This window comes from Megalobrama amblycephala, linkage group LG1 (genome assembly GCF_018812025.1).
Source record: "Megalobrama amblycephala isolate DHTTF-2021 linkage group LG1, ASM1881202v1, whole genome shotgun sequence".
Classification (NCBI taxonomy): domain Eukaryota; kingdom Metazoa; phylum Chordata; class Actinopteri; order Cypriniformes; family Xenocyprididae; genus Megalobrama; species Megalobrama amblycephala.
Genome location: NC_063044.1, coordinates 58,754,326 through 59,042,683, shown reverse-complemented (window position 1 = coordinate 59,042,683; position 288,358 = coordinate 58,754,326). Strand labels below are relative to the sequence as shown.

Below are 288,358 nucleotides of genomic sequence, written 5' to 3'. Positions count from 1 at the left end.
TTCTCTCCTAATGGGTATGTTGCCCACTAGATCAGCGTACAGGTAAATTGACAGTTGTAATTTTAATTGAGGGTTTGTCTTGTCAGTTGGGTGTCAGCAGATGATTCTGACCAGGTGTGTGGCTGCTGTGACTCCACTTGTGGCATCAGAAGTGCAAGTGATCAGCTGCTTACAGGTATGGACTAACACTGATAACTTGTTGTCATACACCACTTTGGTTCTCACTACTCATTTGTTCCTCAGGTCTACAATGGGAAAAGGCATCTGTTGGCCCCATCAATGTTAAGAAATATGGCTATGACCAAAAATAACTGGAAATGCCATGTGACTTTTGGTGACTTAATAAAAAAATGGCCTTAATAGGCTTGTTTGAATTGTCTTTATTTGCACACTACACATTTCCATCTTTGATTTCACTGTTCAGATGTACCACCACAAAAAGACTTACTGTTGGTGTAGGGGTGGGGACATTTTGGGGAAGACTTTGAGCACTGCATCTATGTACAGAGGCTTTTTTCTTTCTGTATACAAAATTTGTTCTAGAAAGTACCCCCTCCCCCAAATTGGTTACAATTAACTGCAAGGCAGTGGATCAAGAAGTCTAGATCCAGTGATCATGTTGACACTTGCAAGGCTCATTTCTAGAAATGACTCTAGTAAGCCATAACTTTTTTTTTTTTTTTTTTTTTTTTTTTTTTTTTTTCCCCTCTGAGATGGAGGCATACAGGTTTTATCAGTCTGCCTAGGAAGTTATGCTTCAAAGTTACATCTTTGAAGAATTGGTAGTTCACCCAAAAATGAAGTTCCCATCACTGAGTTTTGGACTGATGCTGACACTAGCCAAGATTTTCACACGTTTTGTTTTCTGTAAAACCATGTGTAGAATCTATTGCAGTATTTTATATGCTGTTCTGTTGGCTTGTGTGCACTTAAACTTATAATTAAAGGATAGCTGTTAAATTAATGTTGCAAATTTCTTTTTGTGCCCTCTGTAGTCCCTTGTTCACTTAATGCATTTTACAAACTCAAAGGATGAGGTTTTTTTTTTAAGCTGGTAATGAGAACAGCTGTTCCTGCAGCCTCCTTAGCCATTAGTTTGGACACAACCAGCTCATGGGCCGTTTCTCAATATGCGTATGTGTCTGTACTTGTGTTCTTGTGGACTTGTGAAACGTCATCAGTCGCTGTCCAAGTACTGTTCCAATTCAAAGTTCGCATCTAGCCAAGTTCATTTCAAATTCCCGGATGTGTTCTTGATCCACCCCTTTTATCGAGGATGCATCGAGAGGTGACTTGTGCAGACTTGAGACAGCCAGGTATCCCAGAATGCATCTCGCACTAACCAGCAAGCGTCAATAGTAAAGGAGAAACCCAGCATAATTTAAACATATTACTGTTTTTATGTCATGATATGTAGTTTTAAGAGTTTTTCAGGCGAGAATGTGTTGGTTTAGAGCTCATTTGTGGTTTATTGATACAGATTGCGCCTTTCTGACAATTTGATCTGACGTTGTCGGAGTTGTGAGATCCAGGCGATCACCGGACGCTCAGCGCTCATGTGCCCAGCCGAGAGCAGCCTTACCTCGACTAGTCCTTCTGACGTTTGCCGCTGGCTCCGTTTTGGCTGAGGGCAACGTGACGTTTCATAACTTTATATATGGCTATTTAACTTTTGTATCCTACTAAAGCGCTGATTTTGTACGCTTGACTGAATTGTTTGCTTTATTTCTTATTGTATATTCTTACCTTTTATAATGGCTATTATTGATCATTAAAACTGACATAAAACAAATAGAGACATGGTTTTGTTTTATGTTATAGCCTATTTCATTTTATTACAGTGAAGTTAATCAGAGTATGCACAAATAGTATTACATTTAATATTTTTGAAATATATACGAAAAGAGGCAGGGTTGTTTTATATTTCGTTTTGTTATAAATATATGCACATTGCAGATAATCAATCACTCGTTGCCTGAGACTATTAATATGTTTTTGTTTGTTTTTAAAAAAAAAAAACGAAAAGAGGCAGAGTGGTGTTTTATAACAAATTTCGTTTTATTGTTGGCTAAAATATACATAAAGAGATAACCGGAGAAGCCAGAGCGAGCTGAGTGACGTTATCAAGAACGCTGCTGTTCCATTTGCAGAATCACCGGACTTGTGTTCTCCCGTCCACGGGAGTTCATTCTCCTGAGTCGAACTTGCCAAGTCCTAACTACCAAGGATGCGAGTCCGAAGTTTGCAAACTTGGTTTTGAGAAACGGCCATGGAGTAGTCCACTAATCAGACTGATAAAACTGATAAGTTAATTCAGCTGGGTTAAATAAAAAGAATCCCCTATAATTAATGTGGTGATTCAAAAATTCTTTAGCCATGGGACTAAGGCAAGTTTTTGGGCTATTGTTGGCATTTTTGGGTGGTTTGTCTGAAGCATAATGGCAAGGTAGATCAATACAAAACCCTGTAATGTTTAAGCTTCAACAGCCAGCACAAGGTCCACTGGAACCTGAATTCAGGATGTCTCGGAGTCCCCCAAAATATTCTCAAGGTCTTATGGGTGTTTAGTCAAAAGAGCTGTTGCAGGGTCCATTGGTGAAACTTGTTGTGTTAGGATGGCTATTTAATCGTTATTGTGTGCTGAAGTAAGCCAGGTCAAAACCGACGTGATACCTTTTTTTATTCTCCTCCCCACTCATCCACTAGGGCGTGATATTCAACCATATCACTACATCCCCCTTTCTGAGATTTGTGCTTTACATCACATCAGACATACATGAGAATGTAAATATAGAATCCTTTTACAATTTACTACAATATCACAAAATCTGTTATCTCTATAACCATTATTTATAACAATTTAACAAATTCTCTCTTTTCCTGTTCCCCCCACAATTACCATACATAACAAATTTGCAGAAATAGAACACAGATTATTACTTTTTTTTTTTTTTTTTTTTTACCCTAAGAAGGGTGGAGTAGACTGCCCACACCTGCTACTGAGTGTGGGGGTTTATTCTGCCCCGTAGCAAATCACTCAGTTCTCCTAGTACCTGCTAACAATGCACAAAGTCCTCCAGGTACTTTGGAGGTCTCCTGTCTCTGGAAGGATATCTTGTCTCAGGACTGCTGAGAAGCACTGGAGCATTTGCTGAATCCACAGTGTCTGGCACAACACTAGAATATTTGTTTACCAGTACAGGTGTTCTATTAGGACTCAATGTTTCTACTGGCAGTTCTACTGGGGTTGACACTAGGTGACTTCGATTCCGACGAAGAATACCTTTAGGTGAATCCACCAGGTAGGATCTTGGAGTCTCCGCTTTCAAAATCACAGTCCCTTTATCTTTAGTGTCACTAATCCACACTGGCTCACCTGGATGTAACTGTGGTAAGTCATGTGCTCTGTGTCTATTATTAAACTGTTTAACTTGTTTCTTTCTCTTTAACTTTTCCTCTGCTTTCAGACGATCCAAGTCCATCCAGCCAGGATTCAACATTGATGGAACAACTGGGATTGTCGTGCGAAGCTTTCGGCCCATCAGCAGTTCTGCTGGACTATATCCATTAGCTAATGGTGTTGCCCGATACTCCATAAGAGCAAGATATGGATCTGCGGCTTTAGCAAGTAAATCTTTCACCGTTCTTACCGCCCTTTCAGCTTCCCCATTGGCTTGTGGATATCTGGGACTGGATGTCGTATGAGAGAAACCCCACTCTTTAGCAAATTTCTTGAAACATTCTGCACTGAACTGTGGTCCATTGTCTGACATCACTTCAGTAGGAATTCCGTGACGAGCAAACATACTTTTGAGATGGGTTACCACACTTGCAGCAGTTGTTGAAGACAGTTTTGCTATTTCCACAAACCGGGAAAAATAGTCGATAACCAGCAAGTATTGATCCTCTTTCCACTGAAACAGATCTGCGGCGACTTTTGTCCAAGGCCTTTCAGGGAATTCAGTGGGAATCAATGTCTCTTTAAAGTGTTTTCTTTGGCTTGCACATACGTCACATTTTTCCACCTTTGATTGCAGCTGTGCGCTCAGACCTGGTCACCAAACCGATTGCTTAGCACGTTCTCGGCATTTAGCAATGCCCGGTTGTGCACCATGCAGTTTCTCCAGGATATCACTCTGTAGTGACTTTGGAATTACCAGACGACAGCCTTTTAGCAACAGTCCATTCTCTACTGTTAACTCCCCAGCAAACTGGAAATACGGCTGCACCATGGCTTCCACTCTGTTTTTAGATGGCCAGCCTTCAAGAGAGTACTCCTTCACCAGCTGTAAAACTGGATCAGCTTCCTGATGTTACTGAATTTCGTGACGTCTCTTTTCAGTAGCAGGTAAGCTGGTGACAACTGAGGTCACATACAGGTTCATCTCTTCTTCATTTTGCTGTCTGTCATGTTCTCCTTCTTCACTAGGTGCTCTAGAGAGGACATCAGCAGTCGCAATGTTTTTCCCTGGGACATGTGAAATGTAAGTGAATTTCATGAGTCTCATGCGCAATCTTTGGATACGCGGTGGTAGTTCGTCTAGGTTCTTTGAACTCAAAAGGGGTACCAAAGGTTTGTGGTCTGTTTCTACTTGAAAAGAAAGGCCCACGAGAAAGTCTGAGAAGCGCTCACAAGCCCAGGTGACAGCTAAGGCCTCCTTTTCAATTTGCGCATATCTCCTTTCCGTGTTTGTGAGTGCTCTTGATGCGTAGGCTACAGGTTTAAGCTGCTTGTCCCCTTGCATCTGTGGCCATACAGCTCCAATCCCTTAAGATGATGCATCAGCTGAAAAAACTGTGGTTGCTTTTGGATCATAAAGAGTCAGTCCAGGTGGTGTGCTTAGATCTCTTTTAATGTTCTCAAAAGCTCTCTTTTGTTGCTCTCCCCATACCCACATATTCTTTTTCTGCAGTAGATCTCTTAAAGGCTGTGTTTTCTCTACTAGGTTAGGTAAAAACTTCCCAAGGTGATTTATCATGCCCATGAATCTCCTCACTTCACTTACATTTGTTGGTTCACTCATATGAGTGACTGCACGCACTTTTTCAGGATCTGCGTGAACTCCTGACTCATCCAATATCTGCCCCAGGAACTTCAAACTCTTCTTTGAGAATTCACATTTATCATTGAGAGTCACACCTTCCTTTTGCAGTTTTTATGTGGCAAAAAACCCCATCTAGACCTTCCAGCATCTGTGACATCCTTTTATGAAAATGTTCTGGAGCAGAAGATATCCCAAAACAAAGTCGGCTGAAGCAAAACCTTCCAAAAGGAGTAATAAAGGTGGTGAGGAGGGCTGAATTCTCTGACAAAGGAATCTGCCAAAATCCTGAGTTGGCATCGAGTTTTGAGAAGACCTTGGCTCCTTCAAGTTGACTCAGAGAATGTTCTACAGAAGGAAGAATGTATCTTTCCCTGTTTACTGCGCTTTGTAAGGTCCACACATATGCGCACTGCACCATTTGGTTTCGGAACAACGACCATGTCTGCGCACCAATCAGTCGGTTGTTCAACTCTGGAAATCACACCTTGATTCTCCATGCGTTCCAATTCCTGTTTCATTTTTGTCATGAGGGGCAATGGAATACGACGGGGTGTTGACAGCGAAAAGGGCTTGGCGTCAGGCTTCAGAGATATCTCATACTCTCCCTGCAGTTTTCCCAGACCCTTGAATAATCCAGGAAACTGTCTTTTCACTGACTCCATACTATCAAGGTTCACTGTATTGATTCTCGCTACGATACCTAAAGCATGGATTGCTGGCCGCCCGAGTAGCGCCATTTTCAATCCTGAAATCACATATATGTCTTGGGTTGTGGTTTTATTTTTCGTGCTAAGTTTAGCTGTGCACCTACCCTTGACCTGCAGAGAATCTTGGCCTGGTCCCAGCAGTAACTTCGAGGTTTTCTGCAGTTTACCGAAGTTTTCCTGCTTGAACAAATCTTCGGAAACCACTGTGACGTCTGCTCCCGTGTCCACTTTAAACAGCACCTCTGAATCATTCACTTTTAGTTTTATCAGCCAGGGGGCATCATTCTGCTCTGTACTGACAGTACCTAAGAAAGCCATGTCATCCTCTTGTTCATCACCAGTCATGTTTACTTCACTAATTCCTCTGGACCTGCAAACCTTTGCATAATGACCTTTTTTCTTACAAAGATTGCAGTAAGCCTGTCTTGCTGGGCACTGAAATTTGCTGTGAGAAGGAATTTTCCCACACCTCTTACATGGGATGGACTTTTCCAACACAGTTTGCTTCTCTGCCATCCTAGCAGGCTTCTTACTCTGCATCATGCTTCGTCCTTTATTGTAAGGTCGTTGCTGTGCATGAACGATATCAACATTGGTTGCTAAATCACTTTTAAAGTTGGCTTTCAGCTCTTCTTGCTGTATCTTTACCAGCTCACTTTGGCGTACACGTGTGACAGCCTTCTCTAAAGTGAGTTCAGGATCCATCTGAAGTTGCTCTGACAATCTTTTATCTCTCAGTCCAACCACTAATCTGTCCCGAATCATTTCACTATATAATTCTCCATAGCCGCAATGCTCAGCTAGGCAATGTAGTGCTGTGATGAAATTATCTGCAGACTCTCCTGCTTCCTGTTGTCTCATATTAAATTTTGCACGTTCTAATATTACATTTCTTCATACTACAAAGTGTTCATTCAGATGCTCCATGACAGTATTATACTCACTGAGCTGTTCTGAAGTGAGACGCAATGATGTGAGGATGTCCTCCGCCTCATCACCCATTGTATACACTAGGGCATTAACTTGGTTCTCTTCTGGTTGTAATTCAAGTCCAGATGCAACTCTAAATCTTTCAAACCTTTTATTCCATTTTGGCCATTCCTCTGGTTTTGAGAAGTCAAACTTTTGCGGTGGCGGTACCTGAAACCGATCCATTTTCTCCTGCGTAGTTCTTCACTCCTCTGCACGCGTCGAGCGATCACTTGTCCAACGAGTTTTCACATCAAAAGGCATGAATTCTTATGTTACAACTCTTGGCAAAAGGGCTCTCTCAGTCCTCCTATGCCGTTCTCGTGCAAACTTCTGACACCATGTTGTGTTAGGATGGCTATTTTATCGTTATTGTGTGCTGAAGTAAGCCAGGTCAAAACCGACGTGATGTGATACCTTTTTTAATTCTCCTCCCCACTCATCCACTATGGGGCGATATTCAACCATATCACTACAAAACTGACGTGGAGCTTTTCAAGTCTACCAGAGGAACCACAGCAGCCAGACATTCCCTTCGAGCTGCCGCATCCTATCCCTCCCAACAGTGTAGCGGCTCAGTGTGGAGAGAATTCAGTATATGTGGAAGTGAAGGAGGACTTCTTTGGGACGGGGCACCCACTGTTGTCTTCTGCTTTTACACTGGGAGGCTGTGCTGCAACTGGAGAGGATCCTTCTGCTCAAGTGCTCATTTTTGAGTCTGAACTGCATGGATGTGGCAGCACATCAATGGTAATATGTTGTGTGTTTTTGTTGTTGTGGTAGTGGGTTTTGTAGGTTTCCGTGAGAAACGTTTACAATGCTAATCCTTTAGGTGACTAAAAATGAGCTGGTCTACATGTTTTCCCTCATCTACACCCCACAAGAGTCTTCCTATGGTGTTCCAATTGTCAGGAGCAGTGGTGCGGTGGTTTTTATTGAGTGTCACTATCGAAGGTGAGGACTAAATCAAGGATTGTTCTATGTCCTGATGCCATTAACATTAAGGTTTTATTGTTTTGTTTTTCTCCATCTTGTGGTGACTGCCACTTTCTTCCTCATCTACAGAGTACAAGATGTGAGCAGCAATGCCTCAATGCCTCAATGCCTACTTGGATACCTTATGCTTTCACCAACTTTGCAGAGGAACTTTTGGTCTTCTCCCTCAAGCTCATGACTGGTTGGTAGAGTGCAACTTTCTCTAGCGTCAACTTTGTGTGAACTTAACAATATGATTTTCCAACAGATGACTGGAGATTTGAGAGGCCTTCTAATCAGTACTTCTTGGGTGATATCATAAATTTTGAAGCCTCTGTGAGGACATACAACCATGTTCCTCTGTCTATTTGTGGATGGATTTGTGGCTACAGCAGTCCTTGATGTCATTGCTGTCCCTAGATACCCCTTTATTGAGAACAATGGGTAAGAAGTCCTTTTGTGTAATGTGAGTAAAGCAGAGGTCTGACTAGATTCTACATTACGTGCATGGTCGATGCCAAGCTCACAGGCTCCAGGTCTCACTTTATGCCCCAGACTCAAGGTGACAAGCTCCAGTTTCAGCTGGACACATTCAGGTTCCAGCAATCCGATAGTGGACTGGTATGTATGTTGTAGTTGTGCAACTTTGTATGAAATGTTGTCATGGTGTACAAACAAATGTCTTTGCAGGTCTATGTCACATGGCTTCATCATCCATTCCCACAAGTCCTGAGCAGAAAGCTTGTTCATTCTCTGCTAATGGGTGTGTTGACTGAAAATAAAGATGCAAGGGTAAATTAGGCTGTGCAAGGAATTAATGTTTGTTTGGCAGGTGGGTGTCTGCAGATGAATCTGATCAGGTGTGTGGCTGCTGTGAAACAACCTATAGCATCAGGAGTGCAAGCGATCAGCTTCTTGGAGGTATGAACTAAGCTACCTTCACGTTCTATTGGAAATTTGTTAATTCCCCACTTCTGAAGTAATGATATTGAGCTCATCGCATTCAAGTTTCAAAATGGGATGGTGTTCATGTGTAATTTTTACCAAAGAAACTAGTGTGTATATACGATAATTCCAAGAGTATGTGAAGGCAGCATTACTCCCAAATATTTGGTTGTTGTAACGCCTGGATGGATCCGTTCAGAGTCAATAAACTTTGGAGTTTTCAGAACGCTTTTAACCTGGTGAACTTTGTTTATAAATCACTAAATCGGCGCCGGACGGCTGTGACTTTCGGCAGGTTTGTGGGCCTGCAATGGTAAACAGAAAAGTCCAACTTCCTCACTTTGGTGACTTCAAAAGGAGCACCCCCCCCAGAGACTGACCAGATCCACATTCCAACACTCCACACACACAGGGACACACAAAAACACACACACAGACACATACAGAAACACACAATCATACATTTTTAACTGTATATGTGAACTACCACTATGCTGGAATATATATATGATATATTTTAGAGCCTATGCATGTTTCCTAGTGTTTAAATGAGTGTATTTGTGCTAGTGTGCATTTTAATAGGGGAATCCTGTCTGTAAACCATAACTTCTTCCCTATGCCTTTCCGACCTATCGAGTTTGATCTCGTTTTAAAGCTCCGGACTTGAGCTATTCATTGAGACATGTCACAAAACGGACAAATGCATTTTTCTATGTGTTTAATGATCCTGTGAAGAACGTACTCCATCTCGAAATCCGATCGGATAATCATTAAGTATGCAAACTCAGCTAGGAGACCAAACAAAGCAACTTTGCCCGCCAAATAGTGCTGCGCCTCTATTGGCTGCTACAATTCAGGAGGTGTGTTAGCTTGGGTTTCCATAAAGACAACGACACACACCTTCGCTGGTTCTTGTCTCTTCGCGCTCTCTTCTTCTTCTCCTTTGTCTCCCGACTGACTCACGAGCACCTCGTGCACGGACGCCTCAGGTGACCGCGCTTCCCAACCACGCGCGCAGTTCGGGAGGACCACTTCCTTAGACTCTCTCTCTCTTCGGCTAAGTTACTTAAGCTTAAACCTCTTTTGAAAACCCCGCCGGAGAAACCCTCTCTGAAAGGACCAACCCAGCCAGGCGCATTGAAACTGCTACACACGGACTTGAACCAATAAGCAAGTATTATCATTTATCTGAATTTGTCTAAACTGATTTCTGTGCTGGCTCTCTCTCGAAAAGGTTTAACAAAGAATTTGCCATCCTTTGATCATCTTTCTTTCCATGTCTTTTCTTCATTCTCACTCTTGTGTATATATATGTGTATACCTTCTGTATATATTTTAGACGTATAATCTCAGTCATAGTTGCATATATTAAACACTTTAATTCATGCTCGATTGTTCTGTTCGTTCTTTCAACTGAAGACCAAGTCACTTTAACGTTTTTCGATCGCTTTTTGCTTTGAGGCTATAATAGCAAGTTATTTTCATGGCCAGAAAATAACTCTGTTTATGATATTCTGTGAGGGACTTAGTTTGCTGGACAAACGAACAGTTTCTCTAGATAATTATTAAACCAGAACTAATCATATATGTAATTGATTATAATTCGTTGTAATTGATTCACAATATATGTTTAATTCCCCGTTGGGTTGATATATGAATCATAATTTATTCATAACCTTATGAATTATTATATTCATATTTCATCCATAAATGGATTAATAACTGTACGAACCGCTACATTCGTTATATATTACTTTATTTGGTGGAGGATGCGGGCAACGTTTTAAACTTGGTTTTCGGTAAAAGAGCAATGTAGAATAGTTTTGTATGACTTAATGTACATGCGAGCTTCAGTGAGAAGACGCACGGGTCCTCACTACGCACCGTTAACAAGCTGCTGTTTGTGTCTAAAAACACTGCAGGCCTAGCCTTGGTTGACTGTGAAATACACTGCAGTCCATTAATATTTCAAGCTCGTATCTGTGAAGGACGACAATCTTTGCAGTAAGTTACAGTTTTGAATATTAATTTCCGCTTGAATAAACGAATTGAGTCGTATTCAGCGCTTTGAAAGATTTGTGGGACGAGTTTCTCCCACCTATCTCTAAAAAGGCCTTATTATTATCTGCCACTATTAAATCTGAATTAATTGTGTCGTCCAAATAATTCACAATAGTTGGCGCTCCTGGGTTATGTCGTTCGGCCTAGCTAACCAAACCACGTGATCCCCCTTACAAATCTAATCGGAGAGCAGTCATCTGCTTTAACGATTGATGTGTGAGAGTTTGGAGCTATATCAGCATCCTGATCCAATGTTGATTTGTATCCCGCGGCGAAGGAATCCCGCAAAAGTTACATATTCGCGTGCACTAAAGTTTGCACCAAAGGGACTGATTCCCAGAGTTGTGTACCCGTGAGTAAAACGGTACACATATATTTATGAAAGTATAGTGTAATCGTGATCGTGCAGTTAAAACAGCGTAAGGGTCAGAACCCCACGAGCGCGTTGGTTTTTATATCACGAATTAAAGAAAGGGGATGCAGTAACTCTGACCCGACGCCAGAGGGCAGTCTGCTCAGGTGTGGCACCCCTCCCTACTTATTGGTTGTGTGGACTCATTGACGCCACCGCGTGGACGTTCTGAGTTAAAGCCGCTCCCTACTTTGAACTGAAATTATCTCCAAATTATCTTTTGCTTCTCTATACTGCGGGGAGTTGTAAAAGTAATTTGCTTTTGGTGGTTATGCTTTCCAATCATTGTTGGAATGTGGTTTACTGATTTAAATTTAATTTAAACACGTTTAAATTTTTAATTTAAATTAATTAATTTCCTTTCCAACAAGGGAATTCACTTTCTGAGAGTGCGCCCCCTGGTGGACCCTGCCAGATAAGTCAATTCTCTTTTCCTCGCATTCTTGTCCTGTGTTCACAGATCTACTCTATTTTATTCTATTTTAGTTTATTTTAGTTTATGTATTTTATTTTTATTCTACTTTGTTTTATTTCATCTATTCCCTTTTTGTCTGTTCTCTCTCTTCCTCTCAAGTTATTTCTTTATTTTTACTTTGGAAATTCATCCCCTTTTATTACTTAATGTTTTATTTTATTCACTCTTAGCCCTGTGTCCTGTTTGTTATAGTAATAACATTCACACACACCCAAGCCTCCCTTATTTCATACACTTATTTTAAATTTAATTAAATAACATTTAATTGAATTTTAAAATTAAGTAGTGTCAATCAGTTGGCATTTTGCTCATAAAAGAAGCAATTCTCTTCAAGGAAACTTACAAATAGGGAAGGCTTTCTCCTTTCTTTTTCCCGTTCTGTTATTCTATGCACTCATTTAAATTTGACTGAAAAAGATTTCATTCAAATTTGAATCAAATGCATCTGAATTATCCTCGTTGCTTTCTCTTTTCCCATTCTGCTATTCGGCGCACTCGTTTAATGCAAATTTGAATCAAGTGCATCTGAACTATTTTGTTTTTTGTTTTACCCCCTCTGCTCATTTCAGTTCTAGTTTAACTAGTTCATTCTGACTGTCATTGTAGGCTCATTTTCTTTTGTCATACACACTTAATTATTTAAATTTGGTTTAAACAAGAGTTAAACTGAGATTTAAATTTACAATTAAGCTGTGTTTGTGTGACCACTTGTGTATTTGCAGATAAGGCCCTTTAGTGCCCTGTGGTGAGCTGACGGTTGCTCCAGTGAGTTCCAGTGAGTGGAACTGCCTAGCCTAGCGTGTCTTACACTAACCGTGTGTGAATCGTGGACATTCTGACCTCGTATCACGGGCAACACGCAAGGACATCGGCGAGTTGTGTATCAGGTACAGGCAGGCAACGAGACCCGGGGTGACAACAAACGGCAATTTTGTTTAATTTCCCTGCTCAGGCTTCTGCACGACAGAACCGCCCGTTTGGAGTAACTGCCCGTAAAGGGGACAGACTCTGAGTTCAGGGAAAACTCAATTTTGACTGGTCACTCGGGCCGTTGGCGCAAATACCTTACCGAAGTGCGCAATTGTGCTGATGTTCCCTGTTTGAGAGGTTGCACCGTGTTACAAAGGGGACAGGTGACCACGGACACCGCAGTGGAGTGTTTGAACGTCGAGGAAAGGTTGCCTGCCATTGAGTTCTTGTCTGAGCACCCACAATTCACCCAGGCCTAAATTAGTGACATACAGTCACTTCACCTAATTGAAAGCCACAGAATATTACATATTCTTTGATTATTCAGGTGCGGGCCAACCCTTATACTCTTGAGCCATACCCTCCCTCTAGGTTTTATGACACAACAGTGCACTCGCCTGGCCCCGTCATAAACCCAGCTGTGATAGGAAGTTTAAGTTCACTTCTCCCCTCGAGCCCTTCCGTTTTATTTTATTGTTTTATCCTCTCTATTTGTTTACTGGTCTATTTCATTTAACTGCATCCATCCTGTTCTGTTCTGTTCTGTTTTGCTTTTCTACTGTGTTGTTTCTTTCAGTTCATGTAAAAGCAGAGCCTGTGAGAGCCATCACGGAAAACTGAGTAATAGATAGACGACCGAGCAGCGAAGAGTCATCAAAGGACTCTTAGGTCTACCGCCTGTCAAATTCTTTGGTTTAAATCCGGCACTCACCCACACAAATTGACCCGCGTGGTCCTTTTGGCTATTGACAATTAAGTGTCTAGCCTACATTCCACTAACTGTCTGCACCAGTTAACTGGAACCAAACCAAAGAATTATATAATCATGCATTATTATAAGTCGTTAGTTCTGCGCGTGCTTGCATTGGTTCTGTTTGTGCTGTCTTTCTCTCGCCAACAGCAAGCTAACGTGTTCAGAGCAGCCAGCCCCAGCACCCACGGGGACCGACTCAAGACCTGGTTGGGCTCCCTGACCAGCACGATCCTGCCCAACGACGCTGTGGATCCCCAGCACCCAAGCAACGAGCAGCTGGACGACAACCTGAAACGACTAATGGCCCACGATCCGACGCCGAGCTACAAAGAATGGGCGAAAGTCATCCGAGCCATCGCCCACAACCTCAAGCTCCAGGCGGAGGATGCCCGGAGGAATCAGGCCCAGATTCATCGTCACCACGATCAGCGACTCGTCGAGACCCAGGACCAGCGTTGGACAGCGGATGAATCCAAACCCGAGCTACAGGAGGAGCTGCAAAGACTTCAAAAAGCCCTTGCAGAACTCCACCTGGAGGTGGAGCGTAGAGAACTGACTGAAAACCTCCAACACAGCGAAGCTCCCCTAGCCAAAGCAGAGACTAAGCCGAAAGACAGACACACTAAAGCCCTGACCTGTGAAAATCATCTTAAACAGGCCCAGAAAGGAGTTATGGCTCCGAAACAACAAAGAGACTATGTGAATGAACTTGACACTGGTTACAGAGTACTGAAAAGTGGCATGGGAGGGGAAACACACATCACAGAGTTTCCCCTAACCAGTCAAGAAGCCCTAATTCCAAATGGGGTTAAAAGTCCACTGCCCAAAACGTCCAGCGGCCAGGAAACTTGCCAGCAGCTGTCACGTCCAACTGCCAGCACCTGCGACAGGCTCTGATCCAAAAGCTTCCTGACCCTGCATCAGATCAAGGGCTCCCTGCTGCCATGGACCTAAAACGGGGCAGACTGAAAAACCATACACTTGCTACAGCCGACTGCAAACGGCCTACTTCAGAGCACGTGGTCAGCCAGCAATGGAGGAAGATTTCATCTTCAAAACTCTGTTTCTCCGAGAACTGCACCCTGCGGTGAGTGATCATCTGGCAGCCTTGGCCTGCTCATGCAGTATGTCTACTCAGCAGCTGCAAAACTTGGTCGATGAAGCTCACTCCAAGCAGAACACTGCTCCTGAAAAGACTGTAGAAAATCAAACCAGTTACACAGTCTCTGATCACTGCCCAGAAACCTGTCCTTACCTTGTTGAAAGACTGAGAAATGAAGCTGAAAGCCAAAATCAGACTCTCAAGTCACAAAGATGTGAGCTGAATGTGCAGTCGCACAGTCCAAATGAGGTCCACCTTGAACACACAGCTCCCACGCACCACACCATTGGTCGAGTGAGCCTGGTACCTCCTGTGTGCGTAGCGCAAATGGACACGTTTCTCTGTTTTACCCACAAAGACCCGCTAGACTGTTTTGAGCCCTTATTGAACGGCAGACCGCTGAAAATCTGGGCTCAAGTGTGTGAACTTCTGCCTTCCCAGTCACCCAGGCCACCTGAGCCAGACGGTCAGGTCACAGAGGTCGCGGGAAATCTCCCAGCTAACCGCGGGAACCCCGTCTCAGAGCACAGTTCAAGTTCGCTACCCGGCGCACTTCAACTCACCATAGACTGTAACTCCCTCTGCTCCAAGGTCACGACAGACTCACAGCTGAATGATGTAATTACAACAGACATTATTCTCACACTGTGGGCAGACAACTCAGCCTTCAGCCACACGCTGTTAAGTGCTCTCAGTGAAGGAACACCGGACCTCCCATTTGTCAACAAGCAAACACACTTTCCACTAGACTTTCGTCTGCCAACCATGATGACTGTCAAGTACATCTGCGTTTTGAACTTCAAATGGAACAACCGGCATTCAACCCATCACTTCCTTCCAGACCTCCTGATGCACTCTAATGCTCACACGGACAGTGCAAATGAGTTGTTGTGGGCCCCAATGACTGTACAGCTTCCTGTTGTTCCTGTCAACACTGCCAACTTCCTGTCAGGCCAGACTATCCAACAGGTCTGCATCCTGATCAACATACAGGAACCTGTAGTACCACCTTACACCAAAGGGGGTGCTATTTGGATCAACATACAGGAAATTGTAGTACCACCTTAAACCAAAGGGGGTGCTGTTTGGCTCCACACACAGGAAACGGTAGTACCACCTTACACCAAAGGGGGTGCTGTTTGGCTCAACAAGCAATGTGGTCAAACCCTAAGCCACATGCTGGGCCCCTTCACACTTTCACCTGAAGGCGTGGAACTTGGACTTGCTCTAAAAGCCACACCTCTAACTGAAGTGTCACCCTACATAGCTCACAGCTGGCTCAACGAATGCATGGTCGCAGACATCAGCATTCCCAAAGCCTACCATCTAGAATGGATAGTGGACCACGGCCCCTATGACTTTAAACTCAGGTTAACAGTCATTAACTTAATACCAGCTGCAATGGTCCCAGAAGGAAGCTTACAGACAACGCAAGGTTCACAGCATCCTTGAAGAGCATCTCCATCACTCCCATCAAACTGGTACCCACAGCACAGGTGCGCAGAACGGAGCTGATGGAGGACAAACACCTTGCAGTACCCACAGTCTCTGACCAGCCTGCCTGTGAAACTCAAAAAGGCGCTGCACCTCTGACAGCCAACCTGACAGCTAACACCACAACAACAGAGCCATTCCCAAGGTTTGAGCCTAAAGGCCAACAGATCCAGAAAGATGCAAGTGCCCTAAAGAATGACGCAGACTGTCAAAGACTCAGAAACGTCTTGCACAAATTCAAAGTGACATTTGACAAAGACCTTTTATGCTGTGGTCTCACTAAACTTCACACAGTGCATAGTGCAACACACCCAAATGCTCCTCCCACCTTCATCAGGCAGTACGAAGGTCACATCGCCCCACATGAACCAGTGCAGGAGTTTGTTCATTCAACAGAAGGAAAAGGTGTTATCTGCCCATGCAACAGCACCTATTCAGTCCCTACCTGGTCCATTGTCAAGCCAGACAACAAGTGGCGACCCACCAGCGACTTCAGGAAGCTGAACCAGCAAGTGCCACTGCCACAACGTGCCAGAAAGCACAAGTCTGCACAGAGCAGAGATTCAGCTGCCTGCCAAAACGGCTATAACAGCACACCAGCATTGACACTTGAGATAATGGTACCCCAACAACAGCAACCAACCTGTCACAGGTACCTCAAAGAGAATGCGTGCCAAGGAATGCCCACGGCCTAGGGTGATGGACGTTTCTACATCCATAAGGGCATCCCACAGGCAAATGCAGGGGTACGATGGTTAAGAAACCAACCCTGCCAACCACAGAACAGCAGGTGGGGTCCCCAGTCATGTCAGTATGGTGAAGCAGCAGCTACCCTCAAAACCCTTCACATCTCCTCAGCTCATAACATCAGAGAACGCATGTGCACAGACTCACACTTTGCCAGACACATGCCATCTTCCGAGCTGGAAACAGACTGGTTCCAAAACTAAACACAACATGCCGGTGAAACATCAACACATGTTCCAGACAAGTGATCACCTCACCCAAGCACACGACCTGATCGTTTACTGGGAAAAGGTGAAAAGATGCTTAAAGCAACCAGGGCGTGACAAAGGCGTGAACGACCAAACTAATGCCCTTGCCAAGACTGGCACCCTGCATAACAAACTATGGTCACACCCCACCCCAGTCACCCACCCTTAGTGTGGCAACAACTACCCGCAGCCAGCGGACTGTTCCCGCAACATTTCCCGCCTTACTGCCACTGCCACTGACAACCAAACTTGCCAACACTTCCATGCGAAATGCTTTGCACCACCACTCATACCCCTCCAACCTCCCGTTCACGGCATCTGGTCCCACGACGGCCCCTGGCCACAAACAACTACATGAGACCAACCACATGCTGCGTGTGGGAGTGAACTTTCTAAAATATGTCCCTGATGCCCTCACAGTGCCAAAGCTTATACTGCCACAGGGCCAAAAGGGGGGTGAACGGATATACACCCACAGCACACCATGTGCCAAACACCATGGCACCAGAACTGTTTATGAGACTTTGAAACAAGTGGTGTACTGGCCCAGCATGCAGAAAGATGTGGCAGAGTATGTCAGAGAATGTCAGGTTTGCTGTCAAGTCCAAACTGCAAACGCAAGTCACAGAGCTCCACTGCAAAACCGAGGAGTCACGTTTCCACGGTCAGTCGACCAGAAAGACTGGACTGTAAAACCTCCTCTGATGCTCATGGCCATCACAGACACCATACAGGAGTCAACTCAGGTGTTCCCCACAGAACTACTGATGGCACGGCAGGTGCCACTGCCGCTGCACCTGTACCAACCAGGAGGCTCGGGTCTCATCCCAGCCTTCACCACTCATCAGCATCGCAACAAGCTCCGCCTACAGCTGAGAGAACCACTCGCAACACAGAGCCAAACCCTGCAAATCACCTGCAAATCCCGGAAAGGTATTGTGATGGTTCTCTGTAATCACAGCTTCCTGCTGATCCAAACGGCGAACTCAATGAAGCAACTGTTTACAGCCTTCCCAAATGACTTTGCCCAAAAGCAGCTGGTCATAGCTCTGATGACAGACCTGCTGCGAGAAGTTAGCTTCTCTATGGACAGAGTGGCTATGAATAGGATCCCTCAGTATCCTACACAAAGTGTGCTGGACTTTGCTACTGGCAGACCCACCAAGACTGTTCCAGCCCACCTCACTGACTCCCTGGATGCTGCCATCCTACTGCACGTCGACCCTGAGCAGAATGAGTTGGCTGTCCTTCTCAATCTACCCAGCGGTGAACGAGATAACATCTCCAGACCCAAAGACAAGGTCAATATCAGGTGGTGGCAATGTAACACCCATGCCAAGAAACAAACCTCAGATGTGGTAGCCCACCACAACAGCAACCCACGGCAGTGCCTGGCTCCCCACTTTAGCAGGTGTAGTTTCACCAAAGACTTTCAGTACTTCTGCCCAAACCAGCTCTTCCTCAGAAACCATACTGAAGGAATGGGCCGGTTGCAGCCTATGACCAGCGACACACGCTGCCCGGCCAAACCTCACACCCCAGTCATCGGAACACAAGCCGAGATGGTGGGTGATCAACTGCTCATCCACACCCCCACTCATGCTGCCACCCTAACCTACAATCAGCACAGCACCGCCACTCGTGTCAACCTGCCCAATCCAAGTAAGTGGATCCAGGTACCCCTGGGTTCCATCCTTCATCGCAGCCATCTGGCAGTGTACTGTCTCTCAAGCAAAGAGGACCAGTCAGAACTGGAAATCCCATCCTCCTCCAGGAATCACCATAACGCCTTAGATCCAGGACTGGAACTGAGGATTGACAAAAGGGGGTCCCAGCTAAGTGACAGTACTCCCATCGATGCAACCCTCCAAGCACTCTCACGACTGCCTGTCCTGACCAGCTCACCTAGAGCCCGAGCTTGGACTGCTGCCAACACAGTCCGTTGCCTCCCCATGGCAATCAAGTACGCACTCGCCCTGGGCCTGGCCTTCATCCTATCCAAAGCGACCAAAGGGATGCAAGAGTCCACAGACAAGTGCCCATCCGCCCTTCCTCAAGGACCAGTAGGAACCACCTGCTGTGTGACCATCCGGATCCATGTGCCATCAAACTTGGTTAACGTCCAACGAAGTCCGCACAGGAACTTCGTTGGCCGAAAGGGGGACTGTAACGCCTGGATGGATCCGTTCAGAGTCAATAAACTTTGGAGTTTTCAGAACGCTTTTAACCTGGTGAACTTTGTTTATAAATCACTAAATCGGCGCCGGACGGCTGTGACTTTCGGCAGGTTTGTGGGCCTGCAATGGTAAACAGAAAAGTCCAACTTCCTCACTTTGGTGACTTCAAAAGGAGCACCCCCCCCAGAGACTGACCAGATCCACATTCCAACACTCCACACACACAGGGACACACAAAAACACACACACAGACACATACAGAAACACACAATCATACATTTTTAACTGTATATGTGAACTACCACTATGCTGGAATATATATATGATATATTTTAGAGCCTATGCATGTTTCCTAGTGTTTAAATGAGTGTATTTGTGCTAGTGTGCATTTTAATAGGGGAATCCTGTCTGTAAACCATAACTTCTTCCCTATGCCTTTCCGACCTATCGAGTTTGATCTCGTTTTAAAGCTCCGGACTTGAGCTATTCATTGAGACATGTCACAAAACGGACAAATGCATTTTTCTATGTGTTTAATGATCCTGTGAAGAACGTACTCCATCTCGAAATCCGATCGATAATCATTAAGTATGCAAACTCAGCTAGGAGACCAAACAAAGCAACTTTGCCCGCCAAATAGTGCTGCGCCTCTATTGGCTGCTACAATTCAGGAGGTGTGTTAGCTTGGGTTTCCATAAAGACAACGACACACACCTTCGCTGGTTCTTGTCTCTTCGCGCTCTCTTCTTCTTCTCCTTTGTCTCCCGACTGACTCACGAGCACCTCGTGCACGGACGCCTCAGGTGACCGCGCTTCCCAACCACGCGCGCAGTTCGGGAGGACCACTTCCTTAGACTCTCTCTCTCTTCGGCTAAGTTACTTAAGCTTAAACCTCTTTTGAAAACCCCGCCGGAGAAACCCTCTCTGAAAGGACCAACCCAGCCAGGCGCATTGAAACTGCTACACACGGACTTGAACCAATAAGCAAGTATTATCATTTATCTGAATTTGTCTAAACTGATTTCTGTGCTGGCTCTCTCTCGAAAAGGTTTAACAAAGAATTTGCCATCCTTTGATCATCTTTCTTTCCATGTCTTTTCTTCATTCTCACTCTTGTGTATATATATGTGTATACCTTCTGTATATATTTTAGACATATAATCTCAGTCATAGTTGCATATATTAAACACTTTAATTCATGCTCGATTGTTCTGTTTGTTCTTTCAACTGAAGACCAAGTCACTTTAACGTTTTTCGATCGCTTTTTGCTTTGAGGCTATAATAGCAAGTTATTTTCATGGCCAGAAAATAACTCTGTTTATGATATTCTGTGAGGGACTTAGTTTGCTGGACAAAGAATTATTTCTCTAGATAATTATTAAACCAGAACTAATCATATATGTAATTGATTATAATTCGTTGTAATTGATTCACAATATATGTTTAATTCCCCGTTGGGTTGATATATGAATCATAATTTATTCATAACCTTATGAATTATTATATTCATATTTCATCCATAAATGGATTAATAACTGTACGAACCGCTACATTCGTTATATATTACAGTCATGTATATGGCTTTCACATTTTATTTGTTCCTCAGATCTACGGTGGGAGAGAGCCTCTGTTGGGCCCATCAGTGTTAAGGAATATGGAAAAAGTAACTAAATGGCTGTGTGGTCATGTGGATGCTGAAAATTAAAGTTTTTAAAACCTATCTGACTTTTTTCTGAAAATTTCCCTCATCACCATGTTGCAACATGTTGTTTTTGCACACACATTAAAAGGAATTCACTTCAAAGTATTTTTTTTTTTTTAAACTTTGCAGGAAACATGCTGAAACTTAACTCTCTTTTGCAATCTAGCCCTAAGAAATGACAAACAGCGTCGTTTACTAGTTGAATGTCAGACATCTGCTTGAAGTTCCACATGAAATGACAGTTTTTAATTCTGTAAATCCAGAGGATTTATGTGGCTATATTCTGCATTTTGTTGTTTGGGTGTAGATTAATGTTTGGCTTGTAAAAACGCACTGCATTATGTTTTCATGGTTTAAAAATAAGTCTTCATTTTACAGTATGCTTTTTACAGTAGCAATGTGTCATTGGCTGATGTCCATTTTGTGTTTTGCATTAACATTGAACATTTGTGGCAGTGATGTGTGTGTGCATATAATTGCCTCCAGTGACCTTATTGACTAACATGACTGATTAATCAGAAATACCGTATGCTACACAATTTTACTGAAACATTAAATATTTGCTTTTGTTTATTGGTTTGTAGCTTTTATATACTTTTAGGGACAATTATGTGATGACAATGACTTTTTAAAAAAAAAAATATGCTATGTACAATACTACTTTGAATCTGCTGCTCTTAATCTATTCTTGCTATTCTTAATAATGTGCTTATATTTTATTAGACTTTCATTAAGTAAATGAAAGGGCACAATATCAGTTTATAACATTTCTTCAAGCTGGTTGAGTATAAAGTTTTGACTTAATTGCTTAAAGTCGTTTATAAATGTCATTTAAAACACAAAACACTCCTATTTTCCTCAACCCGATGATGACTCAATGATTTTCACCTGTGACATGATGCATAAGTAAGTTAACAAGTCCAGGGAACCATTATGCTTGATGCTAGAGAGGTGGAGCCAAGCTCACTACTGCTATAAACTCCTATAAATAAAGGAGGAAAGCCAAAGGTCAGTGTTAAGGATCTGGCAGTTTCTAAATATGGGGTTGAGGCAAGGTGGCTTTGGATTGGTGTTTATGCTTGCGTTTAGCTTGTGTGAAGCACAGTGGCAAGGAAGGTCAGTACATAATCAGTACCTATTTGGGCAAAAGCCATTAGCACAAGATTCTCAATGGGTTGAATCCAGGGTTTCTCAGAGATATGAACCCAGCCATCTTTTTTTTGCACCACATAGGTTTCCTGCTCAGTTTCCTGTCCAGACACTAGCCAAGGCTGGCTTTGGAAAGCCTTCTCAAGATCTTTTGGGTGTTCAGTCAAAAGAGCTGTTGCAGGGTCCAGTGGCAAAACTGACGTGGAGCTTTCCAAGTCTACCAGAGGAACCACAGCAGCCAGACATTCCCTTCGAGCTGCCGCATCCTATCCCTCCCAACAGTGTAGCGGCTCAGTGTGGAGAGAATTCATTATATGTGGAAGTGAAGGAGGACTTCTTTGGGACTGGGAAGCCACTGATGTTCTCAGCTTTTACACTGGGAGGCTGTGCTGCAACTGGAGAGGATCCTTCTGCTCAAGTGCTCATTTTTGAGTCTGAACTGCATGGATGTGGCAGCACATCAGCTGTAAGGTTCTGTTGTGAAAATAAACGTAGGTATTTTGAACCATCCACAAGTGTTCTTCTATAAACCTTTCTGTTTAGGTGACTGAGGATGAGCTTGTCTATATGTTCAACCTTATCTACACCCCACAAGAGGCTTCCTATGGTGTTCCTATTGTCAGGAGCAGTGGTGCGGTAGTTGGTATTGAGTGTCACTATCCAAGGTAAGGGCTAAATTCATTCAGGATTGCAGAAGAAGGATGTTAATATCATAAGCACTAAATAGTGACTGCCTCTAATTCCTTGACAGAGTGCATAATGTGAGCAGCAATGCCTTATTACCCACTTGGGTCCCATATGCCGCTATTATAGTTGCAGAGGAACTTTTGGTCTTCTCCCTCAAGCTCATGACTGGTTGGTACAATGTAAATGTGTTTGTAACATGCCAGTGCTTGTGAGACTGGGTTAAAATGCCACCTTTGCAGATGACTGGAGATTTGAGAGACCTTCTAACCAGTACTTCCTGGGTGATTTCATTAACATTGAGGCTTCAGTGAGGCCGTACAACCACGTTCCCCTCCGTGTGTTTGTGGACAGCTGTGTGGCTACTTCAATCCCTGATACCAGTGCTGTACCCAGATACTCCTTTATTGAGAATAATGGGTGAGAAAAGGGCCTTCAAGTACCATTCATCAATGAGGCATCATGGACTCAATTAATTTTTTTTTTTTTTTTTTTTTTTTTTTTTTTTTTCTCCCCTACCCCAGGTGCCTTGTTGATGCAAAGCTTACAGGCTCCAGCTCTCGCTTTATGCCCCGAACTCAAATTGACAAGCTGCAATTTCAGTTGGAGGCGTTCAGATTCCAGCAAGAGACTAGTGGATTTGTATGTATGTGGTTTAGCAGTTTGGATGCATCTTTGCTTGAAGTGTACGAATAAACTGTCCTCTTTGTAGGTCTACATCACTTGTGTTCTCAAGGTGGCTGCAGCATCCAACCCTACTAATGTTGAACAGAAAGCTTGCTCTTTGTCTGCTAATGGGTATGATTCCTTTTTTCTTTTTTTTTTTTTTTTTTTTTTTTTTTTTTTTTTTTTTTAATTACCCCAAAACTTTAGTGTGTGAGGACTTGTGGTTTGCCTGACAGGTGGGTTGCTGCTGATGAGGATGATCAGGTGTGTGGCTGCTGTGATGCAACCTGTGGCACTAGGAGTGGAAGTGATCCGCTTCTTAAAGGTATGTGAATAAGCTTATAAAAGTGAACGTATGGATTTCTGTTGCCATGTGCTTTAGTGTTCTCGCACTCTTCTGCAGATCGGCGGTGGGAGATGGCATCTGTTGGACCCATCAGAGTCAAGGACTATGGTTTTGGTCCGGTGTAGTGTAATAACTGCAGAATGACAAAATAAAGTCATGTTGGTCATACTGTTGAGTTGCTGGATTATCTAAATCTGTTAGTGTTTGTGGCTAAATCTCAGTGCTGATGACTGTAGCATCTGGATCAGACATTTATTCACTATAGTTAATGAATTATCCATAAACTATCAGTTTTGTGAACAATCCCCCTAAAACAACTAGCATCCCAAACATTGCTAACACACAGGCAGAGGGGTCCTGTTAAAGGACAACTGATAACTTTTATGGTCAAAGAATTTTGCAGAGACTAGTGACTCTAACTTCATTCTTTCAGAGAAGGACAAATAAACCTTCTTAATCCTATAAATTCTATATATAACCACTTGATGTATAAACATGCATCCAATTTTACCATCTCATGACTTTCCTTTTATAGGCTTTATTCTATGTATTCTCTTTTGAACCAGAGTTGCAAATTCGTTGTCTGAAATCCCATCGGAAGCATGTTTGGACTCTACAGACTCATTTACTATTTGGCAATTTGTTACATGTTACTCTGACACATTAGTATTATAACAATATAGAAGGTTCTTCTCTCATTAATCCAATCCAGTGTCTTATGCTAATATCCTGCCAAAAGCACAAAGACGTATTCCCTCTGAGGGGACAACTCCTTATTGGCTCAGACACCAAGAGGGTGTGACATCTTCAACCTTTTAAAATTACTGATCACAAGATCAGTCTCCTCTCTCCTGTAGTGAAAATGCTGATTTGAAGATAAGCTAGAAACTGCTAAGGAACCCCAAGCTTGTGCCAGGCTTTGGCCTAGACCTTCCATTCACTAAAGATCCTCTGAATCCAACTGGTTCTCTTTCATCAAGACAATATCAGCAGAGATTCAACGGGAGCCTCCACAAATTGCATCAGGACAGTTTTAATTCAAATGGGTGAGACATGCAAGTATCAAACTTGGTCTCATTATTTAATACGGTGAGTCTCCTTAGCCCTTTTAAAGAAGGGTCTGTTAAAACTAAACGGATGGTTTGCTCAAGGCTGTTAATCTGCTGAATTTCAGACAATGCTGTAACTTCTTGCTTTCCTGTATTCTGCTTCAGCTCTCTTTCTCTTGGTAAACTATGTATGTGTGTGTATGTTAAAGTGTTTAGTCTAGTTAATAAAGTCTTTTAAAGTTCATGTCACACATAAAGTTGTCTGTGTTTCATGCTCATATACTGGAGTCCCTATTTATGCAGATCCTGACTACATGCTCTGAGTAGTACTGTACAATAAGATTATTTCCCATAACCTGGAAATGAACATTTCTTAGGCTAGAATTAATAAACAATTAACACTGTTCATTGGACAACAGGTTCATTGATTGTAATATTAATGTTATTACATTAAGTTAATTTTATTAATTGATCCAAATATTTATAATTATAACTAGTTATGATTAATTATTCATATTTATTTTGAGCTAATTTGCTACAACTGATTTTGAGGAAACAAGAAATCAGTTTGAATAAGTGTTAGATCAAAATCTCAATAATGGGTAGAATATTTGTAGTCTCAGTCATCAGTTTAGAAACAGGCGCCTCAACCCCTGTGATATGTGGCAGCAGCAGCGCAAGATCTCGGGAGAATGACCAAGCAGACACAGATCAAGTGTGGTACAAAGCATTCTAAGATTTATTTGGGAAGAAGGGTCATATTTATAGACATAGGCCAAACAACAATCTCCAGGATGACTTGAGCATCCAATCATCACCGTGTATGGCATTTCAAGAAATATAATAATAAATAAGCAATGTATGTGCGCAAATGTGTGTGCGTGTCTTCAACTTCTGATTACATGTGAGAGTGTCAGTGTGTCCAAGGACTACTACTTCTTGTTTTGTCTAGGTTGGTACATGATGTGCACAATGGAAAAATCCCAAGACACAGAGAAAGTCAAAAAGTGAAGCCCAATAAATAAGAAATTATTTAACAATAATGAAAAAGCACCTACTGCTCCATCCTCCAGCCCAGAAATAGATCAAATATAGCTGTCTTTAAGGAAATATCAGTTCTATAATTGCACTGTGAGGAAGCTTAAAGAGGAGCTATGAGCAAAGATACACAGAAGCTGAGATGTAAGGAAAATAAACAAGGATTCACAAATTAGAAATGAGAAACACCTATTTGAGTTCTAGAAAGGACATGTAAGCTGTCTTTACAGGAGCAAGGCACCTAACCCCATGTTAGTGTAGTGGAAGTCACTTTGCGTAAGTAGGCCCTAAAAAAATACCATTTGACAAACCGTTTGATTAGACTTGCAATTTCAATAGTTGCTCCCATAATAGGTAATTTAAACAAATGTAACTTGTGCAAACAATGTGGCCTCTTGTCTCTGTTTCACTGTGTGATTATTCAATGTTTTCATAGCTCTTTACATCACATGGTGATGCTACTGCATTGTACAGGAAAAGGCACGTTGGGCTTAGAATTGCTTTAACTGCAGTTCAAACCTGGCTAGATGGAAGCATTCAAACAAAGCATCAGTGAGATCAAGTCTGTAACTTTCCTGGCCAGAGAAGATCTGAACAATTAGGTTAAGCTTGATATGCACTTATTTTTCTGAAGTTTAAATAAAATTGAACTGCAACTATGTCTGTGTTCTTATTTACATACTAAACTAGCCATACTAATGTTAACCAATCTAGCTTTTACACTGTACAAACTATGCGATTTTAAGTGTGGATTCCATACCCAATGATAATGGGAATCAAAGGTGGATTTTCCAGGCAAACAATGTGCATGTTTTCTACTACTATATATTTAAAATAAATGACTGTACCAAGGAGAGGGACATAGTTTCACTAATGATTTGTTTATTTTGCACAAATCAATAAATCGTTTTAATTATTTGCTTCTATTGGAATACTTCTTTCATGCAGTGAAAATTTTAAGATTTTGGCCTATTTTTGCTTCCATGTCTTCTTTTACTCTAATGGAAAGAAAACTTCCAAAATACACATTTAGATGGTGTTTGTTTTAAGACTACTACCATCTGTCTGTTAGATTTCTTCTAATTTAACCAAAACAAGCTAATCTGCATATTTAAACACATGAAGTGTCTTTTCCCCTGAAATGTTTTAAGTACATAATATATATTATAACAAATGCCTGCAGTGGGCGCCAAAAGCCTGCATGTTGTTGTTACACAGTACTATCAAATCCTTGTTTTCGGCCAACCAGCAAAATTTTAAATGATAATATTAGTTAAATAATAATAATAATATTCTGCCACTTCCTTATGATAAAAATGCTACAGCCACTGTAATTTCTGTAATTTCATGGAATGCTTCTCTTCCGGTATTGACACCCCTACAGATATCTTTACTATGGTTCAAAATGCACATTAAAATAATTGAAATTATAGTATGACATTAATTGCATTAGTATCAAAAAAGGCACATTCATTGCTGGTGGTCAAATTAATAATGTGGTGTTAAACGTATAATCTAAAAAAAAATTCACATGTTTGTGTTTTTTTTTTTTTTTTTTTTTTCAAATTGAGTAAATATATTTGTTTGACAGGGAAGCTGCGCGCAAATAGGAATATATATTCATTTATTTAAAAAAAGAAAAGAAAAAAAGCACCCCAGAAAAAAGGGAACTTTCTCTTGAGGAAGCAAAAAGACCATGTGCTCAAGCCCCCTTTTTTTGTCTATGTGTGCACGTGCCAGGTTGTGATAAGCAGAAGCTCAAGCATGTTGCTTGATGCGTGCGAGAACCAGAACCAATGAGGTTCATTCTCGTGTGTAACGCAGCATGTTTGAGCTTCCGCAAGACGTTTGTTCTCACGCGTCAAGCAGGTTCGGTTTCTGTTTCTGTTGCTGATCAGTGTTTATATGTGAAAAAAAATAAATCTGTTCACTATATAAAGTGATCAAGTCTCCAGAAAATTTGGACAAAACCACTCAATCCATATGGATTAGTTTTACGGTCTTTTTATTAACTTTTTGAAGCATCAAAGTGTCATTTATGTAGCTGTCTATGGAGGGACAAAAAGCTCTCATATTTCGTAAAAAAAGATCTTCATTTGTGTTCCTAAGATGAACGAAGGTCTTACGGGTTTGGAATGACATGAGTAATTAATGACAGAATTTTCATTTTTGGGTGAACTACCCTTTAAGTATCACCTTTGCTGTTTGCGATGAAAGGTGACTCTTGAACATTTTTCCAAAGAGACAGTCACCACTCACTAACAGCTTAGTGATCACTAATTCTTCATATTCTTGTCACATTACTCTAATTCGGCCTGCTATTTGTTTCTTGATTTTTTTTTTTAAATACATGTGGTATAATGATGTATCTGTAGGCCTATATACATTTTGAAGGGGTGGATTCTGGAATCCACTGCCGCTTCAATATATATCTTTTAAGTTATTAATCAACATTTATATTTCTGTTAAAATATTTGAATGACTTCTTCAATGTATGTTAAAGCATCTATTTTCCTCTGTACCTCTCACTGAGAGAAAAGAACATGTTATCAGTATGTTTTGGGAAAGTTTCCTGCTCAGAGCAGATCTCAGATCAACTTCAGCCTTGAAGAAGCTGTGAATCGTGTATGTGTGCTAAGTGTTTTGTGCAGGTCCCTTTGTACTGGACAACTGGCATTCTGCTTGAGACCAGCAGACACCATGTTATGACCCCAAAAGGACATCCGGTACCTAAATCCAGGGTCCCCCTCGTCATCACCGTGACAAAGGGAGATACTTCTTACTATCTGTCCACGTGTGGAAAATTTCTAATCTTGTCTATTTTTCTTAACCAATCAGAATCATTCAACCTGAAGTAATGACGTAGTTAGTTGACTCTGTTAGAGTATAATTGTTGTGGAAATGTGATTGTACGCAGAGCGGCCTACGAACTCCTTGGGAGACTTGAAGCTGGCTTCTGCTGATGAAACTGCAAACTATTCTTCATTAAATGTTTCTTCAATTTATTTTTTTTTAAACTTTGACTCCGGGTCTTTATTCAACATATCTGGTTTCAAGGGTCCTAAACTGTTTATCCCCAACAATTTGTAATCTTGTATATTGACATATGGATGCCAAAACCTACAGAAATTAAAAATAATGTAACAATAGGGGAAAATAGAGGAATAAATGACTTGATAAAACAAATACAATTTATTTTAATTTAGTTATGAATTTCTGTATTTTTAACTTTTTTTTAAATTTTAACTTTAATTTATTAATTTTTAGTGTTCATTTAATTTATTTCTCCATACCACATAGCACTCACACTTGAAAAGCGACACATTTAAAGAGCCGCTGCTGCAAGGAACATTAACCTAATCAGTCACTTAAATTTTGATCTGGGTCCAGTTGCAAAAATCTTCGTTAATCTTCGGAACTCAAATTAAGATATTTGTGTTGAAATCCGATGGCTCCGTGAGGCCTCCATAGGGAGCAATGACATTTCCTCTCTCAAGATCCATTAATGTACTAAAAACATATTTAAATCAGTTCATGCAAGTACAGCGGTTCAATATTAATATTATAAAGAGACAAGAATATTTTTGGTGCGGCAAAAAAAACAAAATAACGACTTATTTAGTGATGGCCGATTTCAAAACAATGCTTCAGGAAGCTTCGGAGCATAATGAATCAGTGTATCAAATCATGATTCGGATCGCGTGTCAAACTGCCAAACTGCTGAAATCACGTGACTTTGGTGCTCCGAACAGCAGATTCAACACACTGATTCATTACACTCCAAATCTTCCTGAAGCATTGTTTTGAAATCGGCCATCACTAAATAAGTCGTTATTTTGTTTTTTTGGCGCACCAAAAATATTCTCGTCGCTTTATAATATTAATATTGAACCACTGTACTCACATGAACCGATTTAAATATGTTTTTAGTACCTTTATGGATCTTGAGATAGGAAGTGTCATTGCTCCCTATGCAGGCCTCACTGAGCCATCGGATTTCAACAAAAATATCTTAATTTGTGTTCCGAAGATGAACAAAGGTCTTACGGGTGTGGAATGGCAAGAGGGTAAGTAATAAATGACAGAATTTTCATTTTTGGGTGAACAAACCCTTTAAGCTAGTCCCAGACTAAAATACATGTTTGAGCTGTTTTAACTGAAAGCAACTTGTCCTGACATATCTTTAAACATGTCAGTGCCATTGTTTTGTCTCAAAATGCACATCAGTAATGTGAATGTTTATAAAAGCTACTTAAATATACTAATAGAACTAAGGTCTAATCCTGGCTTAGTCTAAGCCCTGTCTGTGAAACCGGGCCTAATATCTTAAGACAGTTTATGCTGTGTTTATGCAACTGGCCTCTGTGTTCTCAATATTACTGAGGACTTACATTGCATGGCCTGCATGTTGTCTTCCTGCCATATTTGAAGATTGACCGTCTCTGCCATTAACTGTTATTGTACCAAAAAAAAAAAAGAGTGCACTAATTTTGTACTTAATATACTAAACATTCTTCTTTAGTACTTAAGATAATTTTAAGAACATCTAAGTGTACTCAACTGTGCTATTTTGAGACACCATGAAATATGAACTTAAATGTGCTTTTAATATACTATCTCTGTATTTAAAAATATATTTAGATACCACTTGTAGTACACTATGGGTTCAAATGTACTATAAGTGGTATCTACATAAAATTTTTAAATACAGAGATAGTATATTAAAAGCACATTTACGTTCATATTTCATGGTGTCTCAAAATAGCACAGCTGAGTACACTTAGATGTTCTTAAAATTATCTTAAGAAGATTTTTTTATCATATTAAGTACAAAATTAGTGCACGAAAATAGAGCACTTTAAGTACATTATAGAAATGTACTTCTTTTTTACTTGGGACAGTTTAGGAAAAGTAAGGTTTGGAAGGACGTGAAAATGATGACAAAAGTTTAATTTTTTTGCCTGAACTAACCCCTTCAACATTCATTTCGTTGTAGAGACCGCCAGTCAAAGCTAAATCAGTTTGCCTAGATTACGATGGCTTAAAAAGAATTAGCCCTGTTAAATTACCTCTTACATACCTCATATATTAGTCACTAACGATTTAATAAAGAACACTGGAAAGAAATAAAGGCGATAAATTAGGAATCCATTGGGTAACACGGCTATTTCGTGCAAAAAGCGTTCTTGGAAAAATACCTAAATTCTGAGGTAGGAGGAGAGCGCGAGGACTCAGCGGCACGAGCCTCGTCCAATCGCGTGCGACATCCTGCTGAATAAAAAAAGGCGTGATGAGGAGAGAGAAAAAAACGTCCGTTGAAAAGAGAGAGGTGGGGTGGGGGGAAACACGTCAAGCTCTCTAGCTAGTCGGCTCGGTCGATCACAGCTTGTGCTGGTACACTTCATTTAGATCAACCGGAGAAGAACATCATCTTAGACCGGCAGAGAAAGCGAATGAGATTGCAACCTTCTCGCGCACAGTGACATATCATCCCCTTTCTCTTCAGCAGGCTGATAAGGAGACCCAGATGGTGAGTTTTTGATTCAGCAGCAGCAGCAGCAGCCAGTGAGTGAACCCAACGACCCCCTCGTCTTCTATTGTGGTGAGGTGCAGTACGCTAGCTAGGGAGCTACCGAGAGCTAACTGTGGGATACTGGGCTGAAACTTACTGCTGTTGCAGTGATCCATCAAATCAGATGCTTTGCTTATTGTAGACACTATGCGAGCGTTTACATTGGAAACAGAAGATGCATACTAATCAGACCTTGTTGTGTAGTTGGGGATCTGTGTTTAAGGTTCCAAAGCTGTCATGTGTTTTCCTGAAGATGCGTCTTTCCAGATGGATTAAATGCTTCATGTTTTGACACCTGATTTTCGTCGACCCAGTTTAGTTCACGGAAAGGTGGACTGGTTCTTCCGTACTGATGCAATCGTAAACATGCAGGGTTTATTTGATTGTTAAAACCATGAATTCATAGTAACGTTACCCTGCTTCTCTCAGCGTTACCGTGCATTTTTACCGTTATTTGATGCTTGGTTACATAAAATTACGTAGCCCATCCTCTCTATCTAATGCATCCTTTCTCCTGTCCGTCCACATTTATTCATTTGGCGGACGCGTTTATCTAGAGTGACTTGCAATGTATTCAAGCTTCACATTTGTGTGTGTGTGTGTGTGTGTGTGTGTGTGTGACATTTGAACGCTGTAAATTGAAATGTTGACATTCATTACTCATCCCATATTGACCATAAACTGTCTGACTACTTTCATAGACCAACAAGCTTTCCTTCTGTCGTTGTATCATGGAAAACAGCAACTAGGAGTAAGCACAGGTTTAATGTGGAAATTTATGTAAATGTTTTTTGACATTGAATTTCAGCCTAATGTTGTCATAGCAACATGCTTGTTTAACTCCTAGGCTAGCCAGCATCAGCTGGCTGAAAACATGTATGCATGTGATAATAATGGGAACAAATGTATGTTGAGCAGTTTTAGAGGGTTAACCGTTTTGATTATACATGTTGTTATACTGAACATCTGTATGACTGATTTGGGTGTAGACCTAGGACTGCAGGCAGTCAGAGTCATGATGATATTCATTATTACAACATGAATGCAAGTTCCTTATAGCCTACATGATATCTAGTGTCTGTGTTGCAGGCAAAAAAATTGCCAATTATTTTGTACATTTGTTCTCCGCCAATGAAAAAAGTACCATCAAGTTTTGCATGGAACAGCATATGAGCGACTCCCACCACACTAATGAGAGAAAATGCAAAATGCTCATTTGTGAGAAATTGTGCTTCAACTTCCATTTTGCAAAACTCGGCCCACTTCTATTCCACATCCTCTGGTCAAGAGTAACCGTACAAAGAGTGAAATGCCCCAGTTTTATACTAAATATCAGTACTGAAACAAATTTGAGGAACAGGGCTAGCTAACTGTTGTATAATGATTTATGTTTAGCGATTAATCTCGACCAATAAAAGTTAAATGTGTGCATCTTTATTCTTTTTAAAGCTTCCTGTCCTCTTTGTGGTTATTGATGGTGTCACTTTGTTTAGGCAATTAGAGATCATCTGGCAGTGTATTGTCTGATCAAACATACATTCACAGTTAAATTAGGTCCATTGGGCATTCAGCAGCATAAGGAAAATGGTTTTAGCAAATTAAGTGCTCGAGAGACTGTGAATGCCCAAGCAAATGTTACAAATATATGTAACCTCTTTTAGGGTGCAATTTATTCCAGAAGCATGTGTTGCTTTTTAATGATGTCTTCTTCTTTCATTAGAGGTGTCCGTCTCTGTTGTACGTTAAATTAAGAGCAGATGGCAGAAACTAAGCCCTGAAGATTGTAGATTATTCATGTGGAAATGACAGCCTGCGGCATCAACTGTCCAGTTGTCAGAAAAGAACGTGCAGGCATGTCGTTCCAGGTGTTCCAGCAGAATGTTGTAACTTGTAGGAAGTTGAAAGGATTTAGTGTGATGTTCCAAGAAAACCTTGATAACTGAAGTTCTCATTCATATCAGATAAAGATGGAATCATGAACATCTAGGTATGTTTTGTCTTGTACAGAAAACACTGCATCAGCGACGTTCCTGCTTGAGCTGAATGTCACACACTGAGGTTCTAGTCCACGGTCTACTCTTAGTCTCTTGACTATTCTTAGAGCTCCATACTAATGAAATTATGCCAACAAGGACTCTGGGACAGCCTCTGCAGAGTGATAATGGAACCCTTTTTTTTCTTTGCAAAAAATGTGTCCTTATATGGAGAAAGAGAAGAAATTAGGCTCACTCCATAGGCCTAAATAGAACTTTCCACTGAGTGACTAGCTGTAGCGCCGCAATTGATACAGTTGTTATCTGTAGTCTCCCAGCGGCATGTCTTTGACTTGAGCATTTTTAATAAGCTCAACATGCGTGATTTTGTGGTATACTATAATTTACTGTTAATCACTTTAATGCAGGTGTTTATACTTTAGTTTAACCCAACATTTAAGACATAGTCTTCATATTTGGGGCTCTTTTGTAGCAGTTTTTTTTAAAATTGCTTTCCTGTGTGAAAATGAGTGTGTGAAGTGTCCTGTGAAAGGGCAAAAGAGAAGAGGTTTCACATGTTTGTCAAATTCCATGAAAAGGAGTAATGTCTCTTGGCAATTCTGTCGGTATGTTTCATGATTTCTGATTGCAAAATGCATTCCCTTTCTTGTGATAAGAAGATCATGGTATGGTAGATGCTGACTGCTGTGTTTTGTGAAGCACCGCAAAGGGCCTAGATCATGTTTCGTACTCTGTCTGAACATGCTCAAAAGGCTTCAAAAAAGGGATGTGTCCTGGCAGTACCGTTTAAGATCCACTGGTTTTCTTCTCATTTTGAAGTATAAACACAAAGTGTTTTCGAAGTGTTGCAAACATACCTGATCCTAAGGAAAACGGGGAGGTTCTTTGGAAAGCATGTTTGAAAACAGTCATTATTTTTTGTAGTTGTGTTCTAGTGGCGCCACTTCAGCTTTAACAGGTGAAATCTTACACCATGCACTTTCTCTTGGTCAAAGGTGTACTCTGGAGTCAAATGAAACATTAGACTGTTCCTCTTTAACCCTGCCCACACGTGTTCTCTTTAAAATGTACAATACAGGCATATCAAGGTTTTTTTTTTTTTTCTGCCTCAACACATTTAAAGTTTCACATCCGTGAGTAGACTCCATCGTCAGCTTCTGTCTGTGGCTCAACACATTAGCAAAGACTTTCACATTCTTCTTTAGAAGTGTTTGAGCCTCAGCATTTTCTCATGTACAACTGCTTTCACGCAATCACTCTCTTCTTCATTCTGACCCAGAGCTTCTGCTCTCAGCATGAATTCAGCCAGCTCAGGTTTATGAAAATGAACACTATAATGATTAGAGAAGCAAAGCCCAGGAAATAGGTGTAACGATGGTATGAAACAACCAAACTTGAAGTAGAAATTTGAATAAGCCAAACTCAAGGTTTCATTTTAAACAAACCAGTCAAGCATCTAGATGCAAGAGTAATTGACAACCAAAGTCTTTGCGTATTTCTGTCCTTTCTGTTCTATATCTAATTTGAGTTGTCTGCCTAGACTCAAAGTCAGCAGTGCACTGCAGTAGAGAAATGGACAAAATGACTGAAACTTTCAGAAAATGACTTTCCGATAGGCACCAGTGGAAAAATACTAACCTTAATGTGTCATTTTGTAATTTAATATAGCTGTATTGGTTCCCGAAGGCTCATTTTGTTTTTTTAGTTAGAGGGAGATTAAACATAACTTGACTTTTGCAAAAATGGGCCCTCTAGCATCTTTCAGTACATTGCATCTCATTCATGGAGCCCAGCCAGACTCCCTCAGGGCTGCTGTATGAACCTCATATCTGTGTTGCCAGGAATTTTGACAATAGAGTTTTGTCTTCTAAATCTGACTCATTGCTCTTGTTCTTTAAGAATTATTAGCTTGGCAGAATGTGGCAAATGGGACATCAGCCAAACCATTCACTCCATGTCTGTGGCCCTGTTTGTACCTAGTATTAACTGCAGTTTAACATGCATGTCTCTGCATGTTGGTCAGGCATACCAAAAATATTACATGCACTGCATGTAATGTGTCCTGTGCATTCCAGGTCACATCTGAAAGTTGTTTGAATGATCACAAGATGCATTAGACCCAAGGTGAACAGGGCTTGGCTGATTGTGACCACAAGATGGTTGTTGCCTCCTCAGTCCACTGAACTCCTGCTTATTCCCCTGGCTGTCTGGACCCATGGGGAGCAGCTGATGGGATTTTGTCTAGCTAATGAGATTAAAAGAGTGTCTGCAGTCTAGTACCAAAGAGGAAGAGTAATAGAGAGTGAATGTTGTGTGTACACGGTGTGTGGCTGTGGGAGAGAGTAAAATACTGACCTTTGGTAATGGCAGGGCATCACAAATCATACTAGTCTGTCAGTGTTTGAGGGGGAGCAAGGGTTCAAATATGTACACACACTGCCCCGGGTCATAGTATGGCCTGCAGCCCATCTGGTTGGCTGTCATTTTAAATTTAGGTTGGTATTTAGCTTGTTCAGTCTCGCACACTCTCTCTGCTCCGCTTTGTTTTACTCAGAACATTTGAATCTGGAACTAACACAAGGTTTTCTGTCAGGTCTCTAATGTCACTGATCAGAAAAGTTTTCATGTCATCCTTCTGAATTATTACTTAATTGGCCATCATAACAGTTAAATAAATAATCTTAAAGGGTTAGTTCACCCATAAATGAAAATTCAGTCATTTATTACTCACCCTCATGTCGTTCCACACCTGTAAGGCCTTTGTTCATTCAAAATTAAGATCTTTTTGATAAAATCCGATGGCTCATTGAGGCCTCCATTGACAGCAAGATAATTAACACTTTCAGATGCCCAGAAAGACATATTTAAAACAGTTCATGTGACTACAGTGGTTCAACCTTAATGTTATGGAAAGAAGAAAATACTTTTTGTGCGCCAAAAAAAACAAAATAACGACTTAATTCAACAATATCTAATGATGGGATTATTTCAAAACGCTGCTTCATGAAGCTTTGAAGCGTTACGGATCTTTTGTTTCTCGAATCAGTGGTTCGGAGCGCTATCAAACTGCCAAAGTCACGCCCCCCAGTGGTGAACCATTGAAATTTCAAAACACTTACGACTTAAAGGGATAGTTCACCCAAAAATGAAAATTTGATGTTTATCTGCTTACCCCCAGCGCATCCAAGATGTAGGTGACTTTGTTTCTTCAGTAGAACACAAATGATGATTTTTAACTGCAACCGCTGCCGTCTGTCAGTCTTATAATGGCAGTGGATGGGAACTTCTACTATAAGAGTAAATAAAGCTTTCTTAGACAAATCCAAATTAAACCCTGCGGCTCGTGACGACACATTGATGTCCTAAGACACGAAACGATCGGTTTGTGTGAGAAACTGAACAGTATTTATATCATTTTTTACCTCTAATACACCACTATGTCCAACTCCGTTCATGACTCCTTTAGTGATGTCTGATCGCGCTCTGACAGCGGCAGTGATGTCTGACACTCATTGAAGTATATGCGCAAGACATCACTTCCGTTGTCAGAGCGCGATCAGACATCACTAAAGGAGTCATGAACGGAGTTGGACATAGTGGTGTTTTAGAGTTAAAAAATGATATAAATACTGTTCGGTTTCTCACACAAACCGATCGTTTCGTGTCTTAGGACATTAATGTGTCGTCACGAGCCGCAGGGTTTAATTTGGATTTGTCTAAGCAAGTTTTATTTACTCTTATTGTATAAGTTCCCATCCACTCGCATTATTTGACTGACAGACGGCAGCGGTTGGAGTTAAAAATCATCATTTGTGTTCTACTGAAGAAACAAAGTCACCTACATCTTGGCTGCGCTGGGGGTAAGCAGATAAACATGAAATTTTCATTTTTGGGTGAACTATCCCTTTAAAGGTGCTCTAAGTGATGTCACGCGTTTTTAGGCCAAAACATTTTTTGTCACATACAGCAAACATCTCACTATCCGCTAGCTGCCTGTCCCCTGAACACACTGTAAAAAAACGCGGTCTCTGTAGTCGCCACAAGCTCCGAAAACGGCAATAAAAACTACCTGGTGCAGCCTGGACCACGAAACCTAATAAACATGCTCCAGCCAATAACTGACAAGAATGATTTTAAATGCGCCTTCATGACTGTTTCAGGAAGTACGGAGGGGGAGGGGGAGGAGGAGGAGGAGGGAGGGTCTAGCTAGCCTCTGTTTTGTTTGACAACACTTCGAACGTCAACAGGAAGTTACTCCACCCAGGATCACTTAGAGCACCTTTAACAAAGCCTCCTTTATTGAAATCACGTGACTTTGGCAGTTTGATAAACGCTCCGAACCACTGATTCGAAACAAAAGAATCACTAATGCACATGCTATGCAGTATGCATTACTCTTATTTGAGGTACATTTTTAAAATTAGTGGATGGCTTGAAAATGCCTTTTGGAGTCGAGTCTGAACAGGGCCTGAAAAAAAAAAAAAAAAAAAAAAAAAAAAATTTAAAACGCTGTGACATTGTTAGATTTCACACTATAATTATCACTTTATATCCAATGACCTGATTGTCATTTACTAGATGATAAATGCATTTACACACAAGGTAGTGCTTTTGAAACAAGGCTGAACTTTAGAGAGAACATGGTGTTTTTTGTGTGTGTCATTGTGAAACCCAGAGGAGCTGGTAATTTGAACTGCAGTGTATTGATCTTCAGGGTCTTATGACTGCATATGGCATACATACAGCACTAAGGCTTGATTTTGTGTGCTGGTCAGCTGATGGCTGATTTTTGAGGGCGGCTTGGACCCCATCATTGTAAAGTGCATCCGAGCAGAGCACAGGAAGAAGATGTGTCATCACTCCTTCCTGCCACAGTGCAGACAGTTGGGAGGCTGTGCTATCTGCATGTGTGTGTGGAGAGAGAGCCTGTTTTTCTCTGTCTCATGTACAAATAAGGCAAAAAGGGACAGATGGCACCAGCTGAGATAGTGCCCTGCTCCATTGGTTTTTGTGCTTCTCTTGTGTGCAAGTATTAACACTCACACATCTCTAGTCCTGTTTTTGCCACCATTTAAACTGTGACTGACCGGAGCATCTTTGTTTTGGGTTCAATAGTTTGTGACATCATTTTATTGCATATCTGCTAATCAGAAGACAGAAAATGCCCAAAACTTTTAATTTTTTTAGTTTACTTTTGTGTACTTGTTTAGTCTCCTTCACACCCTCACTGCTACTCGTGTATTTATTTTCCATCTTGACTCTTCTTTAAAATGTAAATGGTCTTTTTGGTATTTGTGTGCATTTAGCATGAATATGTAAATGACTGTGGCAATAGCTCTGAAACAAACATGTTACACAAACACTCTGAAACAGGAAGTGGGCTGAGGGTTGTCTTGCACTCAGGGTGTGTTGTGACTTTATCAGATAAAGTGTAATCATGTTGGCTTCTCGTTTTACATTTGCAAATTCATAGTGGTTCTTTATTGACCAGGGGATGAACACATTACACAGGTTGTACAATAACACTTTACAAGTCAGTGCAGACACACATTGGACTTTTTGCAGCACATGCTTTGCAAGGTCTCAACACAGATGCAGAACCCCAAATTACATGTTCCTAAGTTGAAAATTAAGATTTTACATTGTATCATATTTTTTTTGTTTCTAGAAAAAGTGTGTGTTTTTTGTAAAGACAAAATATTAAGAAATACAAACCTAATGGCCAAAACACACCAAGCTGACGGTCGGCCGTCGGGCAGTTTTTCTTCGTTGGCCGGCTAAGTTTTCTCAGTGTTTTCTGCACCGTCGGCTGAAGTTGGTCCTCGTCTGCTTTTTTTTTTCCGGCCGATTCGAAATTTTGAATCGCCGTCGGAGCTTGTCGAGCCGTCGGGCCATCTGCTCATTCTGATTGGCTATTCAGATACTGCCACCTGCTGGTACAGAAAGGCATTTCATCTCACGCAGGCGCAGAACTGACGTGTTACTTGGCCGTCGGCTGTTTAGCGTTGGTTTGGTGTGTCAGGCAAACTTTGGACACATACGCTGCCGACGTGAGCCAACCCCGCAGTCTGCTTTCGTCGCCACTTGTTCGTCGGTGTCGGCTTGGTGTGTTCTGGCCTTAAAGAATGCACTTGTTTTAGCGGCTTAATGGGAGTATTGACATAAACTTCACTATTTGATTCGATATCGATTAATTTGGATGCATATCAGGTATAGTACATGGCCAATTTTCTCAAGGAAAAAAATCTCTCGACTATAATGCTGTAAACTATACAGGGAGTCAGTTGGTTTGCCTGGCAGGGCCAGACTGATATATCTTCTACACTTTCTGTGGTCGAAACACTGAGCGATTACATGAGACATGATGTACTGTATCTTTCAACATACCTTATGATGTTCATTCTTGTTTGTTTTGTGCTGTAACTAGTAGTAAAGTGGAATTAAGTGGAAGCACATTAAAGAGCATCAAAGTGGTAATTATTGTTTGAATTTCATAATAAAATGACAGAATTTGAAATCGGAGACTTGGTTTCATATCAAAAGTAACAAAGGACAAAGCTTATGGCAGTTTATTGGATGGGAGGCGCGCTACAAAGTTTTGTTCATTCATCAACTGAACAGAACAGCACAGACTAAAAGATTGATTATTGGTATATAAGAATCAGTATCAGTTCATCAAAATGAGAATCTATTACAATTGAGAAACTATTTTTTTTTTTTTATCCAATCCTAAAGCAATTGATCAAATATGTGCCACAAAACACACACAGTGCTACAATAATAATACTAATAATAAAAAATGAAAATCTCATAGATTTGACTATTACAAGAAAGCAAGCAAGCAAACAAAAACAATAGATAAACTTGTCACCAATTGTCAATGCGTTTTCGTTTGATTAATAACTGTCCGACAACGATGCATCCGTACTTTTCGTTCTGTCGGTCTTAAATGTAAAAGCTGGCACATTTTTAACTTGTCGCTTCCAGTTATTTTAGCCATTTAAAACCCCTTTTTTTTTTATTCTGCTCCATTGTTGCACACTTGTATTTATCATATTTGAATTCATTTTCATAACCACAAACACACTGGTTATATAGTTGTACCATTTACTGCAGTTTGTAATTCTCTTAGGCGTTTACCTGTAGCGTCTAATGATTCAGAAGTCTCACACATTCACAGGAAATGGCTTGCATCTGCATTGAAAAATGAGGTGGATATTCTGAAGGAAACGATTAATGAAATTACTGAAGGGAATTTGTTGCTGTCTGATACTGATGACGTTCTTGTCTGATTCTGTTTTTAAGCAAATATTATCATGTTGAGCAGGCTGAGTGGTTGTAATCTCATTTCAAGGCTTTGTGTGTGTGAGAGCAAAGTCCCTCTCGATAATGGCTATAATTTGTGAAAAGTGGTGTTATTGTATGTCGGATGTGATATAATGGTCATCACTGATACTTGCACTGCTTTTCTGAACTGAGCAAATGAACTCTCCTTTTTTCTAAAGTACAATAACAAGTGGGCATGTGTGTGAGCTGTTATACCAGCAGATCTGTGTGTGAATCGAGCTCTAGATTTATATGAAGGAGACAAGTATAGATGCAGTAGTGGAGGTGGAGAACTGCTGGCTTTCTGACAGACCTGAGCAGTTACATAAAAACCTGTCAGTTCAGCATTTTATAAAGCAGATCGTTCTTATACCCAATTGGTTTAACATTTTACAGACTCTCTGTGGGTATTTTGTTACTGGTTCAATGTCGTGCAGGTGTGTCCCAAACCCTGACCCTGTCACTAGCATTTTGTCTGAAATCTATCATAAACACTTTGTTCTTAAATTCCCATTGTCCCTTGTGGCCTGTACAGATTGGCGGCTGTTTTGATTTTAAGAGCTACAGAATATGTTGTGCAGAGTTGACCATGGGACATGGGCCTGTGTTATGTAATGTCATATTATAACTTTAGCTTGGCTCAAACTGAAAGCATGTGTGCACAGGGTCTTTATTTCAAGGGGTGACTGCGTTAGAAACGCTCACCAGGCTTAGTCTTCGTTGATCCCTCTCCATGCATTTGTGTGTGTGTGTGGGTACACAGACAAAAGGTGCCTGTAAAAGCATGCGACCAGATGGAGGGATATAGGAGGGACTGGATGAAGTGGTTGCAAGGGAACATTTTTGGAGTTATGTCAGGTTAGGAGGGCGGCAGTAATGGTGGATGGATGATGTGCAGGATTATGCTGTGGTATTCACAAAGCAGTGCCTGAAATAGTGTTGCCATGGGTAACCTGTCTTAGGACCACTGGCTTAATTTTCGTTCTTTTTTTCTTTTTCCAGGACAACAGGAACACTTCTGATGACAAGCCCGTTCAGCGTTCTAAGGTACATCACTTTGTTCACATCCTTGTCTTTTCTCCATCTGTTTCTAGATTTAATATTGTGCAGTGAATCTCTATCCGTCTGTCTTTGAGTCATGCACTATATCTCAAGTCTATATTCTGAAGTCATGTGATGAAATTTTGATCTGTTCCTTGCAAATTCATTGAGTGAACTATTGTTTTAAATGACTGAAAAGAAATGGCCGTGCCTTTTTGTTTCCTATCAGTCTTTCAGTTTCAAGACACAGAAGGAGACCTGTGCATCATGTGAGAAGACGGTGTATCCGATGGAGAGATTGGTGGCTAACAACCTCATCTTCCACGCCACATGCTTCTGCTGCAAGCACTGCAACACCAAACTCAGGTTAGACACTTCCTCACCAGCACAGTCTGACAAAAAACGGCAAACAGCAGCAGTTAAACGGGCTGGAAACTGAAATTGTCCTTTTGAAAGAAGTCTCTTTTTCTCACCAAGGCTGCATTTATTTGATCAAAAGTACAGCAAAAACTGTGAAATATTTTTGCAACTGAAATTGCTCTTTTCAATTTGAATTCTTTTTCAAATGTAATTTATTCCTGTGATATCAAAGCAGCCATTACTCCAGTCTTCAATGTAACGAAGAAATTGCTCAAGAAACATTTCTTATTATCAATGTTGAAAGCCATTTTTGCTGCTTAATACTTTTGTGGAAACTGTGATTACATTTTTAGGATTCTTTGAATAGAAATTTCAAAAGAATAGAAATTTATTTGAAACTGAATTTTTTTTTTTTTTTTTTTTACACACGCACACGCGCACACACACGCAGCAAACCATGGACACGCACACCTGGAGCAGTGGGCAGCCTTTTTTTTCTTTTTTTTTTTTCTGTGGCACCTGGAGAGTGATTGGGGGTTAGGTGCCTTGCTCAAGGGTACCTCAGTCATTTCCTGCCGGTATTGGGACTCGAACCCGCAACCTTCGGGTTACTGTCTAACCATTAGGTCCATTACATAGATGCCTCATTCCACTGCTCCAGATACATCTGCGCGTTTTCACTCACAGTAAGAATCAATGATGACACAACATTGTGCAGCTCCTGGTTGTGAAACCGTCATGATGTAACTTCCCCAAGAAATGGAATAATGTGTTGGTTTGTGTTTTTATATGCATTAACTCAATATTACAGGTTTTATACTTTTAAAGGTCCCGTTCTTCGTGATCCCATGTTTCAAACTTTAGTTAGTGTGTAATGTTGTTGTTAGAGTATAAATAAAATCTGTAAAATTTTAAAGCTCAAAGTTCAATGCCAAGCAAGATATTTTATTTAACAGAAGTCGCCTACATCGAACGGCCAGTTTGGACGACATCCCTCTACTTCCTTCTTTAATGACGTCACTAAAACAGTTTTTTGACTAACCTCCGCCCACAGGAATACACAAGAGTTGCGTTTGTAGAGTGTGTTTGTCGCCATGTCGTCGAAACGCTGTTATTTTCATCCCGCAGTCCAATCACCGGGTCTGATTCCGGCTCAAATTGATAGGGTAAAATTAAAGACATGTTTACAATAACACTGAGCGCGTGCATCTCCACGTTATGGTAAGAGGCGTGACTTTTCCGGGCACGGTGCGCTCAGAGCTGTCGAATCACAACACAGGAACCGCTGGCACAATCAGAACTCGTTACGTATTTCTGAAGGAGGGACTTCATAGAACAAGGAAGTCATCAGCCCGTTTTTATGACAGTGGAAACAGCGGTATACAGATAAGTAAATTATGTGAAAAATACTGTGTTTTTTTACACGCGAAACATGAACACATGTTATATTGCACACTATAAACACAATCAAAGCTTCAAAAAAAACACGAAAAACGGGACCTTTAAAGTTGTGTCAGCTGACGCCTTCATCTTGTATTGTTCAGTTTAGAAAAATCAACTGCTGAAGTCTATTTCATATATAGATATTCGTACATGCGTCTAACTACGGTTGCAGACGCTGTCAACTTGCTCTTGAATGTTCACAAACCGCTCCAATATGGCAGACTATCAAAGTAAATTAAAGGGGCAGTCGTGGCCATAGATTATGCACATAGATGCTCATTAGCGGCAGTTTCAATGTGCTGCTATACTTAAGTCAAGCCCAAAGTATACATCAGCTGACTGCGTCCTCACACCGTCTACATTACATAATTTCCGTCATCAGGAGGGTCTTCGGACTGTCCACATACAACAGCACGTGCGAGTGACTTGAGCGCTTAAAAACAGCAGGGTTTAATAAAGGCCTTCTGAAGCGAAGCAATGCTTTTATGTAAGAAAAATATCCGTATTTAACACATTATAAAGTACTCATGAAAAAAACGTAACTGACGTTTCATTTTAAAGTGAATTAATCCTTTAACAGTGCTAATATCCTTGCTAAATAATTTTTACTGACTTGCCAAAAATATTCTTACTGACCCAATTTTTGTATGTATGCGTGCATTTATATGGATGTGATCTCTTGGCTTCTCTGCTCTGTAGTCTGGGGACCTATGCAGCGCTGCAGGGGGAGTTTTACTGCAAACCACACTTCCAGCAGCTCTTCAAGAGTAAAGGGAACTACGACGAGGGCTTCGGACGCAAGCAGCATAAGGAGCTCTGGGCCTCCAAGGATGCAGAGAGCATCACCAAGACGGCATAAATCCTCAGTGATTTCCAAAACCTACCTTTCTCCTCCACTGGCCAATGATAATGACCCTTTATATACTCTGCCCACATCCTTGACACACAATACACACATGCATCCACACTTAGACACTCTTGAACCAGGCTCTTTATGATATATCAACACAATCACAGATAGACCACCATGTGTTGTTTTCTTTATCCCCCCAATTTTAATTTCTAATTTTTATTTAGCTTTAGCAAATGTCATTTTGTGTTCATCTTTTTTTTTTTTTTTTTTTTTGTCTAGTGTTGTGGAGTTAACAGTTAGTTGATTGTGACCAAAATGTTTGTATCCCTTTAGGAGGGATGATTCACTTATTAGCATCATTACGATCCTGTTTGGCAGTACTATTACGTTTGGTTTTCTGTCGTAAGAGTGGTTTCAAGATGGTTTCGATTATACACTCAGGTAATGATTCTGGGGTGTTGCATCAAAATTATTCAGCAATCTTTTATGTACAAGGTCGACTTAAGTGTTTTTGATTGATATTTATCCCTCTAGTTACATACTTTTTTCAGACTCTATGGCCTAACAATGGTCCTTACAATAAGAAACTATCTTTTATTTTGTTTGGTTGGTGCAGGATATTTTATGTGTGAATCTACAGGGTACACTGTACTGTAAAGAACTCGCTTGAGTTTACAATCCCTCATTCCTTTACTCTTTCCTGCTTTTTCCAATTTTTATCTTCTTTTGATGTTAAGAATTAATAGTACTTTACAGATCCTGTAAGACAGGCCTCTGTGAACTCATTAAATAATAGCATATTCTTAAGCATGGGGATCTTTTATCAAATGTAATTACAAACACGACATTTCCTTTGCTGAATATCGACCAATTTCAGTTCATTTTATTATAAATTGACGTCTAGACTTGGACAGTCTTAAATTGCCTCTTTTCTGGCGCCCTCTAGTGTTTTGGATGCTTTTCCTTGTTTGACCTAGTTCTTCTCTTAGAAACTTAATGCCATCTAGTGATATCTTATGCTCATCATATCAACCATAGATATGCCTTTTTTTTTTCTTTTCTTTTTTTTGGTCATATTTTTCTGCAGACTGCACATTTTTTTTTTATATAATAAACTTTTTTTTTTTTTTTTTTTTTTTTGAATTATTGTTGCTCAGTTATTTCTTGCAGAGGCATTTGTACATAAGAACCACTAAGCAGAGTGAATGTACTGTGATGCACTGTACTGTACTTATGCCTTGCTGCATGGGACCAAGCTTGTACGACAAATTAAGATATATTCACAGGGAACTAGGTCTCAGAGGAAATGACATTTACGATGCTTCGCACCATTGCCTTTCCCCCCTTCCACCACTTCCTGTCATCACATAGTTTTTAACTTTTTCCTGTAGGCTTCTCTGTGACGGGGTTTAGTAGGACTTTGAGTTCATACGTAACCGTGTGGCTCCTAAGTATTGCTCAGGAATATAGATGGGTCACAATGATCCAACAGCATCACCTCTAGTGTTAAAAGCTGTTGTTCACTAAATAAATCATTTTTACAGTCAGAATTGTTAAGCAAGTTGGGGTTTAAGCAGGAAGGGGGGTGATGTACATCTAAACGAACACTTCCATCCCAGGTTTTATATGCAGATGTCGGCGTAAAACTGTGACTTTGCATCTTGTGAATTGTCACTGTGGCCATAAGCTGTGACCTCTCCAGTCGTTCATGTATTTGTGTACAAACCTCATTGATGCCATCATGTAGTTTCTTTTAATGAATGAAATGCCTCTGAGTTTTAATGCTATTGCTTTTTTGGTTTTATAGCGTAACAAACGGTAAAGCTATTCTGTTGTGTCTGTATATGTTAAATGCCGTAAGGAAGTGGTCTGTAGATAGTTTTGTCTTTAGTTTTAGTCCATGATAGTGGCTTGTTGTGTTTGCAAGTGTCTTGTCTGCCTTCCAGTGCAATGGCCTTTTGTCTGTACGTTTGAGGAGATGATCCATTTTAGACTTGCTAAGCCATTGAAAATCATCCAAATATTTTCAACAACTTGAATGCCACAAAAGTCCCTGTGTATGTATATATTTAAGATTACTGTGAAATTGAAATGCGCTGCGAGGTTTAGAGGAATTATCGAAAGCTCTTGGCATGAACGTGAATAATATTGTCATATTAAGCCTTATCATTTTAGTTGCGTTTTTTTTTTTTTTGTTTCAAATCCTTCATATTAAGAACACATTTTCTTTTCAGCTTCCTTTTTGAGTTTATTTCCTCAAAATCATCAGCTTTTTTAAAAAATGTCATAATCAACTTTCTCACTCTAACAAATTTCTTTTCAATGTTGTCATTTTCTTTTCTGTCCAAATGTGCTTTTATTTTTGGAACAGACTTTCCACAGACACAAATCACTGTGTTTACACCAATTGTTAGTTGTGTTTGCACGCAGTGCGCCAAGGTACAAATGACACAATATCATGCAAACACTCACTGTCTTTTATAAACTACAGAACAAACAGGAAAAAGGTACACTCTTCTTTTTGCTCTTGGATTTGTAGTTGTTGAAATGTGTGAGTGTGTCTTTGTAAATGTATGGATATTTAAGGTTGCAAAAGATTATTTTTAAATGCTGTTGACTCTGTCTGCATGCGTTGAGTGAGAGGAGATAAATGTACGCAAAGTGTATTACTCTAGATCTAAAACTTGATCAGTGGAATAAGGTGGCCTTAAAGCAGAAGGAGGTCTTGGCTCTTTACTTATTTTGTCCCCATCAGGTTTATTTTTGTCTTGGTACTTCTATCAGCCCTCCTTTGATCAGGAACTGCTACAACAATTCCTAATAAAATGTGATTCTTTCTTTAATTTCCCACAGACTTGTTTTGTTCTTTTCTCCTCGTTTTTAGTTCTCGTTTTTGTACACTCTTTTGGAGAAAATAAAAAAATGATATGCCGGTGTTGATCAACCCTTAGTATGGATGTTTTATTATATAAAATCTCACATTACATGACCCGATGTCTTATTTTTAACAGCTTTATCTATTTATTTTAAGTGTGATGGTGTTAAATTATACCATATGTTAAAACGAATATAAAAATATATTTTGAATAAAGACAGAACAACAAATAAGATAACAGCAGAGGGGAAATAATAATGAGATGGCTGTAATTAATTTTTATTCACAATAATCAGCATTTTCACTTAAAATTTCTATCTAAAAGTATCTTTTAATACTGAAAATAAATACTGTTACCAGATACAAATCCAAAAAATTAATAGCAGTAATTTTTGCTGAAAAATATGCTCAGGATGACAACAGTGTGAAGAGTTATGCATATGCTTTATGCATCATGTTATTCACCTAAACACAGCACCACCATCATCCAAGGTCTCCCCCTTTTTTTTTTTTTTTTTAATTTGAAAAATAAACAAATATATGCAAAATATAGGCATTAAACAAACAATATTAACAATTTACAATTCTCAGAGGGCAGACATGGATGCAAATTACAAAATGTAACAGCAACAAAGCCTTAAATGTAAAATCATGAAAGACAAGGATTAAAGAAAAAAGAGAAAAAGGTCATTAACCAACTAGTGTTGTGAACAATCTTTCTTAAATACACAAACTTAATTTGTTTGTACTCAAGGAGATTGACGTGACATTTTACTGTAGAATTGAGACCAAAGGTAAGATAATTCATTCTCATTTCCTTCACCTCTTTTAAATAATAATCACCTCTTTTAAAATATTTGTTGTTACATTTATGATCTCTAATAGACAATTTACCCAGACAAGGAGATGGGAGAGAGAATGTCACAGAGTAATGTGAAAGAATCCCTTTTACCAACAGTACAATGTTTTTTGTTGTTTTTTTGTTTTTTGGTATAGCATTTACAACTCTGTAAACTCTTTAGGATGACATACAAATCCATGTTTTAAACAAAAATCATTGTAATTGAGAACATTACCATATAGTTGTCCATCATGTCTAGGAGGGAAAAAAATGTTATATTGAACCTTGTGGTGCAAAATAAAATGATTGTTCCAAATGGTTTTTTGTGGACTAAAGTTGTGAGAAAATGCTAATTTCCAATAGTCTACAGGGGAACCTGTTGATGGAAGGCAGACAATTTAAGAGGTAATTTGGACAACTCAAAGTCACATTTAATCAAAAATACCAAGCCACCTACTTTCCCAAATATTGAAGAAGAGACAGTAAACCATAAGCTGTTTGTATTATGAAGAAATTATCTTAACCATTGAGTTTTTAAAACACTATTCATTATTTCTAAGTCAATAACATTTAATTTAAAACCAAAAATATGTTCAGTGGTTTCAATATCTCCAATATCAAATTTTGATTTGAGGAATTCTTTAGATGGTAAAACATTTCAGCTTGTTTAAACTTAGAAATGAAAGTTCACCTGCTGCCTTAAAAATGTGAGTTAATTCAACTAAACATAAGTTAACTCAAATTGAAGATAATCTTTGTCTTGACTACTTGTGAGTTGAAACAATGTATTACTTTAAGTTTAATTTTTAACTTAAAATAATGCATTGTCTTGACTATTCGGGAGTTGAAACAAAGGTTATTTTCAAGTTGAATTAACTCACATTTTTAAGGCAGCAGGTGAACTTTCATTTCTAAGTTTAACCAGCTGAAAATGTTTTACAGATTTATTATTTTAAAATGAAGTTCTTTCATTTTAGGGAGACTTGGAAAGGCAAGATAGTTCATTCTCATTTCCTTCACCTCTTTAGGGTTAAAATCTTTGAAAACATAATATCGTTTAATTCTATTTGGATGAAGTTTATCAATGAAGACACTTCTTATATATTTGTTGTTACATTTGTGATCCCTAATAAACAATTCACCCAGACAAGAGAGATTGTCACAGAGTAATGTGAAAGAATACCTTTTACTAATAATACCATGTTTTTTGGTATGGCATTTACAACATTGTAAAACTCTTTACATACAAATCCATGTTTTAAAAAAAAAATAATTGTAATTGAGAACATTACAATAGTTGTCCATCATGTCCAATATGGACATGAAAAATGTTATATTGAAACCAGTTTTCATGAAATAACGATTTGTTATGGTGCAAAATAAAAATACAAGTTTTCAGTGGACTAAAGTTGTGAGAAAATGCTAATTTCCAACTCGAGAACCTGTTGATGTAATGCAGACAATTTAAGAGGTAATTTGGACAAATCAAAGTCACAACTAATCAAAAATCCCAAGCCACCTACTTTCCCAAATACTGAAGAAGAGACAGTAAAGCAGTTTGTATTACAAAGAAATAATCTTAACCATTGAGTTTTTAAAACACTATTCATTATTTCTAAGTCAATAACATTTAATCCCCCTTCTTCGTAACTATGAACTAGATCACTTTTGTTAATATAGTGATGCTTATTTTTCCACATAATGCTACATTATTTTACTAAGTGAGGTGGGATAGCTAACGAGGAGGCTGGATAAACAGTAATTCCATTTCAGTTAACACAATTCTCCCAAAAATCCCTTTGTGTCCTCCAAGGTCTCCCTTTTGAAAGTTCACTTCTGACTCCTACGTCACAAATGTGTGCGCGGCAGTGATGCTGTGCGCCTCACGTCACCAAACATGAACTAAAGAGAGGAGAAGCGCGCCCCCGAGCGTACACCAAGTCCGAGCGCTTAACACAGTTGTCATCTTGAACGTGTTACGGAAATTACAAACGTTATACAATGCATTTTTCCACCGATGACGAGTAAAAAGAAAACCGTGAAAGCAATTTTCCCCGTGCACGGGCATTAACATGACGAACTTTCGGCTGGTTTTGAAGGAAGCGAGCGTATGGGTTCCGGTGACGAACTGCTTTTTCGCTGTCAGGAAACTCAGTGCGCTAAAGATTCATTCTAGCATCTGCTGTTTATCATCATCAACATCACAAGAATGCTTGGACTAATGTCGCCTAAAGATCTCATCTCACGCTTAATATCACCAAAAGCTCCTGAACGTCCCTCGGGGAGCGCATTTTCCGCACTTTCGCTGAGTTTTAACTTTCGCTGAGTTTTGACCGTCATCAACGGAAAGGGGAATTTGTTCTCGAAGTTCAAGTAGCCACTGACTGTAACGCGCACGCTCTTTTTTCCAGATCTTCGACAGTGTGCAGCTATCCTCATACGTTTTTCGCTTTTACTTCGGTAAAGTGGATACATGAATGCTGCTTTCACAGTCACATGCCTTCATTCATAATCATTTGTCGCGTAATAATGCGGAGAGTGTCCAATCATCGAGCTGAGGGCTCATTTTCTGGTTTATTTGGCTTTACAAAGTTGTTACGCACAGGATTAATGATCATATACGGACTGTTAGCGATTCACCGTTCACTAGAAAAGTGAAAACTGTACGTTCGTGCAGTGAGCTGGCCAGACACATCGACGAAGGGAAAAATATGCAAACCTAGCAGGAAAAGAAGCCATCAGAATTACGGAAATCCTTTCTTTTCCTCCAGTCTGCTAATACAAATGGATTTTATGTAAGCAACTCGCTTATATCTGCACCATTAGTGTTCATATGAGACATTCTAGCTTTAGCTTTTGGACGTGAAGCTTGTTATTAAGATTTATTTTGAACTCTCCATGCAGTAGTTATGCTGTCTTCACAACGCTGTCGCTTCATGAAACGTCCATATTTTATTCGTAGTCACTAGACTGCTACTTTCTCACAACATAAACGAGAGATTGCGTATTTTTGTGTATTTAAGAGGTTTCGTCTCTTGACTGGTCTGAGGAATAGGTTTTATGGATGATATGGGAGACCCTCAGGGGTCCGCGCGCCTGGAAGCGCGTTAGGAATGGCAGCGGCCTGGATATTTCTGGACAGTCATATTACATTAACTGAAGCTATTACGTTTGTCTTCACGATTTACATCGAGTTTCCGAAGACAGGACAGAAAGTGACTGAGTGAAGAGTCCCTCTCCAACTGCGTGCAGTTCACCCCAAGCTCAGGTGGGTATTTTAACTTGAGGTTCATAGATACTCGTTATTAATGCAGTATGTGTACAGCATAAACATGCTCGAGTGTTTGCAAGGTTTCAAGGTGTGTTAAGCTTTGCAACAGGTTTTGATATTGTGTTTTGGGTGGATGACAGTCTTGACTAATGAAACTGTCATGCCCATTATTTTTTCCTCATAAAATGTGCACTAAATATGCACAATAACTGGTATCTAAATGGCATACCTGTGACGAGTATCAGGTGTAAACTGATTCACTAGTGTTATTATTATTTGATTAGAAATCTCAACACTGTATGTATTAATTATAAATTATGTTTGTTAAAAAAAAAAAAGTCATAACTCAGTTCCCAGAAGTTTTCTCTTTTACCCTGCCTACGTGCTTTGGTATCAACGCTATCATATGCATGACATGCAGCAAACGAATGAATGTTTTTTTGATTAATAGTAGGGGGTGAGTGCTAAAGGTCAGTGTTTCCCAACCTTATTGAGTCTTATGGACCCCACAGCCCCATAAGGTTTAATGAAGGGGTCACATGCAACCAGAAATTGTTCATTATGCCTTAAATGATGCTGTATATCATTGCACTTGTTATACCATTTAGCAGTGACAATAATATTATTGAAGCCATGTCAAACAACCGATAGTGGAGGTGGAAAACACTTTCTAAGCACATTTATTTTGATTCATATCACTAAGGCTGTGTTCACACTGTCAGTTTTTGGGATTGACAACTGCATTTACTTACAGGTGTGAGTCTTGAAATGTCCCGTTCAAACAGCAACTTACAGTAGCATCTTAATACACTGTCTGTATGAACCTACAATGGGAGTCAAGCCCGTATTCTCTAACCTCTAACAATAGCGACAGTGACCAAAGTAATATCAAAGATGGCGACATCTATAAAACTAAAAAGTCTTTTGACACAACAAGAGTATAGTCGAATCGCAAGTTCATCCGTCAAGTCTTCATTAACTGACAGCAGCTTTTATATCTGGGTGGAGAGTGGAGCATTTGAGTCGTGCATAGAAACTGACAGGAGCAAATCTAGTGGAGAAATGTGCTCAGGTTTTCCAAGAATGCGGTTGTCACACCCGTAAATAACCATACTGTGTGTGAACGTAACGGTACTAAAGGGTTAGTTTACTCAAAAATAAAAATTATCCCATGATTTACTCACCCTCAAGGCATCCTAGGTATATATGACTATCTTCTTTCAGATGAACATGAAAATATGAAAATGAAAATATCCTGGCTCTTCCAGGCTTTATAATTGTTGTGAATGGAGCGCTGTATTTTACTGTATTTTAAGCGTAAAAAAGTGCGTCCTTCCATCATAAAACTAATCCACATGACTCCAGAGTGTTAATAAAGGCCTTCTGAAGTGAAGCGATGGGTTTTTGTAAAAAAAAAAAAAAATCCATATATTAAACTTTTGCGTTCATCAATACATCATGCGACGGTCAAAATTCACTCTTTCACTGGAACTCGCCTTGTATGCATTTCATATGGACGTTTTGCAGGAAATATCCCTTTAATGACTCAAATACAGGACTGACTATCATATTCTGCTGCTGTCTGAACGTGGCCCAAAACTAAATGATGAAACTGAAAAATGAAGATTAATCATGATGTTATTTTGATTTATTTTTAGTTCAATAAATAAACCATGTCCACTTTACTTGACCGATTAATGCATGTTTACTTCCCCAGTTTCAGATGTGACTGACAGCTTTAGTGAATATCCATGCACACACATTTTGTGTACATTTTTGGTTTCTCAAGCAAGTTTGCTACTATTGAATTGTATTTTATTCTAGATGTTAGCATTGTCCATTGAAAAACATGTTTCAGTTGACCGCTGGTGATTAAATCTATTTTACAGGTTTAACTAAGCAAAATTAAAATATATTTCCAATGCCGAGTATCCAGGGGAGCTGGTCAGGAATCACTGTTATAAATGAATAAACCATAATTACACACGTATATCAGTTAACATTTCAACAAGTACACTGGTCTTCAAATTTAGAAGTTTAGAAACTGCCTAATAAAGAATGGGCTCTGAGACCAAAGGAGCTTTAAATCAGACATTTGTTTATGGTAGATACAAGAAGGCAATATACAGAACTGACAGTCAGCAGAGTTTTTCCTATTTAGATGCATTTGCTAACTTTGTGAATGTGCTTTGCCTGTGTTGAGAAATTCCTTGACACATCTTCAGTGTCAATGTGCCTTTGCATCACAACTTTGACTGCATGGGCTACAACGTACACAGATGGTGTCAGATCTGTTTATGTATGATGTAACGTTGGTTTTTAGCCAGTTCATGACCTAGTGATAAAACACTGTCTTTTCCACCATCTAGAACAACTTGTCATCTCTACCCCAGAGCTGACAGGAACAGTTTTAGTCTAGCCACTCCAGAGTGTTGGGAAACCTAGAGTGGATTTGTGCTGTAAGCCTCTGAGTCTCTTGTACTGTAAGCCCCTCCATGAGCAAAAGCCAACATCCTCAGCGCCACAGCTGGGAAAACCAGCCACAGACTAAACAGCCGAAAATCAGGCGAGAGGTAGTTGGAGGCGGGAATGGTAAGAGAAATTGGTTGAGATTCTGGCTAGTACTGGAAAAGGGATACAAGCAAAACAATGCAGGCCCAGCTGACAGGGCCCATGGACGGCCTTCTCCTCTTTCCAGATTCCACACATACTTACCACAAGGTAATTAAGAGCAGGAGGGAAAATGAGACAGAGGAGATTAGAGACTCAGTAAAGATTGGGTGAGAAGGAAAAAGTTTTCAAAACCTTAATTCAAGGGTTCTCAATCATTTTTTGCTCCATTTTAGGTTTTCAACAGCAGACAAATAGACAGTTTTAGGGTGCTCGGTCAGTAGCTAATATCCATCCATGTTGCTTAAAATCGCAATATCGCACAAAAACAATTGACAAAGACAAAATTGTCACTTCTCAGGAAATTGGTGAAAAATGCGTATGGAAATGGAAGTTGTAGCCACTGGGGAAACCACTGTGATTCTTTTATTTGGTAAATGTGTGTCTCCATCATATACAAATCTTACAGAATCTATACGTTTTTGTTCATTTTAGGGATGTAATTTGTATGTTGGTGTTCCTATACAGCATTTATATTTACAATCTCAATTTGTTTAAAAAAAACATGGATGGAAACCCAGCTAGTGACAGATCCTCATTACAATGTGTTTACCTTCGCATCTGTTTTAGCCGACATTTTGCGTAGTGTCTTAACTCTCAAGCACAAGAAAAGCACATATCTAATCTACTGCAATACATGCTTAAAATGTTTATGCTTCAAAGTTTTGAAAATATACCACACACACATATATTCAAGTGGGTCCAACCACTAACATTTATTAGAATTTTATATATATATTCTAAATTAAATAAATTCTAATAAATGTAAAGCATGTTAGGGTTAAGAATTTGAATAGAAAAGAAAGTGAAATTGGTTTGATAGGAAAGGAACAAAAGACAGGTAGGAAACTGAGTTGGTGTTTTACAAACTGAGATTTCCCGTGGTGTGGCATCAACCCATATATTTTCAGACCTTTCATGAAGGAAAAAGCGTGCACTCTCTCATCAAACACTCTGTGGAGCATTCTGGTGAAGGTCTGTTTAACTTAGACTTGGATTTATATATATAGCGTAACGTCAGATGAAGCCGCATGCGCTCGCTGCTCGTCGAGTGTGTTCATAGGTGCAGTTGGTCAGGCCACCTGCGTGCCACTCAGGATATTTGACTGAAAGAGTACAAATGAATGATGTCTGACCTCTGTAATTTCTCTCGGTTCATTTGAAGCTGCATGACTGGAGGCGCTGAAACAAACGCAGGCATGCGCGCAAATGCTTCTTACCTCATCCGTTTGGTTAATCATTTCAGCGTTGACCATAAATATGGAAGGATGAGCAATTTTTAGCAATGTCCAGTTGCTCCCCTCTCCTCCCGTCTGCTGTAATTGGATCAAAAGAGTTTTGCAGGTCTGATGAAGTCTGGCAGTGAAGCACAGGCAGGTAATGTCATTAGGAATGACGCAGTCCTATCCAGAGCTTCGCTTTTAAAGGTCAGGATATGCTGACAGAAGCATTCTAATGAGACTTTGCTGACTTTCTAGTGTAACTATTGTCTGGCTTGTGCCTCAACAGCTCACCTGGTCTGAGTTCTTCAGCATGTGAAACTGATTTTCTTTTACATTGTATAGATTTGATAAGGCATTTTTGCATGTATTTAGTGCTGTTTTTAAGTAAAAGTAACTGAATGAAATAAGGTTTGAGTACTGATACAGATGTCCTGAGTGGATTCTGATTTATTTGTGTATATTTCAGTTATAATTTTACTTGCATATGAAAAAAAAATTTCTCTAGGCAAATGCAGTGTTTTCAACTGATTCGCAATGACGCCTGCCAGATAGTCAGCTCGGTACAAACACATTTTCACATAGGCACTCAAAATGGAGTAAATTATAAATCGAAAAAATAGAAAAAATTAAGCTGAAAATCATACTGCTTGGTAAATGAATACTATAGATCCCATGCATAACACAGAGATTAGCTGTGGTTAAATGGATTTCTTCAGAGAAATTAGTAACCTATTATGTGAAACTATAATTTGGACACCTTTGTGGTAAAGCAGTTTTTATCTTATAGGAATAACAGATAAAATCAATGATATTGTTATGGACCAAATTATCTATTACATTGTTTAGTCTTGAAAAATAAGAGAGAACTTAAGGTCAAATACAGAACATCCAATGTACAGCACAGCCATTTTGAGTCACATTCTTTTTCTTAATGTGAGCCACCTGTATTCATGGGCAAATGAAATTTGGAAATATTACAGTGATAGTGTTTATAGAGAGTATGGCATTGTTGAGAGGGGCTTTTATGGCTGGAATCAAGCCTGTGGAGCTGAAATCTGGCCATTTTTAAATGGTAAATATTTCCCTCTGCTTATTTCCCCTCGACTGGAAGGTTTGTGCCAGGTTCCTCAGTGCCAGCAGGGATCAGGTTACAGTCCTTCAGGTCTCGCATGCACTAACATGCGTGCACAACACATACTCTCACCATCCCTTTACAAACGTTAAACATTCCACATTTTCCTGCATTTTAGATGGGGGTTTTTGTGCATCTGGCATCAGTACATTTTAATGTGTTAAATATGCTATTAAAATATTTTTGTAGATGAAAAGCCCCGAGGTATGATGATGTAATGCGTAATTGTCATCGTTGTGGTGGTGTTGACTGATATCATTGTTTGTTGGCTCAGATTACATTTGTTTTGTTAGGGTGGTAAGTTACAGATGATGACTGATGAGTTTCTATGTAACCTGAATATTGTTCCATTTCTAGGCCATTGATGGGTGACACTAGAGGACGGGGTGTGTGAGGACCTTCAATCCTGAACTTCAATCAATAGCACTCACATTCATACCGGCAAAATGAGTAAGTCCTCATGTTTTTTTTATTTATTTATTTATTTATTTATTTATTTATTTTTTTATCGTATGTCAGGAATCGCCAAAAAGTCTTCAATTATTGCTTGAACTCAAATAATTTTTTATGAAAAATAGAGAAAATTAAAAAATATACAATAGTAGGATAATTTCATCCAAAGATAAAGTTAAAAAGCTAAAGCCTGGCTAGATGTTTAATTGTCTCTCACTCATTAAAATGTACACAACTGTTCAGAAGTTTGGGGTCAGTAAGATTTTGTAATGGTTTTGAAACAATTCTCTTATATTCTCACCAGGACTGCATTTAATTGATCAGAAATACAGTAGAAACAGTAATATTGTCAAATATTATTACAGTTTAAAATAACTTTTTTAAATGTAAATGTATTTTAAAATGTAATTTATTCCTGTGATGGCAAAACTGAATTTTCAACATCATTACTCCAGTCTTCAGTGTCACATGATCCTTCAGAAATAATTCTAATATCCTGATTTGCTGCTCAATAAACATTTATTATCAATGTTGAAAACAGTTCTGCTGTTTAATATTTTTGTGAAAACTGTGGTGCATTGTTTTTGGGACTTTTAAATGAATAGAAAGTTTTTGTAAGTAAAAGTATTAATTTTTTTGAAAAAATCTTATTGACCCCAAACTTTTAAACAATAGTGTAAAATGATTATGTACAAGTGTGTGACAAGTTTTACAAGTTGTACTTCAATCTGAAGGCGACACTGACAGTTTTTTTCATTTTTATACTGTAAAGCTGCTTGCTTTAAAGCAATCAATTGTACAGAGTGTGATATAAATAAATGTGACATGACTTGACTGGAGAGCTGAATTGGAGTGCAAACATATCCACATTGCTATGATCAGATGCTTTCTTAATTGCTGTTTTCTCACCGCTGTCATTTTTGTTGTTTATTTTGTTATTGAGAGGACAGTGTGCAGCACATATTTACATATTCATCTAATTGGATGCCGTTGAAATGTTCGCTAACGGCATACCACTGAAAAGGTTTTTCGGTGTTCTCTTTACCCCTAAGCAAAGAACGAAAAAGTATATCAGGGCCTTCATAAATGACAGACAAGCTGTTGTTGAGCTGGAAACACTGGGACGTCTGGAATTAAAAGGCTGTTGGGAGATGTTTAAAGAGAGAAAGAGGGAAACATGGAGACTGACAGTGATACTTATGGCCTCACTGGTGACATGAAACTCAGATATTCACCAGTTGAGTGGTTGAGTCTTTTGCTTGGATTTATCTGCCATGTTCTAACCCAGGTTTCCCAGTATTAGTGGGTAGACGAGGCTTCTCTGTTTCTCCCCCTCTCAGGAGGTGTGTGAAGTCCATCCAAACAACACACTGCGAATATTTTCCCTTCTTGAGTGAGCTTAGCCAAGACACGGCTCATTCTTACATCAAACATGAGAACAGAGATCTCGAAAACACGGTCATCTTCCTCTCTAAGGCTTCACTGCACTGACGCAGGTCTAGTCATCTAACTGTGTGTGTTTATTCAGAAAGGAGAGCAGAACATCCTCTCAGTTCCTCTGCACCTGTGCTGTTACTGAATAGCAAGTTTATAGTTTCTGCAACATAATCTCTGTTTAGTTTAAAAAAAAGCAATAAGCCACTCAAGGACATTCATTATAATGAGTGACCGCAGTTAAGGGTCAGCCACAAATTGATTTCACTTTCGATTTTAGTTTGTTTGATAGATACTTTGCCAAAGCATCTGGCATAAAACACAATGTTAGAGACCTTTAATGCTAAGAGGAGAGGAAAAAATATTCTCAGTTCATTATGAAGCTGTGGCGGGACAGATTAGACAGTGGCTGGCTGCTAGACTCTAGGTAATTCATGGGAAACACTGCATATCATATCATTTGGTATGAGAGATTTTTTATGAGAGATTTTTCATCTGTATTGACTGATAATTTTTTGGCAACATTTTAGTATGGGAAACAATTCTGCCTTTTAACTAGTTGCTTATTAGCTTGCATATTGGCTGTTTATTAGTACTTTTAAAGCACATATTAATGCCTTATTCTGCATGACCATATTCTACATCCCTAAATAAGGTAGCCCCTTACCTAAACTTAAACGTTACAACAACTACCTGACTAACTATTAATAAGCAGTAAATTAAAAGTTTATTGAGGCAAAAGTTGTAGTTAATAGTGAATATGTGCCCTACAGACAACAGGTATATGCCGTTATTGCTGTTTTCTGTGTTTTTGAAGTAAATATGTTTACGCGGCTTTTTAAAAATGCCGGGTACCGATGTTTGACATTTTAACATTTAAAACAAGTGATTTTAGTTTTTAGTGTTTTTGTGTAAATTATTTTATTAATTTATCTAGACAAAATGGTATAGAATTTTAATATCAAGCATTTATTGGTATCGGCCATAACCAAAGTCCCTTTCAAAAAAAAGTATTCACTCGGCGGCCATATTTGCACACCTCCAGGCAGCTATTTTGTGCATCCAAGACCTATCTACTTGCACAATCTCAAGAACTGCTTGCCGAAGTCACAATTAAATAAAATATTTTAAATCAGCAACAAAATCTGACATGAACTGTCTCATAAATGTTGTTTCTTATGCTCAAATAGTGTTAAAAAAAGCTTATTTTTCAGGCTAAATCCGCCAATGTGCATGTGCAGTCCTTAGCACGCGTCTCAGAACTGTTTCTAAAGCATCCGGAGCTTTTAACAGCAGCTGCAGTGTAATATGAGTGTGCTGTCTTTGTATATCTAAAGTCTTTGCCATAACATGATTATCTGCTAATCGGTATCTCTGTCTTTCTCCCCAGATGAGAGACAGGCTCTCCATTCAATTATGAAGGATCTGGTGGCCCTGCAGATGACCAGGCGCCAGCCGGTGTCCACTTATGACACGGCAAAACCTAAACCTGTCAACACTGCCAGCTCCTCCAACAGAATGGTAATACACATACATACAGGAGAAACCGTGACCTTGTTTCTCCTATATGACCCTGACATGACCTCCCCTTTTTTTTTTTCTCTCTCTCTCTCTTTCGCTCTTCAGGAGGATGTCAGGATTAAGTTTGAGTTCAGTGGTGAAAGAAGGTAAATTTAAGTTTCTTTTCTACTGGAATGTGCATTGTGTGTGTGTTAAAATGAAAGTAATGATCAAATAGCAATGCAAACACACATAAAACAACATGTACAGTAGCGTTTTTGATTTTGAGAGATTACATACAGTTACACACAGGCAAGCTCTCTCTCAGCTCTCAGACTGGTAACGCAGTGGAAAGGGAAAGGACTGTGGTTTGTCTTTGGCTGCCTGGACAGACCACAGCTATGCTAGGTGTGCTCGTAGGAATGTGTGCACTCTGCAGATCCGACTGTGTGTTTGACTTGACTTGCTGGCTCGGATTACACATCTAAAGAAATCTCAGCATCCTGTTTAATGTCCCCCCCTCTGTGTGCGTGGCGTGTGTGTATGTTTATATATGTTTGTATAGGATTCTGATGTTTGGGCGGCCTGTGCAGTTTGAGGAAGTCCAGCAGAAAGTCAAAACATTCTTCGGTCAGCAGTTAGACCTGCATTATATGAATAATGAGGTATTGATTCACATTCAAATGCACTCACTGACACTCACTTATGTCTGGTCACCAAAAATACTCAGTACTTTAATATCCCCTTTTTTAGTCCTATTTCTTGGGAAGATTTAATTTTGTGTATCATTTTGTAATAAAGAATTCATCAGACTGATTCACTACAGCTCCTAAAATGTATAAGTCTTTTGAACAATTCATTTAAAGCATCGGAAACTAGGGCCACGTACACACTGTTAAGTTTCAGGAGTGACAACCGCATTTAAATGCGGGAGTGTGTCCCCTAAATTATTGTTCCATGTGTGTACGGAACATGACTCACTCCCGAAACAGCGATGATTGACACCACGGTAAGGAAAGCAACATTCTGTCTTCGCGCATGTTTGGTATATAGACTAAAGTTATAATACAGTGACCAAAAACTTGCTGAGTTTTTTATCTAAAGCACAGTTGACTGAGCCCTTGTGTTTGTTTATGCTTAAAGGCTGATTCACAGAGCGGTGTTGCCATGTCCACTTATTATAAGCATTTTTGGGGTTGTTGTTTAAGCTTGGCTCAAACAGTCATCAAGTTTATGGAGTTTTTAAAGAGAGCAGGTGTGTGTCACCATTAAGCATTTACATTTATTTAGGTTTTTTATGGGCTTGTGCTTGTTCTTGTTCGCAGATTTGCTTGCAGATCTGGCAACATGAGTCAGACTCATACCGCTTCTCTGTGATTTCTTGCACCACACATACAAACGAGAGATACATCCCTGATGGACGTTAAAATACTCTCTCATATCTCTTGTTGTACGTCGTTAACAACTAGTTGCTCAGTTTGGTTCTGTACACTGCGTAAATGCAGTTGTCACTATTAATGCTGTTGTAGAATTCGGTTGTCACTCCTGTAAATTACTGAACTCTTGGTGTACATAACAGGATTGAGCAGCTGCAGTGTGTATGTGGCCTAAGAGTCATTTGCTCATGAATCGGACTACACTGCAGCGGTTGGACAGGAAACTGATATTAACATCAGTTAATATGTTTTAAACTTTTTTCCCCCCTTTTAGCATTCAGGCAGCTCTACTAAATGTATATATTAAGTATATGTTTGCACATGTGTTTGTGCACACAGCTATCCATCCCCCTGCGTGAACAGGACGACTTGGATAAAGCCATCGATCTGCTGGACCGCAGCTCAAACATGAAGAGCATCAAGATCATGCTGCTGACACAGGAACAAAGCAATGTGAGATTTACAATTAATATATGTTAATATGAACCACTTGAATTTGGAAAGAAGACAGATGCTTAATATGCACATCTGTGTGTGCAGGCCTCCTCTCCATCTCATCACACAGTCAGTAAGCAGGTTCGCATTAAAACGTCTCAGTCCACCGGTGATGTCAGCACTGCCTACCAGTCCTCAGAACCCAGAGGACGCCACCACTCCACCAGTGAGTTCACACACACACACACACACACACACACATGCAAACGCACTACTGCGCATAATGAAAAACCACTTTGCCTTTCTTATCAATCTTCTTGCCCTGGTCTTTTTCTCTCTCATACACTTTCATTCTCTCTCTCTCTCTCTCTCTCTCTCTCTCTCTCTCTCTCTCTGTTGTTTCTCTGACTTCCTCTGTGAGCAGTGGGTCCTCTTCCTTTTCCTGTCCACCATCACTGGCTGCTCCACAATGGCTTGCTGGCTTCTAGCCAATCAGATTGCGAGACACTATTAGCATGGTGGGCCAATGGCCTGTTGTAGAGATAGTGTGTATTTTAGGGGGGAGGGGAGGTTGTTACAGCTTGTAAGGGTGTCTGGAGAAAAGCGTGAACTCTTTGAGGCTCTGTGACTGGAGGAAAAAGACGTTTGTTTATACTTTCCTTCAGTCTCATGATTCAGCTGTTCTGCTTTTAGACCATGCCCTTGTCTCACAGTCTATCATGTAACATGGGACTTTTTTATTCCGTATTTTCTTTGAGCTCAACATAACCTACTGTCTGATTACATCACGCAGCCTGTATGAGCATGTAAGTCTGACAAGAAGGCCATAGCTGAAATAAAGTTATTCAGATGCTTTATTTGACAACTGCGTTAACGACAGTTTGCAAATATAATTGAAAATAATATAAAAATTAATGTGTATGAATTGTAAGGTGTCAATTTTCAAAGTAATTATGCTATTTTTTCTTTCTTGCTAAATCACTGTACTGACTGAAAGGAAACCAAAATACAACAGTGAATTGAACATTATGCGAATAAAAATAGTGTGTGCACTCTCAATCTCACATCACAACATTGACTGAGATATGTGTACAGTAAGACCAGATAAATATCTTCAATTGTTGAATTATTAGTTTTAACATTTTATGTCTTTTGTCTTGTCGTTACGTAGGTTCTCAGAACACTGGGCGAAGTTCTCCACCCCCTGGTTATGTTCCTGAGCGGCAACAGCGAATCGCACGTCAGGGATCTTACACCAGCATCAATAGCGAGGGCGAGTTCATACCTGAAACCAGCGACCAGTGTGTGAGTTCAAAGACACGTGCACAAATATGTCAGATTGTCAGAGTTGTGTCAGAGTTTGAGACGTATTCATTGTGCTGTAAAGCAGAATTATAATATATATGAATATAATATAATTATGAAATTACTACCATTCAAAAGTTTGAAGTCGTTTGGACAGAAATATTGAAAAATATTATTACAATTTAAAGTTACTTTTTTCTATTTTAACATGTAATTTATTCCTGTGAAAGGTGAATTTTCAGCATCATTACTCCAGTCTTCAGTGTCACATGATCCTTCAGAAAGCATTCTAATATGATGATTTGCTGCTCAAGAAACATTTTGTATTAATATCACATTTGAAAATACATTTTTTTTTTCATAAAATTTCTTTGATTTAATAGAAAGTTCAAAAGGACAGCATTTATTTGAAATATGTTTTTGTAACATTATAAATCCCTTTACTATCACTATTGTTTAGTTTAATGTGTCCTTGCTGAATAAAAGTATTATTATAAATAAAAAAATACAAATAAAACAATTCATGACCCCAAACTTTTGAACGGGAGTGTACTTGTATAAAAAAATATATCTATTCTATTCTATTCTATTCTATTCTGTTCTGTTCTGTTCTGTTCTGTTCTGTTCTATTGATTTACATTATACTTATTACATTATATACCCTCCATATGCCGTGTCAGTTTCTATAAGTCCTGGATATTACACTCCATCAAATCATGGAAATTTGGAATTTGGTAACATGCTAACTTGTGCAATTACTGTCATATATACATTGGTATCTTGCATATTCTTGCAGTCGGTATGTGTTGAAAAGTTGATTTCAAGTACTGTATAGAAAAGGTGTCAGGGTTACCTTGAAACGGTGAGATGTTCCCATTGAAATGCCACATTCTGCAACTGGTGTAAGAGCTCTGTGAGAGAACAACTACTCATCTAGTGTGCCATCTGAGTGCATTTAACTTATAATTCACGTGTATTTAAAGGTGCTGGATCCTTGGAGCAGTGCAGAAAACTCAGTGTCCGGCAGCTGTCAGTCACTGGACAGCAACTCTGACAGGTGAGGAGGAGGATACAGTCAGAAATGTATTTGAATGATACTGTAATTGTAAGCGCCTGCCACTGTTATTTTGCTTTTATTGGCGTCTCTTGTTTCGTAGCCCCTCACTCAGGAAACCTCGTACTCACAGGGTTAAGAGTTACCCTGACAACCGACAAGACTGTGCAGGTGTGTGTCAATATAGATGCTGCTGCAATCAGTACATCAATTGATAAAGTTCTGCAGATCTGCTATTACATTGACACAATCGTCCGTTCTCCTCTTTTAGACCGGGAAAACCATGCATATGATAAGATTGTGGGTAAGGGAGGGACGTACCCTCGCAGGTATCATGTGTCCCTCCATCATAAAGACCACAGTGAAGGTACGATACGCTCAAATTTATGAAGGATACTCACACACTCCAGGTCCTCCCATGTCATATTTTAAACAAATAATGCTGCTCCCCAGGTCGACGGACATTTCCACGGATCCGTCGTCCCCAGGGAAACTTGTTCACATTGGTTCCATCACGGCGATCACTGAACGGCAGCGAGGAGAGTTTGGGGAGCTGGCAGTTGGTGGATACTCAGTCCAGACTCCGCCCACAGGACCGCCCAGTCCCTCATAAGTGTAAGTGGGATATTGTTTGTGATGTTGTAGATTATGGTAGTGTTTATAAGCATTTTAAAACTGCTTTGATGTATTTAAATGGGTTCTATTATGCCATTTTATGAAGTCTTGATTTTGTTTTTAGGGCATACTAGAATAGTTTTTCATGCTTGATTGTTCAAAAAATTATTTTTCTCATATTTTACATTATTACAGCATCTCTTACAGTCTGTTTAGTTCCTGCTTCAATGAAGGCCCTCCATTCAAAATAAGAAATGTGCTCTGATTGGTTAGCTGGCCCAGTGTGTTGTGATTGGTGAACCGCTAAGAGCGTGTTCTGGAAATATTACGCCCTTTACCATAACTGCCAGTTTCATCTCCTCAGGTGCAAATCTTATGGATGGCATCAATTTCAAACCAATTTTTTGGTTTTTCAGGTTTTCTGAGTTTGAGAGTGGTTTGATTTTTGTTTTGTAGTTTTCTTTTACATTGTAGATAAGATGTTATACACCAATTTATCATGAAATTTGTCGGAAAACTATGGTAATACAAACAGTAATCAATCACAAAACCACTGTTAAATTTCCAAAGGGGCGGTGAAGAATCTTACAAAAGTAAGAGCTTACCAAAGCTACAGTAAACACTACATCAGCACTGTAATGTTAGCTTGCAGGCTAGCAGAGCCAAACAGCTTTGTCATTTGTTTACAACGTAGCAACAACAAAGTTGGAACTGTTAATACAAAACACAACAGCAAATATTAAAACATACTTACAGGTTGTGTTCCATAAACAAACGATTGTCCCAACAAAGTGGGAACTGCTCCGTCTTTTTGTTTGTAGTCGGCATTATACTCTTTTAGGTTCTGGAAGCTGTCCTACGTAAATTCACAGATAAACGTTGGGGTTGTAATGTTCAGGAACAATGTTATAAATTATTTTGTAAGTTTGTCCGCCTAAGAAAGGAGCTTGGGGGGGGGCGGGCGGCAACACTCTTCGTCTTCTCTAGGCCTCACCCCATTTTTTGCATATTCCATGGGTGGGGATTATTTAAATAAGTAACATTGTGACTTCACAAAACCTCGGAAAAGAGCATTGGAGTCCAAACAAGCCATTAATTGTAGTTCTTGAAAAGGGTTTTCTGTTCAATAAAATATCCTCCTTTGGAGTGATTGTAAACTTGCAGATGTTTTTCATGCTCAAACAGCATCATTACATGCTAACTAAAGTTGAAAAAGTGAAAAAGCATAATAGGACCCCTTTAAAATGTATGAATTTGTGTGAAATTGTCAATTTATTTGTTTCATTCAGCCAATCATTATTGTGTCTTCATAATGTGTCATGTGCATGTGTGCAGCCCCTACAGCTCCAGTGACATGGCGCAGGGGGAAGTTGCTGGGTCAGGGTGCTTTTGGAAGAGTTTATCTGTGCTATGATGTGGACACAGGCAGAGAACTTGCAGCGAAACAGGTTCATTTTGACCCTGCCAGTCCAGAGACCAGTAAGGTACACTGCACATAGTTATTTTATTTTATGTTGCATTTTTTCTTTCTATTTTTTCTCTTCTTTTCTCTTCATGTTTTTTCTTTTCTCTTGATTTGTCTCTCTCTTTCTTTCTCAAACTTTCCCCCCACTCTTTAAATGCTTTCCTGTCTGCCATTGCAAAAACATGCACTGTCGCTTCCTGTATCTGTGTGTGATTGTGTGTGTTGGCCAGAGGGGGGTTTTGAGGCGAGGGGAAGTGGGGTAGTCTAACAACGCATTTCTCGTTGATCATGCCCTCACTTGACACAAACACACAATTGTTCACACAATGAAAAACTAAGCGCTTCCAGTATGTTTGTGCTTTCTTAATCACTGTTGAGCTTTAGTGTGTTGTGGTTTTATATTTTTTCAGTTGATCTTCCACCTACATGCTCAGTCATCTCACTCATACTCCCTCTGGTCACAGCTCAGCTGTGGTTGTGTCATGACTCTTGCCCCCCTTTCTGCAGGAGGTGAGCGCTTTAGAGTGTGAGATACAGCTGTTGAAGAACCTGCATCATGAACGAATTGTCCAGTACTACGGTTGCCTTAGAGACCACAATGAGAAGACCCTCACCATTTTCATGGAGTATATGCCCGGGGTGAGTCTGGAAGAGCATTGGGACATCAAGTGCTCGGAAAGAAATAAGGATTAGACTTGTTTATGGAAAATTCTGTAATTCCATTTTCCTCATGTTGTTCCAAACCTGTATGCTGTTTTCCATGGGTCCCATAAAAAGAATCTTTTTCATAAATCTTTTTCATAGATCTTTACAGTTCATAGTGACCACGGGGTGTCATGCTCTAAAATGAATGAAAAAAAAAGTCCACATGACTTCTGCACTATATACTACAATTCAAAGGTTTGGGTGGTAAGATTTTTTTTTAATGTTTTGAATGTAGTCTACTGCCCACCCATGTATTTAATAATAATAAAAAAACAGTAAAAACGGTAATATTGTGAAATATGTTTACATTTTAAAATAACTGTTTTCTATTTGAATATATATATATATATATATATATATATATATATATATATATATATATATATATATATATATATATATATATATATATATATATATATATATATATATATATATATATATATATATATATATATATATATATATATATATATATATATATATATATATATATATATATATATATATATATATATATATATATATATATATATATATATGTGTATATATATATATATATATATATATATATATATATATATATATATATATATATATATATATATATATATATATATATGTGTTTTCTATTTGAATATTTCAAAATGTAATGCTGAATAAAAGCATTAATTTCTTTAAAAAAAAAATCTTACTGACCCTGAACTTAACTGGTTGTGTATATTTATATTTACACTGTTTTTATATATGCGTTTATACATTTTTATATTATCTATATACATTTTCGGAAGCCATATGATGGCTTTTTGTGAGAAATGAACCAAAAGTATTATTCATTGATCTGAGGCTTATGCACCTCTGCTGCAACTCTCGAATCAAATATCATATGAGAAGAGAACTATGTAAACAACTACTTTTGTGTTCCAGTAAAACAAATAAAAAATGAACAGCGAACAGTGTTGGAATGACATGAGGGTGAGTAATCGATGACCTTTTCATTTCAATTTTTATTATCGCTCTAATGGTATTTTTTTTATTGTAAAGGTTGTAATGTGTCATCACACACCGCAGTCATGATGTAGAGTTCAGTGTGACTCACTGGTGCTGTGGTTTTTGCCCCTTTAGGGTTCAGTCAAAGACCAGCTAAAGGCCTATGGGGCTTTGACGGAGAATGTGACGCGCAAGTATACGAGACAGATTCTGGAGGGCATGTCCTACCTGCACAGCAACATGATCGTCCACAGGGACATCAAAGGTACAGCCTCACATATTAGAGCGCACATAGTCAAAAACTAATACTTTTTTTTGTAACAATCAGCTATGTGAAACAAGTGTATTATGTAAAAGTTCAATTTGTTGGTAAATTTACACTGCTGACCATTGGGGAAATTTATTCTGCAGGAAATGTGTCAAATGTGACCCTAGACCACAAAACCAGTCATAAGGGTCAATTTTTTGAAAGCTGATGAGTAAATAAGCTTTCCATTGATGTATGGTTTGTTAGGACAGGACAATATTTGGCTGAGATACAACTATTTGAAAATCTGGAATCTGAGGGTGCAAAAAAATCAAAATATAGAGAAAATCTCCTTTTAAAATTGTCCAAATAAATTTTTGATATATTTATGGTAGGAAATTTACAAAATATCTTCTGGGAACATGATCTTTACTTACTATCCTAATGATTTTTGGCATAAAAGAAAAATCATTAATTTTGACCCATACAATGTATTGTTGGCTATTGCTACAAATATACCTGTGCTACTTATGACTGGTTTTGTGGTCCAGGGTCACATATTTGAATAGTAATACATAGCAAATCTAAAAAATAGCCATATAACAAGAGCAACAAGAGCTTTCGGTCCATTGCATGTTATCTGCTCTCCCTGGTCACTTTCCTCCGGTGCATTCAGGTGCAAACATCCTGCGAGATTCAGCCGGCAATGTGAAGCTGGGAGATTTTGGTGCCAGTAAGCGGCTTCAGACCATCTGCATGTCCAGCACTGGGGTCCGTTCTGTTACCGGTACACCGTACTGGATGAGCCCAGAGGTCATCAGTGGAGAGGGGTATGGCCGGAAGGCAGACGTTTGGTGAGAGCTGTTTTTTTTATTATTATTATTGATTGTTTATAAATAAAAACTTATTCTTTATGAGGTGAAATTTTAAGACATAGTCCCCGGACAAGGCTTAAGCTAGTCCCAGACTAAAATTCATGTTTGAGCTGTTTTAACTGAAAGAAACTTCCACTGACATATCTTAAAATGTCAGTGCCGTTGTTTTGTCTCAAGATGCACAACAGTAATGCTTTTTTTCCTAATGCACGTTTATAAAAGATACTTGACCTAATTGAACTGAATTCTAATCCAGGCTTAATCTAATCTCTGTCTATGAAACCGGGCCAGAGAGTATAAGATTCTGGCATTTTGCTTTAGAGAAAAATGTGCATGCTTTGGAAAAGCATTTTCCATCTTCAATCATGGGAACCTAAAAGCTGCATATTTTCAAAATCTCATCTTACTAGAGTGAGAAAAGCAGCTGGAATTTATGGAAGAGAATGTTGCTTGCAGTTATATAAATGGCAACAAATTTGCACCGTTTAGATGAGCTTATCTAGTTCAAGTCGCTTTTTTACTGTAAATTGTTTATTAAGCAGACATGATTGTGATCTGTGTTGTGGAGAGTTTAAAAAAAGCAACATTCTGTAAATATTAAGAACCTGTTTTTAACATGCCAAAGAAAAACTAATTAAAATGGGGAAAAAAAAGAACAGGCCTATTTTAAATCCTTAAGAATTGCACATATTTTCATTCAGTGGGAGTGGCTCAGGGATTCCCCGACATAAACTGATTGGAAGGTCTCCTGTCAGGTCAGGGGAGCATTATGATTGGCTGAAAGTCAGCTCAGAAGGTTTGTGGTTGTCTGGGTCTCTAGATAGTCCACTCTAGCATATAATACTGCAAAAGAAAACAAGAAAAGAAAACATTCTTGATAAGTATTTTCATCTTATTTTACAATTAAAAATGTCTTTAAATATCCATAAAACTTATTAGGTTTAATAAAATTACTTGAAGCTAAAATATAAAGATTTAAATTATAATAATATTCTAAAAAATAACTCTTAATTTAACAATCAATCAAAATGTATGAGATAAATTTAACATATATACTCTGAAACACCTGGAATCTATAACTTTACTGAACAATTAACAAACAGTACTTGACAACATGTGGCATGTTAAATAAACAATATCATGTGACCTCACGGGGGTCATTAATCTTAAACTGTATGTTGTGTGAACAGGAGTCTTGGCTGCACTGTGGTGGAGATGTTGACAGAAAAGCCCCCTTGGGCTGAATACGAGGCCATGGCGGCCATATTTAAGATCGCCACTCAGCCCACCAACCCCCAGCTGCCCTCTCACATCTCCGAGCACACGCGGGACTTCCTCCGCTGCATCTTCGTGGAGGCCAAATACCGGCCGAGTGCGGAGGAGCTGCTCAGACATCCCTTCTCTCAGATCTTGTGCTGAGGAGGCCCATCGAGCTGCTTCAACTGGTTAAAACCCCCCAGAGGAACCAGGTTCCCTTTTCAAAAAACATTTACGAGTGCGATAAGCTCAGTTACAAAGGCAATCTAGGTTTCCAGAGCATGTGACCTGCCAGCACCCAATCAGCTGTTGCCTGGATTAGGTCATAAAACTGGTTAATTCTCTATCAGTTTAAAATGTGATGTCTCTGTGACAGCAGGGGGCGCTACAGGACTTTCATGCTGCACACACTCTTTACTTCAGGAATAAACAGGTTGACGGTGTCACAGGATGAGCAGATGCAACAAACATGATACTGTTTGAGCTGCTTCAGACTGGACTTTTTATTACAACAACTGCCAAATGTGCCTTCTGAAGCCAACAGGGTCTGAATCTCCTTGAATGAGGTTTTCAGACATCAAGAATGTCTCCTAGTAATGAATGTTTCATACAGTCCACAGCAGAGTTGAGAAGTCAGTGTTTTACAAGCCATTTTCCTGGGATCTCCATGTGCGCCTATTGTCTCTGACTACAGGCACTTAGTCAGTGTTGAAGGAAACATAATAATTGTCTCATTTTGTTCCTGCCTCAGATGAATGAGGGTCTTGCGCACGTCAGTCTCGAACGCTTTGAATTTGTGGTTAATCTTATATTTTGATTAATCTTTATAGAATTGCACTTCCTTGATTTGTCGTTTGTAAGAAGCGTTTTAGTCTGTTACAGAAAGCTGTTACTCTCTTTTTTTGTCTTGAGGGTCAGGGCATGAGGTTATAGTGTTATATGCTCTTTGGACAAAGCGTAATACGTAGTTTTGTACCGCCGTAGTGCCTTATGGTGTCCTGTAGAGAGCAGCAGTACAGTACTTAAGATGCAGCTAATCTCACCAGTAGTCTTCCCATAGTGATGAGATGTTAAATTGGGAATCTCGTAAGGTGTTTTATCGGTTATTTTGGGTATGGCGAGATATTGAGAGCACATTAAGATGTATATTAGTTTTCTCTCCAGCCCAGCCAAAGAAAACGAATCAAGAAAGTGTTGTGCCTTAAGTGTCGTATGGCAGTATATCGGACTCATTTGGATCAGATGCACTTTTATTAAATGAATGTTGAATTTACCAAATTGTTCATTTGTTACACAGAATGTGAAGCCTTTTTCACTTTTATTTATATCCCATTGTTCTGCCATTTTATATACGAGTATATATATATGTATATGTATAAATCTATTTTTATATAGTGACTCTGAACTGAGTTATGCTTTTAGGAACAGAAGATGAGTTAGAAACAAGAATTGTAAAAGCAGCTGGTTTTGCAGAGACTACAACATGATTTTACATGTGTTTATTTCTGGCTGGAAATTGAGCTCTGGCGAATTTATGCCGCGCCTGATCTGTGCAAGTCACAAGTCCTCTGTACTCACGTTTTTTAAAGTGTTTATTGTGTGTGTGTGTGACTATTTCTGTTTATCCGTCTGCTTTTTCCCCTAAGGATATTGGAGAGAATCTCATGCAGACAGGATTTTAATGCAGGTTGTTACAGGAAGTGACCAGTGCCATGAATCATTCTCAGAAATACATGTACACACAGATATTCACATTTGCTGCCACTTAGGAATGACTTGCACAGATATGTATTTACCTTTATGTATTCAGAGTTGCCGTGTTAAAGGTGTAAAAGAAAGATTTTAGAAAGAAAGAAAGTAAGAATGGTTTAAAGGTTGATGTACACTACCGTTCAAAGTTTGGGGTCAGTTAGTGTTTTGTAAAATAAGTTAATATTCAGCAAGGATGCATTACATTGATCAAAAGTGACAGTAAGACATTAATAATGTTACGAATGGTTTCTATTTCAAATAAATGCAGAAAAAAATGTAACAGTTTCCATAAAAAAAAAATATTAAGCAGCTGTTTTCAACATTGATAATGACAAGAAATGCTTCTTGAGCAGCAAATCATCATATTAGAATGATTTCTGAAGGATCATGTGACACTGAAGACTGGAGTAATGATGTTAAAAATATATTATAATATATTAAAATAGAAAACCATTACTTTAAATTGCAATAATATTATGTTTTTTTTACTGTTTTTTGATCATATAAATGCAGCCTTGGTGAGCATAAGAGACTTCTTTTATATATATACATACATATAATATCACAGACTAGTAGTGTATTTCAGAATTTGTTCGAAATGCAGGAAAGTGTTATTGTACTTGGAAAGTAAGAACATGGGACTTGGCATGTTTGTGAAGAACTGAGAAAAGAGTATGAAAAGGCACCAAGCTTTCTTTGGAAATGTATTAGGGGGTGTTGCTTAAAAAAAAAAAAAAAAAGGTAGGTCAATGCCAGGGGCAAAATTCCACTCAGCTTGACGACTTTGTTTAGCTCAGGGTTTGAGTGACAGGTGTCCATCATACAGGCACACTAACACTGACCACAGGACCAATTGTCCTCCTTTTGTATTGTTTTGAAAGTATTTTGGCCTCCTCAAAAGAGTTGAACGGCTCAAATATGATCTCAAACAGCTGCTAGTTTTTGTTTAGGCAGCTAAGAATCAGTATTGTACCAAAGAATCAGATATTGTACCAAATGTCACACAGTAAGTCTAGTTGAGAACCCTGGGATAAGCAAAAGAATACAAACCAATAGGTTAGATACACAGTATATGATTATGGTTATGTATCTTGACGTGAGACTTGCAGTGCAAAGTCCATTGTATCAAATATTTTCCAATAAAATAATATGCACAAATCAAACTTGTATTTAATCTTGAATATATATATATATATAGTATCATTTTCAGTGTTCTCTAATACCTATTATGTGTGTTTGTCCATGATTCTTGCTAACAGTGTTTCTCAGCATCTGTCTTTGTCTATTTGGAGTCAGTCTAAGCCAGTCACAGTACTAACTGCTTTTCTCTGTGAATACACGCCATTGTGGCATCAAGGAAAGGAGTGATTGAATTTATAGCGCTTCCTCCCCCTCTTCTCTCTGTTCAGTGAAATATAGTGCAAAGAGAAACATTATGTTCAGGCAGCAATGAGGCCCACGTAAAGAAGTGACTTATGTGAAGTCTATTTTTTCACTGCATTTTTTTTTTTTTTCTGCATTCACTGCCTTTTTTTAAGCCTTCATGTGTCAGTCATGGTTTTCCTCTGGTCTTTTGACAGTGAGAGAATTGTAGGTGTTTATCTTGTACATGTTGTTAGACCAGTTGTGTCCAAGAAAGAATGCATTTCTTTGGAATTAATCTGACAAATGTCTACTTTTAAATGTTATACTTCATATTTCTTCATGAATTATTTTCATACCCTTCTTAAGATTAACATATTAGTTGTGTTGTGCATGCGTATTTGTTTTATTTTTTATATTTAATTTGTCCTTTCAGTAACATGGTTTAGTTTTCCAATTCAGTAACATGGTTTAGTTTTCCAATATATGCAATTTCAGTATTTTAGGGCTGCCAAAGTTGATGTGTAATGATACTGAAATCATTCAAAATTTTCAGGATTTTCTCTTTATCTTGATATCTACTGGCATTTACATGCATAATGAAGGCAGGCTAGACAGTTTACAATAAAAAAAATAAAATAAATTAAGATAATTTTTATTTTAGTTTAGTTTCATTTTTTAAATAAAATTTTATTTAATAAAATAAAAACATAAAATATCTAAAAATACTTATGCATATATTGTATTTTAGTTATTATTTTTGTAAGTGAATTGAGTAGTAGTAATTTAGTTTTCATTTCATTTAACCTAAACTAAGTTGTTAAAAACACTGCAGCGTTTAAAACACAACAAATGTCCCTTGTCTTTTTCTAAGTGGAGCACACTGGCTGGATTTTTTGGCAAAATTTTCACTGTGCCCTGGACTTGCTATTTGTTGTATTATGTATGATTGCCACATAATTTAAATTTGTATTCCTCAGATTCTTCTACACTCAGTACGATTCACAATCGAAATGAACACACATAAACAAACATAAATGCACACAGACAGAGTCTGGCAGTCTCAGAGTCTGGTTGTGGCTTTGTCTTGGCTGAAGATCAGACAGTGAAAAAATCATTAGGATTCTGCTGTTCGCTCCTGCCTCATTACGCAGGAGAAATGAATCAGCTGTTTGACGCTCACAGACCCAAGAGACCAAAAAACCAAGCCGCAACGATAAAAAGAAGAGATTGACTAACAAAAAATGAGACGGAATTGAAGACTTAACAACTGGACATTTCTATGGAAATGCTTTTCGTACAGTAAATGACTTTCCTCTTTGAACTTTTCACCTCGCATGAATGTTTCGTCTCAGACAGACATTCCCCCAGTTACCGGGGCTGAGGCAACCACAGTCACCCCCACAGATATTTATTAGGAGATCGTAATGACGGACCCTCCATGTTAGTCCTGACACTAAACACACCAAGCAGCATAAATTACAGCTGGCCTTGTAGTGGAAACACTCTTTCATGCGATTAAAAGGGTCATTCGTATTCTAGTCGCTCTGTAAAGTCCAACCAACAACTTTGTCGATAATTTAAGTGAGGATTCAATACCTAGTTCATTCCCAGTTAAAGGATTAGTTCACTTTCAAATGAAAATTAGCCAAAGCTTTACTCACACTCAAGTCATCCTAGGTGTATATGACTTTCTTCTTTCTGATGAACACGATCTGAGAAATATTAATAAATATCCTGATGCATCCGAGCTTTATAATGGTAGTGAACAGGGTTCACGAGTATGAGCTGAAGAAAGTGAATCCATCCATCATAAACGTACTCCACATGACTCCGGGGGGTTAATAAAGGCCTTCTGAAGCGAAGCGATACGTTTGTGTAAAAAAATATACATATTTAACAAGTTATGAAGTAAAATATCTAGCTTCCGCCAGACTGCCTTCTGTATTCAAGTTACGAAGAAAGTGTAAACTGGCGTTGCGTCAGTTACACTTTTTCCGTAAGTTGAATAGGGAAGGTGTAGGACGACGCGTAAGAATTTTGAACTGCAAGAGTTTTACATTTTCTTCATAAGTTGAATACGGAAGCTGGGCTGGCGGAAGCTAGATATTTTACTTCATAACTTATTAAATATGGATTTTTTTTTTTTACACAAACGCATCGCTTCACTTCAGAAGGCCTTTATTAACCCTCCGGAGTCGTGTGGAATAAGTTTATGATGGATGGATGTAGATGCAGACACTTTGTTCAGCTCATACTCGTTGGTCCCGTTCACTACCATTATATGCGTCAGGATATTTATTAATATATCTACGATTGTGTTCATCGGAAAGAAGAAAGTCATATACACCTGGGATGGCTTGAGGGTGAGTAAAGCTTGGGGTAATTTTCATTTGAAAGTGAACTAATCCTTGAATATAAAAACTTTCTAGTCTGAATTTTTCTATGTATTTTTTTTCATTGCTGATTTTTTTGTTTGTTTCACACCCCTGCAGCAATACAGACAATAAGCAACACATTAAGTGGAAATCATTTATACAGACACATATTCAAAGAGGCTTTATTGAATTTTTACACTGCTCATGCTCATTACATTTTGGTTATAATGGTGAATGATCTCATTTTAAATCGGATGATTAGTAATCAATAAATGATACGTCATGCAAAGCAAGGCTTTTCGTAAACTGGATCGAGACGTTCAGCCGCACAAGTCTTGGTCGCAGCAGTAGACATTGTCCCCAGGTGTGCAGGACTCCTCACATGTACGGGACAAAAAAGTAACTGAAAAAAAAGACATATTTTAAATAAACTGCGTAAATTATATAATGTACAGCTGTTGTGATAAGCAGCATTTTCAAAAATGCCATATACTGCAATCTAATGTAGCCAGGGTGACTCTGCCACATTAAATACTATATTTAATACTTTAAGCACATTTTTTTTTTTTAGATTACTTGACCATGAGTTCATATGTGACCTTTTCTTTTTTTCTTTTTTTTTTTTTTACAATCTACCTCTATATCTGCATCTTAAAGGGATAGTTCACCCAAAAATGACAATTTCATCATTTACAGTTGTTCCAAGCCTGTATGTTCCAAACCTGTATTTAAGGAAGATATCTGGAAGAATGTTTGTAGCCAAGCAGGTTTCACTCCCCATTTACTACCATAGTAGGAAAAAAAATACTATGGAAGCCAATGGGAGTGAGATATGCTTGGTTACTACCATTCTTCCAATTATCTTCTTTTGTGTTCAGCAAAACAAAGAAACTCATACAGGTTTGGAACAACTTTAGAGGGAGTAAATGATGCCAGAATTTTCATTTTTGGGTGAACTAACCCTTTAACAAACCTCCCTTATTTTACAGAGGCACAGAGCTGTAGTTTTGCCTAGCAGTGCAAAGGTGACAGGGTGAGAAAGACATGTCTCGGCACGTACCGTTGACCTCGGTCCTGCAGAACTTGGCAGATGGAGGGCATTCGGTTATGGCCTTGCAGTTGTCACCCACACAGTTGAAGCACTGCAGGGAGTGCACTGCACACAGAAACATGACGACAAACAGATCATGAGCTACTGTGGAACTGTATGTATAAAGACCAGAAACAAGCAAGATATACATAATTAATGTTGGTTTCCTAACTATTTCAGTATAATTACACTATGTTAAGCACAATCATTATACTTCATAATACTGAATTCTAATCCAATCACCAGTACAGTGATAAATCTCAGATAGACCTATTCAGTATCTGTTATTCAGCAGTTATAGAAGATAAACTCACCAGTAGTGTTGCACACAAGCATCAGAACAAGAGCGCAAACCAGAGCCTTCATGGTTTCAGCTTTAGCATACTCCTTTTGAAGCAAAAATATACGTGCTGTCAGTGTGTCTGGTAAACTGCAAGTGTGTGTCTGCTTTCTAAATTGAAACCGGTTTTGCTGAGATAGGTATGCTGCAATACAGGATTATTAGGAATCTTGGGGCTAAAATATTGCTATTGGCTAAATAGCAAAAACTTGTTTTTAATTGATATCTGAAACACTCTTTAAAAACAGTCACCTCAAATAATTAAATAGTTGCCATATGCAACTTTTTACTGCCACAACAAGGAAGTGTTGTTTTTTGTGTGAAAATGCAATAGACCTGAAAACTGTTGGTTTTAATAAAGGGACCTGTCACTGAGTTGGCTCTGAACCACGTCTGTCAGATGATAGATACTGAGAATACTGTATGTATTTTCCTGGTGAAGAATTACAAAGTTGATGTGTGTTAAACCCTGCAGAAATGCATGACATTTAAACCATTAGAAAATGTGAATTTTGTTTGTAATTTCTTCTGAAGTTTGAGGAGGAAATGCTTCCAATCCAACCGCAGTGATATCTGAACATCTGCTATTAGCAAAAGTCACTTCAATTCAAATATCTAAAATTGAATTGAACTCGAATTTTAACCTAGTTGATAAAAACTTGGCATCTACATTATTTAACATTCAGTATTATAATGTTCTTACAGTATTAACCTTAACTAGCAGCAGAAAATAAATCTGTGAAAAAATGTAAGCTTTCAAGTTGACGTGTTGATGAATTCAAGTTTTTCCAGGTAAACAGGTTTGAAGAAATGAATATTTTACCTTATATTCCTATTCATCTAAAAATTCTGTTTTCATAATAATAATAATAATCACAACTGTTTTCAACATTGATAATAATAAGAAATGTTTAATCAAATCATCATATTACAATCATTTCTGAAGGATCATGTGACACTGATGACTGGAGTAATGATGCTGAAAATTCAGCTTTACCATCACGGTAATAAACTACATTTTCAAATATATTCAAGTAGAAAACAGTTATTTTAAAATGTAATCATTTTTCACAATATAAATGTTTTTTACTGTATTTTTTGATCAAATAAATGCAGCCTTGGTGGCCAGAAGAAAAAACGGCATACTTCGTCTCACATCACAGACTGTTAGATATAACAGGTGATTTCTACATGGTCACATGACAAAAATTGTGCACAGTTCCTTAGATTAAGGGGACACACAATTTCCCCACTGACACATGTTACTCCACTTTTCTTTGTGTTGTTAGAGTACAGAAACTTTACCTTCCTAATCAACCAACACCCACACATACCCAACACTCACTAGACCTGACCGTCCACCCATAACAATCCTGCAGTCTGCAGGTCATCAGTGTTGGCTGCTGATGAGCTCATCCCCTAGAAATCTGTTTTGGTGGATGTGTTGTTTTCTGTCTGGCTGTGAGTCTAGTGCCCCAGTGTCTCTCTGCCACTGTAACACTCCAATACTGTTTTGTAGACTGCTGATGAGGGCATAAGCCAAACCATTTTTGTTCTATATCTTTTACATACATTCATTTACAATAAGGCTACATTCATATTTATATAGTCGTGCTCAAAATTATTCATACCCTTGGTAAATATGACCAGAGAAGGCTGTGAAAATAAATCGGCATCGTTAATACTTTTGATCTTTTATTTAAAAAATCTACAAAAATCCAACATTCATTGGAGAATAATAATTTTAAATGGGGGGGAAATCTCACTATGAGAGAAATGTTTTTCTCTAATACACATTGCTCACAATTAATCACACACTTTTATTCAATACTTTTTGCAACCTCCTTTTGCCAGGATAACAGCTCTGAGTCTTCTTCTATAATGCCTGATGAGTTTGGAGAACACCTGAGACCATTCCTTCATGCAGAATCTCTCCAGATCCTTCAGATTCCAGCTCCATGTTGGTGCTTCTTCTCTTCAGTTCACTCCACTCATTTTCTTTAGGGTTCAGGTCAGGGGACTAGGATGGCCATGGCAGAAGCTTGGTTTTGTGTTCAGTGACCCATTTTTGTGTTGGTTTTGATGTTTGTTTTGGATCATTGTCCTGATGGACGATCCAACCACGACCCATTATATGACTTCTAACAGGGACAGTCAGGTTTTGATTTTTTATCTGTTAGTATTTGATAGAGTAAATGATACCATGTATCATGAGCAAGATGTCCAGGATCTCCAGCAGAAAAATAGGCCCACAACATTAAAGATACAGCCGTATATTTCATTTACACATGGGGTACTTTTTACCCCTTTGTGCACCAAACCCATCTTGAGTGTTTGCTGCTAAAAAAGCTAATTTTTTGTTTCATCTGACCATATAACCCATCCTGTTTGAAGTTCCAGTAGTGTCAGTTACTTTTCAAATGTTCTATGGTCAGATGAAGCAAAAAAAAAAATTGCTTCAAGTACAAGATATACTGCTGGATCTTTAATGTTGTGGGTTTATTTTTCTGCTGGAGGTCCTGGACATCTTGATCAGATACATGGCATCATGGATTCTATCAAATACCAACAGATAAAAAATCAAAACTGACTGTCCCTGTTAGAAGTCTTATAATGGGCTGTGGTTGGATCTTCCATCAGGACAATGATCCAAAACCAACACAAAAATGGGTCACTGGGCACAAAACCAAGCTTCTGCCATGGCCATCCTAGTCCCCTGACCTGAACCCTAAAGAAAATGAGTGGAGTGAACTGAAGAGAAGAAGCACCAACATGGATCTGTGAATCTGAAGGATCTGGAGAGATTCTGCATGAAGGAATTGTCTCTGATCTCTTGTCAGGTGTTCTCCAAACTCATCAGGCATTATAGAAGAAGACTCAGAGCTGTTATCTTGGGAAAAGAAGGTTGCAAAAAGTATTGAATAAAAGTGTATGATTAATTGAGAGCAATGTGTATTAGAGAAAAACATTTCTCTCATAATGAGATTTTCCCTCTATTTAAAATTATTATTCTCCAATGAATGTTGGAATTTTTGTAGATTTTTAAAATAAAAGATCAAAAGTATTAACGATGCCGATTTATTTTCACAGACTTCTTTGGTCATTTTTACCAAGGGTATGAATAATTTAAATATATATACAGGCATAAAAAAATAAATTTATTAGCACAATGTCCAAAAAAGTGCCATATAGCAAAAGTGGTTCTTGAATCATAGGGGAACCACTTTTGGTGCTATGCAGCATCATATCTTTAAAGGTGCTCTACAACACCTTTGTCAAATGGTGCTATGAAGAACCCATAAGAGGTGCCATATCTTTTTATAATTTTATTTCTTCAACAAAAATGGTGCAAAACAGTTCTTTGGCTCATAAAGAAACTTTAAAAAGGCTTAACAGGTTATTTGCTATATAGCACCTTAACCACAGAACCACTGAAAACTACTGAAGCTTGGGCTTCACAGGTACTGTATACGGTAGTGGTGCTATTTAGTACTTCAGTCATCCCAAAGAACCAGTGAAGAACCGCTGAAGAACCACTGAAGCACCAAGATTTGGTGCTATACAGCACTTAAAGTGGTTCCCCTATGATTACGAGCCAAAGAACCATTTTTAGTACTATCTAGTACCATATTTTTTTCTAAAGTGAAGCTAAATTTTATTTAAACATTAGTTAAGTACTTTACATATTGCCTCAGATTTCTTTGCGTTATCACTGTTATTGTATGAAGATTTATAATTTTAGTACTTCAAGTTTACTTCAAAACATATTTATTTCAGTAGCTGCCAAGGAAGTAAGTTTTTATCTAATATTCTATTATATAATCTATCAAATAATCTATATTTTAATTTATTTCAGCTTTATTTCCATTTACAAAAAGGATTTTTGTTAATAGTTTTAGTTTTATTTAACAATAACAACAGTGGTTTTTGCAGTTTCCATTTACTTTCCTTGTATGGCCGAGAGCAGCTCAGGAATTTTTCAAAATATCTTTTTTCATGTTCCATAAAAGAAAAAGGTCATACAAGAACAACATGAGGGTGAAAAAATATTCACATAATGTTCATTGCTGGGTAAACAGGCCTTTCTAGTGTGGGTTTTATACTGCTGAATAGTAAAGCAAAATACTTTTTCTGGTAAACAGATATGAATCAGTGGTGCTGAGAAGTGTGTGTGTGTGTGTGTGTGTGTGTGTGTGTGTGTGTGCGTGTGTGTGTGTGTGTGTGTGTGTGTGTGTGTGTGCGTGTGTGCGTGTGTGTGTGTGTGTGTGTGTGTGTGTGTGTGTGTGTGTGTGTGATGTTCCAAGATTAGCACAAAAGAGAGTGTTAGACTCTTTTTATAATGAAGAATTACGTAATCGCCCCAGTGTTGTGTGACATCATTAAAATCCCTCTTGGAACGGCAGAAAAAAACTCTGACCAAGAAGGAACTCCAAATTAACTCAGAAGAGTTACAAAGCAGCATTTTATCATGGGGTGAGGGAGAATTGAAGTGATAGTCAAATATCAGTGCCATTAGAGTCTGTCTCTGTGTGTCTGTGTTCCAGCAGTGGCATGAATAGGATTTTCTCTGAGTGACTGTGTCCCCTCCCCACACACGGTGCACCCCACACCAGAGACACAGACAGAGTAGAGTGAAAAGAGGCAGTCAGGAGACTGGGTGGACAAGCACAAACAATTCCGGGCTCACATACACACCCCCTGGCCTTTGCCCTCCCCATTGGACCCCCTCTCTCTCCCCCGCCTTCTCTATAAAAACCCAAAGTTCACCCACACCCGATCTCATTTTCCTCTGCCATGGAATCCCAGCGTGCTTTCTCATCCTACCGAAAGCGTTTCGGGACACCGGGCGGCTCCCCGTCCGTGGGGATCAGCAGCCGCCTCAGCACGGGCCGCCTGTCCCTCCACAGCAGCCCGCGCCACCTCACCTCCAGCCCAGCCACCCTGTCCACCTCACGCTTGTCCCTGGGCGGGGAGCGGCTGGACTTCTCTGCGGACTCCCTGCTGAAGGCCCAGTACCGGGAGACGCGCACCAACGAGAAGGTGGAGATGATGGGGCTGAACGACCGCTTCGCCAGCTACATCGAGAAAGTGCGCTTCCTGGAGCAGCAGAACAAGATGCTGGTGGCAGAGCTGAACCAGCTGAGGGGGAAGGAGCCCAGCCGTCTGGGGGACATCTACCAGGAGGAGCTGAGGGAGCTCCGCAGACAGGTGGATGGCCTCAACGCTGGGAAGGCCAGAATGGAGATTGAAAGAGACAACCTGGCCTCAGACCTTGCCACTCTTAAACAGAGGTAAGGACAGATGTGTAATGCCCATTCAAGGTACTCTCCCAGACTTTTAAGCAAAGTGGATTTTGAATGCAACTTTCCAATAATAATAATAATAGTAATGATTATGAGAGGAAAAATCTAACTAATTGTATTTTAACAGTAAGAATCAAACACACACACACACACACATATATACATACATATATGCCCCCCCCCCCTCCCCAAAAGGTTGGAAATTAAAAATCAGACACATAATTACTAGAAACAACAGTAATAATCAAAATGTGAACATTTATTAATAAGCAATTTAACAAATTTAACATTTATTATTTAAAGTCCCCCTGTAGTCAATAATTTTGTCTTTTAAAACTTATCTTTAATCACCAAAATTACAAAAGTTTTTTTCCTGTGAAAAAAATTCTTAATGTCTTTGAATATCTTGAATGTAACTCTACACCCTTGCCTCATTAAATATACAATGATCTATGAATATGATAATTAGCCCCGCCTCCACTCACTGGCACGAGCTCAGACGAGATCCACTCGGTCAGCTTACGCTGAACAATGGTATCGCTTTTTACAATGTCGGACACATAACTGTAATTAATACGATTAGACTTTTGCTTGATTATGAAACAGCTAATAATGTGTTGCTAATCTTACACAAATCATGTTTACGTTTGTGAGTCAGACAGCTGCCTTCTAACATTCAGTATCCTTAGAAACGCTTTGAACACATTAAAGTCAGTGGAGAAAGGCTTATGGTTCATCATAACATCGTAATATGCGTCATACACCCGCCATATTGCTAAATCTACCCGATTTATCATATCAACAGAAAAATATAACCTTCTTTTGAGACTCTTGTCAGTTAATGATATGCTAAAGCCTGCTGACACGTTGATGTGATTGGTTACAAGGTAGTTTGTTACGTCAGAAACACCAGCGATTTCAAACCGTGGGTTGTCTTTTTCCCCTGCAGTTTCAAACATAAAATAGTCAGCAATGGTGTTGACTTATGAATTTGCACATGGGTTGTCTTAAATCATGTTAAAATCACCAGATAGACATATAAACAACATTAAAAACTAAATTTTCACCACAGGGGGACTTTAATTATTATTTATTAAAGGATTAGTTCACTTTCAAATTAAAATTTCCTGATAATTTACTCACCCCCATGTGCATATATATATATATATATATATATATATATATATATATATATATATATATATATATATATATATATATATATATATATGGAAGTTTTTTTAATCTGTGAAAGATGAACATACAGAGAGAGATTGTGAATTAATATAAAATTGAAGTAATAAAAACTTTCATTTACAAACTTTCATCTTCAAGGTAACTTCTGATTTTGGCAGTTGTCTTCTATTGACATTACCTTCACATTTATGCTACTGACAGACACTTTTAAGTGATACAATAATTCAGCTCTTTTATCAGGTCACTTTGTACTTTGATTTACTGGTGTCTTGATGAAAACAACTGACATTACAAAGTTAAAATCACTCTAACCAACTTGTCAAAGTAAAATACACCCTAAAAAGGGTGTACTTGTGTACGAGTAGATGCGTCTGGCTGGGGTGGAGGTATCACGCATTCCAGGACATACCAAGAAGAACGCTAAGCAACAGGAGAACAATGTCACAAAAAAGTTCAATAGCCATGTCAAAGAAACGCCATCTATTAACCTGCCCTTAAGAACAGCTGTCTTATGTATAGAGAATCTCTTAAGATTTAAGAACAGCAGCATCTTAAGCATTTTTCCACATCACTACACTGCCAAAACTACAATGTTACTAGTTATTAATAGCATCCAGAGTCTGTTTTCAATGAGAGGCTCTCCATTTCTTGCTCCCATTCAATCCCACACTGCCTCTCTTTTCAAGCTAAAGCCTGATACACTGAGTGCTATGGGGGCAGGGAGGGGCACAATACCTCAGCACAGCTTCCACAAAGGCTGAACACACCCAGTGCAGATGTCCTGTTGTTAGGTATGAGAGAGCACAACCACATTTTTTAAACCAAATTCCAAACCCTCAACTTTCAGCTCATTGGAATCAGTGGTGACTGGTGTGTTTCCCATAGCAGATAATCCAGAGAGCAAATTTTATTCAAGATATTAATCTTAAAAAAAGTGAAAACATTTATAGGAATCTTATCAAATAGATTATTTTTTATGTATTTATTTTTATGGTCAGACTAGACACTATTTATTTGGAATAGTTTGCATTTGTGTATATTGGATTGCTTGTGTCAGGTGTAGCAAGTATATGAAAGGGTGTGCATGTACTCCACCCCGTGGGAAAGAGCAGTTGTTGCAGTGTGTGTGTGTGAGCAGTTAATGATGCATGAGTGATCCATTGAACCCTGTCCTGCCCCCTCCTGCAGGTCTCAGCACACCATGATAGGTCACCTCCACTGGGAGCCTTTCATTACAGCTGTCATGACTGATTCATCATATATAGCTATTTAGGATACAGTTTGAGGGATGGATCATGCATCACAGATAACAAAGCATATATTTTGTTGTTAGGGGATTCTTTTAGTCAGGGCTGTAATCATTAGATATGTCCTATATATACACTACCATTCAAAAGTGTGTGTGTGTGTGTGTTTTAAATAAGTAAAAAAGCTCAGCAAGACTGCATTTATTTGATCAAAATACAACTAACTATTTTCTATTTGAATATATTTTAAAATGTAATTAATTCATGTGATGGAAAAACTGAATTTTCAGCAGATTTTCTTAAATTTATTGTAATTTTTTAAACAAATAAATATTAATATTTATTTGAAATGTACATTTTCTGTAACTATACATATAAAGTTTCATATATTTTATATTTTTCATATATTTTATAACTTTTCACTGTTTGTATCATTCCGCTTGTCCATGTCTGCACCATTCCAGACAGATTGTCATTTTTCATGTAGGAATATTCAGTCTTTCTGCAGGTTATCGTTATGTTAGTAGTTGGTGACAAGTGACTGCCTTAATAAGCGAGTCATTGGCACTGTGAGATAAATATATCCAAATTTCAGCCTCCTATGGCTTGCTATGAATGCTTCTTAAGTGAAAGCTTTAGAAAGTGAATAAACAACATGATTTTTATAACTAGAACCCAACCTTTTCTAAATATATAGAAATATAAAAGAAAAATATGGAAAGGAGGGAAAATATATAAAAAAAATACTCCATCAGTATCAATGCTTGGGTCTCTGGGGGTTATTTTGGTCACAAATCTTGAATATGCGGTTATAGTCATTTGTTGAACTTTGGATCCTTTTTAAGTTGAGAGAAAGTTCACTTTAGTAATGGTAACTGTCTTCCAGACTTCAAGATGAAACTGCCCTACGGCAAGATGCAGAAAATAACCTTAACACCTTCAGACAAGTAAGGACCACTCCATTCCCATCTCATTCATACATATCATGAAAGAGTTAGCATTGCTGTCATGCATTTCACTTTTGATTCCAGGAAGTGGATGAAGCGGCTCTGAACCGCGTACAGCTGGAGAGGAAGATTGATGCTCTGCAGGATGAGATCAATTTCCTGAAGAAGGTCCATGAAGAGGTGTGTTATCTCTCCCACTATCTCCTCATTACCACCATCTGTTCAGTTCATCCCTGTCTCTTTGATTTTACTTCAACTGGGATATCTATCTCAAATCTGCTGATTTAATCTGGCTGTTTGTAGCTATATTGGATTTTGATGACGTTGACCTAACAAACAGTTTCACAATTTCTTTGTTTGCAAAATCACAGTATGAACATTAAAGATCAGATTTGATCTGACACTGTGTTGTACCAAACCATTATATTCACCTGGAAACTCTTTCTACTCTTTTTATTCCTATGTGTAGGAGATGAGGAGCTGCAGGAGCAGCTGATGGCCCAACAGGTTCATGTGGATCTGGATGTGTCTAAACCAGACTTAACTACTGCCCTGAAGGAGATCAGAGCTCAGTTTGAGGCCATGGCCACCTCCAATATGCAGGAGACTGAGGAGTGGTATCGCTCAAAGGTTACATGAACAAACACACATGTAGTATAATATAATAATTAGAAATATACACACAATACAAATTATATTATAAAATTACCCTTCACTGTATAAAAATTAAATATCGAAATTTTTTTGAATAAAGCAGATTATTAGAGTGCGTTTTACAAGAAAATACTCTTTCAGTCCTTCTTCAAAATTTCATATTCAATTCAATGTTTTACTTGTTATTCCTTTGTAATTAATTTTGAAATTTACTAGCAATTTCTGAATGAAAACTGTTTCTACACCAAAATGTGTTATAGTACAAAACCCCTGCTCTTGACAATACACACACACACACACACACATATATAGCAGTTTGCATCGCGCTTCGGAGTTCCTCTAAAACCCTCCACCTTCCCCAGCTCCACCTGTATAGATCTGCTACAGGTTAATGATATATTTGCTATTTGTGCAGCTGCACTGTGTCTTACTCGCAGCAGCGTATCGGCGTATGTATTGGCAGTAGCAAGTTCCTGTACTATTTTGCCAAGACCAAATACATTAACATTGTCATATCCGTTACCATGCTAACAATCTTCAGAGTTGTCATGATACTTAAAAAATGTATTATGTATTTTATTAGTTTGCTGATCTGACTGATGCAGCCAATCGGAACGGAGAGGCTCTGAGGCAAGCTAAGCAGGAGGCCAATGAGTATCGTCGGCAGATTCAGGGCCTGACCTGTGACCTGGAATCTCTTCGTGGGTCTGTAAGTATTTCACTTCACCTGTCACCAAACTTAAGAACAACAATAATTTCACTGTAGACCTCAGTACTTGACTGCAGAGAAATAATGGATAAAATCCTCTCAAATCTCACACTGTCTTTAAGAACGAGTCCCTGGAGCGTCAGCTGCGAGAGCTGGAGGAACGTTTCGCCATAGAGACGGCCGGTTACCAGGACACTGTGGCTCGTCTGGAGGATGAGATCCAGATGCTGAAGGAAGAGATGGCCAGACACTTGCAGGAGTACCAGGACCTGCTCAATGTAAAACTGGCCCTGGACATTGAAATTGCCACCTACAGGAAGCTACTCGAAGGAGAAGAAAGCAGGTGAGGAAAGAAGAGAAACAGCATGAAACACACTGACTAAATTCAGATATGATTCAATTTATATTCTCCCACCTCTTCTAGAATCACTGTTCCCGTGCAGAACTTCACCAACTTACAGTTTAGAGGTGAGTAGTAATTCATCATCCAGTTGTTGATTACAGCTTGATTTAAATGTCTCTATTTAATCATGTGTGTGTGTTTTGCTAGACACCAGCATGGATACTAGGCTGACTCCTGAGGCACATGTGAAGAGGAGTATAGTTGTACGAACTGTTGAGACTCGTGACGGGGAGGTAAACGCTGTTCATCAACCTTTACAAAAACACCCATTTAAAGTTTTTGACATCCACTTCACATGAATGCACTTCTACGTAATCATCAGGAGATGGCAACATTTTCTTTTCCAGCAATCTCTCTCTCACAACAGAATAAAATCATTTATTCTTTTGTTCATTTATTGATTCATTTATTGATTCGTTCATTTGTTCTTTCATACATTGTATTAGAGCAGAGGTCCCCAAACTTTTTACAATGAAAGGCCAAAAATCCAGCCTGACTGAGGGTCATAGCCCAAAAGTAAATTTATTACATTACATCATTGCATTTACATGCAATATTCAGCATTGCATTACATGCAATATTTATGTTAAAAATGTATATTTTTGGGAACACAATAAAGTCCCTGTTAATGAACAATACATTTGTTACAGTATTCTTTAATCTTTGCTAACATTAGCTCCAATGGACAATAAAGTCCATTAAATAATATTAACAAATACAACTTTTGAAATTGTTGAAAATGTTGAAATTGACATTATGTAAAATTACTAAATGCTTTAGAAGTATTTTTAATTGTTAGTTCATGTTAAAGGATTAGTCCACTTTTAAATAAACTTTTCCTGATAATTTACTCACCCCCATGTCATCCCAGATGTTCATGTCTTTCTTTCGTCAGTCGAAAATAAATTAAGGTTTTTGATGAAAACATTCCAGGATTATTCTCCTTATAGTGGACTTCAATGACCTCCAGACGGTTGAAGGTCTAAATTACAGTTTCAGTGCAGCTTCAAAGGGCTTTAAACGATACCAGACGAGGAATAAGGGTCTTATCAAAAAAATACAACCATTTATGCTTTATAAACACAAAATATCGGCTTGAACGTACTTCCCGTTTCCGCATTCTTCAAAAAGCTTACGCTGTATGTCCTACACCTTTCTACTTACGGAAAAAAACGGAAACTGCCGCCGCGTTCGTTCCGTAAGTTGAATAGGGAAGGCGTAGGACATACTGTACAGCATAAGTTTTTTGAAGAATGCGGAAATGGGAAGTACGTTCAAGGCGATATTTTGTGTTTATAAAGCATATACAGTTGTATTTTTTCAAAAATGACCGATTGTTTCGCTAGATCAGACCCTTATTCCTCATCTGGTATCATTTAAAGCCCTTTGAAGCTGCACTGAAACTGTCATTTTGACCTTCAACCGTTTGGGCTCCATTGAAGTCCACTATAAGGAGAATAATCCTGGAATGTTTTCATTCAATCTTCATTTCTTTTCGACTGATGAAAGAAAGACATGAACATCTTGGATGACATGGGGGTGAGTAAATTATCAGGAAAAGTTTATTTAAAAGTGGACTAATCCTTTAACAAACACAGTTAACTAATGTTAACAAATGGAATCTTATTGTAAAGTGTAACTACTTATTTTTAAATCAAATTCATTAATATTCTGTATGTGTAAATGCAAAAATAATAATAATGATAATTTCCCAACTAAAACTAACCTGTGCGATCTCTCTTTCACAGATCATTAAAGAGTCCACTACGGAGAGGAAGGATCTGCCGTAATCAGTCTCAAATACTGGATCGGCTGCAACTGAAGAGCTCCTTCACTAATGCTGCGATCCAATATGATTTCTTGTCAACTTTCCTGCTTATTTTCTCCTAGTGTATATAGTTCCTGGGAACTATATTCAATTACATTAGCAACAATAAGCGATACGCAACTGTGTTTTGATCTCTGTCTCTTCCTGGGCCTCTCTCTTTATAGTATCTGTCTCTGTTGTGGCGAAGAATATTAGCATGACAGTAGAATAGTTTATCGCCAATTGTGCCATAAAAAGTCATGGTTGAAAAGATGAAAGTAGAAAGTAGAACAAAACGTTTCTAGTGGTCAGAGCGAGTACATGGGGATTGTAGTTTTTTTGTCAAGCACAAACTGTAGAGATTTAATTCTGAAATGTATTGTAGTCTGTAAGAATGAAGAAGAGCAGGTTTGGAACCGGTAGTTTTTGAATCTGAATGGTCAGCGTTAAAGTAAGGCAGAAGGGAACTATAACAGCAAGATCTTTGTGAGAGTTTTTTAATGGATGATGGATTGTGTCAGCGGTGCTATGAACATTTTTCCTCCTTCACTGTGTATGCACAATGTTTTTGCACAGTAGCTAACTCATCTCTTTGAACCCAGGATAAAATTGCTTGTTGGCTTGATTGATCTATAGAAAACATATTAATTGTACATTTTAATCAACAACAACAACAAATCTTACTGAACTCATTATAAACATCTGACATAGTGTTACTCATCATATGAACAGGTGAATTAATGGAATTTTGCTACTGATGCCTTTTCTGTTGTTTTAAGATGCAGCCATATTTACCATTACTGCAGGCAAAATCCAGTCATTCCAATAGGAATACACGTGATCGTGAGTTCCGCATGAGGGTGAAAAAGCTTCCCATGCAGATTATGTTCATGTTTGTGAATTAGCTGCTCTGACCAACAAAAAGCTGCTCGGTTTGACTTCTGTGTAACATTTTTTGATAATGGACCTTTTTTTGCATGCAAAATTTAGCAGTCTGATCGCACCTTTACTGTGAGATAATACTGCCAAGTAACACTGAGCTATGTTTTCAAACGAAGAGGACTAACTTTCACACTACTCTTGCATACTGAAATGGACGTCACTGTATTGTGGCGGCTAACATTAATAGTAATAATAATAAAAAAAATTTAAAAAAATATTTGGTGATGTCTGTTCTGTTTATAAGCTTATAGAAGAAAAACAGCATTGTCATTGCAGCTGATGCATTCTGATTGTTTAATAATGACTTAGAAGTGAACGAAATAGGAAGTGACAGTGATCTGTCACATGTGAACATGTCAAGGGGGCAGAAGGTTTGAGTGACAGGTGTGTTTGACAGGGTCACTGACAGAGTGGATTCCACGCTTGGTTAGAGGGGATTACACGTCTTTGTCAGGGTATGCTGACAGGCAACAGCTAAGTTACTGCAGAACTAGGTTTGCTCTTATTTAAGATTTTGATGTCCTGGATATCAAGATAATGAATCCTTCCCAAGAAGAGGAAGTGTAATGAAATTTAAAACCAAAGAACATTCTCTCAACCTGAAATCTTCTCACAGGTTTACAAAGTGAAATATCTCTCCTACAAGTACGTAACAGTATCTAATTTAGAGACCATATGAAGTGACATACTCATACTCTGGGTCTACAAAAGGCAGTATGATGTCAATAATATTCAGTATTCATTGGCAGAAGTAAGAATTATATTATAAACAGCACTCATTTCATTACTTGCAATATCAGTGAATAATTTGGGGTCAAATTAACAGCATTCTGAACAAAAATGGTCTTCTAACCCATTAACGTTTTAGATTTTCTTTGTTGTCAAATTGCATTGGGTAGGCTAACTTAAGAAATTTCATTGCAGTAACATACAGTAACCTACAAAAATGAGAATAAACATGTCATGAATAAAAACTGTAAGCTATACACATAAAGACATTTTGCGCATGCAAAAAAATAAAAAAAGTCGCTGTTTGGATTTTAATAGGCAAATGCTTAAGAATCTATGAATGGATCATTGTTACAGTGATTATTATGTTTCTAGCATGTTATATGTTTGGCAATGTTTGGCTTTTAACCCTTAAAGATGGAGTGTGTAGCTTTTCACTTCTTAAACAACCATGTAGGAAGACACATCATGGCCATATTCCAGGATGACAATGCCAATATTCATCAGGGTTAAAATTGTGAAAGAATGTTTTGGAGGGAGTATGGAGAATCATTTTCACACATGAATTGCCAATACAAGATCTTAACTAAAAAATGATGCACCTCTCGATGGAAATAAAAGTTGTGATGTTATTTCTATCAAGAGGTGCATACATTTTTGGACAAGATCTTGTATTGACAATGCAAGAGGTGAGCACTCTGTAAAGTCTCCTCCAGCACATCCCAAAAACTTACACTGAGGTTAAGGTCAGTGCCAATTTATGTGTGAAAATGATTCTTCATGCTCCCTCCCAACAAATCTTTCACAATTTGAGCCTGATGAATCTTGACATTGTCATCCTGGAATATGGCCATGATACATCTTAATACATGGTTGTTTAAGAAATGAAAACCTACACATCTTTTAGGGTTAAAAGAACCGTTTCCAAACATATAACATGCTAGAAAAATGTATTTTTGCTCACTTAGTGGCACAACAAGTAAAAGCAGCCTAATGGTTATATTGAGGTGAAGATGCATCAACATGAAACTTAAAGTTTAATAAGTGAGTCATTGGTATATTGATTCAGTAGCTGCTCTGATGGATTCAGACTGATTCAAAATGGTAATGTGAGTTTGTCAGTTGAACATTAAAAGTAACAACTCAAAAGAGTCATTTGTTCATTAACCAGCCTACATGGGGCGTGCTGTATCTTTGTTTTTGCATGCTGTGCATGTTTGTTTGGAAAGTCACCCTTTTTTCTATCTCTCTGTGATTTTATGTCATATTTTGTCATTGTTAAATGTTGATATTTTGGTGGTTATTCTAACTGGTATTGTTAATATTTGATAATTACTAAATCTAAAAAAAAAGAAAAAAAAAGTCTGCATTCCAAACTTGTAAACAATGCATTACAATATTGCCTTACTCCCTAAAAAAACAACAAATTGTGTTACATTACTTTTGCGTTACGTTTTCTCACCTGAACTGGGCTTGCTTGTTTGTTTTTTAAAATCAGCAAAAAAAAGTTCTATTTCTGACAAAAGTTAAGGCCCTTTCACACCAAAAGTGAATGAATAAGCAGGAAATGCATATTTACGCCTGTACAGTAGAGGGCGCAGCTCAAACAAACCTTTCAGCTGTGCTGCCATTCTGGATTAATGAAGAATAGGATACAGGAACAGGAAGTCCAACACTATAAATCTATACTTCTAAATCTAATCTAATTTAATTTTTGCCTATTAGTATGGTTGAATTAGATCACTGAAGGTCAGCAGCAAAGACATTGGTTAATAAAGTGAGATTAAGAACATGAAGTACATTTGTGTGATTTAATAGTTAATTATTACTGGTTTGTGTAAAATTCTGAAATAGCATTTCACTGTTTTTATTCATTTTGAGGAACACTGAATGTGTTTGTGCAAGTGAGATGAGTAAATGCATGTTCACATTTAGTCTAGAACTACAATAACCATCATAGAAGTACATCAATGCACACAACACCTCTGCACTTTATTCCTCTCAACATGAGGACAAGAGAGCAGTCACTCAATAAATGTGAACAAAAATTAGATATTGTGTTGTAAATTGAAATACGTAACTGTAACTCAAGTTACTTGTAAAGCGTTACCCCCAACACCACTGTTCTAACAGAATGGACAGAAACTGGATTTGATGGTCCAGACCCCATGTGTATATAGAAAACCTATGCTGAGAAATATGTCCCTGGCCCAATCGGGGAACATTTTTGCCAGCTGGGTAGATTTCCTCAAAAAACTAGTGATGGGAAGTTCGGATCATTTTACTGACTCGGACTTTTGAGTCTCGTTCAACAAAATGAACGAATCTTTTTTCGAGTCATTTCGTTCATTTCGTTCATTTTAGCAAAATGTAATTAAAATGTTACGTGTTACTTCCCCAACACATCTACTACTTATGCAAACGTTGATCCCACTACAAACAATACAAAACTACAATGCTAGATTCAGAAATGATTAATTCTTTACCTGAGTCTTATGACAAGCTGATTAAGCTCACCTCACCTCTTGTCTGACAAGTCTTCGGGTTTAAGTCATTCCTTAATGACGTGACAGGCAGTCCCATGCTAAACCAATGCAGTCTGAGCCGGTAAGAGAATTGATTAGTTCATTTCATGAGTCTTTCGGGTTTTTGAGTCGTTCCTTAAACACGTGACAGACCCATACACTAAGCCAATGCATTCTGAGCCGGAAAGAGAATTGATTAGTTCTCTTCATGAGTCTTTCAGGTTTTGAGTCGTTCCTTAATCACGTAACAGACCCATACGCTATTTCTGACATTTCTGTCACTGTTTTTGTTACTGAGGATCTGTGGTGTGTTATTATAAATAAATAAAGCCCTGTTATAAATAAAATATTGATTAATTTATCTTTTTGACTGTCTATCTGTAAATAAACACTAGGCTATATAATAATATAATAATCCAAGCCTACAATACAAAGTATTTATAGCCTAGTTTGTTCATTTTTACTCCAATTTTGAGTTTGCTGTTATAATAATTGCTTTTCCTAGGCAGACTTGACATATTGGTCTAATATAAGAAGATTGCTCAAAAAGGACATAATGACATAAATTAAAAGCAAATAACATTTTGAATTTGAATTATTAATGTTAGTTTAAAACATCAAGGTTATGATAACTTCAGCTTTAACAGTTGTAACACAAACTCAAACAAAACTGGAGAGTTAACGTTATTTACTAATAAATATAATGTGCTTGGGTCACACAGCATAGTGTATGGGTATGTCACGTGATTAAGGAACGACTCAAAACCCGAAAGACTCATGAAGAGAACTAATCAATTCTCTTTCCGGCTCAGAATGCATTGGTTTAGCATGGGACTGTCTGTCACGTGATTAAGGAAGGACTCAAAAACCCGAAAGACTCATAAAAAGAACTAATCAATTCTCTTTCCGGCTCAGAATGCATTGGCTTAGTGTATGGGTCTGTCACGTGATTAAGGAACGACTCAAAAACCCGAAAGACTCATGAAATGAACTAATCAATTGAATCATCAGGTGAACTACTTCTAGCAGTACAGAACCTGTAGAATATTGCACATGTGCGACTGAACGAATCACCCCCCGAGACGACTTGTTCTTCCCGAGTCACATTAAAGATTCGTTCAAAATGAACGAATCGTTCAAGAACGACACATCACTACAAAAAACACTGAGCCAACAAATGTCAAAATCAAAACTCATGAATTAAAATGTCATTTCAGATCAGTCAGCTTTGAGGTCACTAAAACATTTCACAGCAATGCTAGATATTCACAGAGGGGGGCATCGAGAATTTGGCTTGAGTTGAGTCTTGTGTGAAGAAATTGGGCCATATTAGATGAGTCATTTGGAGTGTGGCAACTCTGGAACAAGGGCAACTGAGAGCCATAATTACATGCTGTCCTTGCTGATGTACTTTAAAGAAGTGTTAAAGGCTAACAACATCTAAGGTATCAGAAAGGGAATACTTATGACGCATAGTCTGATAGCATCTGAATGGTTCCAAGTTAAACATTGCACTAAGAAAAAATCATTATAGGCAGCTTATTTCTGGATCTGTGGGTAATATGGGCATGAGAAACACAGAAGTAAGTCCCTGCAGTAGGAACAATATTAATATCCCAATAATATCAAAATCCCAGTGATTTAGAATAATCGTCAAAACATCTGCTCACAACTTATTTCATGCCTATTTAACTCTGATCAGTACAGAGTCACTAACGGATATGGTGACGGAAAAAAAAAAAAGATATGAAAGGGAAAATTATATTTCGAAGCTTTTGCGTTCTCTTGCAAAATTGCATTCCCCTGAGAAACTTTGCTTTAGCTCACAAAACTATTGTGTTCCTCCAAGAAACTTTGCCACTCACAAAAGCACTAAAATAGTTTTTTTCCCCTCCTACCTCATATTATTTTCATCCATGCGTGCAAGCAAACTTTCTCGGGGGAACTTAATACTTTTGTGAGAGAAAGCAAAATCATTGAAATATATTTTTTTTCCACCCATCCCACAAGCTAATCGAGGTCTTCAGGATTACTAGAACGCTACAGGCAGGTGAGCTTGATCAGGGTTGGAGCTAAACTCTGCAGGAAAGTTGATCTTGAGTTGTGAAGCCCTGCTTTAGGGGCTCCGTAGGCCTGTGATAGAGCAAAATAAATACAAATTTCCCACAATTAATAAAGAGATGTGATTTAAGATGTGTTGGAAGACAAATCTCTTTTGTGCCCAGCAGACACCAACACCACCACTGAAAGCTATGGACGGATATCAGAGAGGTTGTTCAGGCTGTAATCAAACATCTCCTCCTATTTAACCCTAGTCTGACCCCCCAGCGCCGCCACCTCTTTACTCAGGCACCCAGAGAATCTGTGCAAAGTACGTCACAATCAGCTAAACCTGTCGTACTGTGTCAGATCTCTCCACGACAACTGCATTTCTGACGGTTCATTCACACTCAGGTTAAGACTGCTTCCAGCAGTGAAGCATTTATCTCCTGTTAAAAATGAGAATCACTTAAGAGAGCTTAGTGTGGAAGGTGAGAGGGACAGGATATTACTAGACATATTTGATATCAGTATACGTGGAACAGTTTTCATGTGAGACAAGACGTAGCAGTCGTTATGATCAAACTTTCATAGGATAATACTGTATGGGAGATCAGATGTTTTTTCTCAAGAGTCTGTCCTCTCTGATGTGTTTGTATATGGTTGGGAAGCAATCAGTTCTGGGATACTGGAAATATGTGGGACAGATAAAACACTTCAGTAGTGGTGTTCTCATTTGGCTAGACACCGATGAGGGATTTTCCATTCTGGAATCTTACTGAAACCACTAGAGAGGTGACAGAGAGAGATCACACTGTTATTTAGGCTGATGAAGAGGCTATTTTCTATCATTCTTCATACAGCAATGCAGAGCAGTTTAACTTAGGGGCCATGGCATTTACACAACACCATTTTCAACTTAAAAACTGAAAACCTTTTATGCATTTGGGCCACTCATTTACACAACGGCAGCGTTTTTGGAACTGAAAACGGGTTTAATTGTGCACGTTTTTGAAAACAACCATTATTGTCAAATGCGGATTTGTGAAAACGGTGAAGTAATTTGCATGCATATTACATGTTCAGTCTGTGTCCCTGCCCACGGACATTCGGATCGTAAGAAGGTTATTAACCAAAGTCCCTTTCAAGGAAAGTCTGTTCACTCGGTGGCCATATTTGCAGCCGGCTATTTTGGGCATCCAAGTGCCAGTTGCATAAACATAGCTGTTATGTTAAGACTGTACTAGTACTAGTATGACCAACTAGCAGTTAGTCAAGGGGCAATCAGCCTTACTTTTTACATAGACTAATCTATGTTTTTATGTATCAGTCATGAACAGTGTTGGGGGTAACGCATTACAAGTAACTTGAGTTACGTAATCAGATTACTTTTTCAAGTAACTAGTAAAGTAACGCATTACTTTTTCAATTTACAACAAAATATCTAAGTTACTTTTTCAAATGAGTAACGCAAGTTACTTTTTCACATTTATTGACTGACATGTTGTCCCCATGTTGTGAGAAATAAAGTGCAGAGATATTGTGTGCGCTGTGTAAGCATGATGGTTATTGTAGTTCTAGACTAAATGTGAACATGCATTTACTCATCTCACTTGCACAAAAACATTCAGTATTCCTCAAAATGAATAAAAACAGTGAAATGCAATCTCAGAATTTTTGCAAACCTGTAATAATTCACTATATTAAATTACACAAATATACCTTATGTATTTAATCTCAATTATTAACCAATGTCTCTGCTGCTGACCTTCAATATATCTAATTCAGCCATACTAATAAGCAGAAATACTTTAGATTAGATTTAGAAATAAGAACTAGAACTTCCTTCTCCTGTATCCTATTCTTCTTAAATCCAGAACGGCAGCACATCTGAAAGGTTTGTTTGAGCTGCGCCCTCTACTGTACAGGTGTAAATATGCTTTTCCTTCAGCCTGAGGCTTATTGATTTCACTTTTGGTGTGAAAGGGCCTTTTTTGCCAAAAATAGAACTTTTTGTTGTTATTAAAAAACAAACAAACAAGCAAGCCCAGCCCCGGTGAGAAAAAGTAACGCAAAAGTAAAGTAACGCATTACTTTTCATAAAAAGTAACGAAGTAACGTAATTAGTTACTTTTTTAGGGAGTAACGCAATATTGTAATGCATTACTTTTAAAAGTAACTTTCCCCAACACTGGTCATGAACAGTATTAAAGAAAGAAAATGTGATGTCTAACTTGTAAGACTAGTCTTAGCAGTTTAAGCAACTGGCCCCAAGTCCTATCTATTTGAATTGGGGAAATCCTGAAATATCAAAAAGTGCTTGCCGAACTCATAATTAAATGACATATTTCAAATCAGCAACAAAATCTGACATGAACTGTCCAATAAATGTTGTTTCTAATGCTGCGTTCACACCGAACGCGTCTGGGGCGTCTGAGGCGTCTGATTTACATGTTAAGTCAATGTAAACGCGCGTCTAGGTGTCCTGCGGCGCGAATCAAGCGTCTAGCGCGGCGCGAATCGGCCGTTGACGCGCGAATGGCGCGGCGCGAATTGAGCGTTCACGCGGCTGACGCGCGAATTGAGCGTCTGACGCCCAAACGCCCGAGTTGAAAAATCTGAACTTTGGCGTAAATTCGCGGCGCGTTAACCAATTAGGGACTCTGCTTTGGTAGTAACGTGTTTATGACGTGATCAGCGGTGGAGACCAGAACAAAGATATATACCAGACAAAGATAATATATATATAATAGATAATAGTCGCTGTGTGAGGCCACCCTGAGCTCTATGATATATATTTTTATCGAGACAGGAATAAAAAGGACCTTGCCTGGAAGAGAATAAGCGAAATCTGGTTAGTTGTACAACTTTTTGCATGATTTTAGCCGTTGATACTAGCCCACCTTCTAGCTAGCAAAAGCCGGCCGGCATAACCGAGTTAAATTGCCGCTACAGGTTTCCAACTGACGAGATTATGTGTTTATTCAGAGGATCTGTGCAGAAAGAGATGAAAGCCCCTCCTATGACGCGAATTCGCGTCTGAACACACTTTGTTTAGACGCGCGAATTGAGCGAATTTTACGCGCGTCTGAGGCGTCTGACTTCAAAATGTTTAAGCGTCCAACTAGACGCGTCTGGCGCGAATTTGACGCCCCAGACGCGTTCGGTGTGAACGCAGCATAACGCTCCAATACCCTGCGCATGTGCAGTCCTAAGTGCTAGTCTCAGGTTTCTATGGGAACCGGAGCTTCTAAAGGCAGCTACAGTGACGCAATTAATTTAACAATCAGCGATTGGCTCTTTTACTTAGAATCAAGGTTGGGGCTAGAAGGGATACAGCTAAAGACAAATTGTCCTACTGGGCATGCGGACATCCATATTGCGTCATTTTTGTCACACTGAACAACAATTAATTACTGTATTTGCATTATTGTAAGGGTAGGATTTTAGGGTTGGGGTATAGGTGTAGACGTTAATTAAACAATCAAATTTAATTTATTGTTCTTTTATGGTCAGATTTGGCCATAGCTGTATTGCCAAGGCTGCAGTTTACCTGTGGAATTGGGATACTTTAACACCACTGCCACAGTTGTTTTTCATGTCCTCAGGCTGAAGCATCCCCAATTAACATGATATTTAACCCCTGGGATGTGAATTTTAAAAAAGTGGATTTTGCCCCCAGAAAGTGGGGGTTCCCCCCTGAAACGGTAGTTTTTTTGAGTAGCAATTGGTCGGTGTTTTTGTGAAAACCTGGCTGTATCCGTTATAGCCACAATCTAGAACGTGGGACATATTACGTCATATTGCACGTTGCAGTTTCTCCTATTCATATGTAATAGGAGTACATCGCTGAAAATTATATCATACTTTGTCTACTCTTTAAACAGCATAATTTTGAAAATATAACACAGTGTTTTGCTTCGGTGGTTGGGTGGAATTGACAGGAGAGCAGTTTCTTTTCTTTTTTCCTCTCCGTTTGGTATAAAACACTGTGTTCATAGTCATCCAGTTTGAAATGTTGACTACACAGAGGTTTTCTTTGCTGACTTTAGCCACAGCCTACAACGTGCTGGATCCTTCAAAACAAAAGTAACTCACTCCCGTTAAATGTTTACTCTTTGAATTCTTGCAACACAAGTCGACACCAGTATGACTAAAAGTTTACTAAGTAGTATTTCCTACTATTTGACCTTGGTGAGTGTATCCATAGCAGCCTGGTGTGGGAGTGGCCTTGGACGGCAACAGGCCCAGTGCATTATGGGTGTTGCAGTTTTTCTACATTGGCAAAAGGGACGAAGACAGACTTTTTCTTTGTTTTCTTGTCGGGTGGCAGCGATTTGCTTCGCCTTTCCACTACATAGGGAGCCATGTTTTATTGAAAGCCCATTTTGCCAGCAGTGAAGTACCTCTTTAAGACTGAGCGTTGCTTGGCGACAGTCAAAGCTCCACACTTTGGCTTTGTTTGGAACTATTTTGGTTGTCAGAAATAGACCTACAAACTATTTGGCCATATTTTGTCTGAAACGCAAATTACTTGATATTTTACTTGTTTGTATATAGGAACATATCAAGAAATTTGCTGTTGTTATTACATTTACAACAATTGACAACTTGACCCAACCTGACATGAAAGATTCCTAAATTTACAAAAAATTCAGTTACTAAGAGAAAACAAAAACAAACATTTTATCAAAAACATTTAAATGAGCTTCTGCTAAATGCTTTAAATGTAGCCTACGGTAAGTGAAAGGTTGTGTGCTGTTATGGTGTTTGGTGGAAATGTTGTGCTCGTTGGTGGACTGCATCCCACTAGGACATAGATAAACGCTCTCTGAGAGAGAGAGAGGGAGAAAGAGAGAGAGGAGCATGAGCGCGCATCTGCCTTCTGTCAAAAGTGACAGCTGTGTCCACTGCCTCCCCTGTGAACGCAACGTACCATTATTCCACAACGAGCTTCATCAGCCAAGCCGCGCGCTGCCTCTGAGGTGTCGGCGTCAGTTCTGCTGTCTCGCGTTGTTCTTCTATTTATGTTTCGTCTGGTTTCAGGGAGCATATCCATGCGGTGCCACTGCACGGAGCGACATTTCATGCGACGGCGAGAGAGTTTCGAGTCCCAAAACTGCAAGACATTTGCTTTCATTCAAACCGGCTTTCTTTTACTTTGCATTTAGACTCGGCGACTTTTCACTTTCGCGAGGATCCCATAGGCATTCACGTGTCCTTTTTGTTTAATGCTGGGGCTATAAACACTTGTTACCTGTACAATGTGTTCGAGTTCTAGATTATCTTCGTTCGTCTTGCTCGGTCGTCCTTGAAAGAGAGAAAGAACCAGAATAAGAGGGCTCTTGAATCTGTCCACGCGTGAAAATGCCTGTGCGCCGGGGACACGTCGCTCTTCAGAACACCTATCTGGACACCATCATCAAGAAATTCGACGGGCAAAGTGAGTTTAAAAACTTTTCATTTCCTTTCGTTGGGTTAGAAGGTATTTTAAAGGACAGAAATGTGCTATTGTAGTCTAAAATATAGATATAGCAATGCTATTGTTTATTGATCAATTGGGGTCGTATACGCACTCCGTGAGAAACTGTCAGAGAGCGAGCGGCCATTGGAAGTGTGCAGGTCAGTCATGGGTATCAGTTTGAGATTTAATTTGCATGGCAGTTTGCAACATAAGATGAGAGTAAATCAACAGACCAAGCTTATTTTATATACATTATGTAAATGCAACGGAAAAACTAATCTATGACTAATATGGAAAATTGCTAACAACCATCTGCCCCTTTGTTTTTCCATTCTTCTCTGTATATGCATGTGTTTATTTATGTTGTGCACCTGCTTTGTTCATTCAATCATGTTTCCTGATTTTAGACACATGTGTCATTACACTAGGGAATGACATTTGCATAATATAGGCTACCATTAGTTATTTAACAATTTCCAACGTCCTATTTCACCACAGTTGTCCTGTAATGTTTGATGCTTCCACTCTTTGTTTCAGTCTAAAGGAGGAAGCAGAATTTTTAACAGGTTTCCAAGTTTTATCTTTATGAAGAGCCCTTTGAAATTTGAAATCCAAATCATAACCTTAATATCTGTCCATATGCCCTAATTACCTTAAATTTATAGTCTTACCCCATGATAAACCCAAAGCTTGACCTATGCCTGCTCTGTAAGGCCCTTAATGAGGTTCTTCCCCACAAGTCAAAATAAAAAAGGTTACAGTACCTAGTAAAAGTTTTTCTTTTTGTTTTTATACAGGTGAAAATATAAGTTTCTGCTGGGTTTTCAAGCATTTCAGTAATGATACATGTTCTAGAGTTAGTCAGAGTCTGTTTTCAGGCAAACAGATGCTAACAAGTCATACATTTACGTTTAATAATTTAGCAGATAAGATTCTAGCATAACAAGGGAAAAATTATAGGCCTATATAGCTATTATTCCAATATACCTTTTAATCATCATTGCTTTGTGTACACTATTCATGGTTTACAGTAGTTGTATACTTTTGAACCCTCAAAAACATGTAAAAGAGACTTTGTTTTGAATTCTTCTGTTTCATAACTTTGGCCTGCTTTTGCTTTATGTTAGCTATTATTTTTGAGCAAATCATTCATGTTATAATTCCTTCTCCCTTTACTGGATGCATCAGTTATCCAATGTGTGCATTGATAATTCCTCATCTTTTAAGTATGCAAGCATGTATATGTGTGCCGTTGCATATAAGTTCCTCCCTTCACTATCAGTTAAGGCTAAGTGTCATTTTGCGGCTGCTAGGCAACCATCTCAGTGCGTTGTGTTCTATTCCTGAAGTAAAAAGGCGATAATGAGTTTGATGCTGAGGGGCATTAAAGTTCCTGTCACCAAACACAATTACCATTCAGAGATGGAGAAACAAGATTCAGAGAGAAAAGCAGGCAGTGTGTGACCTCAGAGGCACATGTGAAATACCCCTTAATATATAGAATTTTAATTTGCTAAAAGGAGCAAAGATATTTCCTTTCCATTCCGTCTTAAGATGAACTGTGTTGCTCTCCACCTGTTGAAGCTGATGTGTGATTCAGCTCTTGCTGCAAAAATAGCTCTGCTGTCAGCAGATTTCCTGTTCATATCAAAGCAGGCATCGGAAATACAGATAATGATCAGTAGTATAATACAGGAAGAGGAAGGCAAAGAAAAAAAGAGACATAAAACAGACAAAACAAGAATCAAACCAAAAGCATTCCCACAATCATCAAGTGTGTGGATATGTATTACATTTTTTTTTTGATAACTTTTTTTTTCTTTGATAGACTAAACAAGAAAAAAAATATAGTTATGGATTTAAAAATGTTATTAGTTAAAACTATTTTTAGGTCACTAATCATTGTAAAATTTAGAAGCATTGTCACCAATTATCTTACTTTTAAATTGATTCCAAATATTTATATCCTGTATTGAGGAGAAGAGCTAGTTAAGACACATGGAAGAAAGCTTGCAACTCTCAGTAAGAAAGTCCGGTTACACTGAAGTTATTTTAATGTTTTACATTAATAATAATAATAATATAATTATTTATAAGAATAATATAATAATAAGCTGTCCATTGTGACAACTTACCCCATAGGCCTATAATTTGACAACCACAAAATTTCAGTGTGTGTTAAAGGGATAGTTCACCCAAAAAACGAAAATTATCCCATGATTTACTCACTCTCAAGCCATCCTAGGTGTATATGACTATCTTCTTTCAGACGAACACAATCGGAGATATATTTAAAAATATCCTTCATCCTCCAAGGTTTATAATGGTTGTGAATGGGGGGCCGTGTTTTGAAGGCAAAAATGATGCATCCATCCATAAAAATAAAAAACAAGAAAAGCAATCCATATGAATCCAGGGCATTAATAAAGGCCTTCTGAAGTGAAGCGATGCTTTTTTGTAAGAAAAATATCCATATTTAAACTTTATTCAAATAACTAGCTTCCAGTGGATGACCGTACGCAGAATACGCAAGTCGACATGCGCCAAATGAGTAATCCTCTGACGCGATGTGTGACGCAGGATGTAGGAGTGTTGTAAGCTCAGTCAAAGGATACTCTTCCGCCGCCAATTGACTTGCACATTCTGCTTACGGTCGTCCCCCGGAAGCTAGTTATTTGGATTTATAAAGTTTTAAATATGGATATTTTTCTTACAAAAATGCATTGCTTCGCTTCAGAATGCCTTTATTAACCCACTAGAGTCATATGGGTTACTTTTTTTATGGAAGGATGCATTATTTTTACTTCAAAACGCGGCCCCCCATTCACAACCATTCCCTAAGGATATTTTTAAATATATCTGATTGTGTTCGTCTGAAAGAAGAAAGTCATATATACCTAGGATGGCTAGTAAATCATGGGATAATTTTCATTTTTGGGTGAACTAAACATTTAAATGCACTTTTTAAATGTCTTTTTTCCCCCTGATAATATTGAAAATGTTCATTTTAATGAATTTTTCCTTTCTTAACTCTTTCTTAACCCTTACCCGGACAGACCGTAAATTCCTGATTGCTAACGCCCAGGTGAAGAACTGTGGGATTATCTACTGCAATGAGGGCTTCTGTCAGATGTTTGGTTTCTCGCGGGCAGAGATCATGCAGCAGTCCTGCACGTGTCAGTTCCTGGTGGGGCCGGGCACTATGAAGAGCGCCCTGGCACAGCTGGCGCAGGCCCTGCTCGGGTCAGAAGAGCGCAAAGTGGAGATCCTCTACTACTCTAAGGAAGGTGGGTTTAGCGAGGATTTCACTCACACTTTCCTTTATACACCAAAATTTACATGATAGACATGAGCAGAGACAAAACTTTTCAAATTTTTTGTCCTCTCCTTTCACACTGACAGCTACTCTCATTTGTGTGTGAAAGTCTGGCATTGTGCTGATGCTCACATCATTACTATAGCAACTAATGCAGATACACCAGATACTGACAACACTGTCTGAAACAGAGGCATCACTAGGCCCTCTTTTAAAAAATTCTGTAATTTGTACTTGAATTCATGTTCTCCTCAGTCCCCTTTAAAACACATAAGAAAACAGCGGTAGGCTTTGGCTCCTTTCCGTCTTTTAGTCAGCATTATTCAGATTGTTCTTCAATTCACAGCTGGTGCAGCACCAGCGTCAGAAGCAGTGCATGTGTGTGTGTGTGTGTGTGTGTGTGTGTGTGTGTGTGTGTATATACTTTAATTATACCCTCATCAACACAGGAAAGGAAACGGTCAAATTTCCCCATGTCTTTAATATGTCCGCCTTTTCATTAAAAGAGCCAATGTCCTTTTTGATAGAGTCTTCATCTAATACTCTAGTGTGCATGTGCATTATCTGGACCAGCCTGAACCAGTTTTTAGTCTATTTTAGTTTAAAGAGCTGTACATGTCAACCCTTTACCTACACTAACTTTCAAAAGTTTAGGGTCAGTAAGGCTTTTTTTTAAAGAAATACTTTTATTCAGCAAGGAGGCAATCAAATTGATGAAAAGTGACAGTAAAGTCCCTCCTTCATCCCCAGCTCCTCCTCTCATCTACAGTCAGGACACTCATAAGACCTTCGTTCATCTTCAGAACACAAATTAAGATATTTTTGATGAAATCTGAGAGGTATATTACTTATCCATAGACAGCGATTTAACTACCACTTTCAAGGTCCAGAAAGGTACTAAGGACAGTTTATGAGAATGACACAGAAGAGAAGATATTGTTGAATAAAGTTGTTATTTTTGTTTTGTTTTTGCGCACAAAAACTATTCTCGCTGCTTCATAAAATTAAGGTTGAACCACTGCAGTCACGTCGACTGTTTTAACGCTGTCTTTAGTACCTTTCTGGACCTTGAAAGTGTTGATTATATTGCTGTCTGTGGACGAGTCATTAACCTCTCGGATTTCATCAAAAATATCTTAACATGACTTTAAAACGTAAATATAGGTCGTAATAAGGTGCTTGAAAAATGACCTATAGGGCCAGTCTCATTGCTGTCTATAGACGAGTCATTTACCTCTCAGATTTCAACAAAAATATCTTAATTTGTGTTCTGAAGATGAACGAAGGTCTTACAGGTTTGGAACAACATGAGAGAGAATAATTAATGACAGAAATTTCATTTTTGGGTGAACTAACCCTTTAAGAATGTTAATGGTATCTGTAATACATTTATGTTGGTTCTGTTTTGTTTACCTTATAAGCTGGTTATCACTGCACTACCTGCTATTATCTATGCTAGGCTGCATGGATGGGCAGGGAGTTCTTGCCCAGAACAGAACCGCCAATCCAAACTGTTTGCTAATTGTCAATCATCTTTGACAGTACTGGTCCTAAAAGAAATGTTTCTCTGTGCAGTTATCATTATAGTTGTAGTATGGATTCTGTGGATTCTGCAATTACATTGATGATTGACAATTAGCAAAAAGTTTAGATTGGCGGTATGGTTCTGTTCTGTCATAGTTATTGTCCTTGGTGTTAGAGTTATAGTTATCGTCCAGAGACGAGCTGAGGGCCTGTGTGTCTAACAGAGCCACCCATCCCACCGACTCTGTCTTTATGTCTTTAGTCTCCTCAGCCAGGAACAGATGAATGGAGTCACTGGCTCTCTGCACACCGTTACGCCAGTGTTTGTGCGTGTGTGCATTCATTGTAGCTCAGCTTGAAAGTAGACAGGTGTTCCTTTGGCCGGGAAGCAGTGCACTGATAACATTACCATGACAACAGGACTCCAGAGACTCACACCCCTATCACTAAACTAATGCACTCTGAGCTCAGATGCACGCATATGCTGACATGAACACGCTCACATGTGCCGCCGCCCCTCTGTTCTTTTTATCCATCACATATTTTAGTTGATACAGCATCTCGATCTGTGTCACAGTTGAGCTGGAGACTGAACAGCACCCACCTTTGTGTGTGTGTGTGTGTGTGTGTGTGTGTGTGTGTGTGTGAGGGCAGGGTCTATATTTAGAGTGGTTGATGGCCTGCTTTAGTCAAGAGCTGAGGGGGGTCTGGCTGACTTTAATCATGGTGTTCTTTCTCTGGTTTTTCTGTCCTCCTTCCCATCACTCCCTTCTCATTCCTGTGACTCTCCCTTTCTGCTCTGCGTTCTTATTTCTTTGATTTGCATCAAGCCCTTTTTTCACTCTATCATTTATCTCCTTTATTACCTTTCTGCTCATCGTCATGTCTGGGTTAAAAGTACAACTCATGATGCTTTGATTTCTCTCATGCTATATGAGAGTGTATATATTTTTAAAGCCTCTTAGCCAAAATGTAAGTGACCTCTCTAAATATTCGCAGTGCATCTGTGCATTGTCTGAGAGGTTTGGAGACCAGGGAGTTTAACCAATTAGAAATGATCCTCAGGGGTGAAATCACTTATACATGAACCGGATGTGGAATGACAGAACTGGTGTTCTGATTTAGCAGATTCTCTTTAATTTGAGATTCCAAACATTCTGTTTTTCAAGTTTTTCATCTACACTATTATTTAAAATTTTGGGGTCAGTAATATTTTTGAAAGAAGTCTCTGATGCCCACCAAAGCTGCATTCATTTGACTTTGAATTTATCACAATGTAAAATAACTGTTTTCTATTTTAAAGGTGCCCTAGAACTTTTTTTTAAAAAGATGTAATATAAGTCTGAAGGTGTCTTTTTTCCCTGAATGTGTGACACAAGTGTTACCTGTATTCAGCACAAACTGAATGTGAGGAACAGTTGTACATGTTTGTGTTTTGAAGGAATAAACTTTATGCGTGGTTAAAAAAACAAAAAACTAAGTTTAAGGCCAGTATATTAAATCTGTGTTCAAAATTTTGGGTAGTAGACTATTTTTTTTTATTAAAAATTATGCTGACTACCTTTCATTTATAACAATTTTATTTTTTACACTTTTGCCAAGAAACACGGTGCGAGGAGGCTATTTTGGCATTCTCACCTGGCATCATTATAGGCTTTCAGTCAGGTATGTGAAAAAAAACTTCTGATGCCAAGCTCATCATGGTATATGAAACATACAGAAAAATTTTATTACAATATAAAATAATGGCTCTGTGATGCGGTCTGATAAGGTTTTTATGAGCCGATTCATATGTTTATGCTTTAACAGAGGAGTTATTTTTATTTAATATTCATTGTTACTCTATGCCTGGTGTTTGCTTTAATTCACGTGCTCCACGCCCACGGAGCTCGCGCTTGCCTTAAACAGTGCCTTAACAAAGTTTACACTGCTAATATAATCCTCAAATGGATCTTTACAAAGTGTTCGTCATGCATGTGGCGGATTATGTGAGTATTGTATACTGTTATATTGTTTACATTTGATTCTGAATGAGTTTGATAGTGCTCCGTGGCTAAAGCTAACATTACACACTGTTGGAGAGATTTATAAAGAATGAAGTTGTGTTTATGAATTATACAGACTGCAAGTGTTTAATAATGAAAATAGCGACAGTCTTGTCTCCATGAATACAGTAAGAAACGATGGTAACTTTAACCACATTTAACAGTACATTAGCAACATGCTAACGAAACATTTATAAAGACAATTTACAAATATCACTAAAAATATCATGTAATCATGGATCTTGTCAGTTATTATTGCTCCATCTGCCATTTTTCGCTATTTTTCTTGCTTGCTTACCTAGTCTGATGATTCAGCAGTGCACAGATCCAGACGTTAATACTGGCTGCCCTTGTCTAATGCCTTGAACATGAGCTGGCATATGCAAATATTGGGGGCGTACATATTAATGATCCAGACTGTTATGTAACAGTCGGTGTTATGTTGAGATTCGCCTGTTCTTCGGAGGTCTTTTAAACAAATGAGATTTATATAAGAAGGAGGACACAATGGAGTTTGAGACTTACTGTATGTCATTTCCATGTACTGAACTCTTGTTATTTGACTATGCCAAGATAAATTAAATTTTTCATTTGAGGGCACCTTTAAGTCAAGTCAAGTCACCTTCTTTATATAGTGTTTTATATAATGCAGATTGTTTCAAGCAGCTTTACAATGATAAACAGGAAAATAATGATTCAGTGATGCGAAAAGACTTCAATTCTGCTGTAAAGCAGCTCTAAAAAGACAACAGTAAATGGTCATTATCAGTTCAGTTTTGTTCAATAAATAAGTTCATCAATGTTTACTAGAGAAACCATTGGTGTCATCATACAGTTCAGTTCTCATCCGATAGGGTCAGTGCAGTCAGATCAATAATATTGCTGAATATTTAGTCTCCCCAACTAAGAAAGCCAGAGGCGACAGTGGCAAGAAACTCCATCAGGTGACAGAATAGAGAAAAAAAACCTTGGGAGAAGCCAGGCTCAATCGAGGGACCAGTTCTCCTCTGGCCAAATGAATGAACATAGTGTGATTATGATTCCAGGCTGCATCACAAGTATGGTCTTCATAGATGGTCCTCATAGGTGGTCGGTCTGTCTCTAGTCTAGTTGTTGTGGTCTCTGGTGACATTCAGTGGTGCGTTGTGGTCGTCTCTTGGTGCAGGTCTACCATCTGGTCTGAATCCAACTGACTACGGTAACCTTGTGATAAGGATGAAACAGAGAGACTAATATAAGTGTAGATGGCAAGTACATCGGATGTTATGGGAAGTGTTCCTGGTTCTGGTTGACCTTATTTATAATAATCCTTTAAATTAGCCTATTTGAATTATAGAAGTGTGATAGTGTGTTACGTGTATGCTAGGTTTAATGTGAACGTGAAGGACTAAAATGTGATAGGAGCTCGCTCAAGTACTGAGGAGCTAAACCATTCAATGTTTTATAAGTAATCAGCAAATTTTAAAATGTATGCAGTGTTGACTGGTCATACTGATTGATTGAGTCTGTTTATTAAGCATGCAGGGCAACAACCCAGTAAGGCATTACAATAATCTAGCCTTGAGGTCGTGAATGCATGAATTTACTTCTCTGCATTTGACACTGAGAGCATGTGTAGTAATTTAGAGATATTTAAGCTGAAAAGATGTGGTTTTACAAATGCTAGAAATGTGGCTTTCAAATGAAACAATGCTATCAAATAACACATCCAGGTTCCTAACTGACGACAGTATTCTAGGTAATATCGTGCAGAGATTTTTGGTCCAATAATTAAAACCCCTTTTTTTTCCTGAATTTATTGGTAGGAAATTACTAGTCATTAAATTTTTATATCAACTATGCATTCTGTTAGTTGAATTAGCATGTTTCATCAGGCTGCAAAGAATTAATATCATCAGCGTAACAGTGAAAACTGATGCCCTATCCCAAGGAAACTAATGAGATATGCCAAGGGTAGCATATACAGGATGAAGAGCAATGGTCCTAGTATTGAGCCTTGCAGTACTCCATACTGAATTTGTGATCGATATGATACCTCTTCATTTACTGCTACAAATTGAAAACAGTCAGATAAGTACGATTTGAACCATGCTTATGCAGTTCCATTAATGCCAACTTAATTTTCAAGTCTATTTAAAAGAATAGTGTCAACTTTATAACTCTAATGAGAACAGTCTCAGTACTATGATGTGTTCTAAATCCTGACCTGAAATCTTCAAATCTTCACTCCAGGAAGGAACATAGTTGTGAGGATACTGACTTTTTAAGTGTTTTTGTCAGAAGAGGGAGATTCAAGATCGTTCTGTTGTTAATTAATTCTCTAGGATCAAGTTTTAATTTATTGTAAAATATAATTTATTCCTGATATATGTAATTATTCAATGTAAGTAAAGCTGAATTTTCAGCTCTTTAGTCTCACATGATCCTTCAGAACTCTGATTTGCTGCTCAAGAAACATTTCTTATTATTATCAATGTTATAAACATGGAATGGCATAACATTTTATTTTATTTCTATTAATGCTGCCTGTGGTGGGGTAATAACAGCACTCTTTAAACTTGAAATTAATTTGCACATTTTAGGTATGAGTTGTAGATTTATAAACTACTTTAATTAAAAGTCAACGAATATAAGAACATTATATCAAAGTTTTAAGACAGTGAAAGAATGTGTTACAGTCCTCCATGGTCTCCCCGATTTTTTTAGATTTATGTTTCCTCAAAGTCATGGACTTCAAACCCCCCGAACGGCAGCACCTGTGTGTGGGTGTCTTATTGTGTGTTTGTGTAAGTGTGAGTGTGTTTTGGACTACTCACAGCCCTCACACTGGTATTTATAACAGCTCTTCATGAAAACTAAACTACATTTCTGCTGTATTTTGTACTCAAACATCTCTGCTTGCTGACATCCCTGTTAACTACATTAATTCTCTTTCTCTCCTGTCTCTCTCTCTTGGCCTTTCAGGAGCGTGTAGGCCTTGTTTAGTTGATGTCGTTCCAGTAAAGAATGAGGAAGGAGTCGTAATCATGTTCATCCTAAACTTTCAAGAGCTTTTAGACCCATCTATGAAAAAAGGTGGCATTAAACAGCGGATGACACACAGCTGGCTACAGGCAGGTGCGTGTCCCCCCTTTCTCTGTGTGTGCAGAGATTATGCCCTTTCTGTAACAGCCTTATAAGGTAAACACATTGACTGCTGTGCTTGGTGTGACGGTTGGTGTGTAGGTGTAGCTAGAGGCAGCATTTGATGAAGATGGTGTCAGATTTTGGTGTCAGTGTTTATGTACATGAGAAGTGCGTGTGAATGCCTGGATCATCATTTCTGTTCAGTGGTGCATTTAACTTTTATATTAGACACGATGAGATATTTATTTGCCATATTATGTTAAAAATTGATTAAACTACTTTTATTTGTTTTTATATATGTAAATTATTATAAATATATTTAATTATATTATATGTTGACAAATAAAATTGCAATATTATTGATAAACATGCATATACAACAATTGATATAAAAGAAATAAAAGAATGTGAATTATTATCATTATTTAATTATATTATATGTTGACAAATAAAAGTTAAATAAAATTATTAAAAATATTTTTTCATTGTAATTATTAATATAAAAATATTTAACGTTATAGTATGTAATGTAGGATTTAAAGTATATAATATTTGAAATTATTTTATTTATGTTTTTAAATATATATATACTATTATTATTAAATAGTAATATTAAACAATAATATTTTTAGTATTAATATTAATAAAACAATTATCATTAAATCATATAAAACTAAAATAATTATATATATATATATATATATATATATATATATATATATATATATATATATATATATATATATATATATTAATAATAAATAATAATATATTGTAATATTTTATATTATATAATATAATATATAATATTATATTATATAATATATAATATAATATATTATATAATAAAATATATTATATTATAATAAATATTTAAAATATATATATATATATATATATATATATATATATATATATATATATATATATATATATAATAAAAAGAAATGATGATGATAATGATGATTATATTTAGTTATCTAACAAATTTGACATTTATCAAAGTCTTTTATCCAAAGAAACTTACACTACATTTATTTCAAGTGAGCAGTAATCTTTTAGTTACCAGCCCAGTTCCACACCATATTAATCTAGTGTATTAAATGTATTTAAATGAGAGAAAACTGGGTCTTCTCCTGCTTTACAGGTTTTAAAAGAGATCTCATCATTATCACACACTGTACTCAGATTTGTCAGATATTATTAAAAGGACCTACCAGACTTCAGAACTCATTTCTCACCAGTTATGACCTCTGATCTTTGAGCAAAAAAAAAAAAAAAGCTTGTGTTTCTTTATCAGGTCAGAGACGCAAGATGAGGCTTAGAATGCCCTCTCTCCGTGTCAAACGGCAGCCGTCCCTCCCTAAGGACCACTTTGAGGGCGTGGTGGTAGACTACCTACAGGTACATGCATGCAAATACAAAACATAAGTTCATAATCGCACAGACATGTGATTACAGCTTCCCTCTGTGTGTCCTGCAGCCCTCTCATGAGGAGGTGGCTCTGAAAGACCTCCAGATGTCTCCAGACAGCTGCTTGAAATCAGAGACCCAGGCCTTGATTCAGCAGACCCCCTCCTCATGTGGCTTCTCATCCCCACTCTCACGGCCCTCAGACCGGCTAGAGCCCAGTGGACCACCTCTCAAACACAGCCACTCCAGAGAGAGCATACACAGTCTGCGTCGGGCATCCTCGCTGCATGACATCGACGGCATTAGGGACCAGTGTAGCGGTATGAGTGTTTTTAATTGCAGTATTATTTCCACCTTATCAGACAGTATTTGAAGGTCATCAAGGCAATTTTGAATCCAATGTCGGAATAACATCCTGTCTCTGTGTGGTTTGCCGGTTGATTGAAAATATAAAGATGATATCACATATCACAGTTAAAAGAAATTTATTTAGAAATACAGTCAAACCAAAAATTATTCAGACACTAGATATATTTTTTTGATATTGAAGGATAGCAAAATAAAGTAAACTGTGACATATTATACCCAAAACTTATTCATACAGTGGACTACCAGTAAAACTGATAAAAATTTGCAATCAAAAATTATTCAGACACTTTGACATGACCAGGTTTTTCTCAAGTGTTATCTGACATAATTAAGATTATTTTTTTCTGACACAGTTTAACTCTGAGATCTTGTCATATTTTATTACCATTTTTTTAAACTATAGTGAATAAACTGTATAAATGAATGAAATGTTCAAGGTGTCTGAATAAATTTTGGTTTGACTGTAATTTTATTTCAGTTATGATTCTGTGTTTACCCAGTAATAGTCATTATAGCTATTATATTCTCTTGAATGTCTCTAAAACTCATTCGCATTTGTTCTAGATCATCAGATGTGACAAAATGGGGATATAAAATGCTTAACATGGCTTAATGTACTAAAATGACCAAGGAGAACCCAATTTCATTTAATAAACATTTACTGCAAACAAAGCCTTAATTCACAAAGAAAGGTATATTTACATTGTGTTTTTTTTTTTTTTTATGAAAAGGAACAAACACAAAATCCAATCTCTTAGTTTGTCTACAAGCAAAAGGATGATGCTATAATAAAACACAAAGCACATTTTCCCCAATAGAAATCCATTATAAAGTAAGGGCTTAACATAAAATATTGTTTGATTCTTGGCAGATGTTTATTATAAGTAAAGTGTAAATATTTAGGACATGAAGTCACTTTTTTATGCACTTTTGTTGTTTTGTTATTGATATTGAATATTGATAACAATCGGAAATGTTTCTTGAGCATCAAATCATCAAATTAGGCTGATTTCTGAAGGATCATGTGACACTGAAGACTGGAGTAATGATGCTGAAATTTAATTTTGCCATCACAGGAATTAAATTTTAAAATATATTAAAATAGAAAATTAGTTATAAATGATAAATTGTGATAATAAATAAAAATCACTATGATAGATATGTCATATTGTGAGATATAAACTTGCAATTCATTGGAAGATATGAACTTAAGAGTAAAACTAAAGTCTGATTGTGAGATTTAAAGTGAGAATTACCTTTTTTTCCCCCCACAGTGATGGAAACCAGCTTCCATAATTCCACTTTGCAGTATGGTGCAAAATGTGTAGTATTCCAAAGCCACTGTGTCAGTATGTTTACCAGTGTGAAACTGTTTCCTATAACAGGCTTTTACAGTGGAGAAAATGCCAAAGTTGAAAACATTATTGTCTTTATTCTTGGACTGCAGTTTTATTGGCAGATAGTGTATACGACAGAGGAAGTGTGAGAGAGGTTTGTTTCTTTGGTTTGACTTACTGGGCAGTGTGACTGTCTTTTTAAATCATATGTCATATGTCTGAGAATTTATATGTCAGAAATGAGCGGAGATTGAGTGGAACAGATGCTTTTCAGCTTATTACTTCATGCAGCCTTGTTTGATCAGCTCTCCCGTCTCTTAGCTGTGATTAAACTCTTCCATTAGCATTAAACAGGTGTACCATTGACTGAGTACACACAGGACATGCTTTCAATAGAAATTAATTATTATATATTTGAATGTGTTCTTGACTACATAAGTCAAAAGCAATTAGCTTAAAATAGAAGTAGCATTTGATTTGATAAAAATGAGCTAGTATGGTTTTCTAATGGAGTTTATGGAACAAATCCAAAAAGCAGCACAAAGCATAATGAGCATAACAAACCAGCCCATTCGAACATTTTAAATTGTATCGTTCAAGTCTTTGGAAGTCCAGAATAAGACCTGGTTCCCTGGTGAGATGGGCACATGTGGCGGCCTATTTCTGTAGCTGTAGTCCTAATCAATGCTTTTGTGCGACTGTGATTACCCTCAGCCACCCCTGACGCGCCTGACGCTCTGCATGTGTGTGCGCAAACTCTAAAGAGTTTATTTTGTCACTATACAGGTGTCCCAATGACTCATAAGTCTATAATAAGAGGTTTTCATCATTGCATGCTCAAACAGTGACATAACCAGCAATGTAACTGGCAGATGCATACAGGATGGAAGTGCAAGTCACATGGCATGATATTGTTTTAATCGAACCCTGTGATGTTTTTTTTTTTTTTTTTTCAATTGTTTTTGACTACTGTGATGAAAACTGACCATTGGGTGTGATATTTCTTTCTCAGATCTGAAGCCCAGTAACTTAAACTCCACCTCAGACTCTGATTTGATGCGGCACCGCACCATTGGCCGCATCCCTCAAGTGACAATATCCTTCGGCTCGGACCGCCTCAGACCTCCTTCCCCCACAGAGATCGAGATCATAGCGCCCAGCAAGATTAAAGACCGCACACAGAACGTCTCAGAAAAGGTCACTCAAGTCACGCAGGTAATATGAAAAAGTACTTGACAGCTCAGCAATGCATATTTTCATGCAAATTTATTCTTGACTGATTCAGTCATATGTTCCTCTTCTTTCTGCTTCCTTAGTGAGGCCTAGTGATTTTGCCATTTGATTTATTTATACCCTTATGGTATTGTTGCTATACACATGCTGTAATTAAAAAAAAAATAGCCAAGTAATTGTAGATTGTAGAAACCTCAGTAACATGAAAATTAGGGCTGTCAATCAAGTTACAATTATAATCAATTATAATTTATATATAATTTATTTATATAATTATAAATAATTATAATGTTATATTCTAATGAAATTGTTTGTGCAATATGTCAATTAACTAATCAAATTAATTGCAGTTATCATATATCGTATATTTGTAGCAATAGCCAACAATACATTGTATAGGTCAAAATTATTGATTTTTCTTTTATGCCAAAATCATTAGGATATTAAGTAAAGACCATGTTCCTTGAAGATATTTTGTAAATTTCCTACCGTTAATATATAAAAAAAGTATTTTTGTGAATGGATATGCATCGCTAAGGACTTCATTTGGACAACTTTAAAAGGAGATTTTCTCAATATTTTGATTTTTTATGCACCCTCAGATCCCAGATCTTCAAATAGTTGCTTATTTATTCAGCTTTCAGATGATGTATAAATCTCAATTTTTTTTTAAATTGACCCTTATGACTGGTTTTGTGGACCAGGGTCACATATATACTCCACTGTTTGAAAGTTTGCATTGGGTAAGATTTTATACTGTTTTTGAAAGTCTCTTGCTCTTTTAGCTGAATTTATTTGATCAACAATATAGTAAAACAGTAATATTGTGAAATATTATTACAATTTAGAATAACGGTTGTCTATTTGAATATGTTTTGAATATATTTGAAGACTTCTGATGCAAAAGCCTCTGAGTGCCATCTGAAATTTTCTTCTAAAATGAGCATTTTTATCAAGCTTGTATGTTTAGGTTCAGTAATTTCACTTTAATGGCAATTAATATGTCATTTTCATTGCCATTAAAGTGAAATAACGGAACATAAACATACGAGCTTGATAAAAATGCTCATTTTAGAAGAAAATTTCAGATGGCACTCAGAGGCTTTTGCATCTGAAGTCTTCATTTCTTTGATGGCAAATCTGAGGTTTCAACTTTAAAAGTTGAAAACGGTTGTTTTTAATATTTAATATTTTTTTGTTCATATTTTTGTGATCACATTTTTTTCAGGATGCTTTGATAAATAGAACGATCAAAAGAACAGCATTTGTTTAAAAAAGAAATATTTTGTAACAATGTAAATGTCTTTACAGTCACTTATGGTAAATGTAATGCATCCTTGCAGAATAAAATAATTTCTTAATTAACTTAATTATTTAATTAAATTAAGTTAATTTCTTTAACTTACTGACCCTAAACGTTTGAAAGATAGTTAATATTAGCTGGCAAAGGTTCACAAATAAAAATAAAAACATTATTATGGCAGATGAGTAAAAGTTTTAATATATGAATTTATTGAACATACTGTAACCTAATCTCTCTATCTATTTTGCATTCAAAATTCTTTCTGCACGGTTTTAAATTATTTGTCTATGTAGAGTTAATTGAATTAAAATTCTAATAATTTAATGTAACTGCAATGTAACATGTAAGTGACTAAATTGAGTGAAGTCATTTTAAACTAGAAAAAAAAATAAAAATTGTCAAGACAAACTGATGATAGCTTGACAAAACCTTATCTGAAATTTTAAGAGTCTTGACATTTGATGGATTTACAGGCCTTACAGATTTAATTTCATTCAATGTATTACATTGACTGTCATTCCAGTTAAAGTTCTGTGAAAATATACATTTAAAAAGATGCAAAGACTATATACACACCAGTCTGCACAAGTTGCACTAGTTGACATCACAAAAGCTTTCACCCATCCTCTTCAGCCAGTGAAACATTTGATGACATCATCTAGATGATTTACTATTTTGTAACATCTCCACACAAGCAGTTAGTGACCTATTTACAGGGGACCACTGAGTCCTGTGCTGATGTGGGCAGTGCTTATTGGGCTGTTGTGTAGGGAACGGACACACACTGACACACTTTTCCTACCCTTGTGTTTTATGTGTGATTATTGTACTGCGTATACTGGAATACATGCTCATGTGTTCAAGTTACTTTATGTTATGTTTCACATAATGACTGCAAAGATTGTGTGGGCTCCTCGTGCCATGGTTTATATAAAAACTTGAAAGATTGTCTTAAAAGTTTAGAGATAAAGAGTGCAAAGTACTTAAAAGGGGTGCAGTACAGCAGAGAAAGAAGAAGAATCAAGGAAAGACAGTGAAAATGACAGAGAGAAAGAGATTGTATTGGTGACGTCTCTCCCTAGGACACATGTGGGAGACTTTGTGTTGCCCTACCAGTGGAAAAATCAATCATGCTGACAAATCTACTGCCAGCTTGCACATTCCAATCATAAAGTCTGTGTGAGTGTCTGTATTAGTTTTTAATACAGCATATGACACATTCCAACAGGTGAACTGAACGTTTTCCCCCCTTCTTCCTAATTGTCTAATAATACAGTTCTTTATTGCATTTTTCATTAAGCCTCCACTTGTAACTATCTTGATAAATTTGAGTTTCACTATTATTTAGTGTCAGTAATTCTGTCATCATTTACTCATTCCAAACTCTTTTGGAACACAGAAGATATTTTGAAGAATGTTGGTAACCAAACAGTTTTGGTGACCATTGACTTCCATTGTATGGACAAAAAAAACAACAAAAAAAACACTGAAATATTTCTCAAAATCTCTCAATCTTTTTTGTTCCACTGAAGATAGAAAGTCATACAGGTTTGGAATGACATTTGACCTCATATATGTTGACCCTGCTGTTGTTTCAACTGTATTTTGAAAATATTAAGAGCATTTTAATTTGCGTGAGCATGACCCGTGTGTGGATGACCGTGTGTGTGTGTGTGTGTGTGTGGTTGCTCTCTGCTGGTGACCTTGGCTTCTAGGGCTAATGGAAGTAGAGGGCAGTGACAGCAGGGGCCAAAGAGACACTGACTGTCTGTTTCTCTACTCGCACACACACATCTGTCAAAAGTGTGCATGCAAACATACTGTCTTTCTCTGGCCCTCTCTACCTACTCTCTCACTCTCTCTTTCTGTCTCACTGTTGCTCACTCTTTCTCTTTCTGTGTCATTTTCTTTTTAATATTCACATCATTTTTTTATAACACAACTTCTATTGTTTGCATGTTTAGCTCATTTCTATCCCCTATTCCTAAACCTAACCCTGACATGAACCTTTTTTGCATTTTGCCATTCTTTTAATACATTGTGTGCATGTTCACTAATGCCAATGTATGTAAATAGTGTGAAGCTTGTGTATGACCAGCTGAGCATTTGCTTGATATTATGGTATTAAGGCATATGTGCGTACTGTGTTTGGCATTACGTCCTGAGGTAGAACTGTAACAGGCAATTCCTGGCTTGATAATTGGACTTCGATTTGACACTGAGCAAGAAGGGAAATGATCATCTGCATTGATCTTTGTTGCTATTGATTTGTCTATATAACATGACGTACCTAGTTATGTGACCAGCTCTGCTGTTTTTAGTTGACTGGTCCGCATGTGAGGAGCATTAACCTTTGAATGAAATATGATCATGAATTTCGTAAGGTCCGACAATCACAGAAAAAATATATATATATATATTAGAGAGGTCATGGAAAAGTTCTGTACTCAGCTGGAGTCATAGACTTGTGGGCAGCTCTGACATATGGCACAGCCTTGGGCAATCTAAGTTCAAGTCCTGGCTTAAAGGGATAGTTCACCCAAAAATGAAAATTATCCCATAATATACTCATCCTCAAGCCATCCTAGGTGTGTATGACTTTCTTCTTTCAACCAAAAACAGTCAGAGTTACAGTGGGTACGGAAAGTATTCAGACCCCCTTAAATTTTTCACTCTTTGTTATATTGCAGCCATTTGCTAAAATCATTTAAGTTCATTTTTTTTCCTCATTAATGTACACACAGCACCCCATATTGACAGAAAAACACAGAATTGTTGACATTTTTGCAGATTTATTAAAAAAGTATTCAGACCCTTTGCTCAGTATTTAGTAGAAGCACCCTTTTGATCTAATACAGCCATGAGTCTTTTTGGGAAAGATGCAACAAGTTTTTCACACCTGGATTTGGGGATCCTCTGCCATTCCTCCTTGCAGATCCTCTCCAGTTCTGTCAGGTTGGATGGTAAACGTTGGTGGACAGCCATTTTTAGGTCTCTCCAGAGATGCTCAATTGGGTTTAAGTCAGGGCTCTGGCTGGGCCATTCAAGAACAGTCACAGAGTTGTTGTGAAGCCACTCCTTCGTTATTTTAGCTGTGTGCTTAGGGTCATTGTCTGCCACTCTGCCATAAAGCCTGACTGGTGGAGGGCTACAGTGATGGTTGACTTTCTACAACTTTCTCCCATCTCCCGACTGCATCTCTGGAGCTCAGCCACAGTGATCTTTGGGTTCTTCTTTACCTCTCTCACCAAGGCTCTTCTCCCCCGATAGTTCAGTTTGGCCAGACGGCCAGCTCTAGGAAGGGTTCTGGTCGTCCCAAACATCTTCATTTAAGGATTATGGAGGCCACTGTGCTCTTAGGAACCTTAAGTGCAGCAGAAATTTTTTTTGTAACCTTGGCCAGATCTGTGCCTTGCCACAAATCTGTCTCTGAGCTCTTCAGGCAGTTCCTTTGACCTCATGATTCTCATTTGCTCTGACATGCACTGTGAGCTGTAAGGTCTTATATAGACAGGTGTGTGGCTTTCCTAATCAAGTCCAATCAGTATAATCAAACACAGCTGGACTCAAATGAAGGTGTAGAACCATCTCAAGGATGATCAGAAGAAATGGACAGCACCTGAGTTAAATATATGAGTGTCACAGCAAAGGGTCTGAATACTTAGGACCATGTGATATTTTTCTTTTTTAATACATCTGCAAAAATGTCAACAATTGTGTTTTTCTGTCAATATGGGGTGCTGTGTGTACATTAATGAGGAATAAAAATGAACTTAAATGATTTTAGCAAATGGCTGCAATATAACAAAGAGTGAAAAATTTAAGGGGGTCTGAATACTTTCCGTACCCACTGTATATTAAAAAATATCCTGCCTCTTCCAAGCTTTATAATGGGAGTGAATGGTAACCAATATTTTAATGCCCAAAAAAGTGCATCCATCCATCATAAAAGTAATCCATAAGGCTCCAGGGGGTTAATAAAGGCCTGAAGCGAAGCAATGCATTTTTTTAAGAAAAATATCCATAATTATAACTTTATAAATGTAATCACTGTCTTTCATTAAAGTCCGTCCACATGTTCACGAGAGAGTCGAGTTCCAGCGCATGATGTAGGATTTTAGCATAAGCTTAGGTGAGAGTAGACGCCTCTTTAGGTTTGAACAAATAGGACTGGGCAACAAACTCAAGCTCCTTTCAACATTTCTCTTTAAAAATTCTTTTTTAGACTTCTAAATTGTGAAAGGTGTTTTGTTGCTCTATCCTCTGCACTTGGGTGTTTGTCAATACGTCATGTGTCAGAGGTCACTCTTCCGCCGGAACTAAACTTACGGTTGTGGTCGGAAGCCAGTTATTATAGTTATTAAAGTTATAAATATGGATATTTTTCTCACAAATAGCACCTCTTCGCTTCAGAGGGCCTTTATTAAGCCCCTGGAGCCATGTAGATTACTTTTACAATGGATGGATGCGCTTTTTTTGGGCTTCACTCTCATTATTATAAAGCTTGGAAGAGCCAGGATATTTATTAATATAACTCCGACAGTTTTTGGCTGAAAGAAGAAAGACCTATACACCTATGATGACTTGAGGGTGAGTAAATTATAGGAAAATTTACATTTTTAAGTGAACTATCCCTTTAAGGTCTTTTCTCGGTCCTGCTTCCTTCTCTCCATTCCCGTTCTTTCCTGTCTATCCTCCCAATGTAAGGTTTTTCTTTTATATGTTTTTGAAAGAAGTCTCAAAAGTATGCTCATCAAGGCTGCATTTATTTGATCAAAAATACAATCAAAAACAGTGAAATATTATTTTCTGTTTCACTATATTTTAAAATTATTATTTTTTCTCTGATGCAAAGCTGAATTTTCATCATCATTACTCCAGTCTGAAGTGTCACATGATCATTCGGAAATCATTGCAATGTGCTGATTTGGTGTTTAAACACTTGTTATTATTATCAATGTTAAAAACAGTAAAAACTGCTTAATATTTTAATGGAAACGGTGATAGTTTTTTTTTTTACTTCAATGTTAAAAACAGCTGCTTAATTTGTTTATGGAAACCATGATTCTTTTTTAGGATTCTATGATGAATAGAAGATAACAGCATTTATTTGAAATGGAAATCTTTTTTACGGCCACTTTTGATCAAGTTAATGTTTCCTTGCCGAATAAAAGTGTTCACTTCTTTTTTTACAAAAAAAAAAGTCTTACTGACCCCAAAATTTTAAATGCTAGTGTATGAAAAAAATCTGGAAAGACCGGAAAAATCAGGTTCCAGTTTTCCTGAAATCAAGAAGCAATGCAGCATAATTGCTCTAATAATTGCTCTAATATTACTTGTAAGGGTTAATATGCATGTGACATAAGCACGCCACAGGGCAAATACATTGACATTGTGCCTCTCAGAATATCAGTGCCAAACATATAAAGTGTAGTTACAGTGTCACAGTTCAATACATGAACATCATGTAAACCCATTTCAACCAATTCACTTTCTTTACAAAATTACAAGTTCTACATTAAAATTGAGATTTCCATTATATTACTCTTACTTTTTACACTAGAACATGCTTTAATAATAAAATTATTAAAAAAAGGGAAAAAACTAATACAAAATGAGTTTCAGAGCACAAAATAAAGCAAAATAAAGTCTGTGTGTGAAATGTATCTTTTGTAATGCCTGTGTCACATCCATATTTTGTCTACGCAGTCTAATCTTTATGCAAATAGGATGACTGTCCTCCATTCCACACCTTTATCAGTATGTGTGTGTGTGTTTGTGTCCATGAGGAAAAAGCGAGTGAGCGTGGAAGGGCGGTGTTTCCCTGTGTCAGTGCTCTGTGTGTCTGTCTCAGAGAATGCCACCATGAGCTTGAAACAGAAACTTAAGCCTGTAAGTACCAGACTTGCCTTGACCTTTATTTATCTCCTCTTCATCCACTCTCTCTTTTCTTACCTTCGCTGCTTCATGTTTTTCTTTCACCCTGCTTGATTTTCACCTCCCACACCTGGTTGGCAAAAAAAAAAAAAAAAAAAGGTCAGGACCTGGATGGATTTGACTGACAGCTGATGCCACACTCATAGATCACTGTTAATGGTGTTGTTTCAGTGTCAGGCTCTGTTGACTTTTTGTGACTTGTGAGACATATGCAAACTGAGACATGTTTTTGCCTGAGGACATGTTTTTGAGATTGTTTTGTCTTCGTGCCGATCACCGTATGTTCATTTTATCTGTATTGGTGGCCCTTTATTTTGCCTTAGTTCGTCTTTATTTCTTTGTTTTGTCTTCATGCCGTTCACCATATGTTCATTTTCTTTGTAGTAGTGGCTTGTAGTTACATCTCTGTATTTTACTTTTGTTTGTTTTTCTGTTTTTTTGTTTTCTCTTGTTGCCCTGCCTTGTTGTTTTTGTTTAGTCTGTTGTGGTAGATTGTGAACACATCCTTTCATTTTGCTTTACTTTGTTTTTCCTTCTTTCTCTCCATTCATCATGTTTTTGTTTTGCATGTTGAAGCGCAATGTTGTGTGTTAACATCTTTTCTTCAGGGCACTGATTTTTTTAAAACATTTTATAGTGAATATTAATATAGTGATAAATAGTAAAAAAAAAACATGTCATAGAAATGTTACACTGACCTTAGCTACAAGATAAATCTGTTAGTTAAGTTTTGCACAGAGTATGTTTTACATTTGAGTATCTTTGTGTGTGTGTGTCAACGAGTTTTGGCTGTGGTCAGCATGCAGACAGTGGCAATGGATTTGCCTGCTTCCATCATTATGAAACAGAGTGTTAGATTATATCAATAAGCACAGATATCTCGCTCCAGTGAATTCGTGTATGTGCATGTGAGCACCTTCTGTCATTAGGATCTCACCAGCACATGGATTTGAATGTGCACTCACACAGTGTGTTTGTGTGTCCACTGACATTTGCAAACTGATAAGAGAGGACTGTGACTCCACATTATGAGTATATATATATATATATATATATATATATATATATATATATATATATATATATACATTAGATTGATCGTCAGATTGAGGATGGACATATTTCTGTTGTGATGACAGCATAGTGTAAAAATTAGCACTATTTATCCCTCACTTAAAACTGATGCTGTAGTGTGTGTTAGTTGTTCATAACCACTTTTCAGGATTGCTGGGTTTTTATAAGAAATTGAGCAATAAGAATGTCTGGGCTCGTGTGTGTGGGAAAATTTTGCCTATCATATGGAAACCCACATATTGAGCATATTTACATGCACACCAATACACTGATGATAACTACAAATTATCAGTTTATTGAAATCACCTGTTTTACCGGTTCACATGCAAAAAGCCCGGCAATGCAAGAAATCTGCATTTAAAAATATTTTTTTTTAAATTCTGGTTCTTTCCTGGTGGTGATGTCAAAATGTATTCTACTCTGAGTATTCTACTTATTATGTGAGCTGTGATGTTATAGCATTAAAAAAACAAAATGTCAGCAGGAAACTTGTACACACTCATACTCTATTTTCATGTTTGCAGTATCTATTACAGTACCACTTCCCCTTTTGGCTGCACAAGATAGGAATACATTTTGTAATTTTTTTGAGTCAAGAAAGAGACGTACTGTACGATATTTTTTCTTTCTTTCTTCTACAGTGAAATTCTCACTCTGGTTTGATCTTCTTAAAACTGTAGTATGGATGCCTTCCTGTTACATACCACAAATGTGGATTTCTATAAGCCAAACAAAATAGCGCAGGTTAAGCTGTTTACATGCTGGGGCGAAATTGGGATAATGGGCAAAAATCTAGCTGTGCCAATCAGTTAAATTCTTAAGCCATTTATAACATTCTGCCGATAATGGAAAAGGTTTAACATGCTCATTAAAGGATTAGTTCACTTTCAAATGAAAATGTGAACGCCCCCAAGCTTTACTCACCCTCGAGCCTAATATTATTAAATATCCTGACGCATCCAAGCTTTTTAATGGCAGTGAACAGGGGTCACGAGTATGAGCTGAAGAAAGTGTCTCCATCCACATCCATCCATCATAAATGATGTTTTATTAACAAAATTCGGGAGAAGCAACATTCAAGGTGGTCTGGCGGTAGCTAGATATTTTACTTCATAACCTGTAAAATATGGATTTTTTTTTTACACAAACGCATCGCTTCACTTCAGAGGGCCTTTATTAACCCCCTGGAGCCATGTGGAGTATGTTTATGATGGATGGATGTGGATGGATGCAGTTTCTTCAGCTCATACTCATGACCCCTGTTCACTGCCATTATAAAGCTCGGATGCGTCAGGATCATAGGCGTAATTTGCGGGTGGGACATGTCCCCACCACTTTTTGCCAGGGCCGATATTGTCCCCACCACTTTTTGAAACTTCTCGTGGCACGGATGTATACTAATACAAAAGAAACATCTCTAGTTGATTAGCAGTTCGTTCATTTGTGTTAAATAATAGGTGATCTGGTGATCTTGGCGCTCGTGCACATTGCGCAGTTTTCCCACGGACGAGCACTTCAATCTATCGGCTGAAGGCTCTATTCGTTCCGGTGAAATCACAAAACAAAATGCACATAAAACGTGTCCCTGCTCTTGATATACAATGAACATTTTTGGTTTTAATGAGAAAAAAAAAAAATTACGTGAGGGCGGATTAGAACCCAGAACCTCTGGGACGCTGAACAAAAATTCTGCCACTAGTCCAACAGGACAATATAACATTAAGTGCGGATCCACGTATTTATTGGCTAATTTAAATACTCTTGAGTCTAACTATATATTGTATTATCGTAGACGTAAGGGCGAAATATCATATTAAACATGAAATAAGTCAATAAATGTTGTGCATTTATTATTGTAATGATACAATTACAATACACCCCCCACCACCACACACATTCCTGTCCCACCCACTTTTAAAACATAGTTACGCCACTGGTCAGGATATTTATTAAAATATCTCTGATTATGTTCATCAGAAAGAATAAAGTCATATACACCTAGGATGGCTTGAGGGTGAGTAAATCATTTGAAAGTGAGCTAATCCTTTAATTGCAAAATTAATGGTCCAATGGTCCCTACAAGGCAAAAAGATTAATAAACATACCAAATAATCTTAATTTAAAAATAAGTCTTAATGTATATCTTGAAAGGTTTGTGCGATGTGCAGGGGTAGAATTACAGTATAGGAAACATTATTAGCTCAATATAAACAAGTATAAGGAAAGTCCCCACCATAATCAATAAACTTATGTGTAATGACAGATAAGACTTCCAAAACAAATTAAAGACTTTCTGAACAACTTGCAACTTTTGGCAATGGCTATTTACACTGTGAAAAAGGTAGATGCTGTGTGCACTGTGTGTAAATAGTGATAGATAATGTGTGCATCATAAATAGCAACACATAGTGTCTGGTTTACACGAGGTGCAAATACTGATAGATGCAATTTAGTACATAGAAGTAAAATGTTATTTGAACTAAAAGTGACCAGTGCAGGCAGAGTTAGTGAAAATCAACTTAGGCAACAAGGTTGACTATTTGCCCTTAGTGTAAATAGACTTCTATACCTTCATGGAGAAGAGCCTCTCTGGAATGCTTGATTTTGATTTGTCAGTTGTGAATAATTTCTGAATAATGACCGTTGACCATGGCAACACTGTATAACTGACCGCTTATCCGAGAAACCTTTAATTGGTCCCACTTTATCTTAGGTGTCCCTAACTACTATGTACTTACATTTAAATTAATCATTTGATACAATGCACTTATCGTGTACATACATGTTTTTACATTGTACTTATGTTTTAAAAAAAATACCTGCATGTAATTACATCTGTAATTACATTTATAATTACACTGTTGACCCTTCCCATACACCTTGACCCACCCTTAAACCTACCCACCAATCCTGTCCCTAACCTGTATCCACCTCAATAGCAGCACAATACAATACAAAATCATATTGCAATACAAAATGAACAAAATAAGTACATTTTACTTATTTTTTTTATGTAAGTACATAGTAAGGCCACCTAATATAAAGTGAGAACATTTATTTATTTATTTGATGAGTAGCCATGTAAAAAGCTGATTGTGATTGTGTACAGTCAGATAGTCTAAAAGACCAAACAGACATTTCCTCTTTGCACTAGAGTCCTGATCACTATGTTGGGATTTATCATCAGTAATGGCCATACATTATCTCTTACGTGTATCTGCTTGTTGTAAGAGACCTGCTTTGCTGTGATCTGTGCATCATCCTTGCTGTCTTTAAGAGCTAGAACACACTTTGAACCTTTTATAGAGTCAACAGCATAAATAATTTGACATTAGCCACAAGACTGTTGTTAGTGAAAAAGATGAAAAGATATAGATCTATACTCATGGGTGTGAGGGAATAAGGTTCATTTTTATTACAACTAGCAGTTGTGGCTTTTAAAGCTGTTTAAGCTATGATTTTTCAAATCAAATACCACAGCTGCTTGATATCATTGTTACATTGATCAAACCATCAGCCATGTTTTTTTGTTTTTTTCAACCTGTGGTTACTCTGGTCTTACTGCAAATAAGTTCAACTATAGATACTATATATAGTTACTTTTTATTTTCTAAACTGCTTTTCTGGTACTTCTGGAATAAATTTCTGGGAAAAGTACACAAATGATTTCATATTACTTATGCAAGATAAATGGCAGGTGCTGTCTGAAAACCATACCATGAAGTTCTATATTTATTTTTTTTTTAACTCATTGCACTCAGTATTACATTATTATTTTATATTTATTAAAGGTGCCATAGAACATGTTTTCAAAAGATGTAATATAAGTCTAAGGTGTCCCCTGAATGTGTCTGTGAAGTTTCAGTTCAAAATACCCCATAGATTTTTTTAATTCATTTTTTTAACTGCCTATTTTGGGGCATCATTAAATATGCGCCGATTCATGCTGCGCGGCCCCTTTAAATTCTCGTGCTCTCTGCCCACAGAGCTCGCGCTTGCCTTAAACATTATAAACAAAGTTCACACAGCTAATATAACCCTCAAAATGGATCTTTACAAAGTGTTCGTCATACAGCATGTCTAATCGCGTAAGTATGGTATTTATTTGGATGTTTACATTTGATTCTGAATGAGTTTGATAGTGCTCCGTGGCTAAAGCTAACATTACACACTGTTGGAGAGATTTATAAAGAATGAAGTTGTGTTTATGAATTATACAGACTGCAAGTGTTTAAAAAATGAAAATAACGACAGTCTTGTCTCCATGAATACAGTAAGAAACGATGGTAACTTTAACCACATTTAACAGTACATTAGCAACATGCTAACGAAACATTTAGAAAGACAATTTACAAATATCACTAAAAATATCATGTTATCATGGATCATGTCAGTTATTATTGCTCCATCTGCCATTTTTCGCTATTGTTCTTGCTTGCTTACCTAGTCTGATGATCCAGCTGTGCACAGATCCAGACGTTAAATACTGGCTGCCCTTGTGTAATGCCTTGAACATGAGCTGGCATATGCAAATATTGGGGGCGTACATATTAATGATCCCGACTGTTACGTAACAGTCGGTGTTATGTTGAGATTCGCCTGTTCCTCTGAGGTCTTTTAAACAAATGAGATTTATATAAGAAGGAGGAAAGCAATGGAGTTTGAGACTCACTGTATGTCATTTCCATGTACTGAACTCTTGTTATTTAACTATGCCAAGATAAATTCAATTTTTAATTCTAGGGCACCTTTAATATTTTTAATTAACCATTTAGCTTTAACATTTCTATTTCAGTATTTTAGTATTCACTCTGTTTTGTATTTTATCTTTATTTTAATTTTATTTCAACTGTAATTTTTAAGTTTTTCATCTAATATTTATTAATATAATTATTAGGTGATTTATAGAAATGAACGAAAATGGTAACAACATCAATTGCACTTTTTTCACCATGCTATTCTAAAATGAAGATAAATATATAATTTGACAGAACTTGCACTCTTTAAAATAAAGGTTCTAAAAGAGGGGTTTTGTAGCAGTGCAATAAAAGAACCATTTGGGGTTCCCTCAAAAACCTTTCATTGAACAGTTCTTAAAATAATTTTTTTTTTCCTTAGCGTGAAGAATATTTTAATTATAACCTTTTCCCACTATAAGGAACCTTTTGTGCAAGAGAAATGTTCCATGAATGTTAAAGGTTCTTCATGAAAACATCATGTCAATTAATAAACTTATTTTATTAAACTTAAAAATAAGTTCTTGCTCCACCTGTGGCTGCACTGATCTTATTTGAGTTCTTTCTGCATTACAAACTGATTTAGGCAGGCAAAAGCAGAAGCAATAACCTCTCATGCTGTACTTTGGCAATTAATCAGTGTGTGAGACTCTTTCAGTCTTTTTAGTTCTCATTTGACCTGTTGGAAATGTTCCACACCCTCCTTCACCACTCCCTTTCCTGTCGATTTTTTTCCCTTGTAAATTGGTGCATTTAGGCAGTTTAGCCTGTTTGTTCAGCAATCCATCTTTTTGTTCCCTTGGATTCAGAAAGCTGGCATCGTCCATCTATCCAGTACTGCTTTCTTTCTCTCTTTAGATCAGGTGTGTTTGTACAGTATATATGTGGTAAAGATGACGTGTCTGTTTAAAGGTGTGTGGAGTTTCTTCTCTTTCTGAAGAAATAGTTTTGCTGAGGATGTTGTGAGTCAGCATGACCCCTTGGACATCATGGACAAGGAGCCTCTCATTGTCGTACCGGTCAGTACAGACTGCAGTTTATGCAGGATGCATATAAATGTTATATTCAGAAAGATTTGATTAATGAATGTGTACATTTGCAGATGTTACAGCAGTACTTTCCCATTTAATGGTATGTGATATGGCGAATGATCTAACACATTTATCATATTAAGTTTTAGTGATTTCAGCTTGAGTAGTTGGTAAATGGTGGCAGGTAAATTACAATAAACCTCTATTCAAAGTTATTATTTGAAGCAATTCATCTGCTTAAACAAAGGCAATTCTGAGCCCTTAAGTGCTAAATAAAAGTAAAAGCCCTGAATTAGGTTCAAACAATCTGAAAACAGAAAAAGACATGCCTCTTCACATCGTTCATTACTTCCTTGACAGTGAAAATGCACAAGGAGTGTGATTTGCATTAGGCTGTCATGTGTTCTGAAATTTGTATAAAAGAAAAAGTAAGGAAAACTGAAATGCATATTAATTCATCAGAATTTTTTTTTTTTTTTTTTTGCAATACTTGGTTTCAGATTTTATTATCAGTGTTTGAACATCCATGATAATCCAGCAATACCATGACAACTGCTTTTTACTGTTTTGCTTACAAAATAGTTTTTTTTTCCCCATCCAAAAGAACCCGTTCGAATCGACCAACTTTTTCCACATGACTGATGTTCTCCGATCAACTTGTAGTTTCCATGGCAGCCAGTGGTTTCCATGGTCGTCTGTGCGAGCAGTAATCATGGGCTGCTAATGTTGTATTAAAGGAGTGATTTTCTTTTGGGGAAAAGCTCTAGCAGAAAATAGGTCTCAGTGTGACATAGTTCAGCAGTTACATATATAGCCCAGCTGCATACTTGTTCACATAAAGTGTGGGACATAAAAAAATACTTGTTGCATAATGTCTTAATTTTGGTTTTGTTTATTTTGTCATTTATTTTGGGGATTTTTGTCTCTTTATTAGATAGATGGTACATTGAGGTTCCTTGCTTTCTCTTAAAAATAAAGGTTCTTTATTGGCATATGATCCCATGAAGAACCTTTAACATCTATGGAAACTTTATAATGGAAAAAGGAACCTAAAAGTTCTTTAAATTATTAAAATGTTATTCACACTGCAAAAAAGAAATGGTTCTTTTAAGAATTGTTCACTGAAAATAACCAAAATGGCATCTCTATGAAAACCCCCTTTTAGAACCCTTTGTTTTTAAGAGCCACGGCCAGTGATTGATCTTTGATCAGAGTCGAGGGGAGGTAATGGAAAGCTGGAGTCTGTTCTGACGTGACAGAGGATGTGTATGGATGAACTGATCCAGACCACATTGCAAAGCCTATCAGTAACACAATACACTCTCTAGCTAATGTCTCAGAGTGTGAATTAATTTGACTGTGAATAGTGAAGGTTTGACGTCAATAACATCAAACATCATTGGTTTTTAAGTGTCTTTTAGCAATAGGTCATGACGTCAAACCTGTGCCATAGGCGTCATATTGTTATGTTTGATTTAAAATGGCTCTGTTTCTCACACAAAGCTATTGTGCGACTTCAAAAGCCATACAAGTCAAACAGACTTCCTATGTGATACCTTTAGGTTTATTTATTTATTTATTTTGTGAGCTTTGTCACTATGAACTGTTGTTGTGTGAAAAATATCTTTCACAAAATTGAGTTTCATGAATGAAATGACAACATACAGATTTGGAACATTATGAGAAGAATAAGGAGAATAAATAACGACAGACTCTTCAAGGTTTGGTTCTTTTTCCTGTTTATTTCTCTGTCATTTCTCCTATACCAGTACATTTACACCACTTCAAGCAGTGTGGTCGATTAGCATAACACTCGGCACAGAGACAGGCCCCCCCTGTGGCACGTTTCTTCAGTCCGTGCCCTTTAAAATTGGATCTGGTCGGTAGGACATGGCTGCTGCCCTTCTTTTTAATAATAGTACATGTCAAGAGGAAGAGGAGGCTTATATCTTGAAGAACAAAGCATGAAAGATGAACAGATGTCTGCAGATGTTTCGTGCTCTGGGTTAAAATGAGATGTGACAATACAGTTCAAAGCATTGAGTGAAATGTCTGTTTATTTAAAATGCTTTTGAACAAGATATCATCTAGTGTTCATTGTATCATCTCCTCTGTGTGTGTTTGTGACATATCAGGACACAAATGTGTATAATGACATGGGTATGACAGGTATTACAAGGAGAGGGTGATAATTATGAGGACATTACCCCATGTCCCCATTTTTCAAAAGGCTTATAAATCATACAGAATGAGTTTTTTTGAGAAAATAAAAATGTGCTCTGATGGGTAAGTTTAGGGGTAGGGTTGGTGTAGGGCGATAGAAAATATGATTTGTACAGTATAAAAACCATTACGCCTATGGAATGTCCCCACAATTCACAAAAACAAACCTGTGTGTGTGTGTGTGTGTGTGTGTGTGTGTGTGTGTGTGTGTGTGTGTGTGTGTGTGTGTGTGTGTGTGTGTGTGTGTGTGTGTGTTTGAGTCTATTGAGGTATCTTCTGACATTTTATACTGTCACTCATAGACTTCACATTGTAGCAGGCATGTTTTTCTTTGTATAATTGCATTAGTTTTGAGGACTGAATCATTCTGCTGATTCATTTTGTGTTCACAACATTATCACCAATTTCATGCTTTAAAGAACCCTTCAAATAAAATCAGCCACTTGCAAAACATATACTATAATATAATGAAACATATGCAATTTATAAATTGCCATGTCAGAATACACAGCTAATTTTTGATAAGGTGTTATTTATATGCTATTATATTTTTATTAATATTTTAATTTTGCTTTTATTTTTAGTTTCTATTTTCATTTTTAATTAAATTTTAGTAATTTTGTTATGCTTATTAATGCTTGTCATTTTTATTAGTTTTTATTACTATTTTATTTTCATTTCAATTTGTCATTTTAGCGCTTCAAATTATTTATCATTTCTAATTTTTATTTAGTTTAAGTTTTTCAACTAATATTTACATTTTATTTGAATTCAGCTTTACCTCAATTAACAAAAACATTGCAATAGTTTTAGTTTTCGTTAACAATAATAACACTAGTCAGAAGGTATAATTATGAAATCTGCTTGCAAAACTGTCCATGCTTACCCTGACCCTTTGCATCCATCGAATTTCGATTAAAATCACCCCATGACATCCTCTGATCATGTGGTTTCTTACCTTCTCTCCTTCTCTTCACAGGTACTGTCACTCGGGGCAGATGTGCTTCCTGAGTACAAGCTTCAAGCTCCACGCATCCATAAGTGGACCATCCTCCACTACAGCCCGTTCAAAGCAGTATGGGACTGGATCATCCTACTCCTGGTGCTCTACACGGCCGTCTTCACGCCCTACTCGGCTGCCTTTCTCCTCAACGAGCAGGAGGACGAGAGGAGGCGCACCTGCGGCTACACCTGCAACCCCCTCAATGTAGTGGACCTGGTGGTGGATGTCATGTTCATTATCGACATCCTAATCAATTTCAGGACCACTTACGTCAATCACAACGACGAGGTGGTCAGCAATCCCGCTCGCATCGCTCAGCATTACTTCAAGGGCTGGTTCCTCATAGACATTGTGGCTGCGATTCCCTTCGACCTGCTCATTTTCAGATCAGGTTCTGATGAGGTGAGGATTGTGATGTGCTCCTGTAACAAGGCACTTGTAACGCATTTCAAGTAATTTGAATTACGTAATCAGATTACTTTTTCAAATAACTAGTAAAGTAACGCATTACTTTTTCAATTTTACAACAAAATATCCAAGTTACTTTTTCAAATAAGTAACACAAGTTACTTTGTTTTAACATTTATTGACTGACACCTCTCCTGTGTTGAACTTCCTTCTCCTGTATCCTATTCTACATTAATCCAGAATGGCAGCACAGCTGAAAGGTTTGTTTGAGCTGCGCCCTCTACTGTACAGGCATAAATATGCATTTCCTTCAGCCTGAGGCTTATTCATTTCACTTGTTGTGTGAATGTAAAAGGGCCATAAAGCTGCTGTCCATAACTTTTTTTTGGTTAAAAATGATCCAAAATCAACTATTGAGCAAGTACATAACCAGCCAATGTTCAAAACTATCTGCTTACCTGTTTCACACCGGTAAGCTTGTAATGTTTTATAATTCGGGTGGTACTGGTGGGTTTTCGCGGGAAATTTGAGCATGTCGCCGTTTGTCTTTGTGTCATTGCGTCACGTCTGTTTACATAAAGAATGAGTCCCAGCTAACTAGGCTATATCGCGGATCAATTATAGCCTTTTCTCACAGCAGCTGCAATAATTAAACGTATAATTTGTATAGCGGATTGTATGGTATGACAAATTAATGATAGAGATTAGACTGTACAGAAATTGAAATCTACAGGTAACGCTAATACACACTAAATACACGTAGTCACACAATGCTGATGTTGTTAACATTAACAATTTGAGAACAAAGTATAACAATAATAATAATTTGCATGGTTTGACGTGATCCGAGCTAAGCGAATGTTAGATTTAATCATCATTGGCAGTGCGATTTATTGTGATGCTTTTTTTCTCAGTTGGTCAGAACAAACGTGGCAGACAAGTTACTTACTTGTTCAGATGACATTTTCTGGTGAAAATTCTTATTTTGGTCATACTTCAAGACTACATTCTGTGATTCCGAAGTACAGTATAAACACCGATGTGTTGACTGACAGCAAACATTAGATTCGTCCGCGCCGAGGCACAACCCACGTAAAAATGATAATTCCACAAATAACTGCAATTGCAGGTTTCAAACAGAGATGGCGACAAAGAGGCAAAATTATGGACTGCAGCTTTAACATTTGCCAAAAATAGAACTTTTTTGTTGTTATTAAAAAACAAACAAGCAAGCCCAGCTCAGGTGAGAAAAAGTAACGCAAAAGTAATGTATTCATTACTTTTCATAAAAAAGTAACTAACACAATTAGTTACTTTTTTAGGGAGTAACGCAATGTTGTAATTCATTACTTTTAAAAGTAACTTTCCCTAACACTGTAACTACGTGGTATATTAATCAGTGATATTTCACATGTAGAACAGAATATACAATTGTTAAACATTCTATTTTTAGTAGAACCACTCAGACTAGTCAATGAATCGTTGAGAATATTGATCGCAGTGTAATAATATTGATTGTGTTTGTTATGCTGAATGATTTATCGGCATGTAGATTCTACTATGTTGATGAAGGTCACCTTCACAGAATGATGAAACAACAGCTGTTTTAATAATTCATATGTTCATATTTTAATAATTCATACTTATTGCTTCATACAGTAATAGTTTCCAGAAGTATGTCATTTGAAATCTGCCGTTTTTGCTCATGAAAACCATAGTCTGATTATAGTGATTTTTTTTTATTTTTTAATGTAAGTATGGATTTGCATAGTTTTGGATTAGTAAGTATGGATTTGCATTAAAGTGAACATAATTGAGAAGTTAACACATTGGAAGCCTTTATGCAGTTTTTTTTTTTTTTAGATTTGAATGTTTAAATTCACATTGACTACATTGTTCTTGAAAATGATGGTCTTTTAAGTACTTACCAGCTCTCAAAGGGATATTCGGTCACTATTTCCTCACCCCCATCTCGTTGTGAGTTGCGAGCTTTATTAAAAGTCTTCTTAAGTCATATGATAGATTTGTATGAGGAAAAGTCCAAAATTTAGGTCTCAAATCCTGATATCAGCTCTAGTCAAAAGTTTTTGATAGTCTTTTTTGGAAACTTGATGGTGCATTTTTGGAAACTAGGCAGCTCAAGTCCTTGTTCACTTTCATTACATGTACAGAAGTGGCAAGGACTTCTTCAGAGATTCCACTTATGTGTGCCATGGATTCTGCCACAATCATGGAGACAAAATAAAAATAAGAGTGATTGTTATGTAATGCAAACTAATCCTCTCAAACTCCTCCTTCCAGCCTCAAACAACCACTCTGATTGGCCTTCTAAAGACTGCGCGGCTGCTGAGATTGGTGCGAGTAGCAAGGAAACTGGACCGTTATTCGGAGTATGGTGCAGCAGTGCTCTTCCTTCTCATGTGCACCTTCGCCCTCATTGCCCACTGGCTGGCATGTATCTGGTACGCCATTGGCAATGTGGAGCGCACCAGCTCTGCCCGTATCGGAGGCATGAAGATCGGCTGGCTGGACAACCTGGCCGACCAAATTGGCAAGCGCTACAATGACAATGACTCCTTCTCCGGCCCCTCCATCAAGGATAAATATGTAACTGCACTATACTTCACCTTCAGTAGCTTGACCAGTGTGGGATTCGGAAACGTCTCTCCTAACACCAACCCTGAGAAGATTTTCTCCATTTGTGTCATGCTCATTGGCTGTAAGTGCACTACATTCTTTTACAGAAATACTTTTATTTAGCAAAGACACCTTAAATTGATCAAAAATTAGAGTAAAGATATATATAATGTTTCAAAAGATTTCTATTTCAAATAAGTAAACTTCTTTTGGACTTTATGATCAGCTAAGAATCCTGAAATAAATGTATACCAGTTTCCACAAAAATATTAAGCAGCTGTTTTTAACATTTCAACAATAAGAAATATTTCTTAACATTTTTACTTTATTTTTGATCAAATAAATGCAGCCTTGGTGAGACATTTAAAAAATCTTACTGACCCCAAACGTTTGAACGGTAGTGTATATGTGATATAAATAAAAAAAAAAAGTATTGTTTGTACTAATCTCTTTGCTGATGATAGTCTTTGTTCTTCTTCCTTTCCAGCCCTGATGTATGCCAGTATCTTTGGCAACGTGTCAGCTATAATTCAGAGGTTGTATTCAGGCACAGCTCGCTACCACACTCAGATGCTACGTGTGAAAGAGTTCATCAGGTTTCATCAGATCCCAGGAGGTCTTCGGCAACGACTGGAAGAGTACTTCCAGCACGCCTGGTCCTATACTAACGGCATCGACATGAATGCTGTGAGTTACACAGACATACCCTTCAAATCAACCTGAGAATTACATAAAATTACTTGTATTCACCCTCTACAGTGTTCGAAGTATGGTGAGGGGGATTCTGGGCCCCCCCCAACCATATGTGTTATAAAGCACCTCCATAAAAAAAAAAATAAAATAAATTTTTAATTTTTAATCAAGTTTTAATTTTATGCTTTGTACTTGATATTGTAAGGCCCGCCCAATCGGCCCAACGGCGGTTTCCCACCGGGCGGGAAAGGTTACTTGCGCGTTCGGTCTTTTCAGTGTGGCAAAGTAGTTTAATTCCAAGTAAACTTTTATCTGACTCCATTTTATTATGACCTCAAATTTGGCTTAGAATGTCTACTGATTATTGGTCATTTGTATAATAATTTAGCTCTACATTTGATTATTCTGTTTAACTCTTTACTCTTATTGTACTCGTTCATTCGGATTCCTATAACACTTTGAGTCTCGCACCGGCCGGGCATACGATCTCATACGCACAATCTCGTCAGTCTTGGTCATTAGACAGAGGCGATGACTAATATTCTAGAGGCCGTACCCACTTTGCTCATTCTAGAATACGTTTATTTAGTCCCCATAGATCTGAACACACCGAATTAAGGTAAGATTACTTTTAACTAGGGGCCATGACCATTACCATAAAATCAGGCTGACCAATTTAGCTTCCTCTAGTGGTAACTTTACATAATCACGCAGTGGTTTACCCACAGACACTTAGTTAGAATAATCTCACCATAACCAGAGGTTGAGGCCCACCCTGTTTAGATTGATCTAGCAACACTCTGTTGCTCTAAAAGGAAAAACCCATTATTAGCCTACACAGTCTAAGTATACTTAACTAATTCCAATGTGCTAATCGGAGCTCTAAAATATCAGCTGGTGTGCCCCGCTGCTCCACCTAAACTGTACTTTAGTCCGTTACTAACCTGAGCGTAGATTTGTGGGGTTATGGACTTAACGTAATCTACTAGAGCCAATAATTTCAGAGTAAATCAGAATAAAGTCAAATGTAACAATTTATTAGTCAGGTAAATGTATCATGCCAATTACATAATCATCTCAAAGATGATCAATACAATCATCAAATGCTCAGAAACAGAGTAAAAGATGCATACCTGACATTAGAAAAATGCACATTGCTGAGTGTCTGAAGGACACAGGATCGAGCCCTGAGTCTCCTGCAACATCTCTTTAAATACTCAGACCAAGACAGAAACTTCTTTCAAATGGAAACATGACTTCACAATTGGAATTTGCATTAATCAGGGTCCCAGACTGTGTAGTTTACACCTTTTAGGGACAGAAGTGCATTTGCATGAAAGACCTGGTGAAGGTGGTCACACCCACTACAGGGGGCAAAATAACTCTAAAATCTTTAAACCTTTATTACCTTCTGGTTTGCTTCTGTGGGAATGAGACCTTTGTACCAGTCACACTGAGACATTTCAAATGATACCAAACATGTATAATGTTGTATGATAACTGTTCACATTAAACCATGTAGATTTTGGGTGAATTTCAGGTCATCTTTGCATGTAGAGAGAAGAGGGGGTGAAGGAAGGGAGATGTAGATTAAGGCATTGCTGAGGTGTGATTGACTCAGTGTGATTACGTCTCAAATGGGGATGCTAATTTTGCAAGAGAGAGTTCGAACGTTAAAGGTGCTAAAGAGGTGTTAAAGGTGCAACATTTTTGCAATATTACTTGAAACTGTCTTTACTAACTGATAAAAGACTATTTATTAGGTGCACTGAAAGTAATAATATTAATATACATCATCTGTGCACGAGGTAGGGCCTTAAAAACATCAGCCAATCGTTTACTCGATCATCGCGTAAACGATTGGCCCTCTGGCTTGTCAATCACTGCCGTGACGTTCCTTGTGCGAGACGTGCGCGGCTGCGCGCTCCAGTAACTTTCCACACTCCACAGGCGCCGCATGCGATGTTTTTGTCAGGAGACAGGAGTAACAACTGCAGATTATGAGTTACCTGCGGTGAGTCCGACATAATGAATCCACTAACACGACACAGCGAATGCCGGTGGTAAACACTCGTGTTCCAATACGAGTGTTTACGAGTTTTGGGAGGCGTTCCTTCGAAGGAGGGGGGTTGTTCTTACGCATGCGCTCATTTCAAAAACTCAGTAACAGTCTTTGGTTTTTCAGTCGACAAAAAGATCCTCTTTAGCACCTTTAATTTCCTTTGTTTTCTCAACGAGTAGTCCGGCATTAGTCTTACAATATGTTACTTTTTAAACCCGTTTTAATAAAAATGTGAAAAATATTGTATGTCTTCAATGTTGCATTTCTCCCGTGTCTTGCTGCAGGTGTTAAAGGGTTTTCCGGAGTGTCTGCAGGCTGACATCTGTCTGCATCTGAACCGCAGTCTGCTGCAGAACTGTAAGGCGTTCCGGGGGGCGAGCAAGGGTTGTCTGCGGGCTCTGGCCATGCGTTTTAAGACCACCCATGCCCCACCCGGTGATACTCTGGTGCACAGTGGAGACGTATTGACCGCATTGTATTTCATCTCTCGCGGCTCCATAGAGATCCTCAGAGAGGATGTGGTCGTGGCCATTTTAGGTTTGAAGACTTTCTAATTCTGTCTTTATCTTTTGCTTCATTCTTCATTTATTTCAACTCACTTCAGCTTGAAAAATAAAGTTTAATTGCTGCCTTAACTTTAGTAAACTTCACATTTATTGTTTATTATATATATTTAAGTATCTCATGCTTACCAAGACTGCATTTATTTGATCATAAATACAGTAAAAAGAAGTACTATTGTAAAATAGTATTACAATTTAAGCCAAAAAATGTCTTTTATATATTGTGCCAGCAGTGTAGGGTCCAAACATATATTAGCCACTTTAAAGTGTAGCTTTACAGGATGCTGTGGTGGGTAAAGTGCAGATACAAGATGCTGAACTGATGATCAAATAACTTTTAATAGAAAACAGGAACATAAGCACTACATACAGGAATATAACGTAATCGCAAGACAAAGAACAGAGGCAAACTGAGGGTTTAAATACGCAAGGGAGATCATTAACAGAACAGGGAACAGGTGGCTAATTAACAAGGAACTATGGAAACTAATAGGGAACACAGGCAGGCAAACACTGTGATAATAAAGCAGAACTAAAAAGAACTTTTTTTTGGATGTATTGTAGTATCATAACTCGGCATTACACAAAACCTACAGTATTTGGCACCCAACTCTGATTTTCTTCTTTCTCAGTATTACTTCTTTCTCTTCTAATTATTCCAACCTCCTGCCTCTCATTCTGTTTCCACTGAAGGTAAGAATGATATTTTCGGGGAGCCCATTAGTCTGTACGCCAGGCCAGGGAAATCAAGTGCAGACGTGAGGGCTCTGACGTACTGTGACCTGCACAAAATCCTGAGAGACGACCTGCTGGAAGTGTTGGACATGTACCCCGATTTCTCTGACAACTTCTGGAGCAACCTGGAGATCACATTCAACCTTCGAGATGTAAGCCACTCAAACACACAATACAGAGGAAATGAATGGGACGATAGCAAGTCTTTAGTCATGTTTCTGTATGTGTTCTGTAATTATGTGAGTTACTGAAGCTTGTGTGTATCAGGCAGACAGAATCATGCATCAAACCCCAAGCGAGGACTCAGACTGTGGGTACCGTCGACCCAGACACCGAAGGAACCCCCTACAGCGAAACCGGCCTGGTAATGGTGCCTATCTAGTCTACGAGGGCCACAAAAATTATTTTGCTGCAGAACTACACTATTCTGATCTTTCTCTTTTCTCTTAAATCACCCAGATGGGATGGACCGAGATGGGATGGACACGTACCCAGTTCAGTCCTGTTCCCCTGTGGGGAACCATCGGGGGGCAATACCGCTCTCACACTGGGATGAGTTATGCAGCAATGCCAGTGCTGCTTCCCTGTCCAGCGAGGAGGACTTGAAGCCCCTGGTGTCCGGCCGAGGGACAGATATGTACTCGCCAGGGACAGAGATGCAGGAATACTCCCATTCTGCAATCAGCCATCTGCCTCCGGGCAACAGCACAGCTTCTGCCATGGGAGGACCACTGGGAGGGGCACATCCGTACACAGGTAGCACGCCAGGATGCTTCCTGAATCATAGTACAGTGAACATAATATCAACACCGGCTCATGAAAATGTGAATATGTCTCGGGTGACATTTTTTGTAAAATTCATATTATGTTGCTGAAGTTTCAAAGTGAAAAATCACGTTCAGTTTTCTCCAAAACAGATAAAAGTGACTGTGCCAACATTTTATTACGCTGGTTCATGCATGTTAATGCGCAACAGTTAAAAAAATGTTTGGTGAGTGCCGCTAAGAGGCACTCTATTGTGAATGAAAATAATGTAAATAACGTAAGGTAGTGAGCCTCAAATGAGCCTGGATTGCACCAGGTTTATCTGATCATGTGATCCTATGAAGTGAAGTAAAATAAAACAGCTTTTTATTAGGCTATTGAAATGACATAATTATAAACAATTTTCAAAAGTACTATTCACTTATTTATGTACAATGTCTTTTTTTGGAAGACAAATTATAGAATATACCTTTAAGGTTGCGGTGTAATGGAAGTAGCGACAGATCTTTTGTTCCATATTGTGACACATCTGAGTGAAACGGATTATTGAAAAAGAAGATATGTAGGGCGGGAACTTAGTTCTATCCACTGGTTGTTGATTGGACGGAGGCAGATCTGATTACGAGTTTGCAGTTGATTGTAAGGAAGGGGTGGAGTTTAATCAGACTAACTGATTGGAGAAGTCCAGTATACAACACCAGAGAGAAGTCTGTCATTTTGATTAAAATCTTTGAGGTCACGAAATGTCAAAAAAGGAGAAAGGAAAATCCATATGCATGGATGAATCGTTTCTTAATAAGATCTATAACATGCATTTAGAAAAAAGGGGAATTTTCAATTCATACCAACTTTAAAAGTATATACTTTACCATAGCCATAACTTTAACTTGTCCATTATTCTGTATCTTTCTACTCATTCTTCTTCCATACAGCAGCTCCTCTGAATGTGTCAGGGTTATACGGCTATTTGTCCGACCGCAGGGCCAGTCAGTACTCTGAGAGTCAGAGACAGGCCTGCTACCACCATCACAGCCCCTGTGTTGAGGACAGACCGAACCAACTGCAAGCCCGCCTGGAGCTGCTCCAGTCGCAACTCAACAGGTCCGACATACAGAGAAAAAACAAGTTTTAAATGCAAAGTCTGCGTTTGCCATACATTTACCTTCTCTCTCTCTATCTAAAGACTGGAGACCAGGATGACAGCTGATATAAATGTGATCCTGCAGTTGCTGCAGAGGCAGATGGCACCTGTGCCCCCCGCATACAGCGCGGTATCACCTGAACCGCTGGCCCACCCCGCTCACCCCACCAGCCTATACTCTACAGCAACGCACAATACTATGCCATCTTTACAGATCACTGACAGTACATCGCCTGGTAAGGTAGGTTGTCATGCGAGCAATGAGAGACGGAGTGTGTGATATTTACAAATGGGTTTGTAAATCGCATATTACATAGATTAATTGGATTAAAGGGTTAGTTCACCCAAAAATTAAAGTTCTGTCATTAATTACTCACCCTCATGTCGTTCCACACCAGTAAGACCTTTGTTCATCTTCTGAATACAAATTAAGATATTGTTGATGAAATCTGATGGCTCAGTGAGGCCTCCATTGAGAGCAAGATAATTAACACTTTCAATGCCCATAAAGCTACTAAAGACGTATTTAAATCAGTTCATGTGACTACAGTGGTTCAGCCTTAATATTATAAAGCAACGAGAATACTTTTTGTGTGCCAAAAAAAACAAAATAACGACTTTAATCAACAATATCTAGTGATGGGAGATTTCAAAACACTGCTTCATGAAGCTTCGAAGCTTTACAAATCTTTTGTTTCGAATCAGTGGTTCGTAGCGTGTATCAAACTACCGAAGTCACGCCCCCCAGTGGTGAACCACTGAAAAACACTTATGATGTGACGAAGCCTCGTTTACTGAAATCAAGTGACTTTGCCAGTTTTATACATGCTCCGAATCACTGATTCGAAACAAAAGATTAGTAAAGCTTCGAAGCTTCATGAAGCAGTATTTTGAACTCGCCCATCACTAGATACTGTTGAATAAAGTCGTTATTTTGTTTTTTTGGCGCACAAAAAGTATTCTCGTCGCTTCATAACATTAATGGTTGAACCACTGTAGTCACATGAACTGTTTTAAATACGTCTTTAGTAGCTTTCTGGACTAGTAAAGTAACGCATTACTTTTAAATTTACAACAAAATATCTGAGATACTTTTTCAAATGATTAACGCAAGTTACTTTGTTTTCCCATTTATTGACTGACAGCTCTCCTGTCCCCGTGTTGAGAGAAATCTGGAGTGCAGAGGCGATGTGTGCACTGTGTGAATATGATGGTTATTTTAGACTAGTTCTAGACTAAATGTGAGCATACATTTACTCATTTACTTCTGTTCTTCTGTAATCCCCTCTACGCCCTCTACTGTACAGGCGTGAATTTGCATTTTTCTTCAGCCTCTTAGGCTTATTCATTTCACTTTTGGTGTGAAAGGGCCTTTACAGTTGCCAAAAAATATAAAAACAAACAAACCAACAAACAGCCCAGCCCAGATGAAAAAAAGGTATCCAAAAGTAACATAACACATTACTATCCATAAAAAGTAACTAAGTAACAGAGTTAGTTACTTTTTTAGGGAGTAGCGCAATATTGTAATGCATTACATTTAAAAGCAACTTTCCCCTGTCACCAACTGAGATATGTGTCAAATAGACCGATCTCTGTTGTTGTTACCTCTTTAATCTTTGTAGTGAGCATGTTGCACATCTGTATTGAACCGGACCTGTTTTCCACACTACACAGAGCCCTGACTTGGACAGCTTCAAAGAGAAGTCTCCAGACTCTTTGTCCAGTGGGATCCATCTGACAGTTGCCTCCAATGACACCATGTCCATGTCCCCAGAGACAGAGCTGGCTGTGCCCACAGGAGAGCCTCATCTACAGCCCCCGGGACTGCTGTGTAGAAGCCTGCGCTTTCCATCGCTCCCGGACAGTCTGGAGAATCCAAGCACACTGGAGGGATCACCAGAAATCCAGAGGCACCTGTCCGATCCAGTCTTACCTGGAAGCTAGAGGCCAAAAACAGACTACTGTCCATTCTAAGACGCATATATACCACATTTTCATGGTTTCCCTTTTTTAATCAGCTCAATATTGCACTTTTGGAATAAATGTATTCATGTTACTCATTAGTTACTCAAGGGCATCCAGTAGAGAAAATGAATCCAAAATGGTGACTGTAGATTTCTCTGAATCTCTGAGGTGTTTTGTCTCATATCCCTTCTCATTAAGAGCAGGAATGTTTCCTCTGATGCTAGAGTATTTGGTAACACCTCTCAACTTTTTTGTTATCGAATATGAAGAGAAGCACAGTGGGCAATAAAGACAAGATCAAAGAGTCAAAGAGAGATGCTACGTTATGATCACCTGCCACCATCATGTAATAATTGTACATTTTTGTCTGGTTTGAGATTTTTCTGTGCGTACTAAACTCATCTTGTCTTGCGTCAGCTGAGATTCAGAGGACAGATCCTCTGAGGCAGCAGCGTCACTGAAACCAGGACAAATGACATATACCTGGGCTTTAAAAGTATAATGAATCGCTTGTGTGTACTGATATTGCAAACATGCTCAATTGTCTTTTCAATGTACAGATTTTCTAATTATAATCTATTGTGTCAGGTTAGGTGTTTAACCCAAATCTAATGTATTACTGCATCAAATGACTGGCACAAAATTAATCTTTGTATATTTGGATTCATAGTAGCCAAATGGGCATGAATTTAAGCTTATGAAATGTTATTTCTCTCACTGAAGTGGTTATTTTAACTGCTGATGGGTGGTGTGACCGTGTGTGGGTGTGTTTAGACTTACAGTGTGTCTCTGAGGATTTTCTCTTGAATTCTTGACGTTCTGATTGGAAAGTGAAGGACTGCTTTTGTAAATCACTTTTTGAGATGAAATCAGTGTAAAGTTTATTTCACCTCTGCAATGTAAGCAGATGAATGTATGTAAAATGACTGGAAACCTTTGGTGGACTGTGAAGGTTTCCAAAAGCACACAACTGTTATTATTTTTTAGATTAAATGTTATTTATAAAGGAGTACTAATGTTGTACTGGGTTTAAGATATCAATATTCTTTGTCCTTATTTTCATTGGTCTGTTTTTCTGAATTTTTCATTTTTACTAGAGATGCACTGATATTAAAACAAATCAAGCTTATAATTATTTTCAAGTTGTAAACCGCCTTTAGTACTTTTTGTAATATACTATTATAGAATTTATTAAAGGGTTAGTTCACCCAAAAATGAAAATTCTGTCATTAATTACTCACCCTCATGTCGTTCTACACCTGTAAGATCTTCATTCATCTTCGGAACACAAATTAAGATATTTTTGATGAAATCCGATGGCTCAGTGAGGCCTCCATTGAGAGCAAAGCCATTCAAACTCTCAAGGTCCATGAAGGTACTAAAAACATATTTCATGTGAGTTCAGTGGTTCTATCTTAATATTATAAAGCGACACAAATACTTATTGTGCGCCAAAAAAAAAACTAAATAATGACTTTTAAACAATATCTATATGGGCTGATTTCAAAACACTGCTTCTTGAAGCTTCTGAGCTTTAGGAATCTTTTGTTTCAATCAAATTAGTGATTCGGATCTCCTATCAAATGGCTAAACTGCTGAAATCACGTGACTTTGGCGCTCTGATTCACTGATTTGATTCATAAAGCTCTGAAGCAGTGTTTTGAAATCGGCCCATATAGATATTGTTGAAAAGTTTTTTTGTTTTGTTTTTTTGGGTGCATTAAAAGTATTCTCGTCTCTTATAATATTAAGGTTGAACTACTGAACTCACATGAACTGTTTTAAATATGTCTTTAGTAGCTTTCTGGATCTTGAGAAAGGAAGTGTTATTGCTGGCAATGAAGGCCTCACTGAGCCATTGGATTTCATCAAAAATATCTTAATTTGTGTTCTGAAGATGAACGAAGGTCTTACAGGTGTAGAACGACATGAGGGTGAGTAATTAATGACATTATTTTCATTTTTGGATGAACTAACCCTTTAATAGTGTGAGTTAGCTTCTATTTTCATTTTTAATCCGTTTCAATAACTTTATGGTTATAAGCGATAGCTGGCTAATATTACATGTATGTATCCAACACACATTTACTATTTTATCTAAATAAAAGTTTTTAAATGCTACAAATGAATTCAGGCATTACACATTATAATGAACAGTATAAAAATTGATATTCATTTATATATTTGCGAAAGATTACATTTAACAATGTTACGAAATTATTAGTGTTTGTAATCTGAGCATTAGATGATAGCAAAATTAATCAAAATACAAAAATAGAAGAATATCTAGATCCTAAGTCAATATCCACCAATATGACACTGATATATATATATGTGCATCCCTAAATGTTAGTTGTCTGGCCTTTACACGATTAATTACTACTGAAAGCTTTATGAAAGAACAAGAGTTTATTAAGTGAGTTTATTAATATAAAAGCATTATGGCTGGACACACACAGAACTACTTACATATAAACACTCCATCTAAGAGTGAGGTGAGGATGAGGATCCCAAACAGCCTTGCAAATTCACTTTTGACTTCGGTCTCGACCGAAACGAGTGGCATTACTACTACATCATATTTGCATAAGAACAGAACAATTTCATGAACAGACCAAATAACTTGCAATGCAAAATTATTCTGGAAAAGTGACACTTTTGTCCTACCTTGTACATAATATTTATATATGTATACAGTACACATTTCACTTCAAGCACAAGCATGCTGAAAGGGGACTAATTTGAAAAAAATAACATGGGGGGGGGGGGGGGGATAACAGGAGCTTTCTCACAATTGGTGAGCAGTACTGCATCTTTATATCGTCCACTCACACAGACGTCAACAACGCAACTAACCGCTATGTGAGTCGTGAGCGTGTCTGAAGAACAATCATGAATGTTTTGCAGTGACGTCAAGCATTTTATCGCCATACTGTGGTACTGAACAGTTTCCAAGGCTACAAAAAAATGGCACCTTCCTGAAACAAAAAGCAGGATCTGAGTTCAGAGGATCTTTAAAACTGTATTAATCTTTGAAGTAATTATATCTCAATAAAAGGGTTGTATTGTATGTCCATGTTGGCAAATCCTTACAATCCAAGTAGCTTTTTTTTTTACCGGTCAAACTGAATAAACATGTATCTCTCCCTTCACAAATGGCCATAGAATCATAGTAATTACAGTTGTGTTTAAGATAATGAGGACTCTGGGACACCAGCAGGTAGGAAAACAGACCAATATAATATATTGTGCAGAAACACAGATACTCATTCACACAATCCCATTCTCCCAGACAAAAGTTGCACACACATTGTTCAGACCGTTGTTCCCATAGGCCCGTTCAAATCGTTTCCCGCTTGAAACCTCTAGACCTCAGGAACTTTAGAAAACAAGTCTCTGCTTTATTAAAGACCCTTTTCCAGCAATGCCCCCGACAGGAAGCACAGGGGTGCTTTAAGCCTCGGCTCTACACCCGCAGGATCTCCAAACAGTTGTTGTAACAAATGGCGATCCAGTCAGGTTGAGTGGAGGCCCACTGTACGTTGTTGATCTCGCCCTCGGCTGTGTAGGCCAGGATGGGGTCCTCGATGGCCCGGGGCATCTGCTGGATGTCCCAAATCAAAGCCTGGTGATCGTCCGCTACAGTGGGATTTAAAAGAAAAGGGGGGCCAGGTAAAGAAGACTTATAATGAAACAGCACTGTCATGGTTGCTACAGTCTTAAGGCATATTCACACCAAAGACAATAACTATCACAATATAGTTCTTAAAACGGCACAGAGAAAGGATATTGAAGGAATCACTTTCAGAATGATTTTTTCCAGCTGATGAATGATAAAAACACTGACAGCCAATCAGAATCCATCCTGCTTTAAAGACCTCAGGATTTAAAGTTGCAGCTGACAAAACTGCAGCAACATGCTTAGAATAAACATAGATATCGTCTACTGGTGTGGACGCTATAAAGTTAGCTTTACAGCTGTTGTTCTTGGTGTGAACAGGCCTTTATACTGACGCAACAAAAACATCTCAAAAATACGGATAACAGAACTGACACATTCCCTATCGGACCATTCGTAAATAAGAAAAGAAAAAAAAAAGTAAAAACTTGTAAACAACGCATTATTTTATTATTATTTGCACATTGGTGCCAACAGTTAATCAACAATCGATTAGCTGTTGACAATTTAATCGATAAAACGTATCGATTTTTGATTAAGCAAGGTGCGCAGATTTGTGGTGCATTTGGCTCATATGCAAAACACATTGTAGTTAGGGCTGGATCTTTTGCTCAAATAATTGTAAAAATTACGTTTTTAATGTGGTCCAAACTTTAAAAGTGCATTCAAATAGAAAATACAAAATCCTTGGACATGGAAAGCAATCTAAATTTAGTAACCAAGTCAAGTTTAATTATACTTTCCACACAAAGATAAATATTTCATCATATATTGAGAGGCTCTGCGCTTTGAGAGGACTTTGGGACACAAGCAGGACATAGTCTCTCTTGTCTCATATCTTCATGTTTTGTCCCAATATTCCAAAGCTACTGACGCTGACAGAAAAGTGAATTATATCTTCTGCATGAGCAAGACATATATATTGAATGTTGCGCTGCCGGGAAAAGCAAAACCGAATACTGGCGTGTGTGAAATGCGCTATATTATAGAGTGACATGCTGAAATAATAGATAGGCTATAAAAATATATAATAATAATTTAACTAAAATGATGGAACAAATTAATAAGTTGTGGGAACGAATTCTTAATTCATGGCCACGATCTATCTTTCCCCCGCAAAAATAGAGGGTGAGATGGTATGTATTTGGGAAAAAGAAACAACATTGCATATCCACTGGAATACCTCACGGAATATTGTTGAATTCATGGAAATTTGAGTGAGCAACCCACAAAACAGAACACAAAGCCACTTATGGCTTAATTCAGATTTATGGGCTCACATACCTCTCTCATTTAGCATGAATCCAAATGTTCAATGGTCGCGATGCAACATTTGCCTGCTTACCAATTATTTCTCTTGTAAACAAAACTTTATACTTCACTTGTGTCAAAAATATTCACATAAAGAAAGAAATAAGAAATAATATGTGCAAAAATGTGTTTTGTCATACCATAGCTGGTGGTAGCAGTTAGTCTGACCGGCACAGCCCTACGCGCCGTAGTTAAGTTTCATTGTTTCATTGCTGTTTTGAGCATTTGCAAAAATTGCCAGTGATTATGTCACTACAGTCGATTAATTGATCGTTAATTTAAACTATGATCGATCATGGGAATGATCGTAAACTGACATCCCTAGTCCAAATAGTATATACTATTTACAAAATTGTTTAAACGTATAGACATTATAAGATGTTTTAGTGTTTTTGAAAGAAGTCGTTATTTGATCAAAAATACAGTAAAAACAGTAATATTATGAAATATCATTACAATTTAAAATTACTGTTTTGTATTTTAATATATATTAAAATATAATTTATTCCTGTAATGGCAAAGCTGAATTTTCAGCATCATTACTCCAGGCTTGAGTGTCACATGGGCACGTCCTGATATTGCTGAGTTAGATGCGTTCCTGGGTCAACATATTTTGTTGATCCTGGAACAACATTCTAGTCTGAAAATTTTGTTTTAACCCTATTCCTACCCCTAAACCTAACCCTACCCTACCCATAAGTTATCCCAAAAATCAGAGGGAAATGATAGATGAATAACACTGATGTAGAAGCACCAATTCATGATTTTAAGCCTAAATTTAACATAATCTGTAAACTTGTCCCTCAAATCTGATTGGTTGATTTGAATGTCGTTCCAGGATCAACAAAAATGTTGACCCAGGAACATGCTGAACTCAGCAATATCAGGTTATGCGTCACGCGATCCTTCAGAAAACATTTTAATATGATGATTTAAGGCCTGTACACACCGGGACGAATATCGCCGATGTTTAACGCCTCGTGACTAAACAAAGGGTGCCAATGTGAGGGTGCACACCGACGTGAAAAACGGCAGGCGTAAAAGCGTAATTTTTTTAAAAAACGACTCTGGTTTGTTTTTTTGGTTTGATGCGCTGCGTTAAAAACTGTCTGACCAATGAGATTGCCGCTTTTGCTCATGTGCCTGGAGCTGTAGTAAACACAGTAAAACAGCTTGGTGTTGCTCAAGCACAAAACGATCTTGCTGAGCACACACTGATACCAAGATGAAGAGGAAGTACGTAGACGAGGAAGACCCCAAACTATGGGTGCTCTGCCAGTTCTTGGCCACACCAATAGATGTGCGCATCGCCAGTGAAAATCACTTGGGTATGAACACGAAAACCGCTGGCGAAAACCGCGTGCTATAATTGTCCCGGTGTGTACAAAGCTTTACTGCTCATATTTTTTATTATATATATATATATATATATATATATATATATATATATATATATATATATATATATATATATATATATATATATATATATATATGGTGTCAAAAAAGTGTGTGTGTATGTGAACGGGCTGGTTTCTAACCTGCTGTACATATGTGGCAGGAGGAGTGTGGCGCCCATGCGATGCCGTTCACACAGGCACGATGATTATTAAGCCGAGCCACTGGCGTGCACGGCACACGTACATCAAGAATCACCACCTGACAACAATACAACAGCAAAAAGTGAGGGACATGAGAAAAGATGAGGAAAAATGTGCTAATAAAGTAAAAGTGACTAAAAGAGAGACCTCCATGCCATCCATGGCCATAGTGGCCAAGTAGTTGGGGTCCTGTTTGTTCCAGCACAGGCGCAGCAGCGGGTGGTGTTGAGGGTCCTCATAGATGATGGTGCTGTGCTCCAGGTGCCGCAGATCAAACATGCGCACGGATCCGTCAGCTCCCACAGACGCAAACATATCCCGACCTCCACCCGCACGGCTGAATGCGATGTCATACACCTTACAGCCAATAAAAAATGCTTGATTTATTCCAATACAGCAACAAAGTACACAAAGAGAAAAAGTTTTACTTACCTCCTTGTCGTGAGCGATTAGCTGTGTTTTGACATGGCCTGACACCAGGTTAACCCTTCCCAGAACCTGTCCTGTCTCTAAACCCCAGATTGTGCAGGTGGTATCAATACTAGAGGTGCCTGAAAAAAAAAACAGAACACACACATACATGATGAAACTGATGATCTTTTGGGAGGCAAACATACAAATGTGTAAAACGTTCATTTTTCTCCCAAACAACAGTGTTATATAGTATAATTTATATACTACTACGATATTTAAGTAATTTTGTTATGTGCTTTTGTCATTTTTATTAGCTTTTAGTTTTAATTATTTTAGTATTTCAACTAAACTTCTTTGAGTTTGTGACCAGGGCATCATTTATTAATGGAAATGATTTTTAATAGTTTTACTTAAATCACAACACAGCCAAACAAACATGTTCTCTTACCCAGAAGATTGGGGTCCACTTCATTCCAGTCAAAAGAGGTCAGAGGTGCGCAGAAATCAGAGTTCTTGTTATTATTCAGGAGACACTCCAGGCGAGTCTCTGTGTCATTCACCTGACAACAAGATACAGACAGTTCACTAACTTCAAGTCATTTAATGTTCAATTTAATAAAACGTGACTATTTATTTTCTTAATACACATTCCTGGTCTTACTGTGAACAATAAATCAGTGCACATTTATTTGACATATGAGACATTCCACCAAGAAATCAATTACAGATGGATTCAACCAAGTCCCACAAAATAGAAGTAAAATGGGCAGTGAACACCATTTCATGTTCACTTTAAATTCAATAATGATCTTTAAATCAGACATTTCAGTGTCATACAAATCAATTTGTAATGTGATTTGCAACAGTAATGTGACTTATTTCAGAGTGAATACTCAGTAAAAAAAAAAAAAAGTCAGTTACATACAAGCCAGACTGAATGAAAGATTACCAGGACACAGCTTAAACAGCTAATTGGCTTTTGAACAAGTGTATCAGAGGAACGGCACATAATTAAGTCAGTACATTTTTATTAAAAAGTCACACATTATATTGTGTCTTTAACTATTGTTAATACATTACATTTAACTAGTACATTAAAAAAGTAAGGTATAATGTACTTATTGTGTTCGTGTTGCATTGCAAAACACTTTTGCTGCTACTGATGTGGGATACGGGTAAGGTTAGGGACAGATTCAGTGATAACCAAACTGTATTTACATGGAGGTATTTTTAAAATAAAAGTATCATGTAAAGACATGTATGTACACAATAAGTGCACTGTATCATATGATTAATTTAAATGTTAATACATAGTAGATAAAGACAAAATATAAAATGTGATCCTTAATGTGTTGTGCATCAGTGAATGTTCACATTAAGACCAGGCACAAGCATTAATACGTAAATAGGGTCCATTTTCATCTCATGTTGACTTGAAGTGCAGTCACTCATTGCTACTATCCTCTGCATACCCTCCATATGCGCAGATAGTCTCCACTGGTGGCCAGCAGGTCTGGATAGACGCCCTTGGTGTCGGGGATCCACATGATCTTGGTGGTGGGGTACGGATGATCGAAAGTGTTCCTGCATACAAACTCTGAGCTCTCCTCCTCAAGACCCACCAGCTGGACCTGAACATCACAAAACATACAGCTGATGTAACAATGTGCACAACATAGTCAATCTAACGTTACTGAATTCATGATGCTCGAGTTTCTGACAGCTGTCAAACCAGGACTCACAAACAAGATACAAATAACAGTTTGGTTAGTCATTTTAAATTAAGCAAGCAAAACACTTATTTATGTCCAAGTAATATATTTGTGCTCTGTGGTTGTCATCCATGTTCATCTGCATCCATCATGTTATTATTATAATATTTCCAAGCACACTACTTCTCCATATGATAGGATGTCAGCAGCCATAAGGACACAGAACAAAGTAGAGACTTAATGCAGATCTATTGATGTCAAACAGCGGTTTACCTTGTTGTTGTATTCCTCGACGAAGCTGCCGAGCGCCAGCCTAAAGCGCTTGTCGGGTCTGACGCTCCAGTTCATGGCATAGACGGTCCATGGCGCCTCGTATTTGTAAATCTCTTTTCGTTTACCGTGCAACGACATGTTTCAACCCCTTGATCAGGTCGGCCAAAACCCAGTAGGAATTAGGTCGTTAAGAATAGCTAGATTTGCACCGATCGCTGAAAGAGGCTCTTTCAGCAAGAAATATGGTCTCGGGTTTGTGCCGCGAGAGACAAAGAGAATGTCATAACAATCCCTCAACGGCCTCGACAACGAAGAGCTCCGCTCCGAGACCACACAAAACCTGCTTAGCCGAGCACAGAGATTACCACTAGATATTCAATATTGCGTGTAGCTAAAGGCCCATGTTTTTGCTTAGTCCCAACGGTTTTAATTCTAACTTTAGAAAGCCCTAAATAGGCCCGACCGCTCGACGGCGCATTTGGTTTGAGGATGTGCGTGTTTCAAAATAAAAGTCCCTCATAGAAAATGGGGGCTGAGCGCTGAGGTTATTTATAGATCTTGTTGCTAGTTGATACATTTCTGATTCTTCAGCTGTATTCCCTTCAGCCCTGAAAAGCAACACATTGCTATTGTGCTCAAGAGATAGATACAAAATAGTAAAAAAAAAAAAAATAATAATAATAATAAAAAAATAATCCACAAAAGATCCTAAATATATGAAATAAAGATACGATTCCATAAGTGACGCTAAGAAAATATAAAACAATGGTCAATAATAACTACAGATGGGCTATATATATATATATATATATATATATATATATATATATATATATATATATACTATACATACAGGGTTGGGGAGTAACGAAATACATTTAAAATACAAAATTTGAGTAACTATATTTCATTACAGTTACATTTTAAATGGGTGGTAATCAAATAACAGTTAGATCTGAAAAGTATTTTAGATGACCAAAGTGATTACTTTGAATTTTAATATCATTTATTTAATTTAATGTAAACTGTGACGGGCAATTCATGTAAACAGCAATGGTGATTCTCTGGCTCTGACCCTGCAAAAGCATCCTAAGCTACAGTTCTGCTCATAAGTTTCATACCCCTTGAAGAATATGCAATATTTTAATACATTTAATTTTTTTAATATTTTAAATTTTTAATTTAAAGATTTTTAATATTTTAATAATTTTAACAAAATAAGAGGGATCATAAAAATTGCATGTTATTTTTATTTAGTAGTCCTGAATAAGCTAATTCAACAGATGTTTACATAAGACAAAATGACTGAATTTATAAAAATTGTCCCATTCAAAAATATACATAATCCTTAAATCTTAACTGTTTGTCAACTATTTTCATGCTTTGCAGTAGTTGTTTGTGAGTCCCTTGTAACTGTAAAAAAAAAAGGTATTTGCGACTTTTTATCTCATAATTCTGACTTTTTTTTTCTAGAAAATTGAGTTTATATCTCACAATTCTGACTTCTTTCGCAATTCTGACTTTTTTTCTAGAAAATTGTGAGATTATTGCTCACTGACTTTATAACTCACAATTGCAACTTTATATCATGCAATTCTAAGGAAAAAAAGTCAGATTTGGGAGATAAAAACTCACAATTACCTTGTTTTTGTGTTACATACTTATTAGTATTCCAAAGTATTCTAAAGCAGTGTTTCTCAACCAGGGGACCATGGACCCCTAGTGGTCCTTGACATAATTCCAGGGGGTCCTTATAAAATATCTGATTATGAATTTTTGTATATTTTGACATGTTTCCATAAAAGAAGAAGATAATATGTATAATATAACTGACGATATGACTAAATACAGGACAAGTCAACTAACATAGTAGTAAATTATAGCATTTGGTCGTCACAAAGACATTAATGATACCAGTGAGCCAATTTTATTCTGGGGTCCTGAGGACGGTTCCAAATATGACGGGGGTCCATTACTCAAAAAAGTTTGAGATTCACTGTTCTAAAGTATTTAGATTAAGTTACAAAACTTGGGTAATCTAACGAAATACGTTACAAATTACTTTTTAAAGCATGTGTTTTGTAATCTGTAGTGAAATACATTTTAAAAGTAACCTACCCAGCCCTGTATATCAGTGGCGTGCAGTGGTGTTCTGAAATGAGGAGGCACATTTTTTATTTATTTATGAATCAATGTAAATTCATGCATTACTCTTAATGTTGACACATCTTCCTTGTTAAATGAACATTACTTTACATTACATCAAAAAAGAAACCAAATACAATTCTATTTTGTAATTTTACATTAACAATGTATTGTAATAAATGTTCTATTTATCAAAACCAAGTCAGTCTCATCAAGTTAGTGTTTTAAGCATTTCTACATTCATTCCAAAATAATAACTAAAGGCAATAATAATTTAAACAATATATTTTATTATGTTTTTCCTTTTAATAGTCACCTTAGGCTGTTTTGGATCATCAGTCATGTTCCGTAAACACCGTCTGTCACAGACACGAAGATATATTTTTATTTCACCAAGCTGATTGCACTGAAAAACCCCGCAGTCATCATGTTTTCAGTCCATTTCAAGTTTGATTTTGACGTGACATAAAGCAGTGATATCTAAGTGGGTGATCTGTTTACTTAATTTTCAATTAGTCTTCCCACTTGACGCCATCATTTGTTCAGTCAAACTGACACGTGGAACGTGCACATAAACAAGAGGCGGGATTTATCGCACAAACCAAACATATCCAATCATAACCAATCATAGTGCAATGGAGACATTGCCTCCTCTCACGTGACTTTCCCCCATTCATTCTCAGTTACCCCCGACAAAACCCACCGCACGCCGGGGGTCTGATGATTTTCTATGGTTTCCTATGAGAGCAAAGGGAGGCATGACTCCTGCTGTAACTTTACCTGCAGGTGTCGCTGTTTCGTCTGCTCACCAAGGGTGCATTTACTTAATTAAAAATACAGTAAAAACAGTAATATTGTGAATTATTATTACAATTTAAAATGACTGTTTTCTATTTGAAAATATTTTAAAATGTAATTTATTCTTGTGTTGGTAAAGCTGAATTTTCAACATCATTACTCCAGTCTTCAGTGTCACATGATCCTTCAGAAATCATTCTAATATGTCAATTTGCTGCTCAAGAAACATTTATTGTTTGCAATTGTACAAAATATTTGTGTACAATATTTTTTTTTCAGGATTCTTTGTTGAATAGAAAGTTCAAAAGAACAGTGTTTATCTGAAATCTAATATTTTGTAACATTATAAATGTCTTTACTGTCACTTTTGATTGATTTAATGCATCCTTGCTGAATAAAAGTATTAATTTCTTTAATTTCTTTTCAAAAAAATACAAATAAAAATTCTTACTCACCCCAAACTTTTGAACGGTAGTGTAAAATGTTACAAAAGCTTTGTATTTTAGATAAATGCTGTTCTTTTGAACTTTCTATTCATCAAGGAATCCTGAAAAAAAAGTATACAACTGTTTTTAACATTGATAATAATAGGAAATATTTCTGGAGCAGCAAATCAGCATATTAAAATGATTTCTGAATGATCATGTGACACTGAAGACTGGAGTAATGATGCTGAAAATTCAGCTTTGCCAACACGAGAATAAATTACTTTGTAAAATATATTCAAATAGAAAACAGTTATTTTAAATTGTAATAATTTTTCACAACATTACTGTTTTTACTGTATTTTTAATTAAATCAATTAAGCCTTGGTGAGCAGACAAAACTTCTTTTAAAAACATTAAAAATCTTACCGATCCCAAAATTTTGCGCGGTAGTGTATATCTCTTATATTCAAAACGCAAGTGATGTTTAAACTGTTAGCGTTTATATCGTTCTCAGTAATAATCAGTATTGTTTGTTGGGATTACTCCACCTGATAATGCATGTTTAGGGTTAATCATTTTTATCAGCGCATTTGAAACGCCCCGATCGGGCTCGCAGCGCATTGTGGGTAGAGTCTGTCAGATGACCCTCGCCTTTCCTGTGAGGGGTACAGCTGCTGTCACACACTGTTAGCCACCGACTGAGGAAAACACCGATATTTAAAGGTACGTCCACGTGTTTTTTGTCGTTATCGGTGGCTTTTCCTCTAGCCCTGTGAGCTGAAGTGATCGGCGCAGGACTGTCGCGTGTGATTTCTGAGGCTGATCGTGTCGCGGCCACAGCTAGCGAGCTAACGAGCTATCATCGGTGCGAGTGGAGCAGGGCTCATGGGGGATGGGGTAGACATAGCGCTTTCCTCATTCATTATGAGAAGATTTGTTAGATTTGCCTGCCACGATATGCACAGAAAATGTGTCCGGTACTTTTTCTAGTAGTTCAGCGATAAAGTTTAAGTTTAGCGAGGAATTGGCGCTGGCACGACGAGCTTTTCCGAGTTTAGAGCTTAAACTGGGTTAAAAATTAATAACAATCCCGTCAACTCTGACTCTGTGATTTACTATTTCGAGTAGTTGTTCCATTACTAGCCCTGTAACAGGTGGAGCAGGACTTGACACCCGGTTATGACTGACAGATCACAGACTGCTCGTAACTTGGCAGAAGCTATTAGCTACTGACCCGACAGGATTTACTCACAGATGCTGCTTATACTGTCAATTAGTCTGAATATGGACTCAAAACAGGGCAGAAATGAAGTGGAATTTAAGCTATGGGGCTCAAAAAGGCCTTGTAATGAATTCCTCAGTTTTTTTATATGTAACGTACATTTCGGTTTTCATTGGTATTTCGTCTTTACGCTTAATTTACGAATATAGCCTCAGATATGAAATATGATTAGATTTTTATTTTTGTAAATTGGGTTGTGCATAATCTCATAAAATGGTTATATTGTCCATAAAGTCTATAGGAAAAGAGCGAATCGGCTTAGCCTTAGTGTATGGCCAACCAGTCTGTGCCATGTGATTTAATAAAGACTTTCAGCCAATTAGAAGACGCTGGTTTCATCAGGCTCTCAATCCCACTCCCTGCTGGATCTTAGTTTCTGTTGTTGCTGTTTCAGTATTAAAACCATTGAACCATTTTGCATGTGTTAGTCATCCTGGGGCCCATATGAAAAGATGATTCCTTTTACAGTAAAAATGTGTGTACTGCACCATTTATCCTTCATTTATACACACTGATGGATGAATTATTACTATCGTCATGCCACACATGCAGTACTGTTAGATATTAGGTTAAAATAACATGCAATAGCTTATTCTTTTATGTGTGTGAGGAATTGCTTTAATTTGCTTTACAAGTCTGTTTTTAAGCATAAAGAAATATAACGTGTTGTAGGCTTGACTCGTTTACAGTGTAAACATTAGTTTTCTTGGTATTTTTTGAGAAAACCAAACAATCAAGTCTTGTTTGTTTGTACTACAGCTGACTATAGCATACAGTATTTATACTAGGCATCACTGAGGGGGGGAAATGTTTTTGGATATACACTCCATAATCCATAGGGCCATCTTTTCACCTATTTAATCAGCAATAGTAAATGTACTGTATGCTATTGTCATACATTTACTCTGTGTTGTTTGTTTACACCATTAACATTCATGTTAGTCTGTACCAACAAATAAGATTGGATATACACTACCCTTCAAAAGTTTTTTTTCTTTAAAGAAATTTTAAAGAAATAAACTTTTATTTTATGCCACACACATAAATATAATAATAATATTTATATATATATATATATATATATATATATATATATATATATATATATATATATGTGTGTGTGTAATATTATTATTATTATTATGTGTGTGGCAACTAATTAAGAATTGATTCTCTCATTTTAGTAAATCGTGGCCACATTGTACTAATCAATTTCCTCATTTTGATTTAACTAAAACAAGGGTACAAATTATTACAACGTGGACACGATTTAGTAAAACGAGGGAACGAATTATTATACAACCCCAATCTTTTGACCAGTAGTGTAACTGATCACACATTTTGTTGTCAACCTAACAACGTGAGTTCAGTTTATTTGTCATTTACTGTGCAGGTTTGAGCCATGAGGCACTTGGTCTTCCTCCTCCCAGCCCTGCTGCTCCTTCTGGCCCTGCCGGACACTAGGGGGCGCTACAACGATGACTTCGATGACGGGGAGGACATCGCAGAGTTTGATGACAATGACTTTGCTGAGTTTGAGGATGTCATTGAGGACCCAGCAGCCGATGTGGAGAAAGAGCCACCCCCACGAGCAGCCCCCTCATCCACACCCATAGAGGACGACGAAGACGAGGCCACGGTGGAGAACGAAGACGGCCAGGATGAGTTCGAAGATGGCGACGCACAGGTAAAGATGTGAAAAGCATTCTTAGCTCCTTTCTTCTGCACGTCTAAGTGAATGAATGATTCAATCTAATCTGATCATTGTTACAGGATCAAGACATGTACAGCAAATATGACAACGAGGAGTTTGAGGGCTACGAGAAGACTAACCCTTCATTCAAAGACACTCTTATATACAGAGAGGTACAAAAGTAATAAAAACTGAATTTGACCTTCACAGGCACTTCTAGTTTCCTCAGCTGACTGTGTGTGTGTGTGTGTGTTACAGGTCCCAGCACACCTGCAGAACAGCTGGGAGAGTTACTACATGGAGATCTTAATGGTCACTGGTCTTCTTGCTTATATTATGAACTACATAATTGGCAAAAACAAGAACAGCAGGCTTGCCCAGGCCTGGTTCAATTCCCACAGAGAACTTCTCGAGAGCAACTTTGCCCTCGTGGGTAAGTTTAACTCTCACTCCACTTTGTTTCTACTTCTTATGCCATTTTCTCTGACCCTGTTTTTCTCTGACTCTAAAATGTGTCCTTTATTTTTAGGGGATGATGGTACCAGTAAGGAGGCCACCAGTACAGGGAAGCTGAACCAGGAGAATGAGCACATCTATAACCTGTGGTGCTCAGGACGTGTTTGCTGTGAGGGGATGCTGATTCAGCTTAAGGTAGCATGTGTGTTTGAATATGAGGCCCTCTTTCCACCTGGTATTAAGATGCATTTTGGTCGATCCTATCATAAGTGGAGGACACTAAATACAGGTGTAAATGGGGTGTAAAATGTTTTGAGCTTGTCCACTTTCGACCACTTCCAGAGGTAGTCAAATGCATTCAACCAGTTTGCTTTCATGTGGTCAAATGCATCCAAACAGCCGCAAAAGACCGCCTACTGGCTTAATGCGTAAACATTATGGGAAGCGTGCTAGCCAGATGGGATTTAAACTTTGTCGGCTGAAGACCCAAGTTTGGTTTGAAGACGAAAATGTACCAAGCACAATGTTCTCTCATCATTCCTGGGGCCTGTTCTTCGTACGTTGCTAACTCAGTTAGCTGGATTTGATTGATGACGATTTGGCATTATCTTGGATTGTTCGGTTTTTCGACGCTCATCCTTAGACTTGCTGTCATAGCAACTGCTGTCATAGCAACAGATCCGTAAGCTTAAACCTGCTCGTGAGCAGGCTTATTTCATGTAAACAGGATTAGATTGCATCTTTTTAAGCGGAGGTGATGCTCAAAGTTTGTCCCAACCACTGCTACTTTCCCACAAGAGTACCCTAATGTAAACCAGGGACAATAATGATTTAAAAATAAATTTGCAAATAATATTGTAATGTTGTGTATATATATCATAATATATACACAGCCAGTTTTACTCATTGAGAGATTAATTTGTGAGAATACCTAATAATTTTATTGGAGTCTTACACACATTTTATGTCATGCGTGCATTAATTTGAACCGCGACAGCTATAATGGGAGTGGCTTGATGAAGTTCAGGAGATAACTTGATCTTGACCCTTAAGAAACTTTAATTAATGCTGTCAAATCTGCTTCAAAAGTAAATTAGTTGCTAATTACAACATTGAAATAAAAGGTGCCTGTACAAATACTAGAAATCGTGAATATAGCCTAAATAATTGGGTAATCATGTTAAAAAAAAAAAGTGCACATTTCGTTTATCTATTATAAGATTTATGTCATTCTTCTGTCATTTTATTCGCTTGGCTGTTTCCTTATAAATGTCTAGAAATTCGTCACGTTTTTCGTCAGGTGTCTTTTTTAAATATTTGATGTCATTACATTGCTGTCTTGACTCCAGCCAATTGCTGCACTGCTGATCGTGGTTTCGAGTATCGATACATCTGCCCTTTTCAGGGAATACGAGAACACGCAGTAATCTTAGACAACTTAATCCAGATATTTTAATCCAATCCGCAAATTAATTGAAGAACTAAATTAGCCAGAGTTCAGTTATCACGATTAGAAGATCTAGCATCTGTCAAATCATCTCGGATATATTAAGCGAGGTACGAAAAACGGACTCCTGATTTCTAACACGCACTCGCTGCATTCGGCATGGTTTTGCGGCTGTCGGAGAAGAAACGAAAGATGATGCTCTCTGTATGTTTTTCCGTCATCTCTTGTGCGTTCATATGTAAATTGTGCAAACTTACTTATTTTGTCCAGTAGATCAAACAATATGAAAAAAACCCATACATTTACCCACCCATAGACCCTCCCCTCGAAAAAATCAGGACAGTAAATGGGGGACCCCAGGTGTAAATGGGGTCCTGAGAGAAACACACTGTTTGATATCTGTGTATTTACTACGGTGTCATTGTTTTGTTGTTGTTCTGCAGTTTCTGAAAAGACAGGACCTGCTGAATGTGCTGGCCAGGATGATGAGACCAGCCTGTGATCAAGTGGTAGGTGCAAACAAACTCTGATGTATTAACATAGACTGATTACAAGTAGTATCTCAAATGGATGTTCAGAAGGCTGTTCCTCTTAGTCTCATTCTTCATTTTCCACAGCAAATTAAAGTGACTCTGAATGATGAGGACATGGACACGTTTGTGTTTGCCGTGGGGAGTCGGAAGGCCATGGCACGGATGCAGAAAGAGATGCAGGACCTGGTTAGTCATAAAGGATTTACATATTTTAAATGAAATAGAATATTATGTACACTAATGTTTAAAAGTTTGGGGTAAGAAATGAATAAAGAAATCAGTACCTTTTCTCTGTAAGGATGCACTGAATGGATCAAAAGTAACCGTAAAAACATTTACAGCGTTCCAAATAAATTCTTTTGAACTTTCCATTCATCAAAGAAACCTAAAAAAAAATGTATTACCGTTTCCCAAAAAATATTAAGCAGCACAACTGTTTGGTAATAATAATAAATGTTTCTTGCGCAGCACATCAGCATATTAAAGTGATTTCTGAAAGATCATGTGACACTGAAGACTGGAGTAATGATGCTGAAAATACAGCTTTGACATCACATACATTATACTGTAATAATATTTCCCATCATTGCTTTTTTACTGCATTTTTGATCAAATAAAAGCATAAGATACTTTTTTCACAAACATGGTGAGTGAGTCAGTGATGTTGATTTACTAACCATACTGATGGGATTCAGTGAGTTCATTCAGCGAAGTATTTGTCACTTGTTTTAAGTGCAGCAATAAAAAGCAATAGAAATATGTGTTATCACAGGTTTATTTTGTAATTTAATGTTGCCATGAACTGGTCTGTGCTAACTTTATTCGTTCTTGGTCTCTTTTCAGAGTGAGTTCTGTGGTGATAAGCCCAAATCAGGGGCAAAATATGGCCTCCCTGAATCTCTGTCTATTTTATCAGAGATGGGAGAGGTCACGGATGGAGTGATGGACAGCAAGGTGAGCGCTGAGTCTGTCATGAGACAAACTGGACTCTATAATAAAATCAGTATTGTTATTGTTAACTGAAACTATTTAAAATTGGTTTGTTCATTGAAATATAGCTAAAAAACATTCACATTCAAATGTTAACTTTAACTGAAATAAAATTACTAAAACAAAATGTTAAAGTTATATATATATATATATATATATATATATATATATATATATATATATATATATATATATGTATATTAAAAAAAACATAAAAATCAAGTCAAAAACACCACTAAATTACTGAAACTTAGGGTGCTTTCACACCTGCCTCATTTAGTTCGGTTGAATCGTACCAGAGTTCGTTTTTTCCTTTGTGCGGTTCGTTTGGGCAGGTGTGAAAGCAGCAATCGCACTCGGGTGCGCACTAAAAGCGGACCAAACAAGCGTACCGAGACCTGCTTGAAGAGGTGGTCTCGGTACGCTTTCAAACGAACTCTGGAGCGGTTCGCTTGAGATGTGAAAGCAATCCGACCCAGTTAAAGGACCAACGAACCAAATGACATCATAATTCATAACGGAAAATGCGATATAAAAAGCGGTAGTGTCTGATTCTGTGAGTGAGCACATTATTTACCACAGATGTAAACCAACGAGCGCCTCTGTTGTGTAATTGCACTTCTCCGTGTGAGAATGCTGTCCCGACAAAGCCTTTTTCCTGCTCTGCTTCATTATAAAATGTATATAGTCTCTCTCGACACGCTGACAACAGGTCGCTTACTACACAGCGCTGGGAAACCAGAGACAGACCGAGAGAGACAAAGAGCGCGCGTTTGAATTTGCCGCAGTATTAATATGAATGTAGTATATAATTTAACAGCTGGAAAGACGGCTACATTTATAAAGTGTTTGCGTGTGTCTCGACAGTTACAAATAAAGCCACAATAATCTCATGGAGCGAACTTGTCAATCATTATTTTGATGGATGATGCAAAGAAAACTCAAATAAGAGGACAGTTTTACTCGCATGTGACTTGCCTAAACGCATTTTGGTACGCTTTGAAATGTTGCCATGTGAAAGCGAACCGAACCAAGAAGAAAATGCAACATTGTAACAAATTTAGTCCCTGTTTCGGAACAAAACAAGCGATCCATAGGTGTGAAAACACCCTTAAACTTGCTGTAAATTAAAATGAAATTTGAGCTAATTTAAAATAATTAAAACTATAATAGTATATAAACATTACTAAAAAACACTGCTCGAAATGTACATTTATCCTTCTCCTCTCAATGTCATGGGTCAGTACTTTAACTTTTATTTTTATGGTTCTGATTTCAGATGGTACATTACCTCACCAGTCATGCTGACAAGGTTGAGTCCATCCATTTTTCGGACCAATTCTCTGGTCCAAAAGTTATGCAAGAGTAAGTATTTTTAAATAAGTTTTTCTTATTCAATTCAATTCACATTTACTTGTATAGCGCTTATTACAATATATGTTTCACTGCAACTTTACAGAAAATCCATTTGTCTACATTACAGTTTAGAGTGATCTGTTATCAGAGGTGACTGTGTCCAAGTAATGGATTTCTGAAATGTAAAATATGCAAATCACGCAATTAGCTAACAATGTATTAATTTAAACAATGTATTAATTTAAGGTAGAATCAATGAGCTCATTGAAGTTATGATTGCATGTTGTTAACAAAAACGATTAGGATATATAGAAAATGAATTAGTCCTCGCAGGACTCTCTAAAATATTCTTCTAGTAGTTTTTATGACATTCTTCGACTATGTTGGAGTTCTTACTGGTTAATAAATGTTAATGCTAATGGTTTCTAAATAACTTTTAGGGAGGGTCAGCCCTTAAAGCTGCCCGAGACCAAGAAAACACTTCTGTTTACATTTAACGGTGAGTGAAATTCAAAATCCACAAATGCCAGTTTTCTGTGCTTGCATGACACCGGAACATTCCTTGTTTGTCAGTTTTTTTTAATGTGCTGTGCTGTATTTTACAGTGCCTGGGATGGGTAACACATCTCCCAAAGATATGGACGGTCTGCTGCCTCTGATGAACATGGTGATCTACAGCGTCGACAAGGTCAAGAAGCTCCGCCTCAACAGAGAGGTGAGTGCACACGCACAATGCGCATAACAACGCGTTGAATTAGTAACAGAGGTTAATGTGAAGCTTTATCTGGGCGCTTAGGGGAAGCAGAAAGCAGACAGGAACCGTGCTCGCGTGGAGGAGAACTTCCTGAAGCAAACTCACGCTCAACGACAGGAGGCCGCTCAGACGCGCCGGGAAGAGAAGAAGAGAGCGGAGAAGGAGAGGATCATGAATGAGGAGGATCCTGATAGACAGCGCCGCCTAGAGGTATGTGTGTGTGTAGTTAAAAAGCGGATCTTTTCTCTTATTGTGCTGTTATCTGCATCAATACAAAATGTTTTTTTCCCTCTGTAATTCAGGAAGCCGCCCAACGTCGTGAGCAGAAGAAGCTGGAGAAGAAGCAGATGAAAATGAAGCAGATTAAAGTGAAAGCCATGTGAGACACACAAACACACACGTTCATAGACATTAGAGAAAGAATCTACTACTTCCACATCTGCTAAGATACACTCTTCTACATGAATGTTCATGCCATTTGATTGGCTGCTATCACACCCATAGAAACACTCTGTCCAATCAGGAGAAAGCAGATGGTTGTTAATGAGTAAATCTGATCTTTAAAAGACAACTGAATTGGAGATGGTTTGTTTATACTGTGTGAACATGTTTTACTGTAGCAGTCATTTAAAGCATGTGTTTTCTACATAATTGCATGCCAGTTTTTAATTGCAATAGGATCAAGAATGTTGCTTTTTTGTGGACTTTGCTGTAATAAACTGGACGTTTTGGACCTTATCAAACCAACATGCCACTTTAGCCAACCTTTTTCAATTCAGTTGTCTCCTGGAGTTCAGTTTGAACCCTCCAAAGCTTTGTAGAGAGGACCTGTGCTTTCATTTCTACTTCATCATGTGAAAGTTTCAGCTTTGCTTCTTTTAATAGTGAAATCAGAGAGTTTTTTTAAAAGGAACTTGGTGAGTAAGAAAGCTGCTTTTTTGTACTACAGTGCTTCCTTACCCCTATTTCTAATGATAGCAAGCATTTTATAGACGAGTAATAGGCACAGTGTCATTGTCTTTCAATCTCTTTCTTTTTTATGAGCGAAGGCCTACTGTGAATTGTCACTGCCGAGGCAGCACAAACTCCTTTATATGTATTTAACAGAGGTGAAATTTTAATTTATCATTAAGTCAATCAGAGCATCCATGAGCTTACATGTTTATGAGTGAACTTTGACTGTAACCCTTTTTTCTGTAATATTTGTTGAGACGCTAAACTAAATAAAACATTCTCTGAAAACATCTTTCTTCTCATCGTCTTGGTCCTTCAGTTGGTTTTTAGTTCTCAGGTGATTCAGATGGAAATGTATTTAAAAAGTTGACCCTACATTATAATAAACTAAGTTTCATATAAAGCTATTTTAAACATCATTTTGCTAATTTTATCTTGTCGTTTTTTTTTTTTTTTTGCACTGATGGACCAATATAAACGTGAACTAGAGAAGGCACAAAGTTGTTTAAAAATGCTGAAAAAAGGTGACTTGTTACAGCGTCTGAAAATACAAATTTAATTTCAAATATCATTTTTTATCTAAATTCTAGATGTATATTAATAAAGTCTGTGGACATGTGTGCTTCAGTCTTCCAGATATGTACACTACCACTTAATAGTTTGGGGTCAGTAATACTTTTTGATAGAAATGAATACAGTACTTTTATTCAGCAAGAATGCACTAAATTGATCAAAAGTGACAGTAAAGATGTTACAAAAGATTTCTATATGAAATTAATGCTGTTCTTTTGAACTTTCTATTCATGAAAGAATCACGGATTTTTTTATCACCATTTCTGCAAAAATATTAAGCGTCACAACTTTTCAACATTGATAATAAAAAAAAAGTTTTTTGAGCATAAAATCATCATATTAGAATGATTTCTGAAAGATCATGTGACACTGAAGACGAGTAATGATGCTGAAAATTCCATCGCAGAAATAAATTACATTTTAAAATGTATTCAAATAGAAAACAGTTATTTTAATTTGTAATAATATTCACAATTGTGCTGTTTTTGCTGTATTGTAGATGAAATGGTGAGCCTTGGTAAGCATACAGACTTCTTTTAAAAACAAAAAAAATCTTACCGACCCCAAACCTTTGAACGGTTGTGTAATTCAGATATCTTTGTGTAAACTATCAAGTTCTATGTGTTCACAAGATGCCTTTTTCAAAGTCAGGTTTATTTTTTATTTTTCACATATATAGAGATGTGAAAAAAATGACTCCTCTGATATTTAACAAACCTTTATCACATGCTGTGCAGTATATGCATGACAAGAAATATACCCAAACAATGAATGTGTGTGAGTAAATGAGAAGTGTAAGTGCACAGTGTTCATGTTGAAAAGTTCCTCTGTTCAAACACAGCCAGTTTTCACTCACTGGATTCATTTATAAATTCATCAAGTTACATTTGATGTAAATCTACACATTTTCCTTTGTCTATTACTGTGGATGGAGGGATATAAGAGTTACGACTCGAAGAAAGTGGATCCAACTTTTACAGTTCTACTTCAACTGCCGACATTGCGACATATTGTTAAACAATGTTTAGCTATCACACCCAGTTTTCCTGTGTTATGAAAGAAGATCAGAGGCGTCACAAACTCAGAAATCTGGACTGTCAGCATCAGAGGTAGAACCTGACATGGCAGATGAAGCCAGTCGGCCTTCTTTACTGATAAATAGATCAATACGCAGATGTGAGGCAGAAAGTAAATTGATAATATAATCAAGCTGTTCAAAATGAACCGAATAGCGGTCTGTTTGATTTTGTCAGGTCTTGATGTCTGACTGCCCTTCCCTGATCCAGCAGGGTGCAAGATAAACAGTATAACCGCACAAAAGATGAAACTCACAGGGACTGCTGCACAAAAAGAAGCCATAGTCAACGAATTGTACATTGTCATATTAAAAATGACCGTGACTATTCCTATGGTGACAGAGTACATCCAAACAAATGTACAGTATATATGTGCATGAATTTGCTTTGTTGAAGCTTTTTGATTCACATACGCTACAGGATGAGCCACAGCTACATACAAGTCTATTGACATGCCCGCAAAGAACAAAGATCCTCCAATCAAACTGCAGCTGTGGAAGGCTGTGATGTATTCCTGTCCGATTCCAGTCACTCCACCCAGGTTCTGGATGATGTTCAGCAGAACTCGGATGTAATAGATGAAATGAGAGCAGGCTAGATGAAGAAAGAGGAGTTCGTTCTGGGAAGAGGAAGGCGAGTTTCCTGGACTTGAAGGTGTCGCACATTGTTTCAGAAATAGTTCCACTACCACATAGAGGGTTATTGGAAGATTGACAACAAGCATTAGGATATCAAGGATCGTGCTGTACGATCCTATGCAGAGCTGGTCGTGGGATGAAATGTTGGAGAAATTCCCGTCTACACTCTGGGAAGATGAAGTGTTTGTTGTCCACATCTCTGTTCTTTGTCAGCGTGAGAGAAGGAGAGTCTGGTGTTCCTTGATGGGGGGCAGATTTTTATAGTACATTGTCTGCTTGTGATTGACGTTTCTGTCATCCATTATCTGTGATATATTTGCATTAAGAAGGTCAGATGACCATTTGCAAAACCAGCTTATTTCCCTGTTTCAAGCAAAATCATTTCAGAGCTGGGTAGATTACTAATGAATTGTAATCAGTTACTGATTATAAATTACATGACAAAATTTGTAATCAGTAATATAATCTCTTAGATTACACATTTTTGTTAATGTAATCTGACTACTTTTGGATTACATTTGGATTACTTTTGTGCTAACCCTTATTTGATGTCACATATATTGTAGGATAATCTTGTACTATTGTGACACATACAAAGAAAAAATACATTCCAAAAAATATATTCTTCACCAACAAGAGCCTCAACAGATTCTTTTTAAACTGCAATGTATGGACAGTTAACACTTCAAAATACTAACACTAATGTACCTGTTAGTGTTTGCTGATAGTAACACTGAATAAAACAAAATCACATCTTATGATTTTAAAACATATTTACTTAAAATTAAGTACATTTAGAAAACAGCAACACTACAAAAACAAATTTTCTTGTTGCTGATTTCTGTGCACGATTCCACACCCCTCACACTTACTGCTGGAAAAACTCGAAGAATCACGAACATATATAAGCTGCAGGTTTATTATGAAAAAAATATAAACGTTAAAAAAAAAAAATAGGAGAATCAATGAATTGTTAACAACTTACTGCCATTGTGTAAATAATATGTAATCATGTAATCCATAAAAAAGTAACTGTAGTCTGATTACGAGTATTTTAAAAAGTAGTTTATACAAGTACTTGATTTTTGGAATCTGATTACGTAATCCAGATTATATGTAATCCGTTACTAGCTCTGCTGGCAGGGTAGAAATTGTTGTTATTTTTGTTTTGTTTCTGCACACAAAAAGTATTCTTGTTGCTTCATAACATTAAGGTTGAACCACTGTAGTCACGTTGACAATTTTAACGATGTCTTCACTACTTCTCTGGATCTTGAATGTGGTAATTTTGTTGCTTTCTATGGGAGATAAAAAACCTCTCGGATTTCATCAAAAATATTGTAATTTGTATTCTGAAGATGAACAAAGGTCTTTCGGGTGTGGAACAACATGAGTGTGAGTAATTAATGACAGAAATTCAATTTTTGGGTGAACTAACCCTTCAATTAAAACAAGGGAACAAAATAATACATTAAAGCTGCAGTAGGTAACTTTTGTAAAAATTTATTTTTTACATATTTGTTAAACCTGTCATTATGTCCTGACAGTAGAATATAAGACAGATAATCTGTGAAAAAATCAAGCTCCTCTGGCTCCTCCCAGTGGTCCTATTGCCATTTGCAGAAATACACCGCTCCAAACAACCAATCAGAGCCAGGAGGAGTGTCTTAGCAGTGTCAATCAAGCTCGCGTGCGCGCTGATCACACTCCTCTCATGCACAGCGCATACAGGCGTTCAAATTCAAGATTACCGGTGTGCCGCAGCTTTGCTTATGCCGGACGAACAATCCAAACTGCCAATTCCTCAAGTGGCTCCTGCTCATAAAATAAAGACGGGTAAACGGAAAAAGACAGATGACGATGATAAAAAAGCCAAAAAGAAAGAATTAGATAGAGCCTGAAATAAAATGAGGGTAAATATCGGAGCGGCTTTTCCGAGGTGAAGGGAGCTACGTGTCCTGAAAGGATTAAAAACCGATGCAGAGTCAGCCACATTTCTGCTTGACAAGTAAGTATCCCTGCTTGATTACACAACTAAGATAATTTCAAAACAGGCCTGCCCGTCCCCTGCCTGATGCTCCGCGCACACCACGGCTTCCTCTTCTCCCCGCCCGTTGACTCCTCGAAGTCGCTGTGGGTGTGAATTCCTCGTAGGAGCCCATTGACTCGGTGTCAAAACTCTAGCCGCATAACATACAGATAAAATGTCACGCACTCTGCAAAGCAACTATTGAAACCTACTAATTCACTGGCTTGTCATGTTGCTGAAACAATGTACTGGCAAACCTTATTTAGCATTACATATCAATAGAATAATTACTTGCATACTGTAACGTTAGTTACCGTTATATTATCTTACTAGCTATTTATTACTTATAGAAATAGTGCAACGTCATATAGTTACATTACATGTATTGCAAAATACGTAATGTTTTGAGAACCAAGTTTGTATTCAAAGTATGGGCAGGCCATAGTGTAAATCATATTGTTGATGTTTCGTCCGTACCAGTGAATGTGCCATAACTGTTTATCCGCCGTCATCGGTGGTCCTGCTTGCTTACTAGCCTGCGCGTTCACGGCAGGCTCCGTTGTGATGGGGGAGGAGCTGTGGAGGGAGGGCTGTAGCGCAGCATAGAGCAAGGGGGAGTGACCTGTGAGTTGTGCTTGTTCAAATTTTCAGGTTAAGTCAACGTTTTCTAAAATCTCCCTACTGCAGCTTTAAGTGGTAGGAATGAATTCTTAATTTGTGGCCACAATCTCATGTCCCCAACCCCCCGCCCCATGTCATGTACTCCGTACAAACCTGCTGAAAAGACCAGCACGAATAATGTTTATGCTGGTTTTCGTGTATTAGCATGGCCTTGCTTGTTGATCTAGTCAAAAAGCCAGCAACTTTAACACAACATAAAATTTTTTGGCAGATTGATTTTTACTACCATGGTTTTACAACAAATTACTATAATAAAGTACTATAATAAACTTCAGATGCAAAAGCCTCTAAGTGCCATCTGAAATTTTATTCTAAAATAAGCATTTTTATCAAGCTCCTATGTTTAGGTTCAGTAATTTAACTTTAATGGCAATTTTTAAAGTCCTTTTCATTGCCATTAAAGTGAAATAACTGAACATAAACATAGGAGTCTGATAAAAAAATTATAATTTTAGAAGAAAATTTCAGATGGCACTTGGAGGTTTTTGCAATGGAACTCTTCAACTGGAGTAGTATAGTAATTGTAGTTTAAGATAACATAGCTACAAGTCACCATTGTTTGAAAGATGTTCAGAAAAAGGCAGAAAGCACATCTTTTGGTTATATTGACCTTCTTCTTGTGCTGTTGGCCTTTGTTAAGAACATGGGCCTTCACACTGGGATGTAAAAGAACAATATACAGCATTGACAGACTTTCTTCTGTCTTGTTCTCATCTGCCCATCCTTTCAGGTGACCCACACATTAAGTTCAACATGAAAATATACTGTTTCATACTGTGACAGAGCATGTAGTAGACCATTTCTTTCATGTACATTGCAGATGCAAATTGTAGGAAAATGACCATGACACACTAAATAAAAGGGAAAATTCTGTTTATTGCTGGATTATGTTTAGATCGTATGGAAATGTGACTAAAACAGGAACAAATTATGACATATGAAGTGTAGAAGCATTACCATATATATGTATATGAAAATATATGTTTTCATTTGTTTGTCTGATGTCTATTCAACAACCAGAATTGTCACAAAATGTGGCTTTTAAAAGCCTTGTAGATGTAATCTTTCATTTCAAGCAAATATTTTGGTCACAAGAGACTGCAACATTTAGTGTCACTGATATGGACACATCAACCTTTTGTGCAAATGGCTGGTGCCAAATGACCACAAAATGGCCTTGCTTTGTCAAAATGGCACGTACAGCATCAGGAATGTATCATCAAACCTGCAAATGTGTCTAAGGTTTCCTTTACATTGAGATCAGTGCATATACATTTGGTTACCAAATGTGTGATCAGAGCAGAGAGCAGTTTAAGGATTCCAGCAAAGTTAATAACATTAGCTGAGATTCAGATGAATGGAAAGACTATCCACAAACTGCTAAAGATGAAACAAGCACAGGCTCAAATTAGTGTGTAAGAGGATTTTAGATTACCAACAATGTTTTTTGATAAAATACAAAACTGCAATTATTATTATAAAATCTGCATTTTTATTGTCATGAGTCTCTAAACTTTGCGAACACCCTGGTTGGATATTAGTAACAGCATAATGTTAATATATTCATATATTTGACACCAAATATTGAAGTTGCAATGAAACAGAAATAGTGACAGATCTTTTTTTTTTTTTGTATTGTGATGTACATCCAAATGAAATGGATAATCGGAAAAGAAAAGAATGTAGGGCGGAAACTTGGTTCAGTCTGCAAGTTGGATTTTGAAAAGTGGGATTTGCTCTCAAAAATAGACGCAGATCTGAATGCGAACTTGCTGTTGGTTTTAAGTGGACAAAAAAAAAAATGGGATGAATCATTTGCAATAAGACCAATAACATACATTTATAAAACAGATCTGAATGTAGATAGGGTCTATTTTGAAAGGTCATATACAGTGCTAAAAATCGCTCACTGATATTAATCAGTCAATTATGTTAAGATATTGATATTAATTGGCAATGAATGATATTAAACCAAAGTCCAATAATAATCTCAAATAATCTCATAAACATAAATAATAATAAATGACAGTTACATCAAATAGATTTTAACATTGAATTGCATCAGTATATTTTAATCTATCTTGTGTATTTATGGTTGTTTTATGTGTGCTGTTATGAATCCATGTGTGTCTGTTTATTCTACAGTAAGTGTAGCAGAGCACAGCGCCTCCCCGAGTGTATTAGTGGCTTTGCAGGAATACAGGCCGCTGTGGTGGAGACAGATGTTCTCTAGGGTGAGCGTACAGCTGCCATTCTCCTCATAGTCCACCGTCACACACCCGTCCTGCAACTCCAGCAGCTCACCATCCCTCAACCACACCACCTCGGGGTCAGGGTAACCTGAAACACAAAGAGAAGAAGCCGTGACGTCATGAGAGACGGGCTTTGATGTCTATGGAGAAGGCCAGTGACATCCATCGGTGTGTCCTAACCTGTGATGAGACAGGAGAGTTGGGCGCTGGAGCCCTGCGGGACGGTCAGGTCAGATAGAGTCTTACTGAACTCAGGTTTACACTGAAGCTTCAGCTCCAGAGATTGCATTGCTTTATCTGTCTCTATAACACATATAATAGCAAGAAACTGAACTGTAAAAACATTTGTCATTTGTCAGAGATGTCACAAGTCACAAATGCTGACATTGCTCTGAAGCACATTGATTTTTTTTGTTCATGTTTGATTTCTTTCTCACCATCTACAGGGCTCAAGTTTGCAGAAGCCTCTGGTTTAGACAATAAAGCCATCCTCTTAAGAGCCAGCAAAGCTTTGCCTGTTTTCTAAAAACAGAGAAACAAAACGATAAAGAAAGAGCAGAAGGAAGTTTGTTAAACAATGCAGTGGAGTCCAGTTCACTAACTTATGACTCTTGTGAGTCAGTTGTTTAAATGAATTGGTCAAAATGACTCACAAGCACCTTGATCCGTTCTAATCATTCTAGAAAAATCTTTGTTGAACGCAAAAATTTTGTGAACACATAAGCATTGAAAAATAATTTTTCCTCCATCACCATGTCCCTTAAATGGATCATTTACCCAAAAATAAAAAATCTGTCCCCAATGACTTCGGTAGTACTTTTTTTTTCTCCATACTATGGAAGTCAATGGAGCCAATCAACTGTTTGGTTACCGACATTCTTCAATATATCTTCTTTTGTGTTCAGCAGAAGAATGAAATTCATACAAGTTTGGAACAACTTGAGGCTTCCAAACTTCAAACTTTAAAGTTCTCATTAAATCACTTACTTGACTTAGTGTTGTTCATATAACATCTGCAGTTAGCAAACTAAATCTAAACAAAAGTTAAAGGTGCTAAAGAGGATCTTTTCATCGACTGAGAAACCAAAGACTGTTAGTGAGTTTTTGAAATGAGCGCATGCGTAAGAACAACCCCCCTCCTTCACAGCTCATTTCGAGGGAACGCCTCCCAAAACTCGTGCACGAGTATTGGAACACGAGTGTTTACCACCGGCATTCTCTGTGTCGTGTTAGTGGATTCATTATGGCGGACTCACCGCAGGTAACTCATAATCTGCAGTTGTTACTCCTGTCTCCTGACAAAAACATTGCATGCGGCGCCTGTGGAGTGTGGAAAGTTACTGGAGCACGCAGCCGCGCTCGTCTCGCACAAGGAATGTCACGGCAGTGATTGACAAGCCAGAGGGCCAATCGTTTACGCGATGATCGAGTAAACGATTGGCTGATGTTTTTAAGGCCCTACCTCGTGCACAGATGATGTATATTAATATTATTACTTTAAGTGCACCTAATAAATAGTCTTTTATCAGTTAGTAAAGACAGTTTCAAGTAATATTGCAAAAATGTATAAAACAAAACATCCTCTGTAGCACCTTTAAGCTAGATAAATGTGCAGTATGTAATATTTTTGCAGTAAAATATCCAAAAACCTCTAGGCCAGTGTTATATATTTTGCTCACTTGAGTACTTACAATATCCAAAATGTTTCCAACTATTTGTAAATCGTGAGAAAATTGCAATTTTAACCAAGGTTCCGGGACGTGTGAGGAGTCGCCTGTCAATTGCGTCATACCCGCGTTACCCTCGGTTTCCGGTTTTATTTTGTAAAAACCATGGAAACACCAAAGATGCTTTAATATATTACACATTTTAATAGACAAGGGAACAACTGTTTTGATATATTTATAGACAGAAAACTAATTGTTATATAGCTCAACATGTTTAGTCTTATTGTTTAAATCTAATTTTCTTGATTTGTTTTGTGCATACCATTCTTTACCACGCCTCAGAGAAAAACACTATTTTGTGAAGTAGCTAACATAAGCATAATCAGATGCAGCTTTATTTTTAGGAACAGTAATACAGCATTTTCTCCATCATACAATACGTTTTAAAATTAATTGCATGCCATTTATCAACAAGCCATCCAGCATTTATTATGATAGGCCTATTCTAAAATCGATCTATCTTACTGCAGTGTGCAACAAGTGTCTCACAGCAGCCGTCAAGCGAACGTACAGAGTAATGTTATAACATCATTTTCAACACTCACAAATGTATCTAATATGATAAACAGAGCTGTGTTACCTCATACTCATTACCGGAAAAGCGGAAGCGGCGCCGGTGACGGTGTCATAATAAAAGTCCCGCTGCTCGTGAGGTGTGTGTTGCGCAATCGCTCCAGTGGCCTCGTTCAGTTCCCACAACACTCGGTCCTGCTCTGCTTCATACTAGCTACAGTAACATTAATAATCGCATCCATGAACATGATTTCTTCCCGAGTCCTATCCCTATTGTATTCCACCATCCGTTGAGGTGAAGACCATATGTCCCAAGATTCCGCGCTCAAACTTGGCGTCATCAAGCTACGCCTTTGTTTTGAATAGGCCTCTAGCGACCTCTAGCGTACAGAAATCTTACATACTGCACCTTTAACTCAGTGATTACCTTCCATTTCTGCCTAGTCAGGAATTTCTTCATCTTGTCTTTGGAAAGGTTTTTGGTGATGCTGCTGGTGTTGTCAACAGACGTAGATGCCAACCAGGCATGAGCCAAGCCATCTTCACATGACATCCTACGCCTGTCAGAGGGTTCAACGCACGGTTATGAATCTGTGTGGACGCATTTGTATGATGTGTGTAAGGGAAGAGAAGTATACTAAAGCACCTGACATCTTTGCTGAGCAGAGAGCTAATGAAATCCTTTGCCTGGTCGGTGATCTCTTCAAAGCTCTCCTCATCAAACTCCCACTTCGCTGCTGTCACGAGAGCCAGAGTCTCTGTGTCACTTTCACCCTGGAATGGAGATTCACCGCTCAACCTACAGGAGGACAAAATCAGATTCAGATCAAATGTAATGGCATAATTCACCACAAGGGGGCAATGAGCGCTTAAGTGGCTGGCAGTGTTGAGCTCACAGGATGTAGCAGATGACACCAATGCTCCACATGTCAGTGGCCAGACCAACAGGCTCGAAGTTGATGACCTCTGGAGCAACAAATTCTGGAGTGCCGTGCATCACCTTCAGAGGTGTGTTGGGATCTAAGGTACAGAACAAACATACGGTGTTGTTTTAGAGTTATTTATGTACTATTACAGTTTTTATTAATATTTTATTTTTAGTATTTTTTATCAGTTTTTTAAATATGGAATAAAAAATTATTTCAGTTTTAGTAATTTATTTCTAGCTATTTTATTATTTTTATAATTTCAACTTAAACTTATTTCATTTAGCCTAGTAGTCAAGGTAAAAATAATTTTAAGATTTGCATCTAATATTTCAGCTTTATTTTCAGTTAACAAAACAATAACGATATTAACCCTGCAAAGTACAAACTTTTCACTCAGAAATCCCTTGCAAAAAGTACTGTGTATCATCATACCATGGTACTTTGCTATATACCATGCATGAATTGTATTTGTATTTATGCATGTATTTAGATGGTACTACGAAGATTACCATGGTATTGCCATTGTCCCGGTCCAGATAAAACATTGTATATGTCTAAAAACCATAGTACTTATTGTTAGAAATATAAAGTCAATGTCCATTATTGCACTGTAGCTAATATTATTATACAGTATATTATTTTTTAAATTTTTACTTACATTAACAATATTTAAATATTGGTGTAATATTTTAATATGTTGTATTTATATATGTTATTTATTATATTTTTTACTTTATTTTGTTATATTTTATTATACACAATTTTATTATAACATGTTGTCGTGTATCAGCACAGTCTCTTCAGTACATTCGTACCCATCTTGCTAGCGAGTCCAAAGTCAATGATTTTGATCTGAAACCCGGTTCTGTCCACACAGACGATGTTCTCGGGTTTGAGGTCCAGGTGGATGATGTTTTGCTGGTGCATATACTGAATCCCCTCCAGAATTTGACGCATATAGCCCACACTAGATGCTTCTGTGTGCTCATAACTATCATCCACAATACGCTCAAACAGCTCTCCGCCAGCAACACTGCACATACAGACACAGGTGTTAGGTGCCAAAATACTGTAATGAACAAACTACTGTCGCTATTGAAGTTAATGCATTGAACCTGATGGCGTTTCTCATTTCTGTATATTGTTCTAAAAACATTGGACTCTTCCAAACACCAACATGCAAGATACTCACAATTCCATCACCATGACCATTTCAGCCTTGTTATCATATGCGGCGAGACATTGCACCAGTTTTGGATGGTGTAAGAAGTTCATTAGCTCTATTTCTTTCCTCGCAGCTTCTCTCTCCTTTGCCCGACGGCCTTTGTAGAACTTTCCAGCACATTCACGACCCGTCACCTTATGGGTCAACCGAAACACCTGGCCAAACTTCCCTCTGGGAAAGATTCAGAATTAGAGCATGATATCATGCTTACAAACTCAAAGTATGTGACATTTAATAAATCATTATTTCTCAATATCCTAACTTCCCATTTATCCAGTTCTTAAGAATTAAGTGAATTTGACATTTTGTTTTTGTTTAATATTTTTTGGGAAAACTTTTCCGTGATCACCTCTTAAATATCTAAATTACAGGTTATGAGGTATGATGTAATTTCCACTGAAAATGTCCCAACCTTGACTCTAACTTAACCCATCTTATTTTTCTTTTCGAGTCAGCGTCTTTGTGTAAACATGATCATTTGTCTAGCATTTTTCTGGGAATAAGGATCAAGTGTATGGGTTGTTTTCTCTTTTAGACGTAAGTATGCTTGTAGGAACATGTAGATGTTATGTTATACTTGACAGGCCCTGTGAACGAGAGCTATGAGGCCTGCTGAATGTGTGTGTGTTTGATAAGGATACTTACACTCCTAGTTTTTCCAGGACATTATAGTGATCAGAAAGATTATTCTCAGTGTTGATGGTCACATTCACATACTCCACTGGTTTCTCATCACAGGGCTCTCCTTTGAAAGACAACATGCCTTCATTCACAGTGGGACCTCAACTCTTAGATTGCATGCCCTTCGTTAATAACTTAAAATGCGTTCTTCCTGTTTACAATCTGGTTACTGAACCATGTTCCCATAAATTGTGGGAAAAGATTAGCTTAAAATTGCAAGCCAATAGTGTGCCGCATTTAAAGAGCTAATCATCCAGCATAAAATATACATTAAGACCACTAAAAGTCATCAACTTTTATATCATTTCAGAAAAAATCCTCACCTGGGTTGTCCATCTTGATTGGCTGGGACTCTTGGCTGGGCTCGCTGATGCCCACAGCGTTACAGGCCCTGACCCGGAAGCAGTATTCTCCCTGAGGCTGGAGTCCTGAGGTCACCCTGAGCGAAGTACTCTTGCACTGGGCTGTGAGCTCTTTCCAGTGGTCAGTCTCACCAGGGCTTTCACAAACCTCCACCACGTATCCCGTCACAGCGCTGCCACCGTCGTAAGACGGCCCAGACCAGGACAAAACTAGAGAGTGAGGGGAAAGAACGCGCACCACGGGGCAGGAGGCAGGAGGCTGGGGCAGGTCTGGATAAAACACAAATCAAATGTCATTCTAAATGTCAAGTGAGTTTTTAATAAGGTAAAAAATCATTTTTAGGCTTGAATATATCAGGAATATTTTAGTAGTTCCGAATCACAAGATCTCAATTTGATTCGATTCTCGATTTGATTCAATGAATTCAATGATTCAATTTTCACTAGCCCCACCACAAAAATTATAATAAATGAATAAAATAGACTTTTTTTTTTTGTTTGTTTTTGACCTATGTATCCCTGTATTGTAACAAATAAGGTTATGACACCAACATTTTAGATATTTGTGAAATTCAACAAATCTTGATTCCAATTTCAATACCACAGCTAAAACTACTAACTAATATAAATTTCAAATATTATTAAAGACAAGTAAACTATAATTAATTAATAAGAACAAATAATTAAACCTTAAGCAATAGCACAAATAAATATATCCAATAGAACAAAGATACAAATGAAATAATCAGTGCTTTTAAGGTTTTTTAGGTATCTAACAGTAGTTTTCAGGTACAGAAATTAAAAAAAGTAATCAAATGTAAAATAACTCTGCATTTAATCATCACTGTACAAATTAAATAAAGGTTAATCATTATTAAAGTTACAAAAAAGTTATTCAGTGAAGAGCAGTGAGTGATTTCTTTGTAGTTTGATTAACATTAAAAATACAGACAGCAGCAGGAATATTAGGCTGCTGTCACTTTAATAGCTGCACGAATCCAATATAATAATACACATGTTGTCTTTCTCTACTGCTTTCTTAAGCCATAACCGACTATGTTTACTAGGATACCCGGCAATGCGGGCATTTTGAGATAAATTTGTGTGAATTTGTTAGTTTAAGCACAAGGAGACTTGAAAGAGAATTCATTTTATTATTTGCACGCTGTCTGAGATGGGCAGATTTCTCTGTGCGCACAAACTTCTCACACAGTGCGCGAGTTCACTTTCACCTCTTGTGCTTGAATGCTTAAATTGGCAAGGCTTAAAAACAGGTGCAAATAATAAACTTCTTTGACCATGCGGCACTGGACCGATCGGGACAGTGACTGTTCCTTCAGCTGCCTGGAACGTCATGACAGGATCCCCACTTAGGGTTGCCAGATCTGTGCAATAGAAGTAGCCCCAAAATACCCCAGGTCAATTTTCCCTATCGGCTGCCGAATTCTCCACTGAATTTGTACATCTGGGGGGTGTTGGAGTGCCGAAATCATATGGACTGGGGTGGAAATCAATCTACGGAATTTTTTTTTTTACCTGCGGCAACAACTTAAAAGTAGCCAAATTCCATGGGAAAACAGTGGACTTGGCAACACTATCCCCACTGTGGCAAAAGGTAAATAGAGGATGATATCTAGTAAAGAAGACTAGTAATAAGATTAGATAATACTGAGCAGGCATTCTGACGTAGAAACTGGAAGTGGTGAGCGTAAACAGCATACAAGAATGACACAGAAGAGAGGATATTGTTGAATAAAGTAGTTATTTTTGTTTTTATGCATAAAGTATTCTCGTTGCTTCATAAAATTAAGATTGAACCACTGTAGTCATGTGGACTATTTTAACAATGTCTTACCTTTCTGGACCTTGAAAGTGCTGGTTATATTGCTGTCTATGAAGGATCAGAAACCTCTCAGATTTCATCAAAAATATCTTAATTTGTGTTCTGAAGATGAATGAAAGTCTTACGGGTGTGGAACGACATGAGGGTGAATAAATAATGACAGAATTTTCATTTTTGGGTGAACTAACCCTTTAACGTCAATCAGATATTATGTTCAATGTTTGCGGAAATATATACGGAAAAATGATCGATTCGTGGCTTTTGAGAATCAATATCAAATCAACCACATTTAAAAAATGATTAATCGAAAAATAAATTTTTTTGCCCAGCCCTATACATTATACCCTATACAACTTTTTTTTAATTTTATTTTAATATCTTATTATTTTCTTTTATACAGTCTCTGTACAGTTACGCCACTTAGAAATTCTTGTCTTCAAGTCCCTCAAAAATATCAAAATTAATTTAAGTTCAGATATTAAAAACATGTTAATCATAGAAAACTTAGAACTAAAAAATGAGTATCACAACCCAGTTAACAACTCAATGTGGGGGTTGTCTGACCTTACCAAGGACATTCAGGGTCACTGTGTGTTGGGCTGAACTTTTGCGATCTCGCACAAATATCGTGTAACGTCCAGAGTCCTCAGGACGAGCTTCAGAGATCACCAGAGAACTGCTTTCATCACAGGACTCTATATGAAACCTGGAGCTTTCCACCACCTTCAGAAAGACAGATCATTATACACACAAACAGGAGGACCTGCAGAATGCAACATGTCTGGATTGTGTTGTGTTAGCGTGAGTGCTTATGTACCTCTTTTTTGTTATAGACCCAGCAAGATGCAACAGGACAGCTGCCTTTGAACACACATGTCAAACGGGCCGTCTCTCCAACATGCACCTCCAGCCGATCGAATGGATCTACAAACTGCAGAGGTGCTGTAAACAAAGGAGACCTCTTTAATGTCTTATTTCTCTTAGACAACAATGAGATTAAATGGAGAGCAAAGGCAGACTTTTGCTTAAGTCTTGCTTATTATCAACTGTAATATGCTTACAATTGTCTCATTCGTGTATAGTATTATTCATCACTATATTATATTATATTATATTAGACAAATAGAATAATAGACAAATAAGACAACTGTAAACATACAGTCTCATTTGAAAAAAAATATTTATATATAATGCAATTATTTGTAATGTAATTATACATATAATTTACAAATAATTGTAGTGTACATTCAAACCATTCTGGCTGGGTGGTTTTCACACAAAACAAAAAAACAGCGACAATTTCCTCCTCTCCCATAGTTCAGATATTTGGATGAAATTTTACAGCTCACTTAACGCGTTTAGCTCTGCCATCATACTGCAATTATTCAAATCAACAGACTTAAATGAATTTGACTGGATTGATAAAAGCCTGATCTGCTAATGACCTCATGGTACCACAGATAGCAGTGTGTTTTACATGAAAGATGAAAAGACTAAAAGAAAACCATTCAGTGCTTCAGTGCCCAGCCCAGAAGTACCAAAGAAAATGCTGATAATATGTTGAAGTGATGCTTATAATCTGACAAATTCCTATTTTTATAGCTCAGTCTGTTAAGTATTTGGGCTTCTTAAACTGATTATCTGTCTGTAAGGTATAAAAACACACACAAAGGATTCAACCAGTTGATGTTAAATGGTAGGTTTTATCGAAGAATATTGCTATGGACAACAAGGATTACAGTATTTAAAAAGAATAACGTCACGATTAAGATGAACATTAGTAGCCAGGACACAAAAGACTGTATACAGCTTCCTGTTATACTGTATATACAACACTAATAGCCCCTGGAGGAGCCAGACAATCTGGAAGTTAAGATCAGCAGAGTGAAACACAGTTGCTCAGGGCAAATGACTCTTTTTTTTTTTTTTGAAGCGGGTCATGGTGGTTACACTATAACTCGCAATTCTAGACAAAAAGGCTTTAAAAGACATGGTGTGATTAGAGTATTAAGAAAAGCAAAGCAGGTGTGGGAGGCTATAGCTCTTAAGAAATAAGGAAGGAATGAAAATATCTTCACTGAAATCCAAAAGAATGTAACAACTAAAGTCTGTGATTCAACTGTTAAGTTATGGTATAAAGACAAAAAGATAAGAATAAGTAAATCTTGTGCCACGGAGCAAAAAATGTGCAAAATTAGGACTGAAAGTGGAAGACAGACATGATGATGGTCTTACCTGTTCCTGAGTTGCTTCTTCTTGTGACAAGCACCTCTGTAACAGGACACAGAGACAACAGACAAATATGTAAAGAATCAGGTGTGTGTGTGGGTGCATTTGTGTTAAAGAGCATGCAAGAGATAACATAAGCTTTGCCTATCATATAAGGGAGGAGTCAAGTGGTCAGATGTGTGTGTCTAACAAAAATATTCAATAAAGAGGAAATGCTTGATGACAAAGATGACAAAACCATTAGTATGTTAACTAGTCAGGTAAAAACTTTTCTTTTTTTTATATTTGTATGCGTTTATTTTTTATGGTAACACTACAGTAGGGTTTCACATTACATGTATATGTAATGTAATATAACATTACATTAGTTAACATGAACTAACAATGAACAATACTTCTACAGTATTTATTAATCTTAGTTAATGCTAATTTCTACATTTATTAATACATTATTAAAGTCAGACATTGTATTTGTTAACATTAGGTAATGCACTGTGAACTAACATGAACAATGAATGATTATATTCTTACTAACATTAACAAATGTAGAAGTATTGTTCATTGTTGGTTCATGTTAGCTAATGCTTTAACTATTGTTAACAAATGAGACCTTATTGTGAAGTGTTACCTTTTTGTTATTTATATTTTTATAGAAATATTGTATTATCTATATACATTATAAATAAAAATGAAATATAGAGAGCATATAATATAATATCCAGTATGAGCTATGTATATTAATTACATGGAATAATTAGATTTCTAATGTGATAAATTAAAGTGCTTTTTAAAATAGTTTTAGATGTAGGATGTGACACCAATGACAATGACATGGAAGCTTCGGAGGAACCAAAGATGTTCCATGTATTAAATGACATTTCCTACTCTTAAATGCTGGAGATTAACTCATGGGTAGGGCCATTGTTTTGTAACATACCTCTCTTGAGTGCTGGAGAGCTTGTTATAGGACTTCCTGTCTGAGGCGACTCTGGGCCTTTAAAAACACTGATGTTATCTGGGACGTTCTGAGTTGAGTTTAAGACCCCGTTTACCATGTCAGGAGTGTGAGGATGAGGGGAATTAGGTTGAGAGTGAGACTTGTGGGTCATATTGTTATGGATCCCAGCAATTGTTTCATAGTCTGCAGTTGATTTGATAGTATGAGGAGCAAAAGGGAAGTAAATAAAATAAGAGAGAGAGAGAGAGAAAGAAAGAAAGAACTGCATTAGAGAAGGTAATTAACATTGATAATCCTGTCAATACACACTTCTATATATGAAGTAAACAGAAACAACTGCACACTCACCTCTTACAGTGCTAGTAATGTAGTAAAAAGTAGTAATGTTAACTGCCCCCAATCCAGCTCAGCTAACCCATACTTTTTAATAGACATTCAATGGTCTTGTAGAAATATACACCACACAGTACACACTGTAGACTAAAGCTGATTTTGAGACATACTTGCCTCTCACACAAACTGCGGCACTGCTGGATGTTTTTCCGGCTGTGTTTTCGGCCACACAAGTGTAAGCTCCAGCATCCTCCGGGAGACATTCCTTAACTACCAAACTTGCCTCTCCTCCCACTAATGAGGACTTACCAAACAGCACAATCTCACCTGAAATGGTAATGGACAGAAAAAGAGAAACCAAGGGAGAAAAGGGGTGACTTTGTGGCATTAAGAAAAGATAGACATTTGAGTGACATTTAAAATGCTTTAATATATTAATATATAATTCTTTTTTAATTTACTGGACAATCTTAATTTACCATCTCGAGTAAGGAACAGGAACTTATGAATAAATTTATGAATTATGCATATGAAAGCAATTATATCTTCAGTCTATAGTGTACATATTCTTAGCAAAAAGCAAAAAAAACTGGACTCACCATTATGAAGCCAGGAAACGTTGATTGGCTGGCTCCCTGTGATAGTCCCTTTCAGTGTGATGTCATTTCCTTCATCCACTATACAGTCCTCGAGGGGTTTGGTGAAAAGAGGTGGATCCAGACTGCTGTGTTTACCACTCTCTAGCTTGACAGAGGAAATCAGAATGAGATTAGTTACATATATTTATTATACAACAATGAAGTACGATTCTTAAATCATTCTCACACCACCTGAATTTGCATATTCCAGTAAGTCTGTGTATTAGTGGTGGCGATTTATCAGTGACACTTTCTGTTGGTTACATCCTTACTCCAGTAGGGGGTAAGTGACTGTCTTCATGAGTGATTATATCATTATTTTAGCCGATTCATTCAAACACACTGATTCATTCAGGTACTAAACTATTTTATTAATAAATCATTGAATCGTTCACTCAACCGATTCATTCAAAAACACTGATTTATTTAGGTACTAAATGATAGGTGAGAAGCGGTTCTGAGCAGACCGATCGTTGTATGACATCAAAGTATTGTGAGAACGATTAGACGATTAGAATCGCTCTCGCTGTATTTTGATGTCATACACCGATTAGTTAGCGCAACGCTGCATGAAGTCGAACACACCAAGATGGTCCTCAATGCAGAACACGAGATCAAGGAGGTGAGGTTGGATCCAGATCCAACTCCTCCCACTTTACATAAGAGAAGCATCTCGCTGCAGCCTGCGGTGGACATCCAACCCGGCCCACATCCAAGTGTGACGTCAGAAGCCAGGCCAATGCCGCCCTGCAGCCGATTCTTAAGATTTTATTGGTCATGTCAATCACAGTACTGATTGCCTACACCAAACACTGATCCCTAAACCTACCCATCTCCACCCCTGGATCTGGATCCAATCTCACCCCCTGGATCTCGTGTACTGCTGTGAGGAGCTACTGAACACCTCATTTTATGAGCAAATCATTGAATCATTCATTCAAATGATTAGTTCAAAATCACTAATTCATTGAGGAATGCCACTGCTGTTTGTTGTTCAGAGACTCTGGCTTAATTTGGATGTATTTTGGTTGGTGGACAAAAAATAAATTAAATAGCTGCCAATATTGTGTCTAAAATGTAGGTTTCTCTGTATAACTTGTTTCTTCAAGTATTGCATAAAAAACTCGCAGTTGTGCTGTTGGTCTGATTATATCGGCACTTTTGAGTGTGATATTGCTTAAATTTAATACACTTGGACTTCTCTGCTCTTTTCCATTTCAGCTGCTCATTGTTGTCAGCATGTTTAATGCAAGTTGTCAGTTATGTTGTTAAATCTGTTGAAAAAGGTGTTTATTTAGTAAAAATTCATTTAATTTGAAGCAGCAATGTTGCAAATGTTAGTTCATGATTTTAATGCCTTATAAAGCTTGTTGTCTTATGCAACTGTACTTATGAATTTTATCTTGTTTTAAGGATGTTTTGATCAAAATGCTGATTAAGAACATTGTTTTTTTTGCAGTAATAAACGAGGTTAATATTAGACCTGTGAGTCATGTATACTATAGTGTTTAACAATAATTTCACACCGGAAGAAACAAAGCTCATAAATGAAGAGAGCAACTGAAGAGATCTGTTTCAGCAAACAGCTGCTGTATCTCTTAACATCCTTGCAATCACACCTTCTGTCTTGAAACAGTGCTTATATTACGTGCCACATAAGAATGGCAAAAGGCAACAAAAATTGTAATAAAAAATGATCTAAAAACAACAACATAACTAACAAAATTAGTCGCAACTTAAAAGAGCGAATTGAAATCAGAACAAAGGCTTGAGCTAAACTCTGACACTCCTCTACCAAACCTGTTTCTGTTTAAAATACCGCCACTTACCTTTTATACAAGGCATTGGGCGGAGCCTTGTATAGTATAATACACCTCTCAAACGTATATGCATTTAAAAATAGCTTTGCATTTAAACATAACTTTTTGCGTTTAAACATAACTTTAAAATGTGAATGGCCTCTTTTGTATTTTTGTGTGCTGGATCTACAGCAGTGTCATGTTTACCTGATTAATTGGTGTGTTTTTTTAATGTCATTTAGTCAAAGGACACATGTCATTTCGATTAAAGGAACAAGTCATTCTAGTCCTCCTGTCTTAACAATGGATCAAACACTTTTGTTCTCACTGACCTGGTAGATCACATGGTCTTTTGACCTGGCCTAAAGTAATCCTTGTTTGTTCATGCAAACAAGGATTTTTTTTTTTTTTTTTTTTACTGGCTGTTATGGCAACACACTATGTCGGAAGAATAAAATTGTGACTCCAATTCTGAGAAGAACAAACTGAAATGTTTTTAGTTTCATTCTTTGTACTCTGACTGTCATGTATCAGGTGATAAGATCTAAGAAATGAAAGGAAGGAACTGTGGTGTTGTAACCATGTTAAAATGCAGTTCAGAGGAGAGCAGTACCATCAAACATAATGTACACGTCCAACACAAACCAGTACATGAAACGCAAAACAAAAGCAAGGAAGGAATTTCCTGCCAACGGTGACCTCTTGCCTGGTCAGTAATTTGCATCCTGAGGCAGATAAGATTCAGTGGGGTTCAAGTCTAAAAAAAAGTTAAAAAAAAAAAAAAAAAAAAAATGTTTTTTTTTTTTTTTTAAACCTGAAAATACACAGAAAGATTTAGAAAGATTTTGATTAGATTTTGAAAGATTTTGAAACAGAACTAAAGCTAGGTTGTAAAATTGAGAAGAAATAAAAAAATTCATGTTGTAACTTCTAAATGAACTGGGTTTTATGTTTCTCAGAAGTATTATTTATTAAATTATGAATAAATCAACCTGACAAATTAGGTTACACCAACAAAAGTAGTTTGTATGGATTAGATCCATGGTTCTCAACCATGAATCTAATCAAACCATCTAGCAAATCTTCAACAAACCTTTATTATTTCCTTCAACAGCTACTGTTTTTGTAAAGAATGTAGTTCTTGAAACTTCTGGAAACGAATAATTGTGGTTAATAAATTCCCAGATTCTATTAATAATAAAACTTGAAAACAAAGCAGCCTTGCCATAATTACAGCAGAAAATATCATGGCTTATATATGAGGGGGGTCTTCGAATATTATTTTGCACAAATAAACCACAGGTTTAGATCAAGAGGAAATAAGATCCATGAGGTCTTTTTTTCCAGAAAGTAAAACATTTTATTAATTTAGAAAAAATGCAAAATTGTGCAAAAGCATTTCCACTTGGGGTCTCACAATTTAGGACCCCACTATATGTATCAGAAGATCACAAACACTGATTGTATAGTGACTGATGGAGTTGAGTACTCTAATAAGTAAATATGCTTATCAGAAATTAGCCTGTTAGTGAAAAAACAAAAAACAAATCCTTTCAGACAGATAGTATGATGTCCTATCTGTCCCACTTAAGAATGTAGAGGATTTCCCTGTCTAAATCTGACTGAATGCAGATTACAATCCAAATGCAGTGAAAGTGAAATCAAAGTGCCTGTCATTCTGTCATTGATGACTGCTAAATGAAATGCTAATTATTAACTCTTCAGAGGGATTGTCTTAAGGACAACACTTCCTGCAGAGATCACACATCTAACCGCAAATAAAGATCATGTTAACCTCAGCATGTTTTTAATGGCAAACATCCAACCAACTTGCCCAAACCCATATACAGAAACACAAATAGGCTCTCTGGAGTATGCAAATACTGACGGACACACTCACAAACACTTGTGTGTATTTGTACCAGATTCAAGAAGTTTCCAGACTTGCCTGTGCTGGATGTCTCTTCAGGCTTCTTCACGGCTGTGGTGATTGTAGTTCTCTTTGTGGGTTGGGACCCTTGTCCATTGGCCCCCTTTGACTGGGAGTCTGACAGTTGTATCCTGAAAGTGGACACATAACGTGTCTTCCCATCAGCGATACTCATTTCTCCTCTCAGTATAAACCCGTTTCATAAAATCCAAGTCATTTCCCAGCTTTCTTATCAGACGGCTCGTATTTTCCTGTGTCTCAGAGTGTCTCTTACACACACATGTCCTCTGACCCGTGTTGTTCTCTGCATCTCTTTAGTTTCTGACTCCTCCCCGTCACTGAAGCCTCATTCATTCGGTCTGCAGGAGATTGTCCTCTTGCTGGGTTCGACTCAGCACCTCCCACAGACCTCACCCGCAACTATCACACCATTTCACCATGTATCTTTTTGCACAGTTTCTTTTTACACACTGTGGCTATGGTGAGAGAGAGAGAGAAACAGAGAAACTTAGAGTGGGTGATAAGAGAGAACATGTTATGTGTATGTTAATTTTTTAAAGCTTTGGAAATGTAAACTATATAGTGTGTAATTTCAGTGATGTTCATTTGAATCTATTGGTGTGAAAAGGGAGACAAAGATACACAAATAACTGATTAGAAACTGAATCAAAGGTCAGGCATTCCCTGTTCCTTTTCCCTCTGGAATTACTGTCATGTTATCAGTTGAACTTTGGTTGTGTGTTTGTTTCCATTGAAAAGAAAACTGAAGCTTGATTGTTTCGAAACTGTCATTTAGCCTGCACTATATATAACATTTTTAACATTAGCCTGCACTTCAATAACATTTTAAAATGTCTCTTATTTTAAGATTTATTTGATCAAAAACAGTAATATTGTAAAATATTATTACAATTTAAAAATGGTTTTCTATTTTAAAATATGTTAAAATGTCATCTATTTCTGTGATGGCGAAGCTGAAGTTTCAGCATCATTGCTCCAGTCTTTAGTGTCACATGATCCTTCAGAAATCTTTACAATATGCTACAATATTTGGTGCTCAAGAAACTTTTCTTTCTCCCCTGAATAGAAAGTTCCAACTTTTGGAACAGCATAAATGTCTTTACTGTCCCTTTTGATCAATTTAATGCATCGTTGCTAAATGAAATAATTTATTTGAAAAAAAAAAAAAAAAAAGTATACTGAGTGCAAACATTTGAACGGTAGTGTTCCTGTAGCTACCTTTGATTATTAGACCAACATTATCTGACTGATCTGGAGCAAGTTTCGTTGATGTACAGTTGTAACACTGATGGCATGCAACTGAGAGTTCATACTGACATCTCAGCGGTCATTGGCTTTTGTTGGGTCAGTGTGAAAATGACAGTAATGTTTCCAAACAGGAACTTAAGACGGTTTGAACTTGATTGGTGTTTGTTGGGTCAATCTGAACCAGCCATTAGAATATTTAGAACATATTTTAAGGAGTGTAATGAACAAAAATCTGTGTGAAAACCAGATAGGTAAGGTGAACAAAACTCCCGCTCTCATCTTTGTGTGTGTGCAGTGGTGTGTGATGAGGAGCTGTTTGCTTTGGACATGCCAGTCCACAGAGAAACCCAAACATCCACTAAAGACCTTGAACGTGAACAGACTCATTTGGAATCAATAATGCAGAAAAACAATGTTGCTGTATGGGTATTCGAAACTAAAAAAAAATGATGAACTTTGTTTAAATTACTGTAACATGACTGAAATATGTGCTTGTCAGGAGCTACAGGAAGTTCCACAGCTTTTTTTGGGGTAGTGAGTAAATCCGCTAACTGGTAAGGGGTAGTGTACAATCAGCCCATCAAAGGTCTGGTAATGTTGTTATGGTTGGAATGCAGACAGGAAGATCCTAGAAAAAAATCCATGAATAACTGGAAACAAAAAACAAAGCAACTGACAAATAAATGTTTGACTCATATGCCACACATGGATTTCCTTTACATTTAAAAAATGTAGCAAAGACTAAATTTTACACTTTCTATTTCAAAAGTAAATGGATGAATATGTGGAATTGCTTATTTGTATTATTATTATTATTATATTATATTTATTATATAAAATGATAATTATATTATCTAATAATAATAAAAATAATCTTAACATTAAAAAAGAAAGCACGGAAACAATGTAAAAGACACAAAATTTATTATTATAAACTGATGAATGACTGTTTTGTGAAATGAACATCAAATATGTATTTTTTAAATGTATAAAACACTGGGCTTCATGTAAAATCCTGTGAATGGTGCAGATCTATCTATTGAATTTGAAAGAGTGAGAATCTTGTGCACTCTAGTGAAAAGAATGAGGAATAACACATGAAAACATCTGACTGTGTGAGCTGACTGAAAAACACTTCAAAGACCTGTAACCTTTTCAGTCTAAAGTGGGGAATATTTGCAGGAATCACCTGAATTTAAACTCTGATATGGTTCTTCATGTACAAGTCATCATGAACACCTGCTGTGTGTTCATGACAGGGCGGGGAGGTCGTGGCCTAACGGTTAGAGAGAGAGAGACTGGTAACCCGAATGCTGCGGGTTTGAGTCTCAATACCAGCAGGAAATGACTGAGGAGCCCTTGAGCAAGGCTCCTAACCCCCAATCACTCCTCGGGCGCCACAGCAGAAATGGCTGCCCACTGCTCCGGGTGTGTGTGTGTGTTCACTAACTGGATATAGGTTAAACGCAGAGGGCAAATTCCGAGCATGGGTTACCATATTTGGCCTTCACGTCACTTTCACCCGTATCGTTATGGGTGTTGTAACTTTTATTGACTTTTCAGATGTATATAGGCTGAAAACCGCTCATGCTTGGATAGGTGGGTATAGCTAATGTAAATAAATAAAGATGGTGATGTGGTGACATCTAGTCATTTTATTGAAGCACATCTGTGTAGAACTAGTCAATGATTCATTGTGGTTTATTTCATTTGTGCATTTAGTTGTATTTCACATGTTTCCTCACACAATTTGGATAAAACAGAGCACTGTAATTCTCTACAGCTGTCGACATGTGCTAAAAATGATCCGATTGAAGTTACTGTTATTCTCTCAAAGTTTCAACACATACATATTCACCACAAACAAAGCAATGCTGTATATTTACTTGTGCAGCTTCCTGCGGTATGGAATTCAGTACACAAAGATTTCCTGTTTGATCATTTTGATGTTGCTTTGATTTTCTGTAAATGGGTGGTTAAGAGATGAAATACTTCTGGGAAATTTATATGACCTGTGGTGTGAACTCCATTTAAAATGATTTCAAAACATTTTGATTTTTTTTTTTTTTTTGTGTGTGTGTTTTTCTTTTTTTATATATAGTTATTATGCATGGGGGATAATGATATTTTTTGAGAGAAAATACAGAATATTTGTACTTAATTATTTTCTCCACACTGCAGCACAATTTAACAAAGTAAAACTTAAACTAAATAATTATAAGAATAATAAGTGAACTTCCTGGGACATAATGATAGGTTTATAGTGTTATTTTTGTATTATTTACAGTCAGACCAAAATTTATTCATCTTGAACATTTCATTCATTATTACAGTTTATTCACTGTAGTTTAAAAAAAAAAAGGTAATAAAATATGACAAGATCTCAGAGTTAAACTGTGTCAGAAAAAATAATCTTAATTATGTCAGATAACACTAAAGCAACACACGGTCAGGTCAAAGTGTCTGAATAATTTTTGGTCCCAAATTTTTATCAGTTTTATTGGTAGTCCACTGTATGAAGAATTTTTGGGTATAATATGTCACAGTTTACTTTATTTTGCTATCCTCACTTACATAAATGAAGTGTAGTGTCCTGCACCCACTAGTAAAAATATATCAAAAATGTCTGAATAATTTTTGGTTTGACTGTATATACTGTAATAGTTTTAATGATATTTCAAATTTTCATGTACATTTTAATTAAATTTTTAGTAATTATGTGCTTTTGTGATTCTTAGGTTTATTTTATTTCAGTTTTATTTTTTATTTATTCCCAGTAATTAATTTTAGTGCTTAAACACATTTCACTATCCAGGGGGGAAAAAAAAAATTCATCCAATATTTATATTTTCATTTATTTCAGTTTTATTTTTTATGTATTCCCAGTAATTAATTTTAGTGCTTAAACTCATTTCACTATCCAGGGCAAAAAAAAAAAAAAAAAAAAAAATTCATCTAATATTTATATTTTCATTTATTTCAGTTTTATTCCAAATAACAAAAATGTTATAATCGCTTTAATTGCAGTTTTAGTTAAGGATAACCCTTTAGCTTTGGTGCCTCTTTGAATTAAATTAGACTTCAGAGAGATACAGATAATGACATTGACCAGCAGATGGCAGTACATCGTTGTTAACTCTACTGTAAGTACAGTAAGACTGAACTTCATATCATTTTACATGTTTGCTAGAGTTTTTTTTATGAATGTCTCGAGGTGGGTGCATAGATGTTTTTCCTGTGTTCACTTCCTTTTCCTTTATTCTTTATCTTTCTCCGTCCATTTGTAACTAAAGTATGAGCTCTCATTTAATCAAGCAGTCTGACTAAGCTAGTTTTACATTTCAGAGAGCTGAGAGTAGAGACTCATACTGTAATGCTGTGCGTGTGAGACTAACCCTCACCTCCAATCTGGGGCCTCTCTCTGGGCAGGTCCCAGATGGAAGTGATTACTCTGGGAGGGAGAAATTACAGAGCAAATGTACAGCCCATCAACTTTACACACACACATACACACACACAGACAGGCAGACGACAAAGGCAAAAAGTGCAAAAACTCCCCCTCACTCTCTCTTCTCTGAGTCGAACTTACACATGGCTCTCTTGCTGCCGTCATTTTGCCTCCAGCGGTACATTTCCGCTCAGCTCTTGTCGGGACGACTCGACTGTATGCTAGCCACCTTGTCTCTTCCACACTGTTCTCAGCGAGCAAGCAAGCGTGTGTGGGTGGGAGTGGATTGTAAATTCCTAAGGATGAGCCATGTTAAAGGCCTCTATTAAAGTCCTGATGCAAAGAGACTCGTCTGTCAGGAGCCAGAGCTGTAACTCATTACCTGAAAAGAGGGAAAGAGGGTTCGCATTACTGCTCCACCTTGAGCCCAAACCTCCGCCCCAGGTCGGCTCTCGCCAGTCTACAGGGCACATATCCACAATGCACTGCAGTCACGTCAAGCAGAAGCTCTTCCTAAAGAAACACCTACATTACACCAAACTACAGCTTTCACAGCTAACTAACACTGTTTGTTCTAGACAGTATGATTACCGCAACTTAAACAAGGAGGATGAATGAAACAAACAAACATTTCTGGTGGCACCATGCAAACTGCATTTGTGAGTGTAAGCATAGTATGCTAACTTTAAAGCTATTTTTAAATGGTTAGTTAAAAAAATTCTGGCATCATTTACTCACCCTATCGTCGTTCCGGTATGACATTTTTTCTTCTGCAGAACACAAAATAAGATCATTCGAGGAATGTTATGACTGGTTTTTTTTTTCAATGCAATGAATGTCAGTGGGGTCCAAAACCACATTGGCCCTGTTGACTTTCATTGTATGAACAAAAAGAAATGAGATTTTATGAAAAATCTTGTTCACACTTTATATTAGGTGGTCTTAAAGGGTTAGTTCACCCAAAAATGAAAATTATATCATTAATGACTCACCCTCATGTCGTTCCAAACCCGTAAGTTCATCTTCAGAACACAGTTTAAGATATTTTAGATTTAGTCCGAGAGCTTTCTGTCCCTCCATTGAAAATGTTTGTACGGTAGACTGTCCATGTCCAGAAAGGTAATAAAAACATCATCAAAGTAGTCCATGTGACATCAGTGGGTTAGTTAGAAGTTTTTGAAGCATCGAAAATACTTATTTTGGTCCAAAAATAACAAAAACTACGACTTTATTCAGCATTGTCTTCTCTTCCGGGTCTGTTGTCAATCCGCGTTCACGACTCCGCAGTGACGCTGCTGATGTAAGACGCTGCTGACGTGTTATCTGGTGCGCCCGAGCTTCATTTACAGTCTGAGGGAGATGCACGCTGTATTCAAGCTATTCTACATTGTTTGTATTTTGGTATTGCTATATTTTTTAAAATGGTGCATAAGTGTGCATGTCGCCGATGTCCTAATCGCCAAAAACAACGACGTAAAAGTGCATTACCAACGCCGACAGATGAAAGGATTCAATGGAATCAATTCAATGGAATCAATTCAATGGAAAGGATTCCGGAAGAGAAGACAATGCTGAATAAAGTCGTAGTTTTTGTTATTTTTGGACCAAAATGCATTTTCGATGCTTCAAAAACTTCTAACTAACCCACTGATGTCACATGGACTACTTTGATGATGTTTTTATTACCTTTCTGGACATGGACAGTCTACCGTACATACACTTTCAGTGGAGGGGCAGAAAGCTCTCGGGCTAAATCTAAAATATCTTAAACTGTGTTCAGAAGATGAACGAAGGTCTTACGGGTTTGGAACGACATGAGGGTGAGTCATTTCATTTTTGGGTGAACTAACCCTTTAACTATGCTATACTTTGATACAATATACTTATTACATGTTGGTGCATTGTCATTGTATTTTAAGTACTTGCATTTGATTAACATTTACACTGTTAACTTTACCCCTAACCATAACCCAAACCCTTACCCTAAAACTTTATCCCATAATCCTAACACCGTGTCTACGCCAGACGCGACCGTTGTTGCATCGTGCCACAAAATCTAAAAGCTGTCTACACTGAACGCCACAACCCAACTGTTGCAAAGCACATGGACTACGTCAGAAATAGAACGGGGAATCCGTTTACTGTCGGGAATTTGTTGTCGCGTTGTGCTGCGCCGCATCCAGTGTAGACAATATGATATCACGGATTATAATGGGTTCTATTGTCTTTTGACGCGTCGCGCTGCTCATGTCCGGTGTAGACACGGTGTAACCCTAACCCTACCCTTATACTCCGATTCCTAACCATACCTCAGACTCATTAGCAGTAAATGTGGGATTTTTCCTGAACAAAATATAGCTACACAATAAATCCATTGTAGGTATTTAATGTTAATATATAGTAGTTAAAGGGTTAGTTCACCCCAAAATGAAAATTCAGTCATTAATTACTCACCCTTATGTCGTTCCACACCCGTAAGACCTTCGTTCATCTTCAGAACACAAATTAAGATATTTTTGATGAAATCCGAGAGGTATATGACTCGTCCATAGACAGCAATATAATCAACACTTTCAAGGTCCAGAAAGGTACTAAAGACATTAAAAAAGTCGACGTGACTGCAGTGGTTCAATCTTAATGTTAGCCAGCGTTCTGATGTAGAACCTGGAATCACTGGACATAAACAGCGTATGAGACTGACACAGAAGAGAAGATATTGTTGAATAAAGTCATTATTTTTGTTACATTTTTTCGCACAAAATGTATTCTCGCCGCTTCGTAAAATTAAGGTTGAGCCACTGCAGTCACGTCGATGGTTTCACTTTCAAAGTCCAGAAAGGTACTAAAGACTGTCTTTAGTACCTTTCTGGACTTTGAAAGTGGTGGTTAAATTGCTGTCTATGGAGGAGTCAGATACCTCTCGGATTTCATCAAAAATATATTAATTTCAGTTCTGAAGGATGAACAAAGGTCTTAAGGGTGTGGAAAGACATGAGGGTGAGTAATCAATGACAGAAATTTAATTTTTGGGTGAACTAACCCTTTAAGGACACCTAATATAAAGTGTGACTAAAATATATTATTTTGTGCTTTGCAGAGGAAAAAAGTCATACAGAATTTGATTGACATGAGTGTGAGTAAATGATGAAAGAATTTTCATTTTTTGGCTAAAAGTCACCTAAATGTAGTAATTTTTGTCTTCATTTCTGATTTTAGATTGATGTATTGTGCAAAACTCACTTAAAATTTACCTGATATAAAATGTAAGATAAAAGGTAAAATGATAAAATGCAAATGATAATTATCTATATTACATAGATGTTAAATGATTTACTTGGATTCTGAAGTTGACATGGGATTCAGTGATAAATACAATAATGTAACACTTGTAACCGCTGGTTGTTTCTGCATAGTTGGCATCCAGCACTGAATCATCGACCGTAATTTCTCAATCTCTGTTTCGGTCCATCTCAATCTTTTGCCAGTACTGATCTTCAGCTCAAAGACATGCAAACTCACACAGAAGGCCATCATTATCCTCTCTGGGTGTCCTGCTCTGTAAATAGCCATCACACACAGGCACACAGTCATAACACAGCTGTCGTCACTTTTCTGAACAGCAGCTGGTAGCAGAAGTTGTTGTTGCCACACACACACACTCACACACACACAGACTCAAGACTTCCCTTTGGCAAATCCACCCAGGCTCAGGCTTACTTTAAGACAAAGATAAATATGCATGCATCCATGCATAGACACACACAGATATCATTTCTATAATTTGTGAAATGAGAACTTCATGAAAACTTTCTATTTCAGCATTTAATGTATCATTCTGAAATTTAGTATGAATTTTGGATATTTATGAAAGGCTGCATTTTTTAAAATATGTTTTAAAATGTATTTTTTTCTTATGATGACAAAGCTAAATTTTCAGCATCATTACTCCAGTCTTCAGTGTCACATGATCCTTTAGAAATCTTTCTAATATGATGATTTGCTGCTCAAGAAATATTTCTTATTATTATCAATGTTGAAAATATTTTTTGTGAAAACCATAATACAATTTTTTACAGGATTCATTGATGAATAGAAAGTTAAAAAACAGCATGTTGAAATAGAAATCTTTTGTAACATTATATGTCTTGACTGTAACTTTTTAATGCGTTCTTGCTGAATAAAAGTTAAAAAATAACTTTTAAATAAGTCTTTATAATGCTCTTTTTTTTAAATTGTCTTATATACTTATTCTTTTTTTCTAGGAGTGTCCCCACAAAAAGAGGACATCTGGACGCACTTGAATATTGATCAGTTCTGTCAGTCTCAGACACTTCAACAATCCCAGTTCTACACAGGAAGTAATTCTCGCAAAGGAAGGTGGTAGCAGGAACACAAACTTCTTCCTGTTTGTATATAAAGAGGTAAATGGAAAGATGGAGGGATGCTGATAAAAGCTGGGCCAGGCAGTCAATAGCTGGGACACAGTACTGTCTGACGACAGTGGAAGGTTGCCGATAAGCCCTCCATCATGGCAGATGAACATCTTCTGCCTGCTTTGCACTTCATGAGATCTCGGATAAATGTTGAGAACGTGATATTATTACACTAATTCAACATATGTTTTTAAGTTGAGGTGGCAAATACTCTTAAGTCAACATACAAACTAGCTGTTAAGTTGAATTAACAAATCCAGAAACTGCAAGTTGTATCAACTTAAAAAATCACAATGAAACAAACTGCAAAATCCTTCACACACATGAGGAACTGTATGAAACCACTACTTTTTTTAAAAAGAAAAAGACTCTTGAATAGACAACATGTTTTTTTGTTTGTTTGTTTGTTTGTTTTTTACAATATCATGCACAATCATGTGCTGTCCTGGTAAACCCTATTGTGTGGACCAAATGTCCCCACAAAGATAGTAATACTAGTCATTTTTGACCTTGCGGTGAGATTTTTGGCCCCCATGATTAAAACAGTGTATAAATCATACTAAATGTTTTGTTGTTGTTGTTTTTGTTTTGTTAAAAATGTAAAAAATGCAGAAGGTTTAAAAAGTATAAAAAAATCATTGTCTATGGAAAGTTTCCATAAAACATGAATACCCAATGTGTGTGTGTGTGTGTGTGTGTGTGTGTGTGTGTGTGTGTGTGTGTGTGTGTGTGTGTGTGTGTGTGTGTGTGTGTGTGTGTGTGTGTGTGCGCTAATCAGTATGTGATCTGATGGTTAGCATTCCTCTGCCCACCATTTAGCTTGTCCTTTCATGTCCTAGGGGAAGAGATAAAGGCTATTTAATTCAAGAAGCATAAAAAGAGTGAAAACACACACACACACACATCAGAAGCCCATCTAAACCCAACAGTTTTTTTATCGATAGATGTTAGTTTTGTCTAGTTTCACCTTTGCTATGTCTGCTTTCTCTAGCACAGCTTTAGTGTGCATCTTAGCATAAGCTGTTTAAAAACATCTGCATTCTCAAACCTGTTAGAGTGATATAAACAAGAAATTCTGAGAAAATGCTTTGATCTGCATGTGTCTCTAACAGAAGCTGTGAGTGAAGACAGTGAAAGTCTAGGAAGAGTGAAGATCAGCATTAACACTAAGCTAAAGCTTCTACTTTGGCAAACCATCAACATTTGTAAGGCATGCCACTGAGGCATGCCAAGAGTGTGGAGCTATTCCTCCATCTCTGTTACTACAGGAGCAACTAAAAGAAGATCGCAAGTAAAAATATTTGTCATTGCAATGATGAAATTTCAGAATTAAAGACAGTTTTGGGCCTTTTCATTTATGTCTTTTTAGCTTTGATATCATTTATATGCTAAAATATTCCTAAGCTTTGAGATATGCATATATTTAAAGTATTATTTTGAACCAAATGGTAAAATACTAAGGAAACTTTGGTAAAACAATGTTTTATTTGTTAACATTAGTTAACTACATTAGTTAATATGAACTGACAATGAAAAATACTTCTAAAGCATTTATTAATATTTTATAATTACTTCTTTTATATGGTTGAAGCTCTCTTTACATCCTAATAGCAATCAATAGAAGTGGTCTAAATATTAAAACATATACATATACAGTATCTTCTGTGGAAGTCTCAGGACCAAAAAATGGTCCGAATGCAATGATATGATGTCCTCCCTGCCTGTGAGCATATGTATTTCAATACCTCCGTGCACTCTGCTCGCGGACACATCACACATCATCGCATTGACATCACACATCATCAGTGCGTTCTGTAAGGCTATGCAGAGTCGTAGACAGAAAGTCACCAAGCACCAAAAACAAACAGTAGCCACCTTTTACAGTTCCTCCTGAACCAAAAGAACAAGCTTATGCTGCGTTCACGCCATGCCATAACCATAATTATGAGATGGCAACCCGTGACGTTCTACTCCTGATCAAGTCCTCAGACTTGGATTTATGCGTTTATGTCAACATTATCAACGCCAAAATTAATCTGCAGCAGTCAGGTGGTACAACTAAGAGCTCTGTGTTTACGTCCACTATTGTTGTAACGTTATGTGCTTTGAGACATGAGGTAATTTAACGCCGACTCTCGTTTTGTGACACTTTGCAGACTCTACTGTGTGTGTTCATTTGTTTTGGACGAGGCGTGGCTTTGGAGACGATCTGAAGGGAGGGTGGGATCATATGCTAGCCTCTCCGAAATTGCATACCCTACCTTTAATAGGCTACATTATTAAAATGTACAAACGTTGTATCAGTTATTGTTATGGGCTGAGTTGAAATGACAAAAGGAACAGTTCTATTAACTAACATTAACAAAGATAAAAAAAAAAAACACTGCTCATTGTTGGTTAATGCATGAATTAATATTAACTAATGGGACCTTATTGTAAACTGTACCTCAACTCTTATAAAGACAAACACATTTACATTAATTTATTTAGCAGATGATTTCATACAAAATGATTTAGAATATTTATATAATGTAAATGTATAAATATATAATATAAAATGTATACCTAATGCAATGTGAATTGCACGTATATATGTGATGTTTAAACTGATTAGTGCAGTTTGTTTTTAGCATTTAGTGTGCCAGTTTTGCATAGAAGAAAGTGTTTGGTAAAGTTGGCTGCAGCTCATTATTGGACTGCAGGTTAAAGGCCAAAAAGTCTGTTCAACAGTCGTCTGTTCTCATGATTTTGCTTCTTGTTTATCCTGGACAAAATATATAAGGCGGGAAAAGAGCTCATTACAGTATTGCTGAATTTTCCACATTATCGCCCCAACCAATCGCACAACAACCATCATGGAAAGCGCACTTTACCCTCCACTCCAGCACCCATATCCAACTTTTTATTACTCCATTGTTTCGTTGTTACATTCATGCTTTCCTCAACCTCCTTCTTTGGTAGGAAAGGCAAACAGGGATTGTCATCAACTTGAACCATGCTCAAAAATCAAGCCCCTAGGCAAGTCAACCATCTCACACACACACACACACACACACACACACACACACACACACACACACACACACACACACACACACACACACACACACACACACACACAGGATATAAGCTGTCACTGAGCCAGCCAAATTCATAGAGTGCAATTCTCTATACTTGGCCACTGCCTCACAGCATTCCCTACTTTCATCTGAGCAAGAGAGAGGGAATTGGGAGTGTATTGCAAGCTATATAATAATAAACACATGTAGATTCATTATTTTCTATATACAGGCCATCATATTAGCATTTACATTACCTGTGTCGTATGTCATAAGACACCCTTATATCACAGGTAACAAATCTGGTACATCTGCTCTATCTAACCTAAATCTCTCTGGTTTCCCCTGAGGGATCAAGGTATCTGCCACAAGAAGAATGAAAGTGATGACAGACTCTGCAGGAGTATCTTTAGAAAGACATGAATACCTTCTGCTCAGATCTGAAAGCACTGTTGAGCTGTCAACAGTCTTAACAACTATCTCTGAGATCTCTGAGAAGTCAGCAATAAAATTTGGTTGGCTAAAAGTGTTATTGAGGTGAGTTTTCAGCCTTATTGAATGTTCTTACTCATAGAGAGTTTTACAAAAGAGACAGATCTTTAAATAAACAAATAAAAGTACTCATTTTTAATTTAGGAGCAAAAACATTAACATTGTTTTCAGAAAATATATCCTTTTATATTTACTCTTCTTTATTGGTTTATTTTTCTTTATTCACTGACCATTTTAATTGATTGATTGATTGATAAGTAAAAATCTAAAATGATTTTGTGAAGTTACTGCTTAGCCATCTGTTGCTCCTAGGTCATTTATGGCCAAAAAGTTTTACGTTTTGTTTTTTTAGAATTTTTACTTCATCAGAATGGTATAATTTGGTAACAAAATTTAACTCACATAAATAAAACTTTTACTGAAAGCTCTGAGAGCTCTTTTTTTTTTTTTTTTTTTTTTTTTTTTTTTTTTTAGATATCAGCCTTAAATTTGAAACACAAATTGTTTAGATTCCCGGCTTTGATTTTCTCACAGTTTTAAAGTAAAACATGTTTTGGAACATATTCAAGATTCAAGATTTATGACAGTTTAAGTTGAAAATTTCATTTTCATGTCTATGCTCAAAAAAGTGAATAAATGGATTGGAACTACTGCATAAATATAATTTATAATATGTAATAATACCATAAAATCTCTTAAAATATAGTATTAATTTCAACGAGAAATGTGAAGAGTACCAAAACAATGTGCTGCACTGAAAAAGGGTAACCTAAAATGGTAACATCTACATAAAAGTGTTTAATTCAAATAAAAAAAAATTATTATTTGCATCACTGAATCAACATTAATAAGTTTTCATTTCTTAACGTTAGTTAACAATGTTAGTTAACATGAACTAACAATGAAAAATACTACTAAAGCATTTATTAATCCTAGTTAATTTATACCAACAATTTTTTAATGGGTTAAAGCTAAAATGGCTGCACAAGGTAACAATTGCAGGTTACCACATTTACAGTGTAATGTGCTAAGAAAAATAAACTTCATGTAAGATAAAATCCCTCAATACGAAAAGTCAACTTTCTTTTAAAGAATTATTTGTTGTTTTTTGATTCAATATTTTCACTGGAAAATAAGAAAACAATATGGATTTAAAAATGATGGGGCAATTTCTGTACTTGTTGAGATTTTAGGGTGGATCAGTTTTCTTCTTTGCCCTTGTGTGTAATGACATCATCTCCAGGGGAGTTGAATTACTGGTCTCTATCTTTCAGGGGATTCCAGTGTTGCACGTGTGTGCACCGTATAAGCATTTGCACTTGACTAAATGTTAGGAGAGATTATTCTGAGTTAGAGGACATATCATTTTACTGTTAACACTTACAAACACACATACCTACACACAACATTTTCCACAGTAGCCGCTGGGCTTTCTAGTTCGATATCATTGAGGTATCTGCACTCTCTATCACCTCTGCTACCAGGATTTGTGTACTTATGTGTGTATTTAAACAAATATAATGGAGAGTGGAGTGTGTATGTGTAAAGCAGCGGTTCTCAGCTGGAGGGCTGTGACCAAACATGGTTTATGCCGACTACAATGTGTTTTGTGTGGTGAATTGTTTGCTGCATTCCAGGGGGTTATATAAATAAATGTCAATGTTTGATTTTTAGGAAACTTTTGTTACTTTTGTACATTAAACAACTTTGGCTTGGTCGTCATTTGATGTATATTGTAAAGTCTGGGCCCTTAAGCAAAACCAGTTGAGAACTACATTTTGGAGCAGACAACAAGATTTTGTGAACATACAGATGAATGTTTGTTATTAAAAAAACTAAAATATAAAAATGTAAAGAAAAAGAAAAATCACCTACAATACCAGCACTATAAATGCCCTGAGCATGGACTGTATGTACAGTACAGTATCATAATGACTATTTATTCATTCAGAAAATAGATGATTACAAGATTAATGTATTTGCAGTTATTTTGGGATACTTTTGGATATTTTGAGGATTAAGCTTAGCATTATATGTGCCTTCTCAGCTGATGAAATTTACATTTAGTTGCTTTAGTAAGCAAGCATCTGCTGAGAACATGAATACATAGTTGACATGAAATACTATTAGAACTTTGACATTCTATGCTAAACAGCATTTTATATGTATATATTATATTTTGAAAGAAAGTTACTACTTTTATTCAGCTAGGATGCATTAAATTGTTCAAAAGTGGCAGTAAAGGCATTTATAGTTTTACATATGCTAAAATGATAAAAATGTATCACAGTTTCCAAAAACATATAAAGCAGAACAATGTTGTCAACACTGATAATATTAAGAAATGTTTCTTGAGCAGCAAATTATCATATGAGAATGATTTCAGAAGGATCATGTGACACTGAAGACTGGAGTTATGATGCTGAAAATTTAGCTTTGCCATCAATTACATTTTAAAACATAGTCAAAAAACTTTTTTTTTTTTTTTTACTGTATTTTGATCAAATAAATGCAGCTTTAGTGAGCATAAGAGACTTCTTTCAAAAACAAAAATCTAACTTTATTAAAAAAATCAATAAAAAGGGGCTTTTGCACCCGAGAAACACAGTTCCTAGAACTATTGGCTGAAGTATCCGGATTTTGCCGTGCTCCCACCGCAGGAACTAGGAACGATTTTAGTTCTAGGAACTCCTTTTGGGGGAACTAAATTAGCTCCTACTTCAGAGTAGGGTCTAAACCAGCTCTACAGGAACTATCAGTGACGTAAGTGTACGTGGATTGGTCAAACGCATATCAAACACCAGCACCCGGCATTTTTAAAAAGCTGTGTAAACATATTTACTTCAAGAACATGGAAAACAGCGATAATGGCATTTGCCTGTTGTTTGCAGGGTTGTTCTTTTCTCCGCGTCGATGATATGTAATACCAAAGTTGTCATAGGAGATTTCGTCTCTTAGCCTCACTTTTTGTTCTTTCAGTCATGTAGATTATGCATTTACATCCATCTCCGTTATCACGAAAACCACGACAAACAATAAACACAGCTCAGATCACGGCATCCTCCATTCACCAGTTTTTAGCATTTGTAAATGCCGTGCATAAAGACGCCGCTGTCGGCAGCTTCAAAGTTCCTATTGCCGGTGTGAATGCAACCAGGAACATGGCCCTGGGGGAGAAATTAGTTCCTGGGGAACTATCCTGGTTAGTTCCTAGAACCGAGTTCCTAGAACTATTCAGTGTGAAAGCCCTTTAAGATTGGTAGCATAAATTTAAATAAACTGTCCCTTATACATTCACATAAACGATAACATAAATGTTAATTCTCATGGGCATTTATTTTATGTATAAATTCTAAGGGGTACAAATTGGTGAAAAAGAAAAACGAGGTATGAAGTACACACATAGAAAGTGGTGCATGTTAAATGAGTAAGATTTGGCGTAAAGGGAGAAGGCAAACATTGTATGAAGTGCTGAGCATGAAATTGGCTGCCCAGGGGCATGCATTAGATTAGAAACCTGAGCTCACAAACATACACTCACAGGCTAAAGCAAAGGAGACATGAAAATCAATCAGCCTTAAATGGAGACAGAAAGTTAGTGGAATAAAAACCTACACCGTAGAAAAACTTTATATTGATCACAGACTATACTACACTCCACCATTTTGGTAAAGCAGGCTGGTTTGTGACACACACACACACACACACACACAATCATTTCATCATGTGCTTTCCATTTTTCCCCACATGCCTCAGCTCTCAGGACCATGCGAGAACCATTTGCTCCTCAACGGCTGCCTGCTTCACACCACAATCAAAAAAATACAGCACTCTCTCTCTCTGATCTCTCTCTCACCTACAACCATTCCAAACTCTGGTTTTAAGATAGTGTTCGTGGACAAAGACTCTTAAGATCTGGTAGATATATGAAGAAGAATATGAATATCAAGATATTCACATATTTTAATATCAGTTAATTAAAGCAATAACTTCTATGCCAAAACTATATGCTTAAAGGGATAGTTTATGCAAAAATTAACATTTTGTCATCATTTACTCACTCTCAGGTCATTCACAACCTGTCTTTCTTTCTTTTTTTTTAGTTTTGAAAAACTGTTTTTGTCCATACAATGAAAGGCATTGCAAAACATTAGACCACATCGCCTTACATTGTATGGACAAAATAACACACATTTTCAAACTATCTTGTGTTGTGTTCCATAGAAGAAAAAAGTCATACAGGTTTGGAACAACATGAGGGTGAGTAAATGATGACAGAAAATTCCTTTAAATCTACAGCACTCATCATGAGAATCTTTCACTTTTGGACTAAATAAGGTTTACAGAGAGAAAAGGAGGAGTATTATGTACAGCAAATTTAATTCAAAACAGAAAGACAAACATATGAGTATATAGAAGATATGAGAGAGAGACTAGTGGCTGCTAATTCTAAATACAGAAGAGTATCAAACTTTGAAAAACACACAAAAAAAGCATAATTTTGCATAAATACAATATATAATAATGTTCAAATACAGATTTTTACAAATATTATGTACAATGTTTTAATTACATTTAACCCAACTGCCGGCCGTATTAGATGACAAGCTCTCCTCCCCCCTCGGCTCTCCTTGCTCTGTCGTTTGTTGAATTCCCAGCTGGTATCTCACTTTCCAAGTTGAGTTTTTATGGCCAGCAGCTTATGAGAAAAAACAGGGGGGCAACAGAATGGGGGAGGAAAACTTTTCTGCACTTGGTATCAAATTGGCTGTGTTTGTTTGGGGAAGCCAAGTGGTTCACATCCCATTTCTCTTTCCACTTAAAAGTCTCTGACAATCTGAAAATAGACAAGTATAATTGCTTTCAAAATACTGACAAAGGCACTTTATTATTTTTTTGTATTCAAAAACTCAAATCAGTTATTGCAAGAAAACGTGGACCACAATCTCCCGTTTCATACGGTGGTCTCCCCTTGCCCGCCACTGGTCAAACGCGTGTAGAACTTCCTCCAAGAGTGCAGCGTCTTTCCCGACCAGATCCAGAATCCCGAAGTGATCCCTACAATGAGAGTCATGAGGTACTTGATCATGAAGACGGTGAAGTCGGGGGTCATGTGAGGAAAGGACTGCATGGGGCAGGGGATGGCCAGGCTCTTACAGTTCGTACTGATCCAGCTCTTCTCCCAGTGCTGCCTGAAGGCCTGCTCGTAAAAAAAGCAGGCAATGACGATGGTGGCTGGGACGGTGTAGAGAACCGAAAACACGCCTATGCGGACCATCAAGCGCTCCAGCTTCTCGGTCTTGGTGCCGTCGTGCTTCATGATGGTGCGGATGCGGAACAGCGACACGAAGCCCGCGAGCAGGAAAGAGGTGCCGATGAAGAGGTAGATGAAGAGGGGGGCCAACACGAAGCCCCTCAAGGGATCCAGATTATTCAGGCCCACAAAGCAGACGCCACTTAACACGTCTCCATCGATCTGCCCCATGGCCAGGATGCTAATAGTCTTTACGGCCGGAACGGCCCAGGCAGCCAGGTGAAAGTACTGCGAATTGGCTTCAATAGCCTCATGGCCCCATTTCATACCCGCTGCCAGGAACCAGGTGAGAGACAGGATGACCCACCAGATCGAAGAAGCCATGCTGAAAAAATAGAGCATCATGAACAGAATCGTACACCCTTCCTTTTTCGTACCTTGAACGATGGTTTTATAGCTGTCTGCAAAAAAGCTCTCATTGCACACAACTTTATCCCCAAGAAAGTACCCAGCGATGTACGCAATGGACACCATGGTATAGCAGCCAGACAGAAAGATAATAGGACGCTCAGGGTACTTAAAACGTTGCATGTCCACTAAATAAGTGGTTACGGTAAATAATGTGGATGCACAGCAAAGAGAAGACCAGATAAGGATCCAAATCCGCGCAAATTCAATCTCCTGGTCCGTGAAGAACATATAGGCCCCATGCGTTCTGGAGGACTCGCACGGAGCACCACAATCCAGCTCGCCCAGGAACTTATAACTGAGGTAGGACGGCACTTTGAGCACTGATGGGCAGCGGAACGGCTTGTCCGGGGAAGAGTACAGCTGAACGCCCGGCGTTCCTGGAACGGGCATGTGAACGGGCGCCACCGTAGCCGTGGAGTCGTTCTGGCCCACGCATATGTGTCCGTCTCCCAGCACCGGGAAATGTTCGCATCTCAGCCGCTCTGGCCACTGAAAGCCAAACTTGTTCATGAGGGCCTCGCAGCCGTGCTTTGCCCTCTCGCAAATGGAGCGGCATGGCGGGATGGCTTTCTCCAAAACTGTGCACACTGGCGCGTACATGGAGCACAGGAAGAATTTAAGTTCGGGCGAGCACTGTACCTTGACCAGCGGGTAAAACTGATGGACCTCCAGCCCGGCGTCCTCTTGGTTGTAGTGTCCGACCAAGTTTGGCATTATGGTTTGGTTATAAGCGATGTCCGTGCACAGGGGGATGGTTATGGGCTGACAGAAGCCGTGGTCCGGGACGGCTATTCCATTATCTCCGTGATACTGTCCAGACGCCACGAAACAGCACGGCAACATCAGTGCCAAAAACAGACACAAACTTCCACTCGCCTGCATTGTCCCGGAAAGTTCCGCCTAACTTTCACTGAATACAACGGGAGTCCACAAACTATGCTTTTGGTGACATATTATTTGCTAATCGAAAACAAAAAGTCTCGATAAACTCACAGCAACTGGTGTAAATCGCATACTTTGCTAGGAATATCTGTTGCGCGCAGAAGCGACTACATGACTTTTCCCCCTTTGTCCGTCAGACTGTTTCAAGCTCCCCCTGGGCTGCCTGTTGCTGACTTTGAAGGGAGTTTGAGAAGGAGGAGGGATTTCGGGGGTCTTGAAACAGATTTTTACCCTAAACCCCCATCACAAGGTCTTCAGACCAATTGAATCGCTGAAGACCGATATCATCACCATATGCCATTACAGTCATCTGAAAACCTACAACATTTATAGTTTTTTTAATGTTAGTTTTATTAGGGTAAGAAGTTAGTATAAGATTAATGAGAGAACGTGAACTTGAAAATCATATTTTTCAAAACATCTATCTATCTATCTATCTATCTATCTATCTATCTATCTATCTATCTATCTATCTATCTATCTATCTATCTATCTATCTATCTATCTATCTATCTATCTATCTATCTATCTATCTATCTATCTATCTATCTGTATATCTGTCTGTCTGTCTATCTATATCATCTTTCTGTCTGTATATCTGTCTGTCTATCTATCTGTATATCTGTCTATCTATCTGTATATCTGTCTGTCTGTCTGTCTGTCTGTCTATATATCATCTTTCTGTCTGTATATCTGTCTGTCTATCTATCTGTATATCTGTCTATCTATATATCTGTATATCTGTCTGTCTATCTATCTATCTGTATATCTGTCTGTCTGTCTATCTATATATCTATCTATCTATATCATCTTTCTGTCTGTATATCTGTCTGTATATCTGTCTGTCTGTCTGTCTATCTCTCTGTCTGTCTGTCTATCTATCTATCTATCTATCTATCTATCTATCTATCTATCTATCTATCATCTCTCTATCTGTATATCTGTCTGTCTGTCTATCTATCTATCTATCTATCTATCTATCTATGTCTGTCTGTCTGTCTGTCTATCTATCTATCTATCTATCTATCGTGTGACTGATGGGTAGTGGCGACATCTTGTGGCTTGTGTTCTCAGTAACTTTCATCGCTTTATTTCTTCTTTTTGCCGTTATTTTTTTTTTTATTACAGTTTTTCTCAGTCGCTTTGGTGCATTTCTCACATCACTATTTACATTTGCACAACAGTTAGTTCAACCTCCACAACATTTAGTCATTTGTGCACATTATAGTAGTAGTTTCTCATTCCTTCGAACAAATTGCAAATGCTTTTGGACATGCATCAATTTCTTTCATACAACTCTCTGCTGTTTTATAACATTATAATTTGATTATGTCACGTCAGTCAAAATTAACTATACTTGTGAATGCTCAATAGTCATTCCATATAAAACTAATAGTCCTCATTTCATTGCTTGAGTCATGTTGAACTAGTTGTCAAAATCTGTCAAGCAAATTTTACACATTTTTTTTTTTTTTTTTTAAATCTTTTTTTTCCCCTGAAAATGTCTCCTAAATTGAACAATTTCAATTTAGGTGAATCTCAACTTTCACTGATGAGAAGGGGTGTGTGAAGCATTAGTTGCAACCAATGATAAGCCACTTCTCTACAATCACTGTCAGAGCAGAATCCCATAAACCCCCATTTTACAAGCATATATGAACCAAGCAAGCAGGATATAGTGTGTACCATTTCTACAATACTGTGACACAGAAATGGAAGGTCGCTGTGATGTAGATGAAATTATGTGGCCAGACAGAGAGGAACATCTGGATGTGCATGAATGATTACAGTACTATGTATGTTGTATGTTCAGTTCCAATATGTACTGCAATATTGTTTACAGTTGTGCACAGCTCTACCCAAAGGGAGTTTATGTTTGTTGAAATAAGGGTGCATTTTTTCTTTTGCACAATGCTGTGAACAAATTAGAATTGAAAAGAGCATATGCAGTAAAATGTGAAACATACATATTCAGTGTCTTGTACTCAGTTACCTCACTAAATACAGTAATGTGTAACTTTACTGTATTTTTCAAATGGCTGTGCAAATAGTAGGCCTATATAGTGCTGTCTTGAGCATTTTCAGGTAGTGTCACCAAGATCTGACTTTTTTGCATTGGAAAACATTGACAGAGTAAACTGTCATAATGAAAACATGACAAAACCATTTGAATATCTTGTTCATAAACAAAGGTGTCAGGACTTTTCATCTTGATGACACTGACACTTTCATTGACATAAATACTTGCTTTTGAGGAATGACCTATCCATTTTGAGCAAGTGACATGCTTTTGCAGGTTATCAACTAGGTTTTGCAGTTTGTACTAATTGTTTTGACAACTGCATTAACTGTTGTGCAAATGTAAACAGTGATGTGAGAAATGCACCAAAGCGACTGAGAAAAACTGTAAACTATTTCACATTTTTAAAATAAGTATAAAATCAAAAGGTTAGTAATATCGATAATAGTGACATGATAGTGAATATACAAATATACATTTGTTTGTATATAAGAATATACAAACAAATGTATGTGGCATATGTATAGTTTTGGTGTAGTACTAGCTGTTCTGGATAGAAGAAAATTATAATTAAGAAAGAAAAATAAGAATAGAAAAAGGGTGAGAGAAAAAGGATTAATTATTGGTTAAATCATGATGCTCTCATTTCTTATGTTCAATAAGTTTCGTTGCTATGCGTGACAGCAACGCTGCACCTGACTATTTGATTGATTCTGATTGGCTAATTGAAGCCGGTTTAGCCAATAGAACTGTCGCTCGAGACCGCAAACGCTTCGCGGGTACAGTGGTGAAGAAGACACGGGCGAGGTTGCGCGAGCTTCTCCGAGACATTTATGTGAAAGAGATTGGCCCGTCGTGGGGTTGACGTCTTTAATTTATTATCACAATAAATCATTTGATTAATCAGAACAATCGTGAACAATTTATATTTATAATATTTATATCATAAGTAATTTATAGAGAGAGGCCCCTGCCAGCAGAGTTCATTGTCAATGGAGGTAAGAGAGCTTGTTGTTCTGAGGGAAAACTTCTGGCTAGTTCACTTTTTCTGTCTGCTTGTAAAGTTAACTTGGTTACCGACCGAATACAGATTACGAAGTGTACACATAGATTACCCAATTCAAATATTCATTAGCATAGTAAGAAAAGTAAAGGGCAATGCTATCCACTCATGTTTAACTGCAAGGAGAACGGATATGTCGAAAGAAAATCCGCACAAGGCCTCATTTGAGCCGATTTAATGTACAAAAAGTCACTTAGATAATTATACATCATGGACATTTGTGTGTTTGTCGTGTCATTATTGTCCATTTTTATATAGTATATTTTTTACCCTTATGCTTTATGAAATTATTCTTCCCTTTACATGAGCACATCAGTCATATTAATATAATTTTCTAATGTGTTTAAGGTTAATAATGCAGTGAAAAGCAAAATTAATGTGGATACAAATGGAGCAAGACCGGCCTTTGATCGATTTCATAGTTCAGGACCAGACTCCTACTTTTCCACCTATAGGCCTCAGGTGAGAAAACCTTCATAATGTCGTTCAAAATGTCATTACATCATAAATACATTTTTAAAAGAATACTGTTATGATTTTAGAATATCGATTTGCCATTTTACCTTTCACCTATTCATCAAGGGAAAGTATGCAATTTGCTTGTATGTCTCAATGTCTAGTAACTGGAACTTAGCTGTTATTTAGATAAAGATGTCAGATGTCAGTCTCTGCCTTAAAAGACCATATGATTTTCAATGTCTTTCCAAATATTGATGGGTATTTTTACCCACCCACTTTTTTCGTTTTTGAAAATATTTTTAAATATATAATTTTTTATCCAATTTACTGCCTCCCTATGTGCCTTTCATCAGCAAATGCTGTGTTCTTCAATTGCAGAATAATTTCAGTGATAGCGGATTCTTCAATTCGTTCTCGGACAGAGCGATGCAAGACTGCGCACCACTACCTTATACAGTTTGGCCAACTCAGGAAGACTGTAAATCAGTGGATTGGCCTCAAGTCATGCCCAATAGCAGGTTTTTTTTAATTTTTAAACATATTAAAGGATTAGTTCACCCAAAAATAAAAATAATGTCATTAATTACTCACCCTCATGTCGTTCTACACCCGTAAGACCTTTGTTCATCTTCTGAATACAAATTAAGATATTGTTGATGAAATCCGATGGCTCAGTGAGGCCTGCATAGATAGCAATGGTACTTCCTCTCTCAAGATCCATAAAGGTACTAAAAACATATTTTAATGTGAGTACAGTGGTTCAACCTTAATGTTATAAAGTGATGAGAATTTTTTTTGTGTGCCAAAAAACAAAACAAAACAACTTTTTAACAATCAGTGATGGCCGATTTCAAAACACTGCTTCATGATGCTTCTGAGCTTTACGAATCGAATTAGTGCTTCGGAGCGCCAAAGTCACTTGATTTCAGCAGTTTGGCGGTTTGATAGGAGATCCGAATCACTGATTCAACTCAAAAGATTCATAATGCTCTGAAGCAGTGTTTTGAAATCGGCCATCACTAAATATAGTCAAAAATTTTGACGCACAAAAAATATTTTCTTCACTTTATAATATTACGGTACAACCACTGAACTCACATGAACTGTTTTAAATATGTTTTAGTACCTTTATGTACCTAATAAGAAGTTTCATTGCTGTGAATGCAGGCCTCACTGAGCCATCAGATTTAATCAAAAATATTAATTTGTGTTCTGAAGATGAATGAAGGTCTTGCGGGTGTGGAACGACATGAGGGTGAGTAATTAATGACATTATTTTCATTTTTAGGTGAACTAACGCTTTAATAAAACTGTGTTTGGAAGCAACTGGAAGTTCTATATTAACAGTGAAAGGGTTTGTTGTTAAATATTAATGTTTATCTTGCATAGAAATCTAATAGATGCCAGTAATTGTGGGAGTGAGGCTGATCTTTATGGATTAGTGTCAGACATCTTGGAAGAACCAGATTCACTGGACCCATACTCCTCATACGTCTCAGAGAAGTAAGTCCATCTTGATTTATGTATCAGAAATTAAAATGTAAAGCTAATTATGTGAAAAATAGCTCATTTCTGATTCAAATGACTTTAGTAAACTTTAGACTTTAGTGTTTAATATAATTTTTTAAGACATGCAATTAACATATTGAGGGAACTGCGTATACAATATAACAATATAAATTCACTAATAAAGGATGTAAAAACTGTAATGAGGGGGTTTTCTCCATCACAGACTGATAAAACAGAAATATGTAGTGACTTTTGGGTGTTAAATCTAGGGCTGCAACTGACTATTATTTTGATAATCGATTAGTTGGCCGATTATTTTTTTCCCGGTTAACCGATTACATACTAATTTGATTTATTTTGATTTTATTGACAAAAAAAACAACACTATTGCACATCCTGCCCAATGCACTTCAAACAAATGGGCCAACTGAATGCTATGAAAACATACAGTAATTTATTACACTACCTATCATAATAAATAGGGATGCACCGATCCGATATTCAGATTGGTATCGGCTCTGATACTGAGATTTTTGCCGGATCGGGTATCGGCCAGACGGGACCGATCCAAATCCGATACTGTGCGTGTACTATTCTGTGTTATTGTTAAGCTCCACAAAAGGCACAAAAACATTAAAAAGCACCATAAAGTTTCTGTGCACTATATTCCAAGTGTTCTGAAGACATTCCACAGTTTAATTTGAGGTACAGGTAAATATTTAAGTTGTTAAATTAAAGTTCACGTAAATGCCTCCCTCTGCTGCGTCTGTCAGTCATTCTCCATTCAGCATTAGACTGCGTGTCGCGTTCGGTTACGACAGTCAACACAATGAAACTCTCTCCAAGATGATTCAATGTTTCTATTATTATACTTAATTAAGACACCGGTAATACAATACGCATCATCAATATATCTTCACTTTGTGCTTTGAAATTTTCACTGCGGAGCGCTGTGACTCCATGATGCTTCAAGCGCATCATTCTGCACACGGGATGCGCATAAGCGCTTTGTGCCGCTCTGTATGGGAGCTGTTCATATTATAACACTTTTGCGCAATGAAATATTGTTAATAGCATTTTTTGTTCTGTCCTATCTATCATATGTTGCTGCATCATTTTAATTTTTATATTTTAATGTTAGACATTTAATAGCTTCTGATTTCGTCCACATTTTCATATTTATTCACAAACTTATAGGATAAACAAATAGGCCTAGGCTATGCATTTATTTATATCATGAAAAGAAAGTATTATGAAAAAAAAGTTAAAGTCTGTGTCACTTTTTAGTTTTCATCTTGAACACTTTTTGAGGATCGTGAGTGAACGCGATCATCTCTTCCTCTTTACTACTTTACAGAAGGAAATAAACATGAAAATCAAAAAATATGTTGAAAGTTGCAGTAGCTTACCGAAATCTTTATCACGTCAGTTCAATCAGTGTTGTAAACAATGTCACGTATACCTCAGAAAAGCCAGAAACGATCGTTGAACATAAACTTATAGTAAGCAGAAAATAAAGAAAAATAAGACAAACTATTTAAAACAAACGAAATGGATTAGAAACTTAATTATGTAAGCATAAGTATTATAATATATAATAAAATGGACAAACTGGGTGCGTGTAATCAAACGCATCGTTTTCATTTTATTCTGGAGACTGAACTCGCGCTCTGCTGCCACACTGGAGCGCACTCGCCACCTACTGGACAGGGGTGGGAATTACAAGTTGCATCAGCCTCAGTAATCTGTCAAAATGACGGACAGGCTGCAGATTTTTTCCGTCACTGATAAAAAAATCCATCAATGACGGAAAATTTTCGGTTAACGCGACCTTTGAGATTATATATTATATACACGCCACAATACCGCCGGTGACACTCCACGACTGTGGTGGCGCGGTTGTCATGCCGACCGTCACAGCCCTAAGTGAGGCATACAGTTTATTAGCACTTTTCTTATAACTTGAAGATCGGATCGGATCGGTATCGGCCGATACTGAATCCCAGGTATCGGTATCGGAAGCGAAAAGGGCGGATCGGTGCATCCCTAATAATAAAGAGAGAACACAAATATTTTAGGAATCTTTAAAAAACTAAAAATGGTATTACCATTTATTAGGAAAATAACAAACTGAAACAACTAGTTTAATAATTGAAATAGTTTATAAATAATATTTACACATAAATCCCAAAAAAACTTAACAGTCTCTGTTGTTATTGACTGTAATTGGGCATCTGAAAAAAACAACAACTATGGCCACGTACACACTGTAAGTTTCAGGAGTGACAACCGCATTTAAATGCGGGAGTGAATCCCCTAAATTATCGTAACGTGTGTACGGAACACGACTCACTCTCGAAAATGCGATGATTGACAGCTTGGAAACCATAGTCTCTAGTGTTTGGTATCCGTTATTGTGACCAAAGTAATATTAAAGTGACAAAACACTTGTTATTTTCAGCAATTTAACTAAACACACTAACACATTCAACGGAGACGTCATGTTTTGTTTATGCGTGTACAGCCTGTTTCACACAGAGCACGCTCTTTGTGTTGCCATGGTCACTCATTATAAATGTTTTTGGGCTTGTTGTTTAAGCTCGTCTCATAAAACGAACGGGTTTATGAAGTTATTAAAGTGAGCAGACATGAATCGTGATATTTTGGTCCTATTTTCAGCATAAAGCATGGATTTATTTTGGTTTATTATGGGCTTATTCTTGTTTACTGTTTTCTAGCAAGATCTGGCAACTAAAATGAGAAAAGGCTTGTGCTTTCCCTGTGATTCACCGCACATATAGAAGAGAGACATCTCCGATGAAGGTTAAAAAACGTCATTAACAACTAGTTGTTGAGTTCGGTTCCGTACACACTGCATAGAATTTCTGTAAATGCGGTTGTCACTACCTGTATTTTTCGGGAGTTAATACGGTTGTAGAATGCAGTTGTCACTCCAGTATTTTACTGAACTGTGTGTGTACAGAATGCAATTAAGCACTAAAAGGTGAACTGACAACCGAATTTAGCTGGAGTGTGTATGTGGCCTAAGAAGTGTTTTAGTTTTTCCTGCCTTTCTTGTAAAACAGTAAAATCAAAAATGTATGGATAACAACAATAAATATATTGTAGCTTTAGAAATACTGGAGTAACTAAAGAGCTTACACATACTGATGGTTTAATCATTACAGAAACATGAAAAATAATTTTAGTAATCACCAATACTGATAGTTTATGCTGCCCTGACCTGTGGCACAAACCATACATTGGGTATCAGATGTCTATTAATTTTAGCACTGTATATAGTGAATATAGTTTAAATCTCTATTAAAAATGAAGATGGTAATAAAGATAATAAAGAAAAACACAAACTCAGTGTTAACCAACAGGCAAGATAAATGTTCTGCAGGAACACACACGTTCACTCTGGACACAATCACCTCTTACTGTCATTTCTTTATCCTGTAAATAGGCTATAAGAAACGTCTTACATTTATTTTCAATTAGTTCTCCCTTTACAGTTACTACTATCATAGAATACTTGAATGACATGTCGACTTTTAAAATCTAAATTTAACTTTAAACAACAGATATTTCAGCAAAATTAAGATTTTTGCGCTGAATATTAATTGTCTCCCTCTCTGCCGCATTCCGTCTGTCTGACGCAAAATGGAAATGCTCATGTAAATCTGTAACATATACAGATAGGATATAGCCGTAGAATGAATGTTTTGCGCCGAGCATGCACATGCATTTGTCAAAGCGCCTGACACGGCAAGCCATTACGCTAATGCATTAGCTTGAAGCTTAAAATAAAGGATTCTAATGTTTTGATCAGCTTTGATCTCGTACCTTTCCCACAGCAGCTCACTCTGTTTCCTCCACTATTTTTAGATGAATTTCGGTCCATAGAAATGCCTGTAATTTGACGCAACTGGCGGAAGTCTTCTGTGCACGGTGGGCGGAGCCAACTAATCGATAATGAGAATCATTGTCAATGATTTTCATTATCGATTATTATCGAATAGTTGTTGCAGCCCTAGTCAAACCATATAAATGCTCTTGTAGCTTAAAAAATGAGCATATGTTAAACATTTAAAAAATTGTTTTGTGTTAACGTGTTATGACAGTTTTAGTAATTTCATCATTTAATCCAAACATTCACCAGCTTTCTTTAAGCTTGTTGCATGAAATGCATGAACTTGATGTATAACAAAATTTTTATATATATTGTTTGCTGTTTAGAAAGTTACCATCTAATCTGAAAGGTGTCTGGTCTCCAAACTTACCAAGAGAGGATAGCATGCAGTACCTAAATAATGAGGTGCAGATGCCGCCCATTTCTGGATTCCCATCAAACCAGATTTGTCCTAAACCCATCACCAATGTCTGTCCTCAGACAGCAATCAGAGAATCTCATCAGTGGGCAGAACTTCAGAATTTCAATGGTTTTGATTCTTGTTCACCTCCCTGCAATTTCACCTCCTGTAATGGAAAGGCTGATGCATACTGTCCTCAAGATCTCCCTCGCCCCCCAGGCCTGAACACACCCCCAGCGTTACGCTCTAACCTCTACCAGACCAGGGCAGGTAAACCTGAGTATATTACACCCGAGAAGGATGAAGAATACCGCAGCACCACTAACTGTCTGTCTGATTATATAAACACAGTCAACAACTTCTGTTGCCCTCCACAAAAAATGGATGAGTCCTATTTCAGTTCATCTCATGAATTTTCAACTGTAAGCAAAGATAAACTGAGAAACACCCAATCTTTCTCTGTGCAGGATGTCAGTAAACTGGCCTTTCTCTTGGCAGAGCAGGATATGAACTACTGCAGAGAATCCACTCAGAATGGGCTTTTAACTCAGAGAAATCCCGAGGAAATCATGGCAGAGCAGAAGAGTTATCCTTTTCAAAGGATGTCAGAGCTTATTACTCAAACACCAAATTTTAAGAGAGAGGTGACCCGCAACCATTTGGAGCAAATAGGATCTAAAGCGGAGGATATAAAGACTCTTTTACAAAATCATTATTCTACAAATGAATTTTCAGGGTTTGCGCCACCTAAACCTTATTCATCTACTGTCGCACCTTCAACCTTGCACCCAAACAAAGAAGCCATTCCGATAGGAAGCAGCACAGCTCAAACCGGTGTAAAGCAGTTCCAGCCTGTCCAGTCAAACCATTATCAAATCCAAGCTAACATTTCAGCAAAGACCAACAGCAACAATGGATCACATAGGTTTGCAAAGCTCGCATCCACATCAGGAGCTTTTCCATTACTTCCTTCTCAGCAGTTGTTCCGGACTGCAGCGAGAGTCCCGGCTGATTTGAGTCAAGGGAATGCAGTAAATCAGCATGGTGCAATAGGCCAGGTTAGTCTTGAAAGTTTAAGGAAGGGAGTAGGAAATGTGGACGTTACGGATTTTGACTTCCAGCTAGAGAACAACAGGTCGTCGGCAGGCCTTATGGTCGATGGGCATTTTAGTCAGCGATTAAGCATGAAACCCAAACTTCCTGGTTTCCTGACAGAGGCAGACAAAAAAACAGGACTCCTGCAAAGTCCATACCAGGGGCTGGGCAGTATGTATGGAGGACAAATGAGATACAACGGAGTTAGCTCAAACTCAGCCAAAGCCACTCCATCACAACTTTTCCCTTTCCAGTATCAGATGGGTGATCTCAGAAAACGTGCACGCCACCCAATGCAGTCGCAACCCCCACTGCCCTACTGCTCTATGCCCCTCGTCGACAGGAATGAAGGTCAGCCTGATGGAGATATTTCACCCTTTAGCCCCTACCTACAAGAATATATTGGGCTAAGCCAAGCGTCAGGAGATGGGTCATTTCCAGGGTTTCTATCTGCCATGAGTTTGCCCAAGTTTGGCAAGGCACTCGGAAGCCCCAACAGTCAGCTACACTTTTACCTGGAGGAATGTTACGAGCAGTGGAGGATGCTGGAAAGAGAGAGAAAGAATGTAAGTGTGATGTTCTTGAGAACATCATATATGAATTTTCAGGTATTATAGCCAGAACAGTGCCTTTTTTTAGGAAAATAATTTATGGATTACATTACTACTGCTTGTTAAATTTCCATGTAGTGTGCAGACCGACCTATTTTTAATTCATTATGTAATGTTGTATTTTTTCTGACAGGCAGAAGCTGTTCTTACAAAGACTTACCCAGGAAAGCATGTGTCTTTGGTGTCCAGTAGCGTTTTACACAGAATGCCTCCAAACCCATCCAGAGTGGACAGGCTCATTGTAGACCAGCTGCGGGAACAAGCCAGGGTCAGCTTTCTGTCCAGTGATTTTTTTATTTATTTATTTATTATTATTATATTTTTTTTTATAAAACTCTAGCAGAGGGTTTTCTAACAGGGGGCCACAAGAGGGTGCTAAGCAAGTCTGCCAAAAATTCAGAGGAAAAATAGTGTAAAAATGTCTGAAAAATAAATAAATAAAATAATAATCATTAAAAATAAAATGTATTTGACATTTGACTAAATATTATGAAATCATGAAAGAATAATCACAATGATTTTAATCTGTTGGCATCCATAGTTTTATGTTGTCTTCAGAAAGTAAACATTTTTATACATATTTATCATATTTTTATTTTTTACTTTATAAATGTGTCTTTATATGACATACACTGTATAATTGATATATATCACATATACTATCATATTTGGGAGTACATGGTATGAAAATGTTTTCTTTTTTAACCCTGCTTTTGCATATTTCGATACTTTGTGATCTTATATTCTAGAAATAAATTGACATTGATTCAGACTATAGTTACAGATGAGATGAATTTTTCATATTATAATTCAAAATTGCTTTGTGTTTGTAGGTGGCAGGTTTGCTAGGCAAGATGGAACAGTTGCGGAGTTTTCCGCTTCATGCTAATATTGGATCAGCATTGGACAGGCATCTTGAGGTCATCTACATCACTCAGGCACGCCGCAAGGACGAGTTCATCAATGCTAGCAGCAGACAGAGGCAGCAGGCGGCCTTCTTTAGAGAGGACAGGGGTTAGTGATCATGCACTATAACAAAAGCAGGAAGTACACATCTTGTGTAAATTAGTGTGAAGATACAATCCAAAGAAAGTGGAAGATGACAGGGAAATATGTCCTACTCTACCTGTTGCTTAGTTAGTCTAGGTGTATCTTGTGGCAATATAATGTGTATTACAAGGTGAAATAATGAAAGCTAATGGAAATAAAATAATCCCAACCTATTATATTATAAAGTATTACGTTCAGTAATTCTTTGATGTTTTTTACCCAGAGTAGATTATACCTTCTACACATTCTTCCTTAACTTTCTTATCACACTATTTCTTTTGTATTTCAAATCTCACAGAGATAATTCTGCTGGCTTCTGCTGTGAAGGACATGTGCAGCAGCACCAGAAAGGCCCGAACTGCTCTTTGGTGTGCATTACAAATGACTTTGCCCAAAACAAGCGGTTACCTAGAGGAGGGACACGCGAAAGGTGCCTGCTCCCCTTTAGGCCCAGAGAGTCCTGAGCAGAGCAGTTTGGAGAGAGCACTAACTACCCTGTGATCACTTTCTGGCAGGTATAACAGTCTTTGTGTGTGTGTTTTCCGACACAAAGTAATATCGATCTAACCTGTCCAAAAAGGCATAAGAGGTGATAGAATTGCATTTTTAGAGGAATGAATGAGTTATTTAAGTTATTCCACTATAGTGATACGTTAGGCTCAGTTGTGGGCAGCAGATGGAATTCCAGTTCATTAATATTTATCAGTCTTCAGTGAAAAACACCAATCAGATTATAATCAAATTCTCCAAATTACATAGAATTATGGCAGTAAGATCAGTATTCAGCTATTTGTCCAAGGACCCCAGAAGAACTGCCAGTAAAAACAAGGCTTTTTGAGAGAGTATGAAAGATTGATTCAACAACTGTCACAGTAAGAGAGATGAAATCAGAAGAAGGACCTTTTAACTGGCTAATGTTGATAATGGTACAGAATGTGCGGCAAGAGTAAGATCTGTGGCTTTGGAGGATAATGGGATATTTTTGCCCAGTTGACAAAAAAAAATTATAAATAGTTACACAGGAAACAAAAAAAAAAATATTTGTGTTACAGGTTTTTTGTGAGTTTAATTATTGTCTCCTACAACCTACTCAAAATACTCAGAAGGTCTTCTGATACACACTTCTGACAAAATCAAAAACAGTATTTATGACCAGCAGGACGTGTTCTAGTTGTCCTGTTATTTTTATTTACTTATTTATTTGTGCTTGATCTTCTTGTCAGCACCTGGTTTTTAGTGGTCTCACTGGATAAGCAATGACAATCACAAATCTCTTCTAAATCTGTCTGTTTTCTGAAAATCTGAATGCGATTTTATTTATTCGCAATTTATCTAAATTCGCTAGTTTTCAATGTGTATGTGGTCAATCTGTCTGTGATGTAACTCTAATTTGAGGATATATTGAGTTGCTGAGAATAACATCATTCATGGACTGAAATAAATGAACAACCTGTTACCTGCGAATGTTACAGACTGACACTGTTCATATGACTTGTGCTTGTACTGTTTTGTTTCATTGCCCTTGCTTTTGTTCAAGTTTAACAATTAAAATAACACAGCAGTGAAGTCCCAGAACTCAAAGACTGGTGCATAAAACTATTGTTTATTTAATTAAACATTGATCCAAAATACAGTAATCAATTAATGTTGCTGTAAAAAAAAAAAAAAAAGCAGATCTTGGTCTTTATCAAATGAAACCACTTGTAAAATAGAAAAGCTGCAGTATATTTTACTGAATTTTTCTGTTCACTTGGAATAATGTTTTAAAAGAACAGTGTCACTAAAAACAGCTGGTTGGCTAAATAATGAAAAGCCATTTGTAAACAAGTTCCTTACTCTCATTCAGTCCTGAAAATCCTAAATATTCACCCAGAAAATTAACCCCCGGTTTCACAGACAAGGCTTAAGCTTAGTCGCAGGTTTGAGCTGTTTTAACTAAAAGCAACTTGCACTGATAGATCTTAAAATGTCAGTGCCATTGTTTTGTCTTAAGATGCACACCAGTAATATTTCTTTTTCAAAGGCATGTTTATAAAAGCTACTTGAATATCCTAATTGAACCAAGGCATAATCCTGGCTTTATCTAAACTCTGTTTGTGAAACCAGGCCATATTTTTTTCTCAAATCAAGCAGTTTGGGCTCAACAGATTACAGAATATCATAATTTCTGAAGAGTGTAACTCACTAGGTGATTTGCATTATAAAATCATTTGGATGTTTTTCAAATGTTGACCCCTGAATATGGTCAAGAATCAGATTTGACCTTATAACATTTAAATTGTATTGATATAAAGAAAAGCAGAGCAGTGTTTGGACAGATGAGAACAGAATGTTCAACAGTTTCACCAGTCATCAGTATTCAAGAGTTTGAGCTCTTATTGCATAAATGGAAGATTCATTCTGATGTTCCTTTTGGACAAACTGAATATGGGATAAAAAAAGCATCTACCAATGGCCTGGCAACATCCCATTTAAAACAGCACCTTGTGGCTGTGGTATAAAACCTACATATGACACCAAGAGTAATAGATAAAAGGACTACATTACATTCTCTGTGACTCAAGTTGACTGGTCACATTAGTCAAGAGTGAACACGTTCATTTACACAGCTCAATTTATTGTACCAATTTTGGGATATTTTAGCATACAAAATGTTAAATATTGTTGCTCTGATTAAAGAATGTTCAAATCACCTGATCTTACAAGCAAACAGACAAAGTTTTAAAGATATTAGTTTGCCTACAGTGCAATCCATTGTAGTATATGAGAAGGCAGTCTACAAGGTATTGGCACAATATGTAGCAGCTTTCAAATGAACAGTTGTCAATTGATATATATGCACACACATACCCTTCTTACTTTAGGATCATCTCTTAGGTTCAGTGTCCTACAATAAAAATAAACCACAACTGAGACAGAAATATCCACCACACTATTAGTTTGAGCAAAAAAAAAAAAAAAAAGAAATTGATTAGCAGTTATGTTTCTCTGTCTTTGGGTTGTCTCTGAGCCCTCTCCATATATTGCTACATGACAAGAAGGCTTCAGTTGGTTTCAGGTTGTTCTGAAAAAGCTTGTGAGCTGAATAAATATAGATATATTTTTGTATCTTGAGTTACTGTTTAAAAAAAATGGCTGGAGTGCTACTAAGCAGCAGCTTACGGAAAACGTATAAAACAGGTTCACAGGTTATTTGAAAGTCCCTCAAGGCAGTAAGAAGAGGAATTATGCTGTTTTTAGACAAGCATGATAGTTATCTGCTGTTAAATGTTAAAGAGAATCTCACAGAATCATGTCCAGGTCACGTTTCACCATTCAAAAAAAAAAAAAAAAAAAAAAAATTTATATATATATATATATATATATATATATATATATATATATATATATATATATATATATATATATCAAGCCTTGCAACATATATATATATACACACACACACACACACAAGGAACTAATTATTACAACGTGGCTATGATTTAGTAAAACAAGAGAATGAATTAATAAAATGTTGCTGTATTAGTAAGTAAAATTAGAAATTAGTAAGATGTTTTGTATAACCACATTATTTTAATTACTATTACACTTTACAATTTAAGTATTTTTCAAATAGAATAATGAGAATTGGGTCTTTAAACAAAATAAAAATATATAAATTTTAGGGTTGAAATGTGACCTGAACATGTTTTTGATAGTTTTGTGTGATTTACCCTTAAATAAGTAGCACAGCAGTCAGCACCTGTAATAAATCTGAAATCAATGTGTATAACAGAGATATAATTCTCACCCAGTTTGCTGGTTTGTGATTAGTTTTGTACAAGACGAGAAAACAGCTTTTTAGGCCCAACATTACCTGTCAATAAACTATATCAGACCCAAAACTGGATATGGATGCATACATTGTTGGTTGGGACATTGTCTGCTGAGGTCTCATTGTTTTATCTCTTCTAGGTAAATGACCTTGGCATTATATATAGTCTGCAAAAGTTTTTCTATTTCCCCTCTATCTCTTGCGCTCTCCCTTCTGTGTGCGTTTCTTCTCTTTGTCCTTGCGTTCCTGCTTGGCCAGCTTGTCTTTCTCGCGTTGCATCTTGTCCTGTTCTTTCTTCTTCTGTGCGTCCTCTCTGGCCTGGTCACGCTGCTGTTTGCGGCGGTTTAAAACATCCTCGACATTGGTGTTTTTGAACAGGGCTGGGGCTGGCAGTGAAGGGAACAGTTCATAATACAGATATCTAATCTAAACAATGTAGATCACACTGCAGCTGTTCCTACAACAGTACTAGACACTAAACAAGTACTTATACACTTTGAACATAACCAGAGCACAGATCTTCTCCTAGAGTGATTGTTTTTATTACATAGTAGAGTGATACTATGTAATAAAAAAAAAAAAAAAAAAAAAAAATATATATATATATATATATATATATATATATATATATTTTTTTTTTTTTTTTTTTTTTTTTTTACATAGTATCACAGTGGAGCGATGCTGTGTAAAAAGGATACATTTTTCCATCGGTATTCCCACTGCAGCTTGTTCCTCCATCTCATCTTCAGTACAAACGTTAAGGAAACTGCTCCACACTGGATCAGCTGAACCGTGAGCTTGAGAGAGACTGAGTGATGATTTGTTCTCAACAGGGTGTCATGGAAATCAATATAGTATACAACAGAAATGTATTGAAAGGATATTCTTCCTCATCTGTTACATGAGCATACTGAGCCAGTAGAGCCTCTTTCTCTTCTTGGCCTCTTCTGACACCTCCTTCTGTTTGACCACAATCTGTGCCTGCTTCTCTATCAGACTGGCAATGGCCTGAACCTCATCTGAAATCAGAAAAAAACAAGACCACCTCACAATTTTACAAAAACAGTGGCTGAAAAAAGAAGAAGATCCAAATTGATTAAAAAAGTATTGTAAAATAACATAGATGGTTTCTCTACAACAAAAGAAATTTGATTTTTAAGTACTATCAAGAACATGTACACTACCATTCAAAAGTTTGGAGTCAGTAAGTTTTTAAAGTTTGTTGCCCATAATGCTGCATCTGTTTGATCAAAAATGCAGTAGAAAGGGAAATATTGTAAACTATTGTGACAATTTATTACTTTTCTATTTAATATATTTAAAAAGTAATTTTCTGTAACATTACTCCAGCCTTCAGTATCACATTCAGAAATCATTCTAAGATGATGATTTGCTGATCAAAACTGATCAAAACAATTGTGCTGCTTAATATTTTTTGAGGAAATCTTGATGCATTTTTTTCAGGATTCTTTGATGAATAGATAGCATGCATTTGAAATATATATATATCTTTACTGTCACGTCTGATCAATTTACTGCATCCTTAAAAATGTGCATATATTGATCAGATGTGACAGTAAATATATTTATAATATTTAAAAAAATTATATATACACACTGTATATACTGATATATATATATATATACACACAAATATATAATGTTCTGCCATTTAATTACAATAAATATTGAATGGAGACAAATGCACCACACTGCAGTATTAAACTGGTATATGGGGTAAATGTGATTCATCTTTTCCTACCCTCCGTCTGATTCTTCGCTGCAGATCTTCTGCCACACTCAGTCCAGTGTTTTAGGATCTGCTGGCAAACCTCCTCAAGCGTGTCTTCTTCCTGTGAGAATAAAGTGACCTGTTTACCAATGCAAGTCTAACACGTTCATGGAAACGACTGTATTTTAATGGTTACACTGACTTCCCACTATAACACAGATCTACCTTTGCACACACCTTATGTAAACCTACATCCAAACATAGTTTCCGACATAAAGGGCAAACGTGAAATCAAGTTACACATGTTCGATTATTTATTGAGTTAATAAACCGGGGAATGGCAACAAGCGTTTGATCAAGTGTCACCCTTTAATTGCTCGAATGGAGGGAGGGAATAAACCAATAAAATAATTCCGTTTATAACATATAAACGTATTTCGGGTTTATAATGAGTTGGTCTTAACAATGCTTAAAGTTGACAATATTCACAACAGCAGAGCCACTCGTGTGAATGATCTTGACAGCTGAGTTGAGCGTGCGAGTGTCATGCGCGTGCACTGACCAGAAAAGCGGAGAGAATGCCCTGAAGAGCATCCTTCTGCTCTTCATCATTGTCCTCTTCCTGAAGCACTCCGAGTATATATGCCCCGTAAACTTCTCGGTCTACTTCAAGGGAGTCCAACCGCTCGTTCAGCCAGTTTTCAAACTCCCCGGCGATTTGGTGGGGCGCCGCCATCTTGACTGGCTGGGGTCCTGATAGTGAGGCGGGATGTCCGCACAGAATGCCAGACACAAATGCGGTACACTAACTTTCAAATGAAGCCTTTTCTTCTCATTGTTAATATATGTATCTTTAATTTGCGATAAAAAAGCATCAATACACATACTTTTCAATGCGAAAGAATTAGCGAACTATTTCATTATTTACATTTAATACTTGCGTTTTGATATAGATTCGATTTAGGTTGATATTCATATAAGTGAGTGCCGCGAACTGTATTAGGTGTCGTCTGAGAAGCTTATTTAAATGCTCATAACTTTAATCGCATCATGTTTTAAACACGCCTTACTTGTATACACACGTCCTGCTATGCCGCAACATGAGAACAATACAGTTGATTTTAAAACCAGAGCTCACCACTAGAGGACAGTAGCTGCCAATGTACTACTTTGCTGGCGACTGAAGTCACAGGTGCATGTCCGGATCCAGGTAAAGAAATGTTGGATAGCTACTGCATTTCAGGTAGTGCTTTTTTTCTCTTTTTCTTTTTTTTTTCTTTTTTTGTTTTGTTTTGTTTTTGTGTGTGTGTGTGTATTTTAGCAAGAGATTAACACATTTTATGTGGTGTGCACAATTATATGCCTTGGGAATCATAATAAGAGTTGAAACAGTCTATAAAGGCATCATATATGCTGAGGCCTAAACCTATTGTATGGTGTGCTTGAGTTTATGTTCAATGAACTGCGTATGTAGGTCTGCATAACAGTGTGTTCATGCTTAACCATATAAAGCCTACTGTATCATATTTGATACATGAATTTCTAAGGCCTCTAAAATATCAACATGATAAAAACTTTGCTTAAGAACCCGTTGTATATAATCTAAAACATGCCTTCTGCCCCCTGATTGATAGGTCATGCTTTTCTGTAACAGGTAAAAGGCCTTTTAGTCTGACTAAAATGTCTGTGCTACACATGCCTTTTTGCTGTAAGAATAACGTTTTGAATATTTATTTGTATAACTCTCAAACATAGTGTTGCAAACGTACATATTATTGGGCATGAGTGACAATTGATTTTTATATGCATTTTATGTAAGTAGTCTTATACTGTTGTAAAATTTAATTGATTTACATGGAATTTTGGGGGACCATATAAATAACAACAACAGGACAAAATAGCATTTTTTTTGCTCATTCTGAAATTAAAATGTATTTGTTTTTTCTCCTGAAAAAGTTTTTTTTATTTCTCCAGGAGATAGTGTCATATGGGCCATAAAAGTCTAATGGATCAAATATGACAAAAAAACAAAACACATATGCAGATTTTTTTATTATTATTTTAATATTTTGTCTAAAGGTTCAATAAGCTGATCCATTTTAAAATATATAGAGATTTTTTGGTCTATTATTTTGTAAGTCAGGGCTTACAGGGTTAAATCCTGGAGATTGTATCTGAAGTGGCTATTGGTGTTTACAAGTCTCTTGCGTATTCGTGCTCACTCTGCTCAACTTCAAGTGGTGAAACCTGTGGGGAAAAAATGGCATTAGGCTTTACCAATATTACTATAAGGAATAAGTTCATCCATTGAAAACAAACTAACAAATAGTTTGCACACATAAAGGAACAGTGTAATGAATTCAGCTGTATTTTGATATTAGACTTCTATTAGTTTAGTAAGAAATGTGTCCATGTATTTTTCCTATTTATTATTATGTTTGTGGCTTATATTGTTCAAACATCTGAAACTTTTTAATGACATCTCTGTGAGAGTTTTAAAAGGGATGTTTTGAAATGGTCAGGCTCTTTTAGTTTATATGAATGATATAGAGAAAATGTGATAGGGGAAAGATAAAACGTATAGAGACTGCTTGATAAGGCCATTCCCAGGCATAAGGGTCCAGGGTCGTTGGTCATGATGTTGCTTGTTGCTATGGGCCACTATTTTAAGCACTATTTTTATCAAGGGGACGCAGATTGATAGAAAGCGACAAGAGCCAGGGGCTGTGGCAGAGCGTGCGGGTGGGCATCTACATGCTCAGGTCCAAAGGCAAACACTCATGCTCTCTCCACCTCTCTCTCTGTCTCTCTTTCAAAGATCTCTATCTCCCACCACCCAACACTGAACCCCCTCCGGGACCAATACTGTGTCCTCTCTGTCAGTATTGAGGCTACCCACATCTGCATGTGACACAAACCTCCGGCCCACTTCGTGATCAGTGTGTGTGTTATTGTGTGTCGTGACTGCTTTCAGGGTGTCCTTAAAAAATATTAAAATGTATCTTAAATTTGTTAAAGAGAATAAATTACAGTATGTTTGTTGAGGTTGTAATTTGGGAATACGCCTGATTATGATTAAATATTTCTCTTCGAATTCATTTAGTGAAAAACTAAATATAAAACTTCTCTTGATTGTTTTAATCTTTATTGTATTTTAGTTATTCCATTATTTTAATCTTAGTTTAAATATTAGATGTTAAAGTGCATATAAATTAAAATAAAAGATTTTTTAAATTTTAAGCGTCTTAGAATATAAAATATAATACAAACATTTTTTCATTTTTATACCTATATAGACCTTTTACACGACAACGATGAACAAAAAAAATTTCCTTTGCGTTTTTCACATACAGAAGACAACGTTGCCAAACACGGATCCGCAGAAAGCCCAAAGTAGATCACTCTTTACGCATATGCAAGGGTCAACGTTTGTCATCAGAAGAATATGCATGTACTGTACGCGCACCACCAGATTTTCGCATATGCCCATTTAATTGTTCTTGCAGTAATTAGTTTATCCACAAGGTGGCAACCATGCCCTGGGGGCATCAATTCACAAGGTAGTCAAAGAAAAACTGCATAAACATAATAGAACAGAAAGTATTCAAGCTACAGCAACAATGAAGGCCTACATAGATGAGAGATTGTGCAAAGAAGAGGTTAGAAAGTACCCTCATTTGTACAACTCTATGCATGAAAGAATACAAAGGTCCTTTCCCAAATGGCACCCTAAACCCTCACGGTCTTCCTCTGAGTCCGCACTTTCACGACGTAATGCCGCTTTGACTGCCGGGTAAAGTCCTCTGCGTAGCTCACATGCCTTGTCCAAATACCCACACTTGCGGTCTTGGCCACTTGAGAGCTCGTGCACGCGACAGGAAGTAAGTGCACAAGACTGTCCTATGTCTTAAAAATGCCCAAGTGCAGTGCCCTTAATGCACACTAAACCCACACTATCTTGAATACCGCTTCTGAAGGCTAAACGTATCCCATCATGCATTATGTTCGGGAACTCACATGTGGCATGCCCCGAAATCGCGAGATGTCAGGAAAAACATACCACTGTAAGATAAATTAATTATATATTACATATAATTTGGTAGTAAAATATAAAGTGTTGCGCATTTTATTGATGCAAGGATGAGTAGGCTATAGTGTATTTTGTACAACATTCGCAACTGCTGTTTATCACTTAAAGAAGCACCACAATTTTAAAATGGTCTCTTCTGTTAGTTAGTGACCACTGTACAGACATTTAGAAGTGTATTTTAAAATGCAAAGTAATGAAAATAATAATTAAAAAAAAAAGAAGAAGCTGTAAATGCTTGCATTTTCAAAAGTTCTACACACACTTGCAGTCTTCACGCCCATTTGAACACTATTCATACGTCATAAGTAGACAAGTGGTCAAGTGCAAAGACCGCAAGTGTGGGTATTTGGACAAGGCTATAGTCTTGCGGGCTCAGCAGAAGTGTGCATCGAGGAGCAGCTGCAAGGGGGGCGCTCACGAGCACCCTTCTTTAAGCTTAAATGACGAATGGGACACCCTACGGTCTTATGGACTTAACGGACACACGCACACAGTGGCCATTGTAAGTTCACAAGACCAAAAGTGCACATGAAGTGTGCCATTTGGGACAGGGCCAAAGGGTTGTGACTCGTGGCGAGAGATTGCTGAACTGCGCATGTGTCGGATGCCTTGAGTTGAATGAAGTATACTTTACAAGGCTGTGCGTTTAAAGGTTCAAAACAACAAAAAATACTGTAAAGCCACTGTTAACACTGTATTTTGCATGCCAGGCCAGTAATTGGCGATGTCACTTTGTAAAGAATCACTACGCGCCTATAGACTGAACACGTAATACGCATGCACATGATGTCACTGTTTTCACATGTTTGCATTATGTTTTTATGGAGATGATAACTGTATCGTTAAGTGTATGACTGTATGAAAAGTTTGCATTTTCAGGCCCCCAAAACACTGTTGTCATGTAAATGAGCGGCCAAAACGCATAAAAAGTGTTCCGTTTTGAGTTGAAAACGTCGTGTAAACGGCCACTGAATCAGGGTAACGCCATATAGACCACTTTGGAGCAGACGTCACAATGACGTCACTTGCAGCTGCGCGCGCATAGTGGTTGCAGAAAAATAGCGGCAGCAATTGGAGGAAAATGTGCAAAATCCACAGAATAAGAGAAAAATGTTTTGTTGTGCCTCTGGATGTTGGAATCGGAATGCAAAAAATATAGTCTTCATTTTTAAAGAAAACCATCGTTGAAAACGTCCTTTGAAGCTAAACAGAGACGTTTCACAGACTGCACTGATGACACCCGCAAGGATTAGTCTACTATTAAAGCAGGAATTTGATGTAAACAGTAAGTCTACATAATATTCACATATTCAGTTCAGAGGGCATACATACATAGCAGTTACAGCATTGAAATAATATTTAAACCTATAACATTTCACATAGATAACTTTTAAACAGTCTATACAATTTTAATTTCACAATTCTGACTTTTTTCTTGCATTTGCGTGTTTATTACTCCCAGTTCGGACTTTATTACTCGCAATTGTGAGTTTATTTCACAATTCTGAGGGGGGAAAAGTCAGAATTGCGGGATAAAATGCAATTCAGAAAAGACAGAATAACGAGTATATCTCACAATTCTGTTTTTCTTTGTAAGAAATGTGAGATATAAACTCAGATTTGCGAGAAATAAAAGTCAGAATTGTGAGATATAAACTCGAAATTAACTTTTTATTCTTTTAATTCGTGACTTAAACAAAAACAAAACAAAAAACAAAGTTGTACGCGTCAAGAGGCACTCTTTTAGCTTCTCCTGAGTATAGGCTATACACTTGAGGTGTCAATCAGGTAAATATATATCTCTGGCCACTGGATGCTTGCCCATTTCGTTTCGTCATTTAACCACTGACAAGGTGCTATGGCAAACGGATCCGTAAGCTGTATCCCACTCGGTAATGTTAATTTTTTTTAAATAACAGTGCTTATCGCTGGGTGAAGCTGCTGTGATATGCCGACAACATTTTAAAAAAAATAACAAATCAAAATATTCTATAATGTTTCTAAATCTTACCTACTTTGAACCGCTTCGTCGTAACTCTCTAGTCGTACTGGTTATCACTCCCGGGTTTTCTGCAACCATGATGCGCGCGCATCCCGAATGTTTACAAACATTAAATAGGCCTATATAATTTTTTGACAGGAATGAAAACAAGGCTGTGAGGGATAGAATACAGCTCTATCAATGTTGTTTAACAACAATGCGATTGTTCAGCATCTTTCCGAAAAACTTTCAGTTGACAAAAACTCCCTGCAACAGTTTTAAAAGTTGTGAAAATTATGTGATCTAGGACATTTATACAGTGCGTCCCATTGTAAAGACTCTACTTCAATCCCTCACAGCCTCGTTTTCTTCTGCGACGATTAACCTGATTAAGGTCTATTGCACAGCCCTAATCACCATTCATAAGGTTTAACTGACCACATTGATGGTGTTTACAACTTTTCCTCTGTAAAAGCCTCACTTTTCTCATTTAATTACATTCTTGATGATTTTTAAATGAAAATAAGTATTCAACTATTATTATTATTTTTAATTTGCATTAAAACATCCTAAAAACTCTTCATTTCACTCTTTTAAACATGCAGATACTCATTTCCGTGTAGCTGTGTGTGTGTTTGTGTGTGTAGTATGTTAGCCCTGGTTTCCACCAATAACAAAATCACCTGAAAATAATATTTAACTTTTTAGATTTATACCATTTTTGTGTGTTTGCATGCATGTGCTTTCATGTACGTGTGTCTGTGTGTTAGCTGTGCAAGTTCTGGCTATAAAGGACAGCAGAACAATAGAGATGCAGAAGGTCACATATGTAGCCATTTTCTGGCATATGGAGTGGACAGCAGAGTAGAGGTTATCACTTTTCTTCCTCTGTCTTTCTCAGTGTGACAGCTCTGGCCTACACTATCTCTGTCCTCTTCAGACACTTGCGTCTTATCTTCAGTTTCACTCCATTCTCCAGGGCTGTCTTCCCTCAGCAAGGCAAGCGGCTCCCATTGTTTGGCCATCTTGTCTTATCGCTGCTCCGACCCCTCCTTTGTCTGTTTTCAGTTGTGTTTTTGCTCGTCAGTTGGTCTCGGTAAAACGGCAAACTGAGACACCGACAGCGAGAGGAGCCTGTCTAATGGAGTCTCATTCTGAGGAGAGAATAGCAAACAAACAATAGAGGAAGGATAGACGATGGATTGTGTAATTCAGGAAAAGAGGATGGGGAGTGGTACACCTCATAATTTGCAACCTATACATCCTAAGTATTATCAGAGATTAGAATTAGCTCTTCCCCAATTATAGTACATTGAAAAACGTATGGTATATTATTCTTTCCGGTGGGTTTTTGAAGAAGTCTTTTATGCATTTATTTGAACAAAGATACTATATAAAATTATTACATTATAAAAAATAACTATTTGTGTTCTGAAGATGAACGAAGGTCTTACGGGTTTGGGACGACATGATGGTGAGTAGTGACAGAAATTTCATTTTTAGGTGAAATAACCCTTCAAGATTACCTTTGAAGATTATTTCCTAAGAAAGAATCTGAGACATATAACTTTTCAATCACCAGCAAAAAGTGTGTAGTTTAATTATGTAAATTGGGACACAGTCAGACGTCTACACTGGGAGCAAATGACATGACAAAACTATGTCCACATTATAATTAACAAAGCTGCCACATCGCATACAGTGTAGACAGTTCTGTTGATTATAATGGGAACACTTTAGATTTGTCGTGCCACATGGTAGAGTAGGAAAGCAGCAAAAAGGTTTGGACGGAAGAAGAAAGAGATAGAGAGGAAGTAATGAGGACCTAATTAGCTTATATTATAGAAATGGTGATGACAGAAGTGCCTGTGAGAGATACAGACACAAGCACACACACACATACAGAGATGATGGCTGGGGTCAAGTGGCTAGGAGGATTAGTTCGAGTGTGTGGCAGGCAAATCTCAACTGGCCCTCAGAGGCGAAAAAGTTCACTGCAACTTTGGCTCCCTGCGATCGTGGCATTGTGTCATTAATCCGTGTGTAAATACACACTCGTCCTTCCCTGTAGGCGTGCGCTTGCACCTCCCTGAATCCACCCATACAGCCCTTCTGAAATGTTTAAATGGAATTAAGGCAATGAAAATGCATGATGAATAAAGGAGTAGAGAGAAAAGAAAAAAGTGCTAATGAATCTGATGAATATTCAGGTGGCTGCATGGGCTGCTTCTGGTCCGGCGAGAGCTGTCTGTCAGCTCTGATCCGTTTCCTCTCTTTCTTCACAGCAGCACCACAAAAACACAAAGGCTGCTTGACAGGTCTTTTTCTAATAAATTCTCAGTTGTGTGAGTGCGTAAATTTGTATGATAGAAAAGAGGGAGGGCAGACCAGGAAAATTAATTTCTAAAGTCAATTAATATAATTATAATGAAGTCATAGAAAAGTCATGGAAATTATATTGAATATACAGTTCTAATAGTTATGCTCTAAATCCATTTTAGTATTTTAGGTCTGCTAAAATGAATGCATCAACTGATCTATTTTTTTTTTAAATATATTTTTACCCACCCATTAAAGGATAAGGATAATAAGGATTTTTTAAAAACATTTTTACTCAATTTTATTCATTATAAAAATAACCATGCTGATTTCAAATGAAAATTAACATTTTCTACTTTCTAAATGGATGTTATCTAATAGTGAACAATTATTCTGATGTGTATGTTGACCTCATAGTGTTTAATCAAAATGTCAAAACTGGACCATAAATGGCAGACTTCTCTCTGATGTATGCAGGACTTCTCCAATCATTTAGTCCAGTTAAACCCCACCCTTTAAGCTTGCATGCATCTCAAAATCCAAAACTAACAACGATGCATAGTCAATGCCCTAAATTTTGATATTCCATTACACCCAGTCGTACATCACAATATGAAAGAAAACATCTGTCGCTACATACATTTCATTGTGACTTTAATTTACATGACTGTTCTAGGTCTAATTCAAATTTAAATCACTTTAAGTCATCTTGAAGCCCCTTTGGAAGTTTGCCGAGGCCCCCTATTGAGCCCCAGCCCCCTGGTTGAGAACCACTGCTTTACTGATATCACAATATCACTTAAAATTGTCTATTTCTTAGCACAATCTATTGCTCATGTTTAATGTAAGCAGGCTGTGAGGGTTTTAATTTTTGGCCATTTTTATTTTAGTTTGTGAGTTTTTCTTCAGATTTTGAAAATGCTTTCATTTAGTCTTCATTTTTAGTTTTTGTTAATGATAACACTGGGGGCTGAAGTGAAAGTGTTACCCCGGCCTACAGGTTGTTAGGAATGCATCAGCCATCCCTTTCCAGGTCATTGAACTATTCTGACCTCTTTTGAGCTGAGTGCTCAAACTTTTCCTAGCCTACGTTCTGGCCGGCTGTCGCTGTGCCAGCTCTCGTGGTTGACGCAGAGACGGGGTGGAGATGGTGTCACTCGGGAGGGGGAAGTGATGACGACGGTCACTTAGCAAGAGAGGACATGTCCAGACAGCGATGAGGCCAAGGGCAAATATTTAGCCCAGCCACTTCAGGAGGTGATCCGGGAAGGGAGGCAGCAGTGTCTTTATCAAGCCCAGAGACGTGACTTCAACTCGGGACGGAGAACCTGGCCACCCTGCCCCCCTTCGCTGAATCTTCTACCCCCGTATTCAGGGTCACGGATCTCATCTCTGGACTAATATCTCAAGCAGTCCACAGATGGGGAATTAAATTGGAGAGCTGGCTCGGTATCAGCCGAAGGATGAATGGATGGACGGATGGATGGAGCGCAGGGTGGCAGAGGGAGGGAAGGTTGCAGAGAGGGAAAGGAGGAGATAGATAAGAGGGGCCTTTGCTAGTGATAGATGAGGAAAGCAAACAGGAACGGTGGAGGAGAAAGTGTTGGCAGAAGTAGGAGGAAAGCTAAGAGAAGCATGCCTCTTTTCATTCAACTCAAGCCTGACTGCAGGAAGCATATGCCATATCTGCTCATGAAAACATGTAGGTCTTACACTTACACATGCAGTTCCTGTCTCCCTTATTGCATAACAGTACTGTAGCTGTACACGATGTGGCAAACAGACAACAAAGCAATGGGCCAATTAGTAGTACATTGATAAAAATGGTATAGAGAAAAGCACTGACTGATCTAGATGAATAGAGAGATGACATAAAGTTTGGTTACAGTTGATATAGACCTTAGACAGGGTGCTATTTAATTTCGGTAACACTTTAGTTTAGGGTCCAATTCTCACTAGTTGCTTATTAGCATGCATATTACTAGGATATTGGCTGTTGATTAGTACTTATACAGCCCATATTAATGCCTTATTCTGAATGACCATATTCTTCATTACTTCAATGGATTGTACTGCTGTTTAACAGCATGCCAGTTTAGTTAAGTAAACTTTTCCAAAAAAAACTTCAGTATAGACAAAAACTTCAGTTTTGAAAGTTATGAGTTTTGAAAATGAAGTGTGATCAAATGTGTGTAAGAAATACCAGTGTGCGATATCAAGCAGAATGGAAGAACTGGAAGAAAATGTCACTCTTATGTTAAAAATAAGGTGGATATGCACTTCTTATTTACATTTATATTTCATAAGTTCTTTAAAAGGTTTGTTATAATGAGATGCTATTATAGAGTGTTGGAATTTTAGCAGTTGTAGCGTTTATTGGTAGCATGTGAAAGACAGGGCCATGATCATCACATACTTTCTTTCTCTTTTTCTCTATCCCTCTGTAAGTCTCCATTTCTCAGTCCCGTACACCCATGCAATGCCAGCTGTTTGCATTCGGTGCCTCAAATATTTGCTCAGCCTGTTGTCTTTGTCTGCACCCAACACTCCAGCTGCACACTGCACATGGCTGTCTCTTCCCTTTCATGCATATTTTTAATCTGTCTCCATTCATTCATTCATTCATTCATTCATTCATTCATTCATTCATTCATTCCCTCTCTCTCTTCTGCCTCATTGAATATGCACGTTTTGATTATTTAGAGAAACCATACATTTGGGTGCCATTCAACGGTGTGATGTGGTAGTTTCTCAACGTTTTGATCAGGGGTCACAAAATATCAAAACTGCATCTGTTTATTAAAAAAAACTGCATAATACGATTGGAAGGATAATACTTAATAGTGTTGTCAAAAGTCGGTACTGAAATTTTAAAAATATGATGCTTTGAGTGCTGTTGAGTGGATTCGTAAACACCTCTGATTGGCCTTTGTGTTCACGCGCTCATCAGATATGTCTGTGATTGGCTTCAATGATCAATGCTTCAAAAACATGTTGTAAATAGTCATCAATGAGTGCTTAAGTAGGCGTCTATCAGTGGACTGTTGGCTCCCGCTTTCAAATTCAAACACTTCTGTGTGCTTTCAAACACTCCCGTGCGTTGATCATTGTAACCAATCACAGACATATCTGATGGGCGTGTGAACACAAAGGCCAATCAGAGGTGTTTACGAATCCACTCGAGTGCTCAAAGCATACCGACTTGGTATCGCTGACTTCAGTACGGACTTGGTATTGCAGTCAGTACTTTTGACAACACTAAGGAAAGTTTTTTTTGCCTTTTTTTGCCCATGTTCAGCAAACATAAAGATAGATCTAGTAATCTCTTATGATTTATGTAAGATAGGGGTCTGAAGGCACTAAATAGTATGTGTGGTTTTTGATTGTGTGTTTTTAGTCAAATCAGAGGGATGGCAGCCCTTAGCATTTACTTTTAAATCAATTCAGGACTGTCTCTTAATTTCACATGACTTGGGGCAACATTTATATTTGATGAGTAGCCTATACCTTATGACCTTAGTGAGCCTCCATCATTAAAGAGTCCAGAATTTGTGAAAAGTATGTAAGAGAGTGAGAAAACATGCCAGTCTTCTCCTTTACTCTGAAATGTCTCTGTAATATCTTATCAGCAGGGCTTGACATTAACGTTTTTGCTCACCAAAAGTGGTTTTCCAAAGTTACTAGCCACTCATCATTTTCACTGGCCACAATTTTGCTGTTGGGAAATCACATTTTATATGATTAAAGTTGACTTTGGCATACTTAAATTACTTGATTTTGAGTAATTTTACTTGATTTAGAAGATTTAAAACCCTTTCAAACTTCATGACTTTTCAAATGCATGAGTGACCACCCAAATCAAAACTACATTGTATATCAGCTGTTATGTACAGGTGGGAAATATGAGCATATAGGCTAATACGAGAAATTAATATGAGAAAAAGTTATTTTTGTTAGGCTATATAAAAGAACAAAGAAGCAAATTAGCAAATTACAAAAACAATAGTACATTTAAAAAAAACAAAAATTCAGATACAGTAGGTTTATTTAACATGGTTAACATGGTCTGCTGAATGCATGGTCGTAATATACTGACACATATCCAGTTATTACCCATCTGTTTACGTGCACTTAAGCCAAAACCGACTGTATTCACGCGAGATACTCCACATGATGGACATTTTGACATTTGTGTGTGTGACTGTGCATGCATTTGACTATTCAGGCGCAAGGAGAACTGATCGCGCGCGAGAGAGCGCTTCTGTTGTGTGTCATTCAGCGCAATTCTGCCTATCCCGCCTTCACTAATTGCAAGTTAATCAATAAAGAATTGTGATTGAATTGTAATTTTGTGATACGACGATCTTGGCATTTAATTTGGCTGTAGGCTGAAATTATATTCAACTCGCCAAAGTGGCTAGTGGGAGTGGCTGTCTTACCCGCCACAGCTGAAATCTACCCGCATTTGGCGGGTTGGCGGGTGTTAATGTCAAGCCCTGCTTATCAGTAATGTCAAATCAGCTTTGAGAGGTTCTAAAAAGGCCTGCGTGTGAGAGACAGATAGAGAGTCACATTTGTTTGACCCACACACCTGTCTGCTCTGAACACACCTGTCCTCTGGGCAGCTGTCTTTCACCACTGCGGGCAGCCAGTCCCGTAACACCTGTGAGCCAACCTGCCGGATAAACTTGCCCAATAGGAGGCAGGCAGTTTGTCAAAGGGCGGGTGTTAACTCCCCTGTCATTCTGTGATTGGGCGGTTTGACAGTTACCCTGACCCTCTAGTTGCTCTGAACACTTTGCATACAAATCACAGTCTATCTGCAAAAAAAAAAAAAAAAAAAAAAAAAAAAAAAGGAAAAAAAAGATGTTCTTCCTCAGTATTTTTGTCTTGTTTTCCCATACAAATATTCTAAGAATTCTTGAAACAATACGTTTACTTGTAAAACAAAATGATATATTAAGCATTGTTTTTTAAAATAATTATAAAAAAGCTAATTTTTGCTTAAAACAAGAAAAAAAAAATCTGCAAATGGGGTAAGAAAAATAATCTTGTTTTTAAAAATAAAAATAAAAATATTAAGTTTATTTTTCTGACCCCAATGGCACATATTTTTTCTTGTTTTAAGTCTTAATTTTGATACATTTTTACATATTTGATGTCATTTTAAAATGTATCTTGATTTAAAAAAGTTTATATTTTTGTACTAGACAACAAGACAAAAACACTAAGTAAGAAAGTAAGTCAGTTCATTCACTTTAAATATATATCCATCTGAAACACAGATTTCATAAAACTTCCAGGAATTTAGTGGAATGACTGAAGACAAGAGGATGACTGTTATTGTGGTAAAAGCCTAACATATTTGCTGATTGGAGCAGAACATGGAACATGATCATATCCTTGATTGTTTTATCTCTTTTTTCTTCCTATCAGTCCCTTCACAGTATGTGACCATCTCGTTTGCATATATGCCTAAAAATGTCCCTGCTCTGAATACTTGTGTAGTATTTTCTCTATACTTAATACTTTCTCTGTATGTTTCATTTTATATCGTTTTATTTGGTTTTATATTGCTTTATTTTGTTGCGTTTGGTCTGTTTTTAGTTAGTTTTATTTATAACACTATTGCCCGGTTTCACAGACAAGGCTTAAATCTAGTCCCAGACTAAAATGCATGTTTGAACTATCTTAACTGAAAGCAACTTGTATTGACACATCTTAAAATATGTCAGTGCCATTGTTTTGTCTCAAGATGAACACCAGTAAAGTAAATTTTTTTAGTCATGTTTAAAAAGCTACTTAAATGTCCTAATTGAACTAAAGCCTAATCCTGGCTTAGTTTAAGCCCTGTCTGTGAAATCGGGCCTATATTGATAATATCATATTAATCTATTTCGTTTTGATTAAATCTGTTTGATGTTTATTGCTAGAAAAGTAAAAACTCCCACAGAGACATCTATTAATATAAAATAAATTAGCTAACATATTTAGATTGACCTCTTGAGGTTGACAAATACTATTTGCTTAATTCAAGGCACCTCTTTTTTTTAAATTGTTTCGTAAAATTGTTGTTTAGTACAGTTTTTAGTGTGTTAAAGATCAATGCCAACATGGAAGATGTGATATGTCCAGGAATGTAGGAGTGCTTGCACACTGTACCTACAGAACATACTGCATTAACAGTCAAGAAATACATTCCTGATTGAATACAGATAACATACTATTAAACTTCAGAAGTTCGGACGCAGCCAGTGCCTCCCCTCCACTCCTGCAGTGTAAGGACCTAACAGATGTGATCATATCCAGCACTTGCATATTCAGTAATTGCACACCTGCATGCCTCCAGCACTCATTCTCTTGTGTGATGTGATCTGCCTTCAGGCTCATGTCAGAGGGCATCTGTTTTGACATCTAAATCACAGGCACTTAGTTGTACACTAACACTGCCGGGAACCAGAACCAGAGAGACCGGAAGAAACCGGGGAAGTTTTTCGCTCCTCAGGTTCTAATTGTTCCCCTGAGGGAAGACTGTGGCGTTCGTGCAGTGAGGATATCGATGTTCCGACACTCATTAGAACCTCACACGCCAGTGCTCAGCCGTCAGGCCAAGGGAACATGTCGGATTTGGATTGGTTAATTTGATCTGAAATGCGAGACACAGCAGTGGAGGGGAAGCCGTATTTATAGATTTCAGGGGTCTTAAAGGCTGGGAGGTAAGACTGGGATAGCAGGGGAGGGGAGGGGGGTTGATGTTGTGAAGATGAAAGAGAGATGGGAAGGGTGATATGCAGACATGTTCGGATAATACAGCCGGTAGTTAGGGAAGACAGTTTGAGTGGTGATCTCAGACAGTGTTTGTGTGAGTGTGTGCAAACCAAATGTCTTTCGCTCTCACTTGTTTTTCTTCCCTCCATCCTTCTTTCTTGATGCCATGTTTTTCCATCGAAGTTTTCATAGCCCTGTGTTAAAAGTTATTTACTATTATTTCAGCTTATTCTGCACTTTCCATGAATACGGTACACCTTTGTGTCCCATTACTTTTTTTATGAAGCTATAGAGGCACACATTTCTTTCTTTGTTGTTTTTGTGAAATTTATTACATGAGTTACATAAATTATCTAATATAAAATCAATCTAGTATGAAATCTAGCCAGTTTTAAGCAAATCAAATGTTCATAAATTCCATTTGAATTGATTGATTGATTGATTGATTTTGCCTATTCCAACTCAGAGGTCTTGACATTCCTTGACATTTGACTGCCTTTTTATCAGTGTTTACAATATTATTGTGATGACAATATTTCACCATCTTGGAATTATAAGGTTCTATCTGCATGTTTTGAGATATTGAGCTTCAAAGTTTTTGCATTCCAATTGACTGTAGATAGAACCTTTTTGTTTTCTAAATAAAATGTCCCAAAATGTACAATACATCAACAACATCACATAATGTAAATATGTTGTTACAGAATAAGAATATGTGAATAACTCGATTTTGACAAAAATATAATTCCAAGGAGACGATTTGTTAATGTCAAAACAACATTTGGTCCCAGTTAGCCCATAATGAATGATAGTTTAATTTATGGTACATTTGCCATTTTGTTGAAAAAGAAAAACAAACAAATATTTCATATTTTAAGAGCTTCAGTCTCATTTTGTACCGTATTCAAGGAAAGTGACTTTTTTGTTTGTGTAAAGTTAGTGTGGGAAAGAGGAACGGTCAGCTCAATGTGTTTGTGTCTGAGTGGAGGGAGATTGAATCTAATGACGTGGGTTATTGCTATCCTGCCATCTTGGTGTCACTTCCTCTGAAAGCCTGAAGACATCTAGAGAGACAGATAGAGATCGGAGACAATCATACACAGATGGAGCTATAAAGATCTTTTCAGCCAGCTCCCATCTCTGTGCTTCTTGCATGACATGCTAAGGCAGTTGTGGTGTGGCAGAGCCCGTCATCCACACAGCACTACTTCACTCTAAGCGTTCCACTTTTCTCTTAGCAGCAGCCTGCACATTTTGAGCTTTTATCACTGCCCTTCCCATATTCTCCAGCATGGTCAGCACAGCCCAACGTCTCATCCAGCCACTTCTCCTCCCTCGCCTTCACCTTCTGTCTTCTTTACCTGCTTTCTTGCATTGTTAGAATATTTCATCTTCAAACCTGGGTCATATCAAGAGACAAATGTTCTAAATCTGGACTGTCTAGTATATGTTATGGTTTTAAATGTTACTATAAAAAGGACCCCACCATCTCTGTCCATAAGGCATACATAAGAGTATGAAACTACTAGCAGCTCATCTAAAAAAACATGATATCTGATCTTTTTTGTCAGGTAAAGTACCCAGAGTGTCATCCCATTGTGGATTGAAAAGAAAGTACCAGCAATGATGTTCAGATTCAGTTATTTGTAGACCTGTATAAAAAGTTTCTTGAGATTTGCAGACCCTGTTTACATTTGGTAATAACATCCTGTCTCTGGTCAAGTGGTCAGTTGAGACAGATCTCTTTTTACACCCGGTAGTAACATGCATCTCAAATGCGTGTCCTGTGAACAATTATGAGTGAATTTCAAGAGGGAGTGCAAAAAATTTGGCTTAAAAATATATTTCTAAATTTGGTAAAACTTTATTTCGATAATCCACTTTAGAAATTCTATAGACTTTAAGTAACTTTCCAACTACATGTCAACTACCAGTCATTAGAGCATTAGTAGACTGTCTGCTTAATATCTGCTAACTCTTTTGATGGTCCGTCAACAGACATTCTACTGACTATAAGTCACTTTGCAATTATGTCAAATTATTCTACTAACACTAACACTAACTCTAATCCTAAACCTAACCTAACAGTCTACTAATAATCTGAGAGTTAGTTGACATGTAGTTGCAAAGTTACTTATAATTAGTAGAGTGTCTAAAGTTGACAAAATAAAGTGTATCAAAATAAAGTGTAACCCAAATGTTAATCTAAAATTTGTATCACAAATGTGACACATTTGCTCAGTTATTTTATGTAAGTACCTGTTATCTTCACATGTGCTTCACATGCTATCGTATAGTGTTGTCAGGGAAACTGGGGAAACCTTGTGCATGTATTGACTTTTTCTCATCACATGTTGTTTCCTTTAAAAACTGCATGTAATTGGCACGTAATCCTTGTTTTAGTGCAATGGATGATTGACTGGTGCGAAAGCGGCCTTTTACTGTTATCTGGGATGTCAGGATGAATTAGCTTGTAGCCTACGAATATGATGCATTATAGTTGTAGAATCTCTAAATATGGTTTTGATAATCACAAAACATTTTGGAACTCATTTACACCTGCATTTAGCATAGTTGACTGATATGGATTTTTTTTTGGCCAAAATTAAGTTTATGGCCGATATCAAGTATAGAGTGGGTATGGAAAGTAGACCCCCTTAAATTTTTCACTCTTTGTTTTATTGCAGCCATTTGCTAAAATCATTTAAGTTCATTTTTTTCCCTCATTAATGTACACACAGAACCCCATATTGACAGAAAAACACAGAATTGTTGACATTTTTGCAGATTTATTAAAAAAGTATTCAGACCCTTTGCTCAGTATTTAGTAGAAGCACCCTTTTGATCTAATACAGCCATGAGTCTTTTTGGGAAAGATGCAACAAGTTTTTCACACCTGGATTTGGGGATCCTCTGCCATTCCTCCTTGCAGATCCTCTCCAGTTCTGTCAGGTTGGATGGTAAATGTTGATGGACAGCCATTTTTAGGTCTCTCCAGAGATGCTTGGATACAATTGGGTTTAAGTCAGGGCTCTGGCTGGGCCATTCAAGAACAGTCACAGAGTTGTTGTGAAGCCACACCTTCGTTATTTTAGCTGTGTGCTTAGGGTCATTGTCTTGTTGGAAGGTAAACCTTCGGCCCAGTCTGAGGTCCACTCTGGAGAAGGTTTTCGTCCAGGATATCCCTGTACTTGGCCACATTCATCTTTCCCTCAATTGCAACCAGTCGACCTGTCCCTGCAGCTGAAAAACACCCCCACAGCATGATGCTGCCACCACCATGCTTCACTGTTGGGACTGTATTGGACAGGTGATGAGCAGTGCCTGGTTTTCTCCACACATACCGCTTAGAATTAAGGCCAAAAAGTTCTATCTTGGTCTCATCAGACCAGAGAATCTTATTTCTCACCATCTTGGCAAACTCCATGCGGGCTTTCATGTGTCTTGCACTGAGGAGAGGCTTCCGTCGGGCCACTCTGCCATAAAGCCCCGACTGGTGGAGGGCTGCAGTGATCGTTGACTTTCTACAACTTTCTCCCATCTCCCGACTGCATCTCGGGAGCTCAGCCACAGTGATCTTTGGGTTCTTCTTTACCTCTCTCACCAAGGCTCTTCTCCCCCGATAGTTCAGTTTGGCCGGATGGCCAGCTCTAGGAAGGGTTCTGGTCATCCCAAACATCTTTCATTTAAGGATTATGGAGGCCACTGTGCTCTTAGGAACCTTGTGCAGCAGAATTTTTTTTGTAACCTTGGCCAGATCTGTGCCTTGCCCCAATTCTGTCTCTGAGCTCTTCAGGCAGTTCCTTTGACCTCATGATTCTCATTTGCTCTGACATGCACTGTGAGCTGTAAGGTCTTATATAGACAGGTGTGTGGCTTTCCTAATCATGTCCAATCAGTATAATCAAACACAGCTGGACTCAAATGAAGGTGTAGAACCATCTCAGGGATGATCAGAAGAAATGGACAGCACCTGAGTTAAAGATATGAGTGTCACAGCAAAGGGTCTGAATACTTAGGACCATGTGATATTTCAGTTTTTCTTTTTTAATAAATCTGCAAAAATGTCAACAATTCTGTGTTTTTCTGTCAATATGGGGTGCTGTGTGTACATTAATGAGTAAAAAAATGAACTTAAATGATTTTAGCAAATGGCTGCAATATAACAAAGAGTGAAAAATTTAAGGGGGTCTGAATACTTTCCGTACCCACTGTATACAGTGCTCAGCGTAAACGAGTACACCCCCTTTGAAAAGTAAAATTTTAAACAATATCTTAATGAACATAAAAGCATTTTCCAAAATGTTGACAAGACTAAGTTTTATATAACATCTGTTTAACTTATAACATGAAAGTAAGGTTAATAATATAACTTAGATTACACATTTTTCAGTTTTACTCAAATTAGGGTGATACAAAAATGAGTATACCCGACTGAAAGTCTCTGGAGCAAAGCTAAATTTTAGACTACAAATGTCTAATTTAACAAGTATTCAACCACAGGTGAGTCTAATTATTCATTACACAGGTGTCCAGCAGACAAGTGACTATAAAAGGGTGTTAAAACCCCTTCCCATTTCATGCTGTCAGCAATGGCACCACATGGAAGAGAAATGTCACAAGACCTGAGAAAGAAAATCATTTTTTTACACCAGAAAGGTGAAGGCTACAAGAAGATGAGCAAAGCTTTACTTATCCGTCAGAATACTGTAGCAAAAGTGGTACAAAAATTTAAAAAAGATGGAACTGCAACCATCTCACAGAGACGTCCAGGTCATCCACAGAAGTTAACACCTCGACAGGAGCGTCTTCTGATGAGAAGGGTTGAAGAAACTTGGCGTGCAAGTTCACTGCAGTTATCTAAAGAAGTAGAAAGCCAAACTGGGGTGACTATTTCCTGTGACACAATATGGCGTTCACTGAAGAGGAATGGCATGCATGGGTGCCGTCCACGAAATAAGCCTCTCCTAAAGCCCGGGCACAAAAAAGCCCGCCTAGAGTTTGCCAGGGCCCATGCTGACAAAGGTGAAGACTACTGGGACTCTATACTCTGGAGTGATGAGACCAAGATAAATGTTTGTGGAACTGATGGCTTCAAAACTGTATGGCATCGCAAAGGTGAGGAATACAAAGAAAAATGCATGGTGCCTACAGTGAAACATGATGGTGTCAGTGTCCTTATGTGGGGCTGCATGAGTGCTGCTGGTGTCGGGGAGCTGCATTTCATTGATGGCATCATGAATTCACAGATATACTGCTCTACATCTATATGCCAATATTCAGTTAGTCATAGCGCCACCTTTTGACAAAAGGAAACAGCATGCGTTCCACTGTAATTCACTCACAGAAGCACATTTTAGAAACATGCAAGTCAAGCATACAATGTCCAGTCTGCCCCAAACTTCACATGTTTGATAAGAGTCCTGCCCTGAACACATCTACATGACGATATTCAGTTATAGTAATAGCGCCACCCACTGGCAACAGGAAGTGACGTGTTTAACATTGTGATGCACTACTAGCAACATACTAAAATATGCAATTGAGTGCTAAACATGCTACAAACATTCTAAAACATGCTAGCTACACTTAGCTGAGTGCTAAAACATGCTATTATCGTCATGAAACAGGAAGTTGTTGTAACTTGAGCATACAATGTCCAAGCTGCCTCAAACTTCACGTTTGATAAGGCCTGAAGACATCTACATGCCAAAATTTAGTTATAGTCATATCGCCACCAGCTGGTAGCAGGAAGTATGGCAAATACAAATGACTGACATAGCCCTCCTATATTTATATACTTAAATGCATATTTCCCACCGCCGATAATTAAAAAAAAATACCACTATTTAGTACTGACCAGTTATTAGTGGATCACCTAGAAAAGATGTTATTACCAGGTGTAAACAGGGCCATAAAGGAATTTACCATACCGTCCACCCCACAAAACTATGCCTTTGATGCTATTAATCCACAGCAATTTCAACTAATTGTTGGGATAGTACCTTGTGGATCAACGTTGGGCTATACATCTTGCTCAGGGGCATAAAAGGTGAAAGTGGACTTCATTAAGTGCCTGGAATTTGTTGTGTTCATCAGTGATTAAAATGTGTCTTTTGTGTTAACAAACCAAGCCTTAAACCACTATACCAGCAGTGATTCTGTGTAAACAATGAGCTTACTTTTTATCATCCTCTTCCCTTCACACAACACACTCACACTCTCCGCCTTTGAGCTTCTGTCCTAATTAGTCAGAATTAAGATGAATGTCTGGCCTTCCCACCATTGATTGCTATTGATCGAAACCTCATGCCAATGCCCCCACCTGCCCAGGGCTCCACCGCATCCAACACATCATTTATATAAATCCTTACTGTTTTTTCCTTTCTATCACTTTCTTTTACTCTTTACTCTCTCTGTAATGCAGTGCTGCATAGTGGACTGTATTTGCTCAGTATGCACAGTGGTGGGTGGGTGGGTGGGTGGGTGGTTGGGGGGAGTGGATAGAGGGGGAACAGTATTGCTACCGGCAGTTCAATTTGTTTCTAAAATTGTGGAGAGGGAAACAAGCTGAATATGTGTGTCTTTGGGGGATTTTTATTTGTGTGCCTGTGTGTCTGTGTGCTTGTGATGCGGTTTACCTCCATAAAGATAAGGTTAACCCTCAAATCATTTTGTCGCCATGTAGTTTATGTTATTCTGTGAATGTCTGGCAGGAGTAAAGGCGGGAGGAAGGATGATGAAATATTAAAGCTCATCTCCTCCTGTTGACATTCAGAGTTAGTGGACTGGGGCTCCCTAAAGTAGCATAGCAGACACACAGAGCCAAAGGCCAGCTATGGATATAGTTAGACAGAAATGTATGTGTGTAGGTGCATATGTGGGTGGATAAATGCAGAATGACTATGTGTAAAATGAAAAAAGAGGTCACTCGGTGGAGAAAGTGATATCATAAACTGATTTAGTGACACATGAGTTGGACATATGACTGAAGGTTCAGTGAGAGAGAGGAGGCACAAAACAGTAAGTGAAGAATAGAGGTATGATGTCTGACCAACGATGTTAAAGAACCTAATGTTAGTTAGATAGCTCCAAGTTTGATATCTTTAACATTAGTTAGCTCCAAGTTAGATTTGTAGTTAGACTAACTCACCAACTAATTTTAAAGAACCCATGAAATCTAATGTTGGTTAACTCCAAGGTTCTTTAATGTTAGTTTGTTCCCAATAAGACTAACTAACTAACATTACAGAACCATGACACAAAGGGGTCTGAGGGCATCCTCCACCAGGAGAAAATGTTTATGATTTTAACATGTAAATGAAGCATTCTGGTGCACTCTGACAACAAAATCATGGGAAAAGACATTTGCTTTGAGTAAATAAATAAATAAACAAACAAACATTTATTGACACTATTAGCCTGGGCATTGACACAAATTTCATAATTGGATTCGATTTCGATTCACAAACATGCGATTCGATTTCAATTCAATTAACTTCGATTCAGTAATGATTAATTTGGGGTATGTCAGGTACAGTACATGGCAAATTTCTTCTTCTTCTTCAAAAAAAAAACCCTCTAAACTAATGCTATAAAATATATTTAACCCCAGTTGGTACATAATTATAAGGTTAAAATTAATAACGTTATACTAATACATTTTTTTAATGACATAATTATGTTTCATGTTTTTTAGTAGTAGTAGTAACCTTCCATTTGTCCCATTTTAATTTATGATCTAAAACGACTACAAGGTATTTATATTCTTCAACACTCTGAATCTGCTCCCCTTTAATAGTGGTCACATTCACGGAGGGCTCTTTCCCAAAATCAATACAAATTTCTTTAGTTTTAAAAACATTTAACTTAAGATTTGATGCGTCATACCAAGAAATAAATTCATTCATTTAAAATGGGTCCATGACTGTCCTTATCCTTATAAGGAGACTAACCAATGCAGTGTCATCTACAGATAGTCTTTCAACCAATACAGATGGCAAAATGTTATTGAAGGCAGAAGAAAAGTCAGTAGGCTAAAGAGAATTTTTACATGATTTCTGGAACCCTCAAGATGCGAATACACAGTATGCAACAGTGTTAAAATAGCATCATCTAATTCCTTATTCGGCTGATAAGCAAATTGAAATGGATCCAATAAATGCAACATTTAAATACCAATGCAATTGGACGATAATCACCAAGTTCTACTGTTTTTTTAATTTCAGGAATAGGTACTATAGTTGAAGTTTTCCATAAGGTTGGTACTACAGTTTTAATATAAACATTTAGGCTAAATGCTGGTATAAAACGGATTTATTCAAAATAAATAGTACACTGTAAAAAAAAATCTCAGTAAAATTTACGTAAAAAAAACGGCAGCTATGGTAAAAAAACGTAAAAAATACAGTAGCAACGTAAAAAAAAATCTGTTAAATTTACGGTAAAATAACGTATTTCATTAACTGATTAATTAATTAATTTACCAACCTAATGAAATACTAATATCTGTTTTGTACCTTTATAATACACTGACAGTCACCAAACACAGTGGTGATAAGAGTCACATGATGAATCAAAGTTCATCACAAGCTGAGAAGGACAACACTAACATATAGAAGGTGCACACAGTGTCATTCACACACACACTAAACACCATCATGGTAACATGCATGAAATTTTAAAAATGCAATAAACATTAATTTAACAACATTAGATGTAACATAAAACCCTAATGTACATAACTGATTAGAAAAAAATGAGAAAAACTAAGAAGAAACAGAGTTACTTCAACGAAAATATATCAAATGTTAAGTGTCACGCAGGGAATTGTGGGAATGTCAATTTACGGTTTTTCACTGTAAATTTTACAATGAATTGTTATTTTTCACTTCCAAAAACTGTGAATTTAATGGTATTTTACCGTAAAATTACATTAAATGTACCATTAGATCTATTACAGTTATTCACCGTATATAGTACGGAAACTTTCTGTAAACCAACTGACAGTTTTTCACCGCAGCATTTTTACAGACTTTTACTGTTAAAATCACGGTCATTTTTTACAGTGTAGGCCTATTGAAGAAAAGATTAAATAAAAATAGAATAAATATGAAATATAGTGCATATATTTAGCAAAATGCTGCTCTCGAAGTTAATTTTTCTAGCTGACTAACAAGTTTTTGGACATTGAACGGCTTTTCTGAGGTAAATGTGACTTTATTTGACATTTATAATCTGTTTTATTGACGTCTTTCCGCTGTTGAAACACTGATTGAGCGATTACATGATACGGATTTCGATATACTGTACTGTATCTTTCAACATAACTGTTGGTGTTCATTCATGTTTATTTCGTGTTGTAACTAGTAAAGTGGAAGTGACGATCGGTTCATGTGCACTTCAGACTTGAGGCGCACACAAAGAGCGCCAAACCAGATTGCGCCAGCTGAAAAGACATCTATGGTCTGGCTCGGTTCTTGAGAGGTTTATTGTGCTTGCCTTGGTAAGAAAAACAAAACATGATGAGCGCTGAGGCAGACCAGCCTAAAATGTTACTTTTAAAACATTTTTTTTTTGTCATCCTATCAACAAACAGAGTGGTGCATAATGGAGTACAGCAGAGCAGCATCAATAATATCAAATATTGGGGGGACAATTTGGCCATTTCTAATCAATGTATATATGGTGGTTACCAGTGATGTGCGGTGGTGTTTTAAAATGAAGAGGAAAATTCAATTCTATTTTGTATTTTTACACTATGTAATGTTCTATTTTTAAAACCAAGTATAAGTTTAATCAAGTTAGTGTTTTTACGCATTTTTACATTTATTCCAAATAACTAAAGGCAGTAACAATTTAAACAATATATATTATTTATAAACTAATATTCAGCTTTTCTTTTTAATAGTCAATTAATTTTCAGCAGTCATCAAGCTTGTACACACTGGTCAGTGGTCACAGACACAAAGATGTACCTTTAATTTCACGGCACTGATTGCTCACAAAAAAAACTCATTTCGAGTTTTCGATTTTAACATGAAATAAAGCGGTGATATCTAAGTGACAGTTGTTTACTTACTTTTTAATTAGTCTTCCCATTAACGCCATCACTGTCATCATTCAGGCCAATTCGACAAGAAACGCGCAAAAACAAAAGGCGGGATTTATCGCACAAACCAATCATGTCCAATCATAGCGTGATGGAGGCACTGCCTCCTCTCAAGTGACTTTCCCCCATTCATTCTCGATAACTAAACCCACTGCATGCTTTGGGGGCTCTGCTATGTTTCTATGAGCTGAAGGGAGGTACAAGAGACGTGGACGCCCCGCTGTAACTTCACCTGCGGGTGTCGCTGTTTGACAGTGTTTCTTTAGAAAAACAAGTGACTTTTACACTTTTTAAAAATAAAATTAGCCAAATTTTTGAGTAGGCATTGCCTCCTCGGAGGAAACACCCCTGGTGGTTACGGCCCTGCCATGACGCCAGCTATATGCTAGTGTGCTCCTAAACTTTGGCAAAATCTCATTGGATGAAATGCTTAGGTCAGATTAGGAACAAAACAATGAAAGTTTAGTGTCCTTTCACACTTTGTTTCACCCTCATTCTTCACTATCCTTTGATACAGCATTGACACATCCTCAGGGTAATGCTGCCTCTCCAGCGTGAGGTTATGCTCAGCTTTTGCCTTGGATATGCAAGAGGAAGATGCTATGCTATGCTACACTAAATTATGTGGGCCTTTGTTGATCAGTCACAGACAACTCACTAATTTATGCGGTATACTATCTGCCTCAGTCAGTTTATGCTAAGCTGCACTTTGGCTTTGTTTTGTCTCATTTCACTGTGAGCCTGGTGGCCTGACATGAACTGGGAATAAACTTTTTTTCCAGGCCTTGGAGCTCCTGTCAAATTTCAGACCGCTTGAGTTTGTCTTTGCGTGTACATAGCCCAAAGGACCCAGAAGTTGTGGCTTGGTTACATTCTCTCTCTCTCTCCCTCTCTCTCTCTCTGTCTTCTCATCACCCACTCTCCCCTCTATCTCTCATTTTACTTCCCCCTCTCTCACTTTCTGTTTGACTTCCTCTCTGTCTATGCCACCTGCTCTCTGGTCCCAAGACCCTGTTGGCGACAGATTTGTCTTCCACTGGCCTCATGCAACCTGCTGTGAGAAGAGAACCATTGAGAGATCACTTAAACAAAGTGGGACTAAAGAAGAAGATAGACAGATAGAGAGACAGACAGCCGAGAGAGAGAGAGAGAGAGAGAGAGAGAGAGAGAGAGAGAGAGATGTTGTAGATCCCATAATAGAAATGGTATCCATCCTGACATTTATTATTTTTTTTTTAATAATTGACTTTTTAAGATAAGAGATTTTTTAATGTTTTCTGGAGGGGAAAAAAATCCAAATGAAGTGTGTTTTTGCTTAAAACAAGCGAAATTATCTGCCATGGGGTAAGAAAAATAATCTTGTTTCTGTTTGAAATCTTGTTTCTTGTTTCTGTCCCAAACAGAAACAAGATTATTTTTATTACCCCATAGGCAGATGATTTAGCCTTTGAGTCAAAAAGGTTGAGAATTACTGAGTTAACTGGGCCATACAAAACCTTGACCTCTTGGGATATGACATACAGTAGGCCAGATTTTACAGTTGCATGAAAAAGTATGGGAACCACTTGCAGAATCTGTGAAAATGTGAATAATTTTAACAAAATAAGAGAGATCATACAAAGTGCATGTTATTTTTTATTTAGTACTGTCCTGAGTAAGATATTTTACATAAAAAATGTTTACATATAGTCCACAAGACAAAAAAATTTAATGAGTCTCTTGTTTGTCCTGAGCAGTTAAACTGAGCTCTGTTCAGAAAAATCCTCCAGGTCCTGCAGATTCTTCAGTTTTCAGGCATTTTTTGCATATTTGAACCCTTTTCAGCAGTGACTGTATGATTTTGAGATCCATCTTTTCACACTGAGGACAACTGAGGGACTCGAACACAACTATTAAAAAAGGTTCAAACACTCACTGATGCTCCAGAAGGAAACACAATGTATTAAGGATGCCGGGGGGTGAAAACTTTACAACAGGATGAAGATGTCCAAATTTTTCTTATTTTGTTGAAAAATTTTTTTTTTCATTTAGTACTGCCATTTGCAAGCAACAGAAGATACTTGCATGTTTCCCGGAAGACCAGTTAAGTAAAATTTACCTTTATCTTCAAATTCAAAAGTTTACACCCCTGGCTCTTAATGCATCATGTTTCCTTCTGGAGCATCAGTGAATGTTTGAACCTTTTTTAATAGTTGTGTTTGAGTCCCTCAATTGTCCTGAAAAGATGGATCTCAAAATCATTCAGTCACTACTGGAAAGGGTTCAAATATGCAAAAGATGCTTGAAAACTGATGAATCTGCAGGACATGGAGGATTTTTCTGAAGAACAGAGGTCAGTTTAACTGCTCAGAACAAACAAGGGACTCATGAACAACCATCACAAAACATAAAAACAGTCGTAGATCATCCAGGTAACCACACACAGTATTAAGAATCAGTAGTTCACATACTTATGAATGGGGTTATTTTAATAAATTCAGCTATTTTTTTTTTTTTTTGTCTTGTAGACTATACACATCTTTTAAGTAAAATATCTTAATCAGGACAATACTAAATAAAATATAATATGCATTTTGTATGATCGCTCTTATTTTGATAAAATCATTCACATTTTCACAGATTCTGCAAGTGGTTCACATACTTTTTCATGCAACTGTACATAGTCCCTATGAGCTAATAACAGTGTTTCTACAAAAGCAGAGTATTTCTAAAGTGGTTGATGGATGTAAATCTTAAATTACCCTATAATTATTCCCTCATCCCTTTTCCTGTGATTCGCTCCACATTTTCATCCGGTAGAGCGGAGGATAACTCCAGATGCCTTGTAAATATTATCCAGGGTGTCGTGCTGTGATTGTGCCAGTTCAACGTTATTTTTCTGCTGATGACTCTTTATCTAATGAGTCTCCGGAGACAGACGGTGATCTGATCCACCCCACTGATACCACGGACAGATAAGAAGAATAGTGCTTAAAACGGCTCTTTGTTCACTCTAATGGTATAAGTTCACACACCTGTGTTTGTGTACGTGGGTGGTTGAGACTAATTGCAGGTGCTTAAAGACTGGTTCAAATGTTAATTAGAGCTTACAGACCTTTTCAAAATAATCTGTGACATTAGTGTTTTTTTTTTAAATGCAGTCATCACATATAAAACATTATGTTTATAAAATGAATTGGGTCACAGTCATTTTAAAAGTATTATTAAAAATAAAAATTATATCATCGTTTACTCACCCTCATGATGTTTCAAACCTGCATGAGTTTTTTCATCTGTGAAAAACAAAAAGAGATACACCAGCAAAATGTTCATGCTGCTTTTTTTGCTTTTAATGAAACTGAAATGGTGTCTGATACAGTCAAGCTACAAATATGAAGAATATGAAGACAAAATCAACATGAAGCTAGTCTATATTATTTTTTGATCTATGACGAAATTTAAGACATTATAATAATCTCTTCTTAAAATCCCTTCTTATTTACACTTCTACATATTTAAACTTGGCATGTTACCAAATGCGCGAGAACCATAAAACTTAGCGCAACACGTCTTGGTGTGCCAGTGTCAGGGAATAATTTTGAGCAGGCACATGGTTTTGATATCGCTTAATATAGTTGTTCTTGTGCTTGAATAAATCAGTGTTGTTTAGAGATAGAAATTCATGATGATGAGCCTGTGGATTTGAGAAAGACATTACATTAGTGTGACATCCTTTCTAACATCTAATTTTGCTCAGTAGAAAAGAAAGAATTCAGAATTTTCTTTTTTGGGTGTGAACTATCCCTTTAACTAAGATAACATAGCAAAATAGTGGCAAAACTATATGCATTCTTAGATATTTTTTTTCTCGCTTTGCTGCATGTGAAACACTTCATTAAACATACACTGCTCATGCATGACAACACATTCAGTGTGAAAGAATATGAATGCTAATAAAAAGATCACAACATATAGCAAACATGAGCTGTTTGAGCTATAAATTGTTAAGAATTGTATAAAATGACTGATGGGGTTAGACCGAAGTACAGATTTCAGGGTGCCCGGGTCATTAAATATTGCCAGTTCAGTGATTTGGCCAAAGAGGTGATGTCATTTCCTGAATGATGCTACAGTTCATTTGCTTCCTGGCTCTGTAGCCTAGAGTGGGAACTGTGATAATTATATATCTCAATATCAGGCCAACACAAGCTGAAGTGAGACTAGTTGACACTGTCTGGCTGTGACAGCGTTTCGCACTGCGTAGGCTGAGAGATGGAGGGAGGGTCCTTTAAAGGAATATTCTGGGTTTAGTACAAGTTAAAGCAACTGTATGTAAGTTAACAGTGATGGGAAGTTAAGTGATAGGAATTCACTGTTGTAAATATACCTTTAGAGTAACTACAGTAGATAGCCATACACACACATTTAACATAGGAATGACAGAAGTGTCAAAAGGTCATTCGGTTTAACCGTCCAAAGGCCAATACAACTATTTCATTTGTGATTAAAATATCTTAAAATGTAATAAATGTATATATTTTTTATTCTGACATGATTTTATCATATGTCAACATAGTGCAATGTGGTATTAAAATTATGTGTAGAAGTTGTTGCTTTGTTATGAGAAAGAATGTCCGGAAAAACTAATTTCATTGATGTCATAACCAATATAAAGGGACCATTTTGGATCAAGTCATGCGGTCAGTATCATGTGACAGGATGTGACATCATTCAGACTCCTGCAAAGGACCACATGGTCATGAAGCAAAGTAACTAACTCTCTTTAAACTATTTGAAAAATTCATGTTTTCACTTGCTCATACATGTCCCGAAACATCAGGTCATTCGGTACAACCGCTATAAAACATGGAAAATGTTGTAATATTTTAAAAATGTTTTAAATATAAAATGTTTAATTGTCCTTTTGTTAGCTAGCTAGATATCAGCCTGTTAGCATTCTTCGAAAATATCGTTATTCGGTATAACCAAAAGTGTCATTTGGTAAAACCGAAATTTTGGTTAAACCGAATGACAAATTTTGTCCATCTTGTAAAAAATGACAAAAGCAGTGTTAATTAATTATAAAAACCTCATAATCTCATTGTTAACACTTAATAAAACTTCAATTATTTCTCCATTTATTTATTTATTTTTTTACACTTTTAAAAACCTTATTTGTCAATGACCCATTTACATTGTGTGCTAAGCGTTTGAATGCGTATGAGTGTAATCAAATGTTGGCGACACGATAGACCACATTGCACATAATATTTGACATTATAGACTATTACAAGCAAGCAGAGACAGGTTTATGGCTTACCTGCCATAAAATGTATTGTTAGATGATTTTTGACATCACAGACAAAATAGAAAACTCTGTGAGTTAGGGTCAATAAGGTGTTATAAGGTTGCCATCTTTCATAAACAACACTGGCAGGGATGTATTGAGTAACATACTTCAGTAAAGCAATCTGTTCATTTGAAAGCAGAAATGTGAAGATTACATTAATTCTACTTTTAAAACGGGTCTATTATTTGAGCTGTAAAGCTGTTTACATCATTATTTAGCAATTTTAGGGTTTATGCCATTGTGTCATGGCAGTGAAGTTGGGTTAGTGTGGTAATAAACATTGTTCCCTTAGTGGTGTTGAATGAGCTTAAAGGGAACATTCAGACAAAAGTGACTTCTATCATTCAAAAATGAATGAATGAATCATTATTTACTCTCCCTCATGTCTTTCCAAATCTGTAAAAATCGGACTTTCTTTCCTCTATGGAACACAAAAGAATATGTTTTGCGAAATGTCTCTTTGATTTTTTTTTTCTGCATACAATGGAAATCAATGGTCCAACATTCCAAAATATTTTCTCTTATGTTCCACGGAAGAGAGAAATTTAAATGTGCTTGAGGGTGAGTAAATGATGACAGAGTTTTTATTTTTGGGTAACCTGACCCTTTAAAGGTATTAGTATTATTATGGTATTATTAATCCAATAGTATTTCAACATCACAGGTTGCCAGTTGGCGGAAAACACCGCGTATTGCAGCCATGGAAACCAGCAAACAAACTGGGTCAGAGAATCGCCGATTCTACCTGACCTAAAAAGCCTCTGCATCCATGTAAAAATCTCTATGAACGACAGCATATTAAAACACAGATAAATCAACTCATCAGCTTACAGTGTGTAAGTTTCCTCAGCTTTCATTGTCAATTGCGCTCCCTCTTGTTGTGTGTCCTCAAGCTGGCCACCCACGTCTTTGAATGAGGGGGCGGGGCAAACAATATTTTGAATTTGGACTGCAGTACCTATTTTGACCACTGCGTGTCGTTCCTACATATAGCCCCTTTAACTTGTACTGAACCCAAAATATTTCTTTAAAGTATTTTACAAATGAAATGTCTTTGTGATATATATATATATATTTTTTATGCCTGTTGTTGACATACACATCTCACATTTAAAGCCCAGATGTTCCAAAGAATCCACTGAATTCTGAATAATCATTTGTTGTCGTCTGGCATGTCCCTCCAGGCGGGTCAGGAGGGGCGCTCACTTGCGATCTGCCAGCGAAAATCCCTGTGAGCGTAGTGTCAGGAAAATCTTGCTTACACTGAAAGGTTTTCGTGCGTGTGGATTTGAGGGGGAAAAGGGGTCAGAGCAGTACCCTTGACAGTGATGTGATGAGGGCGACAGCCCCACTTCACTGGACTCACACGCACTCTCTGATTTATTTCTCTTTTCACAACTTTCTCTCTGATTGGGCAGGGCTCAGTGGGTATAGAGACGTCAGTTGCGGCTGATTAAAATAGACGATGCTTATCATACTGTGGTATTGCCTTGTAATTTATGTCTGATTGCTTGCAATCTCTGCCAATATATCTTTCCCATCATCAGTGTCTCTATGTGTTTTTAATCTTTGCAGTTCACCCTTTGCTCTGCACATTAATAATCATCTGTGTGTGTGCGCACATTAAGCAGGTATGCTCAAATCGCTGTATAATTGTGCATATGCGTGATGCGAGTAAAATGTATTCATATAAGAGTCTGACATTGACATGGTTATTCAAATTCATGCTAAACAACAGCCAAAACACCCTCAAGCTTTAAAAACAAGAGTTGTGCACGCACTTCTATATGTGTGGGAGACTATCAAGAAAATGTTTAGGTTATATTTCATTCAATCAAAGAAGGAAATAAGAAATTATATTCTGCTTAAAGAAAGTGAAGTCCATTTTTGGACAACATAATAACATTATATCGACATTATTATAATGTCAAATGTAGGTGTACATTTTTTATTATAATATAAAATGAAATATTATAATATATAATACATAAAATATTATATATTTTATATTAATTAATTATTAATATTAATATTATAATATTAAACAACAATAATAATAATGGAAAAACTAGAAGTGAAACCTTGGGATGCCTTTTGGTAATGGTAACTAGGGGGCAAATATGCTTAAATGTCTTAAAAATAATGTCAAAATGCAAAATAGCTTAATGGTCCTAAATGTGTTCTTCATTTTCTGAATGCAAATTAATTTTTTTTGGTGAAATATGACATTTCTTGACAGGCTTTGTGAGATTCAGCCATGTGTAGTTGTGCATCCATATTGTATAGCCTACCACCCACAGAACAGAGCTTTAGGGTTTTAAGAAACTAGTGCCACGCTCTGTGTCCGTCTGCTTGCAGAGTGTCGGGATAAAGTGTTTGAGACATTGGGTGAATGAGTTTGATCCTGGTCCCTCGCTGCTCTGATCTCTCTCTATCTGTTGCGGCAGGCCTGGCTAATGGAAGCCGACCTCTGAACATGTCACCTATCTACTTCCATTCACGCTGGTGTGACCAGGGAATGGATCTTAATTTACCCTTGTGTCCCTTCTCGTGTCCTCTCTATACCAGTGCTGGCACAAACCTTACCGTGCTATTTTAAGGACTACAATCCATTTAGAGCATTGTAGAGTTACAGGAATAGGTTACCCCCAAATGACCATTCTGCCATCATTTACTCACCCTCATGTCATTCTGTTATTCAGCTCATATTTTCCTCCTCAACACTAAAAAATAAAGGGGGATTTTGCAACCATGCCATAGGAGAACCATTATCTGGGTTCCCCAAAGAACATTTCAGTTAACTGTTCTTAAAATAAAAAAATTTTTCTTACTGTGAAAAACATTTTAATAATCTAAAAAAGACTTTCCCACTATATTGTGCAGAGGAAACGTTCAGATGTTGAAGGTTTCCAATGTAGCCAATAAAGAAGAGTGAAGTGAGTTGTTATTTGCTGTGACCAGATTATTGGGTCAGACTGGTTTTGTGGATCAGCTGATTCATTGAAAGATCCAGTTCAAAAGAGTGAATCATTCAGAAATCACACATATCTACTCTGTCTAAGAGTAAAGAGAGCTTGGGGTAATTATTCAAACTGCACCAACAAACGTCAAAGCCTGACAAATGCATCTGTTACCGTTGGTCTGTTGCCATTGTCTGTGCAGTGTGAATTTAGTCACACAAAACTCAAGTTTCAGTTATTATTCATTTTTCAAAATGTCTTCCTTTTGCATTAACTATTCCCTTAAATTCATCATGACATCAAAATGGACAATTCTAATTTTTTTATGGAATATTGCAGTATTTATTATAAATGATTTAACCAAAATAACTTTCCCTCTCTCTTGCAACGATGTCTCTTTTTTGGGTGATGGCGGGACAACTCGCTCACGATATCACATCAGTAGCAAGCCACAACCATCCAACCATCCAATGAATTCCAGAGAAGCCATTTCACTCGATATTTTACAACTTCCATTTCATAAGAAAACCTGAATAATTAATTTGACAAAGATTCAGTTTCAGAGGATAATGTCAAGAGCTCATGTGGTTATCTATTTTTTGATGTTTTTAAATTGTGTTGACACATTTTGTGGTCAAGATGGTGAGCCTGAAGAAAAACATCTGTTACCAGTAATTAACTGATGACTCAAAATGTTTTTTACACAATTAATGTTGTTGTGGATTTGTTTACATTTATATAAATGAAGTAGTAGCCTCTCTAGACCAAGGCAGCAGCATAGCACACCTGCGTCCTTCGCCCACTATGTCCCAATGGGACATAAACAGCAAATGTCAAGCAAACTAAACACATTCCATCTGCACTGAAGAAAAGATAAGTCTCCAAGTCCCCCACCAACTCCATTCTCACGGCTAAGACAACTAAATTTCAGATGAATTGGCCCTAGATGGGTGGTGTCTCTCCTGTGAACTTGCCATAACACTGGCTGGCCACCCACAGCTGTTTTACAAGGATGTCTGCAGGCATGACATGATCATTCTGAACATTAACATGTAGCGCTGGGAGGTGTTGCAGTTGACTGATCTAGATAGAGCGGTATCCTCACACAGCAGCTAAAGAGGGGTGAAGAGATGCCCCCTAGCCAGACTGAGTACAAATGAAGCTGGCACAGGGATCACCACGCCATCATTTACCAAAAAAAAAAAAAAAAACCTGTTTCCAAGACTGCATCGATGTTGCTTAACCCTAAATCTTGAACCCTTTCATAACTTTTAGCATTATCACAGAGTTTAATTCATCAATGACACGATTCTCCTACAAAACTATTAATTTATTCTAAAATACAGTTATACTTAGTGTGACATGAATATGCCTATTTTGTGATGAACATGTTTTTACTTTCTGAATAAAAATTAATTTAGATATTTCTGGGGGTATGAAGTAAAAAATGTCAAGGTAATATAACCATTCTGGGAATGAAGAAAGTCTTATGAAAAAAATAAGGCCTTAAAAGGAAAATATTATTAAAGTAGGTTTCCATAATCCTAATATATGTAAAATTTAAAATAATTCTGCATATTTGTAATTCACTGTATTGTTTAATTATTTTTACCATACAAAATATTTAGACAAATAAAAAAGTACAGTAATATATATTTATAAAAATATATTTAATTTTAGAGTGATTCAATTAAAACTTTTATTGAAATCGGTATAAAAATACTGCATAAAAATACTGTACATTTTGTATTTATTTAAATATTTTTAAGGTAAAGAGTAATTGTACCTTTTACCTTGAAAAATATAGTCATTAAAGGTGCTAAAGAGGATGTTTTGTTTTATACATTTTTGCAATATTACTTGAAACTGTCTTTACTAACTGATAAAAGACTATTTATTAGGTGCACTGAAAGGAATAATATTAATATACATCATCTGTGCACGAGGTAGGGCCTTAAAAACATCAGCCAGTCGTTTATCGATCATCGCTTAAACGATTGGCCCTCTGGCTTGTCAATCACTGCCGTGACGTTCCTTGTGAGAGACGAGCGCGGCTGCACGCTCCAGTAACTTTCCACACTCCACAGGCGCCGCATGCAATGTTTTTGTCAGGAGACAGGAGTAACAACTGCAGATTATGAGTTACCTGCGGTGAGTCCGACATAATGAATCCACTAACACGACACAGAGAATGCCGTTGGTAAACACTCGTGTTCCGATACTCGTGCACGAGTTTTGGGAGGCGTTTCCTCGAAATGAGCTGTGAAGGAGGGGGGCTGTTCTTACGCATGCGCTCATTTCAAAAACTCAGTAACAGTCTTTGGTTTCTCAGACGAAAAGATCCTCTTTAACACCTTTAAATTTAAACTTTTCTTGAATATGGTATAAAAGCTTTTAAAACTAGATAAAACCAACCTTCCTAAGAACTTAGCACATGTAGTTTAACACCAGTGTGGGTGTTAAAGTAGATTTTTAAAAGATTTTTTCTTTTCTTTATCATTTTTCATGGACACGCATAGGTATCTCTGTAATGTTTGTGCCTATTTTAAACTATCCTACCTGTCAGCTAATGTATTAATAAAGATATCACCTTTTCTCTGATCAAATCCACTAAACAAACTGGCAATCTGATTTTGTTCTCTAAAGCCTGAGCTGACAATACCAATAGCCTGTGCCGATCAAATCAACCTGAAACCTTTCATTCCAACTCTCCACTCTCTGTAAACTTGCTTGTCGGGTTTCATTGGATTTGCTCAAGTCTGTTTTTATTGTAAATGGCTTCGGTCGAACGGTGGACTGCTGTTGTCCGTGGGGAGGGGAATGTGCAAGCAGACAATGAAGCAATCTTGCTCAAATTCAGCTCTGGTGCCACATCCCCAGTCACACCAGTTTGTTTGTGTTTGATTGAGCAAAGGAGGATTTGCATGATGCAGAGCTTGAGTTCAAGAGAAGCACTTGAAGGAATAATAAAGATGCATATATAAATAATGAGAATAAAGGGCGTGTGGAGGAAGATCATTTTTAGAGGGAGTTTCCAGGCAAGAAATCATTTGTTCACCGTTTATTATGGATATAAAGACGTGTAATCTATCTGCATCTGTTCAGGTGTGTGTGCGCACATTTATGTTTTCCTTTAGTTTGTCTGCTTATTGGTGAGCCCAGCACAACGCATTGATTTCCTATTGGTCGATACGAGCCAGAGTTAAATAGCAATAGGAAGGAGTTCAGAGCAAACACACTCTTTTTCCTCCTCGTTTGTCTGTTTTCTCTCTTTCTTCCCTCTAGTAATCAGTTTCATAAGCATGAAGGATAACCTTTTTGGAGTCTAAGAACCAACAAGCTGAAATTATGGTGAGCAGCACAAGATGGACCAGCCTCTAGCGAATGAATAAAGCAAGGAGAAAGTATGGAGAGAGAGAAAAAGGGGTGGAAGGAACAGTGTTTGATTATTCATGATGAAATAATTTGCCAAGACAGAGAGAACGAGAGAGATTGGGAGTTAGGGCATACAGGAGACCAGCGGATGCAGAGTGCTCCGATGTCTTGTGGGATAGCTCCACGTCTCCCTTGTAGGCCATTTTTCTCCTCTGTCACATTCTCAGATGTGACAACAGCCTCCTGGCCGTTATGTCCCACCAATCCTCTCCTGACAGTTAACGAGACACACATGCATGGCACATGCATACATACCCACACACGTCCATGTTAACACTTTATTTCTTCCTCTCTTTGCTCACCTCAGCTGTCTCTGCTTTTGCTCTTTGAAGTGATGGTTCAACGGAAAATGAAAATTAGAATGTACTCACCCTTATGTCAATCCAACCGGCATGACTTATTTTCTACTGTGGAAAGCAAATTTTATTTTTTTTATTTTTTCTATTTTAGGAACTATTTTCAAAATGAAAGTGAACAAGTACTTACACAAAAACACCATGAAAACATAATTAAAGTGATTTACATGACTGTCCAAGTCTTCTGAAACATGTGATAGCTTTGAAACAGGATGTAATTTTGGTTGTTATTCACTGAAAATTTCAAAACCTGCCATATCTCTCTTCTCATGTTCATTAGAGAGGTAGCAATATCTACGGAGCCCCACACATGACGTGGAAATCAAAAGAATTTGGGAATTCATTCCCAAAATTGATAAATTAGTTACATTTGTATGGATAAATCATGCTGTGGCCATGGTTTAACTAAAACAAAGGAATGAATTAATGTACAAAATTTAAATAAAACAATTAAGTCATAGGAACAAGGAGTTTTTTTTTATTTTTTCCCTGTATGTCATGTTTGGGGCTCTGTAAATATCATAAATGATTCTTTTTGAGTCAAATCTTTTCAATGAATCACTTGATTCTGTTTGATTCTGAATGATTGGCTCACTAATTGAGCTAATCAGTTTCTCAAGAAAGCTCCGGTACCTGCAAAAATGACTAAATTCTTTTTTTTTTTTTTTTTTTTAAAGCTATGGGGGTGAGCAAATCATGACAGAATTGTAATTGTCTTGGTTGAACTAATCCTTTAACTTCCTGGGTTATCTCTGTACAGATAATGCTAATATATTTCCTTTTTAATCCACTGTATTTTCTCCCCCATATCCCTTTCTTCCTTTCTCCATTTCCCTTTCTCAGTTCTTCTTCGCTCTTTTGCTCCCAAGGCTCCACTTTCTATTTTTTTCCTCCCAGCTCGCTGTCTGTCCACTTGGGGGCCTCCTGCTTATATCATATCTGAGTGTACGAGTGTAAAAGCGTGAGGGTATGTGCGTTTGAGAGAGATCTGGAGTGCGTGCTAATGTAATAAGAGGTAAAGTGTGTTTTAGGGAGGAGAAAAGAGAATGCTGAAATAAGGATGTGTTATTCAGTGCATTTCATTGTAATTTTACTCTGTGATCAATACAAATGAGAGCTGAGACTGCAGCAGGCCTCAGATCAGAAAGAGTCATCATTTCAGGATATGAAATCATCTCTCACTCAACTGAAAACTACAGATGGATGGATGGATGGATAGATGGATAGATAGATTGCTGTTGGGGGAGAGGCAGAGGTCTGTGTGTGTGTTATCATTCTCTGCAAACTGTTCAAGAAGTCTCTTTTGTCTTTGTCAGATCAGAGTGATTAATTTGTCTCTCTTTCTCTTTTCTCATCTCTCCCTGTCGGTTTGACGCTTCTGTCACTCTGCCCTGCTCGACCCCACCATCAGTCATTCATCCCAATCCCCATTCCTGTTGACCTTTCACCTCACCCTCAAACCTCATCATCAGTCACACACCTGATAGCACGACTAGACTCCCACTGACATAAACCTGACTCCTGTTCAATATTTATTTCCTTTTTCCCTCTTTCATATTACTCTGAATTCTAACTGTTGTCATGTGCACCAGCAGGTCAGAGAGGCTATTTCTATATCCTGTCCTACTTCTCAGGGTGTATATAATATACACCGATCAGGCATAACATTATGACCACCTTCCAACAATGCTTAGGTAGGTGGTACGTGTCAAAGTAACATCCACATGGATGGCAGGACCCACGGTTTCCCAGCAGAACATTGCCCAAAGCATCACATTGTCTCCGCCGGCTTGTCTTCTTCCCACATTGCATCCTGGTGCATGTGTTCCCCAGGTAAGCGAAGCACACACACCTGGACATCCACATGATGTAAAAGAAAACATGATTCATCAGACCAGACCACCTTCTTCCATTGCTCTGTGGTCCAGTTCTGATGCTCACAGGCCCACTAGCGGTGGACAGGGGTCAGCATGGGCTCCCTGACTGGTCTGTGACGATGCAGCCCCAAACGCAACAAACTGTGATGCACTGTGTGTTCTCACACCTTTCTATCAGAACCAGCATTAACTTTTGAAGCAATTTGAGCTACAATAGCTCTTCTGTTGGATCAGACCACACGGGCCAGCCTTTGCTCCCCACATGCATCAGTGAGCCTTGGCCGCCATGACCCTGTCGCCGGTTCACCACTGTTCCTTCCTTGGACCACTTTTGATAGACACTGACCACTGCAGACCGGGAACACCCCACAAGAGCTGCAGTTTTGGAGATGCTCTGACCCAGTCGTCTAGCCATCACAATTTGGCCCTTGTCAAACTCGCTCAAATCCTTACGCTTGCCCATTTTTCCTGCTTCTAACACATCAACTTTGAGGACAAAATGTTCACTTGCTGCCTAATATGTCCCACCCACTAACAGGTGCCGTGATGAAGAGATAATCAGTGTTATTCACTTCATCTGTCATAATGTTATGCCTGATCTGTGTATATATATGTTCATCTTCAAGTCTTGTTACAATTTAAAATAACTGTTTTGTATTTTAATACGTTTTGAAAGGTTATTTATTCCTGTGATGTAAATCACATTTTCCTTAGTATCTCACAAATCTTACTGTTCAATTCAGTTTTCATAGAATTCCGCAGATTCTCCCCACAATCAGTGCAGAAATGTAATGAAATGAGTTTTTTTTTTTTTTATACACTCCTGCTAAAGTATGTCACTCATATTTTATTGAGTCTTTAGTTCAGTCATGTGGTTTGTGTGTGTTTGTCAGTGAGAAGTCCCTAGGATTTGGTTTTGTTCACTCATGTGCATTAATGTGAATGTGTTTCTCTTAGACAAAAGTGCTTGTATATGTGTCCCTCACTATTAAACATATACATAATAAAAACAGAAATATATGTCATTAAGTGAAGTTCACAACGTAATTTCGGGAGGAGTGAACCCATTTAATCTTTTAATTAGTGAAATTCAAACATAATTTCAAGTGGAGGGAAGCCTAATCTTTCAATTAACGACCAGAGCATATAAGCAGCTACTCACCCTGCTCTGGCATCAGTTTTTTCGATATCCCTCCACCTCCCCAACTCCACCACATAGTTTAGGCATCTCATCTATCGTATTACTCTGCAGTCACTAGTAGTCCCTGGGGGGTATATCCAAGCTCGAGTTGAAGCTGCTTCCTCGAGCCCCTCCACAGCGGACAGCAAGCCAAATACGCTTAACCTTATTAGCTTAAAGATTCTATGAGGAAACAAACTCGTGAATAGCCATAAAATTAGAAAATTAGCCAATTTTGTTTAAATTAAGGAGATAGCAGAATAGATTGCAGAAATGAGTACACCCTAGATTTAATTCAACAAATGTATAATATTCTAGTACTTAGTATGCCCTCCATAATTTTGAATATACTGCTCTGACCCTTCTTGGCACTGAGTGTACAAGTTCATGACAAATTGTCACATCTGTCCTGTTTAACTCCTGGATGATGAGCTCCTTAAATGCCCTGATCTTTAATGGAGAGTGTTGCTCAACTCGTCTCTACAGAATCCCCCACAGGCGCTCAAGAGTGTTAGGACTGAGCGCAATACATGTCCATAGAAGGTTTTTCATCTTGGGAGAATGCATATCCTCATTGTCATGTTGAAAAAAATGCCCAACAATGCAGGGAATGAGGAGAGGGTAACATCTTCTGTTTCAAGTTTGTGCATTAAATTACACAGTGGTGTGTGAATTCATGACAGCATTGATGAAGCACAACTCCCTCACACCTTCAGCACTCATACATCCTTATATAAGAGCTTTACTACCACTGAACTTTACTGTGGGAACCAGGCACTTCTCACTGCACTCCTCCTCTAGCAACACAAAAACATTTTAGATGCTGTTAGATCCAAAATGATTGATTTGGTCTTATGAGACCAGAGTATTGATTCCCAGAATCTATATTTTGTAAATATGGGCTTTGGAAATGGCTAACTGACTTTATTGTGCTTTGGCTACAGTAGGTAGTTCCAGTGAGAACAACAACCATGAATGTCATTTCTGCAGGCTGTATCTTACTCTGTGTGATAAACAGTCATTTTAAAACTCTTTTCATAGCTTTTGCTGGCTCTGAGACACTCGCTTGGTATTTCTCCTGCTCTTTGTCTAGCAAAAAAATCCCTCATCACTAAATGAAAGCTTAAAATGAAGGCCTGTTTATTTTATTGAATTATTTCAGGGGCCTTGTCACAAGTCCATTGTTTTTGAATTTCTGTTACTTTTGCTATATTTTCACACTTAAAACAAATATTTGGTAATCCTCTTGTACCACTGTCCTCTTTTGTGCTAAGAAATAAGTCTCCTGACAGTTCTCTCCCAAGTGCTTCCACTGTTGTCAGCATTGAGTCTGAGAATGATTCAGTGGGCTATATAACACTTTTAATTTTTCAAGAAATTACTTCTCTTTAAATGTTTTGGTTCAACATACTTACATGTTGATCAAACATTGTCTTAAACTTACGCCAGAAAATTTTTATTTCGTTTTATTTAGTAACTTTTAGGAGGGTGTACTCATTTTTGCTACACAACATTTTATCACCTTGATAAGAAAATCTTATTTTCCTGAATAATTTTGACATGCTTCTTTGGTAATTGATTAAGCAGACTTGCTGGAACATTATATCTCTAAAAAAACCCTATCATGTCTTCTAAGAAATCGAGTAATTGCATGATTTGAAGTTTTGAGAAGTAAATTTTGAGTTTCAGTGCCAGACAATGATGATATGTCTGACAGACTCTCACTGGAATCAAGACAATTTTATTACTGTACGAAGCCAAGAACAAGAGATTTGACCAGCTAAAACTTGCCTTCTCATATCTCTTTATTAAAAGATTTGCTTCGCAGTTTTTATTTGAACAGTGATTTGTAAGAGCTCCTTGACACCCTCCATCTTCTTCCTCACTTCCAGCAGTCCTGTCTCTTTGGATGGTTCCCTTTCTTTGAGATTGTTCCTCCCACAACTCTTTGTCTCTCATAGCAAAACCATACTTTTTCCACTTTCACAGCTGTTTTCCCATAGCCTGACTGTCTCTTCCTCCCCACTCTCTCTTTCTGTCTTTTTCATTCGTATCTCTCTTCCGTTTTCGGTTTCTGTCATGCATCAAAAGAGCTTGACGTTTGTGACGAGAGTGGTCCCAGAGACCCCTCCCACATGAGGACCCCACTGGAACATCAGCTTTCTCATTCAACTCTTATCTGCCCCATTTCGGCTCCTTTCCATGGCAACGGTTGCTGAGAGAGTGAGCGGGCGCCAGGTCTCCAGCGAAGCCCAGCCTTGTCTTAGACAGATGTCTTTGCCGAAAAAAGAAGGCATAAAGAAAAAAGAAGGAGACACTGCTTGAAAGAAGAGCAATGATAGTCCTGAGACATTATGCTTCCTGAGACTGCACAGATGCCAGGATCTTTAAATATGTGCCATGTGAAGGGTGTGGTAGTTATATGGATGTCCATTATAGTGCCTCGCCTCAGTGCTGGTGTCTAATGAGTGTTTAATGTATAGTGCTATCTGGCACACTTGCATTGTTTGTTTATAATGCCTATGAGAGAGTGGGAGATGTGAGGAAACGGTGCTTCTAGCAGCTCTTCCCTGCAGAAATGTTAACTTCAGAGCAAAGAGAAACAGACTGACAGCTGAGAGCTTGTCCATCCAGTTTGTGAGAAGGACCCCTCCCAGGACATAACCCACATTTACTGCTATTTTTACATAAATACCTCACTTTAACACTCAAATATACACACAGACACACACTGTTTAAAAATGTCCTTACGCAGCCCTGTTTCCTATCTTGAACTAACTCAGTTCAGCTGTTCTGAAACTGAAATCTCAGAGTTTCCCTTCTCAGGGTAAATCAAACCAGAGATCAAGTTTTAACTCTGAGTTTGTTGAACCGCCTTATTGAAACGGCCCCAGGACAGGATATTTATTTATTTATTTAAATTTTCTTTGTAAATGTATGAACTTACTGAACCAAATAAGAAGTAAATTTTAAGAAATAACATTAGCTATGCTAACATGTACCCAAGTATAATTTGTTTATTATTTTCAAGAAATAGCTAAGTAATGTAAATATTATTGTGCCATTAACAGTTCGATTTCTTCTTTGCAGTTTTTTTTCTCTTGCATACACATATTGAAAAGGGAACCTCAGCCCCTGTTGTGGTATCAAGGTGCCCAGTACTCTTGTACTGTGTTACTTTATATTCAAAATGTGTACATGTGCTTTGTTTTATACCTTTATGTACTTTCCATCACGAGCAGAGTACTTGTAGAGAGCAGTAGAAGTAACATTGTGATAACGCGTTCTAAGTGTACACAGGAATCAAGCTTAGGCTTTGCACTTGGATAAGTGGACTAATACAGTGCATTTCCATATCATTTCCATCCTTCATCTCTTCATCTGTTCAAAGACCTTGGGTCTTTCCTTCTGTCTCTTTCGTTCTCTTCTTTTCCTTTCGGGAATGTGTGTAGGATTACGTGTTAAACTCAGTCAAGTCTGCCCGACAGAGTGAAACGCCTCTGCAACTGTTGCCTTTATTATACCTGCTCTGGAGACTGAGTGCTCACCATGATATAAGATTGAGGGATAGACAGAGAGGACAGAGACTGAAAAGCTGTTTGGTTTGATTCCTCTCTTCTTAGAAGTTACTTTCTCTGACTTTGTTCCTGGTGAGCTTCTGGGGTGTTTAATGCCTACATAGGCAGATATCTTCTAAGGCAGCAAAAATGTCTATCAAAATAAATGTGACTTAAATAAAATTACAAAAAAAAAAAGAAAAAAAGAAAATTCAGTCACCCTCATGTCGTTCCACACCTGTAAGACCTTCATTCATCTTCAGAACACAAATTAAGATATTTTTGATAAAATCCTATGGCTCAGTGAGGCCTTCATTGCCAGCAAGATCATTTCCTTTTTCAATGCCCAGAAAGCAACTAAAGACACATTTAAAACAGTCCATGTGACTACAGTGGTTCAACCTTAATATTATGAAGTCATAAGAATACTTTTTGTGTGCCAAAAAAACAAAATAGCAAATTTGTTCAACAGTATCTAGTGAGGGGCGATTTCAAAATACTGCTTCATGAAGCTTCAAAGCTTTACGAATCTTTTGTTTCGAATCAGTGGTTCGGAGCGCCAAAATCACATGATTTCAATAAATGAGGCTTCGTTACATCATAAGTGTTGAAATTTCAAAAGTTTATGTGACTTTGACAGTTTGATACACGCTCCGAACCACTGATTCGAAACAAAAGATTCGTAAAGCTTCATGAAGCAGTGTTTTGAAATAACCCATCACTAGATATTGTTGAATAAAGTCGCTATTTTGTCGTCACTTCATAACATTAAAGTTGAACCACTGTAGTCACATGAACTGGTTTAAATTTGTTTTTAGTAGCTTTCTGGGCATCTGAAAGTGTTAATTATCTTGCTGTCAATGCAGGCATCACTGAGCCATCGGATTTTATCAAAAATATCTTAATTTGTGTTCTGAAGATGAACGAAGGTCTTACGGGTGTGGAACGACATGAGGGTGAGTAATTAATGACAGAAATTTCATTTTTGGGTGAACTAACCCTTTAAGCTATCATGAATTCAGTTCCAGTGCAGAATAGTTGTTATCTTTATTCTGTTAATTAAGGCAGTGGAGCGCTCCAGAAAAACAATATCCATAAAATATGACTGTTTTGACAAAGAATTAAATGGAAACCACAAATTAATGATAGCCTTCTTCGCAGCTGTTAACCCCGAGAAGAGAATCCTTTTTTGATTTATAGTGCAGGGTTACAGAGAAATCATCATTAATAAGGAATAGACAGGGGTCAGGATCAAGCAAAAGTTGTCATAAAATAGTAGAGACTTTAGTCCAGAAATTGAAGATCAGCAGACATTCGCAAAATACATTAAATATAGGATATGTGCTTTTATAATACATTATACTGTTTCTGTTTTATCTGCCATTGTGTGTTTTTTTTTTTTCCTTTATTGCAATGCATTGTGGGATTGCCTTCACCAAAAATCTGGCCGAAACAAGGTGTCTCGGGAGGCCGCACAAAATTATTCCGCCTAGCTTTTGGATCAGGCTTTGCATCGGGAGCGTGCCTATGATGCCTTAACATGCTGCCTAGGGAGACGGTTTGCTAGGTTTTGGAACAGAGCATCTATATCTCACTCACTCTCTCTGCTCTGTCTTGTTACAAGCTTTTAGAGCAGATGAGTGAGAGCTGTTTTTAAGGGGCCCGGGGACTGAGGGAAGCACAGGAGGAGAGAGCGAAAGAACAGATCAAAAGAGAGCGAGAGAAAGGGATCCAGCAAGACAGCAATGTTCTGTTACGATAAGAGAATCGTTTAGTTGTGATGATTTCGGGATAGTCTCTGAAATCCGGACGTCTCATCAATTAAACACATGACCACAAAAAAGGGAAACTTTTCCGTGACAGTTTTGAGCCCTGCCATGCTGCCGGGGACTTCCAGAGCACCAATCCGTCCTTTTCAGCTTTTTTTTCCCCCTCACCCCCTTACTCCCGACATGCTTTCCTCCCGGTCCCAGTTTCCTGGTGCTGCTATTCCGGTTATCGTGTGTGTTTGAAGACTTGTGCCAGGTGCCTCTGGCCTAGATGCATGAAGAGGCAGACAGCCTAAGGGGGAAGAAATAGGGACCCAGGTTGGGACATGGCTTTGGATGGATGAATAGGAAGGAGGAAGGCACAGAGGAGGCAGGGTGCTGGATCCACCTCTGAGAGCTGCCCTAACTGGGGCAGATACACTTAATTTGCTCTTCCTGTTGACTCCAGCCACACATTTCCACAGTTAAATTCTCTCTTTCACTTTCTTTCTGGACTGAACTCACTGTGGATACTTGTGGTCTGTTGGAAGTGGCTCATGTTGCCGTGGGATGTGGCTGCTAAGCTGTTGGCTGGCTTGATGACCATAACATGGATAGTGTGTCCATGACTGAGCTGTCGTTTGGCCACTGTCCCGCATGCCTGAAGTGTTTCTGGAACATTTCCACCGCCAGTTCACATACAGACTCCTCAACTACAGTTTTGGACATGAAGATTGTCTCACTGTCCAACTGCATTCGCTCTTATGTGCTTGTCCCTTATATCTAAGAGGTTGTCTATCTTTTGTTTGTTTGTTTGTTTTGTTTTCGTCCTTTCACACTCTGTCCTCTCTTAATGCCCTGCACATCTGGCATGTTGGAAAAGTCTCAACCTCAAATTGACAAACACCAGACTTGGCCGTAAAGGTACTTTTTTCTTCACATTTCTTCTGTCTTTCTGTCACGCTCTGTCCATCCGTCTTTGTTTCTGTAGCTCTTCTTCCCTGAGAGACTTCCCTTTTGCTTTCTTGCTTGATTGTTTTGTTCTTATCTTTAAACCCAGCTGGGTTTGTCCCTCTCTTTCTGGTCTGGTCATCCAATTCTGTGGCCTGAGGGCAAGACCTGTAAGGGAATTAATAAAACATTCGCAAAAAATACACATGGTGGAATATAGTCTTAGAACTAGGAATTTATTTATATTCAAATATTTAATGACGTAATGTTTTATATCAAAAGTGGGAGGTGGTGAGTAAGATTTTTCTTTTAAATAAATTAAAATTAAAAAATAAAGCTTTGCCATCACAGGAATAAATTAGATTTTAAAATATATTAAAATAAAAAATAGTTAAATTGTATTATAGGGGACCTATTATGCCCCTTTTTACAAGATGTAATATAAGTCTCAGGTGTCCCCAGAATGTGTCAGTGAAGTTTCAGCTCAAAATACCCCACAGATCATTTATTATATCGTGTTGTGAATGCACATTTTTGTGTTGAAGCAAAAACATGCTGTTTTCATGCTGTGTTCCCCCCTATTTAGTTACACCGAACGTTGCGTGAGAATTAAACTTGGCTATCTTTCATGTCGTATTGCACTTTTTTCACAACATAAATTCTTAAACATAAAAAACTTAAACTAAACATAAATTCTTAAAGGTGCCCTAGATTCAAAAATTTAATTTACCTCTGCATAGTTGAATAACAAGAGTTCAGTACATGTAAATGACATACAGTGAGTCTCAAACACCATTGTTTCCTCCTCCTTATATAAATCTAATTTGTTTAAAAGACCTCTAAAGAACAGGCGAAGAACACTGACTGTTACGTAACAGTCGGGATCATTAATATGTACGCCCCCAATATTTGCATATGCCAGCTCATGTTCAAGGCATTAGACAAGGGCAGCCAGTATTAACGTCTGGATCTGTGCACAGCTGGATCATCAGACTAGGTAAGCAAGCAAGAACAATAGTGAAAAATGGCAGATGGAGCAATAATAACTGACATGATTCATGATAACATGATATTTTTAGTGATATTTGTAAATTGTCTTTCTAAATATTTTGTTAGCATGTTGCTAATGTACTGTTAAATGTGGTTAAAGTTACCATCATTTCTTACTGTATTCACGGAGACAAGACTGTCGTTATTTTCATTTTTAAACACTTGCAGTCTGTATAATTCATAAACACAACTTCATTCTTTATAAATCTCTCCAACAGTGTGTAATGTTAGCTTTAGCCACGGAGCACTATCAAACTCATTCAGAATCAAATGTAAACATCCAAATAAATACTGTACTTACGCGATTAGACATACTGCATGACGAACACTTTGTAAAGATCCATTTTGAGGATTATATTACCTGTGTGAACTTTGTTTATGGTGTTTAAGGCAAGCACGAGCTCTTGGGGCGTGGAGCACGAAATTTAAAGGGGCCGCGTACCCTGAATCGACGCATTTATAATGATAGGCAGTTAAAAAAATTAATAAAAAAAACTATGGGGTATTTTGAGCTGAAACTTCACAGACACATTCAGGGGACACTTAAGACTTTTATATTACATCTTTTTGAAAACATGTTCTTCGGCACCTTTAAATGTAACTTTTTTTTCCTCACCCTTATAGTATATTTGGGAAAAACACATACACTTTTTCACAGCTCAACAAAATTCATGTACCAAGATTCAGTTTTGTTTAATTTTCACTGTTTCCTGTTCTGGTTTGCCTCTGTTCCTAATTAGTTTCCATAGTTACTGATTTAATTTACCTTTTCGTACTTACTTTGATTACTTCACCGTGTATTTAAGACCTGAGTTTCCTATGTTCTTCGTTCTGTATTGCTTATGTGACTGTGGAAAGCTAAAACGATCTCCTAGTGTTTCTTCTTTGTTTAAAAATAAGTCTTTTGTTTCATCCTTTGAATGTGCAAGTCATTAAACATGACAGTATAGAAGTAATAGCACTATACCTAGAGTTTATCTAATTTCTTTCTTTTTCTCTCTCTCTCTCTCTCTCTCTCTCTCACTCACACACACACACACACACACACACACACACACACACACACACACACACACACACACACACACACACACACACACACACACACACACACAGGTTTGTTTTGCTATCAAAGTAAGGACATTCCATAGACATAATGGTTTTTATACTGTACAAACTGTACATTCTATCCCCCTACACTACACCTACCCCTAAACCTACCCATCACAGGAAACTGTCTGCATTTTTACATTTTTAATAAAACATTGTTTAGTATGTTTTTAAAGCTATTTTAAATGAGGACTCCTGAGATGTCCTCATATTTCATGTTTATGTCATAATACCAGTGTAATACCCATGTCATTATACAAATTTGTGTCCTCGTAAATCACAAAAACGCACACACACACACACACTTTCTCCCTCGCTCTAGTTCAGCAAGCAGATTGAGCCCACTAGCAGTCAGACTTTGACAGGTAGTTGACCCCAGTCGTCTCATGTCTCCACCCCCTCATCCATCCTTTTTCTCTTTCACTCTATCACACATTTAAGTATGCACACACTGTAACGCAGTTAGATGAAAGCGAGAAAGGTCTGGAATGAGGGTCTTGTTCTCCAGGCTAACTCCAGCTTCATCCTGATGTTTGTTTGTTTCTTTGTCTGTTTGTTGTTATTATTAGTACTGTGTTTACCTCACCTGTCTTGTTTACTTTTCTTTCTTTGACCTCCAACTCAGCCATTCAGAACCTTGTGATGAAGCTGGTGTTTACACTAATTATTATCATTATTATGATATCTATGAAGGCAATGCTATCTCTGCATTTGTGTGGTTGAATGAAATTTAATTGCTGGTTTACCAAAACCTTAATCTGTCCTTTATACACACACCTTTGAGCCGAGTATGTGCTGTTGTCTTTGAGCTGCAGAAACAAACTGGCCTCCCACGTTCATTACATGTAATTATGTGAATAGTATGCCAGGGATAATCTCACAAACGCATGCAAATTAATGAATTTTTGTACTCAATGTTAAATGTCCATAAAGAGGTGCTTTTAAGACTGCAAGGAATAAAGAAAATAAAAATGATGAGTTAAGAGAAAAATAAAACAGAAAATCCACTTATAAAGAATAGAATATGGGGCTTATCCTGCTTCTATCTATTCTATGATACTAGAGAATCTTATATAGGATTTTGTCATTTGTACTTAAGTGTATGAAGCATTTGGAAAAATTGATAAAACGGTTGCAGGGTGGAGGCATGCAAATAATCATGGACATACCAGCAGTGCACATTATGTGCCAAGTGTGAATTAAACTATCATCATCATTTAAAGTAACAAAAAATGTCAGCTTGCCAGTCCTCAGCAAAATATTGCAAAATAATAATACATTTCCATATTTAGATTTTTCTAAATGTCTTTGTTATTATTAATATTATTATGAATTATTATTTAGTATTATAATATATATATTTTTTTAGGCATTTAGAGGATTAATATGAACTTAATAATAAAAATTTGTATTAATTTACAGAACATTTCACAGAAATTCTCACTGTAAGATACAATTAGGAAAAAATGTAATTAAAAGTATAATTAAAATATTATTGCATAATTATGCATATTATTAAATATAGTAACTATTCATACTTAAGCAGTGCAGTGGCAGCTATGTGGATGAGATCTGAGTTGCTGTCTCATGCTGTGAAATGGTGTGTGTGCTGTACAATTGAGACTGAAATAGGGGCAAATCGAAGGCTTTTTGTGGTTATCTTGAGAGCAGAAATATGCATTTAGAAAGAAAGCGAGAGAAGGCAGCAGGAGAAACTGTGAAAGAAAGCACAGTTGGCTGTTTTAATATTACACGACCACTGATGCACATTTCAGCTCAGTGTCTGGCCTGGCCTTCTGTATGTTAGCTTGATAACACAGCCGAAATGCCACTCTGTGAATTAAACATACATCTCCCCTGAGTGCCAGTCTATTCTTTCTTTCTCGCTCTCTTTTTTTTTTTTTTTTACCTAATCTTCCCTTTCTTATATCCTATGTTTTCGTATTTTTACCATGAAAAAAAAAAAAAAAAATCCCAAAAATTGCCACTAGTTCTTTCTTGGAAGTCTGCATTGTGTCTTTGCCGTCAAATGCTTTGTCATCATTGTGATGTGCGAGTCGAGCTGTTGGGATTTGCTGTATTGTTGGATTTCTGTTTTGATGATTGTGGCTTTTTTGTGAAGCTTAAATGATTTAAAAATATATATGTGTCACGATGTTTCAGTGGAATAACTATCTTTTTGCATTTTTAGGGAATGCAAAGTACTTGTATTTGAACAGTGTGTATATATATACAGTGCATGTACACATGTATGTGTGTGCTCCAGTTTGCATGGTGGTCTTAAATGGGGACTCCTGAGATCTGTAGGTAAAGAAGAGGCAGGAAAAAGAGAGGGTGGATATTTTATTAATGTGGCTCGTTAATATTCCAGCACTGAGGGACGACTCCCGTGTCTCTTCTCCTGAAGAATGATGAATAACTCAACACCTTCACAGCAACCTCCACTGCAACTCACTCCTGATCATGAATATTCACAGCCTGCCTGGCTGGGACGGCCCTCCCTGGACTGCAGTGATGAGAGAGAGAGAGACATAAAATGAGAGAGTTCCGTATGTGTATGTGAGTGTAAACGTATTTGTGATTACAGGATAGATCAAACTATAATCAATTTCTTATTCCTCAGAGATGTGTATGTTAAGGTAATTTATCATTTTAATTTTAAGATCTGAAAGTTGAATTTTGTCTACTTAGTCAAACTCAAAAATTCAGACAGAATGTTGTCAAGGGCCCATGATGTAAGATGAATTGCTGTCTGGCCATCTGGGATTTTGGTATGGAGATAAAGGTTATGATTATAATTTTTTGATAGTATTACACAACATCATGTGCAGTGTTGGGGAAAGTTACTTTTAAAAGTAATGCATTACAATATTGCGTTACTCCCTAAAAAAGTAACTAATTACGTTACTTCGTTACTTTTTATGAAAAGTAATGCGTTACTTTACTTTTGCGTTACTTTTTCTCACCGGGGCTGGGCTTGCTTGTTTGTTTGTTTTTTAATAACAACAAAAAAGTTCTATTTTTGGCAAAAAAGGCCCTTTCACACCAAAAGTGAAATCAATAAGCCTCAGGCTGAAGGAAAAGCATATTTACACCTGTACAGTAGAGGGCGCAGCTCAAACAAACCTTTCAGATGTGCTGCCGTTCTGGATTTAAGAAGAATAGGATACAGGAGAAGGAAGTTCTAGTTCTTATTTCTAAATCTAATCTAAAGTATTTCTGCTTATTAGTATGGCTGAATTAGATATATTGAAGGTCAGCAGCAGAGACATTGGTTAATAATTGAGATTAAATACATAAGGTATATTTGTGTAATTTAATATAGTGAATTATTACAGGTTTGCAAAAATTCTGAAATAGCATTTCACTGTTTTTATTCATTTTGAGGAATACTGAATGTTTTTGTGCAAGTGAGATGAGTAAATGCATGTTCACATTTAGTCTAGAACTACAATAACCATCATGCTTACACAGCGCACACAATATCTCTGCACTTTATTTCTCACAACATGGGGACAACATGTCAGTCAATAAATGTGAAAAAGTAACTTGCGTTACTCATTTGAAAAAGTAACTTAGATATTTTGTTGTAAATTGAAAAAGTAATGCGTTACTTTACTAGTTACTTGAAAAAGTAATCTGATTACGTAACTCAAGTTACTTGTAATGCGTTACCCCCAACACTGATCATGTGTGTATATTAGCACGGTTTGTTGTTTTCTTGTGGTATGAGATAGAGCATTTGGACCCGGAAGCACTGCCGTGTGACAATAGACTTAACAACCGAATAGAGATGCACACTGCGCATGCACATTAGCTTGATCCATTAGCTTTTTTTTTTTTTTTGTCATGATTCAAGTGTTTAGAAACAAAATTTATGAGACAGTTATTGTCAGATTTCATTGGTGATTTCAAATATGAAATTTAATCAAAACTTGGCAAACAGCTTTGGAGAATTTGATGTTTCCCCGTTCAAAGAAATAGGAGCTGCACTTGCATGCCCGAGAGGCATTTTAAAGATGGCTGTGGAGTGAAATGACTTGTCTTAAAGGGACTTTGGTAGTGTTAAAACACTAGCCTATATGTGTAAACTTATTATTATATAAGAAGTAGAAATGGCAATATACAGTTGCAAGAAAAAGTATGTGAACCACTTGCAGAATCTGTGAAAATATGAATAATTTTAACAAAATAAAGGAGATAATACAAAATGCATGTTATTTTTTTTATTTCGTACTCTACTGAGTAAGATATTTTACATAAAAGATGTTTATATATAATCCACAACACAAAAAAAAATAGCTGAATTTATTAAAATAACCCCATTCATAAGTATGTGAACTACTGATTCTCAATACTGTGTGTGGTTACCTGATGATCCACGACTGTTTGTTTGTTTTGTGATGGTTGTTCATGAGTCTCTTGTTTGTCCTGAGCAGTTAAACTGAGCTCTGTTCTTCAGAAAAATCCTCCATGTCCTGCAGATTCATCAGTTTTCCAGCATTTTCACATATTTGAACCCTTTACAGCAGTGACTGAATGACTTTGAGATCCATCTTTTCACACTGAGGACAATTGAGGGACTTGTTGAGATAAACTGTCTAAGGCGGAGATAGCGTGGTAAACACAACTATTAAAAAAGGTTCAAACATTCACTGATGCTCCAGAAGGAAACATGATGCATTAAGAGCCGAGGGGTGAAAACTTTTGGAATTTGAAGATCAAGGTAAATTGTATTTAATTTTTCTTCCGGGAAGCATGAAAGTATAATCTGTTGCTTGCGAAGGGCAGTACTAAATGAAAAAAATTTATATTTAAACAAAATAAGAAAATTTGGACATCTTCATCCTGTTCAAAAGTTTTCACCCCCAGGCTCTTAATGCATCATGTTTCCTAGCATCAGTGAATGTTTGAACCTTTTTTAATAGTTGTGTTTGAGTCCCTCAGTTGTCCTCAGTGTGAAAAGACGGATCTCAAAATCCTACAGTCACTGCTGGAAAGGGTTCAAATATGCAAAAAATGCTGGAAAACTGAAGAATTTGCAGGAGCTGGAGGATTTTTCTGAAGAACAGAGCTCAGTCACTGCTCAGAACAAACAAGAGACTCATGAACAACCATCACAAAACAAACAAACAGTCATAGATCATCCAGATAATCACACACAGTATTAAGAATTAGTGGTTCACATACTTATGAATGGGTCATTTTAATAAATTCAGCTATTGTTTTGTCTTGTGGATTATATGTAAACATCTATGTAAAATATCTTACTCAGGAGAGTACTAAATAAAAAATAACATGCTTTTTGTATGATCTCCTTTATTTTGTTAAAATTATTCACATTTTCACAGATTCTGCAAGTGGTTCACATACTTTTTCTTGCAACTGTATGCTCAGTTACACAAATATAATGTACTTTACAAAAAAGTAAAGGCCATTTCAGATATATGGTGGGCAAGATTTTCAAACACCTTTAAGAAAATAGCAATCTGAAGGATGGAACAATGGTCATGCAGGCAAAGAGTGTCCTGAGAATCACAGAACAAGTTCATTCGAGTCATAAGTCTTTGAAATTGGTTGATTACCTGAGCCTGAAGTGCAACTGCTGGAATTACAGATGTTTCAACATCAACAGCTCAGAGGAGATTTTTTGAAGCTGGATAAAATGGAAGAAATGTTTACAGTTCACCATAGTGTAGAGGTTTTCATTTAAAAACTCAAAACCAGAACCGAATGACGTTTTGTTAACGGTTTTTGCTTGTGTCAGTCTTCTGCTCATTCGAACAGAATGGCAAACTAAAATACACCAACAAAATTTCCTGCTCTACTCATTCAGTGATGCTGCAATTTAGTTTCTAAATGTACAGTGTGAAACAGACAGTACGACAGTGTAGTCCGATTCCCAATAAATTACTTTTAAGAGTTGATTGTTTTTTTAATAAATCCAAGTGGTGTTTGATTCACAGATAAATGACTCTAATGAGCTGGATCTTTTTAGTGAATGAAACATATACAGCTTTCAGCTTACATGTGAGTCATAAACTTGTGTAGTTACTGGTTGTTAATATGACAGTGTGTAGTTGCACAATATGCTACCTACCATTTAAAAAAAAAAAAAAAAAAAAAAATGTTGTTAAGATTGTTGTTTAAGGTGTATTTACATTTATGGACATTTATGGATTGCAACCTGAATAGATATATAGATAGATAGATAGATACATAGATACATAGATAGATAGTTATATAGTATCTTATAAACAGTTTGGAGTTACAATTGTAATGTCGGACTTTGTGATGTTCTCCCTCCAGGCCTGCTGTGCATGACTGTTTCATCAGCTGTATCAGATCAGCTTGTGTTTCTCTGTGGCAGATCTAGACCCGTGATCCCCATGGCAGTGACTAGCAGCAACAGCTTCCTGACTTTCTGCAATGCTCTGTCCTATTACGGCCCTAGAATGGCGGATTACTGCCAGGAAACCAGGATAATGGTCGTCACGGCAGCGGAAATCCGCTTTCCTTAAGAATGGCACTGAGAGGCGTGAAGGCCAAATCCTCCATTTAAAACCACGAGAGACAGGCCCCTATTATATCAACTTACTACTCTGTATCCAACACTGTCTCTTACTCTTTGGCTCTTTTTCGAATTTTATCTCTGTTCTTGTTTCTTTCACACTTCCCATGTTCACTTTGGTTTCTTCAGGATGCTGTGTCTCTTTTAACTGGGTGGGTGGCTGGCTTTGGAGAATTACCCAACACATAATGACCCTCTTTAACTTTATCATTACAGCCCGTATACACACGAACTAATCTGTCGCTATGTGAATATGAAGAATAACATTAATTTATTGTATAATTATAGAGTTTTTTTTAAGGTTACAGGTGTTGCAGCAGCTGCTATTGTTTGTGTTGTGAAAGTAATGAGTCTTTCTTCACTGTCATCCTCAGGAATGTGCTAACACTTGAACCTGAGAGCAGATCAAGTAGGAAATGAACGTAACAGAACATGATGGAGAGAGAGGAAGATGGATGGATGGATAGTGGGAGAGGTAAGTAGTGCAGAAATGACTAATGACGTGCCAGTCCTTAGTTGTTGAGATAAACCGTCTAAGGCGGAGTTAGCGTGGTAAATTGGTGACAGTGGATCGAAGGTGTTCTCTCTAAACACAGCGAACGTGTGAGAAGTCAACTGACATCGCGGAAAGAAGAGATAACACACTTGAAGCAGGGACTGTTAACAGAGGGGAGAATTGGGTAAGCTGTGTAAGTTAGGTTGTATGATAGGGCCATAGAAATATGATATCTCAAAAAAAAAAAAAAAAATTTTTCAAAATTAAAAATAGACATAAATGATTCTATTTACTTATCTTACAATCTTATTTTGCTGCATGTTTTATATATATATATATATATATGCAGCAAAATAAGATTGTAAGATATATGTAAGATATATGTGTGTGTATGTATGTATATGACATACAAAAAATAGATTTTAGCATTAAGCATGTTCTATTTAAATGCCATCATGTGCATTTTTCATTTGCAGGAAGCTATATATGAGTCCTTTCAAATGATGCATAGTTTTAAAGGGATTAAAGGGACGACAGCGTACCCCAGCCTCCCCTACACTGAGAAGACCCAGAGGAGGAAATGGTTAAAAGAGGTTGAGAGAGAAGAAGTACACTTAACATGCTAAAAGAGGTAGAGATACTTTAGATATACTGAGACACTTAGGAGAAGAGATGCTTGACATACTTAGAGACAGGCTGCAAACACGGCAAGAGATGACGTGAAAAGATCCTGATAAACTAAGATTAAGCATTTCAGTCCCCATGAAGCTTTTTGAAATCAAAGCATAATGCAGAATCATCTGCAGGTCATTTTTCATTAGGATTGCATTCATGATTGGAACATAGGGAAGATTTTGAAGAACCACAACCTAGATCCACCCACCTGCTCATTCATTTTTTACAGTTTGACCTTTTGTCTTAGCAATTTTGGAGCTGCTTACCCATAATTCCCAGAGCTCAGGGTCATACCTAACATTTTTATTTGCTGATGGATTGAGAGTTATGAGGACTGAATGAAGGATAAAAAGACGCTTTGTTGCCCAGTACGGTGCCTCCAACTGACAGAGTAGGATAGAGACGGTGGGAGAGAGGAATGGGGGTAGAGATGTCTTTTTACGCCTCTGGCTGTATGGAAAGACACTCCTCAAGCTAGTGACATTTGGGGAAAATCAGATCTGAAGAATTTCTTATCTCCTCCTGCCACTTCTGTACTTTCATATTCTTTATCCCTTTAACTAGTTTCCTTCCCTCATCTGCTTTATATCTGCCACCTGCATAACCATACACACACACACATAGCATTGATTGCATGTGTCCGAGCTGGAACTGGTGAAAGGAGAGTCCTCATGGATTAGTTTGTACAATTGATCTTGAGGGAGACAAAAGGCAAGGCATTTCTCCTGCTCTTTCTCCATCGCTTTTACTCTTTCTCTGAATCGGCATCTTTGGGATTAGTGGAAAGAATGAAGGGATGTGGAGTGGAAAAGAGAGAGGGAGAAGGGGATAGAAGACTCACACTTTTCCCCAGAGTCCTGGTGTATGGCACCTCAACTGAGGAATCAGAGAAACAAAAGCTCTTTCATCCCAAGAGGAAGCTCTCTCTCTCTCTGTGTGTGTGTGTGTGTGTATGTGTGTGTGTGTGTGTGTGTGTGTGTGTGTGTCTGTCTGTCTGCTTTTCTTGGCCCTGGACTTAAGATGTTACCCTAAATGTGCTGGCTTGTGGATTTGAGCAATCTCACCTCCCGATGGGGAATTCTTGATGTTGTGACACTTGAGCCTTCAACACTGAGGGAAAGTTACTTTTTGTAACTTCTCTTATTTTGTATTTTTCTTCCACTCTGCCAGTTAGAGGCATCGAAGGGTTATGAGCCCTTTGCCAACAGTGAAGCTTCCTGAGCTGCAAACTATTCATGATATAACATAGTAAAAACTTTTAAAAAAGTAGTTAGTTACACTACATCTATCTATCTATCTATCTATCTATCTATCTATCTATCTATCTATCTATCTATCTATCTATCTATCTATCTATCTATCTATCTATCTATCTATCTATCTATCTATCTATCTATCTATCTATCTATCTATCTATCTATCTATCTATCTATCTACATGTTTACTGGCTCGAGGGCTGGACAACCTGTCACTCACATGAGATCACAGCAATGGCAAGCCACAACCATCCATTCAATTCCTGATGGACAAAATCAAGTCCAGTCCTTCATTTTTTCTTGTTCAAGAACAAGTTTCACTTAAATATATATGCCACAATGGGGTTGAAAAAACTATTGCAACTTCTGTTTCATGCTGAAGGGTTAGAATACTTTTTGTACGCAAAAACAAGACAAAAATAACAACTTTATTCAACAATATCTTCTCTGTGTCATTCTCATACATTGTTTAAATCCAGCACTTCCAGGTTCTACATCAGAACGCTGACTCATCATTAGCCAGCTCCTGCGTCAGCATCACACACATGCGTCGAGCTGCTCATGTGATCAGCTTTGGCCAATACTTAGCCAACATTCGGTCGTACTGCGCCAACTGTGTAAGGATAATGACAGGGAAGAGAAAAGATTGTTGAATGAAGTCATTATTTTTGTTTTGTTTTTGCGCACAAAAAATATTCTCGTTGCTTCATAAGATGAAGATTGAACCAGTGCAGTCACGTCAGCTATTTTAATGAAGTCTTTAGTACCTTTCTGGACCTTGAAAGTGTTGATTATATTGTTGTCTATGGACGAGTCAGATACCTCTCGGATTTCATCAAATATATCTTAATTTGTGTTCTGAAGATGAACGAAGGTCTTACGCGTGTGGAACGACACGAGGGTGAGTAATTATTGACAGAATTTTTATTTTTTGTGTGAACTAACCCTTTAAGTCAACAATTAAGTGAGAAAGTTTCTGTAATACAGCCCCAGATTTCACAACATTAAAATCAAGTTAGGTGCATTTTAAAAAAGCACATTTGATTGCCTCAACCTGCTCTGTTGTGTGTGAAATACAGCGTGGCATAAAAACCAGGAACGCAGTGTGCACCATGCAGCAACAGACCCACTTAATTTAACCCTGTATTGATTCAGTTACATGAGTTCCTATGAGAGGTCTTTCAACATAATAGACTCCCACCTTCATAAGCATATGCCCATCACAATAACACACCTGACAACCTAAGTACATTGACCAGTTTGTCTTAACTACCAGTCAAATTGGTCTAAATTTGTAGCAGCATCTTTCATTTGCTTGAAATGGCAGAGAAGCTGAAGTGAGGGATTATGGGTAATTGTCAAGCTGTTGAGGTGGCTCTCTCTTGACAGAGCAAACGAAGAAAAGAGAGAGAGAGAGAGCAGGGGGCTGTTTGGGGGGAAGGGGCCAAAACAGGAAGGAGACTGCAAATGAGGCTTGTTTCAATAACAGGATCGATGGGGTGCAGGAAAAGATGTTGTGCACGTCAATGATAAGCATCCCCAGGCAGACACTCGAAGGTGTGGGAGAGAGGAAGGGAGGGCGAGGGGGGACAAACAAAGAGGAAGAATTAAGACAAAGTGAGAGTTGGAGAGACAGAGATGTCAGGGAGTAGAAAATGGAAATTGAAGAGAGACAAACATTGGGGAATGCTTGACTGCGACTATGTTTGAGTGCGCCAGAGACAGAGAAAGAAGAGAGGCGTGAGGTTCGACAATCAATGAATGCAGTCAGAAAGATGCAGTGCTCTGTCAGTATCACAGCTCTCGTTCTCAGTATTATTTCATTAACTTGTCAGAAGTGCAATAATGTGGGTGGAGTTTCTGTTTTGGACTATCTTAGTTAGCTCTAAAGAGATATAAATATGAAAATATGACATTATGTTTTTTGTTCTGTGGAGCACAAAAGGAGATGTTTAATGTGCCCAAGCTGTTCTTTCCAAACATATTGTCCTATCTTCGGAAGGAACCTATGTGTGGAAAAGACAGAAATTTAAGTTGTTATTCAATGAAAAATGTTGAACTATATGAATCTGTTATGCTTCTACGAGTTTTGTAAACAAGAACCAAGAGGTCAAGGTTTGGCTGGCATAGCTCAGTTATGCCCCGTGACCTTGATTTTAGGACACTTAATTTAATTGGTATTGTCTTTCTCATTACTTTTAATGATGATTCTCATTACTGTAATAGTCTTTATAAATTACATTAAAAATACTGTTTTTAAACTAAAATAAACATTTTTTGAGTAAGGCAACAAAATGAATCTTTTTATTTTACAGCAGGATTATTTTATTATTTAAATGCTTTTATAGAATTTATTATTATTTTGAATTTGATTTTTATATCTTTTTAGTTTTCATTTTAATTTTAGTTTTAATCTAGTAATTTTGTTATGTGCTTTTGTCATTTTATTAGTATTTTTAAAATTTTAGTTTTAGTAATTTTAACGTCAACCTAAACTTATTTAAAGGGTTAGGTTCACACAGAACGTGTTTTTCTATTCCAATGCGCTACTTTTCCTTTGTTTTTCTGTGTAAACTTCATTGTATGACCATTACACTCGCGTCTCGTGTCTTTTGCAGTGCCTCGCACATGAGCGCCGCGTTTTTAAAGGGATAGTTCACCCAAAAAAATTTAAAAAATGTCATTAATTACTCACCCTTATGTCGTTCTACACGTGTAAGACCTTCGTTCATCTTCAGAACACAAATTAAGATATTTTTTGATAAAATCCAATTGCTCAGTGAGGCATCCATTGACAGCAAGATCATTTCCTTTTTCAATGTCCAGAAAGGTACTAAAGACATATGTGTTCATGTGACTACAGTGGTTCAACCTTAATATTATAAAGCGACAAGAATACTTTTTCTGTGCCAAAAAACAAAATAAAGACTTTTTCAACAATTTAGTGATGGCCTTTGAATCTTTTGTTTCGAATCAGCACTTCGGATCGCGTGTCAAACAGCCAAACTGCTGAAATCACGTGTCTTTGGCGCTCCGAACCACTGATTCGAAACAAAAGATTCGAAGCAGTGTTTTGAAATCATCCATCAATAGATATTGTTGAAAAGTAATTTTTTTTGTTTTTTTGGCGCACAAAAAGTATTCTCATCGCTTCATTACATAAAGGTTGAACCACTGTAGTCACATGAACTGTTTTAAAGATGTCTTTAGTAGCTTTCTGGGCATCTGAAAGTGTAAATTTACTGTTTGGGAATAGAGGCCTCACTGAGCCATGGGATTTCATCAATAATATCTTAATTTGTGTTCCGAAGATGAACGAAGGTCTTACGGGTGTGGAACGACATGAGAGTGATTAATAAATGACATTATTTTCATTTTTGGGTGAACTAACCCTTTAAGACGGCATGTCAAGTTAAAAGAATTTCAACTTTTACATGCAGCGCCGCTCATCAATGTCAGTTCCAAAACAGTGGACCAATCGGAAGAACTCTGAGGCGGGGCAAGCGTTGCGAGCTTCTATTCACAGTAAGTTGGCGTGGCAACTGTTTTATTTGTTCGTTTATTACTGTTATTGCATCACGTCTCAAAAGTACATCTTGAGACCTTTGCGTTCTGTGCTGCGATATGTTAAAACCCATTCCTGAGCTCTGCGTCTCACATTTTTAGATGCAAAGATGCGTTCTGTGTGAACCAGCCCTAGTATTTGTCTGGACTGTCAATGGAGGGACAGAAAGCTCTCAGATTTGATTTAAAATGCCTCCATTTGTGTTTTAAAGTCTTACAGGTTTTTAACAACATGAGGAGTAATTTATGACAGAATTTTCATTTTTTGGGAGAACTATCCCTTTAAGTCAGTTGCATAGACAACAATCGTTTTTTTATGTAATATTTATATTTAATTTTTTTCATCTTTATTTAAATATCCAAAACATTTTTTTTAATAGTTTTAGTTAATAACAACAACTGTTTTACAGTGAGGGATGTGGGTAAAATTAGCTTTTTCTTCATCCTTCATGCAATATATAAAACTTGCAATATTGCTTTGTTGCTGTATGCATGTGTCTTAAAAGTGCCAACTCTGAAATCAAGATTTTAATGCATTAATGTATTTAATTTTCTTCTGTTCTTCAAACTATTATATGGTTAATATTCATTCTGCCTCTCCAACTTAGACAAACAAATAGTGATCACTCAGCAGGGGTCACAGGTCAAGTCAGGCCATCGGCAGCATTATTTTTCAGCTCTAAACATTGAGGCGTTGATGGCTGCTCCTGTTCCTCCCGTCAGGTCGTGGCAGCATTATCTTTTAATGCCAGATCACTCCTTACCTCTCCGCCTGTCGTACAGTCCACACTCCCAAATGCCACCGGCATTACCATCAAACGATTCCTGTCACCTCTCCCAATACAGGGGGATTTGCAACAAGCCTGGGCTTATGAATCAAACAAACAATGAGAACGAGCGGGCTGGCGTGCCTGTGTAAATGAGTGGAGGTGTGGGAATGCAGAGCAGGGAGACAGGTAGCTGGTGATAGCTGTCACACTGGATGTTTTCGCCCTGACAGGTGGCTGATTAGCAGGCGATGAAAGAGGGGAAGCGAAAGAAATGAGGGCGAGTGAAAAAGAGAGAGAGCGGGAGGCAGAACGTACGGTTCTGTACCGTTTGCTCACCAGCCACACATTTGTCTCTTAAAAAAAAATCACACACACACATGCACACAGTCTGAGGGGTAAGCTGGCTTTATCCGTAAGACCTGTCTCTTATTATAGAAAATGACTGCATGCAAGATGTTGCCTCTCTCTCTCTCTTGCTCTATCATACTCTCTGTCTATCATGTTAAGTTTATTTAAAGAAGTCAAACACACTCAGTGTTTAAGTCTGACTGGCCTCTCTCCATCTTATAAGTTGAGAGCAGTTGTTTATTTGCTAGTCCTCAGATGGGCTGTGCAGTAAAACTGTGGTGTTGACATTCTGTCACGCAGGAAGGATGTCCAGTGTGTTCAGCTGACATTGTGTGTCTGGGAGGCTTTGATTAGTCTAGAAATGTCAACCAGTGATTTCACAGATAGATTTCTCCAGCAGAGACCAAAAAAAGTTCAACTTGCTTTTGCATGTTTGGGGGAAAGATGTGTGTCTGTAAGTCTAAGACAATTAGCGAAAATGCATCTAGTCTGCATTTTTCTATTTTTCTATAACAGTGTCAAAATGTTTAACGTTTTATTAATTTTATGTCAAAACATTTGTTTCATTGCCTAAAATGCCAAGTTGTCAATGGTGAACTCAGACTTTTGGGCTCAACTGTACAGCATTTATACACTGCTCAAAAAAATTAAAGGAATGGCACATCAATACGTGCCATTGCCAGAAGGTTTGCTGTATCTCCGAGCACAGTCTCAAGAGCATGGAGGAGATTCCAGGAGACAGGCAGTTACTCTAGGAGAGCTGGACAGGGCCGTAGAAGGTCCTTAACCCATCAGCAGGACTCCTTTGTGCAAGGAGGAACAGGATGAGCACTGCCAGAGCCCTACAAAATGACCAAACAATCAGAAACAGGCTTCATGAGGGTGGCCCGAGGGCTGACGTCCTCTAGCGGGCCCTGTGCTCACTGCCCGGCACCATGGAGCTCGATTGGCATTTGCCAT

The 288,358-nt window shown here is 37.6% G+C and overlaps 12 protein-coding genes and 1 long non-coding RNA gene across 20 annotated transcripts in view; 9 read left to right on the top strand and 4 right to left on the bottom strand.

Annotated features, from left to right (window-relative positions):
* LOC125276963 (zona pellucida sperm-binding protein 3-like) overlaps nt 1-360 on the top strand; it is a 2,712-nt gene extending 2,352 nt beyond the window's left edge. Inside the window, exons 6-8 of the mRNA XM_048205057.1 lie at nt 1-14; nt 87-175; nt 244-360. The exon at nt 1-14 is cut by the window's left edge and continues 72 nt beyond it. Of these exons, the coding sequence (XP_048061014.1) occupies nt 1-14; nt 87-175; nt 244-311 (171 nt within the window). The 3' untranslated portion in view covers nt 312-360. The remainder of the gene's footprint in view (nt 15-86; nt 176-243) is intronic.
* A 21,399-nt stretch (nt 361-21,759) lies between these two features.
* Nucleotides 21,760-23,795, top strand: LOC125276885 (zona pellucida sperm-binding protein 3-like). Of its 2 annotated transcripts, XM_048204840.1 has the most exons (9): nt 21,760-21,898; nt 22,016-22,397; nt 22,475-22,596; nt 22,683-22,786; nt 22,858-23,035; nt 23,140-23,257; nt 23,328-23,413; nt 23,518-23,606; nt 23,685-23,795. In XM_048204840.1, exons 1-9 carry the CDS (start codon nt 21,822-21,824, stop codon nt 23,750-23,752), a joined length of 1,224 nt encoding a protein of 407 aa, XP_048060797.1. In that variant the 5' UTR covers nt 21,760-21,821; the 3' UTR covers nt 23,753-23,795. The 2 variants fall into 2 exon arrangements, with proteins under 2 accessions (XP_048060797.1, XP_048060788.1); XM_048204831.1 differs by having other exon boundaries at nt 21,807-22,397.
* Nucleotides 23,796-31,034: 7,239 nt separating this feature from the next.
* Nucleotides 31,035-47,247, top strand: limd2 (LIM domain containing 2). 2 transcript variants are annotated; one of them, XM_048204812.1, is made up of 4 exons: nt 31,035-31,244; nt 41,609-41,653; nt 41,877-42,013; nt 44,150-47,247. In XM_048204812.1, the coding sequence occupies exons 1-4, from the start codon at nt 31,242-31,244 to the stop codon at nt 44,307-44,309; spliced, it is 345 nt and encodes a 114-aa protein (XP_048060769.1). In that variant the 5' UTR covers nt 31,035-31,241; the 3' UTR covers nt 44,310-47,247. The 2 variants fall into 2 exon arrangements, with proteins under 2 accessions (XP_048060769.1, XP_048060777.1); XM_048204820.1 differs by lacking the exon at nt 31,035-31,244 and adding an exon at nt 41,386-41,454.
* A 2,663-nt stretch (nt 47,248-49,910) lies between these two features.
* map3k3 (mitogen-activated protein kinase kinase kinase 3) lies at nt 49,911-71,920 on the top strand. The gene is made up of 17 exons (XM_048204798.1): nt 49,911-51,287; nt 56,673-56,765; nt 59,593-59,723; nt 59,829-59,869; nt 60,268-60,367; nt 61,478-61,591; nt 61,679-61,799; nt 62,745-62,878; nt 63,862-63,935; nt 64,036-64,103; nt 64,204-64,299; nt 64,386-64,547; nt 65,883-66,031; nt 66,520-66,651; nt 67,843-67,972; nt 68,631-68,808; nt 70,020-71,920. The coding sequence occupies exons 2-17, from the start codon at nt 56,762-56,764 to the stop codon at nt 70,246-70,248; spliced, it is 1,863 nt and encodes a 620-aa protein (XP_048060755.1). The 5' UTR covers nt 49,911-51,287; nt 56,673-56,761; the 3' UTR covers nt 70,249-71,920.
* A 9,855-nt stretch (nt 71,921-81,775) lies between these two features.
* LOC125276859 (glial fibrillary acidic protein) lies at nt 81,776-89,716 on the top strand. The gene is made up of 9 exons (XM_048204784.1): nt 81,776-82,299; nt 85,642-85,702; nt 85,787-85,886; nt 86,175-86,332; nt 86,940-87,065; nt 87,188-87,408; nt 87,490-87,533; nt 87,616-87,701; nt 89,217-89,716. Exons 1-9 carry the CDS (start codon nt 81,803-81,805, stop codon nt 89,256-89,258), a joined length of 1,335 nt encoding a protein of 444 aa, XP_048060741.1. The 5' UTR covers nt 81,776-81,802; the 3' UTR covers nt 89,259-89,716.
* A 9,717-nt stretch (nt 89,717-99,433) lies between these two features.
* Nucleotides 99,434-144,669, top strand: kcnh6a (potassium voltage-gated channel, subfamily H (eag-related), member 6a). Of its 5 annotated transcripts, XM_048204750.1 has the most exons (17): nt 99,434-100,954; nt 104,032-104,262; nt 110,825-110,977; nt 112,287-112,390; nt 112,470-112,719; nt 115,118-115,320; nt 132,622-133,047; nt 135,355-135,772; nt 136,178-136,377; nt 138,730-138,982; nt 139,702-139,895; nt 140,011-140,113; nt 140,203-140,499; nt 141,441-141,609; nt 141,692-141,890; nt 142,795-142,890; nt 143,327-143,465. In XM_048204750.1, the coding sequence occupies exons 1-16, from the start codon at nt 100,879-100,881 to the stop codon at nt 142,852-142,854; spliced, it is 3,336 nt and encodes a 1,111-aa protein (XP_048060707.1). In that variant the 5' UTR covers nt 99,434-100,878; the 3' UTR covers nt 142,855-142,890; nt 143,327-143,465. The 5 variants fall into 5 exon arrangements, with proteins under 5 accessions (XP_048060707.1, XP_048060682.1, XP_048060699.1 ...); XM_048204725.1 differs by lacking the exon at nt 142,795-142,890 and having other exon boundaries at nt 99,786-100,954; nt 141,444-141,609; nt 143,327-144,669; XM_048204742.1 differs by lacking the exon at nt 142,795-142,890 and having other exon boundaries at nt 99,790-100,954; nt 140,011-140,107; nt 141,444-141,609; nt 143,327-144,669.
* Nucleotides 144,670-146,007: 1,338 nt separating this feature from the next.
* dcaf7 (ddb1 and cul4 associated factor 7) lies at nt 146,008-153,128 on the bottom strand. Of its 2 annotated transcripts, none has more exons than XM_048204762.1 (7): nt 152,608-153,128; nt 152,095-152,253; nt 151,071-151,182; nt 150,641-150,759; nt 150,356-150,565; nt 150,149-150,266; nt 146,008-147,259 (listed from the first exon to the last, which is right to left on the bottom strand). In XM_048204762.1, the coding sequence occupies exons 1-7, from the start codon at nt 152,743-152,745 to the stop codon at nt 147,084-147,086; spliced, it is 1,032 nt and encodes a 343-aa protein (XP_048060719.1). In that variant the 5' UTR covers nt 152,746-153,128; the 3' UTR covers nt 146,008-147,083. The 2 variants fall into 2 exon arrangements, with proteins under 2 accessions (XP_048060719.1, XP_048060726.1); XM_048204769.1 differs by having other exon boundaries at nt 146,008-147,256.
* Nucleotides 153,129-156,545: 3,417 nt separating this feature from the next.
* On the top strand, nt 156,546-165,733 carry ccdc47 (coiled-coil domain containing 47). Its single transcript, XM_048204702.1, has 13 exons — nt 156,546-156,701; nt 158,654-158,947; nt 159,034-159,126; nt 159,212-159,386; nt 159,483-159,604; nt 161,300-161,365; nt 161,474-161,575; nt 162,233-162,343; nt 163,659-163,744; nt 164,176-164,234; nt 164,341-164,450; nt 164,532-164,699; nt 164,792-165,733. The coding sequence occupies exons 2-13, from the start codon at nt 158,663-158,665 to the stop codon at nt 164,870-164,872; spliced, it is 1,458 nt and encodes a 485-aa protein (XP_048060659.1). The 5' UTR covers nt 156,546-156,701; nt 158,654-158,662; the 3' UTR covers nt 164,873-165,733.
* Nucleotides 165,734-171,912: 6,179 nt separating this feature from the next.
* On the bottom strand, nt 171,913-188,176 carry mylk5 (myosin, light chain kinase 5). The gene is made up of 17 exons (XM_048204679.1): nt 187,878-188,176; nt 184,092-184,232; nt 183,667-183,819; nt 183,139-183,342; nt 182,208-182,243; nt 180,790-180,914; nt 180,542-180,695; nt 178,091-178,399; nt 177,732-177,831; nt 177,054-177,257; nt 176,677-176,894; nt 175,829-175,952; nt 175,579-175,731; nt 175,360-175,492; nt 173,130-173,214; nt 172,873-172,995; nt 171,913-172,780 (listed from the first exon to the last, which is right to left on the bottom strand). Exons 1-17 carry the CDS (start codon nt 188,032-188,034, stop codon nt 172,575-172,577), a joined length of 2,625 nt encoding a protein of 874 aa, XP_048060636.1. The 5' UTR covers nt 188,035-188,176; the 3' UTR covers nt 171,913-172,574.
* LOC125276819 lies at nt 175,821-197,551 on the top strand. The gene is made up of 4 exons (XR_007186764.1): nt 175,821-175,957; nt 178,078-178,397; nt 180,806-180,911; nt 196,839-197,551. It is a non-coding gene; the product is annotated as an uncharacterized LOC125276819 (long non-coding RNA).
* A 6,326-nt stretch (nt 197,552-203,877) lies between these two features.
* Nucleotides 203,878-207,390, bottom strand: fzd2 (frizzled class receptor 2). Its single transcript, XM_048204665.1, has one exon. It carries the CDS (start codon nt 207,165-207,167, stop codon nt 205,515-205,517), a length of 1,653 nt encoding a protein of 550 aa, XP_048060622.1. The 5' UTR covers nt 207,168-207,390; the 3' UTR covers nt 203,878-205,514.
* Nucleotides 207,391-210,014: 2,624 nt separating this feature from the next.
* Nucleotides 210,015-220,339, top strand: moto (minamoto). Its single transcript, XM_048204639.1, has 8 exons — nt 210,015-210,245; nt 210,659-210,772; nt 211,148-211,287; nt 212,159-212,272; nt 216,521-218,255; nt 218,434-218,568; nt 219,134-219,314; nt 219,649-220,339. Exons 1-8 carry the CDS (start codon nt 210,240-210,242, stop codon nt 219,849-219,851), a joined length of 2,628 nt encoding a protein of 875 aa, XP_048060596.1. The 5' UTR covers nt 210,015-210,239; the 3' UTR covers nt 219,852-220,339.
* Nucleotides 220,340-221,946: 1,607 nt separating this feature from the next.
* Nucleotides 221,947-225,999, bottom strand: ccdc43 (coiled-coil domain containing 43). Its single transcript, XM_048204652.1, is given in 6 exon segments — nt 221,947-223,544; nt 223,863-223,912; nt 224,049-224,097; nt 224,100-224,183; nt 224,927-225,017; nt 225,459-225,999. Coding segments are annotated over 6 exon segments (636 nt in total). The 5' UTR covers nt 225,633-225,999; the 3' UTR covers nt 221,947-223,356.
* Between the last annotated feature and the right edge of the window lie 62,359 nt (nt 226,000-288,358).

Coding starts and splice junctions, on each gene's coding strand:
- LOC125276885 (XM_048204831.1), top strand. CDS start 21,822: ATGGGGTTGAGGCAAGGTGGCTTTGGATTGGTGTTTATGCTTGCGTTT. Junction 22,398..22,474: donor GATGTGGCAGCACATCAGCT/GTAAGGTTCTGT, acceptor CTTTCTGTTTAG/GTGACTGAGGATGAGCTTGT. Junction 22,597..22,682: donor ATTGAGTGTCACTATCCAAG/GTAAGGGCTAAA, acceptor ATTCCTTGACAG/AGTGCATAATGTGAGCAGCA.
- limd2 (XM_048204820.1), top strand. CDS start 41,401: ATGGAGGGATATAGGAGGGACTGGATGAAGTGGTTGCAAGGGAACATT. Junction 41,455..41,608: donor TGCAAGGGAACATTTTTGGA/GTTATGTCAGGT, acceptor TTCTTTTTCCAG/GACAACAGGAACACTTCTGA. Junction 42,014..44,149: donor CACTGCAACACCAAACTCAG/GTTAGACACTTC, acceptor TCTGCTCTGTAG/TCTGGGGACCTATGCAGCGC.
- map3k3 (XM_048204798.1), top strand. Junction 59,724..59,828: donor CCAGCTCCTCCAACAGAATG/GTAATACACATA, acceptor TTCGCTCTTCAG/GAGGATGTCAGGATTAAGTT. Junction 67,973..68,630: donor CGTCCACAGGGACATCAAAG/GTACAGCCTCAC, acceptor CGGTGCATTCAG/GTGCAAACATCCTGCGAGAT.
- LOC125276859 (XM_048204784.1), top strand. CDS start 81,803: ATGGAATCCCAGCGTGCTTTCTCATCCTACCGAAAGCGTTTCGGGACA. Junction 85,703..85,786: donor ACCTTAACACCTTCAGACAA/GTAAGGACCACT, acceptor TTTTGATTCCAG/GAAGTGGATGAAGCGGCTCT. Junction 87,409..87,489: donor CTCGAAGGAGAAGAAAGCAG/GTGAGGAAAGAA, acceptor CACCTCTTCTAG/AATCACTGTTCCCGTGCAGA.
- kcnh6a (XM_048204716.1), top strand. CDS start 100,879: ATGCCTGTGCGCCGGGGACACGTCGCTCTTCAGAACACCTATCTGGAC. Junction 104,263..110,824: donor CCTCTACTACTCTAAGGAAG/GTGGGTTTAGCG, acceptor TTGGCCTTTCAG/GAGCGTGTAGGCCTTGTTTA. Junction 140,114..140,202: donor GCGAAACCGGCCTGGTAATG/GTGCCTATCTAG, acceptor TAAATCACCCAG/ATGGGATGGACCGAGATGGG.
- dcaf7 (XM_048204762.1), bottom strand. CDS start 152,745: ATGTCGTTGCACGGTAAACGAAAAGAGATTTACAAATACGAGGCGCCA. Junction 152,254..152,607: donor TCGAGGAATACAACAACAAG/GTAAACCGCTGT, acceptor TGTGATGTTCAG/GTCCAGCTGGTGGGTCTTGA. Junction 150,760..151,070: donor AGTGGACCCCAATCTTCTGG/GTAAGAGAACAT, acceptor TTTTTTTTTCAG/GCACCTCTAGTATTGATACC.
- ccdc47 (XM_048204702.1), top strand. CDS start 158,663: ATGAGGCACTTGGTCTTCCTCCTCCCAGCCCTGCTGCTCCTTCTGGCC. Junction 159,127..159,211: donor ACACTCTTATATACAGAGAG/GTACAAAAGTAA, acceptor TGTGTGTTACAG/GTCCCAGCACACCTGCAGAA. Junction 164,451..164,531: donor AGCTCCGCCTCAACAGAGAG/GTGAGTGCACAC, acceptor CTGGGCGCTTAG/GGGAAGCAGAAAGCAGACAG.
- mylk5 (XM_048204679.1), bottom strand. CDS start 188,034: ATGAGTATCGCTGATGGGAAGACACGTTATGTGTCCACTTTCAGGATA. Junction 177,832..178,090: donor AATCAAGATGGACAACCCAG/GTGAGGATTTTT, acceptor TGTCTTTCAAAG/GAGAGCCCTGTGATGAGAAA. Junction 173,215..175,359: donor TGACTAGGCAGAAATGGAAG/GTAATCACTGAG, acceptor CTCTGTTTTTAG/AAAACAGGCAAAGCTTTGCT.
- fzd2 (XM_048204665.1), bottom strand. CDS start 207,167: ATGCAGGCGAGTGGAAGTTTGTGTCTGTTTTTGGCACTGATGTTGCCG.
- moto (XM_048204639.1), top strand. Junction 212,273..216,520: donor TCCTCATACGTCTCAGAGAA/GTAAGTCCATCT, acceptor TTTGCTGTTTAG/AAAGTTACCATCTAATCTGA. Junction 218,256..218,433: donor TGGAAAGAGAGAGAAAGAAT/GTAAGTGTGATG, acceptor TTTTTCTGACAG/GCAGAAGCTGTTCTTACAAA.